Genomic DNA, 262,474 nt, shown 5'->3' with positions numbered 1-262,474 from the left:
ATGCTGCGGCAGACGTGAATGCAGCTGGCCCAGTGTTCTCACAAACCGTCACTAGCTGGATGTCCGGCCAGCCCAGGGTCCCCAAGATGACCTTTCTCAAGTGGACCTTTGGGTAGGTCCTAGAGGCACAATTGGCTCAAGCAGCTCCCATAACCAGCAATTTTGTTCTCTGCTGAGTTAGTCAGCCAGAATGGATATGACGTGCATGCCCTAGGGGTGTCAGATCTTGCAATGGAGCTGGAGGTCAACTCAAGGACACCGAGGGCCTAGTCTCTGCAATGTATCCTTGCTTTGGCTGAGGCTAATCAACCCCTGACTCCAGCTTTTCACTAGAGAAAAAACAAAAGTAGCGCTCCATTTTAATGTCAGTTTATTTTTATTTAAAAAAAAAAAACAGTCATCCAAACAAGCACCTCCTAGGATGGAAGTGTGACAGCATAGCCAGAAGCCAGGATATAGAAGGACCAGCACCCTGCAGGGCCACCGTGCCTTGGCTACCTCACTAGCCCTGGGGACAGAGATAATTTGTTCTGAGCTTCCAAGGGCTAAGGGCGAGCTGGCCTGGTAGGCTCAGTTGACCCCAATACAGGCTCTTCCTAGCAAGCAATAGGCAATTCAGGTTCACAGTGGCCTGGCATGTGAGTCCCATAAAGCCAGGCAGCTACTCTGAGTGTTCCCAGCAGGCTTTGTTTGGCCACTGCTAAAGCAGGAAGTAGGCTGGGTTTAGGGTCCTCAGAGGCTATCAGTAGGGACAAACTATTGTCCCTTAGTTAAAGCAGGTGGCTCCTAAAGTGAATCCTGTGAACATTCTGAGGGTCCCTGAAGGCAACACACCGCCCACATGTCTTGGGCAGTGGGACTCAAGACAGTACAGTCTTGTCTACAGCATCTGGCCCAGGCTGGTTCAGGATGGAGGTACATGGGAGGGGTTGCTTGAGTCAGGAGTTCACCCCGCTGAACTGGGATGAAGCCAGGAAGGTCAAGATGGGTCAGGCCTTGGCTTCGAGTCTCAAGCCTGCCACGCTGTCCTCCACGCCATCCTCTGGGAGTAGCGGTGGTGCTGAGGGCTGTGGTCCCTTTAGGCTTCCATCCTGCACGCTTAGGACCTGCACAGAATTCTCCAAGGGACTCAGCTCCTGGGGCAGGGGCAGGGGCAGGGGCTGGTGGCGACGCTGCCGGCAGTACCTCAAGCCGTCCAGCACAGCCCCGACAAAGCAGATGATGGAGAGCACCAGGAAGTACACAGAGTAGATAACGAACTGAAAGAGAGAGTTTGGGTGAACTCAGGTTTTGTACCCCCACCCCTGCCTGCCTAGATGGGGCAAGGTTCTCCATCATTCAGCCACCAGGTGGCCAGAGGGGTCATAGGCTTTGCCCAAGGGCAGATACCAGGGTGCTTGGTCCCTTGCCCTCTATCTCCCACAGCATGGTCAACTACAAAGAGTACCTATCACTTCCCCAGGGATTTTGTCTGACATAGGTCTGACATCTGTGTGGTCCCCGGGGACTGGTCCCCAGGCTCTAATGCATGAGACTGACTTTCTTAGCCACCAGGACAATGATCCAGGGCTTCTTCTAGGTCCTAGCCTTAATTGAAACTGGGTACAACCTTGACTTGCTCGGCACACCAGTGCCCAAGAAGAGCCAGGCAGTCACGGGTCATGCCCCTTCCTGAAGGACCAGATAAGTTCCTCCAGGGAGGAACCTAACTACTGCCAAATGTCCATGAAGGTCCTGGAACTTGCAGTGATCCAATTGGAGGCAGGTGAGTATCCTGAAACCCCTTGGGACCCTTTCATAAAAGATCGCATTTAGAGTAAACCAGAAATGACTCATGAGAGACTTTTGTTCCCAAGAAGACAGGATGAACATCCTTTCCCCATTCTTCCCGTATCAATCAAACCCCTGGGTATTGTGGGCAACACTCACTGGGGGTGGGTGGGGAAAAGCATCAGCCAGCTGGGCCTCAGGATCCAGCAAGTGGCAAGTGCTGGCTATTTCTTTTTGCTTCATGGATCTTGGAGCTGAAGCAGTCACAAGTCCAGACTAGCTGCTCTCTCTACCCACAGAACCAGCACAGATCAAGCCCAGCTAGAGGGCAGGTACCAGGACAAGGTACATTTCCAGACATTTTTCTGAAAGCACCTGACCCTACCTCAGGCACAGAAAAATGACCTGTGGGGTGGGGCCGGACAAGACTCCCGGGAAGAAACTTGCATCCCACTGGGTGGTAATGACCCCACTTCTCACCCTTGTTCCTCATAAGGTCAGCATTCAGTGTCAGTGACTGGACTTCCCCCCCCCACACACACACCTGGCAGTTATGAGGTATTCGCTGCCCTCTGCACTAGAGGGGACCGCATGGAATTGACTTTATGCCATTGAACAGAAGAACTAAGATGTCCTGCCCTTGGGGAGTGAGGGGTCCATGATGGGAGTTAGAATTACTACTCTACCCAAAGGGCACCAACCTGCACTGCCAGGGCTGTGAGGATAGGCGTTAGACCCCTTAGCTTCAACACACAACACCAAGAGGCCTTTGACCTCTGCTGCAGCTCAGCACATCCGAGCTGCAGACTTCACGCCGAGGCCTCTGAAAATATGAAAGCCAGTCGGCAGGGACTGAAGTCATCTGAGAAAGATTTCCAGAGCAACCATGAAATGGGTCAGCAAAGCAGCAACAATGCCCCAGAAATACAAAAAGGGAGACTGTATCAGGAGAGATGAGAGATGGAAGAGGAATCGAACATTCAGGCCAAAGAAGCAGAACCAAGAGGAACTGATGAGAGATGGGCTCGTGAAACAGGAGGAAGGACTCCCACAGGAGACCCCACAGCAAACAAAACCCTGCCCATCCTATCCTTGATTTCTGTTTGTTCTTGCTTCTGCTTTTTGCTCAGGTGGCCTTGAACTCATGATCTTTCTGCTTTAGCTCCCACTGCACAAACGCCTGGCTTGTGTTTCCTACGTTAAATTTGATGATGAAAAGTTAAATTGATTAACACTGTCTTATGAGATCCTGTCAACAATAGAGGGCGCGGTGATGTAGCCGCCACACGACACATAACTGGTAATGTAATACACGTGCAGTCGCCAAACACCAGCCCACTATTGACTCCTAAAGAGAGACAGCACAAGTTTGGTTTCTGGTTTCATAAGTGAATTCAAGGGAAAAAAAAACCACAAATTAAAAACAACCCATGAGAATGGCTAATAGGGAAAGGTAGCATCGCGTGCTGATGACGGTCTGGGGAAATGGTTCTCATACTCTGCTGGTGGGATGGAAATCATCCACTGGGAACCCTCAGTTCCACTTCCGGGCTCTCCTTCCAGAGAAATAAACCCTACATTCACACCAAACCTAGCAAAGAACTTGTAATATCCAAGGACTGAACACAGCCCATAGTGCTTCCTAGGTCAGCGGCTATCCCAGGCATACTGACAGCCTGCAGGAATTACAGGAGCCATCTGCCCTTGTCTCAGAGAAGCTCACACACACGGGAGAATAGAGCCGTTGCCTGCCCAGGAGAACACCTATCTCCAGGGTTGGTAAGGGAGTAGCTATAGCTATGTAACAACCCTAAGGGTCCTCGTGTGTGTGTGTGTGTGTGTGTGTGTGTGTGTGTGTGTGTGTGTGTGACATCTTCTGGATTCTGGCTGAACATCACATCCTGACTCTAATGCAGGAGAACAGCACAAGGCACCTGAATCGCTGCATGATTTCTGGGTAGGATGAAGCCAAGCTTAAGAAACAGAGCAAATATCGAGGCTGGCTCCCAGCCACAGTCCCAAGTTCCACCCTGGTTCCCAGTGGTCTCCGGCTCTGGTCCCACTCCTGGACTTTGTCTGAACTCAGAGCGCGAGGCAGGAGAGGGCAGAGCAGGAGACTGTGTCTCTCTTGACTATGAACAAAACCCAATGCTCGGAAGGAAACTAGCCAGGGAAAAGCCAGTACCCGTCTCACACTCTGACTAGAGGAAGCAGGGACTAAAGCCAGAATGCCCCTCGTCCCTCATGGGGTCCCGTGATACAGTTTGTGCTAATGAGTATGACTGCCCAAGGGCCCCCAAGAAGGGAAGGAATTCTCTTGTGGCCTTTGGGAAAGAGCTGATCCAGTCCCCTTCCTACTGAGCCCCGTACCCCATTCTTCTGAGGCTCATTAGCAAGGGGGCCTCTTGTAGGGTAGCTGGAATGGGTGGAGGGCATATGCAAGAGGGGGACACAAGGCAGCACGAGTCTCTAAGGTTCTACCCATTTGACTCCCACAGTCTGAATGAGAGGCAGGCTACGGAGGGAGACGGGAGACGGGAGACGGAAGGAGCGCACCGGCCTTAGAGGGTAGTGACTGAAAGACAAGTCACATGGAACACTAGGTTCCCCCCACTTGAGGAGCCACTACTCATCTAAGGACAGAGACAGTCTCCCCCAGGAGGAACTGACGCCCTTGCAAGCCAGTGAGCTGCTTCTTAGCCCAACCCACCCAGGACATCCCCCAATACCGCAAGCCAACCCAAGGCTCCTGTGTACACAGAGCAGCTGGGTGATAACAGGGAATTATGTCCACTTCTCAGTCTGGATCTACCACCCTGTGGGTCAAGAAAGACTTGCCTGTTCTGGGGTCAGCCTGAGGGGGTGTGCACTGAGGGATTTAGCCAGGCTGGAGCAGATCCAAGCTTTACATGGCAAGACTCTGGCACCCCCACTTCAAAGGTCTATTCAAATCTTCCCAGTGGGATGGTCTGTTCCTGCATGTGCAAACACCTGCTCCGTTTGTGCCTCCTCACTGGCCAGCCAGACTCAGTGGCAAGGCTGTACCAGCTAAGGATCCTCAGCGGGTTAGGACTTCTTCATGACATACACCAACCAACCTTGGCAGGCCTCCAGCCAAGGGGAACCTGGGCTCCGGGAAGACCAACAGTTTTCCCAGGTTGCTAAGACACTGCCCAGCCACAGCGGGGCAGTCACTAAGGAGCTCGGTTACCACTCCTTCTCATGTTACCAAGCCCATTTGGCTTGGCAGATGCCCAGTTGCTCCATCACAACGCCCCCCTCACAGAAGAGTCAAGTTTTCTCAGATACAAGGAAAATGCTGGCTGTGGTGGGAAAACTGAAAGTATCCCAAGAGAAGTCAGTAGGTCAATGCCACCTGATGCCAACTCCAACCAAGTGGCTCTGCCTTAGCTCCCTCCTAAATATGAACACTTCAGATATCATCCAACCTGGGCTTAAGGCTATCGGGTCTTGACGTGTGAGATAAAAGGCAAGGAACCGTGACGGTATACTTTCAGTGACACAGGCCCAGGGAAGGACACTCAAGGTCTGATAGCCTCCTCAGAAATGGTTGACAATTCAGTCAACCTTGGAGGCCCAGCCACTTGGGGGCTAAGTCCCAGAGGTCCAACCTGGACAGAGGCTCATGGATAGATAAAAGTGGCTAACCTTGCCACTTCAAGTGCCCCTGGAAATGTGAGCCTATCCCAACAGTCTCGCTCCCTGCTCCAATGTGGGCCACGTTCTGTATACTCCCGTGACGATGGATCTGTGCTCCCTGAGAAGGGATCACAGAATGTGGATGCCAGGAGGCCTTGCTGTGGCCACATAATGGATTCCCTCCCCCAAAGGTGAGACTGAAGATGGGGCTTACCTGTTCCCGAACTCTGAGGCCCAGACCCCGTCTGTCGGAGACCACAAGGGTGATGACAGTCTTGAGCACAGTGGCAAGGAATGTGTTGATCCCAAAGACCAAGGCACAGAGCTCCTTAGACAGGGAAGACGCGATCTGGAAACTGAGAGGTGAGAAACACACTGTGGCCAGGTGATGGCTGGCGCGCACCTTCAATCCCAATACTCGGGAGGCAAAGGCAGAGGCAGGCGGATCTCGGAGCTTGAGGCCAGCCTGGTCTACCGAGTGAGTTCCAGGACAGCCAGAGCCACACAGAGAAACCCTGTCTCGAAAAACCAAAAACCAACCAACAAAACAAACAAAAAACCCAAAACATACTCAAGCTACTCAAACTCACTTAGAAGGACAGGGGCAAGAACAAAGTCAGACTGGGCACGGTGACAAATGTCATTCATTGTCATTCACCCAGCACAGGAGGCAGAAGCAGGTGAATTCTGTCATTCCAGGCCAGTCTGGTCTACATAGTGAGACCCTATCTAATTAAACAAACAAAGGAAGAACACAGAGCCGGGGAGACTCCTCATCTACTCAGGGATACACCAACCTACCAAGTCACACAACCCCACCCACCACCAGACTCATGGTTAAGTTCCTGGATACACAACTCTAAAATCCCCATCCACAACCACCAAGTCCCCTACCCCAGCCCAAATCCAGCACACCCATGCACAGCACTGCTCCAGGTCCCAGCCTCTCCCTACACCTACCCACCAATGAACGGTAGCTGACTCAGGGTAGGAGTGGGGCTCAGGATGTGTTTAGAGAGACTGGCTCCAGGAGACTGGGAACCGGAAGGTGCTCTCAATTCAGGAGGTGGGAGTACGTGGCCAGAGAAGTATGCCAGTGGCTGCGTGGCCAGAGAAGTATGCCAGTGGCTGTGGCCAGAGAAGTATGCCAGTGGCTGTGGCCAGAGAAGTATGCCAGTGGCTGTGGCCAGAGAAGTATGCCAGTGGCTGTGGCCAGAAAATGTGAGCAGGCTGTCCAAGGAGGGAAAGTGTTAGAATTATGCTTCCCTGGGAGGTAAGAGCCAAAGTCTTTCCAGAAGGGGTAGAGGACAGGGAGGCAAAAGAAGGCAAGTGCCTGTGTGTGGTGTGAGCACATGTACATATGCTACGCACAGTGCAGTGCTAAGTACATATGGTGTATGAAATCTGTGTATATCTATGACTATCTATCCATCCATCTATGTAGCATGTGGTATGCTAATCCACATACATGGACACTGTACACAACTGTATGGTGTCAGTGCACATGGAGTGGATGGTGTGTGTGTGTTGTCTGTTTGGTGATATGAGTACATGTCTGAGAGTCTATTTTGGGTTTCTTTTAGACAAGGTCTCACCATATATCTGGCTGGTCTGGAACTCAGAGATCTGTCTGCCTCTGCTTCCTGAGTTCCAAGATTAAAGGCGTGCACCGCCACACCCAGCTCTGTAAGCCTATGTTTGATGCCTATGTAGCATGAGCTGAGTGTGTCCTCAACACTCAGCAGTGTGTGCTCTCTCAGTTCCAGTCTGGACAGGGTCTCAGGAAAAGCATGCTAGTGCCATCCAGAGAGATCACCTGCAGTCAGTACCAGCAAACTCTGCAACAGAGTTTCAGAGGAACTGGGAGAGAGCACGTGGGGCAAGCCCAGGAAAGGGGCAGGCCAAAAGCAGCAGGACAGATGCCGGTAAAAAAGTGTAACAGGGTCTCCAAGGTGAGGATAAGGGACAACAGGAGAGGGAGGTGGGATGCTAGTCAACTTTAGGTGGTCCATGGGTCAGCAACACTATAGAGAGGTTCAGGAAGGACTGGCGGAGATGGGAGGGAACTGGGGGAGGTAGTGGATCCACTGTCCTTACGGGGGTTGTGGGGCCCAGGAAAGCCAGTGCAGTAGACACAGCTGAGTGTCTAGACGGGTTAGACCTCCCACACAACTGTCCGCATTGCCTTGTGCTCCCCAACAGAACCTTCCAGAAGCCTCTCCCTACACCATCCTACTCACGTGGCAATGGGCACAAGGAACTGGTAGGCCCCACGGAAAAGCACATAGGCCACGTAGAGTATCCAGATGTTGGTGGCCATGATAACCATACAGAAAACCAGCCCAGCCTGGATGGCTATAACACTTGCGATGACCAGCTTTGACCACAGAGACCAACGGATCTTCACGAAGCCCGCGGAGAAGGACATGATAGCGCCTGGAGGTAGGAAGCATCAGCCATGGCTGAGCTCGGGCAAGTAGAACCATGGGAGAGATGGGTAGGGATTCAGGCTTAGTTAGGGTGGCTCTGGAACAAGGGCAGGGTAGGGCAAAGCACAGGATAGCCTATGTTGGTGGTCTAGCCCAGGGCAAGTGATAGGGCTGGACTACAGCCCAGCTGGGAAGGGCAAGGGGCCTCCAGCGCATACTCAGCAGCGTGGAGGCAGCGTCTACGGCGCCATTGTAGTTGAGCTTTTGGTCAGCTTCTCTCCACAGGACATGCGTGTAGTAGGAAATCAAGTAGTAGCCAGCAGAGTTGAAGACCCACCAGAGGCACCAGAGGCGCAGCTGGGGCTGCCGTGCATTTTCCACCAGCTCACGGAGCATGCACACCAGGAAGGAGTCTTTGCACATGCCCAGCACGCGCTCCAGTTTCCCGGGCTCTGGTCGCTCAGGGCCCGGGTGCATCTGGTCCAGCTCACAGGGCGAGGCTCCTCGCACCAGTGCACTGCGGTTGAAAAAGAGGCTGTGCTTAGGTCGCTTTAGGAAGAGGGAGAGGCCCAGGCTGAAGATGATAAAGCCCAGGGAGATGTAGTTGAGGGACTGGTATCCCAGGGACAACAGCACCTGGCCCAACACAGAGCTGGTGAAGACTCCCAGCAACACGGCTGTCCTCGAGTAGCTGGCCATGCGCTGGTAGCGGGAGGGCTGCACCAGGGAGAAGATGTAGGAGGAATAGGCGATGCGTGCGGCCATGGTGATGCTGTAGAAGACTTCCATGAGCTGCATGTGGAGCACGGAGTTGCCCAGCAGCAGCAGCAGCCAGACACACACAAAGCTAAGGCATTGCAGGACCAGGATGGGCTTGTATCGCAGGTAGTCTGTGAGCAGGAAGATTGGCACCAGCACGGTCATGTGAGAGTAGGGTAACACCGGAATGATCTCATTGGTCACCTGCGGGTAGGCAAGTACTGGTTATTAGCGACACTGGCTGCTCCGCTGAGTCCAGTAGAGTTAGCAAGCAAATTCTATCTTGCCCCTGTCTCCCTAATGACGACAAATGTACCTTCCACGGCCACACCCTGGCTCTTCAGGATCCAAGGGAGTCTAGGAACCAAGACAGTCTTCCAGCCTAAGAAACTGCAGACCCCAGGCCCAACCCACAGAAAACTAGCAAACTGGGAGAAACCACCATTCATTGCAGTCTTTCTGACTGGCACTCTTCTTAAACCTAAGTAGAAAATAGTACAATGGCCAGGAGACCCCAGTATACATTTCTTCAGTTCTTTACAGGAAGAAAAGGAAGAGCAAGAGAATAGTAACAGGGTTGGGCGGGGGTGGGGGAGCACAGCAGACAGCTAGGCAGGACACAGGGGAGGAAGGTAAGGCCGGAGGAGGTAAGGCCATCCCTCTACCCCACCCCATAAGGCAGAAGTGGGCATGCTGCCTGCAAATCCAACCTTTACAGCCTTCACTGAGGCTAATTTCTGGGTGTCACCCTCACCTGGCTCCTGCTGTGGCTCAAGATGGGGGAGCTACCTGCTGCAGGGCGGAGGTCAGAAAGCATTGTTTCAGACTCCACATTGCTGCCTGGGGAGGTGCCAGGGCCCAGTAGTAGCATGGGCAGACCAAACCAGGTGCCTTAGGCCCCCTGGATGCTCGGCAGGGAGAGCCTCCATCTCAGTGAGGCCCAGATGTCTGCCTGACCCCTCCCTGGGAGGCTGACATGCTTGGCACTTCCTCCTAGGCCAGGATGAGTTTCAGCAGGGACCCCCTTAGACCTCACTTTAGACCTGGCTAATGGGCACATAGGGGAGCCCAATGACTCCCACGCTAAGGCTAACTCAGCCCAACCACTAGCAACAAGGACTCAAAACAGAACCTGGGTCAGTATGTAGGGGAGGTCTCAAGCTGAGATGGATTGCTGACACCCCCAGGCCAGCTGCAGGCTACCTCAGGCAGCTAGGGAGCCAGACCTCAGAGACTTCTCCTCACCCTTCTTCACCTAGCCCTATCAAAAGACGGCATGCATGAAGCACAAGTTCAAAAATAAACGGCTTTCAGGTCTGCTTGGATTTAAGCTCATTAGCAGAGTTTCAATAGGACCCTCTGTTCCCGTGGCTGAGTAAAAAGAAAATGCCTTCAATAATCTCTTTACATAAACAGTTAAGTCCCTGCCCTGCCGGAGGCAGGTGCCAAGCAAGGTGGGGCGTGGCTCGACATGGGCTCTCTCATCAGGATGGCAGATGAGCCACCCAGGCAGTAAAGGTCAGCACTCCTTCATTTGCATTCTTCCTCATCCCCAAAGCAGGCACAGGTATCCTCTCTTGGAGCCCAGCTCTGGCTGGGTTAACAAATCAAAGCCAAGTACCTCACCAGAGCAGGAGAGGGGTTAGGGTGGACCAACTCAGTCTCTCCGGCCCCTGTAGTCTCCCGCAGCCTTAGCTGCAAATATATATCAAACCAGGAAAGAACTCCCAGCCCACACTGCTACTCCCCTACCCTCCAATGACAACATGCCTGCATGATTGTGAAGTTACGTTGTAGGAGGTAGGGCGTGATGAAGCTCTCCCCAGGCCGCAGCTGCGCCATGAAGCCAAAGAAGCAGAGACAGAATACGAGGCATCGCCAGGATTTGAGTTCACGGTCCTGCCTGGGATCCTCGCATGCCTGTTTTTCTGCCGCCTGGCCAGTGGGCACCATGTTGCCCAGTTCCTCATGAGACCAGGTGACCAAAGATGGCACTCCACCTGGAAGGAAAAGCCAAGAGTCTGGGGTTAGCAAAGGAGCCCACAGGGACACTCTAGTCCCCAATCTCTCAGCTGAGACCCAGTGTCAGGCTCGGGTGGCTGCTGGCCCCACACCCAAATCGTCAACTGGTTCTGCCAACCTGAGAACTACTAGGAGCCTAATCCCTCAGACCAGGCCAGCACAGCCTCCAGGAGTCTTCAAGCAAAGCCAAGCCTCAGCCTCACATAGTCCTATTTAACGATTAATCAAGGTCACGTAAACTGATTATCTTACTTTATTAAGTAAATGAATAACATTTAAAATCCCGGTTTGGGAGCACCTCAGCCTCATTCCAGGGGCTTGGTAGCCTGTGGCCCTACAGGTCTTAGGAACAGCGGGCGTCAGTTGGTGTCAATAGTGACTGTTCTAGCTGTATCCTGGGCATAGCGAGGACAAGAGGAGGGGGCTCTGCTAGGCTAGGACACCAGGGGTGCCCCAAGACACAACAGGGAGGTCAATGGGGGTGGCTGCGAGTACACAGATCTGACATGCATTCTCCCCACAGCAGGGGAATGCAGTTCTAAAGAACACTTGTCATAAGGAGGGGCAGTGGGGGAGGCAGGAGTTCACCAGGAGCTTACAGCCACCATGGGCAAGGCAAAGCAAGCTCTGGGAAGGATTATGGGACAGAGTAGGAGCTGACCTGAAGGACTCCATAGTTCTCTGTAGTACTTTGAGAGTGATACGGACCGAGCCTGAGGTGGGGGTGGAGCTGACGTTCAGATGACTGCAGGCTTCCTCCCAAAGGCAGGTGGAGTCCAGCCACCAGTGGCCTGTCTAGTTGCTGACCCTCTGACCTCACGCCATACAGGCCCAAAGCACTCTCAAGTATTTGTGGTGCATAAGGACTAGCCTGTACAGTGTGTTTTTCTCTCCCTGATTCTGTCCTGGACACAGGCTGCTCTGGTACGGGTGGTCACTGCCAATCTCCTAATGGAAAGGCAGCGGCAGCATCCCCTCCTCAGGACCCCAAGTTATCCTGGCTCATTTGTACAGCCTTATCTATGCCATAGGTTCATGTGCTTCAGGCTTTCTGTACAGGGCACTGGTGTAAGTCAAAAGGGAGTTATCATAAAGCTACATAAATTATCCTGCTCCTGGAGTAGAGGGTAGTATCGTATATAGGACCTGGAGAGCTAAGACAGGTTGGCAGTGTGTGGCACGAGGGCGGGGGGGGGGGGGGAGGAACTATACTGAAGGCCTGCTCCTCTACAACAGGTTCCTCACTGCAGTCTGCTCCAGGAAGTATCTGCAGATCCGGACTAGGGTAGAACCCTCTCCAACCCCTGAGCAGAGGACAAATGAAGACTCTCTTGATGTAACAACTTTGGGGGTTCAGACCCTACACTAAGACCTAGGATGTCCTCTTGAGTTCCCACAAAACACAGAGGCTCAAGAAAGAAAAGGGACCTGTGGGTCCTCAGTGCGTGCTGTCCCGCTGGGACTTCAGAGTTATACCATGCAGCTGTAAGGACTGCCCAGGTAAATCCTGTTTCTGTGATAAGGCAGAAGCTGGCTAACACCTGGGCCCCTAAAGAAGCAGGGGTTTGTGGGTTTGCTTGTTGGGAACTGCAAGGAAGGGCGAGCCAGGGTGCAGAATTCCAGAGGTCCAGAAGGCAGGAATGTGGCCCCGGAAGCTACAGGGCCTGGGACAGGGCCCAAATGGAAACAAGCAGCCAGGCAGGGGGCCTGGCTGGAGAAGACACAAACACAGAGTCCGGCACCTCAGCTGGACAGACTGACCTCTGTCCTGCTTGGCCTTGCTTTTCAAAAACTTCCCCAGAGCTACACAAACAGCCGAGGAGGACATGGTACCCAGGAGGTTCAGCCCTTGGCATTGACCCCTCCAGAGAGGCCAAGGCAGATGCAAACAGAGCTCAGCCGTTCCCCAATACATATTGCTGGGGCTGGCCAGATTAAACAACTGTCCATGGCAACTGCATTTGCTCAACCAAAGTAGTCCCCAGGCTAAGTGGTGGCCAGGAATGTAGCTAAGTCTAGGACTCTGTGCCCAGTATGAGCTTAGGAAGACCCAGGAATTGGCCCTCATTGGAAAGGTGCCATCCCCAGAGGTGAAAGGAACACATTTACTTGGTGTCCTTTGGTATCCAGAGACAGCAGAAGTTATCAGACACCAGTAAAGAGCAAATTCCATATTATTTCATACATATAGCTTCATAGACTCCGGAGGTTTCTACACCCAGGTGGATGGGGGTCGGAGCTGGACATAGTGAGTTTATCACGGCCTTGCCCAGGGGTCCATCTGAAGATCTGGTGCCCAGCCACAGCTGGAAGAGGGTCACTCCAAGAACTCCTGGAACCCAGATTACCAGACTGGCAGAGCTGCCCTACCCTGACTGCTGCTCAGATGGGCAAGTGGCTCTCGTGCTCAAGGCCCAAGAAATGGACTCCTGTCTGTCCTCTGAGGTCCTGAAAACCCCACCTACCCACCAAGCCCACACTCGGATCTGTTCAAGGGGACATGACTCCATCACAGCAAGATCCTCTGAGATCTCAGGGACTAACCCATGCCTCTGGGCTTCTATTCTCAAACCACATGACTGGCAAGGACGTGCTCACAGGGGACACACAGGCATCTCCTATTTCTGGGGAACCAACTCCAAGTCTACAGTCCAGTGCCCAGACCATGCCTTCACTTTAAACACCCATTCAACAGAAATGCCTACTTGCCTGGTGACTAGGAACCAGGGACTGTTAAAGCCCCGCACTATTACCTAGGCAGAGACTGCCAGTCGGTTTATTCCACTCTACCCTAGGTAGCATCATTCCTACAGAGTCAGTTGGGCTATGATGCAATGCCTCCCCTCTCTACAGCAGCGCCCAGGTTGCTCTTCCTAGCAGAGCTAGGCTCAGCTCTGACAAAACCCATCCCGAGAGGCAAGATGGGAGATCCCGTCATCGGCTTAGCTGAAGAAACTGAATGCAGAAGGGGCTCATGCCACGCAGGCATGACAGCTGAACCTGGACTCCATATGCCACACGAATGCAGTGTTGCTTCATAACCTGCAACCTCTTCCAGGCAACTGAAAGAAACCCTTGGCAGCCCTGTAGGGCTGTGGTATAGGGGAGGGGCTTGACACAGTCCTTTCTGAGCAACCTAGCACCTGCATGAGAGAAGACCGGTTAGGGAGTGTGAAACACATTCATTCACAAAATTCTTTCCACGGCACCCCAAAATCAAAACGAAAGCAAACAGCACCTTCATTTTGTCTTAAAACAGGAAGGTTTATTTTAATCTTGGAAGGCTCGTGTTAGGGGGGTGGGGGAGCCCTGTTGCCTCCCACTGTGAAAGCTGAGTGCTGAATGTATCTTTGCCACAGGCTCTGATGCCCCTTGCATCGGTCCATTCAGAACACAGGTCTCTCTGAAAGAAGTCGGCAGGTGCAAAGCAGTCCCTTGCTGTGGGGCACATGTGGCTCTCCTAAGTCAGTGTCTGTCTGTGTTCTGCTTAGTCCATCTGGGCTGCTGGGGTTCATGTCTTCAAGTCTCCCTGGGAGGAGGCTACTTCTTTAAAGTCAGGCAAGCAACTGTGAAGATTTAGTCTATCTTCACTGAGGGAAGCCACAAAACAACTTCCTTAATGGCCTGCTTAGGTTCTGACCTGCATACTGAAGACAGGCAGGTCGGGCCTGGGCACCTTCACAAGGGTGAGGAGTTTTCATGAATATGGTTTATGCCCAGGCTATTAGCCAGACTCCTCAAGAGTTTTCAACGGGAATGTGGACGGAGTCCTGGGAATGATTCCTGTCACAGAGATGCTGGAAGCACACCAAGCACTGGCTGCAGGCGGCTGTGCAGGCTGCGGGAATCTCTTGTTCCAAGGGGAAGTTGTTAGAGCTGTCTGGTGCCTAAAACCTCTAAGCTAAACAATGGGGCTTGGAGATGTGCCACGTACCAGGCGTGAGCAGCGGGGTTTCCTCGCGGACAACACGTGCTCTAAGGCGGCTGGGGCAGGCGATTCCTGACCTCAGGAAGGTACTTTAAAGGCAAAAGAAACTCGGTTCCAGAGGGATGACAAGAGAAATGGCGCTCAGAGGTCCCACCAGCACTGACTATAGCGCTGGAAGCTAGGCTTCCAATGCTGATCGGCATCCACACAAGGACTCTGACACCCCCCAGACACCGGCCCGAGGCCCGCACCCAACTGCCCCTATGCATCCTAAAGATCTCTGCCGGTCTTCCACCCAGCAGACCCCGCATGCGCTTTTCATTCACTCCACGGGCTGTAGGTACGCCGCAAACCTTACCCGGAGCTTCTCAGTCCCTCAAGCGACTCCCTAGTACCCTGTAGTGTAGAACTCAGCCAGAGCTCCGCTTTCACCGTCAGGAAGCCTGAAGGACCAGAACCGCGCCTTGTGCTATCCCGTTGTTCCCCAGGCACTCACAGTTTGGATCTGTTTCCCCACCTCTGCACCTCACAGGCCCGTGCCTGATTCAGCCAGCAGTGGCAGTCTGGATCACGCACACGCGCACTACAATACCCACAAACCCGCGCGGGCCCGAGGGTAGCATGGAGGGGCGGGACTACCTAGACTGACCACGCCCCAAAGCGTGGCCACCGTGGCGGGACGGGGGCCCGCAGCCGCGGAACTACTAGGGGGCGGAGCAAACACCTGGCCACACCCGCAGCGACTCCCACAAAAGAGTCGTGCATGCGCTCTCCACGCGGCGCGGTTAGTCACCATCTAGATTTTGTGCTTCTCGGTGGCTTGAACGACTCACGGCGCGTCTGCCAGCTTGTACGCTCAGATTCCACACTCTACACTTCTAGACTCCTTGCCCCTTCAGGACGCTCTCCCTACGTACCCTCTCCCGTGCTCCTTCCCCACGCCGCTGCTACTTCTCCTCCCCTCCCCCCACCCCGGCTGCTCTTCACCCGACACCTCGGCTCCAGCGCGCCTGGCCGGCCTGAGCCCCATAACGAGCCCCTTACCCGGCTGGACTGGGTCGTGGCTCACAGCAGACTGCCGGGTCTGATCGAGCGCTGAGCCCAGAGGTGACTGCCGGGCTTAGGCCCGAGGCCCCTCCCCGGATCCGCCCCTGTCCTTGCTAGCTGCAGAAGTCTGCTCCGGCTCTTTCAGGCTCGTCTGAAAAAACACGTGCCCGGGGTCCACCTGCTGAAGTAGTCCAGGGACCTGGGCACTGGCCAGCCATGGACTGTGGGCTAGAGTTGCACTGCCTGCACCACCAGTGCACGCCCCTCGTTTGGGGTCCTGAAAACACCACCACCCCACCTTCTATCAACCAGACTTTGTTAACAGGGACAGAAGAGGCCTAAGTGTTTTAGGCCACCGACCTCACCCTGCCTCCATCCTCTGACATCCCCGCCCCTCCCAACCCCCTTCTAGCAAGGATACTAAGCTAATTCTCAGCAGATGGAAAGCCGCTGGCAGGATGAGGTAGGAGTGGGCGGGGCTCCCCAAGCCAGCCTCTCTCTTGATGGGCTTTGGTGGAGTACTTGCGCAGGGCAGGGATCACAAAACCATGCCCATTAGGAGCAAACGGGGAGGGGCATGGGTCCAAAGGGAAAAGACTATCAGCGACTCTGGCTTAACAGATCCCAGGGTGGTTCGATGCACGGGTCACCTGTGGGTATGGGGGTCCCAGGTATGGATGGCTTCTCTCCACACCAGCACTGCTCCTCCCCCAGCCAATGGCGGCCACGCCCCTCTGGACTTGGGTCCTCAGCGGTACTTGCAAACGTACTGGCCACCTAGTTCCAGTTCCTGGATAGGGAAACTCAACCCTTGAGCCCAAGGCATTGCCTAGGAAGCTGGAATGTTTCTCAGGTTAGAGCTGTGGAAAGCAGTGGGGGTATCACTCGTGAGGCATCCTCTCTGCATGTTGGCAGCATCGATGCATGTGCCCTGGGGGCTGCCTGCTGCCCCACCTCCTGGTGTGCAGAGTGAAAACAGTCTCAAGCCTGCCTGAGAAACCTGCAGGGCCCCTTGCCATTACCATGCCAGAGTCCTTGTGAGTAGAAAGGACAGGAACCGCTCTCAAATTATTTGTAAGTCAGGTAGCAGGAAGAATTTTAGGGAGAGCTGGAGGACTCCCATATCTGGCCGTGCCAGTTTTCTGTACCATCAGGACATTACTTACAGCCTGAAGGGCAAGGCCTCAGGGCACCGGGTCCTGAGTAAGTGGCGAAGAGGAGCCTGTAAGAACCTTGCCCCATGAACAGGATGGAGGATGGGGAGTGTGACTTTCTATGTGCCAGACAGGTCTGTGACCTCGTGGGACTCCGTGAGAAGCACAGAATCAGGTAGTGGTACCCAGTCCACATGACCCGTATGTCATGGAGGGGTGAGCACCCTGACAAGCTCAGCATGGACTCCAGGGTACTGGGCTCCCTTCAGCCCTGTCTCTTCACTGTGTTAGGATTCCTGAAGGAGCTGTTCCGTGGGGGTGGACTAGGGGTAGAATGGCCTCTGTATCATTTGGAGACAACCCCTTAGGGAAGAACAAGGAGGCTTCTAGAATGCCTCCTAAGACACCAGATGCTGGCTCTGAGAGATAGCACAGTCCTCTTGGGGAATGGATCAAGTATTTTGAGGAATGGCTTCTTGGATATACGATAACCTATCATTTGTTTAAGCGCTGGTGTAAGCACAGCAGTTGCCTTCAGTCTGGGCTTTGGGGGTAAAGGCTGGGACCCAGGATGGTGCCATGTGCTGGAGGGGTCAGGAAGAGCCAGGAGCCAAGCCCCAACCTCAGTAGCTTCTAGCTTCCAGCCACAGTTGTCACTGCAAGTTTGCAGATCCACAGACATCTGGAGGAGCATAGGTGGGCTCTGCAGCTCAATCCCATATGATATCAAACCCATGTAGAGGGTCCCGACTTGTCCCCTAATATCAGCATTATTGTCCCCAGAGAACAAGTGTCCTTGCCCACCCAGCATCATCCAAAGTCAGTCCACCAGCACCCTACCTCTCCCGTCTATTTCCCAGTAGATGTGTGAGAGGCAAGGCTGTCTTGTGGGGTCTGGGCTCTGCAGTTAGGAGCAAGCAGTCCACCTCAACTCGGGGGTGCCTCTGGGGAGCCCTTTAGCTCCAAACCTACTATCAGTGAGACAGAGTAGCACTTCTGCTATGTTCCGCTGTGCAGGGGAGTTTGAAGAATGAGATGGGCACTTGGCACTATCCTAGCCCCTGGCTGGCAGGGCTCATGAAGGAAAGAACCCCAACTGTCACTTCCCACGGTCCAGGCTTACTTGAGAGCATCCGGGTTCACCTTGGACAGATCCAGGAAGAGTAAGAACAGAATGGGGCTCCCCTGCCAGGCCCACTCCAGCCAGGGCACCCAGCAACCACGCTCACTGTTAATGGTCCCAAAGTCCATAATGTTCCAGGTCAAGGACCTGGCCCCTGGGGCCGGCCTAGCCTTTGCCCAGCTCCAGCAAAGCACCAGGGCCAAACCAAGCTCTACTGCGATGACTGCTCTCCAGGAACCCATCTTCCTAGACCAGTAAGCAGCAAAAACATAGCCCAAGACACAGTGGAAATCTCAGTGTATACTGGTGGGAGAGGCTATCCCTCCAGTTTGAACCGTGCCTTTATGGCAGCTTGACACAAGTTAGCATCATCAGGGAGGAGGGAGCGTCAATTGAGAAAATGACTCCATAAGATCCAGCTGGAGGGGCTTTTCTTAATTAGTGATCAATGGGGAGGGGCAGCCCATTGTGGGTGGTGTCATCCCTGGGCAGATGGTCCTGGGTTCTATAAGAAAGCAGGCTGAGTAAGTCATGAGGAGCAAGCTGGTAAGCAGGCCGCTCCATGGCCTCTGCTTCAGCTCCTGCCTCCAGGTCCTATTCTGTTTGAGTTCCTGTCCTGGCTTCCTCCAGTGAGGAACAGCGATGGGGACACGGAAGCCAAATGAGCCCTTTCATGGGCTCCTCACAGCAATAGTAAGTCCAACCAGCACAGATTGGGGCCAGGATAGTGGGGTGTTGCTGTGACAGGCCTGACCATGCTGTTCTGGGGAGGACTGTAGAAGAACTTTAGAACTGGGCTATAGAAAAGCCATTGAGCCGGGCAGTGGTGGCACACGCCTTTAATCCCAGCACTCGGGAGGCAGAGGCAGGCGGATCTCTGTGAGTTCGAGGCCAGCCTGGTCTAGGAGAGCTAGTTCCAGAACAGGTACCAAAAACTACAGAGAAACCCTGTCTCAAAAATCCAAAAAGAAAGGAAGGAAGAAATAAAGAAAGAAGGAAAGAAAGGAAGAAGGAAAGAAAGGAAGGAAGGAAGAGAGAGAGAGAGAGAGAGAGAGAGAGAGAGAGAGAGAGAGAGAGAAAGAAAGAAAGAAAGGGAGGAAGAAAGAAAGGGAGGGAGGAAAGGAGGGAGGAAGGAAGGAAGGGAGGAAGGGAGGAAGGAAGGTCATTGGACGTCGAGAGCTCGGTGGCTGCTGTGCAGGAACTTGGAAGATAAGAATGTTGAGAGCAGTGGCAATGATGGAGGCCTGGCTTGGGAAGCAAAGAGGGAAGCAAAGACTCCACTGGGCCTCTTGTGTGAAGAATCTGTGGATTTGGTCAGCTGGAGCTGAAGAATCAGCTGGGATTAATAAGAGACAAGAACCAAAGAGGCGAAATCTTCTGGGCAGTGTTTCAGCACGCAGAACTGTGTCCCAGAGTTTGGCTGAGGCTGTACATGATGGCAGCTGAACTTGGGAGTGTCAGAGTCGCCCAGGTGGTGTTGGTTTTGAAGGTGTGAAGGGGTCATGAAGACCAGCTGAAGCTTGGCAGTGTGTGCCACCAGAGAGCCCAGGAGAGGCTATTGGTGAAAGGGCACCCCAGTTGCAGCAAAAGACCCCAGCATTTTGGAGATGTCAGTGCCACAGGATTGCCACCAAGAACAGCGGCAGTGGATGAGTGGAGCCAGCCAGAGCCTAGAAGACAAACTGTGTGTGCTGCAGAGGGCAGAGCCGGAGAGGTGACTTTTTGAGGAGCCTGGAAGATCGTGAGTGAACCCCAGACATTGGACGTTTAGTTATTTATACTGTTGGAGTTTGGTTTTGCTTTGAGCTGATTGTGACCATTCCCTGGTTCTTTCCCCTTGGAGTGAGCAAGCATTTATTTTTGGTTTTACAGGAGCCCGTAGTGCCAAAGGGCAGCCAGATGGCTTTCAGGAGGAGTTGAGTCCCACTGCCGTTTAGGATCGGGGGCAATGGTCAGTTTGAAGCATATCCAGTGAGGGGGAAGGGAGCTAAGGTGACCATCCAACCTTGGCAAAGTGAACCCTGGGCCTAAAGTAGAGAGCCAAGGGAGGGGTGTATGGAAAAGAGACAAAGAGCAGAGCAGGAGCGCTTGGGGTGTATCCACAGCACAGGATAGAACACTAGGGGCCTGGTGCTATGTGTTGGAGGAACTTATGTACTATCTCTGTGGCCAGGATGAATCCCCAATGCCTTAAAGGCAGTGGGATGTGAATATCCCTCCTCCACAGCCCCTGCTTCAGTGACATGCGGCTGCTGAAGTAAGGCTTAAACCAGCATATGGACATGGGCACACGGGTCCACACACACAGGATGGTCCTTCTATTAGCACTGACATGGGCATGGGGACAGGAAGAGTAGGCAACTGTTTCCCCTGCCAGGGGGGCTCTACACTTACTTCTAGGTCAGTGAGAGCTCAGGATAGTGTTTGAGAGGCCCTAGTGGAACAGAGACTCCCAAGCTCATCTTAGGAGGTTCTGCTTTCCTATTCTGGGCAGGTCATCTCAAACCTGTCACCATGGATGGTGTCTCTCATTCTCAGGATGGTCTGAGTAGGCACCTTAGGAGACCTGCTACCCACTCCCAATCCTCAGGTCCCCTTAGGGAGCCTCCTCTCTAGCATAGGTCTGGATGCTTTCAGTGGGGAGGAAAGGCATATGCTAGATCCCTGTCACCAAAGAAGGAGGGTAGAGCAGGCAACCTGGTAAAGGGCCTGCTGTGCTGCACACACACACACACACACACACACACACACACATGCACGCATGTATGCATTCACACACCTCTGAAGTCCTGAAAGGTGATGCATGGGGCTCTCCTTGTCCCTGGACCCTCAGCACAGCCTTGGTACCACTTCGGGCTTCAGCATCCAGGCTGGCCTGGACAGGCCTTTCCTCCACCCCTTTCCTAGACGTTGACCTTTCATGTCATTTCTGGCCAGCAGCTACCTGGGGAGAAAATGAGAGGAAACTAAAGTGGCCTTCAGAGTCGAGCCCCGGCCCTCAGGTCGGGTGGTCAGGCGCACTCCTGAACGCATGATGTTTGTCTTTCTCCTGATACCATCCTTCGCCGTCTTCCCTTGTTCTGTGGTGCCTGGGCTCAGGAACTCCATTTCTTGTTGGTTTGTCTTATGTTTTATTTTTTTCCAGACAGGATTTCTCTGTGTAGCAGCCCTGGTTGTCCTGGAACTCAATTTGTAGACCAGGCTGGCCTTGAACTCACAGAGATCCTCCGGCCTCTTTGCCTCCCAGGTGCTGGCATTAAAGGCGTGGCCATCATGCCTGGCTTAGGCACTTCTCGTGATGCTGAGGAGTTGGTCTCTGCTGGTGCCAGTCTTGTACTCCTCAGAGGCACCTGGGCCGGGAGGGGTTAACTGGGAGCAAACAAACGATTAAGGTGTGTCCACACTGAGCTGTTAGTAACATGTGTTCCCTGACTCCTTTTTTTACAATGTGCAGTTCAAGTGTGTCTTAATACAGAATATGAAGGTGCCCCCATCTGTCCCGTTGTCCCCTATGAGAATGGGATGGTTTATTCTGAGCCAATATGAGGGACCATGGCTCAGGAATGCAGACTCGGGCTGCTCTGAATAACTTGCTCCAACATAGAAGCAGTCGCGTGAACTTTTATTCTCACAGAACAAAAGAAAGTCATAAATCAAGGCATTTTCCAAACACATCGGGGAGGGAGGTGACAGAAAAGCAGGGGCATCTCTGCTTTAGGCTTCAAATGCTGTCTGATGACGTTCTTAGCTGGGGGCTTGGCAGAAGCTGTCAATATATTCTAACAAGGAATCCTGCAGAAGATGGGGAGGAAGGGTTGTAGGAGTCAGAGGGGTCAGAGACACCACAAGAAAACTCACATATCAAATAACCTGGGCTCACAGGGGCTCACAGAGATTGAACCGCCAACTAGGGAGCCTGCATGGGACTGACCTAGGCCCTCTGCATATATGTGACAGTTGTGTACCTTAATCCTCTTGTGGGACTCCTAACAGTAGGAACAGGGACTGTTTCTGCCCCTTTTGCCTGTTTTGGGGACCCTGTTCCTCATACTGGGTTGCCTTGTCCAGCCTTAATACTAGGGGAGACACCTAGTCTTATTGTAACTTAATATGCCATGTTTGTTTGATATCTATGGGAGGAGTGGATGCGGGGACTGGTGCAGAGGGGAGGTGGAAAGAGGGATTCAGAGGGGAAGAGGGAGGAGAAACAGTGGTCAGAATGTGCTGTGCACCGCACCCCCCCCACCCCCCCGTGTCTGCGTTCGATGCGCTGTTACCCAGTTTGCGAGATTCGGGCAAGGGGCAGGAGGTTAAAATACACAAACACAGACAGACAGAAAGACAGCGACACGGGTCATCCTTGAATTCCCCGAGAATGCCCCCTTTATTGTGTTCAGGGGCAGATTATATAGAGATAGCCACGCCCCAGCCAAACCCACCAGAAACCACTCTCCTGCCATCAGGAACTCCTGAAGGTCTCGTGCTCAGAGCAGCTGTAGGCACTCAGATCAGGGGATTACAAGAAATTCAGGATCTGGGGTCTCACTGCTCCCAACAAGAATGTAAATAAAATTATATATATATATTATGTGCATACACACACATATATTCTAAAGGTTTCACTTAATAATTTAAAAGGTGTTGGGTCAGACACAGCCAAGGGCAATGGGCTGCTATTCAGGAGACTAAACACAGCCCGAGATAAATTGGCTCTGGACCCGCAGCATTCCGGAGCTTCGCAACATTGAGGCTCCAATCAGTGGATCAGTCTTGTGAAATCGCCAACACAAGCACGTGAGACATCTTGGCTTTTCTGAAAACTACAGTTCACAGTGCAAAAAACCTAATGAGTCTGTTGGCAATCCTAGGACTCGGGAAGTAGAGAGAAAAGGGTCAAAAGTTCGTGGTCGAAAACAAACCGAAACTAAACTAAATGCTGGGTATAGGAGTGCACACCTTTAACCCTAGCCCTCAGGAGGCAGAGGCAGGGGGATCTCTGTGAGTTTGAGGCCAGTTTGGTTTATGTAGTGAGTTCCAGGAGAACCAGGGCTGTGCAAAGAAACCCTGTTTCAAACAAACAAAAGAGTTCACCTTCAACCCCAGCTACACAGTGATTTCAAGGACAGCCTAGGGTTACATGAAACTGTCTTTTAAAACAAGGCAATAGAGACCACAGGACATGAAAGGTGTTTGTAAAGGGCTGGCTCTCAACAAAAACATCTCGCGGAGGAAAAAGACAGTCTTGAGACATGAAGGAGTTCAAGAACACCCGAGGTCCCTGTGGGAACAGAGAAAACGGGAGCTTCACGGCTGGAGCTCACCCAGGATGCCATCCCAAGCCCTGTGGGGTAAAAGCAATGCATCTGTATTAACAACTTCAGATGAGCCACATACCAACTGCTCATTGTCCAGCCAGGAAGAAAAAGAACCAGGCAAAGGCTGGATCCAATAGTCCCCTTCAAGGTCATGCACTCAGTGACCTAAAAAGGCTTCCCATTAGGTCCCATCCTTTGAAAGTACCATCACCATTCTGTAATCCCATACTGGGAACAAAGTCTTCAATGCACAGGCCTTTAGAGGACATTCAGCATCCAAACTGTTGTGCTAAGTTCTGGGACCTCATCTAGAATGCCAAGGGCAAGAATCCTTTAGGCAGGCATTTATAATCCAGGAAGCGAAGTCTCCAAAATGAACCAGGCAGACATCAAAAGGTACCAATAAATGAATAACAAAGCAACCCACCTCTGGAAGAAAGTAGCCATACAAGGCATATATATGGAATATATAAACAACCCTCATAGCTCAAGACTAAGAAGATGAGATGCCCAAATTTTAAAATAGGAAAGATCTGTGCCAGCATTTGGGCTAAAGCCACTTGCCACCAAACCTGACAATCTGAACTCAATTCCCAGGATCCAGACAGTGGAAGGAGAAAACTGACCACTGTGACTTGTCTGCTGTCCTCCACACGTGTGTTGTGGCAAGCACATGTGTACATGTGTGCACGCACATAATAAATACATGTAATAAAAACAAATTATGAGCCGGGCAGTGGTGGCGCACGCCTTTAATCCCAGCACTCGGGAGGCAGAGGCAGGCGGATCTCTGAGTTCGAGACCAGCCTGGTCTACAAGAGCTAGTTCCAGGACAGGCTCCAAAGCCACAGAGAAACCCTGTCTCGAAAAACCAAAAAAAAAAAAAAATTATGCAAGATTTCAACAGATGGGCAGTGAGCTTGTGAAAATATGCCTGATGTCACTGTCATTCATCACCTATCAATGGGGACCACAGTGTGTTCTCAGAAAAGGCTAATATTTAAAAATCAGACAATGCTAAGTGCTGGTGAGGACATGCAGCAATCTTGGGAGTTAAAGTGGTACGCCTGTTTTAGAGTCCAGTGTGTACAACCCCCTGTCATGCTCACACGGGGCAAAACGTGTTCCCACAGCGCTCATGCACACAGGGTTGTCACACTTGAATTCAAAACTGCTGACAGTTAGCCGCAACCCAGGCATGCCACAGGAGATAGAGGACAATCCCAATGCCTCCATGGTGACCAGAGCACTGCGTGATTCCTCAGTGTCACAGGAACGCTGAGTCTTGGTGACAGGACGACTGGGCAAGAGTCCCTCCTGTGTGTGATGTCCAGGGACAAGGTCCTGTCGTGGCAGGAAGCCTGTGGCTAGCAGAGGATCCTGGGAGGGCTGGGCTCTCAGCTTAGATGGGAGCCCTCTGACAGGCAGAATGGGAAGGGCGTGAGCATTAGTCACAGCCCCTTTAATCAGCAGTGCGTGCGGCTCTTGTCTATGAACCGCACCTCAATAACATTGATTTTTCTGTTCTGCTGTACATGGGCGAAAGGCCTGGGGTGGGGGCAGATTGCAGGCTCCTCTCTGTCCTACTGGATTCAGGCCAACCCAGCCATGAAGGAGACAGCAGCAGGAAGCTGGGTCCTGGGAGGTCATGGGTGGTAGGGACAGTGGCCAGCTGGATGGTGATACTCTGGCCTTTGGTCACAGGAGGAACACAATGTTCCAATCAAGATGTAGGGTTCAGGTCTGGTATGTTTCAGCCACACAGATTTCCACGTGAATAATAACACTAAGGAAAACTAAACGATTAACTTTCTTCAGCATGTTCTCTGGTGAGGAGCATCAGCAGTGTAACATGGTCTCATGGCATTAGTCTAGTAGCAGGATGCTGGTCTTGTTTGATTTCTTCTGGTCCATGACTCAGTTAGACGAAGAATTAAAATGTTTTCAATGCTATGATCTTTTTCTCTGTGCACACATGCATGTGCAAATGTGTTCCTTCTCATGCATTGCCAGATGTTGACACTGGGTATCTTTATTTTTCTCCACTTTTTAAGAATATGTATTTTATTTATTGTGTTCATGTGTGCGTGCATGTATGTGCGTGTGTGTGTGTGTGTGTGTGTGCGCGTGCGTGCGTGTGTGTGTGTGTGTGTGTGTGCACACCTGCTATGGAGCACATGTAGTGACCAGAGAATAACTTGTGGAAGTAGGTTCTTCCCTTCAACCCCATGGGTCCTAGGAATTGAACTCCAGCCCCAGCCTTGAGCAGCAGTGAGCCATCTTGCCAGCCTTCCTGTTTTGTTTTATGAGAGAGGGTTTCTCACCAACCCTGCAGCATACTGTTTCAGATACATTGACTAGCAGACAGCCTCTAGAACCCACCTGTCTCCACTCTCCCAAGGCTGGAGTCACACACTGCTAACCAGGCTTCTATGCGGTAACTGGGGATACACTCAGTACAGCAAGCACTGTACCCGCTGAGCCAGCTTCCCAGTCCCTCCCCCCACCCCAGTGCTAGGCTTTAGTGTACTTTTTGTTGCTGTTTAGTTACTGTTTGGTGTTACAGAGTTACGATCTGTGGTTTATGGGTTTTTTGGGAGGTGGGGGAAACTGGAGAAATGGTTCAGAGGTTAAGAGAACTTGCTGTTCTTACAGAATCTGGATTCTGTTCCTGGTACCCACATGGCTGCTCACAATAGAGAGAGGGTAGGACAGAATGGTTTTGGTCCTCAGTGATGGTAGGAGCCAAGGCTCAGCTTGGGACAGGATCACTTCTGGGCTTTGAGGATTCCAATTAGCTGGCCTGGGTGGTCTCTCAACTGTGCACCCACTTCCTGTAGTCATCTGGGGCTGGAGACAGAAGCTAGCCTGGCAGCGCTGTCCTGACAATTAAGTCAGGCGTTTCCCTCAAGTTCCGTGCTTTTCTGTAAATCTCAAGGCTGGTGGTTTCTGATTATAACGGGCAGATCCTGAGAAGCTGCCTTTTCGGAAAGCCCCGACCCTTGCCTTAGCCGTGAGAGAACTAACAGCGGGAAGAAGCCTGGCAGCACTTTGGATGGGACTTGGCCCACTACACATAGGCATGCTAACCACCCAAGGAATGTGTCCAACCAAACACCAGCGAGACCACAGAAACCAGGAACAATCCTCAGAACACACCAGGGTGTGTTCTCCAGACACTGTCCAGACCCGCATTCACCTTAGGTTCCAGGAACATCAGAGCCAGATAATCACATCACCTGGGATGATGTCATTCCCCCAGCAGAACACTCACCTCACAGGCATCTGCTGAAGCCTCGGGCAGTAAGAGTTCTCAGAGCCTCCTTGCTGAACCAAGACTGAACCAGTGATCAAACCAACCGGCAGCACCTCATTTCCTTCCCCCAATCACACAGGCTGAGATGGGGCGGGGAGGAAGGTCTTCATCTTTCCAACATTGTGAGTGGCTAGACCCAACGTGATGAAACTCTCTAGCATCAGTTACTGGTCCGGGACTGCAGTGATGCCATCTTGCCAGAAAACTCAGCAGCTCCTCATGGGGGAAACAGGGAACCCTTCACCTGGATGCTGGGAAGCTTTTCTGTATCACCTCGAGCAGGGGCCTGTGAATCTGTAATGATCTTAAAACAAGGAATCAGTCAAAATAATCCCAACACGGGCCTATCAACCAGGAAAGAGTCAGATCTTCAAGGCAGAGTGGGGATCTGCCTTGGCGGGCATCTGTTGCATTTGGCTGCGGTTCAGGGAGATGGTGTAATCAGGCACAGGTTGGCGACACTCTCTTGTCTCTCATGCCGCTGGCGTCCAGTGTAGTGCCAGACTCCTTGACCCACTTCACAGGAGCCACCGTTGCCGCCTGCACGGGCACAGATGGTGAGAGCTCAGCAGCTGACAACCAAGCGCCAAGTGTTGTCTTCCTGCACGCTGGGGAGCCAAGGACCAGGGATGAGGGAGCTTGTCTGCTCTTCCTGGCTCTACCGGGCCCTGCATGCTCTTCCAGAGTGCAGAGACGGGTAGCATACTGGACATCACTGAGCAGGAGTTGCCCTACAAAGAACCCTCGGATCTCAGTGTTTGAGTTGCTCCACTGTGGCAGGAAGCATTCCCTTCACTGCTGAAAGTGGTGATGTTGAGCTAACAAAACCCAACAGAACTGATTAGAGATGGTTGCCAGTGCATGTACGTGTACGGTTATGCCACTAGGGGGCAGTGTGGTTACACGATGGCTTTGGGGCAGGTCCGGGGGTTTTAGCAGGTCAGGTTGGGCCTAATGCCTCTCCAAGTTCAGGCCAAGATAGTCCCAAGACATCTCTGGCTTCCAACCCCAGGATGCAACTGTCCCAAAACTCCCAGGATGAGGGACAGATCACCAACACCATCCACAGTGGCATACAGGAGATACTCTGCCCAGGACAGAGAGGTAGAGAATCTTTCACCTCCAAAATCTTGGTCTGACGCTATCCTTGACTTGGAGGTATCCTTGGGGCCTCCAGATAGAAGGAACCAGCTGCTAACCCTCATTGGTGCCAGCAGGAAGACATTTCAGGCGACAAAGAGCATTGAATCTCTTCTACACTGGTCTGGGACACACAACTTCTTGCTCCCTGAAAACCCAAGGGTCCAAATTCCTCAAATTCAAACTGTGTGTGTGCACAACACCCTAATGCAGCACCCCCAAAGTTCACCTGGCTCTATCCAAAGATGAGTCTAAGGATGAGGGGAAGCCTTACTTAGCTCAGGGAAGCTTACCTTTTGACATGGCCCTGCTAACGCTGGTAGGCTGGCAGGCTGTGGGGCCTCCACTAGAGGGTCCTTCTTCCCCAAGTGGGTCTGGGAAGCCAGTGTGTCTCCAGAAAGGAACTGACAGCTCATCGGGGACAGTCTCTCCTTGTTCTAAGGTAATGGTTTTCAACCTGTGGGTTACAACCCCCTTGCCAAACCTCCGTCTCCAAAAATATTTACATATTTTGCATGTGTAACTATTACACAATATAATATACTACATAATACACATAATAATATTTATATAATATATTAAAATTCATAACAGTAGTAAAAATTACAGTTCTGAAGTAGCAGTAAAAACTTTTATGGTTGGGGGTCACCAGGACATGAAGAACTATATCAAAGGGCTGCAGCATTAGAAAAGTTGAGGAGCACTGTTCTAGGGAGAGCAATTAATTGTTACACATCTAAGAATTATCACATCTGAGGCTGCAGCCCCCTGCTAACATGATCCCCGGGGATCAAGTCCCAATGGATGAAGAGCAGGGTGGGCCTCGTTCTCAGAGCAGACCCCTATCCCGCCCTAACAGGCCCCATTGTTGTCTGCTATGAGTTTATTCTTTTTAACGGACAGTAAATGCATGTAACATGACATTTTTCATTTGAACCACTTTCAGGTGCCCAGCCAAGCAGCAGAAGTCCTTTACATTGCTGTACCATCATAGCCACCATTTCTAGAATATCCTATCACCCAAAACTGAAACTCTGCCCCCATTAAACACAGACCCCCTTCCCTCTGTCCATCCTGTGCAGCCACCTCTTTTCTTTCTGTGTCAATGGGATGATGATGGCAGGACCCTCAAAAGTGATATCAGTGGCATCTGTGGTGGTTTGAATAGGTACGGTCCCCATAGACTCATATGTTTGAATGCTTGGCCTAGAGGGAGTGACATTATTAAGAGATGTGGCCTTGTTGGAGGAAGAGTGTCACCAAGGGAAGGGCTTTGAGGTCTCATATATGCTCAAACCACACCAGTGAGACAGTTTACTTCCTATAGCTTATGGATCAAGATGTAGAACTCTCTGCTTCTTCTCCAGCACCATCTCTGCCTGCGTGCCACCATGCTCCCTGCCATGAGACAATGGACTAAACCCCTGAAACGATAAGCCGGCCCCAATTAAATGTTTTCCTTTGTAAGAGTTGCCATGACATGGTGTCTCTTCACAGCAATATCAACCCTAAGTAAGACACCATCTTTCCTGTGACTGGCTTGTTTCACTTAGCACAATGTCTTCAAGGCCCTTCCACGCTGTAGCATATTCTAGACAGCTTTTCCTTTCTAAGGATGAGTAAGAGTCCATTGTGTGAGTGGGCCTCATTCCCTTTCTCTATCACCCATGATGGATGCTTGGGTGGCTTCTGCCTCTGGCTATTGCTAATAGTACTGAGTTTCATTTTTCCATGACCACCATTGCCAGATTGGTAAGAATTGCCCTAGTGTTTGGGTTTTTCAATGTCCTGTCTTGATTTAGCCAACTCTACCACTGTCCGTTGATTTTCTTTCTTCTAACGAAAACTGCTAGAACCATCAAGGTTCCTCTGCCTCCCTCTATCCCTGAGGGTACCGTTACTTGGCAAGGATCAAAGAACCACGGTTTCCTATTTCTGAAATACCATGCCCTGATATTTCATCAGTATTTCTTAGTAATGGTTCCTCATGCTGTGCTCTGGGAACTTGATTTTCTCTAGTTGTTTTTCTTGAAACTCAAGGTTGACATAGAACCCTGTCAAAGTCTGGCACTGGGTCCCTGGCTCAGCACTTTTTTGGGGCAGAGGTGCTGAGGTCAGATGTAGGCTCCAGGCGGGCCCCCCCTGATTCGGGAACACCTGAGCCTGTGAGAGTCAGGAACTGGACTACAAAAGGCAGGACCGTAGCTTCAGAGACTGTAGCTTCAGAGACTGTAGCCTCTAGGACTCTGGGATACGTGGTCATGTGCTTCCTGTTTAGGCTGGGCTGCCATCTAATATGAAGGAAATGTGAGCTAATATACCCGCTCATGTTGGGTAGGGTGGGCTACCCTCTTGTGTGCTGAGTGTCTGTAGCTGTCCCCTCTACTCGAGGTCCTCTGATGCCAGCTGGCCTGAGGGACCATCCTAGCTGGTGGGGGTCACAGCTGTTGTAGACAGAGCTGGGGATCCATGGTTACAGAGCTGAGTGATGCTTCTTGGGGGTGGGAAATCACTCAGTACCAACCCATGGCCTCCATTGGCTTCGTAGGAAGATGGCCAGCCTGCCTACCTGTCCCGTGTCCTTGAGACTCACCACCCCGCTGCCCCAGTGAGAGGCTTTGAGCTAACACGGGTTCTTGATGTGGACACTGAAGGCAAGAGAATCCCCCCAAATCCGGGGCCCTGACTTCAGACCTAGAGGTTTTTCTCACCATACCAGTCTCTGCATTCTTTGTCCTCTGAGCCCCCAGGACCTGGACAGGTAGGGAAGGGCAGGGTATGGAAGAGGAATGTGGTGTGGAGGAGGCCAGGCAGGGCGGTCCTTTCACACCCTGGCCTCGGCATCCTGGCCTCGGCATCCTGGCCTCGGCATCCTGGCTCCCACATATTTCTGGAGGGGTATAGATGAGATAAGATTGGCAGAGGTACTGACTTTCAGCATTTTATGGGCAGGGACCAAAGAACAACTCTTCAAAGTTCATAGGTCGTGGTAAAGAGCCCCAAATGACATGAGCACCGGTACAGGACTACACAAAGCTGGGAAGCAGGACCAGGGACTTGGGGAGCCAGGAGGAGCAGCTTCTCAGACCCCAAAGATTCTGTGGAAAGAATAGGGAGTGATGGGGTTCTATCATGTAGGGAGGAGCCTTTAGGGCTCAGTCCACGTGATCCAAGCATCACGCAGGCATCCCCAGGTGGGAATGCAAGCTGACAGACATATTGCAGGCAGTCAGCGAGGCGCGTAGGTCTTGGGAGGGAATCAGGCCCTGATGGCCACCGTCAACATCTGCCATGTCCGTGTTGTTTCCAACTTGTAAAGAGGAGCCTCCAGTCTGAAATTCTTGGGTGTAAAGCCTGACTTTTTACTAATTAAGAGTTTACAATTAGTTAAAACTAATTAAAATGGATTAAATTTGTACTAATTAAAACTAATTGAATTCTTTTCGAAATGCTGCACAGACTAAACCAAGCGATGCCCAGCCTCCTGCCGCTGCAAGTGCAGGAGCTTCTGGGATGTGGCAGCGGGGACAGCAGGGACAGTGATGATGGTTAGGGTGAGGGTGGCTATGGCAGGGGCTCCTTTGCTGGACTGTCTGTCAGTTCTGCTATCATACAAGCATACCCAGGTGGGACTGCCAGCCTTGAGCCCACCTTGTGACTGGTTCGGAGGTGTGGCTAGCCACCTCTAGTCACTGAGTTCTGATTTTGCCCCAGGGAAGAAGAAAGGACTTGATTCTGTTGTCATAAAGTTGGGGACTCCTGAGAACTGCAGGGGGGTTGGGTGGACAAGTCCACCAGGACTCATTCAGCAAGCTGGCAAGCAGGAGAGCCATGTTCTGGTGACTGTCATGCTGGGGTGTGTAGTGGCTTGACCTGAGGTATGAAGTGGCCGTGGCCCGTGGCTCTAGACTCCTTGATTCACCTCCACGAGCAGCCTTTACCTGGCCTCTTGCAGCCAGGACCTTGAGCTAGCAGGTAGTGACTGTCTGTACTGCTTCTCTCCCCCCCCCCCCCCCCCCGCCACCGTCTTCCCAGAGTAGAAACTCTGGGCTTAGCTTGGTTGCTGGTCTCTGAGGTGGTCCGACTATACCAGGGCAGGGATGAGGCAGGGCTGTTCCAGGGAAGGGGTGAGGCAGGGGCTGTTCCAGACATCCCATGCTGGACCACCCTCTGCCCTGCCTAAGTAACCCTTAAATAAAGTGAAATGTCTACTTTGGCAGTGGAACACTGCCGGCCAAGAGAGGGAACTGTGGAAAAACAAGTGGAGACGCCATAGCTGCCAGAGACACAGAACACAGACAGGAAACGTTAGGATACTTAGAAGTGAAATGTGGAAACAAATAGACTGGGTATGAGAAAAATGGCTAAAATAATGGAGGCCATGTCTCGCCAGTGCTCCCTGGGCAGTGCTCCCTGCAGTCAAGATTCCTGTCCCACGGGTGGGTGGATCGAGACAGCCCACAGGCTGCAGCAGAGGCGGTGAGCAGGCTCTGGGTTTGTCCATGTGGAGAATGACTCTCCAATACATGTCTAGAGCAGGTGGCTAGTGACAGGAGTGTGTCTGTGTGTGTCCGTGTGTCCACAGGTCAGTGAACAAGAGGGAACCAACATACACCCACACACCTACCCACGCATACGAAACAAGAGCAGCAGCCTCCAGCTTCCAGAGTTTGAAAGATTTTATTCTATTGATTGCTTTTTTTTTTTTTTTGAAGTGATCTTACAGTGGAAGATACAGGTTGACCATGAACTCACAGTGATCCTCCTGTCTCAGCCTTCTAAGTGCTGGATTATAGGTGTGAGCCATCAAAGCTGGATTTTTGGCCAGGAAAATTCTTAAAGCTTTTGTTCTATTAAATGGACACCTTATTTGCATAATTCAAAGGTTAAAAATAAAGTACAAACCCACATACAGTGTAAAGTCTCCTCCTACTGCCCATACCCTGTTCCCAGTGTGGATAGTTTCCCATCTGTGGCTCCCATTCAGAGAAACATGGGGCCTGTGTGGAGCAGAAGTTCCCAGGCAGAGCTCCCAGGTAGAGGCTACCGGACAGAGTCTGGCCAGTACACACACACACACACACAGCACAGCACAGAAAGCCAGCGGCACTGCTGTGCATTTTCACTGAACATCTTGGAGATTGCTCCACGGTCGCTCTCAAAGCGCATCCTTGCTCTTTTTTAACAGCAGCGAAGAACGAATCGCCTGAATATTCATGGCTTCACTCGCACACCAGGATATTTATAAGGTAAATCGCTAGACACAGAGTTCACTGCCACCGTGGCCCAGGGCAAGGCAGAAATATATTTTAACCCCATCATTCCACAGCCCATGCTTCCCACCATGGTATAGGCACCCAGCCGGTGGTCTGCAGCTAGAGCCCACCACATGGGAATGAGGTCAGTATTGGGGCAAGAGAAAGAAGGGAGTCCAGGATTCAGGCAAGCTCCGAAAGTGATGGGATCACTATGGCATTGAGTCAAATGCTCTGAGGCTTGACTTTTCAAATAAGTGACCACAGCCCCACACGGTGACTGCAGTGACAGAGACCCCCCGCTTCTTGCCACTCTGAGATCCCCTGTGCTATGGGATGTCTTTGATTCTCAGTCACTCTTGGAATCAAGAGAAGAAAGAACCAAAGACAGGAAGCAGTTGAACTCTGTCCCCTCCCCACCTTCCTGTTGCTGCACTTGTCCACTGTACATGGAGAGACTCTGACACCAGCCAGTCTTATGCAATGGTGCAAGTTCAAGGCCTGGATGACTCATGGCCATGGCCTCAGACCCAAGACTAAAGTAACAAGGAGGGACAGGTTGTGACCTTAGCCCCTTTGCCGAGGCACTGTGCGTGAGGAAATCAGACTCTAGTTAGGGCAGGGCTGTGTGTCTGTCCTTGTGCGTGAAAATGACATCACAGTCCCCTTTCCCAGGCGTGCACCACTGGGTCACTAAATCAGAGCTGAGGCCAGGTGTGGAAGATGTACTTCCAAACATATGCCCTGAATCCAGCAAGACTCCCTCAGTTCTACAAGAAACATTCAGAACACCAAGCCTGCTCCTAGGTCACACACGTCTCAGAGGGAAGTCCAAATAATGACTAGGGGCTTGGTCTTTGAGAGGGTTTTAGAAGGGAATTCTGAGATTCTCTATCCCACCTGAGGGATAACTATAGATTCTGAGCCTGAATCTCTCCTTCCACAAATAACTGAAGGTGGGGCACTTGGCACTGTGGTGCTGGGGACCTGGATGTCAGGGATGTGGCATTGTCCTTCCTGTTGGTGGTGATGGGGACTAGATACAGATCAGGATAAACCAGGGCAGGGAGGCCTGAGCTCTTTGGGGATTGATGTCCTACAGCTAAGGACACAGAGGTAGAAGCCTGAGAGGCAAAGATGGCTGAAGTCATAGATAGAGGTAAGAGATAAAAGGAGGTCTGCCAACCTCTGAACACCTCTCCACACAGACACCCTGCCCAGAGCATGCTGGGCAAGCACTCTACCGCCTGAGCAGCTGCATCTTTAGGTCTCTGGATCTTGGTTTCAAATCTGCATTCTATGACACGGACAAGTGACTGAGTCTCCAGCCTGAGCGATGAATGTACATGACGAGCCTGGAGCGTCTGCTCCAGAGGGGTGTGAAGTCACATGACAGCAAGGGACCACAACACTGATGGGCAGTAGAGAGGGCATGGAAGCAGTAAGGGAGACACCAGAGGCCAACACTGGGAAGTATTGCCAGACTATAGAACCCGTAGAAAAGTAGAGTCCACGCCAAGGTAGTTGGTGAGTTAATATATAAGGGAGAACGCAGACAGGGTTCGTGAGACTGTTCTCCAGGGGGCAGGTGCCGAGCCCCGTTCTGAGTGTGTTTGTGCTGGTACACTTTCTTCTGAAGAAGACACCAAGAAAGGAGAGGTGGAGCAGTTGAGGGACCTGGACACCTGCAGCAGGGGCCAGGCCTGCAATGCAGTGCTGAGTTGGGCTTACTGTGTGCGTCCTTACATGGCAATGAAGATGATGTTCACATGTGGCTTTTCTTGAGACAGGGTAGTCCCCATTGTCCTGGGCCTCCCTCTGTAGACCAGGCTGGCCTCGAATGCAGAGATCCACTTGCCTCTGCCTCCTGAATGCTGTACTTGGGGGTCTCTTTCCCCCAACAACCAGGAGCCCGGATGACTCTGAAGAAAAAAGTGGACACCCGCAAGTGTCGGTGCAGGACATTCTGCACCAGTATGGCCGGGGTAAAAACCAAGGAGAGTGTAGAAACTGTCACTGCCTGGAAGGGCCTGAGGAGGTATGGATTGTCTTCAGTGTGTCCTCTGAATGGGATCTCCGAGCAGAAAAAGATAGGAGAGGGAAATGAGGAAACCGGAAGGACAGATTTTGGCGGCAGTCCCTTAGTCCTGGTGGATAACTAGGGCAAATTTCCCTTTCCAGTGGGAGGTGCTGATGGTGGGACTGGTGTGGGCCCTGTGGGGACTCCGAAGCAGGGTCACAGCTTCCCTGTGCATCAAAAGCTGCTAGGGAAATAGGGTTTATTTTATTTTTATAAATTATTTTTTATTTCATGTGCATTGTTTTTATTTATTTTGTTTTTTCCCCCTGAATGTATGTTTGTGTGAGGGTGTCAGGTCCCCTGGAACTGGAGTTACAGACAGCTGTGAGTTGCCATGTAGGTGTTGGGAATTGAACCCGGGTCCTCTGGAAGAGTAGCCAGTGCTCCCAACCACTGAGTTATCTCCCTATCCCCAACACTGTGCTTTCTTTTTAAAATTTAACTTCTAAAATCTGTTTTTTCAAAAGATTTATTTATTTATTTATTTATTTATTTATTTATTTATTATGCATGCAGTGTTCTGTCTGCATGTATGCCTGCATGCCAGAAGAGGGCACCAGATCTCATTGTAGATGGTTGTGAGCCACCATGTGGGTGCTGGGAATTGAACTCTGTACCTCTGGAAAAGCAACCAGTGTTTTTAACTGCAGACCCATCTCTCCAGCCTCAAAAATAAGGTTTATTTGAAAAGAAAAAAAAACATATTAGAAAAGATTTTGCTGGTGGCAAAAAAGTCTATGAAAAGTTGTCATTCATTAGGGACAAAGCAAAACCCTGATAGGTAGGTAGCCCAACACCTGCTGCAGGGGTGAAAATAAAAACGAACCGAACAGGGCTGAATGTACCGCGTTGGTTCAGCACCTGCCAGGCACGAAGAAAGCCTGGGCTCAGCCTCAGCTCCATTTAAAAAAATATGTGGTCAAGGACAAAAAGCAAGCAGAACATACAGAGCAGTGTGAGGAAGAGGATACTCGCCCTCTTAGTAGTGGGAACATAACAGGGACATACCACTCCCTCTATAGAACACAGCATGGCAGTTCCTTCAAAAGTTAAATGTGAGCCGGGCGGTGGTAGCGCATGCCTTTAATCCCAGCACTCGGGAGGCAGAGGCAGGCAGATCTCTGTGAGTTCGAGACCAGCCTGGTCTACAAGAGCTAGTTCCAGGACAGGCTCTAAAGCTGCAGAGAAACCCTGTCTCGAAAAACCAAAAAAAAAAAAAAAAAAAAAAAAAAAAAAAAAAAAAAAAGTTAAATGTGGAGAGGCTGGAGGGATGGCTCAGTGGTTAAGAGCACTCACTAGCTGCTCTTGCAGAGGATCTGGGTTCGAATCCCAGCACTCCCATGTCTGATTACAGCCGTCTGTAACTCCAGTCCCAGGGTATCTGATGCCCTTTTTTGGCCTCTTTGGCCACTGCACACATGTGGTGCACAGACATACATGCAGGCAAAGCACCCATACACACAAAACAATAAAATAAAATACAATTATGGGCCTCTTCTGTGGTCAAGCCATAGCTTTCCGATGTTTTCTAGAGAGAAATGAGAGTAAGTTTTGATTAGCTTTATGATGTTAAAATCTAGACCCCCAACTCTCCTTGTGTAGATGAGTGGGTAGGCTGGGCTCATCTAGAGAGGGAAACACTATACAACTACGAAAATGGGTGATTTACTGACCCACACGACGTGGGCAATGTTTAGAGGGATCACACAGAGTAACGGAGCCAAAGTGCCCCCACTGCCCTTTGACCTCCACATATCTATGAAAAGGGCAGGTTCATCTACAATGGCCAGATCAGGATGACAGCTGCCAGAAAAAAAGGAGCAGATTCCAAGACCACAGAGAAATTCTGGGTGGAATGTCTACATGGTCTTGATCTTAATACGTGCTCATGTGCTCGCTCGCGTGTGTGTGCACGTGCGTGCACAGGCACATGTTCAGGGGTGTAGCAGGACAAATGCATGTGGAAGCCACAGGTCAACTTGGAGTGTTATTCCTCAAGAGCCCTATTTTTCTGAGACAGAGTCTCTTATTGGCCTGGATCTTAATGACTGGGCTAGTCCAGCTGGCCAGCAAGCACCAGCAGTCTACCTGGCTCCACCTTCCCGGTCTTGGGATTACAAGTATGAACCACCCTTTCCTGAGATTTTTTTTTTTAAGTTTTATTTATTTATTATGTATACAGTGTTCTGCCTGTACTTCTGCCTATAAACCAGAAGAGGATACCAGATCTCATTATGGATAGTTGTGAGCCACCATGTGGTTGCTGGGAATTGAACTCAGGACCTCTAGAAGAGCGGTTGGTGTTCTTAACTGCTGTCTCTCTAGCCCCCTTCCCAGGATTTTTACACGAATTCTGTGGACCACAGTCAGGTTCTCAACCTTGTGCAGTTAAGTGCTTCACCACTGAGCCATCTCCCCAGCCCATGACGTCGATCTTAAAGACAGTTTTGTAAGAGCTGACGTGTCAGACTGTATTGTTAAGAGTGCCATTTTGGCCACAATAAATCTGAGAGGGGGATACAAGACACTGGGCATGAGGATTTGGGGGCAAATTATGATGTAGTAATGTAATTTCCAGGACCATAGAACTTGGCTATTCTTCATCCCTCATGGTATGTTCATTTTCTTTCTGGATCTTAATTATATTTTTTTAATCATTTTATCTTACGTATGTGGGTATTATGTCTGTCTGGGTACTATGTGTGTCTTGGTGACTTTGGAGGCCAGATTCCCGGGAAGTGAAGCTACAGACAGTTGGGAGCCACCATGTGGCTCCTGGGAATTGAACTGGATTTTCTGGAAGATAAGTGTTCTTAATTACCGAGCCACCTCTCCAGCCACTCTCTTCTGGATTTTAAAGTGATAACTAACTCGAGCTCCCCAAATCTACAAACCCGGCAACCTGTGCTGATTCATGTAGCGGAAGCTCTACCACTGGAATGGCCAGGCCTCAGCCACTCTGCTTACACAGCCCACAGTCTGGATAGAGTGGAGCAGAGGCCGGAAGTTGCATGCAGCTGCAGATGTCTGTCTTTGAATATGTCTGGGTTTGAAAATAAACCCCGTGTTGTTCATTTCCTGGGCAGACCCAGGGTAGGTACCTGGTAGATGGCTTGGAAGGAGGACCATAGCCTGTAACAAAACCTAATGGGGGTGGCCAGGCTGGGTCCCCACCACTGGCACACCGACGGAAATTTCCAGAGATATTTCTACCCCCCTCACATCTTTAATTTTTCAAATGGACCTCTCTTCAGTTGCCAGGTTAGCTCCGCTGCCAAGGCCAGGCGGACGCTGGCAGCTCCCCAGGGAAGCATTTTAATCTCCTGCATCAAACCAGACCCCTCTCTCATCCGCCATCTGCCTGTCTCCAACCACCTCCACCCAGGGAAACCAGGATGGGGCTGAGGGCCTAATCGGATCACAGCTCCCGAGCTGTGTACTAATCAGATTGCTCCACAGCCTGGCCCTGCCAGGGGAGCCTTCAGACTCCAGTCTGAGCCGGCTCAGCGTGCACACCCTCCTCCCGTCTCAGTTGGAAAGGAGGGAAGGTGTGTCTGGCATCTCAGAATTGCTCAGAGGTCTGCCTTAATGCAGTTTGCTTGGGGTAAGATCCGGCTTCTGTCTGTGACCTTGAGAGAGCAAGCATTCTCTCTGGGTCCAGTCTCTGGTACCCTGTAGTCAGTAAAGAAATCCCTTTGTGACCATCATTCTTGAGCCCTCTTGGTATTTTTATAGGATGTAAACAGCCAGCCAGCACATTCCTCTCGTGTAAAGTGAGTATCTTTAACGGCCCTGCTGTTTTGCTTCCAGGGAGAACAGGTCAAACTTCCCCAGAGCAAGCTGTGCAGCTGGGTCAGAGGTCAAAGCCAGCCATTTGGCACATGCAGAACAGACTGCAGGGGGATTGTAAGGGAGGCAGGGGCCTTGGAAAGAATTGTGGATGTGGGTTGGGCAGCAGCTCTGGCTCTAAGGGAAGAGCAGAAGCTAAGGGGAAGGAGCTGAGGTAGCAGCATACCCGGTTGCCCCAGTGACTGGGAACCTGCAGTGATTACTTTTTACTGTGTGCTGTCTGGGTTTGATAGGCCAACTGTGGCCATCCTTTCCCTGTGACTTCATATCTATACCCCCTCCTCCTGCTCTGCCTGACTGTCCATCTTCCCCCAGGCAGATATACCCTCCACAATGGGAGTGTCTGCCCTGGTGATGTGAAACCCAGGGCCCAGCCTCTGCCCAAGTCCTGTTCTGGAGCAGGCAAACCACTTCTACCACCGAGGCTGTTTTGTGGTCAGTGTTTGGAAGTCGCAGATGGAAGTGCCCCCTCTTTCTTGGATAGCCCTGGTAGGGTATGAAGTCTGGAAATGCTAACATTACTGCTAAGGCTACTTTGATACTGTGAGGAAGGCTCTCTCGAGGATACCTTTTAAGAAACCCTGCCTGCCAGAGCAGTGAAACTGGAGCCCAGATAACATAGAACCTATCGGCTCTCTCCTGGACTGTCTAGACTCAAGAGTCAATGTTCAGACCACACCACAGTTTGGACCTGTAGCTCTAGTGTTCTTAAGGCATGGGGTCCAGGTCTGCATATTGTTTACCTTCAAAGAAATAATTAAGTGGCTTGGTTTCACAAAGAACGAACGGGAGAAAACATAAGGCAGTTCGCTCTGAACATCCTTGAGATGGGAGGGTGCTTCTGAACAGTCCTGATGTCTCTTCTCACACAGCAAAACCCACGGAGTCCTTAGCTGCTGGAGTTATCTTTCTTAATATCCCTATGGCACCGCTCTGTACTCGGCCCTGTGTGAGCCCTGGGTGGCAGTAACCGTGCCATCGTCCTAGAAACATTGTGAATTGAAGCCGTACCTCTCTCCAGAGATGGAGACCCATGTGAGGAGGATGCTGATCCCCTGCTGAGGTACCCAGAGGGAAGGGAAAGATGATAGCTCTGAAACTCCAAGCTCAGTCACTTTTCTGGGCCCGCCTCTCTCTCCTCTTCGCTGTGGTTGGAGGAGAGTGGGCAGGCATTTTCTGTAACCAGCATTTTCCTCACTAGGTGTTTTTCCCCTTCCTAGATCACACAGAATGGTTTCAAACTCTATACTCCCAGCATGCATCTGTTTTTCCCTTTGACTTTTAAGAAACATCATTATAAACCTTACCCTTGCACATCCACAGATTCCACTTCGGTTTAGGGGGAAAATCTGCTATAGAGTCAGCAATTCATTTTTTTCCTTATTTGAATTGTTTTTAATTTTTTCAGAGAATGGCTGTCCTGGTGTGCACCATCTCTCATGATTGTGCCACCTCTGTTTTTCTTTCATGTGCAGCCTTGTTCTCCAGTTCACAGATCAGACTCGTGACTGTATCTAACCTGGGTTTCACTCTGAGAGGGCGAGACCCAGAGTCTTGTACTCAGGTTTCTGGAGCACCCGCCTCCTGCCCATCTCCTTCTTTTTGTGACTTCCTGCTACATTGTCACCACCAGGCAGAGCCTCGGGCTCCCATTGTTCTATTTCCTGCCTCAGAGCTTGTCTGGGTGAGTCATCCTCCCTGTGCTACCAGGCCTGGGGATGTGCAGAGAGAGCCTCACCTCAGCCTCTGTCTCCCTGCCCTGCTCCGTCCTAGTCAAACTGCAGTGGTTGCTGAATCCTGTGACGTCTCTGCCCAGACCGCTATGCTGCCTGAATCTCCTCTTCCATCAGCGACTTCTGCCTGACTCAGGAGTCCGGGGCGGTACCCACGTGTCTCTGGGGCATGTCTGCCCTGTGTGATGTGTGATGTCTTACAGAACTGTGACATTGAAAAATGTGCTAGGAATCCCAGGGTTTGTCCAGGATATGTCCTGGGCTCCCATCTACATACATCACAGCCTCTATCTGCCCTCAACCCTATGCCTGCCCAGGCTGTCAGTAGGCAGGGCTTCCTCACTGCCCTTTCCCTGATAGCCATCTTCATGTTGACCCTTCCCTTGTCCATTTTCAGGCTGCCCTGGAGGAAATGGGCTCCCCAGTTGCTGTAGTTCCAACAGGGTGATGGGATGCTCCACCTCACTGAGTACTGTGAGGAGACGTGGGGTCTCTGAGAATCACTCTAGTCCACTGGAGGCCGTGAGTTGACTTCCTGATCTCTCTCCAGGTTCCATGTTTCCACGTAGAACCTGTGAGTGAGGCTTGTGTGTTTGGTTCTCTGTATTAAATTTATCTTGGTGAGAACTTACAGAGGGTTTCTTTCTTTTTTTTTTAATTTTTTTATGATTTATTTCTCTTTATTTTATGTTCATTGGTGTGAAGGTGTCAGATCCCATAGAACTGGATTTTCAGACAGTTGTGAGCTGCCATGTGGGTGCTGGGAATTGAACCCTGGTCCTCTGGAAGAGCAGTCAGTGCTCTTAACCGCCGAGCCATTTCTCCAGCCCTGAGGGTTTCTTTCTTGAGAACAGTTGTTAATATCACAAGTTTAGGAAGTTCGGGTTTTGTGGCGTTTCTCTCTCTCTCTCTCTCTCTCTCTCTCTCTCTCTCTCTCTCTCTCTCTCTCTCTCCCTCTCTGTGTGTGTGTGTGTGTGTATCTCCATCTCCATCGCCTATTCTCTGCCCCCTTTCTTCTTGCTTTTCTTCACCCTTTTCTTCCTCTCCTTCCTCTCTCTCTCTCCTCTTCTCTATCTCTCTCTCTCTCCTTCCCTTCCTCCCTCCCTTCCTCCCTGTCTCTCTCTCTTTTTCTCTTTCTCCCTTTCTTCCTTTCTTTCTGGCAGGAGAAAAATCACAAACACCTGGTGCTTGTTTCCCGTGCTGGAGCCTGAGGAGAATTTGACTCTGATCAATGTCAAGGTTGTGGGGCAGCCACATTGGGAGGGGGCAAAAGTGTATGGGTGGCCTTTGGTGACCTCCCTGTTTGGTGGAGGGCAGCAGACCTAAGTGGCAGCAAATAGGCTCCCAGGTACTGGCCAAGCAATCAAAGGCACTGTTGCCCATAGTCAAACCAATGTAATGGGCCACCCAGCCCTGCCCAGGAGGGGTGATAGGACCTGCCCTGGGGGATATGCAGCCAGGGGACAGGCTCTATGTCCTACAGCCAAGGCCCCCACCTCATACCTGGTCATAGACCTCCTCTTGCTGGTTCCCCACACAAATCTAGTAGGAGACCTGGCCTCCTCTACTACAGGGCCAGAAAGATGCCTAGCTCCAAGCCAGAGCATCTGTCACAGGGCTCCTGCCACAGGGTATTTTCTGATTGTGGGTTTGGTCTGGTCTAGACATTTCTCTTGCTCCTGACCTCTTTAAAAACATTTGTTTTAGGGTGGGCGAGGTGGCTCAGAATGTGAATGTTTTTGTCCCCCAGTCTGGCAACTTGTATTCCATGAGACCCACAGGTGGAAAGAGAGAACTGACCCCTGTAGGTTGGCTTCAGCCTCCACACATGTTCTGTGGACTGCGTGCTCACACAGATACACACATGGACAGACACATGTGCACACAAATAAGGCAGTATAATACAAATTCTTACATTGTGCTTCGGGGCCTTGAGCTGCATCTCAGTTGGTAGGGTGCTTGTCTAACACACATAAGGCCCAGGGTTTGATCATCAGCATCTCATAAACCAGGTGTGCTAGCTAGTTTTATGTCAATTTGATGCAAAGTATAAAAATCAGAGGGGAGGGAGCATCACTTGCAAAAATGCCTCTATAAGATCAGGCTATACACAAGTCTGTAAGGCATTTTCTTAATTAGTGATTGATAGGTTGTGGGTGTTACCAACCTGGGTTGATGGTTCTGACAACTATAAGAAAACAGGATGAGCAAGTCAGTAAGTAGCACTCCTCCATGGCCTCTGCATGAGCCCCAGCCTCAAGGTTCCTGCTTTGTTTGAGTTCCAGTCCTGACTTCCTTCAATGACAGACTACAGTGTGGAAATATAAGCCAAATAAACCTTTTTCTCCCCAACCAACTTGCTTTATGGTCATGGTGTTTCATTGCAGCAATAGAAACCCTAAGACACCTGGATGGTATTAATATACAAGAATCTATACCAATATAAATTGCCTGTAAATAATAGCTCAGAAGTATTTGCTCTATTACTCACTATTAATAGTGTGAGTACGATCACACTAATCTATCTATTATCCCATTCAATTTTCCTTTTTTTTTTAAAAGTGAGATTCCTGAGCCTACAAAACTTTCACCCTAGTCCCCAATCCTATACCAGTTATAATCAACCCCTAATTGATGTCCCTAACCCTGAGGACAAACTCTGTTGGGAGAGGGGCCGTCGTCTTTTAGAATTATTTCCAGTTATCATGGGAGTGATGTTCTTTCTATGAGATCCTGTAAAACTAAAATGATGGTTAAGTTTCAATTTGCAATTGTATAATTGCAAATAGTCTCTGAGTAGTCGACAGGGATTTTTTGAAGTTTTTATTTGGAGTTCTGAAAGTGCGCCATCTCGGCTAACTAAGTTGGAACCATCTTGAGCAGCTGGTACCGAAAACCAGTCTTAAAGTAGTGCTATCAGCATCACAACATCGTATCAACCAGGTGGAGTCGTTGTTGTGGGCCCCCATTTTCTTTAAGAATATATTATGAAAAACAAAGCTAATTCCCAAAATCAAATAAATGGATGTATAAGAAAAATCATGTAAGCCTTGCAGAATACCGTCTATTTTGTAAGCAAAATGGTTATTAAATTCCTGCATGGTGATATTGTCTATAATTGTATAACTTTGAAATTTATTATTTTATTAATACTTACCTCTGTTAGAAGATTTCAGTAAACTGTTGTAGGTGTAATAATCTTTATTGGCCAGCGGGTGTCTTGGTTGCTGCCGCATGGCAGAGAGTCACGACCAGTGTTGGAGTCAAGAGTCCCGTTGGTGCTGCACATTGGTGCCTGATTAAATACTGACAAATACTCTCTGCTTGCCAAATTAAGAGCAATTATTAAGAACGATTAATGCAATTCTGTACATGGAGACAGTGTTTTGGTGTCCAGAATATCAAGAAACCCAAAGCTTGCCAGCAGTCATGAGCCACAATCAGGGCCTGTGTGCAGTCGGCAGACATGATGGCGGCGGGATCACGGTGGGAACAAAACCCAGGCGGCTTGAGAGGTTACAGCAGCGTGCAGCAGGCAGGAGGCAGCTGCGGGAAGTGATGAGCTGGTCCCAGTAGGTGGGGGCTCATACTGGACGGCAGATAGTAGGTGAACACGAATAGAGTAATCCCACATTAGCTCAGAACTGAGTATAATAAGGAGTTCTTTATTTAGGGGGGACTCACAGATCACAGCCCTCTGCATGAATGGGGAACAGGAACTGAATCCCTCAGTGATGGGAGAGAGAGGAGAGAGAGAGCAGGTGTGTGAGCACACACCTTTTTGGTACCCAAGGCCATGCCCAACCTGGTCCAGCATCTCAAAGGTCATGGGCTGAAGGGGGTTTCTCAGCACATACCCTCTAGTGTTCAAGGCCTAGGAACTGTCTGTCCAAGGGCTGGCGGAGGAGAGACTTAGGGCTCTAAGCCCTGAGAACTGGGGGGGGGGGGGAGCTGTTATTCTAGGACTCAGAGATACCACACTGACCTCAGCAGGTGCCATCATTCTCCGCTTCCAGAAGCTCTGAAAGCAGCAGCAGAGACCACTCTGCAACACTGTGTGGCAATGCTAGTGTTGCAGCCTCAAATCTCTCTGTTCTACATCCACAGCCACTCCAGACCTGACTAGCTGAAATCCTTGGTTTTAAGCATCAGCCTGTCCCTAGGACTTTCCCATTTCCATGTTTTCAGCTCTTCACAGCCCTTATCTCCATTACCATTGCCCCTGTCATTTCTGCCCTGGCTGCTCTCTGAAACGCCAGTAGCCGCCTCATTTCTTCTGCCACCGCCACTGCCACCACCACTGCTGCTGCTGGTGATGCTCCTAAGTTGCCAGCTCAACCCACTCTAATGATACGGATCAAAAGTAGGCAAGTGGATCGCCCCAGAAAAGCCTTTCAAGGACCTAATGATGCAGCAGCAGGAAACAGCACGAGAGGGGGTCCTCCCAGCTGGCTCAAAAAGTGAGCCAAATGGCTTGCTTATTATGGTTTGTTTTTCACTAGCTTTCTGTTGGGACGGGAGGAGAAGTGCTCTCTGCTGTGGCCTGGGTGAAAGTGGCAGTGGGGTTATCTGGAGCAGGGCTTTTTAAACTTTTCTGCTCATGACCTCTCTCTCCCTCCCTCCCTCCCTCCCTCCCTCCCTCCCTCCCCCTCCCTCCCTCCCTCCCTCCCTCTCTCTCTCTCTCTCTCTCTCTCTCTCTCTCTCTCTCTCACACACACACACACACACACACATACACACACACACCACTAAAGTCCCAAACCTGTGAATGTTGATGATTGATTTCAAGAAGGGCTTAGCAGGACCCTATGAAAGTTCCCACCAAGTTACCTCAACCTGGGTATGTAGGTACAGTGAATAGATAAATCAAACATGTACCTGGGTGTGGTGGTGAATGCCTTTAATTCCAGCACTCCAAAGGCTGAGGCAGGTGGATCTCTATAAGTTCAAAGACAGCCTGGTCTACATAGAAAGTTCTAGGCCAAGCCACGGTCACATAGTGAGACCCTGTCTCAAAACAAAAATAAGTCAAACATATACTGACTACAAATCATAAATTATATTTTGAAGTGACTTTTGGTATACATATAATTTAACAACTTATTAAAGAAGAAAGAAAACTTGAATGCTGAGGTGATGTACTCTGTAAAGAGCCGTGGACACGGCAATTCCTGCCACCTCCTGTTTTGGCACATCTTGCTTGCTTGAGCTGCGGCCACTGGCTTGACTGGGCTGTTGGCCGGACCCTGTGTACAGCTCTTTCTCCTCTTCAAAACAGCTTTTGGGGGCTGATTTGTATTTTAAACACAGAAGTGCCATGGCTTCCAGCCTTGCACACTGCATTACGTGGCCTGTCCTGGTTCCATTAGCTAATTATGCCTCTTATCATCTTTCATTTGTAGAAATAGAATTTGGCTGGATTTTCCAAGCTCTCTCAAGTCACAGTGACTCTCTTGTCCCTCATTTGTCTTCATAGTTGACAACACATCTTGCCCCAGCCTTCTTGGCCCCACCCTGGTCTGCCCCTCCCTAGGAAGCACATGGTTGCCCTTGACTTGTGCGTTACTGTTCTTATCTTCGTGAAAAAAAAAATACTTGACAGAATAACTGAAGGATGGAAAGATTTATTTGAGCTTGTGGTTTCAGAAGGTACACTCCACCATGATGGGAAAGGCAAGGCATGGCTCACATCATAAGATCTAGGAAATAAAGAGTATCAACACTATGAGATTTCCTCCTCTTTCTCTCTTATTCCTGCCACACCCCCTAGCCTGTGGAGCTAGGATAGCCAGGGTAGATTTCAGTTCATCCTTTCTAGAAACACTCTTATGGACATTCCAAAAAAAAAAAAAAGTGCTGTGCCAATCTCCTAGGCGATTCCAAATTCATTGTAGCAGAGCTCAGCTCCAGCCCCGAGTAGGAGCAAAACAGCGCCTAAGATCCTTGGGTGACCACTGGAGTCTTTGGACTTGTTCAACCTGCTGCAAAATGAGGTGGGAGCTTCCTAGTTTAGGCTCCTGGATTTCATGAGCCATTGACCTGCAAGTTAGTTTTGTTGGCATTAAGGTATAGGGACTATGAGACACCCTCTCAGTTCCTGTAATGTCTGGTCACTTTCCTCAGGGTGAGCCAGGGAATTCTAGGGCCACTCAACAGGTAACAACTGATGAGTACCATCAGGGACACTCTTACTGATCTGTGTCTCCATTCTAGCGTCATTCCGACTGGATAGACTTAGGTGGGTCTTGATAGAACACAGGAAGGCAGTCTCTCCCTACCCCAGCAAATGCCTTTTTAGATCCAACTCCTCCCAGTTGTTCTTGCCTTGAACCAAGGAGGACCAATCAGCAATGGGTTGCTGACCCAGTATATTTGTGACCCTACTTCTTGACCCTGGCCTTCCGCAGAGCCAGGCTTACTGGCCTTGGGATGTTTGTGACCTCACCCTCCTAGCTATGTCCTTCCTGCGGGGCCTGGCCTGACATCCTTATCACATATTCGCATCCTTAAGCTCTGAGCCCCACTTAGAGACCGTGCCAGAGTTGGTGCCCCACCACTTCCTGTGGTCTGACTGTTTTCCTAAGAAACCAGGAAGGCAGCTGGCAGCTGGGAGAAGCCTCTGTCCTCTGCTGGCACAGATAGGGTTACTGAGGACAGACTCAGCAGACCAATGAAGGAAACTTCCAGATGGCAGAGGTGTAGCATCAGACCCCACCCAGTTAGCATAGTCCTGTGTTACCAGGATACTTATCCCCAGCAGGACAGTGGTAGCCTGTACTTATGACCCCGGTGACAGTAAATTTTCACCATGTGGCATGATGCTCTCCTGGGGATACTTCTTAAGGGCTTCAAGGCTCAGTATGGAAGTAAACCTCTTATGAACCTCCTCCATCAGTTGTCTCTATGTCCAAAGTCTCTCGGAGGGGTTGGGAACAGGGGCCAATCACAACTGGGTTTTGTTCATGTGGCCACCTGGCTTGCCTGTGGCTCCCCATGGGCTAGGGAGTAATTTTCAGCTTTTTTGCTGAGAAGAAAGGGTAACTAGGGGATTCCTAGTGTGATGCCACTCTTCCCAAGCCCTCTTCGGTAGGAATGGGAGTGATTTATTAGGAAACATGAGTTTTGAGCTGCTGCCAAGCTACATGAATCTTGAAGGTGAGGGGCGAGGGTCCCACTTTGCCCAGGTAACACACAGCCAATGCTCTGAGAACCGGGTGACCTTCACTGACGGGCAATAAAGCTATGGGGTAAGTCCAGGACCTCAGGAGCTCCATGAGAAAAGGCTTTTCTGATTTCATGGGTCCCTCCTTCCAGAAGAATATGAAAAAAAATCATTTTCCAAATGTATTGATAAAGAGAACCGTGTGTTAATAATATATGTGAAATATTCTCTTTGACCTAAATGTTCTTTTTGTTCTCTCTTCTTAAAATGTTAATAATAATTGCAACCCTTGTGAGAGCTTGGGCCTGGCAAGGGATGCAAAGGGAGTGCAGGGATCTTGGAGACAATGTAGGTGAGAATTAGAGCACGGGGGCATCAAGATCCACATGGGAAGCAGCACATACAGCCTGTGTGTGTGCGGGTGGGGGGGGAGATTGACAGGCCAGTGTATGACCCATGAAGGGAGTCAATCCTTGTTCAGGGGCTCAAATCCAGATCCCGAGACTTGCTTCCACATGAGATGCTAACTCTTATCTAGGACCAAGAGATCTCTGTTTGGACCTGTTCTCAGATGAGCCGTGGCAACCTCAGGGTGCACGTCTGATTGAATTTCAGTGCTCCCAGATCTATCCTGTGACTCAAGGCAGACTTATGGCTACTTCTACAGTGAGTTATCACTTGAAAGACTGCTCCCCCTGCCCCATAGCTGGCTGGCTCTGTGTGCTGGGCCCTGTGTTCCCTTCTTCCTTGGCCCCACCGCTGCATCTCAGGTGTTCCTTGAGAACTGCGAGAACTCAGTCAGTGTGCCTTAAACCCACCCATTCAGACATGATTGTGTCTGCCCATGACTGTAGCTTCAGGAGGAAGGACAGGAGAGAGGGTCACAGTCCCGTACAGATCCCAGAGGACAACAGGCCTGCTTCTGGCCTGTGGCCCAGCTGAGTAGCATCACCACTTGGCTCCAGGCCACTCTGCAGCCTCCTTCTCAAGGGCAACCATGGGAGCTGTTTCGGAGGCAGCACGACCTTGAGTGTGTGTGAAGGTTCCTGCACACGGCAAAATTCTGCCCCAGGTGTGAGGACTGGGTGGAGGGAGGAGGGAAAAGAGTGATGGATGAGGATGCTTCTGGTTCAGAACCCTCTTCAGAGAGCCTTCTGGGACTAGTTTGCAAACCATGGACGCCAGTACGTATCAGAGTGAGAGACAGGCCTCAGCCTTATCAAATCTTTGTCCAGCTAGTGCTCATTCAACCTCTCATTTACTCATTCATTCATTCATCCATCCATACTCATTCACTCATTCATTTACTCCCTAATTCACTTATTCAATCATCCATGCTTTTCTTTTCTTTCTATAATCATGCATCCTTGGGGTTGCCCTGTGGTGAGGCAAACATGTCTGAAACACGAGCGACTCAAGCACGTGAGTAGAAGTTCAAGACAGGTTCTTCTCTGGTTGATGTCCATTGTGGGCAGTGCCCCAACTCCATCCTGCCCTTCTCTGTGTACCCTGGAGAAGGTGGGCAGAGCTTAGTGGAGGTAGCAGCTTTATGGGATGCTAGATGTTCTCAAGAGCATTTTTGCCCTGTAAGGTCTGTCATGTTTCCGTACATATTTCAGTTTCATCATAAATAGACCGATGCTCAAATATGGCCTTGCTTCTCCCCTGAAGATAGACTTTGGGTAATTATTTCTGTCACCAATCTGAATTGACACAGTAATTGGGAAACCAGCTGGATACTGTTCATAAGGAAAGTTAATTAATCAAATTTTAAACTATTTTTTTCTTCCCTTCCTTTTTTAAAAACAGGGTTAAAGCTAATATATATGCATGATAAATTTTAGACAGGATAAAGGTGGTAAAAAAAACTGGAGACAATCTTTCTCTGCCCTGTCTTACACAAGTCTTTCAGAAAATGATTCACAAGTCCAAGTGTGTAGGAGAATGTATGAGCCCACACAAATAAGTTAGAACCATCGATGAGATCACACTATGTAATATAGCTCTGTGTCTTGACATTGAATAAATAGCAAACTGTAGTGCCTCATACATTAGTTTGAATAAGACCTAGCTTTTTCTTTTGAACTTTCCTATTTTTCCCCAGTGAGTTGCTGTCTGTTACTGGGGAAGATGTGTGAAACCTCTGTTATGACCAGTACTATGGTTCTGTCACTGTTTGCTTTCTGTGTTTGGAGCCATGTTCTTAGGTGCATAGGGGCTTATCACAGTTCTTAACTGAGGAGCCATTCTTGTCATTGTCAACCATCACAGTGTTATCTAGGTTGACTTTGGCAGGCAGTCATTGTGATTTAAAAGTTCTCAGCTGGGTAGCATTGGTTTAATAAATCCCCAAGGCTAGTAGGCAAGCCTGTGAGGCAATTTCTTGATTAAGGATTCATGTGGGTGAGCCCAGTGCCACCTTTGGGTGGGTGGTCCTGGACGCTATAAGAAAACAGGTTGAGCAAGTCATGAGGAGCAAGCCAGTAAGCAGCACTCCTCCATGACCTCTGCATCAGTTCCTGACTTGAGTTCCTTGCCTTGAGTTCCTGTCTTGACTTCCCTAGATGATGGACTACAAGCTATAAGCTAAATCAACCCTTTTTCTCCTCAAGTTGCCTTTGGTCATGGTGCTTGATCACAGCAATGGAAACCCTACCTAAGATAGACCCTAGAGCCCTGTTCTCCCTACCAGGGTCCCACAGAAGTCAGGTACACAGCTCTCAGAGTGGGAACCGATTTGTAGGCTCAGCATATTTCTGACAAAACTCCCATGCTGGTGGATTTCTGTCTTTCCTTTTGTGCATTGTGTTCTTGTATCTGTGTGCATGTTTGTATGTGTGTGGCCAGTGTGTGCACAAGTGTGCAGTCATGTGTGAAGGCCTTAATTTGATGTTGACAGTTATGATTGTTTCCCCCCCTCTCATTCGGTGAGGCAAACCCAGAACTTACTGGTATAGCTTGCCACACTAGCCAACTTGCTAGGAGGATCCATGTTATCACTTTCCGAGGCTGGGATTACAGGTAGGCCACTCCACCCTCCAGACATTTTACATGGCTTCTGGGGAATCTGAGCTCAGGTCTTCACACATGCGTGGTAAGTGCTTTAACCACTGAAGCCTCTCCCCAGTCCCTCACCCTGGTGAATTTTAAACCAAATGCTGTAGTTAAGTTCAGAGTGGGAGGAAATGCAGCCACATAGTGAGGCAGCTACTGCTTGACTCCCTAAAGACATTTGTATCTGTAGCCTCAGGTGCTGGTCATGGTAAGGAATAGTTAGAAAGTAGTGGTCTAAGCATCTACTGCCTTTGGGGTTTTTTTTTTGTTTTTGTTTTTAATATATTAATTCTGTAGCAGAAGAGCAGCCAGCCGCTAGTACTTATCCTCTATGAAATCCTCAGGCCGAATGGGGTGTCCTGTCTCTACAAGTCCTCAGACTGAATATGCTGAGCTCCTGTCTCCTCTCGCCTTATATTCCTCTTTCCGTCCAGCCATATCCCTTCCTGTCTCCAGATTTAATTATATAGTCATATTAATTTAGTTCATGGTGATGACTGGGATTCACAACTGGTTCACACTGAAAACTCAACAGAGCTCCTGATGCTGGCATTAGCCACCTCTGGCACACTGCTAATCTGTATTTTGTTTGCCAAGAGATTTTTGTTGTTGTTGTTCCTGTTCCTGAATATACTCTACCTTGCCGTTAGTGGAAGTCAGTTTTAGTTTAACTGCAGACATTTTTGTCTTGCCATCTTTTGAAAGATAATTTCGTGGAATAGAAAATTCTCAGTTAAAGTTATTTTCTCTCAGACTTTTGAAATACTCTTTCATGACTTCCTGTGTTGCTGTTTAACTGGCACTTAATTGCGATTTAATTAAATCACCTTTGGTTTTTCTCTCTAGCTGCTTCTAGTCTCTCTTTGTCTTGGAGATTTTCCCAGCTTTGCTTAGATATATTCAGGTGTGACTTGTTTGCTCTTCTTGGATTCATGGGCGCTTTAGGGTCTGACTGACACGTGGGACTTCTTTTCTTGGTTCAGCTCTTTACTGTCACCTTGGCTCATTTCATCTGTTTTCTCATCCTAGTGCCTCCCATCCAACTCCGTGGATCCTTGCCGTGCTAAGTGCTACCTCTAACACCTGGATTTCCCAGTCCCCCCCCCCCCCTCTGTGCTATGGACCCGTGCTGTTATTGTTTGAGTATGGAATAGCCCACACATGTTCAATAGTTTGAGTAATTGGCCCTCAGCTTAGGCACTGTTTTGGGAGGCTGTGGAAACTTTAGGAGGTAGGTGGCATGGGCCATGGGACGCAGGCCTTGTGGGATATTGCCCAGCCTTGGTTCTGGCTGGGCAGTCTGGCCTCTGACTAGCACTATGAGGTAACCAACTACTTCCCTGTCCTATTGCCACAGCCACAACCTGCTCCAGCTGCCCTCCTTTCCCTGCCGGGAGGGATGGTAAGCTCTCAACTATGAAATGAAATAGCTGAGATGAAATAGAGGAGATGCCCCTCTCCCCTAGGTAGTTCCCGGCAGGTATTCTGTCATAGAACGGGGAAAGTGACTGATATACTTCATGTTCAGATTTCACGCACATCTGTGTGGGATTTGTTGCCAACCCATTCATTGGTTTCAAGCCCATCTATCCTTTTTTTTTAGTCCTGATTGTGTGTTTGTATCTGCCGCTTTGGTTTTGATGGTTTCATATCTATCTATTTTCAGTGCTTTATTTATTTCTTTTTTTAAAAAAATATTTATTTATTTATTTATTATGTATACAATATTCTGTCTGTGTGTATGCTTGCAGGCCAGAAGAGGGCACCAGACCTCATTACAGATGGTTGTGAGCCACCATGTGGTTGCTGGGAATGGAACTCAGGACCTTTGGAAGAGCAGGCAATGCTCTTAACCTCTGAGCCATCTCTCCAGCTCCCAATGCCTTATTTCTTTATTTTTTAGACAGGGTCTTGCACATCCCAGGCTTAAATTCAAAGCCCTACTACTTGTTTTTATTCACACATGTTCTCTCTTCTTTGATTTTTTTTTCTTTTTTTGTAGTGATTACTCTCATTCCATGTGGTTTTGATGACCTCATATCTATTTTTAGTGTCTTATTTATTTCTTAGACAGGGTCTTGTGTGTCCTTGAACTTGCTATGTAGCACCTGGCTTATGTCATCATACTCAGCTTACGTGGTGCTGAGGATCTAACCCAGGGGTTTCTACCAACTGAGCTGCATCCCCAGCCCAATCCCTTCCCTTGTTTAGTAAGCATCCTTTCCAGAGGACACGGCCAGCTTAGGGCCAAACTGAGCCACATTCTGTCATGGGTTCCTGGGAGGTGGTGACTCATGCCTCATGCCGGCTGTTAGAGCGGGCTGTCTCTTCCTGTTTGTAACTTTTCCTGACCACTTGGCTGCCTCTGAAGGAAAGGTTTCCTCTAAAGGCATGGTCCTTTCAGTACAAGTGTCTCTCCTCATGGTCCCTGTAGGTCCCAGGCTCATTGTTGTCATTTAAAATTGGGGAGCTTGTTCCCAAGAGTCCTAGTGCCCTTGAACTCGGCTGCTGTAGGTGTTTTGGGACCCCACAGATTTCTTTCCTGATGGTTCCTCAGTCGTGCTTTAGACACTGGGAACAGCTTGTCTGCCATGATGATTCAGGGATTCTCTGTTGGAAGGGCTTGACTGAGACTCAACTTGCCAATGGAAAAACAGATTATTTCTGAAAATGTCATTGCCTCCAGTTTCCCCCTGTGGGGATGATGTAAAGAGAGAAGGTAACTGGGGAATTGCTGGGGGTAGGAGATTTGTGGACCTCCATAGCATTATTGCTCTCTGTCCCTTTCACATGTTGGGAAGTGGAACTCAAGAGGCAAAGGAGCATTGAGGTTGGAGTCCAGACCCAGCAAAAGGCCGTGAGCTCTGCCTGCTTTCCCATGAGAGGCAGCCTGGAGGGGCCACAGTCAGCGGCTACAGTTTGGAGCTCGGCACCAGCCTGTTCATTCAGAAGCTCTTGTGTTCCTTACCCCATCCTGGGTTCCACAGGCTACAGCCATACCCAGGATGTTGCGTTCTGGACTTCTAGGACAAAAGCCATTTTTCTATTCCCATTGGAGGAATCCTTCCCAGGTGTCACTTGAGCCCTTTAAGGGAAGCCTGTAAGAATTTCTCCCTAATGTTTGTTGTTGTGACTTTGCTGTCGCTGCCTAGTTGTTCTCTTTCGTGCTACAGAAGCACATAGCTGCGCCTGCTGCAAATGCGCATGCTCAGAGCCCTGCTCTGTTCTCATTAACTGTAAAGCCGCTCTGGGAGCGGGTCCGTGGTTCTATGGAAGGATGTAACAGGCCTCACCAAACAAAAGGTGGTCAGGGAGAGCTGGAGGCAGCACATGGTGGGGCTAGGGGCTCTGGCTGAACCCACCACCATGAGGTTGTTGTCTGTGATGATCTCTGCCGGTAGGGCCTGATTCATATCCGGTCTGTTCTCGTTACATTGAACCCCATGTTCTGCCGGTTTCTGAGCAAGGCTTTGGAGTTTTCTATGAAACTATAAATGCATCTATCCCCTTCAGACTTTGCAACTTCACTTTCTGTATTTTGAGACTTCGACATGCAAAGGAACTCAGCCATGTTTTCCTGTTTACCAGCCGCCCTAGTGCACCAAGACCCCCGCCCTCGCCTCCCAGGGCTCCTGGCCCTGTTCTCCACCTGTGGGTGCCCTTGTTCTGCTCTGCTCTCTTTTCACACCTCTCGCTCACACCTTTTCATTAGAAAAGAATGGATGTCCTGTCGGACTCAGTCTTACAGCTGGAACATGGTTCTTTTGCATATCAATTAACTCCATGGCTTAAACTCAAAGCCCCACTATTTTTATTTTTCCACATGTCCTTTATTCTTTGATTGTTTTTTTTTTCTGTTTGTATTGAGTACTCTTATTCCATGCTTATCCTCTTGGATCCAGCCAGTTATAAATCATGATTCTTTCCCTGGTGACCCTTGGGACTGGGTAGGAATGGCTTTAGTTTGCTGTAAAGTACCCCTGCCATCTCAGGCCAGCGCCCCAAGGACTAGGGACTCTTCAGAGGCACTCTTCACACCTATCCCGTGTGCTAGTGTTCACATGTGCTTTAATTTTGCTGTCCCCTCTGGGGTTTGCTTCTGCTTGCTTCTCTGCCTCTCCTTCCTTCAGCTCCCTTCCTCACCCCAAAGCCTACTTCTGGGACCCCTTCCTCCTTCAGAGTGGACCTCATGGATGACACAGTGGTCTTTTCATAGCGGCTTCTCCCTCACCACCTTTTGGTGATTTTCGTCTTGTAGTCTTTGGCATTCCTTCCCTCCCTCCTTCCCTTCTTCCTTCCTCTTCCCTCCCCTCCCTCTCTTCCTTCCTTTCTTATTCCTTTCCTTTCTTCCTTCCTCCCTTTCTCCCTTCCCTCTCTTCTTTCCTTCCTCCCTCTCTTCCTTCCTTTCTTACTCCTTCCCCTTCTTTCTTCCTCCCTTTCTGCCTTCCCTCTCTCCTTTTCTTCCCTCCTCCTTCCTTGCCTTTCTTCCTCTCTCCCTCTTTCTCTGTCCCTCCTGTGATACTGGGGATTAAACATAGAGTTTCACAAATGCTAAATTCCCAGCCTTCTTTTTTATTAAGAAAATGAAACAAAAACTTTTGAGCTATCAAGACCTGAGTTAGATCCCTGGTACTCACATAGTTAAGAAGGAATGGACTCCTTGTAAGTTTTCATCTGTCTTTTACATGAATATCATGGTGTGTGTGTGTGTGTGTGTGTATGTATGCACACTTTAATGGTTGGTGTGCAGGTATAATATGTTTGTGCATGTGAGCCACTGTGCTTCCAATGACTTTTGTTTTCTCTCTGGATACCTGGCCAAGCACCCAGAATATTAATGGACATTGTCTTAGCCCTTCGATGTGTTCTAGTGACTTCTGCACAGTGTAGAAAGGAACAGACTGGGCAGATGCTGCCTGTGGCGGATGACACTCCCATTGTCTTCTCCAGGGCACTGACTCTCACAGTGACAACAGACTCTTTTGGGCTTTCCTGGAGTCAGATATAGGAGAGACCCAGAGAACCAACAGAATCAATAAGATCTTGTTTAGAAGGCCCTGAAGCTGCCTGCTGAGCCTGGAATGTGCTGCAGCCCCAGGGAGGAGCCTGCCTGAATCTTCCTGACTTGGCAGCAGAACCTTATGGGCAGGATCAGCTCTTCAAACAGACCCTGTGCCTCGTCCTTCCCCACCGCACAAACATTTATTTAATTTAAAGTTTTTAAGGCAATGATTTAAAAACGCTAAAGCTCAGAAACAGGCTTCTGCTTGGCAAGACAGATCATCCTAATTGGAGTGGAAGCCGCGTGTGCTGCCCGCTACCCCGTCAGAGAGCAGGATGCACACTGTGCATTTCCATCCCATTCTGAGAGTGCTCGCAGGTCTCTGGGGTAGAAAGACCCATGAAATATTCAGAACAGAAGTGAATAAAATATATAGGATCTAGACATGGGTGAGGGCAAGCTCTGGGTCCCATAAAACCTGTGAGGCAGAGAATGTGCTGGAAGGGATGACCAAGCTCTCCAGTCCTACCTTGAACATGTATGAGGTAAGCTAGGTACTGAGCACAACAGATACACTTTAGTGGGCTGTGGTTTTGCCGATGGCAGGGGAGGGGAACTAGAAGGAGATACCCATGCCTACTGCCACCATACCACATAGCTCTGGACCCTTTTCACCATGTCCCCATGCTGTGGCAGATCCAGGCACAGCTGCTCTGTGCAGTCATCCACTGTCAGCATCGTGCGGTGCAGACAGCCAGGAAGGCTAGAACCGAGGCAGCTCAGTCTAGAGATTGTCCTGTCCTGTAGAGTGTGTGTCTCTGCATTTTCCAGGTAGACATCAAACTGTCGCTTGCCCTCAGAGCTACTTTCACCATTTCTAGTATTACATAGAGGGAAATATCCATAAAGTGGAAGACAAACATTCTTTGGAAAACAGCGCGGCCTGGTTTTACTTAAGTTTCTTTAATGTCTGTTGTTTTTGCCAGTGAGCGCACAAACCCACAAGATTTCTTTAATGTCTGCTGTTTTTGCCAGTGAGCGCACAAACCCACAAGAAAGCCTGGCATACAATGTAAGATCTCCATCTTACTCTTGGACGTGTATTCATGGGCAGCATTTTATAAAAGACATGCAAAGCCCAGGGAGCTACCTGTGGCTTCTGGGCAGAGCAAGAAGTTCTTGACAGTATCACCTGCAGGGCATCTATATGTGTAGGGCACGTGCCTCCTGCCAGGTTTGCCCTCACATTCCGAGGTCAAGTCCTGTCTGGCTTCAGACATCTCCCTCCATAGTGTCCTCTCTTTTCTTCAGGCCACCTGGCACCCATGTCACAGTTGCAGCCTGTCATTCCAGTAAGGGGCATGCAGCATAATCACCTGTGTCCCCAGAACGTCTCTTGGCCAACCTCAATGTAGGACCAATCCTAGAGGTGTCCACTTGGTAGAAGGAGCTGTAGCTGAAGGATTTGGCTTTGCCTAAAACCCTTCCTACTCTCCATTCTGAGGTCCTCATTCTTCACCGAGTTTGCCCCAGCCCCAGCTGAGTCCTTGTCCCCTCAGAGCTATCCCCATCATTACATATATACAGCATTATATAGATGGAAAAAAATCATCGTGGGGAAGATAAGCGTATCTTGGAAAATAATGTGGCACGTTTTTCATGGTGAGATCTGTAAGATAAACACTGCATGGGAGGAAGAGGTCTCCCTCAGACCTCACTGCCAGGGCAAGAGAGGCTGGGTCACTAGCTTTGAGGACCTTGATGCTTCCCTAGAGACAGAAATAGCTGAAGAGGATGCAGGCTTTCTTTAAAAACAGACAAACAAAAACCTCATGAGCCCTAGCTCTGACATCTCTTTCAGATTCCAAAGGTGGTCTGACCTCCCCTTGGGAGCCATCGAGATTTGTAGGTTGGGGCTGAAGGGATGGTTAAGTGGTTAAAAGCACATGCTGCTCTTATAGAAAGACTCGTGTTTGAATCCCAGCACTAAAGTCTGTGCCTCAAAGTGGCCTGTAATTCTAGCTCCGTGGGTATCTAACACCTCTGGCTTCTATGGGCACCCATATTTGCATTCCTGTGTCCACTCAAGACCCCCACATACACATAATTAAAAATAACCAAATAAGCTGGGTATGGTGGCGCATCTCTTAAATTCCAAGCATTCAGAAGGCAGGGGCAAGAAGATATTTGTGAGTTTGAGGTCAGCCTGGTCTGTGGGGTGAGGTTTAATGAGACACTATCTCAAAAGGAAAAACAAAACTTAAAAATCTGCAGTTTTGTGAGGCCAAAGGGCTCTGTGGTGAGGACCTGGCAGGCAGCGGCCTGAACCAGAGGTGTGTCCTGGGCCTGCCACATCAAGCCCTGTCCTAAGGACCAACTATTTCAGGCACCATAACTGCCTGAGAGAAAGAACACCATTTGTTTATAAAAATAAAGACTTATTCAAGAATGATCTTAGCACCTTCATTCATAGTAGCCCAGAACTGGAAAACACCCAAAGGTTCATTGAAAAGTGAACAGGTAACAATGATTGAGAGGTATACAACAAGGCAAGATGAGTGGTATTGATGTTGGCAGTACACAACGAATTTCAGAATAATCACTTCTGGTCCAAAAGAGGTCAGGTAGAATGTGATTCTGTGTACATAAACACTGAGTACTCAGATGTTCACAGTGGCAGAAACATGTGGTGTTTGTCTGTGGACTCCAGAGGAGGAGGAGGAGGACCACCATAGGCTGGAAGAAACTCTGGATGACAGACCTCTTCCTTATCTGCATTGTGAATGTGGTTTCATATAAGAGTGTACCAAGGTCAACACATTGTAAAGTTTAGCTATGTGTAGTTCATATATGCCAATTTTGCCTCAGGAAACCCCAAACAAACAAGGTAGAGTAAACACAATCCATCTAATGTATTCATTTAAACATTTATTTATTCGGAGACAGTCTCGCTCTGTCTCTTGTGCCTGGGTTTGGAGGGCTGCCTGTTTGTTTTTAAACCATATTATACTTTACAAGCAGGAAAATGCATGCATGCATAGATACACACATGCATACAAACAATGCATGTATGCATGCATAGATACACACACATGCATACAAACATGGGGACTTCAGCAATCTGTACCAAGCTCTACGCCTACAAATAGCATCTGTGTTCCACAGCTGCCCTCTTCCCTTCATCAGGCAGTATCCCATCTCTATTAGCAAGACCTCCTTCCAATTGCCACCTTCGACCTTTCTTGATGTCACATGGAATGTGTGTTCTCTTGGGTTTGACCTTTTCCGTTAACTCTGCTCTCTGAATATCGTGTGTGGCCTGCTTATACCTGGGATGGTTAAGTAGGGTCTTGTACTGTGGATGTGCTCTGATCAAGTGCCCACATACCTGTTGCTGAATGCTGGTACTATCCTGGTTCCTAATATTTGAATAAGACTGCTGTAAACAGTATCGCTAAGGCTTTTTGTGGGCAGAAGCTCCTGTATCTTTGGGGTTAGCAATTATCTAGAAGCGGAATTGCTGAGCTTATGGGGTGGAAATAATGTCAAGCTTTGTTGGAAACTCTCAAAATGTTTTAATGTAGTGTCTGCGCCATTTACACTGCCACCAGCAAGGTATGAGTTCTCACTGCCGCACATCTTTGCCTGCACTTAGTCTTGTAGGTTTGTAGTTTTAGTTATCCGGGACAGTGAGCAGCATTCTCCCCTTGGCTTGATTTGTGTTTATCAGATAAGTAATAGTATTTGCTGTGAGACTTATATATGATAATTGACAGTCAGGCTCACCCCCCCACCCACACACATAAATGACAGTGTTGGTGACATTGTCTTAGTGTATACTAGGAAAATAGATCTCGTAAGGTGGTTTCTGTTCAATCTGGACCATCTATATCAGCTCAGATTCAGACCTTGCTGACAGTCATAAAATCTACTTGCTTTTTTTTTTTTTTTTTGGTTTTTCCAGACAGGGTTTCCCTGTAGTTTCTAGAGCCTGTCCTGGAACTAGCTCTTGTAGACCAGGCTGGCCTCGAACTCAGAGATCCTCCTGCCTCTGCCTCCCGAGTGCTGGGATTAAAGGCGTGCGCCACCACCGCCCGGCTCTACTTGCTTTTTTTTTTTGCCATTTTGTTCTTCTGTCTCTCACCCCCAAGAGATATCCTTGGCAGTTTGATCCCCAATAAATCTTTCTTTCTCCCCATGGAGTGGTCTCTCTATGCCATTGCTTGTGTTGCCTATGTGGGCTTGCTCTGGTGTAGTCTGCCAGCTTTATTGGGTTGTTGTTATTTTTTTAAAATCTGGATGGAAGTTCTTTGTCTTACAAATATCCTATCAATGTCTTCACCAATCCAGGTTTGTGACTGCATTTTCTCAACGGTGTCTTCTAATAAGCAGTTTTTTTTTATCTTGATGCAATCCTATTTGTTGATTTTAATTTTACTCTTAGTATCATTTTTATCCTTCCTGAGGAATCTCCACCAGTGCTAATATCAAAAACCATTTTTGGTGCTTCCCCTGGAGGCTCTGTGACATCTTTGTCCCTCCTCTAGCTCTTCCCATTTATGGTCCTCCTCACATCAGTCTTTGTGTGGTGTGCAGTAAGGGCTATGGCTCCTCCCTCCTGACATCAACTGTTGCAGTACCCTGGACAGAGACCATTTCTTTATCCATCCCAGTGACTGCGACTGTGGGTCTCGCTGATAAGCTAGTTCTACTGAGATAGGATTAAGTACTGGGCACTTCTCTTTTCAGTGTTGATATGAAACCACGACTCTTACCTCAAAGACAATAAAGAGACAGTTTATTCTGAAGTCAGAGTTGAGTGACCATGGCACAAGGTTATCCTAATTTTCATGTTCTAATATAACAGTCTTGAGTTTGTTTTTTTTTTAATAGTAAAAGAACAAAGAAAGTCCTAATTAAAATAGGTGTGATGGCACATGCCTTTAATCCCAGCACCTGGAAAGTAGAGACTGGCAGATCTTTGTGAGTTCTAGGCCAGTCAGTGCTACATAGTGAGACCCTATCTCAGAAAAAGAAAGGAAAGAAGAAAAATAAAGACATAAATCAAGGCGGCTTTTAACAACAGTGGGATTAATGTCAGCCACGCTGGGAAATGTCAGCCATTAGACCTCAGATGTTGCCTGGTAGCATTCTCAGCCTTTTGATTGGTGGAGAACAGGGCTTTGTTCATTGTTAAGAATACAGTCCAAAACGTTTCTCTGTCGGTCACAGCATGTTGGGTCACACACAGAGGTGGACAAGGGATGGCTATTCAGGGGGCTAAGGATAGCCCAAGATAAATTTTGATTAGGTTCTGGACCAGCAACATTCCGACCTTTTTGTAATCACTGAAGTGCTAATCAGTTAGTTTTGCAGGAAATTCATTTGGAAATCAGTATGGCGGTGTCTCAGAAAATTGGGAATCAATCTACATCAAGACCCAGTCATATCACTCCTTGGCATGTACCCAGAGAATGCATGCTCACACCACAAGGACACTTTCTCAACAATGCTCATAACAGCATTATTTGTAATAACCAGAACCTGGAAACAGCCTAGATGCCCCTCAACTAAAGAATGGATAAAAAAAATGGTACATTTACACAATGGAATATTACTCAGCTGTAAAAAAATGACATTATGAAATTTGCAGGCAAATGGATGGAACTAGAAAAAAAATATCTTGAGTGAGGTAGCCCAGACTCAGAAAGACAAACATGGCATGTATTCACTCATAAGTGAATATTATATGTAAAACAAAGGATAACCAGTCTATAGTCCCATGATCCCAGAGAAGCTAGGTAACAAGGAAGACCCTAAGAGGAACACACGGATTGCTCTTGGAAATGGAATTAGATTATATTTCCTGGGTAAATTGGGAGTGGGGGAGTAAAGGGGAGGGGATGGGAAATGAGAACATGAGGGAATGGGATGGTCTTGTTGGGGGGGACGGGAGTAGGAGAGCAATAAAAGAGATATCTTGATAGAGAGAGCCACTACAGGGTTAGCGAGAGACCTGGTGCTAGGGAAATTCCCAAGAATCCTTAAGGATGACCTCAGCTAAGACTCCTAGCAATAGTGGAGAAGGAGAAGTTTACTTCCTCTGCAATCAGATCTGAGAGGCCCCTGGCAGTAGGACCAGGCTCTATCCCTCGTACATGAGCTAACTTGTTGGAGCCCATGGTGGAATGCCATGCTCAGACTCAGTGTGGGGGGAGGGGCTTGGTCCTGCCCCAACTTAATGTGCCAGACTTTGTTCACTCCCATGAGAGGTCTTACCTGCTGGGAGGAGTGAATGGGGAGTGGGCAAGGGGGAGGCAAGGGAGTAGGAGGAGGTTGGAATGTAAAATGAAATTTAAAAAAATAAAAAAGCAAGTTCACTGGAAACTACAGTTTCTTTCTCGGAAATTCTGTCCACATCATTTGGCTTTTTAAAAATCATGAACAGATGGATATTTTTAAAATGTTTTCTTTCCCTATCTATGGAGTAGGTCATATGATACTTTCTCCTCCTTTATTTTGTCGTTTGGTGATGATGTATCATCTTTACTATGTGTGCAGCTCTCAGAGGGGTTTCCATGCCAGTTCTGTGATGAGATCTGGCCTGGGGGTTGTGCCATCAGATGAGCAACATGCTTGTCCCATCTGTTTTCTGGCTGCGCACATACAGAAGGCATTTGTTCTTCCTTAAAGGTGACAGTTATCAAGTTATCAAGCCACCAACCAGGCTAGACACGAAGATTCCACATCTAAAATACACACAGGAACTTTCAAGGTTCAGGTATCTGCCAGTTTTGGTGGTCTTGGTGGATGGGTCTGTTTCGTCTGGCACCAAACTTCCGGAATCTTCTTTGTATGCAACCGATGACCAAAGACCCATTAGGGACGTTCAACTCTCAGGGCTGACAGCTGTAATAACTGCATTTCCCTTACTTGTTTTGTCCTCTACTGATCTCATTAATCATTTAGAAGATCCCAGCTTGGCTTTCGTTGATTCTCCAACCCTTTCTATGTATGTTGGCCCCCATTATTTTTTTCTGTTCCCCCTTAGCTGAATGTTTAAAGACCATTGAGATAGTTCCCCCAATTCTCTTCATCCATCTGTCTTGCTGTAGAGCTTTTTGTGCCAATTTTGGGGGAGAAGAAGCCAGAGAAGCAAGAAGCCTCTGGATGGACTTATGAGTATAGCACTGCTTTGTGCCGTGTGACCCACTGATGTCAGAAGCAGGTGTAGAAACATTGCCATGGAAGATGGGGTGGGATTATTCACAGTGGCTGCAGCTGCCACTTTGGATAATGAGGAAAATCCATTGTCTGTGTGGGCTAGGTGATACCACAGCTATCCTAAGCTAGTTATTAGCCACGGTATGTCCCACAGAGAGCACCAAGCTGTAAATACAGTGGTAACTCCCACTTACCTCAGCTTGATGGGTCTTGCTTCCTAAGACCTACTAAGGTGAAGCAGAAGGCTTATATCACCAGTCTTTGAGACACTTCTTTTTCTTGTAGACAGGGTTTCTCAACATAGCCTTGGCTGTCATGGGACTCACTATGTAGACCTGCCCTCGAACTCACAGAGATCCACCTGCCTCTGCCTCCCTGATGCTGGAGTTAAAGGTGAGTGCTACCAAGCTCAGCTAAAACGCCACTGCTTCTGTGGACTGGCCACATGACAGCGCTTCTGGAGCCAGCAATGGGTTGCTCACGTTCCCGTGAGTTTCTCCAAGTGTACTGAACAGGAGCAGAGAGAGTCTTCCTCTCTTCCTCTGGGTACCATTTGATGCTCGTGTGAGATCACCTCTGAAGGGGTGGGAGACTAGGGGTCCACTCTTGAGTGTGTATGAGGGGGTGTGGCCCCCAAATGTAGACACAGCAGATAGAAATTTTTCTATAAGTATCCTTCTACTGGAGGAAGTAGTCTGCCCATGCAGGTTCCATATGCAGACTGGAGGGCAACAGGGTCTCAACCACAGAGCTGCCCTGCCTGTAGAGGCAATTGGGACCCCACAATACCAAGGTCTGGGGACACCCTCATTTCAATAGCAGCAATCTATCTGGGGTCTTGATGGGGCATTCATGAAGCAGTCACTTCCCATTTTTTTTCCTACATGTTATTCCCATGATGAACACGCACCATCAGAAAGCGAAGAGGAGTATAGCGGGTGGAAGATGGAACTAAAAGGAGAACAAGAGGCAGGGAGCAAGCCGGACCCTTCCCTTGCCAGGAGGAGCAGAATAGGGAGTCCTGTGGCTGGGATCCTTCTCTACTGAGTCATTTGGCTTGACCCAGGGATATTGTGTATGACCTTCGGATGCTTAGTGTTAACCGGCAATTTGACAGAAGCTACAGCCACCTGGAGACAGGCTTCTGGGCATGCCTGTGGTGGCTTAAATGAGTTAACTGGGGTGGGAAGACCCACCCAGCTGTGGGTGGGCCATTCCCTGGTTACCATCCCAGACTGAGAGGAGAAAGGGAGCTGAGCCGTAGTGTGCGTTCATTAATTCACTAGATGTGACCAGCTGCCTCACGCCCCTGTAGCCTCGTCCCCCCAACTCGGCCACGGTGGACTATGTACTTGGACTGTGTGAAGGAATGACCCCTCCCTCTTCGAGTTGCTTTCCTTGCCGTGTCTCATCACAGCAGCGGAAGGTGTGTATCGTCTTAGGGCCCTGCCTCTTAGAGAATCAGGCATTGGCGTGAAGAGGGTGGTATCTGGGCCTGGGGTCATCCGCTGCATGCTACCTACGAGTGTTTCGTGCTTTAGCTTCTCACACATGCAGGTCACTTGGAAGGGTACCAGTTTTCCACGACTTTGGAAATAAATATCTTCACTTTGTAAAACGTCTCTTGGGACAAAGTATTTGCCCGGGCAGCTTAAAGGGGGTAAAAATAAGCTTAAGCCAAATACTTGGGTTTCAAGTGACAGACAGCAAGAAGGGCAGTGTTTTCTGTTTCCAGGATTGAGGGCTTTAATCCAAAGCCCTACTCATGCCGAGACACAAACTCCCAGGAGGGATCAGTCACGTCATCCCCATCAAACTCAGTCACAGATTTTTCTCCCCTTGAACATTTTAATTCCGGTTTTGTCCTGAGATGAGTGTCATCTGTTATCACTCGTAACACACAGGGTGGTGGCTTCTCAGGCTCTTGTGACTGAGCCACTTGAAGGCCCATCCTGCAATGAGGTCACCGACGTCCCAGGATTCATGCTGCTATGGTTCTGAGCGGCTAATCCCAGGCTTATAGGGACCTGTCCCAGCTTTGGGCTGATTAAGATTCTGCTGCTTTTCCCATGCGTTAAAGGGGCAGGGACATAGTGTTGCTTTCATTGCTGCTGCTGCTTTTGCTTTTAAGTAAAATGTAACTCGATACCTACCTCATGGCCATGTGCTGGACAGCACTCTTGGCAATGACCAGCTTACCTTGAAGCCTGCGAAGGTCCTTGTGAGAGGCAGGGAGAAGGCATAGCCTAGCCGCCTCCATTTAGAAATTGAGGTGGCTGTTGTAGAGTCATTTATTTGTTGCTGTGATAAAAAACACTCTGACTAAAACCAACTTGGGAAAGGAAAGGTTTATTTCATCTTTGTCCTTCAGGTTCCCTTCTGTCTCTGAGGTAAGCCAGACATGAAATTCCTGGAGGCAGGAACCACGGAAGAATGTTGCTTACCAGCTTGCTCTACCTCCACAAGACTTTGCCAACACGGTGGTGCAGACTAGTGGTTTCGCACAGTGGTTCAGACCCCAGAGAGCCCAGAAGGGACAGAGCTGCAAGTACTATCCTTTCTAGTCTGACTCAGGGTCTGGTGGGTCACCTTTAACATGCTTTAAGTGGGACCAGTCTTGAGAGTTCAGGGGAATGGCTTCAGTCTTGTGTCTTCAAGAGCAAGTAGCAAGTTTGGAGGAATATATGGCAGAAACATTGCTCCTGCATTTGTATAACACAAACCGTTACACCAGTTCCTCTATGCTTCCTTTTCTTCACTTCAACCATGGTTAGGGTCAAGGGCCGATTGCAGGGGGATGCGGTTCTTTCTTGGGCATTCAAGCAGTTCCCCTGGTGAGAGCAGAGCATGCAGATATGGCAGCTACTATGTGCCAAGTACTGGTGACTCAGGGCTGTTCACCAGACTTTTCTCACTCCTGTTTTACAGTTAGGGGTTCAAGGCAAGGGTTTGCTTCACAGACTCGTCAAGAGAATAAACGAATATCGTCATCTATAACTCCAGTCAGCTGCACTTGTCTCCAATTTCCCTTTTTTTTTTTTTTTTTTTTTAGCTTTTGAAATCTTTTCTGGGGCTGGAGAGATGGCTCAGTGACTAAGAGCACTGACTGCTCTTCCAGAGGACCTACCTGGGTTCAATTCCCAGCACCCACATGGCAGTTCACAACTGTCTATAATTTCAGTCCCAGGGGACCCGACACCCATGGCAAAATAATAATACACATAAAATAAATAAATTAAAAGTAAAATTCTTTTTAGCGCTAGGGGTATGGATGGGTGCTAGAGTTCATACCTAGCGTGCATGAGACTCTAAGTTCAATCCCCAGTAAACTTCATACATGGGTGCATAGGGACACACACACACATACACACTCAAATACACACACACACACTCTCTCTCACACACACACATACACTCAGTCATACACTCACACACATTCACACACACTCATGCTTACACTCACACACACACACACAAGCATGCACAAACATGCATGCAAGTTAAGTTTTTTAGTATGATGCTCTTTAAATTTTTTTGGTTAGTCAACCTATCACATGAATTGATTTCCTCAAATATATGTGATTAATTTAACTTGAAATACTAAGCACAGTGTTAAATATACCCAAACTCAAAAGGGTTGAGATAAAATGAATAGTTAAAAAAAACTTTTACTATTTTACAAAAAAACCCACTGTGCATGCAATTTAACACAATTACTAATTTAAAGTTACTAATTTAAAATTAGTAATTATGGCACTATTTTAGGAGGCTAGTGTGAATGAATATGCTCTATTATTTTAAACACCTCGGTTTAGTGTCTTGTGAAACTGGGATTCCAAGGGTCTCATCTAAGACTCTTGCTTCAATAGCTGGCTGTCAGAGCAAAAAAAAAAATCTTGGAAAAATATGCAAATTGAAATGTAAAAAGTGTGTTTCTGGCTGTACTTACAAAAATCATGGTATTCTTTGCTCAGGCTGTCCATCAATTATGCAAAGGCTTTTGGTGAAATTCGGCTGGTAAATTTCCATTTTCCCCGACATCACTGTCCTAGCATGCTAACTGGAAAGTACAACGTTGGTACATATTTTAAAAAACTAACACAAAACTCATGGACATCTTTCATCTGGAAGAGGTTTATTTACTATTTATCTTAGCATATTAGAAAACTGTTCCCTCATCTTAAAATGAACAAGCACGACCACTGTTCGTTATAGGACACAGGTTTAACAGATTTTAGGAACAAAGATACTTGGCATTAAACACAGTTCTGGATGTCTGTTTTCACAATGACATCGCGTCTCTCACTTCTCCAAAGGACAATTCTTTTTCACTGGTTGTTGAAAACCTCATTTTTATCTAGAAGGGACAGATTCTTTATAAGATCGCCAAAGTTCTGGTGGCATTGCTCACTCAGGGAGACAGGAATGCAGGGGCTTTGTTCCCGTTCTGCCTTTGGATAAAGCATTAGAGGAGGTAAGGAGGAATGGTAGCCTCAGTGAGGGTTACGGTCCAGGGGCTGTGTGCACCCATATTCAAGTGCCTGTGTAGTGAGAGTCTTCTAAAGTAGCCTGTCCACTTTGTGAGGGACAGTTAACGACGTCATCTAATATCCATACCTAGAACAACTGTCCCTGGGCCCATGGGAGTCCTCTCAGGGCTCCTCTGTCCCCACCCTGTCTTTCCCTTACATCTCAAGACAGTAGGCCCAAACCAATATTTCTACCAAGATCTCATAAATTCCCTTGTATATCCCAGTCTGGGTCCCTGGTCCAAGTCCTGGAGTTCCCTGCCAATTTTGCTAGCATACCATCCAAAGATGGGGTGGCTCCTCCCCCAGCCAGTGGCTTTTTCCAGGGAATGATAGAGAGACTTGGCTGGGCAGGTCATCCCCTTAGGAAAGGACAGTGTTGTGTGATGTTTTACTCTTTTCTCTTTAGGCTTTTGAGGGGGCACTACTCAGTTCCCGAATAAATCACATGCGAAGGCTTACTTTTAGTTATGAATACCCCACCTTAGCTTGGCTGGTTTCTTGCCGACGTTTCTTAAATTATCCCGACCGCCTTTGCCTTTGAACTTTTTCCTTTTCTTACTTCTGTGCTCTTACTTTCACTCTCACGCCGTGGCTGGCTGCGTGGCTGCGTGGCTGGCTGCGTGGCTGCGTGGCTGGCTGCGTGGCTGCGTGGCTGGCTGCGTGGCTGGCTACTGACATCCTCCTCCCCTTCCTCGCATCTCCTTCTGGTTAGACTCTGCCTGCCAGCCCCACCTATCCTTGCTCCTGCCTCGCTACTGGCCATTCAGTGCTTTATCGGGTGTTTCCCACAGGCAGAGTCACAGCTTCACAGAGTTAAACAAATGCAGCACAAACAAAAGCAACACATCTTTACATCATTAAACAAATGTTCTGTGGAATAAATAAAAGTAACACACCTTCAGATAATATTCCCCAACAGGATAGGGCTGGCATACGAAGTGGGGAGATCTGTATCACCCACAGGGAGGGATACTCTGTACCCCCAAGAGAGTGGACACCGGCCCACTTCTCCACAGTAAAGAAGTCTGGTGTGGGCTGCCCCTCTGTATGCTGTGACTATACTTTATTACCATTGGTTAATAAAGAAGCTGATTTGGCCAGGCAGAATAGAGCCAGGCAGGAAATCCAAACAGACATAGAGGCAGAAAGAAAGCAGAGCCAGGGAGATGTCAGCAGCAGCTGGAGAAACAAGATATGAGGTGACAAGCCATGAGCCTTGTGGTAAAATATAGAATAACAGAAATGGGTTAATTTAAGTCATAAGAGCTAGTTAATAATAAGCCTGAGCTAATAGGCCAAACAGTTTGTAATTAATATTAAGCCTCAGAGTGGTTATTTGGGAACTGGTGGGTGGGAGAGAAACCCCCAGTTACAGAAGTCTGGTTAGTTAGCACCGTTGGGCCGTCAGTCAGGTAGAGGCTGGAGATAAGTGCACTGAGAAGTCCCAGGGATTCCTCCTGCAGCCCAGCCTCAGTGATCACATTTCTGCTTCCCTTTTAGATTCTCCGTACCAGTCACTTCTTTCTTGGATGCCCATGGCTGTTCATAGCACACAATCTGAAGTGATTTATACACGACCCTTTGTGTTTGGTGTCAGCTTTACATAACTCTTGACAAATGCGACCAATTTGAAGGGAGGAATGTTGGGGTTAGGGTGATGATGGTTAAACCTGCAAGAGTGAGGACCTGAGTTTAAATCCCCAGTGCCTATGCAAAAATCTTGGCATGACATGTCTGTAATCCCATTGTTTGGGAAATGGACATAAGAGGATCCCTGGACCTCGGTGGCCAGCCAGCCAGCCAGCCAGCCAGCCAGCCAGCCTATCTGCATTGGTGACTCCCCAGGTCCAGTGAGAGACCTGTTGCAATAGTAAGGTGGAGAGTGACTGGTGAGATGTCCCCAGTGGTTAAGAGCACAGCTGTTCTTTTGGAAGAGTCCCAGATTCCAGTCCCAGTTCCCACATGGAAGCTCACAACTGTCTTTAACTCCAGCTCCACAGAATTTGACTCTCTCTTCTGGCCTTGCTTGTGATGTAGGTTAAAAACCCATTACATATAAAATAAAGTAAAATACAAATTAGGAAAGAAATAAGGTGGAGTGCTGGTGAGATGGTTCAAAGCATTGGCCGTGCAAGTGTGGCAATCTGAATTTGATCCTCAGGGCCAACATAATGGTGGAAGGAGAGACCTGGTCCCACTAACTTGTCCTTGGACTTCCACAGACACACTGTGGCACAAGTGCCCTATATATCATGCCTCTATATATATAATACATTAGTTAAATTAAAAAATAATAAGATAATGAGGGATTGACCAAGTCATCTGGCGTCAACTTCTGCTGCCCACATGTGTCTACACATGAAACTGCACATGTGCACAGACCCTTGAACAGGTATGTATATTACATCTGAGTAAGAAAGCTAGCTTGCGGCTGCTTCTGGAACTCCATCTTCTCCGGGCCTCAGCTCCTCCTGCTTGGGTTGCATCTTTCAGGAGTCTCTTCAGAGATGGTCTGTGACATCTCTGTATTCTTTGTATTCGAATGATGGGTTAACTGGGTGTGTGGCAGGAGTTGATACTTTTTTAGCTGTCCAACTACTGGGTGCCTTGCTCCTTCCAGAGCTTCGCTTGTTGACTTGATCACTGCTGCCTCTGCTATTCTGGAGTTTCCCCTGTTCTCTTCTGCTTCTTTATATTCCTGGCTCAGGCCACATTTCTGAGAGGAGACGGGGAGAAGAACTGGAGGAAGCTTTTTCTTGGGCCTAAAGCAGCGGTGTCAAGGGGGCAGCATAAGAAATGTTTCCTAGGGTTCTCTCAGTGAACTTGAGGAGCCTGCTTCTTATACAGACTGGGATATTTGGACCTATCACAGTTGTTTGCTTTGGACCAATCCCAACCTTGTCTCTCAGTGCTAATCATAGGTTTGTGTTTGAACCAATCATCATCTTGCTTTTTGGCCTGGTCACAGTTATGGATGCTGTTTTGGTTTTGACCAATCACAGCCTGGCCTTTAGCAGCTGCAGCAGTCCCTCTGCCAGACCATAGAGGGAAGCTCTCCCATTTGTTAAGGGAGAAATTCTTGCAGAATTATGCAGGGCTGTGATAGCAAAAAGTTTGGTATACATTGTTTCGGACAGCCCTGGGGGAGTTCATGCCTTCGGTTGTGGGGGCAATCAGCTCTGACTGTTGTCTAGTTATGCCAAGCCATCTGCGGAGTTTAAGATGATTGGTACTGGGCTATGGGTGTGTCTGACTGGCTCTTAGACTGCTCATTGCTTTGCTCAAGGGAATAAGGGAGAGGCCAATCGCTGCTAATTATGGAGTCAAAGTGCCCATCTCCATTGTTTTTGCTTATTTACAGGAAAATGAATGTCAGGCAGAGTGTTTATGACAGAAATATTAAAAGTAACTTCTTTTTTCACCCGAGACATGGTCTCACTATGTAGCCTTGACTGGCCAGGAGCTTGCTATGTAGATCAAACTGGTCTTGAACTCACAGAGTTCACTGGCTTTGCCTCCCAAGTGCTTGGGTTAAAAGTGTGTGCCATCATGATTACGAATCTTAATAGATTTTTATTTTTTTATTTTTTTGGTTTTTCGAGACAGGGTTTCTCTGCAGCTTTTAGAGCCTGTCCTGGAGCTAGCTCTTGTAGACCAGGCTGGTCTCGAACTCACAGAGATCCGCCTGCCTCTGCCTCCCGAGTGCTGGGATTAAAGGCGTGCGCCACCACCGCCCGGCATCTTAATAGATTTTAACAGTGTTTTAACAATGCTTCGCACCTGCTCAGTGCCCCAGGGAGAGGCAGTGCCCTTACTTTATAGCAGAGGAGCTAGTGTTACTGCTTTTTCTGGGACCTTTCAGCCGAGGCAGAGAGGGTTGGAGTTTCAGAGGAATAGAAGTTGGTTTGAGGATACAGACTGTCCTGGGCCGTGTGTGTGTGTGTGTGTGTGTGTGTGTGTGTGTGCTTGTGTGTGCATGTGCATTTGTACGTGTGTATGTGCATGTGCATGTGTGCGTGCTTGTGTATGTTTGTTGCATGTGTGTGTGCATGTGCACGTGCAGGCAATTAGCATCAGCACCTGGTGGGACTTTCTGGGAGGAGGGCCTCTGCATCCCAGGCTCTTAGCAGTTGCTGGAACCGAGACCTGGGAATGCAAAAATGGAGAAGATGCTTCCTGCTCTGCTACTTGTCCTTTTAGGAACTGAGCAGGGACCAACAGCAGAGTGGACAAGAGAGGCTATCAGACAAGTCCCTAAGGTCTAGTGCTGCCTGGGTCTTTGTTGGCATAGTACAAGGGTAATAAGCAGGGACACTGCCTGTATGAGGGACCAGGGGTGGCAGCATCACATGGTCTCCACCTCAGATTGGGAGGAGGGATCTAACTCTGGTCACCTGTGTGATCTTCAAAGTCTGTCCTTGAGATGTAGCGAGGGACCCTTGAGACATCTATCCAGGAAGGGAGCCAGGGTGGGACCCTGTAGGCTTCACGATGATTTGTTTTGTTGCCCAGCCTTGTTGCTGGATTTCAAACAAGTTCCTATTGGCTAGCCAGGATTATAAAGACAAGGACTTGATAGATCCAGGATCACAGTGGTGGGAATTGTGATTGGGAGAGAAAGGACTCAAAGAATCTTCCATGAGAGAGGGAAGGCCCCTAGGCTCCCAGCGTGTGTTCCTTCCAAAGTCGAGAGTTCTCCCTGCTCTTAGCTTACCCTTTAATAGCATATTTTTCCATCATCCATATGGTTGAATTTTCACCTTAAAACATTTTCCAGAGCTCTTTAATTACAAGGGAGTAGAATGCACATCTATTTACTCTATTGAGAAAATTGGTAAAGTCTCAGTAGGGTTGGACGCCTTCCCTACCAGCTTCTGCTACAGGAATTGTCTGAATAGTGCCACCGTCTTAAATCCTCTGTGGCTATCAGAGATGATGATGTCAATGGAAGTTTAAGGTGGCTCTAATTTTAAAAAGCAGCAGGTGAAAGTGAAAGTCCATTCTAAACCCTAATGGTTGGCAGGTAGACCAAGGTCAGGGCACTTGCCTTTGTCAGTCTGCTCAGCCTCTCCCCAGGATCTGGAGTCTGAAAGCACTGCATCTCCTTCCTAGTATCTTTCTAATTACCTAGTGGAGATTTGGAGGGAGGATGGTGGGTGCCACGGGGCTCATGACTAAAACAAAGAGTGGTTCTAATTTTAGTCTTAATGGCGCCAGTAGAGTCACGGAGAAGGGGAGGGGTGGTTGGCTGCCATTGCACTGAAAGTCTTCCTGAAATAAAACCCCGCTGACCCCAGTGCTCTGTTGCCATGTGTCATGAACAAAGATGCAGATTTCTTTTTGTTTACACAAACACATTAGAAACCTTGTAAAAGCAATGAAGCTGGAGCTGCTTGATTGCTAGTAGGGAGGGGCCCAAAGCTCATAGGATATAGAAGTAGCTAGAGTCCTCTCCCTCCACCCCATTTCCAGGATTGCAGACTCCAGGGTCTAAGAAGCCTCGGTTTCAGAGGTACCTTCTTCAAAGCAGGCTGCTGACTCACTTGCCTTTTGATAAGAGTACTGAGAGCCGGAAAACTGCATTAGCTTTAGTCTACTGGAGACAGTGGGTTGTAGGACCCGGGTCCTTTCCCACAGTCAGATGTTGGAAACCGCACAGCAGTCACCAATGGGCTGGTACACACAATCCTCCTGCATATGTCCAGTTTCCCCCTTCCTTTTAGGGTTCCCTGCTTGGCTGAACCCAGGTTAGTGACCCTGAGATGCTTTCCTTGTCTGTAGAAGAAACATCCATCAATGCTGACATTTCCCACTGTACAGCCACCCGCAGGCAGCCAAATAGGGCTCATCTGTCTCTGGTCCTGGTGCTCACCCTGGTCTTCTAGGACCTGGGCCAGACGACAATGGGAAGATGTACCCAGGTGAAAGGTTACCATAGCCTTCTCAGGATGTGGAAACCGTGGACTCCCATAGAACATGGTTCTGGGAAAAAGTCTAGAAGGCAGAGAGACTAGAGATGCATGTTATATCACCTGAGAGAGAAGACTGTGTATATATGACAACTGGAGGCCCTCTGCCCTTTTCCCCGAGGTCTCTGGGTAAATATGGTGCCAATTCATGCTGCTGTCCATAGCTCTGCCCCCACATTTGGGGACCCTCAGTGGGGCTGCCCATGGCTTTGCTGTCTCTGCAGCACTCTGTCCCAGGTCACAAAGGACAGGAGTCTGTCAAGTGAGGCAGCATATGGCTGCCGTGTGTGACCGTTGCCTCTTACACAGGGATATAAGGCAAGTTAGAAGCCCAGTAGTGATCAGTTTCGAGATCAACCAGGTACACTAGGTGAGATGTATTTATTATGTTAGGATTCTACTGTCTAGAAGGAACCAGTCTTGATGAAGGGGATGATGATTGCAGCTCCCTAACAGAGGGTATTCAGTGCAGCCCTGGCTTCTTGCCTTTTGGAGTTTCCTAAGAGCAACCTGCTTAGCTCAGGCAGCTTTTCCTGAGGGAGCACAGCAGCTGTCCTGGTGCAGGGAAGGAGTTAGCAGTAGAAACAGCTAGAGATATGGCCCGCAGCAAGAGGGGCACAGCCTCTCCAGTTTTCCACTAGGGAAAGTGTATGCTGCTGTTCTCTGCCTAGTGCTAAGGGCCTTTCTGACGGTGAGGTGGGTCCTGGCTCCAGGAAGGCTCAGCAAGGAAGTGGAGCCCAGTTGAAGGTCAACAGAGGCACTCAGGGGCCTGCCCCATACTTTGCCCCTCTGCTCTCTGCCCACCCGAAGAGGAGGGGCTGCAGCTGTAGAAGTTGTGTGGGTTTGGGCTGTGCTCCACTTGGGGGAAGGGGGAGAGAGGAGGGGAAGGGGGAGGGGGAGGGGGCCTGCACGCCTCAGGGGATTTGACATTAATTACCTCGTGACTGCTTTCCGTGTGTAACTATTTTACCGGCACTTTGAGCCATCTAATGTGGAGCTAAAGTGGCTTCTACTACCCCCACCCCTCCAGATGTCCCAGCCTTTGGAAACCGCGGCCTCCCAGCTCTCGGGTGGCAGAGATGTGTGCAACAATCTGGAGGGCCAAGTGTGCAGAGACTTCCTAGGGCTTGGTCTGACATCACAGTAAGCAGATGATAATTACAAGGTTCCTTTGCTCCCCACTCTCCACACCCCAACAAGACACCATGGAGTTATTTATAAACGCAAGCCCCCGGGTGCACTTTTCCCGGGAAGGACCACACTGACAGCGCACTAGCAGTGCTAATGGAAGACAGGAAGGCTGCCTTTGGAGGGTTTTAAGGATCTGTGGAGGGAGGGCAATGGGTCAGCAGCTGCCACAGTCAGGGGCGGGGCTGCCTGCCCTGGCTCTCAAAGATCTGCTGGGAAACTGAACTGAGAGCCTTACTCGATTGTCTTTCATGTCAAGGGTGGGACCCTGAGTTGAACTGCTTTTTCTCTTCCCAGGGTTGACAGGAACTGGAAATAATTGAAAGTTGTTAGGGTCCAACATGCTGCCTTGAAAACACTATCATTAGTCTCCTAATGACTAAGTGTGTCTTCCAGGAGATGTAGGCAGCTGAGGCCCCCGACTCCTGGAGAGCGGAGTAGGAGGCTGGCAACCTGTAATCTGGAGAAAGGGGGGGGGGTTTGCTTTGGCAGAGCTTGCTTCAGTTCTAGCCTCCGGAGCCTCTATGCAGAGCCTAGGGAGCTGATGGCCTGCACACGCTGCTCCTGGAGGCTTTGGATCTTAGTTGAAGCTCTTGCTCAGGTCTGGGTTCTGCTAGTGGGCTGGTCTCAAGCCTTTGTGTTTATCCCCCATCTCACTCCTGGAGATCCTTGCCTCAGTGACTCCCAGCATGCTGCCTGAGGCATCCTCCTCCAAACCTCTGCCTCTTCTTGACCACAGAGTACCCTTCCCTCTCCCAAGCACAGGATTAATGTACAGTAATGTGCACTAATGCTTACCCACATGCTCACTCGCTTCCCCAGGTGGGAGCCCATAGCCCTGTCCTGAATCCCTTCTTTGGAAAGAGTCACAGTTTGCTGCAACTGGACTTAGCCACTGAGTAGGGCTCTCCACAGCCCCTTCTTGCCCACACCCAGGCCCTTTCTTCTAAAAGGTTGCTGCTGAATCACACAGGTGATAGTCGAAGACAAATAAGAATGGACCGCTTTCTGACCCACCTATTCCAAATGACTACTGTATATGTCTGATGTGGGTTCAGAATCACTCAGAGTGGATTCTAGAACATCATCCCCGCATGGCTCTGGGAATTCCCAAGGGCCACGTGGTTACTGTTACAGGCTCCAGACCTACAAGGGTCTTCCTGACTCTACAAAGAGGTTATAATTTTAACAGGTGGAGAGTTGAGAGCTATGTATAGAATTTTTTGCATGTATATTATCATTGCTACCAAAGTGAATCATTGGTGGATCTGAGGCCTCGGGGCAGGATGAGAGTTTTGTTATCTCTGCTAGAGTCCCACTCTCTCCTGCTTCTCTTCTTACCCACCTGTGCATCTGACAACAAAGAAGTCATCCTGTTTCCCAGAGATGCTTCCTGCATGTCTGGTGGGAAATCGAAGAATTGGATCACTCTCCCAACATGTGAAAGGCCAAACTTGGTCCCCTCTCTGATTGATTCAGGCTGATGTAGAAAGACCTTAGGAAGCCTGGATGTCTAGGCACACTGGTGGAAGGCAGGGTCCCATTACTCATCAGCATGTTCCAAGGATGGGATGACAATATGGCTTGGTTCCTTCCCTTCATGTTGTGCAGAAAGGATTAAGTCTAAGCTGATAGAGTGTAATCAGATGAAAGATAGTTTATTTAGTCTGATGAAAACCATAGTTAATAAAAACAAAACAGTGCAAGACACCTCTCTAGAAAGGTGCACAAAATATAGTAATAATAGCAATAACATGTTGTCCAATAGCTGCCACAGCCACTTCTTCCGCCGGCCTTCAGCCTTGAGTCATTTGTGGGTAGGTGTGCAGGCCCAGCAGATGAGAGAGTACCTGGACGCAAGTTCTGCAGTCTGGGCTGCATGGGCTAGCAAAGGCTCCGGTCAAGAGGGGCAACCCACGAAGGGCTGCTGGTCAACGGATCAGGCCCGCATGGTCGCTAAGGGCCGTGGGTCCAACTGACCGCCCCAGAATACCAGAGCGCGAGACTGGGTGTCTTCGGTCTCCCGCTAGCCGCGTGTGCGAAACACACGCGGGCACCTGCAGGCGGTCGCACCGGAGAGGCAGGCCGCGCAGCCATCTCACATCCACGTAGCACTCCCTTCCCGCTAGCCCTCTGGAGGCCCCGCCCCAGACCCCGCCCTCATGCTGCCCCCGCCCTCACCAGTTGACTAGCTTACCCAGAGGCCCCGCCTCCTTCCAGCCCCAGCGTGGGGCTCCGCCCAACCTTAACCGCCCTTCGACGCTAAACGGCTTCTAGCCGGAGAGCTTCCCGCGCTCGGATTGGCCGTGCTGGTCACCGTCCTGCCGTTCCATAGGATCCCGGCGCCCGCTTTCTCAGGCCCTGCCCTTGGGCGGGGGCGGGGCCAGAGCCGGCGGGCTGCGCGGGAGTGGTTGGCTGCGCGGAGAGGGCGGGTCCTCGCCGCGCGCAGTGCTCGGGCCAGAGCTCGAGGCTCTGCTTACCGTCGCCTGAGCTAGGAGACGCCGCGGCCGCCGCTTGGTCGCCTTGGGCTTCGCGTTGCGCCGAGTCTGCCTCCTCTGCCTCCTCTGCCCCACCCGATCGGCAGCGTCGGCTCCGCCTGGCCCGCGGCCTCGCTGTCCGTGGCGGGGCAGGTGAGTGAGTGGCGGCCGGTTGAAGTGGAGGGGGGAGTCCAGCGCGGGTGTGTGTGGGGGGTGGTTAGCTCGCACGCTGCGTCCCAGGTCAGCCGAGACCCCGCGAAAGGCCGGAGTACTGGACAGTTCGCGGTCAGAAAACTTCATCCGAGCTGGGGTTGTTAGGAATCCTGGCGGTGGGTTGAAGTTGGCGATGTCAGGGCTAGGGCCGGAACCCCAGGTTGAGGCGAGGGTCCCAGGCTGAGGGCGGAGGTCCCAGGAGAGAGGATAGGGGTACCAGGCAGAGGGCGAGGGTCCCAGGCTGAGACGGAAGTCCTAGGCTGAGGGTGGGGATCTCAGGACTGAGGGCAGGGAATCTCCCCGGCTGAAGGCTGAGGTTCTAGGGCTGAGTGCGGGGTTCCAGGCTTCAGGGAGGGGATTCCAGGCTTGAGGAGAGGGTACCAGGCAAAGCAAGGGGATGAGAGAGACAGAGGTGGGGAGAGAGAGAGAGAGAGAGAGAGAGAGAGAGAGAGAGAGAGAGAGAGAGAGAGAGAGAGAGAGAGAGAGAGAGATTAGAGTGGTTCCTGGTGGCCCTTGGGCGTGGAGCTGGGGCCAGAGCAGGGTCTTAGAGGGAAGTTTCCAGCGATGGGCTCAGTCTCCAGCCCTGCATGGTCGTGCCAGAGGGTTCAGTCAAGGCCCAGGGTCCTTGTGAAAGTGTGATGGTACCTGGCCCTTGCCCATGTCAGGGAGCCACTCAGGAGAACGCAGGCCTCTCCACTGCCTACCCAAATTCAGAAGTTGTCACTGGGCACATAACTCAGCAGGCTTTCGGGTCAGCATACAATAGCTGTGAGCTCACTGGGACTTGCAAGGCTTGCACGGGTGTCTTGTGATTGAGATGAACAGGGGAAAAATGGAAACTCAGAGGATAGATGTGGGGCGAGGGTGGGGCACAGCCTCTTCTCCTCTCCCCTCCACTGCGTCTCCTTTCTCTCTCTCTCTCTTTTCTCTTGGCTCTCCTTCTGTTTTCTGCGCCATCCATTAGAGCCAGAACAGGTAGACCAGATAGAAGCTGGTTCCTCTTTTTGATCACTGCATTTTCTTTTTTGGGAAAGAGGTGTGCTTAGACCTGTTTCTTATTGTTCCCCTAAGAGTTTTGTTTAATTTGAAAGGGTTTAGCTGTCTAGCTTCCTTCCTCACTGCACTATATTGTTTGTATAGGAAATTCGTGAGTTAATGAAGTTGGGTCCCAGGATAGGTGATTTTCCTTCGACTTTTCTTTTCGACACCATGGACCTTCAAGTCTCCTTAGCTTTGTATGTGAGCCAATAGTTGAGGAGGCTTTTTAGTGGGTGCTGCACCAAAAGGAATCCTGGGTGCCGGGGCCTTGACGCCAGGCTGAAGAGCTAGCATGCCAACTCTCCCTCTCAACACATTCCTGTGACACAGCCTTCCCAAAACTTATCTTTCTGAGGCAAACTTGTGCCCCATTTCTCTTCTTTGGATTGAACTGTGATTTGGGTTCCAGAGGAACTGCAGGGTGTGTCTATCCAGAGAACTGACCCTCAGTCCCCACAACAAGGGCAGTTTATTATCCATTTTGTGTGTACAGAGTAGTGCTCGCTGGAGATGGCGGGAGCATCAGAGTGGCTGGAGAAGCTCTGCACGATGGCTCGAGATGTGAGATACTCTAGCAAGCTGCGGCTTCTAGCTGGGAGTTCAGATGTTGTTCACCTGAGGCCTTCTGTTTCCAGCCATGCTGCTTTCACGTGTGTGTAGGTGCCATTGTTAATGCAGCACACCTGCTTTGGAGTTCATATCACTTCATGCACATAGTTAGACCTTAAAATAAGTTTTGGAAAAAACGTCTCCAGGCTGGTGGGGTGGCTTAGAATGGGCCTTGCAAGCCAGATAGATGATCTGAGTTCAGTCCCTGGAAACCATGGCGGAAAGAGCTGTCCTCTGACCACTGCAGGAACTCTGTGGCATGCGTGTTTGCACATGCATGGGCACACACACACACACAAAACAGTAAAATGAATTTGTTAGAATAGGGTCTTTATAACTGAGAAGATTGGACACTATCTGGAATTCAGAGCTGGTGTTGCCACTGTGATGCTCATTTGTAGGTAGAAGAAAATTCACACAGATTTATGATAAATTTTTATAACTTTTTATAAGAAAAGGGCACACAACATACAATACACAAGTCATGGTTACATCTTGTCATTTTTTTAGTCAAGGATCTCGTTCTGCAACCCAGTTCCAGGCATGTCACCGTGAGACAATATTATCATCTACAAAGTTTGCATGCAATAACCTCACAAATGAGTTGCAAAATAATCACTGAAAATATTATAATGTTTTTAAGTTTATGATATTGTGTTGGCTACATTCATGTAGCTATATTCATGGCTATTCATGGCCTCATGTGGCTTCTGGGACACAGGTTAGACATGCCTGAAATTTAAGATCTCCCTGTATCAGCGTTCCAAATGATGAGCTTAGGCGTGTGTCACCATGCCAGGCCTTGTTAGCTGTCTTGAAGAGGCTGTCCTTTTGGTCTTGTTGGATACCAGAGAGCATGCTGCATGTGTAAATTGTAAAAGCCCCATGAGGTCCTTGAAACAGTTCCGACAGTTGAAGGTGGATTCTGTATAAGTTTCAGTGAGATCTGGTGCTGTACTGATGTGTCAGGGGCAAAGTCATTTCTGTTTGCCCAGAAACCTCAGGGCTTTATTGTGAAGGAGATAAGTGGAGCAGATTGGTATAGATGTATGTTGTATATCCCCGTGGTGGAGGAGGGTGGTGCTTTGGAATATAATAAAAATAACCTGCTCACACGTTGCAATTGTCTCCTAGTCCTTTGCTGAAATGCTGAAATCTTGGGGCAGCTCTGAGCCTGTGACTGGCAAGCGCGGGTCCACTGTCCATGGTACTGAATCATGAGTATTCTCCCTCACCGCCTAGGCTTTCCTTCAAACTTTCATTTCAGTGAGAGTGGGTTTGGGAATTATGTTAGAAATAATTTCGGGATTCATATTACTAAAGAAAAAATGAACAGGCTAGCTTTGTTGAACTTGGATGAGAGATGCCTTTAAAACAAGTCAATTTCTCCTTTGAAAAAGATAGTTATTTTTCTTTTTCTCTCCCGGTGGGGAGTTTTCTGGCTGTGGACATCAAGTAATGAGCACTGAAATTAAACAAGTGTCTGTTTTCTTAATAAATACCATCAACCGAAAAGAACCCTTGATTGCAGTGTGCACAGGTGTCTGCTTGCAGGGCAGCTTGTCCCTAAACAGGGCCACTTTCTACACCCTCACACTTCTCAGCCTCTCTCCAGGGAAGGTGATTGTCAGGCGTTCATTTTGTGTTGAAGCAGTGTCTACTTTTATGTGTATAATTTTGAAGAATGTAAACAATAAAGTCTTTATTTCTCTTGTGGGTAATTTTGTTGGTTACTTTAGAGTTGTTCTATAGGTTAGCAATAAAAAATGGTATGCGTCACTTGTATAAGTTCTTTCACATGGCAGGAAGTTGTACATCAAGCTGAGTGGATAGTTTCTGTTAGTGGAATAAGTACCTAAACTAGTGGTCTGGCCTACGTTTCTCACGGCATTTCTTTTGTGGCGGAAACTTCAGGGATGCCTCCTCCTTTTTCATCCGGGTTCCAGGAGTACTGTGAGATACTTAAAACAAGGACCCATTTCTTACTGAATCCTGTGCTGTGATGTGGGAGTCCCTTGGGGGAGGAAAACAGAGTTCTTGTCCTAGAAGTGTTCACCATTTGGCCTGAGAAAGAGCATGTAAACAGATGGCTGCAAGTGTCTTCACTGTGATGCGGTTGGGATGCATAGCCCGCTGAGTGTGCTGCGGGATGATAGCTGGGAGCATCAGAAAGCATCAGGGAGGAAGCAGCCTTTGGGGTAAGCCCTAAAGGATGAGCTGTAAGTCTGGCACAGATGGATTAGGAAAAGGTGAGGTCAGTGTAATTGGAAAACAGTGTTGATACGGAAGCGGGAGGACATGGGTATGGGTTTTACCAAGGAGTTGGGATTCTGGTGGGATGTGGGGGTGAGTTGGAGAGGGGTTGCGTGGTGTGTAGAATGATGGGATGGCTTCCTGATACTGTGCCCTCATCCCCAGAGCCTGTGATGTGTTATGTTGCTTGGCAGGGGGATTAGGGTCACAGATAGAAAAAGGTTGCTCATCAATTGGTTTCAAAATAGGAAGTGATCCTGGGTTGTCTGGGCAGGCTCACAGTGATCACAAGCCTCCTCAAAGATGGGAGAGGAGGCAGAAGAACGAGAGGCGAGGCTTTAGACGCCAGCGCCAGCTTTGACGACAAGACAGCACGTGCCAAGGGTGTAGCAGCCTCTGAAAAGGGCAGAAAAAGGGTCTCAGAAAGGATCTTGGCCCCTAATTTTAGCCCAGTGGGACTCATATTTGTCTACTGACCTCTAACTGTTGGGTAGCAAAGGGTGATATTTTAAGCTAATACGTCTGTGGGAATCCATGATAGCAGCATTAGGAAACCAATGCAGCTTGGGTCTCGGCTTTCAGCCTTCTTTGCTGGAATGTTTCGGGGGAAGTCACATAGTCAGGTTGGCCTAGAAGATGAGGTGATCCCTACTGTTTGGAGTTTGTTCCAAGTAAACAAGATTTCGATGCATTCCCAGACAATACGAGTATCTGACGCCGCCGTATCTGACCCGAATTTCACTTTCTTTCTCCCCCTAGCAGCTCGCTCAGCCTCTGTTCTGCTGGGCTTCATGCTCCGCTGGCTCTCCTTTGCTCTGCTCTGGGCCCCTGGGAGCGTGCCTGTAAACACCACACAGACTGGGGCTCACAGCTCCTGTTGTCAGTTACTTTCAAAAACTTGGTTCCCAGTCACGGGAATTCTTCAATCTTTAGGTATTTTGTTACCAATCAGGTAGGTAGGCAATATCTTCCTGTTGGAATTTGCATTTCCTTGATCACTAGTGTGAGTCTGAGGACCTTTACTACCCCTCCTCCATCTTTCACTGCATGGATTGTCTTTCCTATCAGTTGTAATCTTACCTTGTTCATCTACTTATGGCTGGCTTATGTCCTTGTACCTTTCCTGAAGTTCTTTATAATATTTCTGATTCTACTTTTGTCCCATTCCTTATTCTTTAAAAAGATATTGATTTGATGAATAGATAATTAATTCTAATGTAGTCAAATTCATCAATCTTTTCTTTACGACTTGTAGTTATTGGCTCTTATTTGAGAAATCTGTGTAACTTCAAGACCATAAGACAGTCTTTTAAAAATGTTGAAATATTTGGCTTTTATATTTTACTTGGAATTCATTTTTGTATGGATTGTGAGATAGAGATTTGATTTCAAATGCCTAACTAATAGTGTTATTACCGTTTATTACCACCCATCCCCAGTGATCTGCAATGCTACTTTTGAAACACACTGAGTTTCTCACATGGTGTGGATGAATTTTCTGGTTTGTTTTTCTTTTGTTTTTGCTTAAGACAGGATTTCTCTGTGTGGCCCTGGCTGTCCTGGAACTCACTCTGTAGACCAGACTGGTCTTGAACTCAGAGATCCATCTGCCTCTCTCGAGTGCTGGGATTAAAGGCATGCACCACTATGCATAATCTTTTTTTTTGTGGTATGTTTCTACATAATGATAATTTCTTTCTTTATAGTCCTTAGTTTACTTTTTGTTTTATTTACTTTATATGGAACACTAGGCGAAGCTCCTAGAAATTGGGTAAGATTATCCTTGTATTGATTTTCACTTTGAGAATAATCCTGTTAGAGCTTTAGTTATGAACTTTGCTTTTGTATTTTAGTAGATTCCTTTTATTAGGTTATGGATTGTCTCATCTACTAATAGTTTAGTGAAAACTTTTTTTTAAAAAGTCAACTCAGCATCATGACAGATGCGTGTAATCCTAGCTCTCAGGAGACTGAGACAAGAAGGAGTTTGAGACCAACCTGGACTACACAGTGAGACCCTGTGCCAGAAACTAGGAATACATTTTTATTAAATGTTTTAAATATACTTATTTAGATAATTTTGTGTTTTTTCTTTTTATGCTTACACTAAAATAAGAGCTTAAATCTTTAACTTTGAAGTTATTGTTAATTTTCCTGGGATACATTTTCTTTGTCCTGATGTACCACACTAAGCCGTAATATTGGAGTCATACTAATATTTCGTTTAGGGTCATCACACATGTTCATAAGGGGGTACTGGCCAGTGATGAGCTTCTCCTGTATTGCCCACTTCAGGTTTAGTGTCAGGGTGGCTGGTGCTTCCCCCTCCCTGGAAGACTTTTTGAAGGGGAACATACTTTATACTTCAGAAGCTGATAAAATTACCTTTCTTTGATGTCTTGCTATGTAGTCGAGTTGGACTTTAAACTGATACTCTCTCTGCCTCAGCCTCCCACATGCTGGGTAGGTGTGCATCCGCACACCTGTGTCGAAGTTCCTCGGATGCTCTGGGTCTGTTCTTTGGAGAACCTGGAACTTTTGGCTGGAGTGGAATAGTTCACGTCAAGTATAGGAAGTCTGAACCCTGGGAAATATTCGCAATATTCACCGTGCTGAAAAGACTAAAGGATGTTGGTGTTGTGGAGGGCACCCAAACCCTTAATGTGTTGCGCTCATGGTATTAGGTCTCTCAAATTTCTTGGTTATAAGAGACCAATGAATGTGAAGCTGGACCTCATCTGTGATTTGTGGTTTTATGCACAACCTCGTGAGTCAGTCAGCTTGGCATCTCTATGCCGAGTGTGATAACTCCGTATGCAGTAGAGAGAGATTTACTTTGGTTCACGATTTTGGAGATTTAATCCCAAGAATAGATGGTCCCTTGGGTGTGGGCCTGTGATATGTAAGTATATCATGGTGTCAGCATTTGCCATATGAAGCCAGTGCCATGTCTTCCCGCTGAGAACGAGAAACCCTGGTCTCACAATGCACTGTGTGGGCTCACCACCACAGCACATCCTGGTACCATCACCTGGGGACTAAACCCAGGGTTTATGTTTGGACCTTCAGGGAACATCATTCTTTCCCTTTCTAAAACTTGTCCTGGGCATGCTGCATTTCTATAGAGAAAAGCGCCCCTTTCTCTTTCCCTATATCTATATCTTAACCTTCTTTCAAGGTGAGTACCCCTGCTGGACTCCTTGTTGGGGTTCTCCGTGCTCACTCTGACCCTTAGTGAGCTCTTGCGTCTCCTCTTACAGCGCTGTCCTGCCTTTGCAATGCACAGAGCAGGGCTCTTTTCTTTGTGGTCAGCTGAGCGGAGAGCTTCAGATGCAAGCACATACTTCCCTCCTTTGCCTGAGCTCTTTACAAAAAGCTGGATGTAGTTAAGGTGGGCCACTCATCCCCAAAAGGAAAAAAAAAATCCCTTTTGGTGAATGTGGGTAGAGCCTGTGACTTTCTTCTAGACCACAGAATATGGCCAATGTGACAGTGTCCCTTTTGTGTTGTGTTATAGAATACCATCTTCTTGGGGATTTGATTTGTAGGCTCTTTTTTTTTTTTTTTTTTTTTTTTTTTTTTTGGTTTTTTCAAGACAGGGTTTCCCTGTAGTTTCTAGAGCCTGTCCTGGAACTAGCTTTTGTAGACCAGGCTGGCCTCGAACTCAGAGATCCGCCTGTCTCTGCCTCCTGAGTGCTGGGATTAAAGGCATGCGCCGCCACCACCGCCCGGCCTTTTTTTTTTTTTTTTTTTTTTTTTTTTTAACTTGATGAAGTAGGTAGGAAAGCTAGGGAGGATACATTAGAGCCTCCTGAGTCCACCTCCTGGTGGACTCAGAACCAATAGTCAGAAGCAGGGAATACTTAGTTCAGGGAAACAAAATCTGTTAATTACTTAAACAGACCCCTGCCCCAGCCCAGCACACACACTGGTTCCATCTTCAGGTGAGAGAGCAGCCTGATCAGCAGCCCTGCGAGTCCCTACTTGAGGGTCAGTTAAGCCTGCATAGGCTCATGACTCACAAAGGTGGTGAGATGATACGGGTATATTGTTTGAGCTTCTAAGTTTGTCACAGCCTATACAGCCATAGAAAACGAACGTGGAGACGTCTGCCTGCTGGCACCCTTCCCCTAGTTAGACCCACTACAAATACATTTGGATTGCTGGAGTCAATCTATTTGAGGTAGTTTATATTTAAGAAACATTTTCCTACCTATAAAGTAATATGGATGCTTTGTTCAGAAAAATTAAACAAGAAGAAAAGTAGATAATCATCAAAAGATATCCAACACTTTTCACCCTCTTCCTCTCTCCTTCCCCCTCTCTGGTGTATGATATACCAGGCATTCTTAAAGTAGTTGTGATTCATTCCATAACATAGTCCATGAATAATTTTTTTCCTTTAGGCCTTGGATTGTAGCCTAGTGGTATAATGTATGTTTAGCATTCATGAGATTATGTGTTCTTTCTGCCACACCAAAAAAAAAAAACAACAACAAACAAACAAATGAGTAAATTTTCTTCTAAATCATAACTTCCACCCTATCATGGGTAACCTTCTGAAATATGGTTATAAATGGCTACATGCTATTCCAGTGGATATTTCAGTATATTAAACAACTTTCTTATAACTGAAAATTTAATTTACTTTCTGCAGTATTTAAGCTTTGGTAAATATTCTATACAGAATTATCATGTATTGAGGCCAAAGTTTTTAAACCTTTTGATTCCTTTCTATCTAGCTTGCAACATTTCCAAACAATACCGTCTAATTTAAATGTCTGTTCCTATAACTTGCCAGGTTGGAATAGGATAGAAGCATTGATTTTTGAGCATTTAGGTTCCTGTTTTCTTAACCCTGTTTGCAAAGTGCTTTTAAATTATTCATTAAAGTACAATATAGATTCTATTTATAGGTGTGTATATATGAGACACTCACTTAATATTTGGGAAAAAGCTGGCCATTTTCATCACTTCCTGTCTTTGTAAATCTTTTTATATACCTATCTGTCAATTGTTTCCGGGCATTTGAATAGAGACAGTAAGACATATAAGGTGTTGTGGGCTTGTATTACTCAGACAAAATGGCTGTTCAGAGCCTGCCTCGTTCTTGCCATTTATTAACTGGTTGACCTCATGAAGAGGGAGATCAGCAGAATATTAATTACTAAAAATATTTTCATAATCTTAAAGTATTATGAATAAGGAACAGCATTAAAAGCAGAATGAAAAAAAATCCGAATAATCTTGCCACTGTGGAAACATAGCTGTTGTGCCACCTTGTTCTTGTGATGTGTGGTTGGATTCTGGTGACTTGAGTTTTCTCTTTGAGACTCGTGCATCCCCGCTGTGAGTGAAGCTAGGTTCCAGTTTTTCTTCCTTTCATCTTTTAATCTGAGATGTATACTTTAAGTAATCCGTAGTTTTTCTATTTTTCTAATATATGTGCATAAGGTGATATATTTCCTAGTAGATAATACTTCCACTGTATCTTACAGAGTTTGATTTGTTTTTATATGTTTTATAATTTCCATTATGATTTTTTTCCTTTGACTGACAGGTAATAATTCATAACACTATTGAGACATTCCCGACACACTATTTTCTTATTTTGTTTTTCAGATAGTTAATTGTTCACTTTCAGTCAGGTGTGGTGGCATACGCCTTTAATCCTAACACTCAGGAGGCAGAGGCAGGCAGTTCAAGTCCAGCCTGGTCTACAGAGTGAGTTTTAGGACAGCCAGGGCTACATCAAAGTCCTGTCTTGAAAAACCAAAACAAACCAAAACAAAACAAAATTTTACTTTCTATGAGTTTTATCCTTTGAAATTTGCTGATATATTTTTGAAAGATATTCCTGTATATTTGAAAAAATTAAGTTCAAAGTGTTACACGTTATATTTAACTAAGTTGTAAACATATTAATCATAGCTGTTTTCTTATTAGTTTAAGTCTGGTTGTTATATCTGTTACCAAGATGATCTCATTATTGTTATGGATGGCCCTATTTCTCCATGTAGAGGTGTTATACATGCACACACACACACATAATATTTGAGGCCATATTATTAGGAAGATGCAGATTTAAAATTGTTTTTTTTTTTCACTTTTGAGGCCAAGTCTTTTGAAGCTCAGGCTGGCCTTAGCCCATCCTGACCTGCTGCTCTACGGCCCATGTGCTGAGATCGGCAGCACACTTAGCTCACTTGGTCTTCTTAACAATCTGCTTTTTCGGTCTTGCTCATCTCTAGTCCAGTGTTTGCCTTTATGGTGGGTGTGTATTGTGTTCATATAGCCAGACATGATCGTTTTAGTCTCATATCTACAAAATATCTTTGTTGATGCTCTGAGATTTTAAATATCTCTCTTGGAAGGAAGGAGTTTGTTAGATTTTTTTTCATCTAATTTGACAATTTTTGTCTTTTTCTTGGAACATTCAGTTTATTTACATTAAATGTAATTACTGACATATTTGAATTTAATTTCATAGTCCTGTATATTTATCTTACATTACATTTTCAGTGTTGATTTTTCTCCCATTTAGAATTGATATTGTGATTTTGAAAAACATCGTTTGGTTTTCCCCAGCCTCTCCCATATACTGGGAGCTCTGTTCTAGCTTTCTTCCTTTTAGTAGTTATCACGGTCAGACAGTGTGTAATAGGCCCTCCAGATAACGGGACACCCTTTACCCCTTTACCTCGATTAAACTTTTTTTTGTTTTAATTTTATTTCGAGACGGTTTCTCAGTAGCTTTGGAGCCTGTCCTGGAACTAGCTCTTGTAGACCAGGCTGGCCTCGAACTCACAGAGATCCGCCTGCCTCTGCCTCCCGAGTGCTGAGATTAAAGGCGTGCGCCACCACCGTCCAGCTCTCCCTAAAGCTTTGATTCATCTTGGTGTCGCCTTGCTCTTCCCTGTCCGCTGATGTCTCACTTCCTTCTAGGACTGTTTCTGCTGTGCGGAGTCTTCTGTAGATGGTCTCAGTTCAGCTCAGCTGCTGTTTACTACTTTAGATTTTCCCTAAACATATTTTTATTTCACTGTTTTCCAGTTAATCAAAACGTTTTTGGTATAACCGACAGAATTCATCCTTTTAACTTTTACAGTTCTGTAGCTTTGGCGTACTTATAGTGTATTCAACCGTCATCTCTCCATAATTCTGAATCTTTTCATTATCTCTAGGAAAACTGGGTGTGATGGCAAAGACCTTTAATTGTAGCACTCGGGAGGCAGAGCCAGCCGGGTCTACAGGACAACCAGGGCTGCACAGAGAAACCCTGTCTCAAACAACAACAACAAATAAAAAACAACACCCCCCCAAGCTTCTTGCACGTTAATATTAACTTCTTGTTCTTTTTCCCTCCCATCATTGGCTCCTTTTAGCTTATTTTATGTCTCGAGAGATTTGACTACTAGAGACATTTTGCCTGAATGGAATCGTATGACATGTGGTCTTGTGTGCCCATTTTCTTTTATTTAGTGCAGTATTTTAAAACTTCTTTCATGCTGTAGTGTGTCGTAGTGTTTCATTCCTTGGTTTATAGCCAAAGTATTTTATGTGTCCAGTTACCCCTAGGTGGACATTTGGATTATTTTCTCTTTTGCTTTTGGTTTTTTTTTTTTTTCCTATTCTGAGACTTATGAGTCTATTATGACTGACCATGTACACGTTTTTTTTTTCTTAGTTTTTTGGGTTTACACCTAGGAGTAAAGTTGCTGGGTCAGCTCTTTGTTTAGTTGTTTTTGATGAGCTTCTAAAATGTTTTTTTCAGAAATGCTACACCATTTTACATTTCCATCAGCAGTGTATGAGGTTCCAGATTCTCCATAGCCTCTTGAACCTTTTTATTTTCCAGTTTTTTAAATCATAATATTTGAGCGGGTAGGAGGTGGTATCTCACTTTATGGTATGAATTAGCATTCTCTGATGACTAATGGTAGTGAATACCTGTCCATGTACTTATAAACCATTTGTACATTTTCTTTGGAGAACTGGCTGTCCAGTGTTTTACCTGTTGGGGTGCTCTGCGTTGTGTGGGTCAGTCGAAGAAAGAGGTCACTCCAAGATGAAATGTTAAGGCCTGTGTGGCAGCAGGCAAGTCAACTCATGATGAACTGAACCCTGAACAGCCGTACAAAGGCATATTTATTGATTGTTAACAAAGTTGTTTTTTGGGTATTTTCTCATATCAAAGTCCCTAATTTAACCCATATGTCTCTCTAAGGAAAGCATCTCATGCCCTCATGATGTCAGTCCTTTACTGTGTATCCTTTGTAATGCACAGTAATCCAAGAGCCTCAGGTGTGCCAGAGGCGTCTTGTGACCAAGGTCATGCCAAGGCTGTAACGCCCATTCAGAAAAATAATTCTACACATCACGGAAAGCAATCAGTGCTTTCCACAAAGATTCTTTACTGCTTTCCATAATGATTCTTCAAGGTCAGAGTCCTTCTAGAAAGCAGCTCTCACTCTCACACTTGCGATAGACACATTGGGAGCTGTTTGCTCTAATGTCTGTCCCGACCCAGAGACTCTGCTCAACTCCTGTCACCCACTCTAAAACTGGAGCATTTGTCCTCTTACTGCTGCGTCACAGGAGCCCTCTCCACTAGCCCCTTACCCCATGTGTGTGCTGCAGTATTTTCTCTTCTTACACTTAATAAATTAAATCATGGTCACATTATTTCCTTCATTTTGCTTTCTCTGTCCCAATCATGTTCCTCCTTGTCTACCTGTCGAATTGCTAGCTTCTATTACTTTGAGGTGTACTACTATATAAATATAGTTTGCTGAGCCTGTTTTTATTGTTTGTGTGTATATGATTTCAGGGCTTACTACTTGTTTTGGATAACCAATACAGGGCTTGTCTCCAGAAGAGGCTAATTCTCCCTCTCTCAGTGTCATTAATTGCCTATAGTTTTTTTGTCCAAGGGTGGGACACCCTGAGATAGCCCTCCCTCTGAGTAAGCATATCTATTGATATTATTGATATTGTTGTTTAGGTCCTGTTTAGGCAGCCATTTCTAGGAGACACAGCCTCCCATCAGACTTCTGGTCTTCTGGCACCTACAATCTTTTCAGCCCCTATTCTGCAATGTTCCCTGAACTTGGGTACCGGAGTTATGTTGAAGATGTAACTGTTGGGGCTGCACTCCCTGCATCTGACGATCTTTGCGTTGTGTCTATTTGTGGTTTTTCTGTAATGATCTCTATTTGCTATGAAGAGAAGCTTTTTTGTTTGTTTTGAGACAAGGTTTCTCTGTGTAGCCCTGGCTGTCCTGGAACTCACTCTGTAGACCAGGCTGGCCTTGAGCTCACAGAGATCCTGCTGCCCCTGCCTCCCGAGTGCTGTGGCTAAAGACGAGCACTACCACCTCCCTGCCAAGAAGCTTCTATGATGAGGGGTGAGAACTATGTTTCTATCTGAAGATGTGGAGCTGATACCTGTTTGATTTGCTGGGTCTGGTTATCTCCTTCAGTAGAATCTTTTCAAGGTCCGCCAACTTACCTGCAAATTCCATGGTTTTATTTTTCTTTACAGCTGAATAGTATTCCACTGTGTGTATGTAACACGTTTTCATTATCACTGTGACTAGGGCAGCAATGAATGAATGTTGCCGATTAAGTGTTGGTGGAGTAGGGTGTGGAGTGTTTTGGAGCATATGTCAAGGAATGGTATAGCTGGGTCGTACAGCAGATTTATTTCTTGAGGACTCTCCATACTGATTTCTGGAGTGGCTACACCAGTTTGCAGCACTACCTACAGTGAAAGAGGGTCTCCTTTCCTACATCCTATCCAGCACTGCCTACTGTGAGGGTCTCCTTTCCTACATCCTATCCAGCACTGCCTACGGTGAATGAGGGTCTCCTTTCCTATATCCTATCCAGCACTTGTCAGTTGTTTTGCCGATCTTAGCCATTATGACTGGAATGAGGCAAAATCTCAAAGTTGTTTTAGTTTACATTTCCCTAATTGCTAAGAATGACGAACACTTTTTCAGGTGTTTCTTAGCCATTTAAAAAAAAATTCTTCTGTTGAGAGCTCTCTGTTCAGATCCCTAGCCCATTATAAAAAGTTATACAATATATTCTGTTACATCCCCCCTCTTCAACTTGTCCTAGCCCATTTTGGTTGATTGATTTTTTAAAATTTTGTTTATTCTTTGTGTCTTTCATATCATTCATCTCCATCCCATTCATTTCTCTGTCCCTTCATATCCACCCACTGCCCTTGCAGGCTCCCCGATCCCCTAAATAAAATAAAATAAAATTTAAGAGAAAACTAAAAGGAGAAAAACAAAAGCAAACAGAAAATGAAAAGGAAAAAGCAGTCTCATCTTGGAAGCTGCAGTGTGACACAGTGAGTCTTGCAGTAAACCCTTTTATCCAGATAGCTTAACGTGCAGGTGTTCATTGCAAAGGGTCATTGGTCAGGTTCGAGGCCTCTGGTGGTTTCTGCTACAGTATCGATGCTGGGCCCTTACTGGGACTCCTCTTGGTTTTCCTATTGCCCTGTGTTGTGGAGATCCTGCAACTTTGGATCTGCATGCCAGGCCATATCCAGCAGATCACAGATGGGCTGGATATTGGGGTGGGCCAACTCATATCCCTGGTGCTGGGCCTGGGTAGTTGCAAGGTTGATCAGCCAGTCAGCTCTCCCTTGTCCTCACACCAGGATGAGTTCTCCAGTATTGCCCTGGCTACTTCATCCCTTGCAGCTGTGACCAAGGGGCGGGGCCAGTCTCCTGCTTTCACAGCCTCTGGGTCAGCTCTCCCAAACTTGTTACACCTTCAGGCCAGCTCTACTGTGTTGCCCAGGCATGTGTAGGGGCACAGGGCTGTAGCTGGGGAAGGACAGGGACAGCTGCAGCTCTTATGACCTCAGGGCATGATCTCCTAACTGCTTAGGCATCAATGGGCCGGGTTTGGGATTGGGGAAGGCCTCCCCCCACTCCCTCGCCCATGCCATCACATGACAGATGAGTAATGGGGACAGCTCTTCCATGCTCACAACTTCAGGGCTGGCTCACTCTCACCTCCGCCAACAGGATTGGCTCTGTTGTGCTGCCCAGGTGCAGGGTCTGCTCTCCTGAGTGTTGCAGCTGCGGGGGACAGGGGCAACTCTCTCCTTCTTAGGCTCTTGTGACCTCAGGGTCAGCTTTCTCCCTGCCTTAGGCGTTGAAGTGGGGGGTGGAGGGCTTCTTTCCCTTGCCCTGCCCTCACCACCACATGGCAGATGAGGGGCGTGGCCAGCTGTCTCACTCTCACACCCTCAGCCTAGTTCAGTTTTAATTTGGACCATTTTTTGGTTTTTTGTATATTTTGGATATGAATCCTCTGTCACATGGATAGTTGACAGAGATTCTGTCCCACCCTGTGGGCTTCTTTTTCACTTAATTGGCTGTTCCTTAGCTGTATAGAAAAAGTTTTTAGTTTTGTGAAGTTCCACTTGTCAATTGTTGGCCTAATTCCTAGGCAAATAGAGACATATTTGGGAAGTCTTTCCTATACTGTGCCTTCTAGGGTCCAGCCTATGTTTTCTCATGGCAGTTTTAGCATTCCAGGTTTCAAATTGAGGTCTTCGATCCACTTGGATCAAATTTTTGTGCAGGGTGATAGCTGTGGACCTAATTTTATTCTTTTGCATGTGTATCCAGTTTTCCCATCTATACTTTTTCTCCAACTGTAATAGTATTTTCTTCATAGTGTCTTTTGATCCACAAAAGATTTTAATTTTGGTGAAATTTAGTTTGCCTGTTTGTTCCTTTTTTTTCTTTTTTTTATGGTTTATTTTTTTATATTTAAAAATTTCCATCTCCTCCCCTCCTACTCCCCCTTCCCTCCCCTCCTTCTTCCCCTTCCCTCCCCTCCCCTCCACCCATACCTCCCCTTCCTTTTGTTGCGAGTGCTTTGCCACTTAAGATACCAATGTTGGGTTGGTAGTGTAGCTCAGTAGTCGAATGCTTTTTTAGCATTCCACGGGACCTGGGTTCACTTCTAGAACTATAAGAGAACAGACAAAAATACAATAATGTTTAATCCCAGGTCATGACGATTTAAACAATCAAAGCAGCCAATCTAGAAGACAACAATGGTTAATCTCAGGCCATAATGATTTATATCTTTGTTTTATTCTGAAAGTCTCTCAGCCTCCCCCTGCCCCCCACTATGCACCCAGGTTAGTCTCAAAACTCATGATGCTTCTTCTGTCTCAGCTCTGGAGTAACTGGGGTTACATGTATGTACCATATATATGCCTGCCTATTTTCAGTTACTTTTTTTTTGTTTTTTGTTTTTCGAGACAGGGTTTCTCTGTAGCTTTGGAACCTGTCCTGGAACTCGCTCTGTAGACCAGGCTGGCCTTGAACTCACTGCAGTCCACCTGCCTCTGCTCCCGAGGGCTGGGATCAAAGGCATGCGCCACCACTGCCTAACTTTCAGTTACTTTTTTGTACTTGATGTGTAGAGGAGTTGAAGTTCTTTGTTCTGCCTGCATTATCTAGTTGAATACAGTGTCTAGTCCTAGTTGTTGAAGAGACCACTCCCTACTGAATGCTGTGAGCACTGCTGTAAAAATAAGTCAGTTGACTCTAATATTGAGTTTATTTCTGGACTTTTAATTCTGTCCCATTGCTCTATATGCCCATATATCTTATATTTATACAGCTCACATGTGGATCAAACACCCCAGTTTAAAACATGGACAAACTGTTAGAAGGAAACCATAGGCAGTGTTCTATAAGATTAGTTATAGGGAACACAGGAGTGTTCTATAAGATTGTTATAGGAAAGGACTTACCTGAATTTTTTTTTGTGTGTGTGTTTGTGTGGTCCTATGGATTAAATTTAGGGCCTTCAGCATTCTAATAAGCAATTATATTCCTCATCCTCTTTTTAGGTTTTTGTTTGTTTTGAGACGTTTGTCCACTAGATTGCCCAGGTTGACCTTGAACTTACCTTATTGAACAAGAAGGTCTTGAACTTGTGAACCTCCTGCTTCAGCTTCTTAAGCAGCTGGGATTCAGTCTTTCCTACCAAGCCTGGCTCACACAGCTTTGATTACTATAGTTCACTGGAACAAGTGAGTTCTCTGCCTGTGTGTTCTTAAGATCGTCTGGGGGCCTGGGGACTCAGTGCAGATGGTAGAGTGCTTGCCTACAGTTCATGGAGCTTTGGGTTCAGTTTCCACCATGTAAAGCAAGATGGCAGTGTCCACCTATAATTCCAGTACTTGGGAAGTGGAGGCAGGGGGGTCAGGAGTTCAGGGTCATCTTTGTCTGTATAGCAAGTCTGAAGCCAGTCCCTAGTGTGGTGGTGATGTCGCTGCTGTGCTGTGGGCTGGTGGACTCTCAGACTTAGGGACCAGCAGCAGGTAATTAGGTCCGTGGTGGGGTTAATACTTTTTATCTAGGATCACTTTCTCAGAGGAGGTGCTGAAAAGGCAAGTTGTTATGAGAGCTGCTGACGCCTGTGAATCTCCTTCCTTCTCTCACGTGTGCCCTTTGTGCTCAGGGCAGCTTCCTTTGTGCTTCTCTGCCATGCCTGGGGGGCGGGTGGGGTGGTGGAAAGGACTATGGGGGCGGGATAGCCAGGGAACAGGCTTCATGCTGGTTGGCGCTTGTAGACACCAGAATCAGGAGTCAAAGAAGCTCTTTATAAGTTACCCAACTTCAGCTCTTTTGTAAAGAGCAACACAAAATGCTCTAAGAGACGCTCCCCATGGGAAGCCTTACCTCTCTGAGGAGTGGATGGGGGGGTGAAATGGGGGAGGGAAGGTGGAGGAAGTGGGAACTGTATTTGACATGTAAAATGAGAAAAGATAAATTTTAAAAAAAATAAATAAATAAAAAACAGAGGGAGGGAGGGAGGGAGAGAGAGAGAGAGAGAGAGGAGAGAGAGAGAGAGAGAGGGAGGGAGGGAGAGAGGGAGAGGGGGTTGTGGTGGCTCAGGCCTTTAATCCCAGCATTCAGGAGGCAGAGGTAGGCAGATCTCTATGAGTTTGGGACTAGCCTGGTCTACAGAGTGAGTTCTAGGCCAGCCAAGGCTTTAAAGGAGACCCTGCCTCAATAAATAAATAAATAAATAAATAAGGACTAAAACATGGAATATTGCCATCTTAACGATTTTTTTCTATTAACACATGTGAGGGTTTTCTCAGTTACAATAACTTTTGGTGGATTTCTGATGGCTTTCTGTCCTTAATGTGATTCTTTTGTTATTTAAACATATTTAAGATAAATTATTTAAGATTTTTTATCTTGTAAATCCAATATAGAAGCAATTCTTGTGAGTGCTTCCCCCATAAGTGAGCTATGCTTTCTTGTGTCATAATTTGTTGAAAATTCTCTCTCTCTCTCTCTCTCTCTCTCTCTCTTTCTCTCTCTCAGGATTTCATGTAGCATAGGCTGGCCCTCAAACTTGATTTTTTTACTCAAGAATGATCTTGAATTCCTAATCCCCCTTTCTACCTCTCAAATGAGATTATAGGCATGTGCCATTATGCCTGGCTGAAAACTCTACTTTTAAGTACTATAATGTGGTAACTCCAAAAATTGGATTCTTTTCCTCTCCCAAATGTGTTGCTGTTGCAGGCTCTTACTGATGTAGTTTTTGATTTGCTTACTGACTTTTCTGCTGTGCAGCGGGCAGTTTTGTCACGTCTCAGCCTTTAACCTGCCAGTTTGTAACCTACTAGCCTTAGCCCTCACTTGCTTCCCACTTATATTTCATCTCTGAGTCAACTCTATGAGTGCTCAGGACCGACCAGGCGTCCGTAGAACCTTGAACTCTGATGGATATGGCCCCCTAGCTTTCTAGGAACGTGTCAGGGTTCTTCAAACCCATTCCTCTGCTTTCCTTGTAAGCTTTAGGGGATATTTTTAGGTTATTATTTGCTCAAACTACTGTCCAGTGTCTTAGGTAGTCACAAAACCAAACAGTAGAGGCCAGCAGTTTTTTTTTTTAAAGATTTATTTATTACTTATACAGTGTTCTGCTTGCATGTATACTTGCTGACCAGAAGAGGGCACCAGATCTCATTACAAATGGTTGTGAGCCACCATGTGGTTGCTGGGAATTGAACTCAGAACCTCTGGAAGAGCAGTCAGTGCTCTTAACCTCTGAGCCATCTCTCCAGCCCCAGCAGTTTTGATAACAACATGTGAAGAAGGTTCTTTGTGCGCTGGGTGAGTTCTGAAGGTAGCCTTATAAGTGTGTTCTACGAGCTGGGTCAGCTGGCGCTCTTCTGGGTTGGGGCTTTGCAGCTGTCGTCTCTGTAGTGGCTTTGAGGCTGTTGGTTTTTGAGACTGTTGTGATAGAGGGATGGAGATAATAGGAAAGGGGAAAGTTATAACACTGTAGATATTCATGAACATTCAACTGTTTCTCTTTACCAAATGCTTCTCGGTTTATGACAAACTTCTAGTCAGATTTGAGAATCCTGAAATTTGGTTGCTCCAGTTTTTGCCATTTTTCACTGCTTACGTGTGAGGGATTTTGGATATGTTTCTTTTCTGTTTTCACTGACACCCATCTCACATTTGTACTCAGTGTTTCCCCTATATATGACATTGTTTTCTTCCGGCACATTGGAGGTAATTGTCTGAAGTACTTTTCTTGTTCCTGGTTAGCAGTCAGCTGTCAGTGTAACTTCTCTGCTTGTAACCCATGTGTCTCCATTGCCATTAAAGGGTTTTCTTCCCACCTTTATGTTTCTGTAATTTCACTTAGTTCAACACACATCAGCCTGAGATGTGCCGTGCTGGTATATTGGGAGTGGTATCCTCATAAATCTGGAAATTTTGCTGACACAATCATTGGATTTTAGATCCTTGCTATCTTCTTTCCTTCTGGGACTCCAGTTAAATGTCATGTCATATGTTTTCATGATTTTGACTGCAGATGCTTTGGTTTGAATATTTTCTTTTGGCCTAATTTTCAGTCCTTCTGTTAGTATCTTAAAACTTACCTATGATTTTGTCATGTTTCCATTTTAGATTAAAAACTTAAAAACTATATTACTTGTTATAGTTTCTAATGACCAGTTTTTGCTTTTAATGATAGTACGTATCATTACTTCTTTTAAAAAAATATTTATTTATTTAATTTATTTATTTATTTACTATGTGTACAATATTCTGTCTGTGTGTATGTCTGCAGTCCAGAAGAGGGCACCTGACCTCATTACAGATGGTTGTGAGCCACCATGTGGTTGCTGGGAATGGAACTCAGGACCTTTGGAAGAGCAGGCAATGCTCTTAACCACTGAGCCGTCTCTCCAGCCCCATATCGTTACTTCTTTAAAGATTTTTTTTACTTATTTATGTGTGTATATGTATATGTGTCTATGTGCACATGTGTATGTGGGTGTGTGCATTTGTACATGTGTGGAGGCCAGAGAGCGTATGGGAATCCTCGGGTCTAGATTTACAGGTGTTTACAGGACCTCAGACTTGTTGCAGGTGCTGGGATCTGAACTTTGGTCCTTAGTACTCTTAGTTGCTGAACTAGCTCTCTAGTCTAAATACAGTTTTTTTTTCTATTGTTGTCAAGCATATATAACATAAGATAACCATTCACAGCATATGTTTTAGAGATTTATTTTATTTTAAATTTTCACTATTTTAAAAATATTTACCTAATGTGTATGTGTGTGTGTCTGAGGTTTTGTATGTAGGAGCCTGCAGAGGGCATCAGATTGCCTGGAAGTAGAGTTACACCATGTGGCTGCTAGGAATCAAACTCAGGTCCTCTATGAGAACACTCACTACTTCCAGCCACTGCACCATCTCTCCAGCCATTTATTTTTAGTTACATGTATGTCATGGTTTGTGCAAATGAGTGCAGATGCCTACAGAAGCCAGAGATGCCAGCTACCCTGAAGCTGGAGTTACGGGCTGTTGTGAGCAGACCAAGTTGGGTGCTGGGGCTTGGAACTCAAGTCCTCTGCAGTAATTGTGAGCACTCTTAGGTGCTGAGCCATCTCTCCAGCTCCTTAAACATACACTTTAAGGTACAGTCATGTGGCATTAATTGCATTCATACTGTGGCACAGGCGTCTATCTCCAGGGGCGCCCTCTTTGTAAAACACTGATACTCTGAACCAGTTAAACAATAACTTTCCTGTTTCAACTCCGAACATCACTATTCTACTTTATATCTCTGAATTTGACTATTCTAGGTGTCTCACACAAGTGGAATAATGATAATAATAGTACTGTCCTTTTGTGATTGTTGTACTCACTTGTTTATAGTTGATCCATGTTTTAGTATGTCAAAATTTCATCTTTGTTAAAGGCTAGATACTATTCTGTTCTGTAGTGTCTGAGGGCTTCTATTGCTGTGATAAAATACCATGATCATAAACAACTTGGAAAGGGAAAGGCTTATTTTAGTTATAATTCTCAGGTCATACTCCACTGCCAAGGGAAGTCAGGGCAGGTGCTCAAACAGGGCAGGAACCTGGAGGCAGGAGCTGATTCAGAGGTCATGGAGGGGAGCTGCTTACTGGCTTGCGCAACCTACTGCCTTAATAGCACCAACCTCTAGGTGGTACCACCCACCATGGGCTATGCCCTCCCACATCAATCACTAATTAAGAAAATGTCCTACAATTTTGCCCACGGGACAAGCCGGTGGGAGCATTTTCTCAATGAGGTTCCCTCTTCCAAAACTGAAGCTTATACTAAGTTCACAGAAAACTAGCCGTCATATAATTTTGCGTATTACATTTTCTATGCCCATTTACCCCTTGATACATGTTTGTTGTGTTTACCTTTTGACTATAGTGAATAATGCCATCCACATAGATCTATGAAAATCTGAATCTGTGCTTTTACAAACTTCATTTGTATTCATTTGAATACATACTCCAAAGCATACATTATTTGTCCATAAGCTTACCAACATTTGTTATTTCTGTTTTTTCCCTTTGTATTAGTCATTATTATGAGTGAAGGTGGTTTCTCTGAGATTTGATTTGTATTACTATAATTAGTAATGCTGACCAATTTTTCATGCTCATGCTACCCATTAGTGTATCTTCTGAATTGTTTATTCAGATCTTTCCTATTGTTTAATTGGGTTATTTGCATTTTTATTATTGAGGACATATTGGATACTTCTAACTTCTGTGTCTTTACGGCTCTGCTTGAATGTGTATATTGGGCTATTGTTTTTCCTTCATGGTGTCTAATTTCTTTATGTGTGCTAGACATTGTATTTGTAGAATTATTTGGAGGAATAGTTGAGATCCATGGTAACTGTTGTACCTGTTTTCATTGGGTACCTCCATATTTCTTTAGTCTTTTTAAAAATTTATTTCTATTTCATGTGCATTGGTGTTTTGCCTGCATGTATGTCTGTGTGAGGGTGTTGGTTCCCCTTGAACTGGAATTACAGACAGTTGTGAGCAGCCATGTGGGTGCTGGGAGTTGAACCCAGATGTTCTGGAAGAGCAGTCAGTGTTCTTAAGTACTGAGCCATTTCTCCAGCCCCCAGTTCTTAGTGAAGGCACTGTAATTCAGTCCTGTGGCCATGCAGATAAACAGAATAAAGCTGTTGTATCTGGGAGGGCTAGCTTGTTTCTCAGGACTTCTCTAGCTTTAGCCTTTAGCACTTTGTGGATCCAAAACAAAATGGGAGGTGCTTTCTCAGTATATGATCCGTAGTAGGCACGGGTACGGATGGGCGAGAACCTTTTGTGAGCTCATCTGTGTGGCCAGCTGAGCTGTTTCGTTAGCTAAGTATTTGTCATGGGCCTTGCTGTTTAGAATATAGTCTTGCATCTTTTAGGGCAGGTGTGGATTTTGCCACTCGGCGAGGCCCATGTTTCAGAGCTGTATCTAAATGCTTTTCTGCCTTTCTCGGATTGGCCTGGTTTTGCCTAAGCTTGACTCTCTGTGATGGCTCAGTTGAACAGTGTGGATGGCAGCCTTTAGATGGCTGGCATTCCCTTTCTTCTGTCCCAGACATGAGAGTGGGGTTTGTATGTGGACTGCCTTCCAGTGGTTGGGGTGATACTGCCACTAGTACTTTGTGATATATAAAGCAGTTCTTCTTCATTCTTGCTGTCTGACAATGGGCTTTGTTCTGGTACCACTTCTCTTCAAGGAATCCATTTCTGTCTTAATTTGTGTCTCTTGTAATATGTATTTAATGATAGGAAAGTTTTAAGAGAGGGAAATTTCTGATTTAGCTGTTTCTTTGGAAATTATTTGACCCATTTTCTACTTTGTTGTGTTTCTCCACTGCCTGGAAATGAAGCGGTACATTTTTGGCAGTTTTCTGGGCAGATATTACAAAGGCATGGTAGTCTGTCTTTTTTATTTTTAACCATATCCACATGGGAAAAAAATCAAGCCTTTTCTGCTATTACGAGAAAAAGATCCCAATATGCTCCACTTTTTTTTTTTTTTGAATAAGGTAAAAGGTAAATACGGTAAATGAACTTGATGAAGAAAGCAGTTTTGAATACAGTTTATAGTAGTGTAGACACTCTGGAGTAGATATTTCTTCTTGTTCAAGGGAGCTGGTTCCTGGGCCCATTCCCTGAGTATGTTTCTGTTCTGAAGAAAGGCAGATGGAATTGCCTGGCCTGTGCTTCTCCTGGGGCCATTATGGAAGCAACGTGAGATGACGGATGTGCAAACATGTTCAATAGTAAAAGCTTTCTGGGTAGAGAAGCCATTATTATTTTATCCTGAAGTACTTTTAGGGGATTAATAATTTATTTAGCTCACTAAGTTTGTCCTCTGAGGCCGACTGTTCCTATTGTCTGGTGCCTGAGCCAGTCCTGGGTACTGGGCAGTGTTGCCGAGGGAGGGAGTCTTACAAGTTAGCCTGCCTGGATTATACTGAATTGTGTTATGTTTGTCAGCTTTGCGTTGGTAAAATACCTGTGACATTCAGTTATAAGCTGGAAATGGATTTTTCTTGATGATAGTTTTGGAGGCTCCAGCCCCAAATCTGGTTGTGACATAGCTTTAGTCTTGTGATGAGGCTGCACGGCATGGTGGGAGCTCATGGTAAAGTGAATCACTTCAGTGCGGTGCACACCTTTAATCCCAGTACTTGGGAGGCAGAGGCAGACAGACCTCTGTGAGTTTGAGACTAGCATCTACAGAGAGAGTTCCATGACAGCCAGGGCTACACAGAGGAACCCTGTTTTGAATACCCAAGAAAAAACAAATCACTTAAATTGGGGTCAGGAAGAAGAGCCGAATGGAGAGAACCAGGTGAGGGAGTGCCCTAATGACCTAAAGATGCGCTATCACCTTTCAGGACTGTTGTCCTGGGGGCTAAGTTTTCAGTAGTATAGGTACATAGACCATATTTAGATTATAGTAGTCATATTTTCTCTTTCTTTCTTCTCTTTATTGTTTTTCAAAGAGACATGGTCTTATTCTGTAGCTGAGGCTGGCTTAGAACTCATGGTAAGTCTGCATCAGCTTCCTCAGTGTTGGGATTATAGGTATGAGTCATCATGTCCAGGGCAACCTCATTTCTTATTCTTATTAATGTCTTCCATAATTCCTTTTGATTAAACGGTTGCTAAATTATCTGATTTTCTTTTTTTAAATAATGTCTCCCTTTATAGCCCAGGTTGGCCTTGGACTCCTGAGCCTCTGCCTCAGTCTCCTGAGTGCTGGAATTTTAGGTGTGCACCATAACTATACGTTTCACATAACTATCTTAACAAACACCTCATTAATCAAGCCAATAATAATGAAGGAAATTACATTGCCCGCTGAGAAACTGTTCACCTTAAGGTTCATATTTCTGTAGGTCTCTTTAGGAAGCTTAAAGTTTTGGGTTAATGGGGTTTTCAAAAATAGACCATGTGCTCTTGTCACCAGGATGGAGGCTTACACCGAAGAAGATGTACTCACCTGTCTGATCTGTGGGTGTTACAATGGGTTTGTCCCTTGATTCTCCCAGTAGCCTGTAGCCCATCTTGCACTGCTTTTTCCCCTAATCCTTTATCATAGCTAAGATATGCACACCCCTTAAGGTAAGCAGTTGGGTGCCATCAAGAGAACTCACAGAGAAAGTTTTGGAATTCTTCTGGGCAGTACCCATTATACGAGATCTAGACAGGAATATTGAGCTGGACGTTCCGGGAGCTCACTAGTCACTACTGAACAAAGGACTAAATGCAACTCAGAGAGGGCAGTAATTCCAGATGTTTCGGTAGAATGCCTCTGGATTATGAATGCTTGCTGCAGATTGGGCTCTGAGCTGGGCATGCTGGAGATGTTGAGGAGCCAGTGATGTCAGAGCTAGGACTCACCTGTCTTCTATCTGTTGTAGACATGGCCATCTGGCTTGTGACCTCTTGCCGGCAGGATGCTTGGAAACTTTTCAGGTTTAAACCTTATTCAGTGGGACTTTTCCCTTGTTGGTATTTATGTTCATGGTTTAAAGTTGGTGGTAGGAGCTTCAGCACAGATCAAGACCATAGGAATAGACTCTATTGGCAGTCAAAGCGTTCTCTACCTGATGAACACACCCCAAGAGATTGTACTATTTAAGAATGCCTTTGATAAATTTGAAATTAAGAACTTATTTAAATTTAAACACAAAAACACACCTATGGTTTAAATGTTGTTTTTTCTTCCAGAGGTTCATATGTTGGAGACTTGATCCTTAGTTTGGCAGAGTAGAAGTGGTGAGACTTTTAAGAGGTGGAGCCTAGTGACAGGCCCTTAGGTTGTTGAGGATATGCCCTTGGAAGAAATTCACAAGACAGCCCCTGTGGACTCTGAGTCTGTTGTTGAGTGGGTTATTAAGAAAGTCTGAGGCTGGCCCATGAGCTGCCCTCGGCTCTCCATCTGGTACTGGGATCTCTCTTAAACGTGCTCCTGCTGACATGGTGCCGTTGCTGTTAGGCTGTCACCGTAGTCCAGACTTGTCCAATATTATTAGTTATTTAGAATCTCACACAATGTTTTTGATCATATTTACCCTTTAGTTCTTGTTGTGGTTTGAAAGAAAATGGAGCCCAAAGGGAGTGGCACTATTAGGAGGTGTGACCTTGTTGGAGTAGGTGTGGTCTTGTTGGAGGAAGTGTGTCACTGTGGGGGCAGGCTTTAAAGTCTCTTTTCTCAAGCTTCATCAGTGTGACAGTTAGCTGACTCCTGTTACCTGCATGGTGCAGGTCTCTCAGATACTCTGGTACCACATCTGCCTGCATACTGTCATACTCCCTGTTATGATGATAATGAACTGAATCTCTGAACTGAAAGAGAGCCACCACAATTAAATGTTTTCTTTGTAAGAGTTGCCATGGTCATAGTGTCTCTTCACAGCGATAGAAACTAAGACAGTTCTTCCTCACATCTACTCCCACCTTCCATCCCCCCCAACTTCCTATTTTTAAAAATTTTAAAATAACCTGTTGATCCGTGTGTGCTGTCAATGTACTCCTGGTCAATGGGCCATACACTGGAGTGTGGTTGACCCACTAAGGGCCATGCCCTTAAGGAAAACTGACTCTCCCCCTCCCAGAAGTTAACTTTTAATAAGCCCTTAGTTAGTGGATGGGGGCTTGTGAAATACTTCCCTTGCCATGCTGCAAAACTGACTGGATTGATGGTGTGCAGGCGACCACAGCTGCTCTGAATTCATAAATGCATCGGGCTAACATATCTAGATGACCTTGTGTTGGTCCTTGCTCTGGTCCTCCTAGGCCCCTGGCTCTTTATTATCCTTCTCCCTCTTTCCTACCATGGTCCCTGATCGTGTGTGTGTGTGTGTGTGTGTGTGTGTGTGTGTGTGTGTGAGAGAGAGAGAGAGAGAGAGAGAGAGAGAGAGAGAGAGAGAGAGAGAGAGAGAGCGATCTCCTATCTGTGGCTGAGTATTCCACAGATACTTCTTTGAGCTTGGGCAAGTTGTGATATTTTCATTAACTATCATCTTCTGTACAAGGGAACTTTTTGGATAAGATCTGAAAGCTTCACTGATCTAAGGGTAGAGAGAAACAAATTTGGAGGGGAGTGTGATACTGTGTCCATTTAGCAGAATGATAGTAGATTCACTTTTGTGAACTCCCCAACTGTGGGCTCTTGGCCAGTTTTACAGCACCTAGCTGTTTTCTTCTGTGGAGTGGGCCTTAAATACAACCTGGAAGTGGGTGGTTACACCCATAACATATGTGCCACTATTGCACCCATGGGAATGCTATTGTGCTGTGTCTATCATTATTGTAGTTCACATGATTCACAAATGCCAGCATTTGTGACTGTTGATGATTTTTTTCTTTGTAGAAGCCTACATAGCACCTTCATACTGTGAGCGCTAGCCAGCAGGGAGGAAGCTCCTGGTTAGTACCAATTTGATTTCTCTATATCCTGCAACCAATCTATGTGGTGTTTTTCCACTAAGTGCTGATGGGAAAAGCAATGACAATAGTCTGTATTTCTTTTTGAGAGAATGGTCTCTAGGACACCTCTGACTAACAACTTGAAGGGAGGTATTCAATACCTACCTGGTACTGTTCTTTTTGTCTATGGCTTCTGTGTAACGTAACTCCAGTTAGTCTCCTTTATAATGTATGTGTGTGTATGTGCTTGTGTGTGTGTGTGTGTGTGTATGTTTGTATATATGTATACATACATATTTAGTATATATACATACACATACATGTACATATCTTTTGAAGTAGTATGCTTCTGTGTTTGGTTAGTTTTATGTCATCTTGAACCAAACTAGAGTCAGCTGGGAAGAGGCACTCTAAATTGAGAAAAATGCCTTCCTAAGATTGGTCTGTAAGCAAGCCTGAGGGTATTTTTGTAATTAGTAGTTGATGTGCCAGGGCTCAGCCCACTGAGGATGTGCCTCTCTTGGGCTGGTGGTCTCCACTTGTGTAGTAAAGCGGCGGAGCAAGTCATGTGGAGCAAGCCAGTAAGCAGCGCTCCTCCATGGCCTCTGCATAAGCGCCTGTCTACAGACTCTCCAGATTTCTGCCTTGGGTTTCTGCCCTGACTTCCCTGATGATGGTCTGTGATATGGAACTGTAAGGTGAAATAACCCTTTCCTTTCTGAGTTGCTTTTGCTCATGGTGTTTATCACAGAAACCGAAACCCTAAGACAGCTTTCCATAAGGCTCTTTCAAACATCCTTGGTGTTATATATATTTTTAATATTGTTGTCTTATCATGGAATTGGAATTTGCATAATGTACATCTGTATGTGGAAGCACAAAGGCTCTTTGGAGAGAAAATGTTTATGCTTTTGTTGGATTGGAACTTAAGCCATGTCCTCCAGTGCAGAGCTGTTTTTTCTTTGGTGGGGGGGGGAAAAAGCCAAAGCAAAACCACAAGACTACTGGTAAACTGTGGTTACTCCAACTTGTGATTTCAGCAGACACTCTAGAAATTAGATACGTGAATCTGCTACTTCACAGGAAAACTGCCTGGATTTCTTGCAAATGATACAATTTGTGGCTTCAGGCAAAAGTTAGAGTTTTGGTGAACTTGTATCTACCATGGTTGGTTTGAACTCAGGTGTGACTAATGAATGTGAATTTGGGACGTTGTGTGATGAAATATGTTCTTAGAGGACATGTGTCATTCAGTGAGGTCATGTTTGTCATTAAAAGACTACACAGAGACAAATTACTCGTTGTAGAGCAAGGTTAGTAGGTGGTACTACATAGTTGTCTTCATAATTTCAGGTTCCACGGTGCAGCTAACTTGTTAGAAAACTACTGGTCCAGTTTTAATGTCCTAGCAAACAAGAATGATTTGTTTATGCTGCTTGAATTCTCTTTGTGTGTCCCACCACAAGTCTGTGTGAGGCTGGATTTTCTTCCCATATATTTTAACCCAAACAATATAGCATTTCAGACTGAACCTATAATATAAGTACATGTGCCAACAAGGCTGCTTTCTGTTGATGTTGGTTTTAAAGTTTCTTCTCAAAAATTTGCTTTTGCTGTTAATTTTATTATTTATTATGTTATGAGTTTATGATTGATTATAAATGAATTACTGAATCAATAATTTAAAAATCTCTTTGTTAATTTCTGGTAATGTAAATTTCAGTAGATAGATCCTTCCTCAGGCAGTTAGAGGTCTGGCAGTGTAGTGGATAAAGGTTCTTGCTGGATGAGCCTGGTGATCTGAGCTCAGTCCCCAGGACGTATATGGTGGGGGGAGGGAACTGAGTTCCACAAACTGTCTTTTGACTTCCACTGTGGTGTGCGTGTGCACTGTGGCACATGTGTGCACCGATCCTCACTGTGCTTGCTGTTTTTTTTTGTTTGCTTTTGTTTTTTTATCTTGATACAGGCTAGAGTCATCCAAGAGAAGGGAACCTCAGCTGAGACAATGCCTCCAGATTGAGCTGTATGCAAACCTGTTGGGCATTTTCTTAATTAGTAGTTGACGTGGGAGGGTCCAGTCCATTGTGGGTGGTGCCATCCCTGGGCTGGTGGTCCTGGGTTCTATAAGAAAGCAGGCTGAGCAACATGTGAGGAGAACACTAGTAATCAGTCAGAAAAGATTTCACTGTTGCTCTAGGGCCTAGGATATTATGGCACCCAAGGAGAGAGTGCTGTCACCAAGCTGTCCACCTGACCTGATTTTGGGTGCAAGTGAAGACTGACTTGTTTGTGTTTTTAGGTGATTCTTGTGGAATGGCAGTTGTCTGAGGGATTCATTTTAAGTATAATCACTGTAAATACTTGCAGAAGCTGACGTCAGAATTTATTTTGTTTGTTTATTTATTTGATTTTTCAAGGCAGGGTTTCTCAGTGTAACAGCTATGACTGTCCTGAAACTTGCTTTATAGACCAGGCTGGCATCAAACTCATAGAGCTCCACCTGCTTCTGCCTCCTGAATGCTGGGATTACAGACATGAGCTACCACTGCCCAGCTCAGAATTTATTTTGGAGGCAGTCGGCCTTATGAATGACCCCACTCTGTGGCAGAGGTCTGACTCAAGTGATTTTGTTATCCAGCCACATTTATTAGTGCTCGGGCTGTAGATGCTTCTGCCAGGTATGGAGCAGAGGAGCACGGGTGCTGTGGAGAGGAGCACGGGTGCTGTGGAGAGGAGCACGGGTCCTGTGGGGGAGAGGAGCACAGGTCCTGTGGGGGAGAGGAGCACGGGTGCTGTGGAGAGGAGCACGGGTGCTGTGGAGAGGAGCACGGGTCCTGTGGGGGAGAGGAGCACGGGTGCTGTGGATGGCCTTCTACTCATATGAGAATTTGTTGAGTTCTTTAGGAAACAAAGGAAATTGCTAGGCCACGCTTCATTAAACATAGAAGCTGCAGAAAAAGAGCTGAGACGAGGAAGGGATAGGAGTGTTGGTGCTGCGCTCTGTGGCTGCTCCTACAAGGACTCTGAGTAGGAGGGAATGGCCAGCTGTCCGCAGTGATGGGAGCAATTTGGCAGGCTAGACCCGCTGGACAGGAGTCACCTTTACTGCCTGTTGTTAGGAAGCATAGCCAAATACCTTGCATTTCCTGGGGTGTATAGACATTGTGCAGTGGAGAATCAACAGTGAAGGGACCACGTCTTGGTACCAGGGAGCTTGTCACTGGGTGCCAGGGATAATCTCAATTGTCTTCTTGATCTAGAATCATTTGTGAGATGGTCCTGGACATGCCTGCTGGGGATATCTTGATTAGGTGGTTTTGAGTCTCACAAACCGTCCTTTGTGACAATGGTGCCACTATCGGTGGCACCATTCCCCTGGCAGGAACCCTAGACTGAGCAAAATGAAAAGGAAGCTGAGTGTAAACATTCAGCACTTGTTTCTTGATTATGGATATATATATACATATGGCTAGCTGCCTTGGGCTTTTGATGTCATGGCTGCCCTGTGGTGGCTGACTATAACCTTGAACTGTGAGCTCGTCTAGTGTTTTTTCTCAGCGGGAAAGGAAATGAAGATACTGGGGAAACTACTTGTGAAAGCAGTTGTCCTAGAGGCGTGTGGGAAATGGGGACAAGGCTGGTGCTGGCCTACTGTGTGTTCATCCTTTCCGTAAGGGCAGCCCCAGAGTTGCTTGTGAATCTACAGTGAGCCTCTTCCCGTGGGGACCTAGGAGTAAGGGATCCTGACTGATCACATTTCCTTTTGACCATCATTAGACTAGTTCTTAATCTGTATGGCTGCTTCTGACTTATTCTTACAACACATTTGACTCGAACAGATCTTTCTAACAGTCGGGATTTTGGAGAACAGCATCCACGGAGAACTTTTCCTGCTGTGACCGCACCTCCTGCTAGACTGCAGTGAACTGTGGCTGGTGTCGGGTGGGTCCTGTCTCTGAGCTCCCTGAAGGTAGAAATGAAGTCAGGAAGTCTGAGTAGGGACAAGAGCCCCATGACAAGTGCCACACGTCTTTGGACTCTCCTGCCCACTGTCAGGGTGATTCTCATCACCTGGAGGAGTGTGTGGCTGAGGTTCCTGCTGAGTGCAGGGGAAGGAGGGCAGATTGAATTTGACATATTTGTTAAGTTCCAGTCCTTCTTGTTTAAAAGGATCCGGAGCCTTCCATGCAGGATCCTCAGCGTGGAAGAGCACCAGGAAGGCCGGCAGTGATGTGGGACTGTTTCTCTTTGCTCCCACTTGGAAGCCCTGGGTTACTTCTGCCCAAGGACTTACTTTCTGATCCTTTCAGTAGTATAGGTTAAATGATCCATGCCTGTTTGATTTTTTTTTTTAATTTTCTCCTTTATTAGTGAATGAAGCCTTTTCTCTATTTGTGGACCATGTTTGAGTTACTACTTGAGGCGCAGGACTATGGCAGATGATGTTAGTGGGCTGGCTGGGCCTTAAGCAGCATAGCTCCTACAGACAGAACCATTGCTTCATAGCCTGGTTGTGAGGAAGCGCGTTCTGAGGTGATCCAAATGGCTGGCATAGCATTTGAAAGTCACTAAAATGCTCGGGCTCCTTCCCTGCGAAGGATGGCTGGGAATGGCACCCCATAGTAGAGAAGCTTCCTTGAGTGTAGACCGGAATCATTAGTCATGATGCATTAAGCTTAGGTTGAATCCAAATGAAGAATGGCCTTGGCAAAATCTTGATTATCGGAAAGTTAGTCATTTGTTCTCTGAGTCAGCTTAATGGTGTATAATGTTCACATCACTTTCTCTTGGGGCTGGGCCAAGAGGCTGGCACGATTGCCAGTGTTTTAGCAATGAGCTAATCAGCCCTTGGCTTCCATAGTCCTGGCCAAGAGTTGCTCTGGAATTAGTGATATCACTGCATTAGACTCAAACTCTCATGGAGATTTTCTTTTTCTTTTCTTTCTTTTTAAAAGTTTTTCATCTTAAAAATACTTCTTTTAATGGGTGTGATGTTTTGCCACCATGTATGTATGTGCATCACATGCATGTCTAGTGCCCGAGGAGACCAGAAGACGGTATTAGACCCTCTGGAACTGGAGTTAGATGCTTGTGAGCTAGCATGTGGGTGCTAGAAACCCAACCCAGGTCTTCTGCAAGAGTAGCAAATGCTCTTAACTGCTGAGCCGTCTCCCTAGCACTTCCTTCCTTTCCTCCTTCCTTCCTTCCCTCCCTCTCTTCGTCCCCTCCCTCCCTCCCTCCTTCCTTTTTTCCTTCCTTCCTAAAATAGTATTTTATGGTTTAGCACTTCTCTCTCTCTCTCTCTCTCTCTCTCTCTCTCTCTCTCTCTCTCTCTCTCTCTCTCTCTCCTATCTATCTATATCACATTCACCCCTTACCCCATCCACTCCCTCTGGAATCCTTATTTCCCTTCTTTTCCTCAAATTCTCCTCCTCCTTTGATAATTTAAAACAACAACAACAAAACCCACTGAATTTAGTTAGGGTTGGTTGCATGTGCATGGTGTGAAACTGGTTACTGTGTTATGGGGAGCTTAATACTATATACCCCTGAAAGAAAGATTACCCATTTCCAGCATCCACCTCTTTCTTTCCCCTGTCTCCCCACCCTTTCTTATAGCTTTCTACCGCCCAGGATCCCACTCCTCCATTACATGTGTCCTACCATCCCCTTCCCACCTTAAGCCTCTCCCTCCCACTCCCCACTCTCACGAGCCCTTTCTAGCTTCCCGATCTTTGCAGATACTCCAAATTAAACACACGTGGAAGCTAGGATCCTCACATCAGACAGAACAAACAGTACAATTCTATCATGACTGAAATGGTGATACCTCCAGTTGTATTTTTCCTTTTCATCTTTAGAATTGTTTTGTCTATCCTGGGTCTCTTGTGTTTCCAAATGAATTTTATGATTGTTTTATATATTTCTGTGAAGAGTGGTACTGGGATATTGATTGAGATTACATTGAATCTGCAGGTTACTTTTGGTAGGATGGTCATTTTGACACTGTTCATTTTTTTTTCTGATCCATGTGAATGGGAAGTCTTTCCATCCAGTGTTTTTCTCAATTTCTTTCTTCATTGTCTTAACAGTTTTCATTTAGAGAGGTTTTCCCACTTCCCTGGTTAGGCTTATCCAAAAGCTTTTAGGTTTTGAGGCTATTGTGAATGATATTTTCCCCAGTTTCTTTCTCAGTGTGTTTGTCTTTGGCAAGTAAGAAGACTGCTGATTTTATCCTGACACTTTGATGAAGTTGTTTACCAATTATAAGAGCCTTTTCTGTGTCTAGTGAGATGACCATGATTTTTACTATCGAGTCCATTTATGTAGCTTATTATACTTATTGATTTATATATATTAAATGGTCCTTGTATCTCTGGAATAAACTCAGTTTGATCATGGTGAATTATCTTTTTGATGTGTTATTGTATTTGGCTTGTAAATACTTTGTTGAGAAAATTTTCATCTATGTTCTTCAGGGAAATTTCTCTCTCTCTCTCTCCCCCTTTCCCTCCTTTCTTATCTCCCTCTCCCTCCCCTGTCTCTGTGTTTATCAGTGTTTGGTATCAACTTCATAAAAATAGAGTATGATCTTAAATTACTGCTTCATTATCAGTGTTATCCAACTGTTTAACTTGTTTATCTCATCTTGACTTAATTTTTGTAGGTCATATGCATCTAGAAATTTACATGTTTAGACTTTCCAATTTAGTAGAATTAAGACATAATAATTTTCAGAATATTATTGGTCTCTGTTGTGAGGGCTACTTTTTCATTTCTAGTTTTATTAAATTGAGTGTTCACTCTCTTTCTTTTGGTTGGTTTGGCTACAGTTTTGTTAATTTGTTTATCTTCAAAGAGTCAGCTCTTTGTTTCATTGATTCCTTTTTTTCTCCCATCCTATTAATTTCTGTTTTATCTTACTGATTTCTTTCTGTTTACTGATTTGGGATTTGGCTTGTTCTTCCCAGGCTCCTAAGGCGTGTCAATAGGTTATTTATTTGGGATCTCTCTGATTTCTTAATGTAGTCACTCAGCCATAAATAACTCTCTTGTGACTGGTTTAATTGTGTCCCATAGGTTTTAGTATGCCATGTTTCCATTTTCGCTTGATGCCTGTAGTGTTTAATCTGAATTTGTGTTGTAGGATTTCTTTTGCTGTTGGTTTGTAGTTTTATTTCATTGTTCTCAGAAACGACATAAAGGGTCGTTTTTGTATTTGTCGAGACTTACTTTGTGTCCTATATTTGCTCTCTTAGAGAAAATTCCATAGGCTGCTCAGAACATGTATTCTGTCGTGTTTGGATGTGATGTTCTGTAGATGTCGATTGAACCCATTTGCTCTGTGGTGTCATTTAATTCAAATATTCCTATTTTTTTGTCAGAATGACCTGCCAGTTAGTGAGAATGAAGTATTGAAGTCTACTATTGTGCAGGGGTTAGTCAGTGACTTTACATCTAGTAGAATTTGTTTTCATTTGTTTGTTTGTTTGTTTGTTTTTGAGACAGAGCTTCTCTGTTACAGCCCTAGCTGTCCTGGAACTAGCTCTTGTAGACTACTCTGGCCTTGAACTCACAGAGATCCTCCTGCCTCTGTTTCCTGAGTGTTGGGATTAAAAACATGCACTACCACCACTCAGCGTAGAATTTGTTTTATGAAATTGAATGGACCTGTGTTTGGAGCATGCATATTCAGAATTATAATATCCTCTTGATGGACTGTTTCCTTAATCAGTAGGACATGACCTCCTTAGCAGGTTTGGTTTGAAGTCTGTTTTGTCAGATGTTAGAACAGTCACACTCGGTTGTTTCTCAGGTTCATTTGCTTGGAGCACTTATTTCTGTTCACCCTAATAAAGTGTGCTGTTCAGTTTTTTTCTTTCTTTCAACTTAACGGAAGCTAGATTTATCTGGGAAGAGGAATCTTAATTGAGAAAATGCCTCCATAAGATTAGCTTGTAGGCAAGTTGAGGGGCATTTTCTTAGTAATTGGTGTTGGGGGGGCAGCACATTGCGGGTGGTGCTACCCCTGGGGCTGTGCTCCTGAGTTGTGCTAAAGCAGGCTGAGCAAGCCATAGGGAGCAAGCCAGTGAGCAGCACCCCTTTGTGGCCTCTGCTCCAGTTCTTGTTGAGTGCCTGTGCTTACTTCGCATCATGATGGACTTGAAGCTGCAAGGAGAAACAAACCCACGCTGGTTTTGGTCAGTATTTTTATTGCAGTATTAGAGTGCAAGCTAAGACAGATAGTGTCTGTCTTTTCATGTGAGGTGTGTTTCTTGGTGTCAGCAAATAGATGGTTTCCACTCTTTGGTCCCATCTACTAGTCTGTCTCTTTTAACTGGGGGACTGAGAGCATTAATATTCAGAGTTACTACTGAAAGGTGTGTGATGATTCCCTTTCAGGGCATAAAGTAACATCACTGTAGACTTCTGTTCTCACCTTCCATCCATATTGTAATTCTCATTTACTTGTTATATTCCCCTTCTAGTTCTGTAGGTCTCATTGACCTTAGATTGTCTACCTGTGCTCTATCTAACATTAGGTCCTTAGTGACAATTACCTAAGGAACAAAAGCCATCAGTATTCTCAATATAGGTGAGTGTAAAAACCAAGTTTCATATCTGTAGTTGCTCTTCCTAATCATTTTTGTTCATTATTGTGCCCACTGCAAGTGCACTTTGCTGCTTTATCCCACCATGCAACCTTTCAGGATCACCAAAGACATGCTTGACTGGTGCATCCAGCTGCCCCGTCATAGCATCTGGATCCAGTCAGAGCTTCTTAAGTGAAAAACAAAAACAAATTTTAAACAAGATTTCTTGTTATTCCATGTATAAGAGTGTTTTGGCTTCATGTACGTATGTGCATGTGGGGGCCAGAAGAGGGTATCTGATCCTGGGTGGTTGTGGGTAAAGTGTTTGCATGAAGACCTAAGTTTGGATTCCAGGACCCGTGTGTAGATGGACAGAATAGCACATGCCTGTTATCTGTTATAACAACCAATGCTTTTCGATTATTTAAGATGTCTTGTGGTACGTTCATCCAAACCAAAATTATTAAACAATGTCCATATTTTACTAATAGAAAAAGAAATGGACAGTGTTATAATGACTCCGACTAGATTGCCATTTTCCTTTCCATTAATATTAAAGAATAATAATATTTGCTTATATCTGCCAGTCTTCTAAAATTATGATTTCTAATGAGTCTAACCTTTTGTTTCTATCACTATTATTAACAATATTTGGTACATGTAATAAAGATAATTCTGTTTAAAAGTAATTCAAACTAACATTATATTGACATCTGATTTCTTCTGTAATATAGATATAATTGCCTATTTACTTCCCCAAGCTGAAATATGATATAATATTAATATTAAGGTACTAGAAGATACCAAGTTACCATTCACAAGTAAGAATTGTAATGGTTTAGATATTAAAGACATATCTCTAAGAATTAGGGCCAGTGATTTCATATGAACTTAGAGCTATAAAATCAACTTGACTAAAATATTGCTAAAATGAAAAGATAATGAATTATGATAAATACACAAATGTAAAATATTTCATAGAGTTCAGATAAATGCAGGGGAAAATAATCAGTCTAATTTTAAAATTATATATAATTTTATTTGGTTAAATAACCTCTCTCATTTAATACCTTCACTATATTAAGGTGGACAGTATTTTTGATTATTTTAACATAAGGCTATTATTATATGTTACATATAAATGTTTTATTTATGTCACATATAAATGTTAGATGTTATATATAAGTAGTATTTAAACCCAAAAAACCCTGATACCCAGATAATAATGCTGACGATCTGACCCAGCAGTTTATTCTTTGATCGACTTACAGGTTTTTCTATCTCCTGAGAAGGCCTTCCTATCTATTTAGCATCAAGCATCATCTGTATCATATTCTAGGATGATGAGTCTTCAAACAGGGCAGGGCCCTGGAGGCAGGAGCTGATGCAGAGGCCATGGAAGGGTACTGCTTACTGGCTTGCTTCTCATGGCTTGCTCAGCCTGCTTTCTTATCGAACCCAGGACCACCAGCCCAAGGTTAGCACCACTCACAATGGGCTGCCCACCCCCATCAGCCACTAACTAAGAAAATGACCAATAGGTTTTCTACAGCCACCTCTTATGGAGGTGTGTTCTTAGTTGAGACTCCTCTTTTCATGTGACTGTAGCTTGTGTCAAATTGACATAAAAACCAGCCAGCACACATGCATATATTCCTAAATAGAACCTGATCAGTCTGTATAATACTATTTGTATGTATCTTTCTAGGAATGACCATTTGGTGTTGGATTTTGTTATTCCTTAGGGAAGACTATTTTTCCTTTTCTCAGCATTCCTTAATTGCCTGTAGTTTCTGTGTGGGCTTAAGTTCTTGTGGTCTTCCCTTGTCTACTCTGCCATGTCTGCTGCTGTTGTCCTTGTTCAGTTCATGTTTAGGTGATCATGTTGGTGGGACTTTCTGGTTACAGTAAATTCCTTGATACTCTGGTTCTTAAATCCTTATGACCACTCTTCTGAAATGTTCCCTGAGCTGTAGTTGTGTAGTTGCTTTGTAGATGTATTGATTGGCACTGGCTCCACACCTCTGTGTTTTGATTGGTTGTGTGTGTGTTTTGTAATAGTTTCCACCTGTTTTAAAGAGACGTATCCTTGATGAGGGGCGAGGACTACACTTATCTGCAGGTATAAAGACGGGTATTTAGAAGGTGGGTAGAAATTATTTACGTTGGTTTTAGAAGTAGTGGTTGTAGCTTCTCTTCCAAGATCCATGATCCATGACTTCAATAGCCTTAGGTAGTGATTGGATTTCCAAGACCAGGCATGGTTTCCTGCTTGTTGAGTTGGTTTTAAAATTCATTTAGAGAGCTGTTGGTGACTGGCAAGGTATGTGTGCCACTATTGTGTGCTTAGGGTTATCATGCCGTTCTGGTTGTGGTTCACAGGTGTCGTAGCTGGGTATGACTGTCAGTTGCTTTCCTGCCTTTGGAAGCTTGCGTGGTGCCTTTTTGTACTATGAATGCTATTCCTCAGAGAGGATTTTTTTTCCAGATCATTTCCTCTCAGGGTTCTTTAGGCTCTGTGTCTGAAGTGCATGGTGTCTTCAGCAATATGAACTTATCTTCCACCCCTGGGGGGCAATGCTTTGGGAGTCTTTTGGACAACCCTGACCAACAGCTCATAAGAGAACTTCTCATTCTGGGTGTTGGGGTTTTGTTGGGTGGTCTTTGGCTCTTGGAGAGAGCATTGTCAACTAAGACAAGAAAGCTTCATGTAAACTATTTATGTATCTTTATATACAGGTGCCTGTGTATTATAATTTTTATGGTAGGTAATAATATGATTCATGACTTTTTCAGATGCTCTTGGTGTTATTTTACCCACTTCCCTCCATCTTGTGTTTGCTTTCCTCCCCTTATTAGAGCCACTTCCCTCTTTCCCATTTATTTGATTAGATCGCACATGCCCTACTATTCCCCTCTGTATTGCTCCCCAGCCCCACCCACCCCAACAGTGGTTTCTTTTTCCTTCCTTGCTTTCTGCAGTTGCTGCAGGAGTTGTATTCACATCTGAAAACTTTATCTCTGAGCTGTGATGAGAGACCATTTGCAACATTTGTCTTTCTTCTGGGCCCGGGTCAATATGATCTTTTCTACTTTCACCCATTCACCTAAAAAGCCTATGATTTCATTTTTCTTCACACCACTGAATAGTGTTCTATAGTGTATATGTACAGTATTCTCATTGTCTATTCCGCAGTTAGCATATATGTACCATATTCCATTATCCATTCCGCAGTTAGTGTATATGTACCATATTCTCATCATCCATTCTGCAGTTAGTGTATATGTACCATATTCGCATATCCATTCCGTAGTTAGTGTATATGTACCATATTCGCATATCCATTCTGCAGTTAGCATATATGTACCATATCCCATTATCCATTCCGTAGTTAGTGTATTTGTACCATATTCCCTTATCGATTCTCCAGTTGAAAGGCATCTAGGTTGTTTCCATTTCTGAGCTGTTGTTCCTGAAACAAGAGCGGTCATGGTTGAGTGAGTGTCTGTGAAGTAGGTGTTGAGTCCTGTAGGCACAGGAGTGGTAGAGCTGGGTCATATGGTAGATTTATTTTTAGCTTTTTGAAAATTCTCTGGGCTGTTTTTTTATAGTGGCTGTACCAGTTTGCAATCTCACCAGCAGTGAATGAGGGTACCCTTTCTCCTGCACATGCCCTCCACCAGGATGGCTGTTACTTGTTTTGTTGATCTTTGCCATTCTGATTGGGGTAAGATGAAATTTCAGATTGTTTTGATTTGGATTTCCCTTGGGACTATTAACATTTTTTTTTTTGTGATATTTCCTATCTATTTTTTTCTTCCTTTGAGAACTTTGCTTGGTTTCCAGGCCCATTTTTTGAATAGGTCATTAGATTTTTGTTTTTCCTTTTTGGGAGGGGTTCTTTCTATAGTCTAGGTGTTGGATTTCTGTCAGATGTATAGCTGACAAAGATCCCCTCCCTTTCTGCAGGGTTCCTCTCCACCCGGTTGACTGTTTCTTGAGCTGTACAGAAGCTTTCTAGTTTTATGAAGTCCCACTTGTCAGTTGTTGGCTGTAATTCTTGGGTGAATGGAGCCTTATTCAGAATGTCCTTTGCTGCACCATGTCATGTAGGACACTGCTTATGTTTTCTTCTAGCAGTTCCAGTGTTTCAGATTTTATGTTTAGGTTTTTGATTTATTTGAAGTTACTTTTTGTACAAAGTAATAGAGTTCTGATTTCATTCTTCTGTATGTGGACACACGCTTTCCCAGCAGCAGCTTTTGAATATGCTTTCTTTCACCCAGTATTATTTCACACCTTTGTTTAATATTAATATGACAAAGTTATGTGTCTTCATGATTGGCTGTTGGGTTTTGTTCTGTTGGTCTACATGTCTGTTCTTGAGCCACTACCATATTGTTTTGATTGCTATGGCTCTGTAATGTTCCTTGAGATCTAGAATGGTAATCCTTCCAGCATTGTACTTTTTGCTCAACATTGTTTAATTATCCAGGGTCTTTTGTGATTCCATATGAATTTCTGGATAGATTTTTTTTCCTGTTTCTGTGAGGAATGAGGTGGTGGTTGTCATTGTACTTGCACCAGATATGTAAGTAGCTTTCGGTAAAATGGCTGTTTTCACAATGTTATTCTACCAACCTATGTGCAAAGGATGTCCTTATAGTTTCTAGTGTATTTATCTCTTTATTTAGGGTTTTACAGTTTTCATTATAGGGACCCCTCACTTCCTTGGTTAGGTTATTGCTAGAATTTTATCTTTTAAGGCTCTTGTGAGTGGGAGTGTGTCTGTGATCTCTTTCCCTGTGTGTTTGTTGTGTAGAAACGCTATTGGTTTGTGCTAGTTTATTCTGAAACCTGCCACATTGTTTTCTGGTAGAATTTTTGGGATCTCTGAAGTATCATCCCATGGCAAATAGGGATAGTTTGACTTTTTTCCTGTTTTATTAGTATCCCCTTCGTCTCTTGCTTTGTTGCTACAGCTTTGTAGTTGCTGTTCTCAGTGGCGCTTTGTGCTTTAGTAATTATGGCTTCGTCTTCATTTCCAGTGTCTCTGCTATGCTCACTCCTCTCTTCAACCTGAAATATTGCTTCCGGTATTTTCTTTAGGCTTGGTTTGCTGGATATAAATTTTTTAGGCTGTCTGTATTGCAAAAAAGTTTCTCTTTCTCCTTTAATTATGAATAATTTCATTGAGTTATTTGTCTAGGCTGACATCATAGTCTTTTAGGACTTGGCATGCATCACTCCAGGCCCTTCTGACTTTCAAAGTTTTCATTGAGAAATCAGCTGTTATTCTGATGGGTTTTCCTTTATATGTGACTTGTGTTTTTCCTCCTGAAGCTTTCATTACCCTTTCTTTGTTATGTATACGTAGTGTTTTAATTATGATATGCTGTGGCAACTTTCTTTATGGTCTTGCTTATTTGGCATCCTTGTGATGCTTTTGTCTCTGTATGGGTATCTTTCCTTGGTTTGGGGAAGATCTTGTTGAAGATCTGGTCTATGCCATTGATGTGGGATTCTTTTCCCTCATACACCTATAAATCATATGTTTGGTTTTTACATGATTCTCATTTCCTGTATGCTCCTTTCTCATAGATTTGTTGTTAAATTGTAGTATTCTTTATTTTAGCTTGAGTCCTCTTCAGCCTTTCTATCTCCTTATTAAATTCTCTTCCTGTCCTGGAGTGTCTCCATCATTTTCTTCAGCCTTATGTTTGTGTTTTCTTGGGCACCTCTTAAGGTATTTCTTTTTAAGATTTGTAGAAACTGGTTACGAGTACCTGACAGAGTCCTTCCCTTCAGGCTGAACGGAGTCTTTGCTGCTACATCTCTTCACAATTGATGAAGCCACCAAGGTGTTTCTTGTTTCCCAGGGGCTCACTGTGCAACCAGTTCTGAATTTTTAGTCTTCACATTTAAAAGTCACTCATAATAGTGTATGACTTCCTTTAACAGAGATAGATAACATAGTTTTTCATTTTTAAAATAGGATTCCCAGTGCATATTTAATAGACCCTATTTTATAAATAGGTTCAAGTACTTGGGAGTATGGTCTTCCCAAGAGAAAGTGGCCTTTACAAATGGGACTTCAAATATAGCATGGGATCTCTTTTGTTGTAGCTTTAAAAAAGTTCAATTTGATCTAAATTTTTCTTTTATGTGTATGGGCATTTTGCTTGTCTGTCTGTATATACATCACATATGTGGCTGGTGCCTGCTGAAGCCAGAATAGACTGTCAGATCCCTGGAACTGGAGGTTCAAGATGGCTGTGAGCCATCATCTGGTGCTGGGAATCAAACACAGGTCCTCTGGAAGAGCAGCCATGATCGTAACTGCAGATGCATCTCTCCAACTCCCTCTTCTAGCTTTTATCTTAAAATAGACCATATCCTATATGAGACTTGTACTGGGGAGGTACCAGATAAGAAACCAATGACAGACCAAAGTAACAATTTTACTGTTGTCTGATTCATCAAGCCAGTGAGCTTATTGAAATTATTTATAGGAATATAGATGAGGGCTCACTAACTGAAGAGTGGACAACTCAAAGCCAGCTGCATCAACAAAAAGCTCACTCAAACATGAGTGATAACAGAAGTTACAACCGTGGAGCTCTCTGTATGAAACTCAGGCAGCTCAGTAGGTTGGGGTGTCCTCCCAACAGCTTGCTTGCTTGGAGCGGGTCCTCTTCCAGTAGTTGTTTACTGCTTCCATAACCATGTGGAGGGAGTCTTCTAAACCCTAGTAGTTCTAGTAACTTCTTGATGCTTGTGAGTTGTTTACCTCTTGAGTCTCATCTGGAGGGAATGTTCCAGTCTAGAACTTTGAGATCCTTAGGGAATTGCCCTCCAAGATAGATCCACCAATATGGAAGATATTGTTATACAATACTTCTCGCTCCCTCTTGCCCATCATTTACTTGTTTTTGAGACAGTGCCTCAGTATATACCCTACTTGAATGTTTTATGTAGACCACGCTGGCCTCAAACTCCTGTGTCTGCCTTCTGAGTGCTGAGGTTACAGGTGTGGATGCCATGCTCAGCTTCCCCTTCTGAGTGCTGAGATTACAAGTGTGGACACCATGCTCAGCTTTATCCTTCTGAGTGCTGAGGTTACAGCTATGTATGCCACGTTCAGCTTCCCTCTTTCGCTCTTTCTGTCGTCTCTCCCATGGTGTTTCTTGAACTGTGTAGGGGTTGATATAGACACTAAGGATAAACGTTGGGCCACTGTGCCACAGCATCAGTCAGTCACTTGTTTCGTCAGGGGGGTGTGTCTCTGTGGGACACCATCTCCTGCAGAAGGTAGCTTCATTCCACAACCAGTTGCTACTGACAATAACAGCAATCTCTGGGTATAAGCACAAATATAGAAGGCAATTTAATGGGCACATCAAATCCATTTAGCAAGACAATAGTAGTGGCCTTTACCCTAGGACCTGTGATCTCCTGAACATATGTTTTGTCCTGGCTAGCGCCTGATATATCTCCTGTGAAGTGGCCTTAAAGCCAATTAGAAAACCGTTTGTTAGATCATGATAGTTCTGCCACAGTTGCTCTAGAAGGTGCGTGTTGCCTGGTATTTTGGCCTTTAGCATTCATGGCACTATAGGCCTCTTGATGCCAGTGTCCTAGCAGTCTGCACAGCACCTTCTGGCACTAGGGAGCCAGCAGTAAGGAGGGAGTTTCCAGGTCAGTTGCTATATAACACTGTAACAAATTTTACATTTTATATAGAATTTTGCTCTACTAAGAGGCAAATATGGACGAGGCAAGCTACAGAAGGCTAGATGAGAATTAAGAATAGAGTTTTCCAGATCTACAAAGAGGTACTCTGTCTCGAAAAAAATACCCCCCCAAAAACAAGAATTCAAGAAAAAAAAGAATAGCAGTTTCAAATTTTATCTTTAGTTCTGACATAACCTCTAAACTTTAAAATCTAATTTCCTATTTATTTTTTAACATCTTTTAATTTATCTTTTTAACTTAGATGTACTTTCTAGAGTTTTTTTTTAAATTTGTAAGCTGCCAAATTTATTGTTTGTTGTCTTTTGATGTTTTAAAATTCTAGTTAAATAGAGTGCTCATTATGCTTTTTAAAAAAGTCTTTTGCCTAGGATGTTTAGCTGAGCATACAGAAACAAATTAGAGATACTAAATAACGTTCCCGAACTGTAAAGCCCAGTTCTCTTGACTTAGATCCTGTGTTAGTTACGTTTCTGTCGCTATGATGAAACAATACGACCAAAAGCCACCTAGAGAAGGAAGGGTTCATTTGGACGTTCAGTCCATCACACTGGGGGAACAAGGCAGCTAGTGGCAGGCATGGCGGCAGCTAGTGGCAGGCATGGCGGCAGTAGCAGGATGTCGAAAGCTCACATCTCAGTCTTGAGCATAAAGCAGAGAGGAAACTGGAAGTGGTGTGGGTCTTTAAATTCTCAATGCTGGCCTTCAGTGATGTACTTCCTCCATCAAAGCTGCACTCCTAAAACCCCCAAACAGTGGCACCAGTTAGGGACCAAGTGAACCAATGGAGGACCATTCAAACCATTACAGATCAGACTTCTCCCACCCTCAATTGCAACCACTTTTCAAAAAAAATACTTGCAAATTGAATTGACACTGTTATCAAATATAAAATCAGTGGGAATATTGAATACCTGTTTTTCTCCACACATCCCTTCTCTTGCACTAAGATATGGAGGAGGGGCCAGAGAAAAGGACCGAATGTTAGCAGTTTAACAAAGTAAAAGGTCAGACACTAAAACGCTTTCAAAGCAAACAGGAAACACTGATGCTTCAAACCAAATGCTTTGAAAGTGAACCAAAGGCACCTAATAAATAGGATGCAAAAAAAGCCAGCATGGAATAAACAAATAGGCCATCACCCAAACAAAGAGAGGTCCAGGACCCCCAGAAAGAACTCACCAGCATCCACCCAAGGAAGCAACCTTTGATGGCTGGGCACAAGTGGCCTATGGTGGTACTTGGCTCTGATCCCAGTGGCCCCCCTTTTTTTGTGAAAAGTTGATTCTGGGTCCTATATTGAGGACTTAAAGAAGACAAACCCACACAGCTCTAATCTCAAAGGAGGCTTAGGAGAGTATATTCCCAAGTCAAATATGAGTTATCATGGCTTGGTAACACAGATTTAGTTTACTTCATATTCCATGTTCCGGTGTGGTTAGCAATTAATGAATTCTGTATAGTAGCAGAACAAATACGGTTGTAAAGACACTTTTAAAATATGGTGGGTTATCAGATAGGGGACTAGCAAAGCAGGGAAACCTCGGATGCTGTTGTGGTGATGGTCTTGGTTTTGAGTCAGTGGGAGTGAGGGGTCTATTTATTAATGTTAAAAGATTTCCCTAATTAGTAATCACAAGGATGCCAGGTCATACAGAAGTGAGCCATGAATGGTTGTCTGCATATACAAGATGATGTGGAAAATCCATGGGATTTACAACAAAACCTATAATTAGTGAGTCATCGATTTTTACAGTAAAAGATAAACTCAAACATTAACTTGCTTCTTGTGTGTTATCAACATTTGCTCACCAGAATTTAAAACAGTGTACAGTCACTGAAAAATGAGCACATAGTTAGCAGAGATCCAACATAAAAGCACAGGACTGTGATGCTCTAAGCTAAAATGCTGCTAAACCTTATGAATAAATGGAGAGACATACAATGGTCATGGAGTGGGACATTTAACAATAAAGTATTTTTTCCAAATTACTATATATAAAAGGCAGAGGATCAAGAATAGCTGTAACAAAAGAACAGGTAAATCTGCCTTAAAGATTTACTTTCTTTTCTAGACAGAGTCTCACTGTGTATTTCCATGTGGGCTGGAACTCACAAGAGCTTCACCTGCCTCTGCTTCCCAAGGGCTGGGATTAAAAGCTTCTGTCATAGCTACGTGATGAAGGTTACGTGCTACTCTTCAAAAGATCAGCACACACATCTGTGGCGCAGATCGGAGACCCCGTGTGCACTGCAGGAGTCCTCCTGAATCATTTATACCTTTCTCAAATCCAAAAGCCAGGAAGTGGAGGCAGGATGACCTTCCCAGCAAATGGTGTCAGTACAATCCTTTACAGGCTGAAACCTTTTCCCATAGTGTGTTTCTCACCTCATTATAGTTAACTCAAAGTGGATGCCAAACTCAAATCTAACATTGTAAAACTCAGGGAAAAGAATAAGCACATTCTATACTCAACATCAAACTTTATCTGTAAGAAAAAGATAAATTGAACCTCATCAGAATTAAAAAGGTCATGTTGGGAGGATGCAAAGATAATTTTAGACGGGAAATATTTAAAATCATATACCTGAGAAAATAGTGGTCTTATATGAAGAGCTCTCAGAACTCATCAGTAGCAAAACAAAGGGTTAAATAGAAAGGGTACAAGACATCATATCTAAAGGGATCTACAGATGGCCATAGCATATGAGAACATCTTTCATATTATTGACTATTTAGGGAATGAATGAAAGAAGATTACACGACAGCGAATGATAGCACATGGAAGAAGTGGGTCCTTCATACTTAGCTGTCGGGTTTGTGACATGGTATAGCTCTCTGGAAAACAGTTTGGTGGATGCCTAAGATCTTAAGTAGCTGTCACCATGCAAACTAACTATGTCAAGTCTTGGGTATTTATCCCAGAGAAATGAAAATTATGCTTATTAAAAACTTATTCACACATTATCTACAGTAAGTCCATTGAAGTAACCAGAAGCTGGGAAAGGCCTGGGTAGGCATTCTTCTGTGGATGGACAAACAAGTAAACAGATAAACCTATCTGTGACATAAGCTCACCCAGCACTGATCTCAAAATAGAGTGCCATAGAAAAGTAAACCGAGGAAACATTGATCCCGAGGACTTTATACTGTGCAATCTGATTTCAGCGTCACTATTGAAACTGAGGTTATGAACCCAGAGAGCAAATGAGAGGTTGTGAAGGACTAAGGAGTGGTCTTTGGAGGGATGTGTTTATGGCTATGCGAGAATCATAGCACTGTCTTAGGAGGAAGCTGGGTAAAGGGTGCATGAAGCATCTTTGCTGTTTCTGCAATTGCATGTGGATTTATGCTTAGCTCAGAATCAAAAGCAGTTATAAAATGGCAGCCGCCCCATACTGATGCTCTTTCCAAAGACTGGTACATCACTCCCAGTAAATGGGAAATGGAAGTGGAGGAAGGGCGGGTACTTGAGAGGTCATGGCATCTGAGGACAGGGCACAGGTTGCAAGGGGAGAATTCAGCTTTTCTTTGGCTGGACTAGGAAACCATTGCAGGAATAGTAACAGATGGTGAATGACCTGGACCCTCACAGGGTGACTTTGCCTGCTATTCCAGAAAACGGGTTAGGCGACTCTTCCATTAACTTGGGGGAAAGCATGCTGGTGCTTTCCAATAGAGATGTGAGCCAAGTGGGTTCTAGGTATGATTTGAAGCAGGGTTTTCAGTGCTTGTTTAGAAATGTGGATATGTAGAGCCATAGGATGAAGCAGCAGCAGACCCACGGTTGCAGTTTGAATGCCTCAGATTGGAGACAGGAGTATGTTCTGAATGAGTTTGCTTTTAGGAGAGAGATATGGTTTTGATTTACCCTTGGTGGATGGACAGGGAACACAGGAACCAGTACCCAGGACAGGGGCAACTCTGGAGGTAGATCCAGGAGGCATTGGCTTTGGAAGTGTGGAGTTTCTGGAGGCCTGGGAAAGAGCAGGTGTGGTCCAGCATGAAGCGAAGTCTGACTAGAAGGAAAGCAGCTGATGACAGCAGTGATTGTTTTGTTGTTGTTGTTTTGAGACAGGGTTTCTCTGTGTAGCCCTGGCTGTCCTGGAACTCACTCTGTAGACCAGTCTGACTTCGAACTCAAGAGATCCACCTGCTTCTGCCTCCCAAGTGCTAGGATTAAAGGCGTGTGCTTTCAGAAGTGATCGTTAATGTAGCCTATGGTTGGATTCCTGTAGAGAAGAGTCAGGAGGGCCCAGGAAGTGGCTCTCTAGGTAAAGTTGATTGTTACGCAAGTATGAGACCTGAGTTCAATTCTCCAGCACCCACATGAAAGTCAGGAGGGACAGCATGCCCATGTAATCCCACCACTGTGGGGAGGAGGTGGGAGGATTCCGAGGGCTCTCTGGACAACCAGTCTAGCCCAAACAGGTTAGGTGAGAACCCTGTTTCAAAAAATAAGGTGGAGAAGCACTTGAGAAAGACATTCCCACACTAACCTTTGGCCTCCACATGTTCACACTGATAAGCATGCAACAACATGAATACACCGCACACGGTAAGAAACTGGGTGGTGCTTAGTAGAGAAAGCAGGACCAGGCAGGATTTTTTTCCCCATCAAGGTAATTTTGTATTAATTTTTAGAGCCAGCATACATAATAATGGGTATCTTAATGATCCTTAATATATGTTTATTATTGTACTTTGCCCATATTTAACCCGCCACTGCCTTTTTTTGTCTCCATTACTGCTCATGCTGGTCTTATTCTTTTACCCACATAGTTCTATTTGTCTGTCTGTCTCTCTGTGTGAGTCTCCAAAGGAGGAATTTTATTTAAATTAAAAAATCCTTTTAAACATTTATTTATTGTGTGTGTTGTGTTATATGCATGCATGTGTGTATCATGTGTATATATGTGTGTATGTGCCCACATTCAAGTGTGTCTATACCATGACACTTGTGATATTTAAATTGGGTACTAAAAGGCCTCCTCATGCCACTCAGAATTTGTGCCCACTGGGCCAGTATTTGCTGTGTGGTTGGAGGACAGCTTGTGGGAACGATGTCTCTCCATCCATCTTGCGGGGATTGAACTCCGATTGTCAGGCTTATGGAGTGCTTTTTATTGCCGAGTCATCTTGCTGGCCCCTTCGAAGCAGAAATTTTTTAAAGTGCAAGATATATGAGCTTTTGTTTAGTGTGCTCGAGGAGCTGGCTGCAGACGAGAGGCTGCCGGAAGTGCCTTTCCTACCGCTGCCGCTGCCGAGATCTGAGGGAGTGCTGGGTGCCTTGGAGGAGGTAATGGGATAGGGGAAGATGCAGGCGGACATGGAGACATAAAACACTGTCTAAGTGAAGGGCAATCGTATTTGAAGTAATTTGAAGATTGACAGGAAATTCATAAAAGGAATATGGAGTTCCATTTACAATGGTAAGGGATCGCCTCGTGCATGGCTCCCTGACCTCTGGGAGAACCATAGTTGCTGCTGGCATGGTTCCAAAACATGAAATGTAAAATGGAATTGGATAATCTCTCCTAAATCAATTTTGTGAGCCACATGACCTACAGAGCGGTGTGATAGAGTGCAGGTGTACAGCGTGGAGAGCCGTCTGCTGAATACATCACAACAATTGGGTTTCAAGATCGCCAAATGCTAACTTCTTTGGTTTCTGGGACCGGGTCTCTAGGTAACTGCCCCTGAGCAGTCTGTGCTGGTGTCTTTTTTGCTTTGGAGCACTGATTTGAGGGTCGCTTCACTGGGTGTGAGGAGTTCTCTGGCAAGTCTCCTGTGAGCACTCAGCCTGTGTGCACGGGGTGTGGATGACCTCAGGCTGCTTCCTGAAGGCGTGGCTCTTTCCTGGGTTTTCTATACTTATCCTGGGAACACCGTTGAGCTCAGGGCTTCCTCCTTATGAGTAGAGGCTTCCTTGTGAGGTCACTGAGCTGGCCAGTGTCATTAACCAAATCCACCCAGGTTGGATTTGTGGGTACAGTGGGCAACTTTGAGGGTGAAATATAGTCAATACTCCTTACCAGCTGAGATACTGGACTGATAGAGATTCCTATGCTGTTTTGGAGCCTCACTTGGTTGGACCATCCTCGGTGAGCATGGAGACAAAAGCCTCTCTAGCTGTTTCTTAGTGACCAACAGTTAATTGCTGGGTTTCTTTTTCTTGAGATTTTTGGGATAAATGATAGCCCACTTCTACCTAACTTCACTTTTTAAGAGATTTCAGGGTTCTCTAATACTAGGGTTTGTAGGGAAAATGGCTGCCAAGGTGTACCTGCACTGGTGACATCAGTTATTTGGGGCACCAAGAACCAGGGATTTGCATCTGCTTTTGTGTGGTTACATGTAGGTAGGTTCATCTATCTTTTTCCCCCTCCTTCAACTTTTGTAAAAACCTAGAAACCATTCTTAACTATAGGCCACATAATAACTTGTAATCCACACTTTACTATCCTTTGCCATAAGTCCAGGAAGCAGAAGTAAGATCCTGAGCTGGTCACCATGTCACTAACCACATCCACCCAGGGCCAGAGCACAAAGCATGCCCAGGGAACACTGCCGGTGTGAAATTTGGTCTTGGAAAGGACCCTTACTTGTCTGTATTATAGACTTCCACCATGAGTTGCCAACACTGTCTTGTATTTAGAGATTCATTCACCTTCCCTGTGGCTGCAAGAACACCAGGCGCATTAGACCTAAGCAAGTCTTTTCTTTCCTGAAGCAGAAAAGCCACCAGGAGTGGGGAGTTCCGTCATGCCCTCTAGCCTGGAAAGGCAGAATCTCTGGGGAAATCACAGTTGGTCAGTTTTTTTTTTTTTCCAGAGCCACTGATATGACGCTATATCCTTAGCACCTGACAGCATTGATTGACTCTGTCTGCCCCACCTGTGTCTTCCATGGATCTCTAGGGCAGAGTCTTGAACATGGTCACTCTCCTGATGGTATAGGTTTTCCTTTCTCTGCCTCTCTGTGTTCCCCTCTTCCTCACCAGTACTTTCTGTTCCTCTCTCCTCCCAATAACCCCTCTTTACATTTCCTTCTGTCCTTCCTCCAAGTCCTGTAAATGCTGTACAGTGAGGTTTTTACTTCATCAGCAAATACTGGTCCAGTGGGCACAAATTCTGAGTGGCATGTGGAGGCCTCTTGGTACATGCCAAAGGGGCAGGCACTGTGGCTGAGGCTCTTCCAGCTGTGAGGCCAGGGCAGCTGGTTGGATCTCTGAAGCTTTGGTGCTAGCTCTGAGGCTCACCCCCGCTCACTTTGCTAATTCAACGTGCACATTTCTTGCTGTAAGAAGGAAGGGGAGGGAAAGGAAGGAGAAGAAAAGGAAAGGAAAAGTGAAGCGGGGGGAGGGGAGAGGAGGATGGATGGATGACTAGAGGGAGGAAAGGAAGATGGAGGAGTGGCCATCCGCCTGAAGAGCAGGTTATCGGGTCTGATAGAAGCCCCAGGAAGGAACGTGTTTTTGTCTTCAAAGGTCAGAGCTTCTCCAACTCTCAGGTGTACAAGACTACTGAGTTTTATTTTATGTGTATGAGTGTTTTGTCTGCATGGAGGCCTGTTCACCATATGCATGCATTGTCTGTAGAGGTCAGATGAGGGTGTTGGATCCCCTGGAACTGGAGTTACAACTGGTTGTCAGCCACTTTACGAGCACCAGGAGTCAAACGCAAGTCCTCTTGTAGAGCAGTCAGTGCTTTTTACTCCTGAGCTATCGCTCCAACCCTCTCCTGATTTTAAAGCTCCAGATCTACATCCAGTGGACGTGAGGGTTGGGAGTCTGCATTTTGGCCCCTGTCTTTCTTTGAGAGGCCCTGGCCCAGACACATGATCTTCTGCAGACATAATCAGATTTGCTCCAAAGGTGGCTGCCAAGTATAGGTTGTGTTATTAGGATCATGCCATCCAAGTGCAGTGGAGGCTCTGATGGAGGGGAAAGTCCTGCTTTCCTGTGTGCTGCCCATTCTTTGTTTGGCTCCTGTGAGGCAGGGAAGGGTGTAGGCGGGGATGTGTCAGGAGGCTCCATGCTGGACCATCTGCTTAGGTCCTCATCCTCATCCCAATGTCAGCCCTACAGTGCTTCTGCATCCTTGGGCAGCTGGCTGCTCACAGGTGAGATAGACACTGAGGTTTAGAGTGCCTGGGATGAGCGTATCCCTCCAGGCCAGCTCACTGGGTCATGATTTAGCTCAGGCTTCTCTGACTTCAAAGCCCCTGTTTACTGGAAGTGGCAGTGCTGAGAAGGTGAGTCTGGCTCAGGGAAGCCTGACTGCTCATTCTCTGTGCTTCCTCCTGTGCGCATGAGCAATGCTGTCTAAAGGACTGATGTTGGGGAGAGCAGACTGGTCCTGTGGAAAGGCGCATATTTAGGATCACCATGTGGGTGCCGTGTGTGTGGCAGGGTAGATTGCAGCATCCTGCCTCACCATGGAGGTGAGTCATGTTCTGGTCACTCTGAAAGTGTCCTGATACTTTTGGGACCACCTGGTGGGGGGAGGTATGCCTGGAGGGGTGCAGCGGGAATCGGATAGCTTTTAAAAGTCTTGTCCACATTAAGTGGGATGGACTTGGGATGTAGTGTTAAACCACGAAGTCAGAGAGTTTTGGACAGTATAGGACTTTTGGAATCTGTTTCAGAACCTCCCATGTTCAGGAAATAAAGTGAAGGGATTATATATAAAACATAGCTTAACATGATATACATAGCGAAAGGAGTCAGTGTCTCATTTAAGGAGAGCAAGAAAAACCAGCCAGTGTAGCATGTCGAAGGGAGGGTTTGATACAGAAAAGGGTTAATCCCTTCCTGGCTCAGAACCACCCCAGAAGGAGTACTGGCCAGGAGCTAATGCATATTGATGGGTGTGACTCACATGGCTCTGGAAGCTTTTAGGCCCTGGCCCTGTTTCAAGACAGACCCAAGACGCCGCCTGGTCTTTCTCTGGTAGGAAGAACCCTTTGTCCCTGTGGGGTTCTTTGACTACTCAGGGATGTGTGTTCATTGTTTAGAGAGCTCTGTTGTGGAAGGGTGTGGCTGTGTTACAGGTCCGGTGGGCACATCTTCTTCATTGTAGCTATAGGCAGAGGGACTCTGAGGATGAACTGTGGAACCTCAACCTGGGAAACACGACTTCAAAGACTGGCTCCCTTGCTTGCTATGAAACTTTTGGGCAAAATATTTAGCCTTTTGAGCCTTAGTTCCCAAATCTGTGAAAAAGAAAGTGTAGTCCCATATCTGCCAAGCTGGTGTGAAGAGCACAGCAGTGGACAGGGAAACACCACACGTGGCAGGTGATCACCAAGAGGGTCTTCATGAGGCACTGACTCTCTAATGTGCAGGGTTTTCATGTGTCCAAAATGATATCCCCCCCTTTTTTAATGAACATTCAGTGCCCTAAGTTGAATATTCAACGTTGGAATTAAGGAATATTTTTGAGTTAGCAATAGTATGTTGCTTTGTGTCTCTTAGAACCATGTACACCCCATAACACATGGCAGGAATTCTGCTTCTTAAATGTACTACAAGCAGCACAGTGCCTTAGATAGCAGCTCTGGGTTGTTTTACCACTTGGTTGCCCAAGTTCTAAACATGTCTGTTTTTGCTCGGTCATCTGTGACAGACTTTCAGGATTTGAACTGCTGTGCAAAAGTGGCATTTCCTCTAGGGTAAACAGTGAGCCAAGTCGTTTTCTTTAGTGCTGTTTTTTTTTTATTTAGAAATGTTTTATTCTAGAGTTTCAGGTTCTAGAACTATGGTGTAGATTATGCCCCACACTCAGCAGTCACTTGACGTCGGCAAGGTACTCTTGTCCTGGCCACCACCATCGCAGAGGCCCTGCTACTGCTGTCCAGGTTTCCTCAGTTTCCCTCTCTTGTCATTTTCTCCTCTGTGGTAGGGAGGCCACTAGTTAGCTCCCGGCTGCTCTCACGTACACACACTTTTGTGTGGATGGGTGTTTTGTCTGCATGTATACCTGCACCATGCGAGTGCAATGCCTACAGAGGCCTTAAGTTGGGTTCTATTGTAAGCCACCAAATGACTTCTGGGAATAGAACCCAGGTCCCCTGAAGAACGGCAGCTCCCTTAGCTGCTGAGCCCCCTCTCCAGCTCTCATTCTCCTATTTTTGATGACATTGACCGTTTTTCAGAATGTTCTTTACTGATACCTGCTGGGGTCCACTGTAAGTGGCCTGGGGTCCTGAGTGTTGGGAAACAAAGCCACACAGAAAAGGTCTGTATGTGCAGGGAACACTTGTAGAGAGGTGTGCCTACTTTATTCTTTACAGAGGGTCTTTATGCATGCTTTGGAATTACCTTTGGGGATTTGTCTGTTCTTTCCTATTTATTGGTATGAAGTTGTCTATTTTATACTTTGGTTATACTTGTTTTACACTACTTTATTTTTCAAATTATTCCAACTTTGGACTTTTGAAGTTCTTTCAATTGACTTCTTGTTACTATGTGTCCTCACCCCCCCCCCCCCCCACTCTCTGTTAAGAACTTTTTCCTTTCTAGGTTTTATGTTCTAGGTTCACTTTATTTTCTGCCCCTGTCCTGGGATCATCCACATCTCTAAGGATTTCTTGTTTCTTTTTACCAGCAAACAGTATAAGAAATCAATACCAGGGTGTTGGATCTCCTTGCTCTACTGGGTTTTGTTGACAGTTCCATGGAGGTATACGTGTCTACCAGCTTCTAACTCTTGCCCTTTGTTGTGGATCATTGTGGCCTCCTTCTCTTGCTTCTGAGTAAGCCCTGCATCCAGCAGTGAAGCATCTGGCCCCCACCGTCCACCAATCTGCGTTGTTCAGCCCAGTGGACATGTGGAGCAGTGTAGGGACTGTTCACTCCTGTTCCCTGAGAGATAGCCTCACCAGCCAGGACACAATGCTTATGAGAACTTTATTTCACTGTTGGCCTAACAGACTTGTCATCTCCAGAATGAGATAGATGAGCACCTTTTCCTCACCCCGTTAGTGAGAAGTTTTACTATTTCTGTGATAGTTAAGGCTGTATTGTCAAATTCCACATCCTGTCTTGGGGTTCTCCAATGTTCTGGATTATTCCTGTACAACTCTCATGCAGTCAGGTTTATATTTAGTGCTGTAAAATGCTGTGGATTTTCATAATTGCTTTGTATCTTGTAGCTGTCATTACACATCACATAGGACAGCTTTACTGCCCTCAAAATTTCTTTTGCTCCCGTTATCCATCTTGCCTCTCAGCCACTGATAACTACTGATCTGTTTTCCAGCTTATTTTGCCTTTTCTAGAATTGCTGGAGTCAAACAAAATGTATCCTTTTCAAACTGACTTCTTTCACTGTGATAGGCATTTATTTATGAATCATCTGTGTCTTCATCGCTTGTCAGCTCATTTCTTTTTAATTGCAGCCTGGGATTCTATGAATGAACCCACTTGCTTGCCCATTCACCTATTGAAAGATGCCTTGGTTGCTTCAGCTTTTGGCAGTGTAAATCAAGCCAGTCTTAACATTTGTGTGTAGGTCTTTGTGAATGTAGCTATTTCTCTCATTTAGGGACACTGCAGGTAGCATAACGGTGAGGAGCTGTGGTCAGAGTGTGTTTAGTTGGTAGGGAACTGTCCAGCTGTCTTTATGGGAGTGGTTCCACCATTCTCTTACTTCCCTCCTGCACCCACATGCTGATGAGAGTGCCCATATCTTTGGTGTTGCCAGTGCTTTGCATTTTAGTTCTAGTATGTATGAGGTTATAGCTCATTGTTTCAATGTGCGGATTCCTGGCTTTGCTGGGTTTTAAGTGGTGAACCAGTTTTGAAAACTGATTCTTTTGGGCCTTTCTCTTCTCCCAGATGACTTGCCTCTGAGTCTCCTACTGACAATGTAAACAAGGATCTGTGGTCAGTTAGCTTGATCTACTTTTGAGGTCTATGCTCTTACCGTAATTATGATTATACATTTCTAGTGAGGTTACTCCTCCTGTGTAATTTATAGCATGCTATTCAGCATTTACAGTGATGTATGCATATAGGTCAGGAGAATCTGGGGAGTGACTGTGTTATCTAGACTATCAATAGTTCTGTGGTCCCAGATTTCTGCATACTACTATTGCTGTGACATTGTGTTTGGCCTCCTTTGATCTTTCATAGAAAAGCCCAATTGGCTAGTGCCTTGGCCTCACTTTCCATATCTCTGGCATTGGATTGCAGCCTGCCTCTACAGCTTGCTGACCATGTGTCCCTATAGCTTGGTCTGTGCTCCATCCAAGCTTTCCTGAGCCCCTGACCTTGCTCTTGGTTTCTGCCCTTCAGAGACTGCATGCCTCGCTCTGTCCACATGTCAGCAGCACCTTGTCTTCTGCATAGTTCTGCTTCATCTCCGAGGAGGCCATGCTTGCTTTTGTGCCTTACGAGGGTGGAGGTTTCCACCTAACCCTGTATCAAAGCCGTCTATGAATCTATCTCCTCTCCTTACACTATGTGACTCCTTGAGAATGCACCTGCACCTCTACTTTCTGCTGGCTCTGCTGCCTGTCAGGAGGGTCCAGTCTGCATGGCTTAGCTGGGATTGTGTGGTGGGTAGGACTCTTGCCAGTGGCCCCGCCTCCCCAGCAGCACCCAGAAGATGATAGTGGGGATGCTCAGCGAGCTGTGGCATGTGACTGTCAGCTTCACTGGGGTTGTCTGTGGACATAAGCTCCATCCCTTTTGTCACAAGCAGACTCGTGTGCTGGGGATCCTGTTTGCGATCTGCTCCAGCAGCTCTTTCCAGACTTTTCCTCATGAGGAACTCTGTTGTGATTTGGTAATGCTGTCCTGGTTATTTTTCTTGGTGCTAAGATAAAGTATTCTGACAACAGGGCTGGAGAGAGAGCTCAGTGGTTAAGAGCACTGGCTGCACTTCCTGAGAACCAGGGCTGGGGTTCCAGCACCCACATGGCTGCCTGCAATCACCTGTAATTCTGTCCTAGGGAATCTGTTATCCTCTTCTGGCTTCCATGAGCACAAGACACATATGTAGTGTGCAGACATACATATGAGTAAAACATTCATGTGCATAAGAAAATACTTGGCAAAAACAATTTAAGGAAGAAAGAATTTCACAATTCAAGAGTACAGTCTGTCTATCATGGTGGGGAGCGTGGTGGTCATGGTGGCAGGAGCTTGAGGCCTTGCGTCTGCAGCCAGAAAGCAGAGAACGAAGAACACTGTGCTTGGCCATCTTGCTCCTTTTTTTCTGCTGTGGAGGACCAAAGTCCAAAGAATGGTGCTGTCCATTTTTAGGGTGAGTCTTCCCACTTGAATTAGCACACTCAAGATAATCCTAAACAGACATGGTCAGAGGCTAACCTACTCAAGATAATCCCAAATGGACATGGTTAGAGGCTAGCCTACTCAGGATAATCCCAAGTGGACATGGGCAGAGGCTAACCTACTCAGGATAATCTCTCATAGATGTGCCTGGAGGTTTGTCTCCTAGGTGACTGTAGATTCTGTCAAGTTGGCAAACGGCACTACAGTTTCTGTGATAAAAACACCATGGTAAAGTAACTTCCTGGTAGAAAGAGTTATTCTGGTTCATGGTTCATAATTTGTGATGGCTAATCTTGGTTGTCAGTTTCGCACTCCTGGGAAGAGAGACCATGAGTTGAAGTTCTTCCATCAGATTGGCCCTGTGGGCACACCTTTGGGATATTTCCTCCATTGGTAATTGATGTAGGAGGACCCAGTCAAATGTGGGTGGTACCTTCCCTTGGCAGGCAGGCCTGGGCTGTGTAAGAGGGTGTCCGAGCATGAGTCTGGGAGCAAGCCAGTCAGCAGCATTTCTCTGTGGTTTCTGCTTTAGTTCCTGCTTGAGCTCCCACGCTAATGGCCCTCAGTGATGGACTGTGACCTGGAAGTGTAAGCAAAGAAATCCTGTCCTTCTCCAAGTTGCTTTTGTCCAGTGTTTTATTGCATTAACAGAAAGAAAAGCAGAGCACAGCCCATCATCACAGGGGAAGGCATGGCACGAGTAGCTGCATGGTGGCAGGAATATGCTGCTGGGACACCTCATAGCTAAGCAGACCAAGAAATAGGAGGAGGGCAGGAAGTGGGGCCAGTTTGTGATTAGTAAGCCCTGCCCCCTCCTTAGAGTCTCACTTCCCACAGGTAGGCCTCGCCTCCTGATTCTACGTTTCCTCCAAATGCTCTCAGCTGGGGACCCCGTGTTAGAGCATGTATGCCTGTAGGTGTAAAGTCTATAGCTTTATATCCAGGCTATAACTAGAACCAACTAGACCCCCGCTCCTTGCTTAGTATCAGATTTCCTCATCAGCAGAGGGAGTCTGCTGCCTGATGGCTGGAATGTCACATGCACAGAGACGCTTGGTCAGAAGCTGCTTGCCTTTGCTTTGGTGACCAGGGAGATGTGAGTGTTTCTCATCCCTGTGATGTGGCAGTCTGTGCACATGCTCCTCTACCTGCTTCCTTTTCAAAGGTTTTCGTTCTTCAGCAGAAACACTTTTGTTTCCCACTCAGATAGCTCTTGGCTCCTTTGAAGAAAGTTGTTAAAACAGACCACAGAGGCAGACATTCACCTTAGCCCAGACCTTCAACAGTCGTGGTCACCAGCATCACTGTCGTCTACATCTTGTTCCACCGGAAGGTCCTCGAAGACCTTCCGAGGCAAACGACACTCATGGAGACAGTTCCTTCTGGAATGCCCCCTAAAAGGCAAATTTGAGGGTCCTTTACAGTAAACTTATTTTTTCCAAGTAGAAACACATGAAAGAGATGATAAAGATATGGAACAGTAAGCATAGACTATGGTCATTGTGAAGTGTTATATACTGTGTGCAGTATTTGTGCTGTACTTTTCTGACTGGCAGTACTGGTTTGTTTATACCAGAATTGTGACACATGAACAAGGCCGTGTGCTGTGGCGTTACATAGCTGCTATGCCTGCTACACCACTGGGAAACAGGATTGTTTCCCAGGCTGACTTTGATCAAGCAGTTCTCTCCTGGCTCAGCTCCATTATAATCTGCTAGGACTTCGGTAGTCGGTCACTGGCTGAAACATTGTTAGGTGGTATCTCACTGTATCTAATACCTAAACCACAGAATATATAGAATGCTTACATGTATGTATATGTAAGAACTAGAATGCTTAAATATTTATGTAATAACTTTATGTAATACTTATGTAGAAACTTCACAGAGAAGAATTGGCAGACTTGGAAGGAAAAATTGATAAATATGCAATCATGTGAGCTACAGTAATATTCCTTTTTTAGTAGTTTATAGATCACATTCACACACAAAAAAGTACTGAGGTTTTAATGACCCATACCAGCTTCACTTATGTGGTCATTATACAATAACTGTAGCCGGTAGACAATATTATGCCATTAGCACGTGCTGAGGATCAAGGTCAGAGCAACCCCTGGTAAAGTGCTCTATTACTGAACTATCCCTTGGTTATAGAGATGAGTTTTCAGTTCTGTAGCCCATGATGCCCTTGAAGTTGAAATCCTCTTGCGTCTGCCTCTGCCTCCCAAGTACTGCGGTTATTGGGTGTCCACTACCACTCCTGTGACACTGTTTACGTTTTGATTGTTAAACCTTGCATTTTGGGTAAAACTCACTTGGTCTTGCAGACCTATGTATTTCTGGATTTAATTTGCTAGTGTTCTGTTGTGATTTGTGTTCATGAGGTGTTTGTCTCGGGCTTCTGTGAGGTTTCTTCCATGGTTTTGGTGTCAGCTGTCGCTGGCCTCATAAAATGTGATAGAATGGAAGAGGACAATGACATGTCCTTTCTCCTGTGTTCGGTTTCTGTCACTGTCTGATGAAACACCACGGACAGAACGCAAGCTGGGGAGGAAAGGCTTTATTTGGCTTACACTTCCAGATCAGAGTCCATCCCTAGAGAAAGTCAGAACAGGAACTCTATTAGGGCAGGAATCTGGAGGCAGGAGCTGACGTGGAGGCCTTAGAGGATGCTGCTTACTGGCTTCCTCTTCATTTCTTGCTCAGCCTACTTTCTTATAGAACTCAGGACCACCAGCCCAGGGATGGCACCACCCACAATGGGCTGGGCCCTCACTTATTGATCACTAATTGAGAAAATGCCTTTCAGCTGAATCTCAAGGAAGCATTTCCTCAACTGATGCTTCTTCCACTCTGTGACTTTAACTTGTGTCAAGTTCACTCTCAGAACCAGTTGGTACAACTGGTGTTCATTCTTTTTAAAACAGAATTTGGCAGAATTTACCAGAAAACCACCTGGGGAAAGTTTTTTCCCTAATTCAATCTCTTGTTTCAAGTTTATATTTTCTAGAGGTTTTGGTTTTGTTTATGTTTCTAGGAATTTGTTAATTTCATCTAACTTTGATACAAATTATTCATTGTGTTACCTTATTCTTTTGTCTTTGTAAGTTTAGTAGTAATGTTCTTTATTTCTTGGTTTTAGTCCTCTTTTTGTTAGTTTAGGGACAGGTTTGTCAGTGCTTTTCAAGGAACCAACTTTTGGTCTTGTTTTCCTGTCCTTCCATTTATTTTTAATTCTAAAATTTACCGTTCCTTATGATTGTATTTGGGTTAATTTTCTCTCCTTTTTCTAGTTTCTCGAGGCACATGTTTCACTTATTGATTCGCAATTCTTCCTTGTCAAATGCAGGTATTTTTGCTGTAGTGAAACCCTGCTCTGCCCTCCGGTTGCTGCTGCTGGCTCCTGACCCTGAGCTCTTGTGGAACCTGGGACTGGGATGAGAATAGGGTAAGTTAGAAATGCCACCAAATGTGCTCTGCTTGTTATGACCCAGTTGTTTTTCCTCGAATAAATAACTCTTAGATTCCTCCAGCCTTTTATTTCCAGAGTTCTTAAACAGTTAATTGGGAAGACTTTTGCTTTGTTTACATGAAAGAGAGAGTTCTGAAGGTGGCTATTGCTCTTCCATTCCCACTTGTGTAGTTTGTGCTTAAGAATTAATAAAAAGAACGTGATTACTATAAGGTGTTCTATGGAAGCCGATTATACTGGCTTATAAATATCACAAGGAAATGAACTGTATAAAGTTTGCCAGTCAGTTTTGGGAAAGAACAGCAGCGTAGAATCACTGATTGCAATGTCAAACATTCCAGGAAGCAGAGGAAATTAAAACCGTGTCACTCTAGTGCAGAACCCCCTACTTTCAGAGCCACTAGAGAGTCTGGAGGCAAGTTCCTCAAAAGCAGGCTTGTCTACAGAGAAGATGCGCTGGGTATCCGTGTCAGGCGGGGTGTGGAGACCAGCAGTGCTCCAACTGTATTCACAAGTCTCTGCCCTGAGCTAGGTCAGTTGTCCCTTGCGTCTGGGCCTGTATTTGATGCTGAGGAGAGGAGGGTTGTTTGTGCCGGGGAAAGCTCCTGGGTTTCTACACCTGAGGCAGGGAGCACCTAGAGTTGCTATTGCTTGGGGAGTTGAGATAACCCAGGAACTATATGGAAGAAAATCTGTACTCTTGAAACAAATTTTTCCATTGTGAGTTCCTCAGTCATGACACCACATCTGGGAGCTAACAGAGGGCAAATTTCTAAGGTAAAGTTTACCGCCTGTTGAAACTGAAAGGCCAATAGACGGGAACGGTGACTTGTAGTCAAGCGACCAGCAGGCAAACGAGTGATGAGAAGTGACAAAGGTGTTTAATACCCTAGAGGCTTTTGTTCTGGAACACTCACTACTGTTTGTTCTTTAAGACTCAGTAGGTTTTATACTAGTCTGTAATTTGTGTCATTGTTAGTAATATTCTCTTCAATACATTGGCCGTGAAAACATACCAATCTGAAATTTGTGTCACTGTTAGTGAATATTCTCCTGAATACATTGGCCGTGAAAACATACCAATCTGAAATTTGTGTCACTGTTAGTGAATTAGTCTCTTGAATACATTGGCAATGAAAGCATGCAAGAAATGTGGTGACCACAACATTTATGGCTGAATTTAGATCTTTGAAGATGCTGGCATCCATCAGCTCCTAGCTATTCTTGTAGGGCCATGGGAGCCTCACTTGCTGCCTTTTGTATAGAAGGATATAAGGATAACTTCAGTGACCCTGAAGTTCTGGCTTAGATCACTAGAGAGCAGACTATACACATTAGCTGGTGAGCTAGACCACTTAGTTGCATATTCTCAGATGCTTTAGACCTTGAGTTTTATCTGATCTATGATTCAGAGTTGAAATGAATGACTCTTATAGTCTTGCATGCTGGGATAACTGTCGCTTGGCCAGAGCGTCCTTTCAAGGGAAGCCTTGTAGTAGCATCAGGTATTTGAGGGTGTCTGTTTACTGGTGACCCACTCCCTCAGTCAGGTGGAGAGTAGTATTAGAGTCTAAACTCTTGGGCTCAGGCATGTTCACGAGTATTTCTGGTGAGAACTGGCGGCAGACCTTTGTATACTGAGTTCATTGTGGCTTTCATCCCTGCTTCAGTGTTAGCATGACCAGATTCATTTATAAATAATTCTAGTTTGAAAATCCCGAATTTGCTGTATCTTTGCTTTCTTTTTGTGTTCCTCCCGTGTCTCATCAGTCCCATGCATATGCTTATCTGATGTTGAGCAAAGTATTTCACAGTAGGAGCCCAGAGTGAGGCTGGCCCAGCTGTTCCTAGACAGCCAGTGCGTGGCGTCTCTGTCAGCCATCTCTCTGACCTGACTCTTAGCTTGAGAGGATTTGGAATACTGTGTTTGGGTCATGAAGCCCCGAGCCTGAGAGTGTCATCATGTCCCAGGATGGCCTTCAAATCAGGTTTCCAGAGGGCACATTGTTCATCTGTATGAGAAACTTTAAAAACATGTATGGACTTTTGAAATTTCCACCATTCTGAATTTACCTCTAGGATATAATCAGAGAAATACTAATTTCATGTACAGAAAACACTTATAGTATTAACTTAAATAATTAACAGTTGGAAGTGAGTCAAATGCTCCAAAACAATAGAGGATTAAGTAAATGAGTTATTGTATTTCTATAGCACAATGGAATATTAGATTGCAGTTAGTGTTTATAGAACTGATTTAGGACATGAAAAAAACATACCTAGTACACTGGTACATGTGAATAGCATGTGTAAAAAGTAGTGAATGGAACATAAAGTCACCTGTGTGTACGTGTGTATGGTGTATGTACATGAACATATGAATTTTAAAACTCTAAGAAGAACAGCTAAAGGCTTGTGATGTCTCGCTGAGAGGTGGGGTCAATGTTGTTCAGGTTCACACATTTCTGAAATGTTCTCAATGGGCCGATGTTACTTTTATGTTTATGGGAGAAAGGACATATGCTTTTAGTTTAGAGAATAATTATATGACTATTAACCTGCTCTTTGTGTCCTTATAGAAATGTTTTTCTAAGTAGTCTCAAGTAACAGATGTCTGGTTTTCATAGACAGATTTCTTTGAGCCACAACAAATATTAAAAGGCTGTAAAGGTGTATGTTAAAATTATTACATACATGCATATGTGGTGAACTACTCTGAGAGGACATATGGTTGATGTCATTTTGTTTTAAAACAGATGTTAATTATGATAAAATGCTTAGGGAAAAACACGCCACCGTCAGCCCTTCTGTGGGAGAGAATTGGGGTACTTTTAAATGTATTTCTTGTGCTTTCCAGAGTTTCCCAAGGCCTCCACACATAGAACAGGCATGCGTTTTACAATGGCCCATGCTAATAAAGAGCAGGGTGTGAGTGTATGGCCTGTTGTCTGTGCAGGATCTGCTTATATGGGGAGCCAGCTGGCCTTTGAGGGTCTGAGGCAGACCTGGGCACAGCTGATTTCTCTGTCACTGATTGCCATATGGTAGGTTGTCTGGAGAATCCGGCAGATATTTTTAGGTAGTGTTGGTGAGTGGGCAGATAGATTGAGTCTCCTAATGAGAATGACCCACTCTTAAGGCTAGGAACTAAAAGTGAGGAAGTTTAAGATGATTCTAACCTATGTCCACACACAATGACACCAAACCTTTCCAAACCATTGGATGCTTATCATAAAAAAACACCCACATAATTAAAACATTGAGACGTGTATGCGCATCTATGCCTACACTTAACCTAAAGTGTGATCCATTGTAAATAAGAAAATAAAGTAACCACAACAAAAAAATACATCCTCTCTAGATGTGGCCAGGTGCATGGGAGGAGGCACTAAGCTTCTCCATGGGGGATTTCTCAGGCCTGAATATCTGCATGGTGGAAAGGGCGCAGGCTGATGCCAGGCCAGCATCAGCTAGTCCTTTGAGGTCTACATCCTCCCACCTCCACAAATGCGTCAGGGCCACACATTGTCCTCACAATGCTATTTTTTGAGCTGGAGGAGTAAACAAGCTCATCCCCAACTATTTCCTTCTCTGTTGCTCCGAGGCTTAGAGTGCTAATTATTTAGAAATGGTAATTGTACCAGTGAATCTGTGATGGGAATTGAGCTGGAGCATCCTTGCCTGTCCTCCCCCAGTAGGAGCCCTTGGAAGCCGGCTCTTCCTCCTGAATCTTGTCAGCACTGCAGTGCTCTCATCTTAGTCTGCAGTTGGAGACAGGGTAATGGAGACTCTGTCCCCTAGACCCGCAGAACCAGTCAAGGTCGCCCCCTTCCTGAAGCCAGATCCTCACCGTGTCTGCTTAGTTTGGGAGTTTCTTTATCCATGAACCTCAGTGCCTATGGACACGTTTAGCAAAAATGCCACCCGTGAACACCTAAGCACCCCATTTCCAGATGTGTCCATCCATAGTACAGCTCTCCCAGTCCCAAGGCATCAATGCGGCCTGTGGAGCGGTAGGCTAGAATGCCCACAGGGCAGTCCACAGTGCTGCCCTTCCTGGGCTGGTCTTTCCCCGTGTGCCCCTTGTTTATCCCCTTCTAATGGGAAAGCTCCCGAAGCCCACCTGTGTCTGGAGGAGCCTCAGTCCTACCCTGGCATGGCATGGACACAAAAGCCCATGGAAGATGCTAGCATTAGGTGTTTGCTTGTTGCTATGGCAGAGTGTGGTGCCAGAGACCAGAGCAGGGGAAATCTGGTGTTAGCTTGGAACTTCAAAGGGTTTAGAAGAAACCCCCTTCCTTAGCAGGTTGCTGTCAGTTTTTGGCTGGTGTGATATAGAGGACACCACCATATCCAGAAGGAAGTTTACTCTTGCAACATGCTCTGGCTAGAATACTGCACTGTGCCACAGAACTGTGTGCCCAAAGTAGGAAAATTCCAGCTAAGAACTCAAGGAGGAGAGCATGATTGTCCGTGCCATTCTCAAGTTTCCCAAAGGCATAGCACTTTACTTTTACTTTTGCCTTATCCGTGTCTCTGCTTTAGAGATAGTTTCCTGATGAAAACGTCCTGTGATGGATGAGCAGTTTCACGTAAGTGCTGAGGTGTACATGTAAACCTATGCCAGTGCGAGAGCCTGGCTCAACTTGTGCCACCTGGATGCCCTTAGGACCAAGTGCATGCGGGAGCTTGCAGAGACCAGAAAAGGGGATCAGATTCCACAGGACTGGAGTTCCAGATGGTTGCTAGTTGTCAGCTGGGTGCTGGGAACTGAACTGGGATCCTCTGCAAGTGCAGCCATCATCCTCTCTAGTCTCCTTCTTACATTCTCTTAAAGGTCTCACTTGCATGTTGTGCTAGTTAGTGTCTTCCTTGCTGGCTCCTCGTGTCTGGCTTCATGCCAGGGTACATGAAGCACCTGTAACTGGTCCAGATCCAATGGCAGTGTGAGTTACGGCCTTTCCTTCTATCTGCAGAGCTGCGGCCAGCAGTGCCCTGCTTTTCTGTTACCATCTCCAAAGCCAGCTGATCTGATGGATGGTCCAGCAGGGGCCTTATGGGTACCGCATAGGAACCAGTGAGCAATGGGAGTGGAGAGGACCCTGACCCACAGCAGCATGCATTCAGCCTGGGTTCTGAATTGTGATCCTGATTCCAGTGTGCAAACTACTTTGAGATGATTCAAAAATTTTAGTTTTTTAATTTTTGAAATTAAAAGATGATTACATTGTTCCCTCTTTTCCTTTTTACCCTCTAACTCTTCTTATGTTATCCTCCTTTCTTGTTCTCTCAAGCTCATGGTCCTCTGAGCTTTTTTCTTTAATTGTTCTCTCTCTCTCTCTCTCTCTCTCTCTCTCTCTCTCTCTCTCTCTCTCTCCTCTCTCTCCCTCTCTCTCTCTCTCTCTCTTTCTCTCTCTCTCTCTCTCTCTCTCTCACACACACACACACATACACACATACACTGTTTAGTCCATATAACATTACTTGTATGTATATAATCTCAGGACTGACCACCTAGTATTGGATAACCAAGCAGCAGGTGGGGGGCATTTTCCTGGGGATGACTATTTCTCTTGCCCTCAGCTTTTCTTAGTTGCTCTATTTAGATACCCTTTTCCTAAGCTTATAAAGGCTATTTTCAAAGTTTTTAGCAGGAGACTTATTTTTAAGCAGTCTTTCGGGGGAAATCTATATAACTGTAAAAGCTGCTAATATTAACAAAGTCCCTGATTTGCACTGACTGTCTTGACTCAAATATCTCCATTAGTGCTTTAGCTCAGTCCCTGTCGTGATCCTCGAGATGGGTATTGCTGTTTCACTCCTCTCCTGAGGTTTAGAGGGTGAAAGAACTCTTGTATTATCTGGGTCGCAAGAAGTAGGCCAAATCTGACTCCATGGTGGTGGTACAGGAGCTCCCAGAGCTTATTACCCCCCCCCCCCGGGCCTGACAGTAGACTGTGAGGATGGGGACAGCCCAGCAGTTACAAACCACTGCCCTCCCCAAGCTGCCACAACAGAAGAGTGATCACTTATCCATAAGCCTCCCATGAAAGGTAATATGAAAGCCTGGGAACCTGCGATGTACATAGTCCTGGACTCCTGACTGTTATGCACAGAGATTTTTATTAGCAAATTGCTGGAGCAATGACTCCCTTTGTTCTTTCATTCATTTGTAGGCCGGATGTTCCTGGGAAAGGCTGGGCACTCCTCCAGCATATTGACATCCTTGTGGAGGACACAAAACATGGCTGCAGTCAGCTAATGCACTATCTCGCATGTCCGGTGGTAAAGACTGCCATAAAGGAAACAAAGAAGGGAGAATGTAATGTTGGGTCCACGCCGATAGGCTGGTCAGGGCAGCCTCTGGAATGGCTATTCGAGGAAGGCCTTGCAGGAGGTCCTGGAGTGAGTCTGATGGTGCTGGTAGACGAAGGGTTCCATGTCCATGGGAACTGGCACAGAGGCTGTTGGGGGCATGCCCAATGTGTTCACTGGGCTGCAAGGAGACATTATGGCAGGAGCAGTATGCGCTGGGGGGCATGAAGCAGAAGTGAGGTCAAGGAGGTATCGGGGCACTTTGTCAGATGTTTTGCAGGGCATCCTGAGACTAGCTCTTAGTCTGCATAGAGCAGGAACTGAGAATAGAACATGTGGGGCGAATGTGGAACAGGGTGCTGCGAGCCTGTCTTCTCTCTGCGCTGTAGGTGGGGGCTGGTTTGTAATGGGTGCTGTTAATGATACTTGTTTCTTAGGGAACACACAAACAAGTCCCTGTTGCTCGAAGACCACCTTTATAACTACCAGTCACATCTAATTTTCACAGAAATCTCCAGGGAAGGCCTCTGGATCCCAGCATATAAACACCTTCTATTTGCTAGGCCTTTCCCGTCGTATATTTATGCCAATTCATACTCCTCGCAGATGGAGTATGATTTTGATCTAGCGTCCATGTTGGGAATGAAGCAGGATGCTGGGCCGGAGTCCACCATAGTTACCTCAGCTGTCTGCTCTGCACAGTGTGAGCCACCCAGGGCTGTGAGCAAATGGGTTCTGGCGGGCTGCTGCAGGCAGATTCTGGGAGCTCCCAAAGGCCTTAGTCAAGTGGAGGCAGGAGCATTTTAGTGGGCACCCGTGGCCTCTACTGTGAGTCAAGCGGGAGCTGTTAGAGGTACTGAGCTGCTAGGAACAGAATGGCCCTCCTGCCGTGGGTGACGTTGATTGGGCACTATAGTTGCTTCCGGTGGGATTCCAGGCTGGTGTGCCAAACCAGAGCAGAGCTCATCTGCAGTGATGCTTCCTAGGAGAAGTGGTAGCTTTGGAAACACTTGGCTTCCATTTCAACATCCCCCAGAACTTCCCAGATGGATGCCGCCCTCCATGGAGAAGCCTGGGGGTCCTTCCTGGGTTATGTGCCTGCAGTCCGCTGTATGATCCCCATTTCTCCTCGGCCACTCCTGGTCCCGTCTCAGAGCTCTTTCTTCTCCACCTATACTAAAGTCAGAACTGAGAAAATAACAAGTCCTTTGTTAAACGTTTTAGATGTCCTTTGTTCTTTTAATGTCAAATGGTTTATTTGCTTTTTTCCATTTATTCAGATTACTTTGAAAACTTACAGAATTGGAAAAACTTGAAATTAAGAAAAAGTTTCAACTCATTATTGCAGATGTAGTTTTTAGCTATGGAGCCTTCTTGTCCTGACCCGGTGGTGACTTGTCCTGACCCGGTGGTGACTTGTCCTGACCCGCTGGTGACTTGTCCTGACCCGCTGGTGACTTGCCCCAGCTCCTCAACATACAGTCATCCATCATCCACATTCTTCATTTTGCTGTGTGTGTTGAAGGTCATTTAGACCGAGGGACAGGGCTATGGGGAGGCTGCACAGCCATTCACGCTGGCTTTGTGTGTATAGTCTTTTGGGCCAGAGTTTGGCTATGCCCTGGACGTGGCCAGTCTCTCCAGCACTCCTGGCATACTGAGCCGCCTCTGTCACTCCTGTTTCTCTTTATCACGTTCCCATTGAATCAAATGTCAGGCTCTGCTCAGGGCTACACTGTGCTTACAGGGAAGGACAGAAGCACTTACTTCTCTGTCCTCTCCCCAGTCCCAAGGGCTCAAATCACTTCTCAGACTTCCTTGTTTCTCTACTGTAGAGCTATCTGCTCTAGCCGTGGGTAAGGTCACCTCCTGTTTTCTTAGGAATATGTTCATGTGACCCCGGTGCTGTTTCCTATGCCCCGCCTACTAGCAGACCACTTCCACTAGCTCTCAGGATGGCTCACACTCTGCTCTCCCTCGCCCTGTTTTGGATTCTCGCTCTATCACATTCGTTGGCTTCAGGCTCCTCACCTTCCCCCCACCCCCACAGTCTAAGTACTGGGGTTACAGATGTGCAGCAGTGCTCCAGGCTTGAAGTCCACTCTGAAAATAAAAAGTTGATTCCCTTGACTTAAAGGAAAGAAAGGAAAAAATAAAATCAAATGGCAGATAAAATTTATAATGAACCCTGTCACTGTCACTGCCTTCTTTGTATTTGAAAACCAACCAACTAAAATGGGACTAAAGATATAGCTCAGTGGTAGAGCTCTTGCCTGGCATGCATCATGCCCGAAATTCAATTTCTAGCATCCACAAACACACAAAAACGATCAACCAGCCAACTAACCAACTAGCCAACCAACCAACCAAACAACTAATCAACCAACCAACCAACCAACCAAATCAACTGACCAACCAATAAACCAGCTAACTAAACAACCAGATTCCTCAGCAGTTAAGAGCACTTGCTGCTCTTTCAGGGGTTCCTAGCACCTATATCAGACACTGCACAACACCTGTAACTCCAACCCCAAGAGATCAGGCACTCTCTTCTATCCTCTGTGGGTACCACACACATGTACACATACAGGCACAGAGACACACACATAAATAAATAATAAAAATCAACCTTTAAAAAATATCACCCAAATGATAGAAACACATGGCGTCTTTGTGAATGTGCATACATGTATGCTTGGGTGTAGTGTACACATTTAGGTGTGTAAGCATACATGTGTATTGTGTGTGCACTATATGCATATGTATGGTTCATATGTATTCCTGTTATATGTATGTGCCGAGGGAAACTAAGTATCCCCTCCTGAGTCTCATTTGTCCACCTCTGAGAATGAAGAGGCAGTAGGAATAGAGGCAAATTAGGAAATGGAGGAAATCTTATTTGAGAAACAGTCTCCTGCTTCACTCCCTTCCAGCCTGGCAGAAGAGTGAGGACCCTGCCCTCCAAGTGACCTAGGTGCTCATGGGCACAGTAGGGAAGCATCCCAGGCAGAAAGTAGAGCTGCATTCTAGTGGGTTTCTGGTTCTGGAAACCTAGGAATGCTGGAGGAGAGAAAGGGCTTCTAGAGTGAATGAGTCCAGATGGAGGGTGTCCTGCCTCCGGGAGCAGCCCAGGAAGGTGCCAGAGGGCAGAGAGTTTTCCTTGTGTCTGAGTAGATTTGAAGGCAGTTGGGTCAATGCCTGAGTTTGGAGAGGAATTATATAGAGTGTGCAAAACCACAAGCAAGCTGAACTTAGTGGTCTGGGAAGGACTTAGCTCCAGGTGAGCAGAGAAATAGTCAGCACTGAGGTTGGGGAAGTGGGGTGGGGCCCAGGAAAGTTAATGCTCAACTTCGCAGAAGGAAGTTACAGTGTAGAGTGTCATCTGTTCAAGTCCAGGATAGCAATACAGACCTAGGAACTAGAAATGTAGAGCTGGATAGATATCAAAAAAACAAGACAAAACAAACAGGCAACCAGAGAGAGGTTATGTGGCACAGAAGCAAGGCAGTTACTGGGGTCACTATTGCTCATGAGAAGCTTTGTTCAGTTATTTAATTTAAAAATTTATGTTTAACTAGGCAGAGCCAGGGGAAGAAGAGGAAAAGGAAGGATTGATTGTAGGAGCCAGAGGGGTTGAGGACACCACAAGAATGCAGCCCACGGAATCAACCAAGCAGGACTCATAGGGGCTCACAGAGACCGAAGGGACAGTCTCGGATCCTGTATGGGTCTGATCTAGGTCTTCTACACTGATGTTACGGTTGTGTAGCTGTGTGTTCTTGTGGAACTCCCAGTAGTGGGAGTGGGGAGCATCTCTGATTCTTTGGCCTGCTCTTAAGACTCTTTTCCTTCTACTGGGTTGCCTTGTCCAGCCTTGATATGAGGTTTGTGTCTAGACGTATTGTAACTTGTTATGCCGTGTTCAGTTGATATCCCTGGGAGGCCAGCTCCGTTATTGAGAGGAAACAGGAGGAGTGGATCTGGGGGAGAAGGGAGGTGGGGTAGGAGGAGTGGAGGGAGGGCAAACTGTGGTTGGGATATAATGTATGAGAGAAGAATAAAAAAATAAAATTTAAACTCGCTATGCTTGAGAGACCAAGAAAATTATATGTTTACAGCTTTATGAAAAATGAACATTAAAAGGCGATAGCAAATGTTTTAGAAAAAAAATCATGAAATTAAGGCTCCCTAAGTTTTCTTCCCTTAAGTCTCCTGCCAGGGCAGAGCTCAGACACAGTTGCCACTGTTGTGGGAGGGTTCCTCCCTCCATTCCACATGGCCTGATTTCTGTCATGCAGAATATGAGGGACATGGGTCTCTCCAGGCCACTGGAGTCCTGCAGGGCTGACCCCCACACCCTCCATTCCTGGTTCCCTTTCTGAGGCTTCTAGACTTCGCTCTCCTGGTTTCTTGCATGTTTATGGAGCCCCCTCCCCCTCACTGTCCTTATTGCGCTCATGAATCCACATGTTGGGTACAGTTTTTGCCCAGTGCTCAGGGGGACGCCTGAGGTCTTTTGCCTGGCGGGGGTGGAACTGGATCCACTACATTTTTATGTTGTGCTTTTTCTACTGCCTAGCGTTCTGTGAAATGTTCTACCTAGTCTGGGCTGTAGGCCCATTTAGAGGCTTGTGTTTTTCCTTCTGCATGGGTGTAGGCTCGGTTTGTTGGATCATTACCCCTCGGCACACTGTTCCTCCCCAGCAGTGTTGAGGTGAGCATCCTGCTGCACAGCATGTCTCTGCTGTGGGCCCTGTGCCTGCGTGTTGAACTCCTAAGTTGGAGAAGGTGGCCACATAGAACTGCCCGGCTGGTCTAGGTTACTAGTTCTTTCCAGCCTTAGGCCAGTCAAACCTGGGCTTTCTCTCCCCTGGAAATGGGCCCTGTGCACACCTGCACCTTGGTGTAGGTGTCTCAGTACTGTCCCAGTAGGGCAGTTTTAACATCCAGTAGCCCTGCGATCTGCTCTGATGTATAAATGCTCTCCCTAGTTGAAGACATTGTGTGTGTTTCCTTCTGGGAGGGATTTTTTTTTTCCAGTTGTGCTGTTTGCTTTTGCATTTGCTCTGTGGCATGTTGGGTGTCTCACTTCATACTGCAATCACACTGCCATCTTCTAGCATTTACACTAGGAAGTCATCACCCCGAAGCAAAGGCAATGGCTGTATGACCCGGTTTACTCTTTTGCATTTACTGTGTAATTTACTAGAGATTTAGTTAGAAACATAAGGAAAAGACCTAAGTAATTTTCTCTCCTTCCTTCCTTCCTCCCTCCCTCCCTCCCTTCCTTCCTTCCTTCCTTTTTTTTTTCAAGATAGGGTTTCTCTGTGTAGCTTTGGTGACTGTCCTAGCACTTGCTCTGTAGAGCAGGCAATTTCTTTCTTATAAATATTAAGAACCTCACACATTGGAAACTACTTCACTTCTCAGTGATTGTGTTACTGTCAATGCGTGGTGCACCATGTTTCTTCACTGGTCTGTCTGTCTTTCTGTCATCATGCTTCTCACCTGTTGGAATTGCTGTACTCATATAGGATACTTAGATGTCTGATAAAGAATCCTACTCCTTTAATTATTTGTCTGGCTTTCTTGGCCTGTTGCTGTCTAGATGAATTTTAGAATGATTTTTAAGTTACAGAGCAAATCACACTGAAGCAAGGCACAGTGACATAATTGCATGCCTGTAATCCCAGGACTCCAGAGGGCCGTGAGTTCCAGGTCAGCTCCGCACATAAAGGAGATCCTGTAAACAACAGACAAAATGATTCACATTGAGATGTGGGTCTAAACAGATCAAACACCGACTGATGGAGACAGCAACTTGCTGTGTATTCCTGACTGGCCTGGTATTTATTTTGTAGCCCAGCCTGGCTTTGAACTAATAGACATCCTTCTGCCTCAGAGTTTTTGAGTGTTTGGATTACTACCATTCCCAAACTTATAGTTTGCATTGGGAGCAGTTGAAGGATCTTAAGTTTCTGATGTAGGGGACCATGTTTGTCTCACCCCCATTTGATTTCTTTGCTGTAAATTTCTCTCTTCAACTCCTTTTCCAATGGTTATGCCATCTGTTTATTGGAATTGGGATTTTGATACTGCATTTATCTAATACATAATAGTATAGAGGAAAATATGTTTGGATGTGGCTGTGTGTTAAGATGTTTTTAGATGCAAGGGGATTTCTGGCTGAATTTTAACGTACCCTTTACTTGGCCCAAATACAGCTTGCTGTATTTGCTGGCTGCTAAGTAGTCTTCACTAAGTCACAGTTTCTTTCTGTTGCTGCTTATCATTTGTCTTTAAAAATTGAAAATTGCAGTTTACTAAGCATGTTTGTTGCAGCTGTTTTACGCAGCTGGGGCTGGAGAGATGGTTCAGTGGTAAGCACTTTAGCTTACTGGGCAAGCAGCACGAGGACCTGTGTTTGGATCTTCCAGGCATGGTGGTGCACATCTGTAATCTCTACACTGGAAGGTAGACAGGAGGATCCCGGTGACTTGCTGGTTAGCCAGTCTAGTTGAAATGGCACACTTGAGATTTAGGAGAGACTTGTTTAAAAAATTAGGTCAAGATTGGTAGAATACATCTGTCATTCACCTCTGACCTCTACATTCATTTGCATGTGCACTCCCACACATGTGCACACACACATTACAAACCCAGACTACAGATACTCAGTTGATGACTTTACCTCTTAGTGTAGTGAGTTCCACTGATGAAATTTAAGATGCTGACTTTAGAAAACAGACCTATTAGATTTTACTGATTCTTTTCACTGTTTATCCAGTTGTAATATGCTCCCGATAGTTTATGGGGCCGAGCATAAAGGTTAGAGCTCCAGGTAGGCCGCTGCTAAGGACAGGGTTTGCATAGCATTAAAACTATTGCAACACTCAGGGTCAAGGTCATGCAAAGTTCCTCTGGGGTTAGGATTAAGGCCAGTGTGGTTCACATTCTAAGTTCTTTTTCTCTAATTTCTTTGTGCATATGTGGATATGCATGTATGTGTATTTTTATGTGTGTGGGTACATATATATGTGCATGGAGATGGAAACCAGAGGACATGCTATTCCTCTGATATTCTCTCTTTTTCTCTCTCTCTTTTCCCTCTCTCCCTTCTCCATTTTTTTGAGGCAGAATCTGTCACTGGTTTGGAGCTCAAGCAGAATAGGCTGTTCGGTCAAGCATCCCTGCCTCTTCAGAACCAGGATTACAAGCCTGAGCCATTATTTCCTTTTTTTTTTTAAATGGATTCTTGGGGTTGAATTTACACTTGCATGTCAAGCATTTTATCAAGTGAGCTATTTCTAGCCTTGTCTCCTTTATTTCTAATGTTTATTATTTATGGCAGGTTTTTAGTCAGATTTATTAGATGTCTTTATAACCTTCATATATATAACCTCATAATTTTGTTAGTGAACAAAAATAAATTCCAGAATTTATTTTTCTTCCTTCCTTTTATTTTTTTTTCTTTCTTTCTTTCTTTCTTTCTTTCTTTCTTTTTTTTTTTTTTTTTTTTTTTTTGGTTTTTTGAAATAGGGTTTTTCTGTGTAGCCTTGGCTGTCCTGGAACTCACAATTCAAGAATTTCTCAGTTTAACTTATAGGATTTTGTTTTCCCCCTTTAGATCAGTAGTGCTTTTTAAATTCCTTGGATACATTGCTGCTGTCTTTAATAAAAAATTAAATATGGGATGATTTTTTTTCTATAGGGAGGATCCCCTTTTTAAAGAATTGTGAAATCGCGCTTTCTAAAGTTCAGAGAAGTTGGCCTGTGAGTCAGGAGGTCTCAGGTCAGAGGTAGGAGTTGTCCAGGGCTGCGCTTGTCCTGCAGCGAGCCGTGGTGAAAATGGGGAAGGAGCCGTGGATTTGGGGACCAATAGGAGCTATTCACTGGGAGCGAGTCACAGGTCTTCAAGAATGGTAGGGGTGTGATTCCTCAGAGAGGTGGAAAGATCACCCCCAGAGGTGGGTCCAGAGTCTGTGGGGAGCAGGATAACTTCTCTGATGACCAGATGTTTCAGGGAAGCTGCAGGAAAGGGTGTGTGTGACCCTGAATCCCCTGGTGACTGCAGGAGGAAGGAAGAGTTCGCTAAACCAACTGGCACCGACAAAGTGAAGTGTTTCTTTTTTCTCCTAAAACTCTCCTTTACGTTTATTTATTGTGTGAGTGTGAGTGCGTATAAGTGTGCGTGCCACAGTGCAGGTGTGGAGGTGTGGAGGTCAGAAGACAGTTGCGAGGGCTGCTGCTTTTCTCTATTATATGTGTTCTGGGGGCCAAACTCCTGCCTTCAGGCGTGGCAGCAAGCAGGGCCATCTGGGCTATCCCACCGAGCCATCCTGCCAGCCCGTGATGGTGTCCTTCTTTGATGTCATAGTTCTTAGGAGTGGAAGTACTGACGTCCCATCCCCCTCGGCCCCCCACTCCGCCCAGCTCTGGTGGCCTGCCATTCTCTGTGGTCTTGATCTCTTGCTGTGTCATCATAACCTCAGAACTGAGTGGAATCAGGTGGATTGCTTGTGGCAAGGAAGAAGGTATGAGAGAGGACAAATTCATTCTAGGATCTTGGGGTCCAAGGTATGTCCACATGTATCAGTATTCAAGACCAGCTCTATGCTGTTGATACAAAACATAGCTCCATGCCAAGTGAATAAGAGCTAGTTTATTCTGAGCCAAATATGAGTGGCCATAGCACAGGAACATGGTTTCAAATAGTTCTGAATGACATGTTCCAAAAGTAGTAGTTACACAAACTTGTATCATCACAGAACAAAGGCAGCCGTAAATCAATGCACGTAGCAATTACATTGGTGGGGACAACAGATGGGCAAGCTACACACAGCACAGCAGAATGAGGGAGGAAGCACTCTGCTATAGGTTTTACATTTTATCCAGAACACAGTCCTGGCTTTAGTGCTGGTGGAGGCTAGTGATCTGCTAAGAACTAGCTCAAAGGTTTTCTGTGATAGCCAAGATGGGATGTGAGGTCAGATAGAAAAATAGCCCCAAATAATGCTGGTTCTTAAACTGTGATTTATAATGTTCTTACTACTCAAATATTGGCTCTTGATCTGTGATCTGTAACATTCTTACTTCCCACAATCATGGAAATTCTAACCAGCACCTTCAAAAGAGGTGTAATCCAGGTTGGTCAGTGTGTCCGTGACTCTCTGTGGTTGGGTGATTGGCTCTGTGCTCTGCCAAATGTGTGTTGCCGGGTTGGAGGGCAGAAGGTCTTGGGGGAAGACTGTCTACCATAGGTGAGGCCTCAGGTGTCTGGAAGTGCTCAGCTGAAAAGGGGGATGTGGAAGCATCACCCGGGCAGGGATTTACTGAGTGAAAGACAGATATATAGCTGGGTATAATGGTGCATGCTAATAATCACAGCATTGGAGCAGGGAGGGGAGTATGAGTTTCGAGGCCAATATGGACTACATAGTGAAGCCTGTCTTAAAGAAAGGAGATTGGGGAGAAGGCCTGTTAGCAGCTGTGACATTAGCACAAGATCGCTGACATCTGACCTAGCAGATAGACTTACCCATGGGGAACTGCTATCTGTACACAGGGCAGCAGTCTCTGTAGTCCTGACACACCAAGGAGTGTCATTTATGACTTTGAGATAGCAGCGCAAGGCAGGCATGACGGTGGAGGCCTCGGGTCTCACTAGCCAGCCGTGACCGCAGTCCTGTCCCCCACCAATGCCTCCTTAGCCAGCAGGTGCCTTGCAGTTTCCGGGAGCTCCACGGAGGCTGAGCTACCCAGCTGGGGAGATGTCAGATGGTAGTTTACTTCCTCTTTCTCTAGGGTCCTCTGGGCCTTCTTCATTCTGCCTTTCCTGTCAGGATTCTGGAGTATCCTTTTCCTCCCAGAGACTCAGATCGGAATGTAGCTTGCCATTGAGGAGCAGACTTATTTTTCCCCCTTAAGGATGAGATGACTCATGTACCCCACTCTTGCCTGCTGCCAGACTGTCTGGCGAGCCCACAAGACAGAGACAATAACTGGAGCCAGAGAGTTGCTGTGGCCCATCATTGCTATAGAGGGCATTTAGGGTAGAGAACTGTTACCTCTAAGACACACTGACACAAATGCTTGGTATAGATGCTCCACAGTTTTTCTTTTTGATATAGATATACATATATATATACATATATAGATATATAGATATTTATTGAGCTCTATATTTTTCTCTGCTCTCCTCCCTGTCTCTCCCCTCCCCCCTTCAGTACTCCCCCAAGGCCCCCATGCTCCCAATTTACTTAGGAGATCTTGTTTTTTTCTACTTTCTACTTCCCATGTAGATTAGATCTATGTAAGTCTCTCTTAGTGTCCACATTGTTGTCTGAGTTCTCTGGGACTGTGGTTTGTAGGCTGGCTTTCTTTGCTTTATGTTTAAAAAAACACCTATGAGTGAGTACATGTGATAATTGTCTTTCTGTGTCTGGGTTATCTCACTCAAAATAATGTTTTCTAGCTCCATCCATTTTCCTGCAAAATTCAAGATGTCATTATTTTTTCTGCTGTGTAGTACTCCATTGTTTAAATGTACCACATTTTCCTTATCCATTCTTCGATTGAGGGGCATTTAGGTTGTTTCCAGGTTCTGGCTATGACAAACAATGCTGCTATGAACATAGTTGAGCACATGTCCTTGGTATGATTGAGCATCCTTTGGATATATACCCAAAAGTGGTATTACTGGGTCTTGAGGACAGTTGTTTCCTAATTTTCTGAGAAATCGCCACACTGACATCCAAAGGGGTTGTACCAGCTTGCATTCCCACCAGCAATGCAGAAATGTTCCCTTTACCCCACAACCTCTCCAGCATAAGTTGTCATCAGTGTTTTTGATCTTGGCCATTCTTACATCAAAGGGAATAGGCTCCACAGTTTTTCAGCTGTGCTCCTGGGGGCAGCGTGAGAGATTGGGGATGGGGGAGTGAGGGACACTGTGGGATGATTGTATCATCCTCTGTGCTCCAGCTCAGGGCAGCTGGTGTCTCCTGATCCTTAGGAACGTCACCTGGCGTGGTGGGCCCAGGATGCTGATGTTTCCTGGTTAACGTTTTCTCACTTTATTTGCCCTCTCATCTTGGGTCTCATCTCCTTTTCCCACAGAGCAATAGTATGTGTTAGGTTGCTCTCTCCTGTTCTGTGGTTGGCCACCAAATGAGCTACCTTAATCATTTCTTCAGTGCTGCCTTGGCTTTGCATATGAAAGGCAACCAGCAACAGGCCCCAGAAACCCTAGGCTATAGTAAAGGAGGCTTTCAGTGTGTGTGTGTGTGTGTGTGTGTGTGTGTGTGAATGTGTGTGTGTGTGAATGTGTGTGTGTGTGTGAGTGTGTGTGTGAGCATGTGCATGCACGTGGTGGGAGCTTTATTCCCAGTGTCCAGGTTAATTTCTCTTCTACTGGACAAGACTGTTATCTACAGGTCTGCTGACTTTGTTGAGAAAGTGTGTTTGATTTCTTCTGGGTTTTGTTGCTTGTATCCTGATTTCTTAACAAGCTGGTGAGGGACTACCTCTACCTCTAATCCCTCCACCCCCCGCCATTCTGAAGGGTCTCAGTCTTAGGCTAGACCTCATAGGCTGCTGTAGCTACAGAGAGCTGGTTTGAGGAGTACAAGAGCGAGTGCAGCTCTCCATCCCCTGTGTTCATCTTAAGTCTGGGTGGAAATAAATCATGGGATGGAACTCTCACTGAATGGAGCCTAGTTGGGCTGGGGAGTCAGGTTATAGCACGGGAATGCAGAGGTTTCAGACTGCTTTTCTTGAAATCACTCTGTGACCTTGGCAGGTACATCCCCGCAGGATGTACCTGCTTAGTCCCATAGGGAGGAGATGTGGGAAAACTTGTAGGCTATTTCAGCTGCTATAAGATGGTGCGGGGGCAGGGGTTAACTCTCCTTTCTAGGAATAAATACATGACCAGATGGTTTCTGTAATGAGTGTAATGTTCCCGGCAGAAGTTCCTCCCTGAATCTTCAAGGTCTTGGTTTTCCTATTTTATCACTGAAGTAGCAGGAACCTGAGGTGAGTCATCATTGGACAAGCTCAAGCCCAGGCTCCTAGCTTTGCCCTTCTCGTCATCACTGTTAACCCTGAGAAGTCTGGAATGCATTCACTGTGGCTTCTGCCAGTGCCAGGGTTAGTGTCCGTGTCGGAGGCCCGCCATCACAGGTACTTTCCTTTTTTCCAGCAAGAAGCTCAGAAATGTAGTGAGCTTGAGCCAGAGAGATGTCCTTGGGCTGTCATCACCATCGTGAGCAGCTTGAGTCACTTGTGTTGAAAAAGCTGAAGACCGACGGGGGCGATGGATGGGTGACTGTAAAAAATATATGACTCTGAGATATGGAAGCATGCTGATTGAAATTTATTTTAAAAACAAAAATAATAAAAATGTGTGTGTGTGAGAGAGAGCGGGGGAGAGGAAGGGAGGGATGGGCACATGGCATGCCATTTGTTATATATTGAAGGCAGAGGACAACTTTATGGAGTCTTTTCTTTCCATGAACTTATGTTGTCAGATTCGTGTGCTTTTCCATGCTGAGCGATCCTGTCAGCCTGCACTAGAGCATGTCCGTTGCCCAATGTCTCCTTACAGAGTCAGGACCCAGACTGGGCATGGGACTATGCTATATCGGATGTGGCTGTGTTCTCTCTTAATTTGGAGTGCTTCCACAGACTTCTGTCAGTTTTGTGATGCTGACATTTTGAAGAATACGACCTCTTTCCTGAAATAGAAGATCTTGAACTAGCCTGGCATGTTGGCCCTACACTTGTGATGCCAGCACATGGGAAGTTGGCGTGGGAGAGTTGCCATTAGTTCAAGGCTAGCTTGGGTTACATAGCCAGCCTTTTTAATGCTTAGGCTAGCCTGGACTACAGAGTGAGGCACTGTCTCAAAGCCCAAATCATACCAAACCAGTTCAAAGCCACATGTTTGGGTTTATCCTTATGATCTAGTTCAAGCATTCTTGGTGAGATATTACCTGTGTGGGTCATACCTTTGTTATGGATTCACTTTTGGATACAGAATGTTTACCTGCCCTGTTTGGGGAAATAGAGTGACTTTACCAGTTAGGAGCCTTGACTCTTTGGACTCACACGCTCTCTGGAGGGAAGAGCAGACAAACTGCCCATCCCGTCCATATCAGAGCCCTGGGTTCAGCATCTCCTGCTATGCTCTGCCTGAATCAGTCTTTAGCACAGTGCCTGTGTGCACTGTCGGCTCAGTTCCCGTAACATTTGCACTCACGCCTTTTAGACACGGCCATCTGCCCTGAGTAAGACCCTTCCTTCTCTTCTTCCTATTTACTAGCTAGTATTATCAGTTTTGCTTTGTGAAATTTCTGATTTCTGATTCATTACTATCTGGATGTATCATTCATGGGCCTCCGTGATTTGGGAGTTCAAATGTCTAGGTCTGGCCAGAAGGAATCTTCAGGCTAATTGTGGGAAGAGGGACCATTACCTTGCCCTTTTCTTCTTCCGAATCCTTTTCTTTTCCACACTTTAAAGAGCAAACCGAATCATTTCATTATTTTCCTATTTAATGTTTTAAGCTTCTCTTGTACTTAATCTTCCCAGCCCCCATCAGGATTTCCTTCAAGGCCCTTGGTTCTTTGTAATATAGAAATATTCAAAAATGGAGTTCTGGGTATAGGTACACTTTTTACTATTTACTATAGGGCATTTTTGCTTCTAGCTCTATGGAGGTCAGCACTAGGAAGTGACTAGGTAGACACACAGAGAAGTCACTATGCGTACACACACACACACACACATGGAATTCATCATGGGTATACACACACGCATCACTGGGTGCACACACAATGTGCTCACATATTAAACATTCATATGTGTGTACATAAACATCATGCACATATACATATTTACAGAAATAAACAACTCAAGGCTACATGAACTTTTTCTTCCTACAATCCCCACCCCTCAGGTGGCACTGTATTCTAAGAGCATCCTTTACCTGTTCCTGATAGTCCCTGTGTGTCTCTTCCTGGCTCTGCTTGGTAGTTTCCTACTGTCAGGAGGGCATGTGCTCAGAAAGAAACTCCTCTGGCTTTTGCTAAAGGCAGACCTTCCTGCCTGCCCCATAACACTGAGGGTTAACTTTTAAAGTTTCTTAATTATCTTTTCTTGTAAAAATCAGATATATCCATATTTGCAAATGTTCTCACATAGAATATATATAACATATGTTGCCACATATGCTCCTTTTTCACTATTTTGTTATAAAACATATAGAACAAAATTAGAACAAAATTTACTATTTTGACTTTTTCAGGCATAGAATTGAATGAGATTTACCCAGCATGCCTTGCAGCCTTCCATGCCGGTGTTTCTGTAATTTGGGATGTCCTATGGCTCTGTCTTCTTCAAGTCATCCAGGGCCAGCCCGTCCTTTCCCTCTGTCCTCCAGGCTGCTTTCTTATCTGTTGGGGTACTAGGGAGTGTAGATCATGCATAGCATCATGAAGCTGCACACAGTGCTCTGCTGGGTGATGACTGAGCGTTTGTATTCTTGCGTTATTGAGCCTTCCTGGAAAGTCTGGCGAGGGTAGCCCTTGGGCCCGATGGCAGCACCATACACCCTTCCCAGAACAGTCACCATGTCCCAAGCCACCAGCACAATGTTCATTGGCTTTGCAACCAGGCCTGGGCCTCCAGAGTCTGCCCTGAAACTCTTGAGTTTTTCCCAAAAGTGACCAGTGAGCATGATAGCTCTGGATGGTTTAAGCTTCACGTCATAATCTGGTAAATCATTTCAGTATTTTTTTCATGACTTTTACATTTTTTTTGTAAAGTTCTTGATCTTTTTGCCCTATCAGTTTAGGATATTTTTACTGATGGATTGTTGTTAGATACAATAAAGATACTGTTTCTTTTGTTGTGATTAATGCTACAGATGCGTCTTAGGAGCTAACACCTTGTGTTTTGAGACTGGGTCTTTTCCCTGGGACTGAGGCTTACTGATTAGGCAAGCTGGCAGTGAGTCCCAGGGTTCTTGTGCTTGTTTGACAGCTGCTTTAGTAACTTAGCTATCTCTCTAGCCCTGTTAAAAATATTCTCTGAAATTCATTGTTTGTACTTTATTTTTTTATCGTGACATTTTTGCTATGCTAAGCACTTCAATTTTAAATGCATCTATTCTTTCATCTGGATTTAGAATTTTTTTTATAATTTATAAATAATTTATTTTTTTGCATTTTTTTCATGGTTTATTTTTTATATTTAAAAATTTCCATCTCCTCCCCTCCTCCTCCCCCTTCCCTCTCCTCCCCTGGATTTAGAATTTTTGAGATAGTTCCACTGTGTATTCCTGGCTGGCCTGGAATTTGCTTTGTAGACCAAGAGGACATCAAATTCAGAAGTCCCCCTGCCTCTCCCTCCAGAGTGCTGGGTCTAAAAACTTGTCTCATGCCTTTTTCTATACCTTCATTAGAGGAAATCATTCATGCTTTATTCTTATATTTGTGTTGTGGTATTTTAAATTTAAATAAATTTTGATTTTAAATTTAAATATATTTTGACTAAATGTTTTTCCCTTCCAAATCCTTCCAGATTCTCTCCCCACCCCTACTCACCTAACTTTAAGTTCTTCTCAAAGAACAAAGTCCCAAAACAAAAACAAAAATCTCCCCAAACCAAGAAAAAAAACTACTGCTACCACCCCACAAACAACACCCCCTGAAACTACAACCCAATAAAAGCACACAGACTATAGAGTCGAATTATATATTGGTCAACTATTCCTGAACATGAAGCCTGTCCTGGGGTGGTTGACATGCCCGGTGTTATATTGGAGAAAACTGATTTCCCTCTCCCAGCAGGGTGAGTGACAGTTCAGCTGTTAACCTTTACCCTAGTGGCTAGGTTTTCATTGATTCATTGATTCATTCAGTCATTCATTCACACACACACACACACACACACACACACACACACAATAAAAAATAGTTTTTGTGTTGTGGTTTAGATGTCCAGGCCTCTTCCCTAAAGCTCCCATGTTGAAAAGGCTGGGTCCCCAGATGCTGGGTCCAGTCATTGAGAGGTGACTGGATTGCGAGGTCTGTGACTTAGTGGATACTTCCCCGATGGACTCATAATTTGAGAGCTTCATTGGGAGGTGGGATTTAGTTGGAGGAAGTGGGTCACTGCTCTGGTTTGTTTTCTGTTGCTGTGATCCACCTGAAGATCCAAAGTAACTCAGGGATGAAAGGGGTTATTTCATCTTCCCAGCATCTAGGAAATCAAGACAAGAAGGAACCCAAGGCAGCAGAAACCATAAAGGAATGCTGTTTACTGACTTGCCCTCTCTCTCCCTCTGGCTTCTGTTCAGTTAGCTTTCTTAAACAGCCCAGACCCATCTTCCTAGGGATGGTACTGTCCACAGTGGGCTTGGTCCTGTAATATCAAGTAGCAATCAAGAAAAGGCCCTCTTCCTTGGTAGATTGGTCTAGGTTGTATATAAAACAAAACAAAACAGAACAAAACAAAACAAACATACTAAGCAAGCCCTTAGTCAAGTGACTGGATACAAGATTAACTAAAAAAAAAATCAGTAGCTTTCCTATGTAAAAGGTATTCTAGGGAAGGAATGAAGTGGCACACGAGAGAAATTACAAATACAGGCAACCAGGTTTCAGAGTCAGTGGTCCTGCAAACCTTGCTAGACAGGTTTACCTCCATCAGAATCTGGTGGGTAGACACCTGATTTACCCGTTTCCCTATGCTGCACATTTCCACGGCCTCCAACAGACAAACATCATGAAATCTACACCTATATCTGTAACGATGATTGCAGGGTCTACCTCTGACCAAGATTGTTGATAACAGTTTTCCCTCAGCAGCCTGCATAACACAGTGTGTTTAAATTTGAGGAAATGTCCACCTGTCTTCCAAAGGTGCTCTGCCCTTTGACAGAATAGGTGTGTGTTCTGTTCTTTCCCACGCGTGTCCACACTTGTTGTCTCTGCTTTTGTGTCACTGCTACCCTGGTAGGTAGGAGAGTGTCTTGTTGTGGTATTGTTTAGCATTTTTCTCATACCTAGCAGTGTTGCGTGTTGCTTATTGGTTATTTGTAGATCTTCTTTGGAGAAACAGCATTCAAATTCCTTGCCTACTTTTGATTGAGCTGTTTGTCTTTTTATTGTTGAGTTGCCAGGGATCTTTGTGTTTTCTGGATACGATACAATTATTAAGTATAAGATTATTAGAAAATTTCTTCCATTTTATTGATTGCCTACTTACTTTTGGTAGTGACATTTGACACAGAAAAGCTTTTAATTTTGCTCAGGTCCAACCTATCCATTTCTCTCCCCTTTGGCTGCTTATACTAAAGGCCGTGTTCAAAAAATTGTTGCTTAGTCCCAGACTATCAATAATATATATAAATCAAATCTACACCTGCGTGTCTTCTAAGAGTTTTCTAGTCTCAGCTGTGTCACCTGTTCTTAGTTAGCTTTTGTATATGGTATGATTAGGGGTCCAGAAACACTCTTTTGCATGAGGCTATCCGTTTGTCAACACCATTTGTATGTTTGGTTTTGTTCAAGTTAAAAAATAGTTTTTACAGGATTAAACATTTTACATATCATAGCTGAACAACAGATAATTCCCAGAACCCACATACATTCACATCCAAGCAGCGTGTTAGAGATTATCAGAGGGCAAGCAAGCAAGAAGTCTTTTACTGTAGTCTGCATTTTACAATGAAAAGACGAATCACTTTATTACTTACCTTGAAAGGTAATCCTATAAGGAATCTCAAATCTAAATTTTTATGCATGAAAAAGAATCAATAGGGTAAAAACCCACTCACCAATAAGTGTGTGTGTGTGTGTCTATCAGAGATTAAGTGCAGAAATAGGTACAAGGAATTAATCATCACCTTTGGTCATCAACCAGTCCTAGCAAGAAAGGCACATCAGCTAATGATAATTGGGCTGCTTTGTATTTGTCCCCTGGACTTAACGAGTTCCTCACTCAACTGGGTGCCTTTCTAAAACTTTATATTGTTTTCTTGGGGTTTTCACCTAAAAGCTCTTTGACAAAAACATTTAGTATAAACTTATGTTTTTTCTTTTTTATATACTTCATTTTATCTTATTTTTTAAAAAAGAAAACAAGCTATCTTTTTTCATTTTACATACCAATCCCAGTTCTCACTCCTTCCTCTTCTCACATCCCCTCCACCTACTCCCACCCCACCCCCATCTACTCCTCAGAGAGGGTAAGGCACATTGCTTAGGGTAAGGTCCAAGGCCCTCCCTACTATATCTAGGCTGAGCAAGGTATCCATACAAGAGAATAGGTTCCCCAAAAGCCAGGACAAGCGGTAAGGGTAAATCCTGGTGCCACTGCTAGTGGCCCCACAGTCTGCTCCAGCCATGCAATTGTCAACCACATTCAGAGGGACTAGTTTGGTCCTATGCTGGTTCCTTCCCTGTCCGGCTGGAGTTGGTGAGCTCCCATTAGCTCAGGTAGACTGTTTCAGTGGGTGTCCCCATCATGGTCTTGACCTCTTTGCTCATATTCTCACTCCTCCCACTCTTCAGCTGGACTTTGGGAGCTCAGCCCAGTGCTTTGCTACAGGTCTCTGCCTCTGTTTTCATCAGTTGCTGGATGAAGGTTCATGTTCATCTTTCTGAAACACCATTTGTTGAAAAGATGATTCTTTCCGTGTTGAAATGTCTTAGCATCCTAGTAAAAATTGATCTAGTTATAGATACGAGGTTTATTTCTGGATTCCCAGTTCCAACCCATGACTCACATGTGTATCCTTATGCTAGGCTGTACTCTACACCAGGAAGTTTTGAACATGCTTTGAAACAGGCCAGGGTACTCAGGCTATTCTGGTTTGTTTGTATTTCAATGTGAGTTTACTCCTGTAAATAAGGGTGGTTTTGCCAAGGATTGCATGAATATGTACATAATCTGGGGAGTGTTTCCATGCTAACAGGAAGCCCTTGAATCTGGGGAGATAGAATGGCTTATGTTTATTTAGCCCTTTTATAAATCTTCCTATGATGTTTTATAGTTTTTACATGGCAAGGTTTGCATATGTGTTCAATTTAGTTCTAATTCTTTTGTTCTTTTCCATACTGTTCCGAGTGTAATTGATTTCACCTTGAATTTTCCTTGCTAGCATATATAAATACAATATCAAACTCGCATCTGACAGCCCTACTTTATTGCTCTTGTTTTTTCTCATGTGATCCCAATCCATGTGCTCTTTTATTTCTTTCCCTTCTTTACCGTGTGCACCAGCATATCATGTGGCTGGTGATTAAACATGACGAGACTGGCCAGCCTTGCAGCATTCTTGCTCAGTGTTTCTTTTTTTTTTTTTTTTTTTTGGTTTTTCGAGACAGGGTTTCTCTGTAGCTTTGGAGCCTGTCCTGGAACTAGCTCTTGTAGACCAGGCTGGCCTCGAACTCACAGAGATCCGCCTGCCTCTGCCTCCCGAGTGCTGGGATTAAAGGCGTGCGCCACCGCCGCCCGGCTTGCTCAGTGTTTCTTACGGAGTGTGGTTTTAGCTGAGTGCCATGATAGCTGCGGGTAAGGAGCTTAAAGAGAACTATGAATGTCTGCTGAATTTTGTCAAATCATTTGTGATTCTGTTAACTTTTTTCAAGAGCTTTATTTTGTCAAATGCTTATTGAAATGTATGTCTTTTATTTTTAATTTATAAAATGACAAATCATGTTGATTGTAGCTTGCTGAATTAACATTAATGAGTCAAATCCTATACTTGGTTATCATTTTGTAATCATAACCACCAGGGGCTGTGACCTGTGGTTTTCCTTCTCAAAATAGACACTTGAAGTTTCCCATGAAGGTGGTCTTGAGCTCACCAAGTCTTGTCTGTCTTCAAGGGGTGTTAGAGCTTTGTTTCCATGTTTATTAGGCCCTGCAACATAAGCACTTGGGCTCATAGTTTTCTTTGTGGAGAATTTTCAGCTAGATGAAGTTTCTAAGTGGTTTTCAGGAATATCTTTGTATATATCCACAATTCTGTTGATATTAGAACCCTTTCAGAATAGCCTCTGTTAACATTTAAATCAACCAACCTGTCTTTCTTTCTGTCAGTCAGTCAGTCTATTTGTCTTCCTTTCTTGACACTGTTTTTGTATGCATCCTGTGTACTCTGGCTTGGAATTTACGTGTAGCCCAGGCTAATATTGAACTTACTATCTTCTTACCTCAACCGCCCATGTGATGGGACTCCAAGAGTTGGGATTTCATGTCCCGTCTAATGTATCGCGTGTCCAGCATTGGTTTGTTCTTCATTAGCAGCCTCAGCTACATAATATTCTGTGCTCATTGGGTTCCCTTTGCATGCACCTTCCTTCTGTAGCTTTTCACTGTGTCCAGGATGCAGGAGAAAGAGACATGTGAAAGAAAGGATCTCAGACTGGAGTGAGGACCCTGAAACCTCACACAGGATTGATTGGTTTTTCCAGAAAGAGGAGAAAATAAAGTAATATTTCGAAAAATAATAGCCATCTGTTTTCCAGGATCAAAAGCTACCAATGTATGATTTGGAAAACCCTGGCAGGTACCAGCCAGGTGAGATGGGAACAGATCTGCTTCCTGCCTTGTGGGTAAAACCCTGGGTGCTAAGCACAGGCAGAGCCCTTAGCAGAGGAAAGTGCCACCTTCCAGGAAATGAGTAACATTAGCCTTGCATGCCACAGGAAGGGGACCTGGATGGACAGCATCTTACCAAATGGGAAGAAGGTTGGCATTCCATCCTTATGAATACATCTTTCAGGAATGAACAAGCCAAACACATTTTAATACAGATAAAACTAGAGATAATTTGATAGCAATGGGCCTTTAGCAAAAGCATTTCTGCATGTTCAAGTTTGGGAGGAAGTCGCATTGTTCCGTATGAAGTTAAGTCTGGAGCTGTAAGCAGATTTAAGTGCCTGTAATTCTGGCTGTGTGGCAAGTGTCCTCCAGAGCAGCCATGACTGATGCTTCCAGAAATGCCCATAGGTCAAGAGTGGAACAATGAAGGTTACAGGCCCTGGGGTTGTTTGAGTAGACTGTGAGGTTATTAGACTTTGATCTTCTAAGACTTAAGGGGTTAAATCCAGGATTAAAAAGTAAGAAAAAAAGTATGTAAAATCGTGGAGGAAAATGCAAAGCAAGGCAAGTGACTTCAAAGATCTCTACAAAGAAAATACAATATAAAATGTTATGTAAACCCAGATATATCAGAAACCTCTACAGATATCAAGGGGCTAGGCACTTTGGAAAGTTTTATGCATGAATTGTTTCCTTGACATCACTGTGCTGAGTTGTGGAGATTCATTTCCACCCTTGGTTACCTAAATGCCATCATGTCTGGGCAGGGACTTGCTTGTCATGTCTCTTTCTGTGTGCCATAAAAGTCAGGGTCTTCTCTTGATGTTCCCTGCTGCCTCTCCCCTTTTGCCTACACACTGCTGAGCCCCCAGCTCCACCTTGTAGCTTTCCATGTTGCTCTCGAGCAGTATTGTTCTCTCTAAGGTGGTATGTTAGGTCTAGATCTGAGCAGCATTGCCTACCTTTAGAAGTATGTGTCCTCTTGTGTACAGTCTCAAGTCCAGGCCTGGGACATTTCACTTGATGATTACTGTTTTCTTTCTGTTCCCCCTAGTGGCATATTTCACATAGTTTGACACCAGCATACCGATTTCCCCGAAGGTATTTCTTTGTTACTGGGAAAGTTTGCCTTTTGAGAGTGCTAGGTGCTCACCATGGCCTGTCACTGGGTAATAGTGCAGTGTCCCTGTTGTCCCATGAATCCTGAGTGCTCACTGTGGCCATGGCACAGACTTGGAGGTGGGTATGGGGTACTATGGGATGTGTGGTATCCCATGACGACAGGATGCACTATGACTTTCTTCCTTGTCTGTGTGGCGCAGACACTGCTGCCCAACTAGGAAGGCACCAGAGGCCTAGCTACTTTCCATGCAGTAGATTTCCTACATCTGCCCATGGGCTACAGCTGTTTCTCTCTATTTGACTTTTCCATGGAACCTGCTGTTCCCCTGACACAGGCTTTTCCTGGCAGTTCCATCTGTAGATTTCATTCCATATGCTTCCTACCTAGATGTTTGGTCACTTAATGATGGGAATGCATTTAGAGAGATTCCCCATCAGGTGTTCTTTTTTTTTTTTTTTCCAAACCTCATCCCATACATTCACACATCCTGGATGGCACATGTTATGTCATCTGAGATGGCCCCATCATCATCAAGGTGTGTAAGGCTGGTGCTGGTGTCTCACAGCTTACGGGAATGTTCTCTGCCCTTCCATGGGTGAAATGCTGTAGAACGTTTGTGGAAACGGTTTACAATCACCTCGTTCTCATAAAGGAATTCCTCAGATTTTCTCGTGGTCCGATAACAATAAGGTGCCACGAGAATCCATATCCACATTCCAGTGCCCTCGGATTTTCTGCCTCATAACTTCTGTGGTTATTGTCATAGACTTTTCTGGCAGCTTCCCCGCTCCCCCACCACGATATAAAAAGACACCATGTTTAACTTCCTTTAGTGTGGCAAGCTCAGTCTTGCTCTGACACACACCTCTCTGAAGTTCCCAGACCAGGTGTCCCCGGTCTGATAACTGCACCAGGGTCTCAGGATGTCCCTCCACAGGGGTAGTGTGGCCTGTCCTTGAGCAGGGTGGTCCCGTGGAACTGAGCACAGCAGTTCTGTCTATTGCAGTGATGCATTCCCGTTCGTTGTTTAAGTGATACTGTGGGAGGCCTGCTCAGTAACTGGTGTAATACTCCTCGGAGGGGCGGACAGAGCAGCCGCTTCGGCTGCCAGGTGCTGACAGCCCTGAGCTGCAGTGCAAATTACAGGTGGGGGCATTGTGTGAGAGACTGGAGGCAGACGGTTTGTTATTTATCCTTCAATTCTGTTTCCTCTAACTTAAGTGTAGAGAAATGGTCAAAATACAAGTGTGCAGAAGCCAGAGCTACCCGAGTAGAAGAGGAAGAGAGGAGGGGCATTCATAGAGGACCCACCCTGATGGGAAGGCAGAGGCCTGGGGTTGCCACTCTACTGCCTTGTGCGTCATTGTTAGCTTTGTTGACATAGCATTTGATTAGTGACCTGGCCAGGGCTGGTTACTGGATGTGGGTTTTGAGTCAGTCAGCAACTTATACCCAGGGCAGACCCAGGCCTGCCAGCTCTGTCTCCTCTGCCTGCCTACCCAGCTGTGTCTCCTCTCTGCCGAGCATCTTAGGATACACTGTTCGCTGGTGCTGTGGTCTCGGGAGATGGCCTACCCAGCTCTGTCTCCTCTGCCTGCCTACCCAGCTCTGTCTCCTCTCTGCCTAGCATCTTCGGGATACTCTGTTCGCTGGTGCTGTGGTCTCGGTGAGGTTTAGTCTGATCACCGGTCTGGCTCAAGATTTGTTTGCTATAGAGGATAGATTTGATTTTGTCCATATGAAATGACTATTTTAGGTCTTAGTAACATGGGGTGTTTAATACAGCATGGCTTTTATTTCTGAAATAAATGAGGAACAAGTAGCTTTATGTGGAAGTGTGAAGCTGGCTGCTAGGCACCCTTTCTTTTCCATTAAGGTCACTGCTTTTGTGATACAGTGTCAGGAATACTGGTCCTGGCACTCCAGACATGCCAGTTACATGCTTACCACCTTTGTGGGAAGCACTGTGGCTCTGCCGCTCCTTACTGACCCTCTGGTAAACACAGCTGGGACAGACCTCCTGCAGAAGGGAGGGCACACAGCTGTGGTTAAGAGTACGTGGTGGGAACAGCGTCAACTACCTCAGGGTGTTCTCGTGCTTTTAACTTCTATAGACTCATAGACTGTCAAAAATAGCTTTACAATGTTTTCTGTTTGTCACATCTTGGCAAGGGAAAGAGTGGTGTCATCATTCTGTGTGCTTGCTAAGTGATAATTACAAGTGTGGAGACAGATGTGGCTTCGCGGGAGCCAGCAGGGCCGAGCCAGAGCATCTTTGCTCCTGGAAAGAGGAAGTGTGTGGAGCGCAGCCTTGTTGACTGTGACAGTGGCCCCAGAGGCTTGGAGCTGGGCAGTTAGGGCAGCTGTTTCTGGTCCAGGGTGGACAATGGGTTCTGAGCCAAAGAATGGATTACAAAAGAGGCCATGCATGTCAGAGGATCCACGTGCAGCGGGGACCAGCACGCATGATGACATGATGCCAAGTTAAAGCCCTGAGTGAAGCCACTGCCCCATAGGAGGAGGCAATGAGCATGGTGCACCTTCCAGGTTTATAGAGTGGGCAAACTGGAAATGGAACCTTTGCCTGAGCCAGGTCATCCTGGTACGCTGATCACATGCTTCAGCTCCCAAGGAGTGTCAGGAAGAAAGTCTTTGCTGTTTAAGTTACTTACGAATTTTGTCATGGCAGCCGAACAGATGAAAATGCCCTGTCCGTGAGCTATACACACTCGGGAGAGCAGTGTGCCATTGCCTAATGGGCGTAGTCCCTGCAGAGATAAGTAATGCTGTCCAGCCACTTGGAGGCTGATTTTTTTTTTTTTTTTTTTTTTTTTTTTTTTTTTTTTTTTTGTGGTTGCCAGGGCTTTGCTTAGCCTGAGAATGGTTCCTGTTCACTTTGGGTCCCATAGTTAATTAACTCGTGCATTATTTAGAAGTAGTTTTAAAAAAAATTTAAATGAAGTGGGAAGAGCAACACATAATTAACAGCAGCACCAAACCCAGATGATCAAACGTGGGCTGCTAGCACTCCTTGTCTCGCTCCCTCGCACCTCTTTCCCACTTCCCCCAGTACCACTTCCCGACCCGCACAACTCTGTGAGGTGATTGCTTTCATGTACCGCAACTGAGGGATAATTCACATGGCGTAAAGCTCACCGCATTTGGGAGGTCTGTTGTCAGTGGCATCAAGTGTCTTTGCGGCCTCTACGATTTCCACATCTTTTAAGACCCGGTCCTGTGAGCCAGTCCTCCCCATTCCCAAGTGTCCACCTTCACTGGTCTACTTTTCGTCTTTGCCGCTCTCAGACATTCTGTATACATGTACTCAGATAATACAGCCTCTGATAGACTTTTTTCACTAAGTGTTCACTTTTAAAGTTTATCCAAGTTGTGAAATGTCTCAGAACTTTATTATGTTATATTAGTTATCTTTTAAAGTTATCCCATGGCCTTGTGCATGTTATATAAATATACAACTGAGCTACATCCCCTAACTTTATTATTTTTTATGGCTGAATAGTAATTATAGAAATATGTCATATTTCTGTACTTCATTTTTCTGTTGATGAACATTGGGTTTTTGCCTATTTTTGATTGTTTTAAATAGTACCATCATGAAGATTCTTAATATACTTTTGTGGGGGAGGGGGTGGCAAGTCCACATTTAATTTACTAAGGACCTTCTGACGGGCTGTTCTGGCACCAGTAAAGGCCAGCCATACTGTTAGCCACGTGTAGCCAACTGTCACCAAAGCCCCGCATTGTGACAGGGAGCCTCCTTGATGTTCTGAGCTCAAACACTCGATGAGATGAAGACTTGTGCCCCTGGCAGGCTCACTTCTGAAAGTGTGTTGTACTTGATACTGTCTTTACACCTAGTGTGCTGCTGCAGGCATTTCAGCTCCACAGTGAAATCATTAGCAGAGCCTTTGCAGCTAGCATCACATCTGCAATGCAAGCCTGTTTCCTTATGGGTGGCTAAGCAGATGCTGCTTAGAAAATTTATTCCCGGTTTTGGGATCTCATAATCGCAATCCTTGGGTGATGGTCTCCAGGAGGCCCATGTGGATTCTTTGTAGTTTATAAGTTGTGGACACCAACTAGTTTACTAAAGGAAATATGGAAAATGGCTCCCAGCACTTCTATCCAGCATGGCCATCACGAGGGATGCTGGTGAATCAGCATTTGGTTACTTGTTCTAGCCCACTGGCATGTCAGCGCTGCCTAACTAGGGGTGGGAGTCAGGCCTTTTAAAGGATGGGGCATGTAGGTGGGAGAGCCGGATGAAGAGCATGCTGTTGCTGTCATTCTCTCTGGGCAGGGAGCTGGGCATCTCATCATAGCTGCTCTGTGGACTCAAAGGTGCTGTCAGGGTTTGAGAACTCAGTACAAGAGGCAATCTGGTGCAGAGTGCTCCTGTGTCTCTGCCAGAGCATGCTTGGAATTGGGCTTTGGTCTGACTCCAGCACTGGCCGCATGGGCAGGGTCACCACGATCAGCCCCTAACTGGCTTAGGCTCACTCAGAGGCCTAAGTTCCAGGTTTTGGGATTGCTGCTGGGGCACTAGATGCCTCTTGTTAGCTTTCATAGTGTCTTCTGCATTTCGTCTGTGGCTACAGTCTAACAGAAGTGTCTCTGCAGTAGTTAAGATTGGAAAGGCCTATTACTTGAAAGTGATCCCTTTAAGACTGTACTAAGTTCAAGCAGTCATGTGCTCATGCTAGATTTGCCTGTTCCACGGGTCTGCCTGTGTCCCATAGTGTGGACAAACGCTGGGCATTGGCTCTGTGCAGTGATGGCAACGATGGTTGCCTTCCTCACATGGACTCCTGCTGGCAGGGCATTGTTTAGTGGAATTCCTAGAATCACGGCTTTAGGTTGCTATGGCATCTCCCTAACAGAGATGGGAACCCATGTCCAGATGATGTAGACACCTTCTCTCATTACTCTGGGTTGGAATACAGGTCACCTGCCTTTACCTCATGTGTTACCAGTCTTCTGAGTCTTCAAGTCCCATGTTTCTTCTTTCTACTCCATATCTGGCGGTTGTCTATGTATGAAGGGCTTTATAGTGTGTGTGTGTGTGTGAGAGAGAGAGAGAGAGAGAGAGAGAGAGAGAGAGAGAGAGAGAGAGAGAGAGAGAAGCAGAGAGAATGGCACTTGTTATACAAGTGACATAAGCAAGGTGTGACATCTCTCAGAGAAAGCTCATCACAGCCTAGTGATTGAATCTAAAGCTTAACCAAGTCAAGCCTGCACCTTTCTTGTTAGAGAAACACATCTCTTAGTTAATTCAGTGAGAACAGGGAAAAAAGAACGCACTCTTCACGGGTTCTGCCGCAGTTGTTCCGTACAGTTTCTGGAAGGACTCTCCGAGCTCTGTGCTTATTCCTCAGCACCTTCTGAGCACAAGAGAGGCTGCAGGAGGCCCTTGGGGTGAGATGTCACCAAAGGGGGAGGACCACACACCCCCTCTTGTACATCCTCCATTGGATGAAACCATGCAGAGTAGTCTCTGCTCTCTAGCCGACAGATCTAGTTGAGCAAACCTTAGGATACAGAGGAAGAATAGGCAATCAGAGTTGGAGATTGTTTTGTTTTATAACTATATGGAGTTTTCCCTCATTTTTTTCCTCAGTTTTTTGTGCAGCTTTTTGAGACAGGATTTCTCTGTGTAACCCTAGCTGTCTTGAAACTCACTTTGTAGACCAGGTTGGCCTTGAACTCACAGAGATCCACCTGCCTCTGCCTCCTGAGTGCTGGGATTAAAGATGTGCACCCCCTCTCCTGGCTAAGAAGAGTGAAACTTTTCCTAATTTTTTAAATGCAATATATTTTGATCATATTTCCTCCCTTCTCCCAGCTCCTCCTCACCTTTCTACCTTACCCACTTGTAAGTTTATTTCTCTCTCTTCCCTCTTTAAAAAAAAGCCTACAAAATGAAAATAAAAACACTCGATAAGTCAACAAATGCCAAAAAACCCCAAATGAAACAAAAACACCCCCTCCAAAAAACAAACAGAAAAATCACATAGTCTGTTTTGTTTTGGCCAACCACTCTTGGGCCTATCCCGGAATGTGACTGCTATACCCAGTGAGACTCCTTTGGAGAAAACTGATTTTCCTTTTGCCAGAGGCTATCTATTGCAAATATCTTCTTGGATAAGGCTGGGGCTCTGTGTCCACTTCTCCCTCTCAGTGCTGGGTCTCCACCTGGTTTGAACCTGTGCAGGTCTTGTGTGGGCTGTCATAGTGTTTTTGAGTTTGTATATGCACTAGTCCTTTTGTGTCTGGAAGTTTCCTTGGAGTCATCCATCCATCACCTCTGGCTCTTACAATCTTTCCACCTCCTCTTCTGCATAGGTCACTGAGTTGGGGTAGTGGTGGTGGTTGATGAAGACATCTCTTCTATGACTGAGTGCTCTGAAGTCTTTCTATTTACATTGTCCAATTGTGGGTATGTGTTAATTCCCATCTACTGCAAGAAGAAGCTTCTTAGATGAGGGATGAACGAGGCACTGATCTATGAGTATAACAGGATGTCATTAGGAATCATTTATTGCTATGTTCCTTTTTTCAGAATAGTAGAAGTAGGGTTTCCCATAAGCCCATGATCTATTTAGACTCAGGTTTTTGGCCACTTTTGTAGTGTTAGGTATGGGTTCCATCTCATGGAGTGGGCTTTAAGTCCAATAAAAAGTGTTTGGTTACTCCCATAACATATGTGCCAGTAACTCCCACAACTATTGTACCAGTATATCTTGCCAGGCAGGTTACTGTTGTAGGTTGGAGGGTTTGCAGCCTTTTCCCCTGGTAGTATGCAGAATCCCTACCACCTCCATGAATGCTAGGCAGTAGAGGTGAAGTGTCTATTGGGCACTAGTTAGACTTCTCCATTTTCAATGTTGTAAGTGTTGTCTTCATCAACAGGGCCTTACTATAAGGTTATGGAGAACAATCATTTCATTGGCAGTAGTCGGTGATATTTTTGAGGTGGGGGGAAGTGCTTGGGAACCCTTTTACCAGTGACTCAACACTGGCACTGAAGGCTTTACGTGGTGGTGTAAGATGTCTAGTTGGGGCCTTGTATCTCCTATTATATGATAACTGTTTAGATTCCTTTCATATATGTATGAAACTTTAGGGTTAGATCTCCCACCCCATAGTCCCTCCTTTACTCTGTTCTTCCTTCCCTCCCCTCATTTAGGTCTCCTATTTTAGTTTCCCCTTTATTTATTGCTCCCTTCTTGGAAACTCGTTTTCCCCTACCCCCTGGTCTCTTACTAGGTACCTAGCCTCATTGGTTATTCAGATTGTAGCATACATATCAAAAGCCTAAAGTGGGGTTTTTGTTTTGCATTTCATTGAGACTTGATATTGTTGGAACTATTTTGTTTTGTTTTGTTTTTTAACATATTGTAATTGTTATAATTGTTCTTTGGCATTCCTACCCCTTCTCTTTAGCCTTCCATCTTGAGGGCTTTAACACATTGAGTTCTTGTTTTCTGAAGCACATACAGCTTGCTGATTAAAACCAATTCATTTTATTTTGTACATATTTCTGAGCATATTCTCTCTCTCTCTCTCCCTCCCTCCTCCCCCTCTCTCTTTCTCTCTCTCTCCTTTCTCTCTACGTGGCAGGATGTGCTCGTGGCTTCTGTTCTTTCCCTCTAAAGGATAAATCAATTTGGCTCTTAATTTTGTCTCAATGTGTGTGTGGACATTTTAGATACATACTCTCGGTTTTGTCTAGTTTTCTTTTACAGGACTTCGGAAGTACAGGCTGTTTAGCTGGTTGTGTCCCATTCTTGCTCCTTCTCCTTATCAGCAGCTACAAAGGGGTGTTGTGAAGAGGCTGGTGACCTCTGGCTACTATGAATACTTGCTCTGTTGGGACCACTATCCTCTATCTTCCTATGCCACCCAGCTCTTCCATGTCTGCTATTTCATGGCATATGCCTTTCAAGGAATGCTGGAGATGGTCCTCGAGACTCTCACCATCCACATTTCAGGGTTAGAGTTTGAAGGGCCAAGTGCTTTGTTTGCATGTTTTCTCCATTTCAACTCAGTAGAAATTTGAATGCTTTCCCTCTAAGGAAAGGACTAAGGGCGGAAAATTTGCTCTTGCCCTTTCTGTTTATTATTGTCCTAGAGGTACTAGAAAGTTCATTATGATGAACATAGAAATTTGGAACTGGAAAGGAAGAAGCAACCTGCTTTTATGTTCAGCCAACATGCTGTCTACATAATATCCAAAGCAAACTAAAACTAAGAGTAAGTTCAGCAGGAACAAAGGTTACAGGATCCACCTTTAAGAATCAGTTGTCTGTCAGCTGTCAGTATCCTAGCCACAAACTCAGGGTCACATAGATGGCCCTCCTTAAACTCTGTGGGAAACTGAACAAAACAAAAACTATAAAATATGTGAAGAAGTTTTTTCTAATTGAAAATATTTTTCATATAATATATTTTGATCACAGTTTCACCTTCTCCATTCCCCCCCAGACCCTTCCCTCTTCCCCACCCATCCAACTCCACATCTTTTCTCTTAAAAAAAAGACAAAACAAACAAGCCAGAATTAAGACAAAAACCAAAAATGTACAAGAAACATACACACCCTCTCCATAAAAACATAAAATCAGAAACATAATATACAAGCAAAAGATTCAGATACCATACTGTGGGAGGCCAAGTCAAAGGCAGGATTCAAGTCTTGCAAAATTTCACAAGGCAGCAGTGCCATAGAGAATAACCCACTGAGCAGGGTATAGGTGTGGAAGGGTGATCTCACACACACACACACACACACACACACACACACACACACACACACACACACGCTAAAGAAGGCATTAAGTGTACAGAACAAATGTCATCGAAAAAGCCCCACTGAGAAGGGTATGGTGTGGAGGGTGATGCTGGTATATATACACATGATGGGTATATATACACATGTTGAAGAAGGCACTAAATATATAGAACCAATGAAATGTATTGAAGGCTGCAAGAGAAACACCAAGTTACATACAAAGACAGAACTATCAGAAAGGAAACATTCTTCTTGAAGGTAGAAGAATTAGTACATTTAATCAAGGACAGCAATAAAAGTTTTAGAAGTATAAATAAACATGCAAGAAGATTATTTGGGATTCAATGAAAACACAAAATTTACAAATTATGGAATAAAAGAACTCAATGTCCATGTCATAAAAGCATTTTCAATACATGAAGAAGGATGCTTAAAAGAAATCCCATACTAGCTCAGAATTGAGTATAATAGAGGGTTATTTATTTAGGGGTAGATTCACAGATCTCAATCCTCTGCTGGAACAGGGAAAAACAACCGAATCCCAAAGCCGGAAAAGAGGCTGGATGCGCAATTTACATCAGCATATATAGTATAAGAGGACACGCCCAATACTTGAAGTAACTTAAAGGCCAAGCAGTAGGAATTCCTACAGCAAATACAATCATAGCAGAACATTTCTTACATTTCATGGGGACAAAGAAAGGCCATTCAAGTACACAAGACACAACTTATCAAACAGAGAAGCCCAGAAAAGGAGCTTCCAGGTCATAGAGCTCATACACTAAATAGGGCAGTAGCACAGCTTATCATGGAAAAGCATGATGATGAGCCTTGATAAACCTTGAGTTTGATCCCTGGGACCCATGCCGTGGAAGGAGGGAGCCTTCTCTGCAAATTGTTCACTGACCTCTGCAAAATACCCTGATGTGTGCACTCACACACACTTAATTTAAAAACCACTCACCATACAGGAAAAAGTGTATTGGGAGCTGTAAGAGAGAAATACCCAGCCACATATAAAGAAGGCTCATCAGAATCACATCTGATTTCTCAGTGGAAACTTTAAAATCCAGAAGGGCCTTGAAAGATCAAAGCTATAGACCCAGATTACTATATCTAGCAAAACTGTTGTAACTTCTGTAGAAAAATATTTCATGATAAAAGCAGGTCAAAGGAATTCATAGCTACTAAGCCAGCTTTGCAGAACATATTGGAAGATCTTCACTTGAAGAGAAGAATATTCACAATGAAGAGACTTCAGGGGAAGGGTGCTATTTTAGAACAGTAATTAAACAAGTGAGGATTATGAAAACATGAAATAGTACAAAAATCAACCAAATGACCAGAATCAATACATATTTTCAGTAATAATTCTGAATATTAATAGTCCTAATTTCCCAACTCAAAGATACAGCAGATTGGCTTAAGAAATGAGATGTATCTATTTGATGCCTTCAAGGAACATCTCACTGTTAAAGATAGTTGCTAGCCAGGGTGAATGATAGGAAAAGGTGCTGCAAACAAATAGAAATAGGAAACAAATAGATATCAGTGTTCTACATTTGATAAAAATAGATATCCAATCAAAACTAGTGGGAAGAGATAAAGAAGCTCTCTTTATACTGGTCAAAGGGACAACTCATCATGAAGACATTATTACAATTTTAATATATCCATTGAACACAGGCATACACAATTTCACAAAGCAAGCACTATTAGATATAAAGTTATTATGGATTAACCCCAACACATTAGTACTAGGTGACTTCACTACCCACTGTCATAATATACACACACTGTTGTTTAAACAGAGAAACACTGGAGTCAAGAGATACAACAGATCAAATCAACTTAGCAGACACTTACAGTGTTTCCATCCCAGCACTCCAGACACACATCGTTCTCACCAGACTGTGGAGTACCCTCTAACATAGGTCATATATTTGGACACAAATGAAGTCTCAGTAAATGTGGAAAAGTGACATAATTTCCTCTATTCCATCTGGCCACAGTGGAACAAGCTGGAAATCAGCAGCAATAGACGCTACAGTGAATTCACAATCTGATGTTGTTTCAACTGTACACTCTTCAGTGTGATTGAGTCACTGAAGAGATCAAGAGGGAAAGTTAAAAATTCCTAGAATTGAGTGAAAATGAAGATACAGCACACCAAAACCTATGGGATGATACAATGAAACCTTAAGACAGAAATTGATAACTCTTATTGCCTACATTAAGAAATCAGAGATATTTCAGATAAATAACTTAATGATGAACCTTCTGCCTTGGGAAAAAAGAACAAGCCAGACTTGCAATGCAGTAGATAGAAATAGTCAAGATCAGGGAGGAAGCTAATAAAGAAGAAATGAAAAATATAAAGGAACATACAAAGAATAAATGCAGCAAAGAGCTGGTTCTTTGAAAAGATAAAAAAGATTAACAAACCCTTAGCCAGACTAACTAAAAGAAAGAGAGATGGATCCCCAGACAATGGTGTTAGAGATGGAAAGGGGGACATTAAAACAGATACCAAAGAAATTCAAAGTAGAAGAGTCTGAAAGAAATGGGTTTCTAGACACACATTACCTAAGAGAGTGGAACTTCAGTGAGATAAGTAAGTTGGACAGATTTGTCACAAACAACAAGAGGCGGTAATTAAAACTACTCAACCGAAAAAAACTCAATCCCAGATGGCTTCACTGCAAAATTCTACTAGTCCTTTAAAGAAGAACTAATGCCCGTCCTTTTCAACTTATTTCATATAACAAAAAAGGAAGGGATGTTTCCAAACTCATTCATGAAGATAGTATGGAGCACATTTCAGCACAGCAAAGGCTATAATATGACAAACCTACAGCCAGCATCATACTGAATGTAGAAAAATCTGGAGCATTTCCACTCAAACAGGGTTTTCCATTCTCTCTACTCTTATTCAGTATGGCAGTGTTAAGTCTTATCTAGACCAGTAAGACAGGAGAAGCACATAAAAGGGATACCAGTAGGTAGTGAAATAAAAATAATTCTTATTTTGCCAATAATATTCCCCATATATAAGAGACCCTAAAGATTCTACCAGAAAACTCTTAAAACTGGTAAATACCTTCAGTAAAATAGTGGGGTGTAATATTAACACAAAATAGCTTTACTGTATATTAAAGACAAACATACTAAGAAAGAAATCAAGGAAACAGCCCCATTTACAATAACATAAAAAACAAAACACCACCACCAACCCTGTAATAAGCTTAACATAGGAACTGAAAGATCTCTATATGAAAACCTTAATACACCGAAGAAGGAAGTTGAGGAAGATATTAGAAGATGTTTATGGATTGAAAGAATTAATATTTTAAGAATGACTGTACTGCCAAAACCAATCTACAGGTTCAGTGCAATTCTCATCAGCATTTCAATGCACAGAAATTAGAAAAAAAAAACTTTAAAAGTTCATCTGGAAACAAAAAGATCTTGTGTTTTAGTTTTGTTTCTGTTGTGATAAACACCATGACCAAAAGCGACTTGAGGAGGAAAGGGTCAATTTTTTCTTAGGTTTTACAGTCCTTCATCAAGGGAAGGCAACACAGGAGCTTGAGGCAGACACCACAGAGGAATGGTGTGTACTGGATTGTTGTTCCCAGGTTCATGGTCAGCACCTTTCTTGCTCAGGCCCACCTGCGTAGGGATGGTACCATCCACAATGGGCTGGGCTCTTCTATACCGACAAGCAATTGAGAAAACACTCCATAGACATGCCACAGGCCAGTTTGATGGAGGAAATATTTGAACTGAGATTCCCTTTCCAGGTTTATGTTAAATTGACAGCAGAAACTAACTATGACATCTTGGATTGTCAAAACAATCCTGAGCAGAAAGAATATAGTTGGAGGTATCCCTATACCTGGTTTAAATTATACTACAGAGTCATCGTAATAAAACAGCATCTTATTGGCACTGAAAACAGGCATATAGGTCAAGATAAAAGAATGGGGGATCCTGGCTATTAGCTTACACAGCTTCAGTCACTTTAGTTTTGAAAAAGATGCCAAAGTTCATATTGGAAAAAAGATAGCATCTTCAACAATTGATTCTAGGAAAATTGGATCTTTACTGTATGAGAATGAAACTAGATCCTGTTATCTCACCCTTCATAAAATTCAACTTTCAATGGATTACAAACCTTAATGTAAGACCTGGAACTTTGGAATCATAAGAGAGGACTGCAGTTCCTCAGGAAATCAGGTCAATAGTCAACAAATAGAACCTCATGATAAAAGCTTTTGGATAGCAAAGGAAGCCATCAGTGGGACGAAGGGACAGCCCACAGAATGGGAGCTGTACATCTGATAGAGGATTAATATGCAGAACTCAAAAAACTAAGCAAGGAAGCAACCCAATTAAAAGCAGGCTAAGGAACTGGACAGAGTTCTCAGATGAAGAAATACAGATGGCCAATAAATATTTTTAAAATTGTTCAACACCATTAGCCATCAGGAAAATACAAATTAAAGTACTCTGAGATTTCTCTTACGGCAAGAGTCCATCCCATCCGGGTTAGATTGGCTATCTGTAAAAATATAAATAAATGGGGGTTGAAAAGATGGCTCAGTGCCTAACAGCACCTTCTGCTCTTGCAGAGGTTCAGGGTTCGGTTACCAGCACCCACATAGTGGGTCACAACTGTCTGTTTATAGTTCAGAGGATCTGCCACACTCATCTGGACTCTGCAGGCATGGGAACGCATGCAGTACACATATATACAAGCAGACAAACACTCATGTACGTAAGATAAAAATAATTTTTTAAAAGAAAAAATAGATGTTGACAGAGGTGTGGAGAGGGAAATCCTCATTCACCGTCAGTGGGAGTAGAAACCGGGGCAGGCACTGTGGAAATCAGTGTGGAAGTTTCTCACAAAACTAAATATTGAGCTTCCTTATGACCCAGGTATATCACTTCTGGCCATTTACCAAAAGGACTCTCTATCCTATCACAGAGGTACTGGTACATCCGAGCGTATTGCTACTATCTTCACAATAGCAAGGAATGGGACCAGCCTAGGTGTCCACCAGCTGGTGAATGGGTAATAGAGATGTATTACAGAGAATTTTATTCAGTCAAAAAGAAAAGTGAAATTATGAGTTGTGTAGGAAAAATTGGATAGAACTGGAAAATACATTAAGTGAGATAACTCAGGCTTAGGAAGACAAACACTGAATTTACTCTCTCATATTTGGGCCCTAGCTTTTAACTTTGTAAATTTGCTTTTATGTGGAAGCGTATTTGCAGAGCCTAGGAATCTAGAAAAGTGGGCCTATGAGACAGGTAAAAAGAATCTTTAAGTTGTGTGAGCGGTGGAGGGTTGTATAGAACACATGTCTAAAATTGGAAGAGGGGATTCTAGAAATGGAACCGTCTAAGTAGACACGGAAGTGGGGAGATAGGGAAAATGCAAGGGATTGAGGTGGTAAAGGCATCTGTAATGATGTATGAACAGGTCATAAATCTGATACTGAGTAAGCTCATCAAAAAGTTATAAAGGACTTGGAAGGGATGCACACAAAGCTGCTCCTAGAAGCCAGGTGTTAATAAATAAAAATCCTGATGTTGTACGTTTGCTATTCTCTTATGAGTTGTGGTTGGGGAGACTCCTGAAGCCCCCAAAACAATATAGGCAAATGCTATTGGTTACCCACTAAAAGTAGATTGTAAGCTCCTGTTGCTGAAGACACGACATGCCTTGGTCAGATGACATAGAGAAATCAGGCAACAGCTGGACTGGAAGCTTCCTCCCTTCTTGCTGGTCCTCATGGTGGCAGTTGCTATGCAGGCTGCTAAGGAAGAATAGCATCACCAGTCTTACTCAGCCTGGATCTGCATGCAGCAGTACTGACTGGCTGAGCCCGCTGGTACAATAGGGGCAGATCTAGTGTATGGTAACCATCTGCCTTCTTACTGAATTTGATGGCTGCTCAGCAGAGGGTATTCATGACTGATACTCTGAACCTGGTCAAAAGCCTATGACTGGAGAAGTAGCAGGCCTTAGTGAGGAAGCTACTGCTGTTAAATGGGTCTGCCAATCACCTTCTAAGCAACGGTGTTTATGACGTTATTGCTAACGTCAGCCTTGATCAGTGAAGCTTCCTTTTACACAGCCAGCAGTGATTGAAGTGTACTGAAAATAAATGACTCTTGGGTTTCTAGCAAGTGGAAAATCTGCATCACCTCCTCCAGGGTTCAGAGAACATAGCAGAAGGGATGGAAAGAACATCCCATCTGGAGGAATTTGGGGTCGGGCAGCAATAAGGAACATATTGACATATGACATCTTGGTGTGATGTGGATGCTACACTCTTGAACTTATGGCACAAATCTGAATAGGATTGAACATGCTGGTATCCTGGCATGGGAAGGCGAGTGTCTCATGGGAGATACTTCTGCCTGAGGTTTTATAGTCATGTAATGGTTGATGGAAGGAAAGAGACATTTTTCTGTAGTAATGTAGCCATACAATGAGCCCTCAGGAAACTCACAAGGGGAGGCATGAAAGTGGAAAGGGGAGCCAATTGGGAGGAAGTTTATTGGCAGAGGAGGAATGGGGGTGAATATGAGTGAAGTACATTATATATGTGTATGGAAGCTTATAATGAAACCCATTATGTATAAATAATATATGCTAATAAAACATTTTTAAAGGATGTAATGGCTGTTAGGGCTAGAAGGCAGCATTCTATAACACTAAAGAGTAAGACCCTCCCCGTTGACTGCTGGGTGCTGGTATTACTGAATACAGAGTGGTGGCTTCGCTTTCCTCCTCTGTCACTGTGTTCCACAAGCAGTGGGCTTGGCTAACATAAGCAAATCCGGGTACTTAAGTCCTTCGAAGATGTGTGGTTGGATTTCTGAGCTGCAGTTCTGCGCTCACTGAGGTTGCAGACTGTTCTGAAGGTAAAGTTACAGAGTGGTCAGAGCGGCCTCTGGGGTGCAGCTCTGACAGCAGCGTGCTATTGCACGCAGAGGGCTGGGAGAGGTGAGGCTATCCCGCAAAGGCTTAGTGTCAGGACTGGACAGGCGGCCACACCAGGGTCCACAGTGTCTCTTTACCAGGGTGCACTGTGAGCCAGAGAACAGTGTCTGACAGCTGCTAGTGGGTACTATACCTAATTTCTGTGAGCGTCCCAGACTCAGAGGGACTGAATGGGGTCAGGTGGGATGTGGCCTATGTGCCTTCATATTAGTGGCCTTGTCGGGCTTCTCAGCTAATGTGACGCTTCTTCCTTGCTTTTTGGTAGATGGACAGTCTCTCCTCGGGGAGCAGGTGGGCTGGCAGGACAGGCGTCCCCAGGCCGGGAGAAGGAGGCGCTCCCAGGTACTCTCGTCCACCCCTGCTGGTGACTTGCCCACCCAGCCCCATCCTGTTCCAGACAATGGCCACCTGTGACCCTGCCTGCCTTGACCTGCTTTGCCCACCTGTGCCTGCCTGTGCCCGACCTCAGCCCAGAACTCCCACCCTTCCCACCCCAACTTAGGACCGGTCCCAACTTCTGGTGCCTGCCTTGCTTTTCCACTCCGACCCAATCCCCAGTAACCCCTCTGCCATGTTACATCACAGGGGCTTCTCAAGAGGAGCAGTTAGAGCCAGTTGGCCGCTCTCTGCTTCTCGTCTATTTATTTTGTTCAAAGGGTAATTTGTAGTGAACCGAAAACAAATGCGTGTTTCTAAATGATCTGGCCTGATTCCATGGTGAATGGTGCTTCTCATCTACACAGAATTTTGGCGATTCTTTATTCTTAGTGGTAATTTTCATCAGGTTGGAACAGCAGGGGTAACGAGGGCCTTCAGAGCAGCGCTGACCTGAGGAGTGAGTGGAAGTGAGACTGGAGGAGGGAGCGGCTCCAGGGTCAGCAGACCAACAGGAGCCAAAGTGGGCTCTATGCCAGGCTCTCATTAGACTTGGGACATATCTACAAGTAAGAAGCCTGGGCATCTGTGCCTAGGAAGGGCCGTCCAGGGTGGATTTTACGTCTGAGAAAACCAGTGACAGATTCAGAAGATGAAGGAAAAGGGGTAAAGGAAAGGGGGTCAAGAGGGAATGGGTACATACATGTATATTAGTGTAAATGTGCATGCACACAAGTACACATGCTTATACACATGTTAGTGCCTGTGCACTTGAATGTAAGTTCACATGGGTATGAATGAGCACATAACACACATGGGTGTGGGTGTAGGAATGCGTCTATACACGTTTATGTTTGTACATACATGTGTAGGAAGGTGCATATGTGTGTGGTTTTGTGCATGTGATAATGTCTATGTCTCTATGCACATGGATGTACATGTTTGTGCTCTCTTGTGTATGTGTGTGCATGAGTGTGTGTGTGTACATATAGATGTGCACACACGCACTTGCCCCACTTGACAAGGTGGCATTTCCCTAAAGGTGAGAGGGAGCGAGCTACAAATGAAGAGCAGCCCTGCAGAAGAAATGGTGAGCATGAGCGTTTTGAGTGGAGGAATGCCAGGGGCCAGAGAAGAGCAAGCATGAGGCAGCTTAGCTCTGAGAGGCAAGCGCAGTTCCTGCCTGACTGAGAGCTATTGCTTGGTGTAAGCAGAAGGGAGCCCCAAGCTGGTGGTTTGTTACAAAGTCGCTGTGGCTTCTGGGTAAGATAGACTCTCAGGCGACCCAGGGTGTGAGGAGAAACCAACTAGGAGACTCTGCCAGGGCACAGGTGAGAAGCAGTGGTGGACAGGACCATGTGAATAGAACAGGTGATTGCCGCCCTTTCTTTACCTGCTGAGCGTATCTAGTTGTGCTCTTTCCTCAGGTGTGGAGTCTACTCTGGATGGCGAGCTCTGGGGTAGACCCCAACCCCAGTGTCACTGGTGACTCTGCCCCGAGCCTCACCAGACCCTGGCCCAAAGCCCATGTTTGGCCACTGTTGACTTAGTGACTCGGGGAGCACATATGGCTTTCCATCACCTTCTCTAAATAGGGAGAAGCATGTCTGTGACAAAGGGCTTGAAGAACCACCAGGCTCTAGGTGAATAGTGAATAAGAGGACCAGCAGTGCAAAAGCTGAGACGAGACTTCCAGGCCGAGAGGCCTGGCATGCAAAGAAGAAAAAGGAAATGTAGACTTCTGCTTGGTCAGCAAATCCATGTATGGCTGCAAACAGTATGGACCATTGAGGGTGTAATAGACAGAGGAGAGGCTCAGGCCCTGGCCTGGGGCTTCCAGCTTAGGTAGAGCAGGGAGGCAGAGGAGTAAACACGGATTGAGCAGTAGTGAAACTACTGGGTGGAGCCATGAGGAAAGCAGCCTCGCTTTGCCAGGGTGAGAGTGCAGACTCACAAGCAGTCATGAGCTTTCTAGATTCAGGGAACAAGAGATATGTGTTTGTGTGAGGGGCTGGAACTGTGGTCCCATGGATAAGAGTTTTTGCTGCTATTACAGAATACCAGTCTTCAGTTTCCAGCACCCACATGATCGCTCACAACCATCTGTACCTCTAGTTCCAGGGAATCTTATGTCCTCTCCCAGCATCCTTGGGCACTGCATCCATGTGGTGCACAGATATACATGCAGGCAAACATTCACAAACATATAAGGTAAAAATAAAAAAAAATATTTCTTTTTTAAAAAATGTGTGAAGGTGGAATACATTAAAATGTAGGATGGCAGACATGGTGGTGTTCCCAGCTGTCCAGATCTGAAATAATCACTCAGAAACTGTATTATCTGCAATACTGTTTGGCCAATAGCTTAAGCATATTGCTAGCTAGCTCTTATATCCTAAACTAACCCATCTCTATTAATCTGTGCATTACCAGTAAAGTTTTGGCAGGCTCCGGCAGAGGCGTTTGTCTCCTGCAGCGGCTACATGGCGTCTCTCTGACTCCACCTACTCTCTCTCTATATCTTTTCCAGCCTGGCTTTACTCTGTTAAATCACTGGCCAAAAGCAGCTTCTTTATTAACCAATGGCAATAAAACATATTCATAGCTTACAGAGGGGAATCTCACATCATGGTGGAAGCCACTTTAGAGAGGTTTACTGTCCAGGAGGAGAGAGGGGAGAAGGAAACTGGTTTCCTGTGGAAACCAGAAAAGCAACACCATGTATCTGAGGTGCCACATACAAGCAGGAGGGAGAGGAGACAGCCCTGAGGCCAGTGCTGGGTATTGTGGGTACCAGTGGGGTCCAGCAAGGAAGGCCTTCCCTAAGATGAGGACAGCAGAATGTCACACCCGTTTTCTGTTCCAGTTGGTGGTGGTTGTAACTTAACTGCTCTCCAAGTGGAAAACAATCAAGAAATTACCCCCCCCCACACACACACATACATACATACACACTTTTCCAACTTAGAGAACAGTCCTTGGTTTCCATGGAGCTGTTAGCTGTCAGTGCAAAGTAAGAACGGAGAGGCACAAAGACAAAGGACTCCACCTGAAATCTAAGTGTGCACACTCAAGGCCAGTTTCAGTTGTAAAGGATAAGTATGAAAGTCTGAGGTTGCGACCAGACCAGAAAGGAGACCTCTGGGCTGTGTGGACTGTGTGTGACTATGCCACGTTCTTGGTAGCTTTTGTTTCCCAAAGACACTTGCACATTGCCTGACTCGGGGTAAATGGCAGAATGATGTTGTGTAGAGGCTAACTTCTGATCAGTAAGAACAAGTGAGCAATGGGGGCCAAGAGAGCTGATTGACCTGAGCAGGGACAGGAGAGATACCCAGAAGAGGACAGCAGAAGGCAGAATGTCACACCCGGCTTCTGTTCCAGTTGGTAGTGGTTGTAACTTAACTGCTCTCCAAGTGGAAAGCAATCGAGAAATTACCCCCCCCCACACACACACACATACACACTTTTCCAACTTAGAGAACAGTCCTTGGTTTCCATGGTTATTGCCGTTTAGCTACACAGCAAGTGTTTTGCAGTGTCACAGGCTATTTACAGGCAACAGAGAAATTGCAGGATAAGTTTTGAATAAATACAGAGTAGATGTATGGGTTAGCCTCTGCTCCCAGGACTGATGTGCAGTTTACTTCTGCGCTACGTGTGGGAGCTGAGCCCTTGGACCTGTCACCAGCCCAGAGCCGTGTTTCTGGCCCTCAGCTTTCTCTTGCTTTATCACATGATTGGACTACTGTTTCTCTTCTGTGCCTGGACCTCAAGGCAAACAGTCCCCAACCCCACCTAGCCTTTGTGGCACCTTGCTTGAATGAGACTGGGAAGAAGGTACAGGCCTTCTGTGGCCCTGCAGTCTGGAAATGTCGTCCGTCCTTTAGGAAGGATGTTTGGAGCCTAAAGATAGTGTACCCCAGTCTCCTGGTGATGCATATTCTAACAGGAAGATTGCAGAGAACTGTCATCTGCTGTCATCTTAATCCAAAACCTTCAGAAAAGACACAATTCAAGCAGTAGCTACGGTAGGGACAGGGGTGCCTGCAGCTAGAGGGCCAGGTATATAATTTGTATGAAATAAATCATGCTTGTGAACACTGTAGGACACGTGGAGAGGCCAGGAAGAACAAGAACTCTGATGCACAACGGGGCAGGAGAGAAAACGGGCCACCTCCCCACCCTGAAGTGCTCTACAGCAAGCTCCAGAGGTATATACCCTCTTCACATTAAGAAAGTCAACTGGGGGTTGGGCCTCAGTATCTGTAACTCCAGAGAGGGACTGAAAACCACTTCCTGAAGACAGAGTGTAGGACAAGCAGATCAAAGCTTTAGCAGAACTGTGCACACAGCCAAGCTCCATCACACACTTGAAGAAAACAAAGAGCAGAAGAAAGAAGCATCACACACAATAGAAAGGAAGAACATTCAAGAGAAAAAGATTCAGATAGAAGGCATTGCTTTCTCCAAAGAAACAGCCAAGGACTTTGAGAAGCAGCAAACATTTAGGGTAGGAAAACACATGAGATAGGATGGCGTGAACACAACCAAGAATCACTGATGTCCTCATAGGGTTCCTGTTGATGCCGTAAAACACCATGGCCAAAAGTGACTTGGGGAGGAGAGGGTTTATTTTATCTACAACTCTCAGGTCACACTCTGACACTGAGGGAAGTTAGAGTAGGACCGCAGAAACCTGGAGGCAGAAGCCACAGAGGAACTCTGCTGACTTGCCTGCTCCTCATGCCTTGTTCAGCCTGCTGTCTGATAGTACCAGGATTGCCAGAGCGGTGGTATTTTCTGCACCGTTGCTGTGTTATTCCATGGATGCATGTTGATTCCACCTGTGTCCCCAGTCTTGGGCTGCGGAAATAATGATGTGCACTAAACAGTATACTTTCGTGTGAGATTCAAGATGACCAGGGCCTAGTAGGTCAGGCAGGAGACTGACCCCAGACAAACCTTGAGGTTGCACACAGAAGCAAAAACAAGGTTGGAGTCTGTGGGCACTGGCTTAATGAATGTGATTGGGGTTTCCACACACTGGGGTTTGTGACTAGGCTAAAGTCAGGGACCAGAGACTCCTGTTGACCATGATGCCCAGCAAGAGTAGGAGAAGGTGGCACCGAGTCACAAAACCTTTTCCCTGGTGAAGGGAAGGCTGGGTTCTGTTAAAAATCAGACTGCTGAGATGGCTCAGTAGATGAACTGCCTGGTTGTTTTGTTGGTTTGGTACAAGCTAGAGTCATCTGGGAAAGGGAACATCCCTTGAGGTATTGCTGCCCTCAGACCAGCATCCTGTAGGAAGTCTTACCCCTGCTGCATGAGAAAGGCTGACAAAATCCCTAACAAATGCAGCTTAAGGAAGGATGGAAGGACTTACATGGCTCATGGTTTGAGGGGCATAGGTCAGACGTCCAGAAAAGCATGCCATGCCGATGATAACACGAGGTAACGAGGTAATGTTGCATCCTCAGTCAGGAAGCCAAGAAATGACGGCTGGCAGTCAGCTTGTTTGCTCGTTTTTTTCATTTTTATTCAGTCCAGGACCCTCGCCCGTGGGATGGTGCCACCCACTTTTAGAGCAGATTCTCCTTCTCAGTTAACTTCCCTAAAAATACCCTGAGAGCCATGCCCAGACATGTATCTCCTAAGTGATTCTGAATTCCATCAAATTGGCATTGAAGGTTTAACCATCACAAAGGATGTCAGGTACTGGCTGCAGAGATTCTCCATTGCTTGACTCCATGGTGATATACAGTCCTGCTGGGGGGAAGTATTTTGCATCCTCCCCTCCCCCAACTGTACCTGTACTAAGGCCTCAGGCTTCCCTGGACTGCCTTGGGCATCCTTATCCTGCCACCACAGTGGCCACATGGGACACTATCACACTGGAAACTTGGCACCGCTGCCTCCATTTTGGCCTGTGCCCTTCTGAGAATGCAGGGCCTAAGGGTGTTCCCCACTAGGGGCTTTGATCCTTTAGAAAAAGGAATATAGTTGCATGCATGGGGAGTTGGATGCTCCTCTACCCAGGGTAGATCAAAAGAAGGGAAGTAATTTGAGCATTCTGGATGAGTGGTGATAGTAGCAAGGGGGAGTTTGGCTGGACTAGGAGAAGGTGCCAGCGAGATCAGAATCGTTCCTTCTGAATCCCCTAGACCCCTGAACCCATCAGATAGCCCATCCAGTAGTGAGCCAGTGGGCCCCTGGAGTTGATGTTTGTCAGGTAGGATTCTTTAGAGTAACAGAGCTTATGGAATAAGTCTCATTCCATCTATCTATCTATCTATCTATCTATCTATCTATCTATCTATCTATCTATCTACCTACCTACCTACCTACCTAGAGAGAATGAGGGGAAAGAGAGAGAGAGAAAGAGAGAGAGAGAGAGAGAGAGAGAGAGAGAGAGAGAGAGAGAGAGAGAGAGAGAGAGAGAGAGAGAGAGAGAGAGAGAATGATTGAGATATATAGACAGGCAGACAGATAGATGTATTTTTTTTTTTTTTTTTTGGTTTTTCAAGACAGAGTTTCTCTGTGGCTTTGGAGCCTGTCCTGAAACTAGCTCTTGTAGACCAGGCTGGCCTCAAACTCACAGAGATCCGCCTGCCTCTGCCTCCTGAGTGCTGGGATTAAAGGCGTGCACCACTACCGCCCAGCAGACAGATAGATGTAAAGAGGGTTTATTAGAATGGCTTACAAGCTGTGGTCCAGCTATTTTTTAAAAAAATAATAATTTATTTTTACTTTTGTGTACATTTGGTGTACATGTATGTCTTCTGAGAGTGTCAGATCTTGGAGCTACAGACAGTTGTGAGCTGCCATGTGGGTGCTGGGAATTGAACTTGGGCCCTCTGGAAAACAGCCAGTTCTCTTAACCACTGAGCCATCTCTCAAGCCCCAGCTAGTCTTATAATAACTATCTATCAATGGAAGGTCCAAGAATCCAGTAGTTGTTCAGTCCATGAGGCTGGATATCTCGGCTGGTCTTCAGTAGACACTGGAATGCTGAAGAAATAGGCTCCAGTGCTAGTGAAGGACTGGACTTGCTAGCAAGGAAGCACAAACAGACAAAGCAAAGCTTCCTTCTTCCATGTCTTTATATAGACTTCCAGCAGAAGGTGTGGCCAAGATTAGAGGTGTTTTCTCAGCTCAAAAGATCTGGAGATTAAAGTCGTGTTTTCCTACCTCAAAGATCTAGTTTAGGGGCTGGAGAGATGGCTCAGAGGTTAAGAGCACTGACTGCTCTTCCAGAGGTCCTGAGTTCAATTCCCAGCAACCATATGGTGGCTCACAGCCACCTATAATGAGATCTAGTGCCCTCTTCTGGCATGCAAGCATACATGGAAGGAATGTTGTATACATAATAAATAAATAAATCTTAAAAAAAAAAAGATCTAGTTTAGAAGTGGATCTTCTGACTTCAAATTAAGCAAAAGCTCCTCACAGGTGTGCCCTCCATTTTGGGGTTTTAGTTCATTCCAGATGTAGTCAAGTTGACAACCAAGAATGGCCACTGCAGCCATACAGTGGTTGGACCTTCGGGGCTGTGTAGCAGATAAGTGCATTCAGATCAATGTGGAGCTAGCAGTGCTGGAAGAGAAGGCTACTTGCTTCCCTTTGTGTCACCGGCTGGAAAAAATACCAACATGCTTATGCTGTGCCAGGCGAGGTGCAGCCCATCCCATCCTGATGCATGGAGGGTGGGCATCTCCCTCTACCTTGCCTGTACCTTCAGAAGACCGAGAGAAGAACTGGCGGGATGGCATGAAGAGACATCAAGGAAATCCCCCTCATGCCTTCAGGGACAATATCCCCCGACTAATTTTGCTTGAGGTACGCACCAACCCTGCTTAGAGAAAGCATACCTGATAACCAATAGAAGGAAGGAAAGCCTGGCAAAGGTCTGGTCACAGTGCCACTGTGACGGAGTCACATGGATCAGTGACTCATGCTATCTGGGCTTCTTCAAAGTGGCTATAAACTGCAGTAAGGGAGAACACTTTGTTGTCTGAGTTTTTGTCCTGCCTGGTTTCTGTCCTCCCACCAGGTCCCACAACCATTTAGCCCCAAAGAAATCATACAGAGGTCTACATTAGTTATAAACTGATTGGCTCATTAGTTCAGGCTTCTTATTGACTTTTATAATTTATATTAGCCCATTATTCTTATCTATGTTAGCCACATGGGTTGGTACCTTTTCCAGTGGGGCAATCACATCTTCCTTCTTCCGTGGTTGGGACAGGACTGGGGAGGAATGGGCTTCCTCCTTCCCAGAGTTCTCCTGTTCTCCTTGACCCACCTCTACTTTCTCTCTGGTTGTCTCGCCTATACTTCCTGCCTGGCTACTGGCCAATCAGCGTTTGTTTAAAACATAATTGACAGAATATAGACAATTGTCCCGCACCAACACTTGAGCTGCTGTGGACTACCCCTCAGTCTTCAGAATGGGAAGCAGGTTAGGTTCTGAGATGGGTTATGCAGCGTGTACACATCTTCCTTTCTTCACCCTTTACCAGCAGACAGTGGCATCCTGGTACCATTTGAAGCTAAGGTAGTAAATGCATTCCCCATGCTTTCTCTTGTCTCCTATTTTTACTGTAGGATAATAGGAGGGAAACAAAACCTAAAATTCCCCCATTTGTGTAACATTTTACAAATTATAGAGTACTTTGCACAGCCCTGAAAGGTGGGTATTTCATGATCCCCGTTTAGAACGAGGAGCCGAAACTGAGAGGAACTGAGTCACACGGTTAGCAGTGGGAGGGCGAGTGGAAGGTTTTCTGCAGAGCAGGCTTCCCATTGCCATGGTCCCAGGAGCAAGGCTCCTACCTCCCAGAATGCATCTGAGCCAGGTTCTCTTTCTGTTTGTTGACCCAGAAATATGGGCAGGCTCTGTCCTCCAAGAACAGAGCCTTGGCATTGCCTTCTGCTCAGATGCCACTGTGACAAGCACCCATTTTCTACAGATGCTGCATGCTCTAGGATCTCCCTAATTCCTTGCTGGTTATTCTTTGAGAGTTTTGTATTTTGTCTGCACAGCCAATTTTTCTTTTGGGAAAGTCACATTTTAAACATTAATTTCTAGGCGTTCTTTCCATTTATAAGTTCCTACTTTTGATTAAGACATATAGTTGTCTTATTCATTGCCGAGCTCTATAAATATTGAATGTTGTGATAGATAATAAGACTCATCAACCTAACAGATCTGGAATCTCCTAGGAGACAAGACTTTGGACAGATCTGTGAGGAATGGTCTAGGTTAGGTTAGCCTCTGGCTGTGCTTGTGAGAGATATTTTGGTTAACTGAAGCAGACCCACCCTAAAAAATGGGCAGCACCATTCCCTGAGCTTGAATCTAGACTGCATAGAAAAGAGGAAAACTGGCAGAATACCGGTAGCCGTCACTCTTTGCTTCATGACTCAGGATGCAATGTGGACAGCCACCTGGACTTCCCACCGTGAGGGACTGTTGAGGATTCAGTGTAGCCAGCCACCTGGACTTCCTCCATGGTGTATTGAATTATCAGCCTAAATATGCCTCTTTCTCTCTTAATCTCTTGTTTATCAGGGAAATTTATCACAGCCACAGGGAAAGTTATTAATGCAAATAGTTTCTTGTAGTATGTATTATTTTACATTTTTATCTCTGTCTAGAATTTATTTTTATGATCTACAGTTCAGGATTCAGGCTGGAAAGCAGTTGGCATTGGGGGCTGTTTGTTCATCCCGGTTGCCCAGAACTGAAATAATCACACAGAAACCATATTATTTAAATCACTGCTTGGCCCATTAGCTCTAGCTTCTTATTAATTTAACCCATTTCTATTAATCTCTGTATAGCCATGTGGCTGTGGCTTATTGGGTAAAGTTCTGTCTGGCTCTGGCAGGGCTACATGGCTTCTCTCACTCTGCCTTCTTCCTCACAGCATTCAGCTTAGTTTTCCCCCACCTAACTCTGTTCTACTCTATCAGGCCAAGCCAGTTTTCTTTATTAATTAGCCAATCATATTACAGCGTGCAGAGGGAAATCCCACATCAAACAGTTCTTCTCCAAGCATTCCCAGTAGAGCTCACTGAGCCCATGAAACTGGTTGGCAAATGATAGTGAGCCAGAAGGGCAGAAGCAAAAAGGAAAGGACTTGGGAGCAGAAGAGAGCCCACTGGGGTCAGAGTGACTCTTGTTCCGAACCAGGGCCCACACACCTGTGCCAGATTACCCACCTGCCTTGTAAGAGATGTTAGAAGTTCTTTAGAGAGAGGGAAACTGTTAAAGTTACATTCAAAATTGTTTTGAACTAGATGAAAATGAAACCAGAGTGACAAGAATCATTGAAGTAGAAGTAAAGATTGAAAACCAGGTGACTTAGAAAATATTATTAGACTTTAGTTAGGCAGAGAGAGGAGAGGAGGAAGAGAGGAATGAGAGAGGGAGAGACAGAGAGAGAGAGAGAGAGAGAGAGAGAGAGAGAGAGAGAGAGGAGAGAGAGAGAGAGACAGACAGAGACAGAGACAGAGAACCAGAGACAGACCAGGCTCCAGTTATCTTTAAGAGCACACCTCCAGTGAGCCGACTCCTCCACAGTGGGCACCACTTCTGTAAGTGCTTCCCAGTAGAGCCCTAGGCTGGTACCCTATCTAGCCTTTGACATCTATGCCATAGGAGGACACTTAAGATTAAAAAGAAATAGGCAAAAACTGCATAAAATTCACAAAGTTAGTAGATTATTACAGCCAAGTTTCAAGATATAAGACTAATATACAAAAATAAGAGTCTTATATACTAGTAATGAACAAGCAGAATTATATTAAAACACAATACCACATTAGCACCCTTCCTCAATACTTAGGCAAAAGCAGCACATATACATATATGAGGCAAGCTATTAGAAAAAATTGATAAATAAATCAAAGGAGAATCAAATGCAGGGATAGATGTTCCATACTTGAGGATTAGATTCAGTGTTGATGAAGGTGGCACTTTGTCATAACTTGGTAATAGAGTCACCACAATACAAATAAACATGCTTACTGGTTATATTTTGGACATTGACAAAGTGACTCTGAAGTTTATTTGGAGAAAAAAAAACAGACCCAGAATAAAGAGGAAAACAGTAAAATGAAGTTACTGACTTCAAGACCCACTAGATGAGCCAGCCCAGCAGAGACTTGCCACCAAGCCTGATGACCAGCGTTCAATCACCAGGACCCACATGGTGGAGAGAGAGACCTCTGACCTCAGCATGTGTGCCTTGGTATGAATGTGCACACATTTGCACACATGTGTGCATTCAAAACTTTAAACTACTGTATCACGATAGTGTTGTATTGGTAAAAGAATAAACTGCTAATAACTGAGAAGATCTCGCTTTAAGTCACATAAGTATAGTCAGCTGATCTTTGGTCAAGAAGCGTAGGTGAACACAACAACTGGAGTCCACATGCCCTAAATAAATAAGCAAACAAATAAATAAGTAGGCAAGCATCAGCTCAGAATGGATCACAGACCTAAACACAAACTGAACTAGAAAACATAGGAGAAAATCGAGATGGCTTTTGGTTTTGCTGATAGGATGTTAGAGTGACAGTCTATGAGGAAAGAAGTGGTACATTTTGTTCAAGTTTTCTGCTTTGTAGAATAGGATGCCATCAAGAGAGTGAAGAAATAAGTTCCAGATTGGGAAATATTTATGGACGATATAGCTGGTACAGCACTGTTATATAAAACAGAGACCTTAAGTTCAGATCCTTCACTAGAAAGGAGCATATGTAGCAAATATATGAAAGATGTCCCACATCATATGTCATTAGAGAAATGTAATTTAAATGAGCTGTCATGGCCTGTCTACCAGAACGGCCAAAGTGCAGAGCGCTGACAGCAGCACAGGCTAGTTCAGTGTTTGCTCTCTCTCCCTCCTTCCCCGCTCTCAGCGAGAAACAAAATGCTATAGCCATTTGTGAAGATTTGATCTGTTTCTTACAAATGACACCTTCTCGTATTTTATGATCCTACGATTATGTTCCTTGATATCTACCAAAATTAGTTGAAAAGTTAGGCCCACACAGAAATCTGTACAGCAGCTTCATTCATAATTCCCAAAAAATGAATACAACAAGGTTTGCTTCAATGGCATAAGTAAGCGATGGTACATTCAGATAATACTGTAGTCAGTGCTAAAGAGAAATGAGCTACCATGAAAAGACATGAGAAATCATAGGTAGTTATTATTGAGTGAACACTGATTAGAATAGGCCATAGACCATATGATTCCAACTGCATGTCTTAGAAAAAGCGAAACTACAGAGACAGACAAAAGTGAGTGATTGCCAAGAGGTTGAGGGTTGGGAAAGCTGGGTGGAGAGATGACAGAGGGCTTCTTAGCACAGTGACAAGTTTGTGTGACACTGTAATAGTGGGTTCACGTCATTCTTCCTTTGCCTGATGTCAGAGAGAGTGTGACAAGTGTAAACCCTGATGTAAAGTCTGTGTTGTCAAGGAGAGAGGTGTCTCATGCTTGGCACAGCAGTTATAGTAAGTGCACTCTGGTGGGAGATGTTGATAAGGAAGGGGACTTGTGAACGTATGAGGGGATATAAGGGTAATCAGTTGCTCGTGAGCCTAAAACTAGTCTTTCAAAGTCTATTAAAACACTGGATGGTGATGGCACACAACCTTAATCTCAGTACTCGGGAGGCAAAGGCAGGTGGATCTCTTGAGTTCAAAGCTAGCTAGCCTAGTCTACAGAGTGAGTTCCGGGATAGCTAGGACACAGAGAAACCCTCTTAAAACAAAGCAAAGCAAAGCTAAATTAAACAAACCATCCCCCCCCCCAAAAAAAAACCAAAACAAAACCCAAACAAAAAATGAAAAAAAAGAAAGAAAAGAAAAAAATCTATTTAAATAACAAAGCATTCAGAGTTCCTGAACACTGTCTTGTGGAACCGTTCCCTTGACCATGAGGGATGCAGCAATTGTGTGTTGCAGTTTTCCCATGAAAAGAAACCCTTCTGTATGTTGGTGATTGATGGGGCTGAGAAGGCTGACCTGTGCGGTACATCACTCAAGTGGGCACAGTCCAGAGACCACATCTGGCTCGGCACTAGCAGTGGAGCTAGCACTTGGTGCAGGTGGGCAGGTTTGCCATCAACTTGTCCATCCTTTGAAGTAGAAATAGGGTGGGGTTGTCAGGGGGTTAAACTGCTTTGTGACCTTAAGTCCTTGACGGCAAGCTGACTCCACAATCTTCCCAGATGCTATTTGTCGGGGTGGGGGTGGTTCTCAGAGATCCCACCTGACCTTTTTCCTTTCCAAGACCAGGGAGGAAACTAAAGAGATGGCCCTGGCGCCTGCCAAGCGTCTCCACCCCAGTTGTGTGATTTGTATTGGGTGAAAATGTCCAGCTGTCTCTTGACAGCACAGTGGCCCTCGTGATGCAGACTGGGGCAAAGATTCCATTTGTCAGTTTAATTGGGGTTCATGATAGTGTTTAGTCCACTGAAATAGGCAGAGCAAGGCCCAGTATCTGGTAATTTCTGAAGGCCTGCATTTACTGATTTCTGCTTGCTGCTTGCTGCTTTCGGCCCCTCAGGGAAGGATTTGGAGAAAGCTTCTTACACATTGTAAGGTTGGAGGTCTCCTTCCCTAAAACCTAGCCTCCCTTTCAATCATGGGCTCTGCTCTGTGGGCCGTGTAGCCTGGACAAGAAGCCCTGATTCTTCTTGACTGATTTGGTAACACCTATTTCCATTACTCATTGTCCGTCTATATCTTATCCTTGAGGCCACCATGGCCACAGGGCTCTGGGGCCAGCATACCTGTGACCCAGGCAGGGCTGTCAGAACATTGCACCCTCCTACTCTAAATCCCATTGTGCTACTTGGTCAAGACTGGGGCCTTGATGCCGCACGCAGTGCACAAGCCTCTGGAAGTAAACTGTGTCACAGAAAGGTGTTGCTGATCCATGAAAGTGGCATCAGGCAATAGGCACTGTCTTGAAGTCACACAAACACTGTGACACCCTGTCTCCATGAATTAGAATCAGGCTGGTACATACTCTCTAGACTAGCCTGGAAGGAAATAGTCTCAGTCTTGTAGTATAGTTCGCTTCTGCCTTGGGAGCGAGAAGTAGCTGTGGACAATAACACGAGCAAGTGTGGGTTATTCCTGTTAGTGTTAAAATTATAGGAGCAGGTGCTGGGAGGACTTAGCGCTGGGCTACAGCCAAAGCCAACAGGGACACATTTTTGTCTTTGAGGACGCGGTGTGATCAGGCAGTAGTGCACTGCTGCCACCTAGTGGCACTGATATTACATACTCAATGGCGTCACTTTATTTTCATAGTTTGGGCTTCATCATCAACGGGAAGCACCCAGACTATGTGTACCCTTCTGAAGTTGCTCTATATGGAAGTTCTGTTGGCTACAGCAGCCAGCCTCCTTTGGGGGGGATCTTGGGTTAGCGGCCCCATGTACAGGGCACAGATCTGAGCTACAGCTGTGACCTGTGTAATTCTCTGTGTAGACTCTCTAATGTATTCTCTCCACCAGCTCATGATCAGACCTAACGTGCCTGAAGCTACATGTCAGTTGGCTTGAGTTTTCCGTGTTTCTGTAGCAGCATCCCTTCTTCAGAAAGGCATGGTGTGCTTCATTAGTTGTGTTCCTACCCTGGCTTTCGCTCTTTGCTGAACTCTAAACTGGGCCTTGTCCCCGAAATAAGCAGGAGGAACATTCACTCAGTGAAAGTTCATTCCTTAGATGGCTTTCTTTGGGGCTTCTGCTGGAAATCATGTTCTGTTGCAAGAGGACCGGCTCATATTCACAGCTCATAGTGGGGCAGGTCTTTAGAGTCCCACGCTGGCCAACTCCCTGAGATTCTCATGGCCTCGAGGCCCAGGCTCATCACTCATCTCCATTCTCACGTGTGCTTGGGTGAGCAGCCCTGTGTTTGCTGCCCTCTCCTGGATCCCCCAGGACTCCTCATCCCTGGCAGGTACCCTCATGCACCTTCACTTCCCACGCTTCTGGTCCTAATGAGATTCCCATCCAGACATAGCTGGGAAAACACATAGGTAGTGGGGTAAGCCAGCTGCCTACCAGCTCCCTGGTAACAGAGGAGCCCCTCTGTGAGCTGGAATGGGAACAGCTCTATTATCAGACTGTGTGACCGTCTTTTCTTGATTCCAAATGTGCCATGGTTGCCAGAGCCTAGAAATGTGTCTGCCTGTGTTCATCTAGCCCCCTACTTTTCTACAACCTGTGGCTAGACTCTGGGATGAGGGGACATGAGATGAAGTTGTAGGTCTTTGCATTCTGAGATTAAAAACATTTTGGGGTGCATAGGGAGAAAAAAGAAGGTGCACACCTTTGTTCAGAGCTTGTGAGTTGCGCCTAATCGATCATCTAAGTTTTTGGCTTAGCAATGACCTCCTTACCAGTGCTCTCTTCCCTGCGATTACCCTTCTCATTGGCCTGTTGCGTGGCTCCTATGCTTTAAGTCATCTCTGGGCTTTTCGCATACACTTTCAAACCTTCTGTCCTGAAAGCATCAGGTAGTTAGTGCTGCTAGCCGTGTCCAGTAAGCAGCCAGGGCACTTGAAATACTTGTGCATCTCAGGTCACTGTGCCTCCTCACTGAAAACCCAGATACAGGAAGAATCAAATTCCAGAAAGTTCCTGTTGGTTTGGTGCCTACTGCTGATGCTCTGGTTGGCTCAGGTGCCCTGGGCCTCTGCTGTGCGGAATCCACCCTCCTGCCTGTCCTAGAAGCCACTGTATTTGTCACACTTCACAAGAGGGGAAGCCTGTTTCCCCTAACATCCTACAAACTGGAAGGTGGTGCCCAGAGCACCTCAGGACTCGGTCTCACCAAGTTGTAGCAATGGGCAACAGCTCAGTGCTTGCCTGCCCACTTTACAGCTGTGACCAAAGCCCTGCTCTCATCTGTGGACCTTTGCTCATGTCCCCTAATGTTCCAAGAGGATTTTTGTCTCAGAGACTGTGAGGCTGTAGCCCCAGGCACTGTCTTGAGCCCTGGGCACTGGGAGGCCACCTTCACCTGTGCTTTCCAGAGCCCACTTAGAGGCCCTGTGACGTGTATCTTGAGGTACCTCTTCGGTGATTTAGATGAGGGCTTTATCACACTTTATCACACCCACAGCCACACTACAGCATCTGTACAGATGTGCACCAGGTGACACATCTGGATCCTTCAGGCCTGAGCCCCATATGTACTGACTCCTGAGAGGCATTCGGGCTCCCTCCTCTGTATCTGAGAATTCAGAGCCTTCTCTAGAAAAGTTCTTGGACACATAGCTTTACAGGAGCCTCTAATGTATTGATGTCACCATATAAAGGCAGAGCCTCAACCTATGAATAGCAAATTCATTTAGAGTAGTGGTTCTCAACCTGTGGGGTCAAATTTGGGGTCAAATGAATTTTTCATAGGAATTGCCTAAGACCATCAGAAAACACAGATGTTTACTTTACAATTCTTAACAGTGGCAAATTATAGTTATGAAATAGCAACAAAAGTACTTTTATGGTTGGGGGTCCACAGTGTGAGGAGCTGTATTAAAGGATCACAGAATTAGGAAGGAGGGTGGAAACCACTGATTGAGAGGGAGTAGATTGAAGACAGGAGTCTTAAGTGAGTCATAGAATATGATGCCAGGGTGGCTGCACCATCGGGAAACTGTGTGTGAGCACGTGTGTGTGTAATGTGTATATGTGCATGTATATGTGTGTGTTCATGAGTGTGCATGCCCATGCATTCTCGTGTTCTCCGCCCAGCCTTGGAATGGACTTTTAGGGACACTGAGGGGCAATGCTCTGAACAGTTTCCTGAGTAGGTGCAAACAAGGAGCAGAGTGACCCTGGACAGCCAAGGGCTTGCTCGGTGTGTTCCTGCCCAAGCCATGAAATTGGGGGGGGGGGCCTCTTCTCTAATGAAATGCTTGTTCTTTGTTATTTATGAAAGACATATTCTTAATGAGAGAGGATAGCTATCAGTAGTTGATTGTTTGGCAAAATACTGACATACGCTAACATGGTGCTGAGCATATTTCACAATTAGGCTTCCCCCCAATGGGAGAGGAATCAAAAGAATGGAGTCACCATCTGCTTTGTCCCTATTGTGTACAAATAAGCAGCTCTTGCCCCTTTTCTCCCTTTTCCTGGCCCAGGCAGCTCCCCAGCTCAGCAGCGGCCCTTTATCCTGCCCCAGTGCGGCATCCCTTCCCAACCTCTGCAGCAGCTGCTTCCTCAGCCCGCATCTCTGCAGTTCATACTGCCCTTCTGATGCCTCGTCCATCTTTCCTGGCCCCATTTAAAGGTCTCCCGAGGGCTTCTTTGCAGCTAGACTGCTCCGAGGACCTGGCTCTGACTCTCTGAAGCTGTGGCCATGTCCCGAGACTTGCCAGGTTATGATAGCTCTCCTATGATACCCCAGAAGCCCTCATAATCCTTGCCCCATCAATGTAACCCAGCCTTCCTGGAGGGCCTTCCTGGGGGCCTTCCTGGGCTCTATGATCTGTGGAATGGTGTGGTACCAAGGGTGTGTTCACTGCAGCCCTTTGGTCTCACCCCCTGGGTTATGGCGTCTGTGTCAGTGCCAGGGTACTTGTGGAGTCTGAAATCTGTCCGTTTGTCCCTCCAAACCTACCATGGACCACAGGTCACACAGCTGGAAGAACTATGGTGAGGCATAAGCTCCACTTCGTTGTGAGGAAGGAAGTGGGCCACCCCTGTCACCTCAGTTTTCCTTGTCCTTAGAGCCGTGACCCGCAAGGCTGTGAAGAATGGTAAAGTTGGAACACTTTGAGAGGTTTTATTTTTTTTCTAATAAATTTACCAACACAACTGAAGTGTGTGTGTGTGTGTATGTGTGTGTGCGCACACACACACATGTATGTATTAAACAGATGATGGGACTGATCATCAAAATTCTTCCTCAAAGTGATATGGAAGTAGCAGAACTTTCTAGAGTGTCAGTTCTCACCCTGCATGCTTTATTACACAGGCTTCAGAGCTCCATGCTAAATGGAAGCCATGTTTGAAGGGTCCATGTTCCAAGGTAAGCCATGGTTCTGGCTCTTTTCAGGGACAGCCATTGAACAGAGCCAGGAGCAGCTGAAGGAACTAACGTGGCCAAATTGAGCTTCACAAAAACAGCCACTTAGTGCTCATGTGGGCAGTCTTGTGGGCCACCTCAAATGTTAGCCTCTCAGTGTGGTGGACCGAGGGACTGTCTTTATCCAGCATGGAGATAAAGGGCCAAGCCATAACCAGTCAGGCAGCCCTCCCATCACACCATGCTCCTTGAAAGGACCAAACAACTAGAAATCAGACACAACATTTTTCTTTAATGTACGCAACAGTTTTGTACTTTTCTGGGAATGATACAGACATTAATTTTAAAGCTGAAAAAAGTAGGGTTTTTCACAGTGAAGCTAGTAGAGCCCTCACTGATGGCCACTGTGATGGCCACTTGTCCACGTGCCTCCTTTCTATGTGGACTCCTATACTGGTTTCTCAGTGTGCTCAGGAGAGCTACCTATCTGGACTTTGGCTGATTTGTTGAATGGACCATAGGGAGCAAGGAGGTACTCTCTATTTCTTCAGGATCTCATACTTGGCTTGCCCCCGAGCCTGGCCAGACACTTCCAGAGCCCAGGCCTCTGGCCATGTGCTAGACTAGTCAGCACGTATGCCAAGGTCAGAACCAGAGGCCAGGAGCCCTGGCAGTGCTATTTCTCTGAGTGGGGCACAAGCAATCCACACACAGATAGCAGACCTGCAAGGATAGGCCAGCGTCCTCACCTCACACTCAAGGGACTGAAGTGATTCTGGACATTAGACCAGGAAAAGCAACATGAGGCCATGGCTGTGCCCTTCCTCTTGACACTGATCTGTAGGAAGAGGGTTGCATTTACATTTGTACATTTGTTACTCGGAGGCAAACTTCCATTAGTGCTTACTGTCTTTTTACTCAGGACTTAGAGGTTTGTAGCACCAGCCTGGATCTTCCTTATGAAGAGATCCACACCTGAGATTCTAGCGTGCCCTGCGGGTGCAAAAGCCCACATTTCAGGTTTCTGGAGCCATGGTTGTTCTTAACCAGTTTTAGAAACTTGGAGTCACTGACAAATGACTCCTCAAGATATAGTGGCTGCCTTGGCACCAGGGAGTCAGGGAAATGGACAAGGAAGCCCTGTCAAGGACAGCTGGGCATACCGTGTTCTCATTGGTTCATTCCTCATGGCACAGCCTGTGTACAAAGAGCCCGGGTGACACGGTATGCTTCTTTTGTACCCACACACACGAGAGAACATTGAGTGTTGCCTGTGTGCCTGTGTGTTATTTGTAGCTGCTATGTCCCTGTGGGAAATGTGATGTGTTTGGGGTCCTCATCCTTTGAGACTGATATTGCCTGTGATGGCCTAATCATCCAGACTTCAAAATGGTTGCTGCTGTTCTTCCTAGTGGACCCCAAATCAGTGGATGGGAGGGGGAGCTACATTCATGATTTGACCTCTGCCTCTCCCTGGTGGCATTCCCATTGTGAACAGAAAGAAGGGACTTCCTGGACTTTCATTGTCTCCTATCTAGCTGCAGGGTGGGGTCTCCAGGCTTCTCTAAGTATTGGTAACATAGGAGGAATGACTCTGTGGGTCACTCTGCTTTCTCTTGGTGACCAGTTTAATGATACTTTCCCTAAATTTTCCTAATATTGTGTAAGTGGTGTAAATTGGCTAAAGTTATTTCTGGTTTTAGCACATCGGGACCAGATACTACTGCCTTCTGTCCCTTTTCTGTTTCATCTAAAACTTTCCGAGATTGTTCTCTGTGACCTACAGTAAGCTGGGTTTTGGGTGGATGTTTCCATTCTGAGGGCCTTGGACATGGACCTGGGGTGGGGATGGGGTCTCATTGTTTAGTTGCTTTCCCATTGACATCCTCATTTTAATTTTGGCATGTCATTGTCTTGTCACTAAGCCCAGAACCTTAATGAGTCACATTTAGAGGGACAAGGTCACTGTCCCTCCTCCTGGGATGAGCTGTGACGAGAGGACCAGAGGTTCGCTGGGCTGCATTCTCTCCCAAAGGCTCCACTGGGACGCTTGGGATGTTACGGTCACAGTTCCTGCAGTCTCCCTGAGCTGCTGCATGAACAGGGCTGTGCGGCATTCACCACTCGTGGCTCTGGCTCAGTTTCCTTTCCTGCATTACCCCATTCGCCCGCGTGCGGGTTCCAGCCCTGGTTCTTTGCACAGTTCCCATTGTACATAGAGGGTTGTGCCCTTTCAGTCATCAGGGTCATATCTGTGTGGCTTCGAGGTGGGGAAAGGCTGAGGATGAAGACAGTCTAGTGTTGCAGTAGTTAATAAGAGATCTCTCTGATTCCTACCCCCTAGTATGGTATTGGAGATCAGACCCAGGGTTTTGTGAATGCCAGGCAAATATTCTTCCACTGCTCTACGTCCCTAGCTCTTGGAATTTTGAATGAAGGTCTCACTACACATTGTAGGCTGGCCTTGAATTTGTGGTCCTCCTGCTCCAGCTTCCCAAGTGCTGAAGTTACAAGTGGAAAATACCATACCTGTTATTTTGTTTGACATGTGTATGCACATGCTCATGTGCACACACGTGCACATGTAGGTTCATAGTGTGTGCAAGTGCACATGCACATATGTATGTACATGCAGTGGTCAGAGATCGATATTAGGTATGTTCCACAATTGCTTTCCATCTTATTTTTTGAGACAGAGTCTTTTGCTGAAACTTACCAGTCTGGTTAGACTAGCTGGCCAACAACCCCCAGGAATCCTCCTGCCTCTGCTTTCTCAGCTCTGGGATTATAAGTGTGTGCCACTGCATTTTGCTTTATACGCAGGTGCTTGGGGATGAACTCATGTCTTCATGCCTGGAAAGCAGGCACTTTCTCAGCCGAGGCATCTCCCAGCCCCCTTGTTTAACTTGTTAAGCGTTACTTTAGTTCATCTACGATACATTCAAATGACCTTGCTATCCCACACACTGACTTCAGGGCCCAGTGCCACATTTGTGCAGCAGCTTTCCCAGGTATAGAACTCATGAAGAAGGGTGGGATAGGTTTCTGTCAGCCTTGGCTAGCATGGAATCCCTTTGCACCGTATCTTCTCTTTATTTGGCTCGGAACTTTACACTGTGGGCGAGTAATACACAGCTGCTGGAGACAACCTCCCGAAGCTGATGATCTGGACCACTCTGGGAAAGGCAGGCACAGCCTGGCTAGTAACTACTATTGGTGCATTGATCTCACAGGTCCAAGCACACGATGCTGTTGTAAGTAACCTTTTAGATGTCCCTACTGATCACCTGTGAATGCCATGCCTATGTACCCATGGAGAAGTGAGTGCTTGTGACTGGCAATCGAGGTCAGGTGTGGGCACCAAACACAAATTCGTAAAGTGAGAAGCCGAAAGCACAGGCCGAGGCTGGAGAAGATGAGACAGAGGATGGCTCCAGTAGCAGCGCTGCACACGGTGAAGTTGAAGAGATGGAGAAGATTACATTTGTGGACTGTGAACATAGAAAACCAGCAGTGCGCTTAGTATATAATCTAATAACTGTCATTTTAAACTTGGTGCCTATGCAGACATATATGCTAAATATTACAAGTGGAAGATATGTATACTAAATGATATAAGTAGATGATATAGTAAATATTATAAGCAGATCCGTCATACAGATTCCTCCGAGGATCTCCTCTGGGACGCCTGTGGGAAATGGACGCCTTCATCATGTTCCTTTGCCTCTCTGGGGCTGTTCAGACATCATCCCCAAGGTCACCTCTGCTGGTACACAGCCTTCTCACATAGCCTTAGACTTGTCCATTTCAGAGACATCTGCTGCTCTGATGAATGGAGCAAAGAAAGGTGGCCAAAAGCCCAGTCCTGGGATCAAGGCCTTGGTGCTCAGAGCTCATACTCCCCTGTGTTTCTCTTTTAGGTAGTGAGCTCCAGATAAGCCAGCCCTACCAGAGACCTCTGTTTTTGGTGGCTGGTGCTCTGAGCCACAGTGCGCATCAGCATTTGGATCTATGGACCTGCTTTGAACCATAGAGCCTGCCTATGGGGGAAGGTGAGTTGCCCCAAAGCCCCTTCTGTGTATTTGTTTATTCATCTGGCATGGTGGAAACAAAGTCCGGCTCACCGTTAAGGAACACACATGCTGGTAGTGCTACTGTTCTTTGTTCTATCCTGCTCCATTCTTCCAGGCCCTGAGGGTCTGTGAATACTTTGGAGAGTTGGGACTCCTTTCCAGAGCTGTGAGCCAGTTATGCTACCCACATGGGCTGGAACCTGTCTCCTGGAGTTGTCCTGAGCAACCAAGGCCAACACAGGTTTAGGGAATGGAGAGCAGAAGCTGTACTAGGCTAGTGATGGCCAGCATGGGTACTGATGGCCACCATGGATACTGATGGGCACCATGGGTACTGATGGCCACCATGGGTACTGATGGCCACCATTGGGTTTTAGTCCTATTTTCTGCTTTCTGATACTATGTTAGAAGGAATTGTTTATTTTGGATTGTTCATTAGCATTCATGATGCTTTCTTATGATACGGCTAGTGCTTTCTGGTTGGGCACATGGCTCTAAACAGATTTTTGCCTCTCATTGCAACTTTGGATGCTGTGAGTTCTGGAAAGCAAAGTACAGTGGGAGACTTAAGGGCCCAAAGTTACTTTCTCTATTTCTTCAGTGCCTCCTCCCCAGGCTCACTGCAGCCTGGACCTGCATGTTGAGTTGAAGCCTGATGAGAGCTCCCAGGAAAGGGTGAGAAAGGGCCCACACTGCAGTTAAAGGCTTCAGTACACAGACAGTGAGGTCAAGGATGCACCTAGGCCCTGTATGCAGGTGCTAGAGGGGCCACAGAGCAACTGACTGGAGGGTTAGTTAGTACTTGGGGAATCACTCTGCTCTCCACCCCCTCTGTTCTTCAGTCCTGGCCTGCACCCCTACTCTAGGACCTTACCAGCCCCCTGGGGAACTTCATGGATTGTCCCTTGCTGGGCCAGGCAGAGCTGGGCAGCAGAGCTGTAAATTGTCGAGGTGGGAGAGGGTTTGCAGAGAATGAATTATACTGGGCAGGGCCCCAGGTATGGCTATGCGTCAGAAGGAACAACACCATCTCATCCTATGTCACATGACTTTTCTGAAGAGTTATTTCTATTCATCCCAGATAGAGAGGGCAATGACGGACCAAAGGAATGATTTGATCTGATTGTACCTTGGTAAACTAATGAGGTTATTGGAATCAGTGACAGCAGCATAGATAAGAGGTTACTTACAGGAGCAAGGGGAAATTATGGGTAGACAGCTATATACCACTAAAGGCTTCTTATACCTCTGAACCTACTCCAGCAATTACTGGGTAGGATACTTTTGGGGGGGACCTGGTGAGCTTTCCACTGGTGGGGGTTAAAGGGACTTATTTGTGGATCTTGTAAAGGTTCCATAGAGGTAATTATACTCTAATTTCAAGATGTTAAGGGCCATGAGTCCTACCGCACGCCCTCTGCGGGGCCAGGGTCCTGTGCTGACTAGACTTCCCACTGCTGTGTGCTCGGGATGTGATGGAGAGCTCCGTCTCCCACCTCTACCCAGAGGAGACTGATCCTCATAGGTTCAGTCACCAGAGAGGGTCTGGAACAGTCTGTCTCAGATCTAGAACAGTTGGTGTCTGAAGTCCCCGTTCCTACAGCCATGTCCCTGCGCTCCCAGAGCACACCTCTAGGACTTGCTGTGCCCTGTGTGATGGTCCATGGTCCTTCCCAGGCACACATTCCCTGAATAAGAGGCCATGCAGGCTCACGGAGCAGCAAGTTCAAGTGCTGAGATCTCAGGCATGCATACCTGACTAATTTCTGTATTTTTGACTCAGAAATTATATGCTGTAAATATACATGGTGGGGAGATCACAAGAGAAAGGGGGGCATTCGCAGGACTAGATAAGTCACACCCCCATAAACCTATACAGTTCTAGAGGCTGGAAGCTCAAGATCAACAGGGCCAGAAAGTCTACTGGTGTCTGGTGGGGATGCGGATGCTTCAGTGTGGAACCTCTTGGAACACTGCCTCCTTTGGAGACGCAGATATGTGTTTTCGTGTGACAGGAGGACCACTGACAAAGAGGGCCAAACTGGTCTCCCTGAGCCTCTTGTGAGCCTCTAGTTAGAAGGTGGAGGTCACAGCCCTGTCACCTTTCACAGGCCCCAATACTGTCATGGTGGAGATTGATCTAGCTATTTTTTTTTTTTTGAAGTAGGTTCTCACTATATAGTCCTAGCTGGCCTAGAACTTGCTGTAGACCAGGCTATCCTTGAACTCACAGAGATTTGACTGTCTCTACCTCTTGAGTGCTGGAAGTGTACACTGCCACACCTAGTATATTTTCAATATGCAGATTTGAGGGGAAACATATGCCTCAAACCTTAGCAATTTTATTACAGCATTGCTCAATATACCAATTCAAAATATCTGGCACACTCAACTATTGTGGACTCATGGTCCTACACACTAAAACATAAAACAGGGTACCTGAAATCCCATTTATAAAGTAAAATATCAGGAATTTAGTACTATTGCCTAAACCTAAATGCATTAATAGAGGAAAGTATTTACCGTATAATACTAAATGCAAGAAAGAGGACAAATGTGGGCAGTTTGGTCCTGTTTTGTTTAAAAGATACAGTGATGGAACCTAGGCAATATGCCTCCCAACATTGCAGATCCCAGGCTGGTAGTCTTTCTGGGGAGCACTTAATATGTTATTTCTCTATACTGGATATCCATTGCTTATATTATTTGCTTGGTGAGGCTTTGGGACCCTCTTTCTTTTCTGTGCTGTGGTGAGCACTGCAGAGTTAGTAGCAATGTTTGTGCTCACAGTAACCAACTCCTTCCATGGTACAGTCTGCTTTCTGGTACAGCCCATAGCTCCTCCTGGCCTTTTCCTTCTCATATATGCTTGCTTGTGTCTCGGTCATTACCTCCCCTGATCTTGTATAAGTCGCTGGATAAAGTCAGTGTATCAGTATCAAGCAGCCATGGGATAGCTGCTCTCTCCTGCTGGTAGCAGAAATGCTCAGCCTGATGGTGGCCAATGTGCATGCTACCCCTCCATTTAGGTCTCAAGTACATGAGCCTTGTGCACATCACAGCCCACACCTCGACCACCTTAAATGATGCAGCATGCTCATCGCCTTCTGAGTGTGTGCATAGGCTTGCTTCTCAGGGCTGACTACAATTAATTAAAAATATTGAAGGCAAGCATTTCCAGTCTGTCATTTTGGGTATCTAACCTTTGTGAGGACTTTCCTGTTTACCTGGTTCCTCGAGAACTTGCAAGTGTGTCTTCAGTCAATCCAAGGCAGCTCCATAGTCAATGGCTAGAGACCTGCCTCTGCCCAAGCTGTACATGGACAGTCAGCACGATGACAATGTCTGATAGGAAAAGCTGTGTCTGGATTAATGCTATCCAGGCCCCCTCCCCATTTCAGGCTAAGCTGCTATGCCCTGCGGGCACACTGGCTTGTTCAGTCCTGTTGGGGGCAGGAGCCATTGAAATGACAGCCATGAGTGCTGGGTGCCCCTCCAAAGGGCACAAGGGGAGCTGGGCGAAAAGTAGGTCACATGTGCCTGGGCGATGTCACGCGGTTCCCACCCCAGGCCAATGGGATGGGTGGCCTCTTTCGGTTGAGAACAAAACATCAGTCTAATTTTTCTCTTAGCATTTCATCTTCTCTAAACGGGGAGAGTAACCATCTGTCTGGCTCCCACACCCAACTCCATCCTCTTGACCTCACGGGGCTGCTTTGTTCAGAGGTAAGGGGATTCTGTGGGCCTGGGTGAGTGGTCAGCTGAGCAGGACAGGTGGCCGAGACTGAGAGTCCTAGCTCAGATCTCCAGGTGGTGTGACAGAGCCTGCCAAGGTCACATATGTGATGTGTTGGGAGAAGGTGCCGAAGGAACTGCCATGATGGTGCACAGACCTCTGCTGGGCAGTGGGAAGAGTGGAGTTGGGTTGTATGTACTAGCGGCTTTAGATATTTCGATAGTGGGTCCTCCGCTTTCATAATGCAGTTCTTTGGGGGAGGACCAATGGCAGTTTAATGTTCTTTATTATTGAGGTTGTGTTATTTGCTAAAAAGAAAACATTCAGTTTTACGGATGTTTTGTTGGTCAGAAATACCAGCTATGGAAAGAATATAATCTCTACCCTTGACCATATGAACCATCCTTAGGAACGAGGGTCCAGTGCTGTCTGGATCAACTAGTTCCTTCGGTCCTGTTAGAGACTTAAACCTCTGAAGTTACTTGGAAAGTTATTTGTTTCCATGGGTAAGAGTACTATGAAGCTTAAACTCAGAACCCAAATAGCAAAAAATCTGTGAGCACATATTATTAATAAATGGAAAAGTATACTTTGGAGTTTAATATTTATATTGAGCAATTTACTAGTTCTCTTATTGCCAGGCAGGGCATTGAACAGGATCACCACCACCACATGGTAAAGTGTATGTGAATGCATAGTAGTTTTTAAATATTTATAGAAACAAATATACATTTTATAGCTTACAAATAACAAAATTTCACATTTTTCCTCATCCTGTAAATGAGCTCGTGTGCAGTGCCCCAGGATGTTCCAATGTGTGTGTCTGGCCAGCGAGTTGCATGTTTAACAAGCATATATGTGTTTGCAGAATCTAGCCATATCTGCCATATTCAGACATGGGGAAATGCTATGCTTCCAGAAATAGTGTACCAGACAGGTTAACTTAGCGAGTTAACTTGAGTGTGTTCCACAGGATTTTTTTTTTCCTTTCAGATGAAATTTGTGTTTATTCTAGTTCTTCAGGGAACATGGGTGTGTGACCAACATTGCAAGGATAAGCACCAGAAGTTTGGGTTATGCCCTGTAGTCCATCTCTGTTGTGTGGCACGGTGGCTATTCCCTTGGTGACAAAGCAGGGCTCCTTGTACAATCAACCTATAGCCTTAGAGTGAATCCCATATGTTTTCTAAAGAGTATTTCTTTAACTGGGTACAACCTTGAGGGAGCGGAGAGTTTCATTTGTTTGGGTTTTTGTTTGTTTGACTAAGACAGAGTAGAAATGCACAACATTTTCCTTATGTGTAGCTGTTGATCTGATGCCTGGAGAAAGCCCCATCCACTGATGCAGTTTTAGCATTGCCTCATTCTTTGTGCCTCCTGTAACGTGTGTCCTGGAAACTAGACTTAATGTGAGGACTCACCCGTAGCATGTGAAGACAGAGGTGTACAGCTGTGACAAGCACACATGCTCATGTGACATTTGAAATCATAATTTTCCCATTATTTCTTAGGTGAGGGGTGAGGGCTGCTGCCTCTGGAAATGAACCCATTCCTGGATATGGGTGTGCTTTATGTCCCCATACCCATTAGGAAAGATTACAGCACAAATAGAGTTGTGCAGAAGCAATAGAGCCATGTCCTGGGGTGATATACAGAAGAGAATCCTAACCCAGACTGGAGTGCCTGACTCTGTGCCTGTCCTCTGTCCCCATGCACACTGTACTTCCTGTCCACATTGCCCTCATCATATTCATCGTGCTGAGCCGTGGACTCTGTGGGACTTGAAGGGCCACCTGTGAAGTTTGGTTTAGTAGTGTCTTAAAACAAGCCACTATCCCAGTATTCTGTGTCTGAGATGTATGTGATGTTCCAGGAGACAGCTGGGCCCTGCTCAGAGGTCAGAAGCCCCAATAAAGCATTCTCTCACTGAGAAGAGGGGCCTGGGGAAGATTTGCAGTGAGGAGCACCCCATAGCTGGAGATATCCTGATTCTGATGGAGTAGGCTTCAGAGGACCAATGTCTCAATACTGGGAGCTAGGATCAGGAGGTCCCAAAAGTGCATGGGGCCATCCATTGCAGAACTGTTGGGTACAGCAGTGCCTACCAGGTGTTCCAGTTTAGCCACAGAGCATCTGGCCTCTGTGTTTTGGCTGCTTATGAAACAGAACAGGTTTGTCCAGGTGTGATCTCTGCACCTCCAACATCCCCTTAGAATCCTATAGAGATGTAGAGTCTGTCCTGCCTGCCTCATATTAGTGAAGTCAGAACCTCTGGGCTGGGCCATGTAGAACAGGCCTCCCTGGTGGAATATGTCATGTCCACTCAGAGTGTGAGAACCTCTGGTCTGGCTGTGACATGAAAATTTAAAGGCGGGACTCCTGATGCAACTGGAGTTGGATGTAGAGGATACGGGCTTGAGTACCAGGTCTGAGAGAGCAGAGGATGCTGCTGCCCGTGAGTGATTGTCAGGTCAGATGCAAGCAAGGTCAGATGCAACCTAGTGGGGCATTTGATGTCGAGTCACATTGTGTCCAACCAAGAGCTTTCTGTAGGAAAGGACACAGGTTGGCCCCCCTCCCCCGCCGCTCCTGGCACCTATTGGAGCTGAGGCTTGTCTCTGGAGATGAGGAACACACTTGCTAGAACTCAAGGTTAGGAATAGCATAAGCCCAAGGCCAGTGCTGGAGCAGGGAAGATGTGCAGAAGCTGTGGCTCCTGCTGACTCAGGACTGCCACTGGGAAAGGTAGGCAAAGGCCACTCAGTGGAGTGGTCTGGAGAGGCAAGGAGGCTGCAGTAGCTGCATTTGAGCTCTAGTCAGATGGTCTTGGTGAAGAAAGAGCCTGTCTGTGGCTAGGAAACAGGCCGTCGCAAAGCTGAGGGCTGAATGGGACAGCCTAGATGCAGACTCTATCTTCCTGCTTCATGGCAATGAATGCCACCTGCTCCTTCTCTTTCTTTACACAGGCACACATTCTAACTGCTGGTGTGGGGCATTAAAAACAATGTGAGGAGAGTAGGACAAAGAAACCTGTATATGACTATGCTTGCCTGGTGGTGGTGGCACACACCTTTAATCCTAGCACTTGGGAGGCAGAGGCAGGCAGTTCTCTTGAGTTCAAGACCAGACTGGTCTACAGAGTGAATTCCAGGACAGCTGGGGCTACATAGAGAAACTGTGTGTGTGGGGGGGGGGATGACTCAGTTAGAAAGGTACTCATGGGACCTGAGTTCAATCCCCAGAACCCATGTGAAAAGCCAGGTATAGTGGCATAAACACTCCAGCACTGGAGGAACAGAGATAGGCAGATCCCTGGGAAGCCTAGCCTGCTTAGTAAGGTCCGGGCCAGTGAGAGACCGCTCTCAAAAACCAAAGTGGGTTGCACCTTAGGAATAACATCTGAGATTGTCCTCTGGTTTCCACATGGGTGCATGGATACAAGTGTGCATTAATGCATATGCATGTCTGCACACACATGCTATCAGGAGAATAATCAAAACGTCACAAAGGATTAGGGGGCAGAGACAGGAGAGAATGCCTGGTTTTGTTTAGCTATAATCAAAGTGACATTTAGATCACTAAGAATGAATAAGCTAGTCATCAATATTGGGTCAAAATGCTATTGGGTCACTTTTTTTTTAAAGTACTAAATTTAAAACTTCACACAACTTTTGGTATAGAATAATAAGCTACAGGCATAGAAATTACATGCTGACCTTTTTATATGTCTTTTTTTTTTTTTTTTGGAGAAAGCGTTGCAGGCCATGCACCCCCCAGAAGGCCTGAGTGCACAGTGGACAGACAGGAACACTGTCGGCTCATCATTCAGGCAGCATCTTTCCAATAGTGCAGTGTTGCAACAAAGCACAGAATCTTAAGCAGCTGGACAGATGAGTGTGCACAGTAGGAAGGAACTGACAGGCAGGAGTCGGGATGAACTGGCACTGCTTTGTGGAACATGGCTGGTCATGTCTGCCGACATATTAGTGCAGACACTCTTTAGCCATACCACTTTTGATGTAAGTCAGGTCTCTTCCCTGGTCAAACCTTATTGCACAGAGATCCATGTCTGGAGTGGTTTATTAAAAATAATCAAAATTATTATTAAGTAATAATTCCCATAGTCAGGGCATGTGAATCTTGGCTGAAGTAAGTCCTAATATGGCCCTATGGAGACTCCAGACCACAGTGACTTCTTTCCCTGGCTCAGACAAGTTACTGCTGAAGCCATCAACAGAGACACGGCAAGCAAGCACTTGTAGTGGTGTTCACATCATGTAGCTCCCGTTTGCAGTATGATCTGTGATAATGACCAAGACCCATACCTGCTGTCCAACAGCATAGGTAAATCTCGGTGTCAAAGAGGCAAGGCATAAAGGAGACAGAGGGAGCTTTGCAGTACAGGGCCCTTAGTGGCTCCTGGCAATGTCTTACTTTGGATGGGAGTGTTGTAGGTTACGAATTAGTATTGCATGGTAAGTGCTGAGTGACATTTGAGCTATCCCCTTTACATTTGTGCCATTGTTGTGCCTGTGCTTACAGTGTAAGTCCCACACATATGTAGTATGTGGTACTTGTGCAAGGCAGGGCTAGGTAAAGTCCAGCAACTCAGATGTGGTGTATGGCTAGCTGGGGTCCCCTCCAGGGTAATTCGCTGGCATTACTATTGTTCTTAGAGAAGACTCTACTATGATAGCCAAATCATGGGAAGCCCCTGTGCTGGCAATTTGAAAAGTGTGTTTGGGTTGACTGAGCTGGGGGATAATGTCAGCACAGTGATGGATCCACAGCTGTAGAGTTACAACACTCAAGGGTCCCAATATCCCTACTCTGATAGGGCATTCTTTTCCTGACCAGTCCCTGGGCTGTGTCCAGTGAACAACTAGTCTCCAAAGACCTTGGGCCCACAGCACCAGGAGAAAAGGAGGAAGGACCTGTGGCCGAACCACAATCGAACATCACAACTTCCTGCCTCATTGCTTCTGGTAGGGACCACATGGGGTCTTCTATAGATCTTGCTCGGTAATATTCCTGTTCATCAGCCTCTATAACCTACCTAGCTCTTTGTGGCGGAATTCAGTAGTTTTAACTTTAAGGTATCATGCTTGGGGCTTCTAAACTTATTTTGCCTAGGCAGTATTTAAGTTCATAAATCTGCATTTGGGTTTTGGCAAGTAAATACAGCCTTTATTTTTTTCATCTACACATCTATTTCTTTGTCTATCACACACTGAAATAGAAATGAGCCAAATGCATCCAAAATAAATTAAACAGGCAGCAGCGAGGCTTTTGGGATTAGACCATGAGCGGATTGAAGGCAGAGTACTTCTCTGGGGCACTGCTGTCCTGGGGATTAAGTCTAATCCTGAGCTGCAGAGGAGGCAGGGCATCTCAGTGCCGTCACGTGGAATAGAGACTGCATCCTTGAACTGCCTTTGTACAGTCCCCTACTGAGTCAGCCCAGTCTGGACATTGCCAGACCCTCAGGTGCCCTGGGATCATCTGGTACACAGTGTGTAGCATGAGGGAGATGCTGTCACCCTAGACACACGCATAGGGCATCTCCAGGATGCTGACGTGTGTTCACATGTATTCAGGTCCTTGGCAACTATGAGATTTGGGTGCAAGGACTTTGTGAGTGGCAGAGCGAGGGCAGGAGTCTTAGGGAGTTCTGGGCCGCAGCCTCTGGCTCTGGTCACTGAGCCATTAGTCTGTGAATCTCTGGGACCCTCGTGGGCCCGGATCTCATGCTGCTTTTCCCTGGGTTTGGCGAAGCTGTCTCCTGCACAGTGCTGCTGAGCCCAGCTGTCGTCCTGCTGAGACCTATCGCCTTAATTTGATCCTTCATAGCTTGTAGTCACACTGGAAACTTCGCATTTTTCTTTTTAGTTTTTTTTACCTGTTATTTTTTAAACCTGTTATTTTGTTTTAGGTTTATCTAAATTTACTTTTATTTGCATTTTAATTTTTCAGTGTTTATCCTGCATTTTTTCTTTGTCACATTGTCTTTACTTTTCAAATCTTTCCTTTCTGTGTTCCACTTATTTTCGTTCTCTTTGAATGTTCTGCTCGTATGTCATTTCTGTTGGTAATCTTATTTTCACTTCAGTCTTTCATCTTTTTTCCTTTTTTAAAAAAATCATTTGGAAAGATTTTTAGTGATTTTAGTTATGTTTTCTGATTTTTTTTTATTTTATCTGAAATAATATGCTTTTTGCAGGGCAACAGTGAAATTATTGCCCAGACTTTGCAACACAAAGAAATGACCTATCAATCTAATTTAGCTTGTTTTTTCTCTCAGGGTTAATCATGATCAATGATTTTGTCTGTGTTGATGAATGGATGTTCTGAAATCATTAATGTGTGCATCCATGAGGACACCCTCCCAGGACAGCTGGGAGCTATGTTCCTCTCTCGCTCCACATCGACCTCCATGGAAATCTTCATATCTCAGTAGATGCTGTCCTTGTTGCCTGCGGCCTCACGAGGACAAGCCTGCTAGAAGCCCTGACCTGCGGTGCAAATTCCCTTCCCATGCGGGGTTGATGGGCCTGTGCCTGGCCACTGTCAGCTGTGTCCCCACACTGTGGACAGCTACCTCTGCCCTTGCCCTCCGTGTATCAAACAGGCAGTAGTCAGTCTGCAGCTTTTTTCTTCCCACTGAGGAGGCTGAGCTAACCATGAGCCTTCTTAGGACAGAAAATCTGCTCCCTCAGTAAGCACCTGTTGGCACCTACTCTTTACATTCTCTGAATAGACTTTCTGGGGCGGGGGTGTCAGGGAAGGCTGCCAGTGCACAGTCCTGACGTGGGCAGGGCATCCTATCTCTGGACAGCCCTGTGAAGCTGCCCTGTCCCTTCATGTCCCCTGTATAAAAAGCCCAACTGAGGAAGACACTCCTCTTAGTAGAGCCAGCAGCAGGCTACCACTGGGCAGAATGCCTGTTCTCCAGTTCCTGCTGGACCACTTGGGCACAGAGTGTGCCAGGGACTTGAGCTGTATGAGACAAAGTCTCAAAGAGGCTCCAGCCGACTGACTTCTAGTAGCCAGTTCTTAGTTATAGAGGGAGCTGCACTTCCAGGTTAGGCTTCAGTGCTCACGTCTAGGATTTAGCAAAGAGGTTCATCCTTGCCTGTGTTCCTTTGCATCTGTTATCTTCTGGAAGGACAGCCATGCTGCCTGCCACAGGGACACCGTTGCTTTGGAAATGTGGGGGAGCCAGAGGCCATCCTGGAACAGAACCCTTGTGACACTCTGGGAGCAGGGCCTGAAATTGCTGCTATGTGACACCATATTATTAAGGGAGCAAGCACACGCAATAGGCAGGAAGAACATTTGTTCCGCTAGGCAGCAGTGAGATTGTCTAGCAGTTTCATGTCACCTCTGACATGCTTCTTGCACCACTTGGCATGTGTCTCGAAGAAGTAAGTGAGGGGCAGTGATGTGGGATGGGGTGTCTCACCAGGAGCAAGTTCTGTGGCCCAGTTCAGAGATCCTGCAAGCTACCCTGGACACTTCCCATAGCTCCTTCTTCCACAGCTGCCTAGGGATATTTCCCCCATAAAAATATCATTTCCTGCTTAGCCTTCTTGCTTTTCACACGGATGGCATCTTCTCCTTCATTAGATATGTTTAAAAGCTTTCTTGGTTCCTACACTTTTCATCTGCATTAAGATATTATCTATGGTTCTTTGTTTTAGTAATATCCAGCATTTGGAGTTCTTCGGCTTTGTCACCCACAACCAGTAAAATTAATAACAAGGACACAGATGTGACACCAAGCATATGTGCAGGACATTTGTGCGCTAGGGAATTATCTTCTCCTGACTTAAGTGCTTCCTGCTATTCCCTTTGGTTTGATATGATCAGTGTAAATTATATTCGGTGCTTTTCCACTATCTGTGCAGGGCTACATGTTTGTCCAGATGAGTATCCTGTCCAGTACCCACATCCTATCTGGTGTCTGTGTTACTTTCCTACCCACCCCGGCTGCATTCCTTGCTTAGGTGTGCTGAGGACTCTGCTTGGCACATGGTGAACAGCTGTCAGTGTTAGCCATTGCTTACAAAAGTGTGTGTGGGTACTGACTTTCTTCTTTATTGGTTATGTGGGCAGAATACCTGGTTTTGTATTGCCTATCCACCCCACACTCTGCAAGGCACTGTGCAACATCAGTCTACTTATGAATTTCTGACCCTACATATTACCATTTAGTTTGGACTATTAGTTAGCATTTCTGTCTAGACAGAATTTGGGATTGGATCTTAGTTGATACACACGGTCCATTTCATTGTTTCTCCTACATCTTTCCAAAGCGAACATACGCACATACAGGGATGCAGATGAGCCAGGAGTGTCCTAGCTGTACCGCTGCTCTCCAGTGCTTCCTGATAAGATTTTTGCTTTTAAAAAAATATTAGTTAATTTGTTGCATGTATGTAGGTACAGATATGGAGGTAGAGGAGAAACCTATAGGACCCTGTTCTATGTATCATGTCCTGGGGAAATGCATACAGCATGGCCTTTACCTGCTAAGTCATTTTCTAGCCCTTCTGTTAAGATTTTGTTGTATTTTAGTCATCCTGGTAGGTGTATAGTGACAGACACTGTGACTTTAAATTGCTTTTCCTCTTAACTGCTGAGGCTGACTGCCTTTTGGGAAACAGCCATTCCCTCTGTATCCCCTGGGGTATTGGTCCTAGATCTACCCAACTCTCCAAGATCCCCATACATCCCAGAATTCCCTAGATGCTCAAGTGAGATGGTATAGTGTTTGATGGAACTTTCCCACATCTTCCATGTGTTCTTTATATTAGGTAAATTAGAATACCTAATGCAATATAAATGCTCTGTACACAACTGCCACACTGCTCAAATAATAATAAGGAAAAAAGTTCAGTACAGATACAGTTTCCTTTTTCCAATTTTTTTAAATCTATTGGTTGGTTGAATCTGGTCACAGAGGACCAAGTGAACTGGCCACGCAGACCGCCCCTTCAGAATGCACCTGTTCGTCTCTTGCCCACTTTTCTACACATAGCATAGAGATAGATGCTCCTCGGTTCGGAGGCTTAGCAGAGAAGCAACGTGCAGCAAACATCTGCCCATAGGCTGCTTTTCCCTCTGTTGACGGGGTGGGAACACAGAGAATCTTGATTCTAATGTGACTCATCACCTCATTTGGTCTGAGCAGCTAATAGCTTTTCAGGTGTAACAAGTCCTTGTTCTTCCCTTGTACTAATACCTCACGCTGTCCAGGGATTCCTGTGATGTTTCCTGTTGGCCTCACGGGGATTGTTCTGGGGGAGACTCTGGAAGGACGTGCTCGGTCCTCACGTTCCTACTTGCTGGTCCTCTGACAGACTGTCCCCTACTTTGCCATGGTTTTGAGCACCGGGTTCTGACTCTTAGATCTTCCATCAGTTCGTCTCTTCTCACACCACACACTGACTCACTTGCTGTGGCTATATGTGTAGACAATGAGTCTTCTGGGTACCACAGCATCACAGCGCTGCCCTGGACAGGGAGCTGCAGATTAGGTCAGAAGGCCTGGGGTTCGTGTTAACATGGTGGATGCTCTCCGTGGGCTCCTGCTACTGCCATCGTGCTGCTGTCCCCGGGAATTTTTCAAATTTGAAATGAATTTTCCCAAAGAATTGGCCCTATAGATCAGTTTGAAAGAATCAATTTCCTCAGCTTTGATTACCTGAGTCTGTCAGGTCCTCTTAGGTCTTAAGCACTTCTCCATAATAAGATCTGGTTTTCTATGTAAAAATTCTGAATATCACTTTTTTAGGGTTATCCCCAACTCTGAATTTTTTATATTCTTCCAATTGTATCTTCTTAAAACTTAATTTTTAACCCCAGCTGGAATAAAATGTTAGCTTAGTCATTCTGATAAGATCCCTTATGACGTCATCTGTAGGTCATTTGGGCTTCATGTGCCCACCTTATCCTGTGTACTGTTGTTCTTCCTTCTGGGTTTCTCACCATGTCCACAGTGGGAAGGAGCATCCACTACGCATCCTAGAGGGCCACTCCCTGGAGCCCATTGCTTGCAAGTTGCCAACTCAGAACTTTTCAACAGGAAAACAGTTAGTCCCCTAGCTAGAACTTCTAATCTGGTTTGGAGATGTCTCAGGATTCCTTGTTGGGAGCTACATGTAGCCTTAGGTGGCCCTAGGCAGGCGCTGGTCCATTGCAGTTCTTTCTGAAATCATCAACTATGTACTTAGGTCGCTGTTCCAGGTTGCAGCTGACTTGCAGATACGATCAGAAGACATACGGGGTTCGTTGCTGTTGCATGGTGGACGGTCTCCATCGGCTTCTGCTGCTTCTGTCCCGCAATTCTTAGCCCAGAATGCACCCTCCTGCTCTAATTGTTTCCAGACATCCTCTAGTGGTGGCTAAACTGGTCCTTTCCCATTCAAGGAAGTTGTCCTGGGTACTCTTTCAGGACCATCCCTGGCTAGGGATATCTCGCCCCAGCCTCTCCTTCATTCTCTCAGAGATCCTGAAGCCACAGGGAAATTCTCTCTAAGTGTTGGACTTCAACTTCGTTTTCTAGAGTGTTGTTCTGTGTGCAGCATATAAATTTGTGAGGCATGACAGGGTCCGATATTGACTTTGAACCATGATTCATTTAAGCTGTCCTAGGCCCAAGTCTGATTTCCCCATCAAACTGTGCCCCACTTGTAATGATGCCTGTATCCACCCACCCTTCATGCTTGGTACCCAGTGAGAACTGCAGAAAGATGAGTGGCATGGGATGTTCCAGAATCCCTTTGTTGTGGGCCTGGAAGGTCTGCTGTGGTTGGGTTCCTGCTTTAAATAGAAGAGCATGCTGGGAAGCTGCTACTTGGGGTGCAGGGCTTTGGCATGAATGGGAGCTACAGTTTGGCATCTGTAATGTCAGAAGATTCAGCTCGGCTCTTAGGCCTACCCTGTCTCTACATGAATGATATTATAGGTCTTGAAATTGGTATTTTAAAAAGTGAGGACGTTTGAGAGCTGTGAGTGCTGTCGTGGGCTGAATATTAGGGACTTAGAGCTGTCAGCAGCACTCAGTAGAACCCGGCCCATTGTTAGAAAGAGAAGAGCTCCGGAGGTTCCAGACCTTGCCCGCGTGTGGCCTCCAGAGCAGGGTGGAAGTGGTGAGCTCACTAGTCCTAGCCTTGTCACTTTTTGTCCTGATGCTTGAGTGACAGCTGAACAGTCTGTTTAGTATGCTGACTGAAATCAGGGTTGTGTAAGTCCCAGACATCTTCTAATGCTAACTGGGACTGGCAAGAGCATTAAATTGCAGAAACCTTCCTTAGCCTGATGGCCTCAAGGAGCTACATACATTGTGAGTCTCTCAAGGAGAATGAAGCAGCTAATCAGCTCTGTCGGCTTCCACTGCCATTGCCTCATGCAGCCTGATGTGGGCAGTGAGCTGTTAAACACAATAAATCAAATCTGTTTGCTTTTCCCCATCCCACATCCCTTCAAGACAGCTGAGGCCCTGGGTGCAGCCCTGGACAGTGCACAGCTAATGAGAGCAGGCCAGAGCCACTGGCCTTGACAGGCGCTCACTGTGGCTGCGCGGTCACTGACGAGCTGCTGGGAGCGCTCTGCGTCGTTACCTCTGTGAGAGCTCTTAGAACGAGGGGCACGGTGGAAGTGATTGCTGGTGCAGGATTCAGGATGCCTGTTAGCTATTCCTGCTTTTTCCCCTGGCGTCTACTTCTTCCTGAGAAAATCTTTCCATCGAGACATTTAAAATATAAGACCTCTTTCCTCCAGTCTGAACCACAGGTTGCTAGCTTTCATTTTTGAGCTGTACGGAAATAGTGCATAATGGGCCTACTGGTGGTCCAGAGCCTGGCCTGGAATCTGCCCGCTGGCTCTCTACATAGCACATCTTTGCTTAATGTAACGCAGAGGTGAACATGCCGCTGAGCTAGGACAGGAAGTGTATGTACACAGACTCGTGTGCACCGAGCACACTTGGCTGCAGTGGCAAAACAACACAGCAGTTCTTGCTACAGCAATCTTTACTTTACAGTGCTAGTAATTTCAAAGAAGGATTAGCCAATTTGGTTTTTCAGAATTTCATTATAGTGTTTCTGGTTATAAACAGATTTTCTTTCCATTTAGTGAGTATAAAGTTTAAAGGAGGATTTGGCTCTAGTAGAATGTAGTACATGCTACTTTTTCCTACTGACCCACTGTGCCTTCTGGGCAGAATGTGCGGGGCAGCTGCTGAAGAACTGTGAGGTCAGGGACAGCTGGCAGACCAGGAATAAAACTGGAACTCAGTCATCCATTTCCAGCCTGGATGCAGAGGCAGCCCTGCCTAGGTACATGCTAGAAGTTCTGAGAGCAGCACTGTACTTGGATACGTGGAGCAGCCAGGGAGCCTCTGGAGGATGAACTGGAAGGATTCCACTATTTGCTTTCCTTTCTTTTATTTTTTTCAATTCTCCATGGCTTCTTCAAGGCAGTGATGGCCAGTAGGTCTAAACACAGAGGAAGGGGAATCCTCTGGAGAGGAAGGACAAGACCCAGCGTGCAAGAACTGCAAGCATCCCTTCTATTTGTCTCTGTCAGCTCTTCCTGGCCCTGGAGGCACATACAGTAGCAGGCAAGCTAAGACTGGCTTTTTCCCAGAAGGTATTGGGCTCTCAAAGAGGATGACCACCCCAGGGCTTTGCTTTGATACTCTGTTTTGCCCTTGTGAGCCCAACTTGACAGCATGTGCTGGCACAACAGAGTGTCATTCTGAAACCTCTGACGTTGAAACCGTAGCACATGGGGGCCCTGGGCCTGACCCCCTGGGACTTATACCTAAGATTTATGTAACATTTGCAGCCATATGATAGTGTTCAGAGTGTCCACACTTGACACAAAAAGACAAAAGCCAAGAATCTCAACCTTGTTGAGAAATGGTGGGGGAATACCAGCCAAGGATGGTTCAAGGCATCACCAGAGTTCACCTTGTGAAACAGGTATAAAGGAAATACAAGGTGCAAAAAGTGAAGATTTTATAACTGAAAAATCTAATAACCAAAGTGATGTATTGTGTGGCCTCAGTAACAGACAGAGGGGTACGGGGGCCAGTCTGTGACATGAAGAAAAGTATCGCCAGTAACCAGACTGATGGATACGAAACAGATAGCGAAACTGAATAGAGCGTGAGACTTTGGGACAGTACAAGGATAACACTGTGCCTGTGGGTTAGTCACTCAGTAGCCCATAGTCTACGCAAGGTGCTAACTCTAAGGCCTACTAATTTTAAATAATTGAAATTTACCTTCTAGCTAGAATGGAATTAAAATGTGTGTCAGCATCCAAATATTTGAAATATCAAAGCATGTACCTCTCTCTCAGTAATGTAATGGGCAAAAAGTATCAACGGAAATTGGTTGTTTGGACAATAAAAAATAATGTATTCAGTACTCAGGGCGGCAGAGGAAGGAGGATCTCTGAGTTCAGAGCCAGCCTGATCTACAGAGTGAGTTCTAGGACAGCCAGGACTACATAGAGAAACCCTGCCTTGGAAAAAAAAAAGTATTAAAGATTTTCAGAAGAAATACCAGCAAATTCAGCCTCTAGAAAGAGCAAGAAATGCTTCATTGGGAAAAAAGGTCAACGGTCTTGAGTTTCCACCTGTGGAAACTTAAAGAGAAAGAAAACCAGAGCAACATCACAGAAGGAAGGAAAGGCTGACACAGAGCCAGAGACCAAAGAAGTCAGGGACAGGACCCAGGCTTCCACTGGAACAGCTCCACCAGGAAAGACAAAGCAGGCGTCACATTCAAGAGCTTGAAAGATTCCCATAGAGCGTTTTTTATGGGTTGGGTTCAAGACAGTTTTCCTGGTCCTGTTCACTGGCCTTGGGAAGAAGACCCCTGCCTCTCCTCTGTATGCCTCCTCTCCTTCCTGAAAATGGATGGATTCACACTTCAGGTTGAGCCCTGAGTTGAGAGAATCGTCACTTGGAGGCATGGGGCTGATTTCCAGATGTTCTGTCAAGATTTGCCTGGGCCCCTGGCCCACTAGGGTTCCGATTCCACATGCTTTGTCCTTCTGTGGTTGAAACTGTCCCAACCCCTACACTTGGAAGTCTGTGCCTCCTCCATTGTACCCTGACCCCAGCAAATCCTCAGTGAGTAGATGACACTGTGAACAGGTGAAAATACCCTGGGGTGCCATGCAGATATATCTGTGATTATTGATTGGCTCTCTACGGCACGGATGCCAAAATCCAGTGCCAAGTCCCATCTCTAAAATGATAGAGTATTACATATAACATATGCATATCCTTCTGTATATTTGTTATCTGCAGATGACTCAATACATGGATACAATACAAATATTACATAGGTTTATGCCATATCATTTGGAAATAATGACAAGATGTTATCTGTATATGTTCAAGACACACAAATCTAACATGGGAGACTAATGCTCCAACTGCACACTAGAGAGACTGAGACTCTAAACAGAAGACCCAGCAGGATATGAACTCAGTACACTGCTAGGCATGGGACAAATTCAAGGCTTACCTTGGGGAGCCTTCTGGGAATTTCTAGAAGGAGAGGTTTCAAATAGCAGTTGGTTAAATCCAAGGGTGTGGCCAGAGCCTGTAGGTTTGGAGCACTATATAATCTTGAATGTGTAAGGACATCAGGATCAGAATTCCTTAGGTTCTGGTTTCAGAGGGTTCTATGAAGCCACAGAAATTGAGCTGGGTTAGGTATTCATTACATATTGTCTGTTCTTTAAATGTGTTCTGAGCTCCTTTGGACCAGGAGTGGGACTGCTGTGGTCTGGGTGTGGTCTGAGGGATTCTCCCAAAGGGCCATATGTTGGAAACTTGGTCCTCAGTGGAGCCGTGTTGAGGTGGTGGGATCTGTAATAGGTGGGGCCGAGTACAAGGCAGTTAGTTTAGGGGGTGGCACCACTAGCAGTGATTGATGGAGCTCCTCCAGGTTATGAAGGAGGTCGTCCCATGTTCTTCGCCTACTTTGCATGTGGCCATTTCCCCTTCTGTTGTTCTGCCATATTTTGAGGCAGCCAGAGGCCCTCTCCAGAATGCCACCTTTTTCTTGTTTGGAACTTCCAGCCATCAGTGTCATGAGCCAGGTAAGCCTCTTTTACTTTATTAAGTACCAGCTCAGTATTGCTACAGCACCACAAACCACACCAACACAGAGAATGCAGGATCTCAGCCAGCACAGTGTGGTGACAGGCCCAGGGAAAATGAAGGTCCTAAGAGTGCCCTTCTGCAGAAGTCCCTGGGACACAGTAGGAGAACCAACCATCCCCAAAGGGAGTCGGGAAGCTGCGTCAGAGGAACAGGGGTAGTGGTTGATGAGACCTTGTGGGCAGGCACTTAACTCTAGGTTGAGTGGCTTGGAGGTGGGAAGATGCGTCAGGGCTCCAGGAAGAGGTGGAGTGGTCTTCCCTCGGGTCCTCACTGGGTATCAGGCTGTACATGCCCCACCATGTGTTCCAAAGCAACAGTGGTGGGAGCTAAGAGTGTAGCTTAGTGCCTATCCGACATGGAGTCTGCTCTCTAACGTGCACATGTGCGCGCACACACACAGAATGTCTGGGCCTACACATAACAGGTCAAGTTTGGCCTTTGGTAGTTGTCCTTAGACTTTGTCATTTTAAAAAAAAACTTGAATGGCTACTGAAACTGAAATGTGTTAAGTATTTTCTTATATTGACAGGACTATATTTCTTCTGTTAATCTGGTAGCTTGCACTGGTTGACTTCCAAATCCTATCATACCATGTATAATTATTTTCATATATTGCTAAGTTCTATTTATTAGTGTCTTCTATGTATAAAGTGACTCAGTCAAGCAAATTAATATAGCCATTGCCTCATATACTTACCTTTTTGTGGTGAGATCATTCACTATAAGTCAATGATTCTCAAGAGTATGAAATTGTGAACTCTAATACCGTGCTATAAGATACATGGTTAGCAAGCCTTCCTCCTGTCTAACAGAAACTTTATACCCTTTAACCAGAACTCCCCAAGCTCCACTTCACCCTTCTGTTCTCTGCTTCGAGTTCAACTTTTTAAGACTCCGCATTTGAGTGCGTTTGTGCAGTGTTTATCCTTCTGTGCCTGCTTTGTTTCACTTTACACAGGGTCTTGCAGGATCATCCATGTTGGACCGGATGGCATGTTTTTATGGCAGATTAGTATTTCACTGTGTATATGTATAATAATTTTCTTATTCATCCGCGAGTTATTAGACTGTAGGTTGATTTAATGCCTTGGGAATGGTGCTGCAGTGAATATGGAGTACAGATATTTCTGACATATAAATTTCATTTCCCTTAGATCTATGCCAGAGTGGAATTGCCATGTCCTATAGTGTATAGTGGTCCTGGTTTGATTTTTGGAAGAATTTCCATACTGGTTTTCACAATGGTAGAATATGTACACTTTTTTGTTTTTTGGGGGGGGGTTGTTGTTGTTGTTTGTTTGTTTGTTTGTTTTTCGAGACAGGGTTTTCTCTGTAGCTTTGGAGCCTGTCCTGGAACTTGCTCTTGTAGACCAGGCTGGCCTCGAACTCATAGAGATCTCTGCTTCTGCTTTCCGGGTGCTGGAATTAAAGGTGTGAGCCACCACCGCCTGGCAGGTAGAATATTTACAGTTCTACCAGTTGGGTCCAGAGTTCCCATTTCCTCATTACCATTATTTTAGTCTCTTGATGACAGCCACTCTGAAAGGCTTGAGGTGGCATTTCATTGTGGTTTTCATTTGCATGTCTCTCTTATGTTCCTTAGATTGAGAAATGTTTACTGAAGTGCTTGCCAACTTCCTCACCTACTTTCTTATAAAATGTACTCCATATGTTAGATATTAGCCCGTATCAGAGGTTAGGTTTATATTCTCTCCTGTCTGCTAATTGTTTCCTTTGTTGAGCAAAGACTTTTCAGTTTAATTTAATCCTGTTGTGTATTTTTACTTGTTTCCTATGCTTTGGGGAATCATTAAAAAAAATTATTGCCCAAACCAACACCACAGAATTTTTGCTCTAGCGATTTTCTAGTTTCACATCTTACATTTAACTCTCTAACATCCTCTCTAACATCCATTGTTTTTTTTGTGTGTGTGTGTGAGTGTGTGTGTGTGTGTGTGTGTGTGTGTGTGAGAGAGAGAGAGAGAGAGAGAGAGAGAGAGAGAGAGATAAGAACCCAATGTTACTCTTCAGCATATGGATACTCAGTTTCCCCAGCACCTACTCACTGTGGTCAGTTTCCTGTTTCCAGTGTAGGACTGGATGTTTTTAGTCTACTCTCATTTTCTAAATTACACTATTTACATTGTATGTAAATTCATGCCGTTATTGAAATGTTAGGGCTTAAACTTGTCATTTCATTTTTAGTTTTCTGTTTATCCTTTTATTTGACTTTTAGGGTTTTTTCCTGTCTTCCTTGGAGTTATTAAACCTTTCTTAAAAATTCCATTTTGATTTGTTAATAATTCATGACATCATTTTATCAGTTTGAAGGGGAGGTAGAAAGCTTGCCTTCCTTTATCCTGCCCCATTATACTGTTCATATGACAGTGCAGTAATTTTTACTTTAGCTAGCCATCAGAAGTCATTTTAGACACAAGACACAGAGGCCTATGGTATTTACTCTCATTTAAAGTTGTTCTTTTCCAAAATGACGATTATTAGCACATGTTCTACAAACCAGTGGCATTCCCCATGCGTCCATGGGGAATGTGTATGTTGATCATGCCTGGCTAGCCTCTTTCCCTTACAACCTTTCCCCTGCTGGGTAGGTTAGCCCCTCCTCCCACTGTGAAGGAAACTTCTCCCAAGCTGTGCTCCAGGGGTGGAGCTGCTGGCAGCAGTTTGTTGGTTTTCCTTCATCCTGGAGCTGCATCTTCTCCTTTTCTCCCGAAAGTCTACTTTTCTGGACCCGCAGTTCTTATGTAGCAGCCTTTTCCACCTCAGCCCTGCCTGTCCATCTGCATCTCTGCTGTTCCGTCATCTAGACCACTGACCTTGCCGCCTACCCCTATTCCATCATTGGCTTCTTACATCCACAGTGCCCCTTCTTTATGTCTTTCATTAATTTAGTAAGAACTTTGTTTCTCTGCTGAGCCAATGGCTTGACAGGTAAGAGTGCTGTGCAAGCATTGAGGACCCAAGTTTCAGTTTCAACACCAACGGAAGCTACCTGCAAACCTGGCCCTGAGGGAGGGGGATCTCTGGGGCTTGCTGGACACCTGACCTGCTAAAGAACACAAGTTCCAGAGACCCTGCCTCAACGGAACAATGTAGAGAGTGACAGAGGAGGACACCCAATGGCCTCCATATGCACAGTGCATACACACATGGACACATATACACACACCACCACCACACACGAAGAATAGTCCTGGTTGTTCATAGGATCACTGTTATGATGGCTGACTCACAGATGTCAGCTGATGTTAATGTCTCTGTCTTCTTGGGATGGGCTTTGGCTGATTGCCCTTCATCTACTTTGAAATCTCCATAGCTCTTGGCACGACAGGTAATTTCCATTGTAACCTGAGCATTCAGGTGTTAAGGGCTGAGGTTCTGGCCCTTGGCCTTCCTTCTCAGTTTGTTTCTCCTGACTGTGCCCTGGTGGGAAGGTGCAGATTTTTCCAGGCGTCTGTAGGCATCTAGGCATGCAGAAATTCCTGCTCCCTTGATGATCCCCCTCGCTTTGCAGAACAGCATAGTTCCTTTCCGCTTCCCACAGTGCCCTGACACCATGAGCCAGAACTTGTTTCCCTAAGGTCTGAGTGCTTCCTGATGAGGGCAGGAGGTGCTTGCAGCTGGGCCCTGCTTTTCGGGGAGTTTGGCTGGACTAAGAGATGCCGCTTCAGGGTGTCGTCACACTTACTGCCTCCTGCAGACCTCTGCAGGGCTCTAGCTTGACACTTTTCCTTCTCCAAGCCTGAGAGACCCAAAAAACCTCATTTGTTCTACAGGACACTCCCAGAGAGTTTTTGTACCCCCCACTGTGTGTGTCTGTGTGTCTGTGTTTGTGTCTGTGTGTCTGTGTCTGTCTGTGTGTCTGTGTCTGCCCTATTCTCTGATGCAGAAAGGCACTGGCCCAAGTGACTGATCACTCCTGACAGCCTGGAGCCGAAAGCACCAGGGGCAGGCACTGACCTACTTTCTCCTTCCTGAGCTGGAAACATTTATGTAACAGACAGCCACAGGGCCCTGCTGTCCCCATAATGGGTAGGAGATGCCCCAGACTAGCCACAGTGTGATCCAGTTTATGGCCCTTGCAAATCAACCTTAGCAGAAACAGGGCTTTCCGTAAGAGGACTTGGCTCAGCTTGTCACAGGCTGTCTGCGTAGACATGTGTTATTTGGTGTCGCATCAGTCTCCTGAGCCCAGATGCTTGTTTCCTTCTGAGAGCCTTCTTTGTGAGCTCTAGCCAGGGTCCAGCATTCCTCGGGGCCTGTGGAAATGTCCTGGCCAGCAGAACTTCTCATCTGCTCTGCGTTTTGCCCAGAACAGTGAGCAGCCACATCAGCTCCCAGAGAGCCCGACCTCCTGTAGAGCTGAGGTCCTGCATTCCTGATTTGCCTTCTCTTAGCATGCTTGCCAGCTCCAGAGCATCTCCTGAGAATGGACAGCTTGTGCCTCTTGCTTCTAGAAACCTTATCTGAGCCACTCCTTCCCTAGCCTCTCTCCCAGCCTCCACCGTCGCTCCTAGACCTCCCTGGTGTATGACCTAGCCTAGTTAGCACTGTTGGTATTTCCCTGATGGGGGCAAACCATCCTCTTGCTTGCTTGCTGCCTCATAAGTACTGGTCCATCACTGTGGAGAACTCAGTGATGAGAGACGAGAGCTGCTCACCAGGAAGGCCTGGGCCCAGGTCACCCACGTTGGCACAAAGTCAACGTGTCACTTTTCCACAAATAAGCCTTAATTTATCCTGTAAAACTGACCATTAGAGGGCTTCCACATAAAGCCTGTGAATGCCACAGACCAGCAATGTGCAGGCAGAGCATCTTAGCTTTTGTGGGAGAACAGCAGCAGGTCAGCAGCCAGAGACTGAATTCACACCGGGGAAGGTTGCCAGTAACCGCACATAAAGGGACACAAGTACAGGAGCCTTCTAGATAGTTGTAGGCAAAGAGGGGCTCTCAAGGGGGCGAGCCAAGGTACCCTCGAGTCTGCCTCCTGATGTGACAGGAAAGTAGACAGAAGAAACACTAGAAGCACAGGGGCTCACCAGGCTGGGTAGCCTAGCACTGGCTTTCCCCAGAGCGCCTCAGACTGTCTGGCATTTGAGACACCATGATGGAGAAAACTGGTCTACAGGGTTTAAGTGACCTGTACAGGGTTACATGGTTAGGACACAACTCTGCATATCTCCTATGGTGGTGACAGTGGCACACCACTCTCCTGGAGGCCAGAACATGGTTCCGGGTCCAAATAAAATTACCCCTGGTCATAGCTGTCCCTTCTTGTTCCAGGTGACGCCATCTGGGCCCCATCCATCCTTCCTCACAGCACCCTCAGCACCTTAAGCCACCACCCTGAGCTACACTTTGGAGGAAAGATGGAATCTAAGGTCTCAGAAGGTGGCCTGAACGTAACCCTGACCATCCGCCTGCTGATGCATGGAAAGGTGATGTGGGGCAGAAACCAGGGCACCGCCCGCCAGGATTTGCTCTGTATTCCTTGTGCTACACAGTCTCAAAACTGCAACTGTTGCATGTGCAGTACAGATTGTACCCTTCTTAGAGCCACTCAAGACTGCTTGACCTGATCTATACCTCAGTACCCTAGTGCCCGCATCCTGCATGAGGGTGCTGCCGGCATAGCCGTAGTCATGCCTCCTCACTCCACAAGACAAGGCTGGCGCTGTGCTCTCTACTTCTACCCTCAGAAATCTAGATCCCAGCTTTTATGCAACAGTAGGGGTGGCCACTAGAGTGACAGTTCTAGGACATCCAGCTTCCCAGAAAGCATGTCCTCTCCACCCAGACATGCCTTTTCTGTGGTGGAGAGCATCCTCTCCTCCTTTCTCGTAGCACACCCCCACATGGTGTTCTCTACCGATTGGCCCCTAGTTCCTATGACAGAAGGGATGCAGCTGAGCACTCCCTCCTCCTGAGCCCAGGCCATACCTTCCTCGTGGATCACAGCAGCTCTGGATTGCTGAGGGCCTGGTTATAGTGGGAAGAGCAGGTCAGACTTTGAAAAAGGTTGTTTCCCTTGGCGGGAAGTCAGGCTGGCCCTGCCCCAAGTGACACACCATGATAGAACCTTGCTGGAGCTGGCCTGTGGGCTGGGACAGGCTGGGAGCACCGGTCCAGGTGATCATATACCCTGCAGGCATTGAAGTACAACAGCAGAGTCGTGGGGACTGTGCCAGTGGCTTCTCCAGGTGTCCTACATTGTAAAGCAAATCATGAGAGTTGAGGTGTTATTTCCTGTCTGTGGCAGGGTTTCCTTAAGTGTGTGGGTGATTTTTCCCTCCTGCCAGGCAGTTTGTTGATGAAGCTCAGCCCTGTACCTGATCAGCCCTGGTCAACTGGTTACAGAGGAGCTGGACAGCCCAACAAAGACACGTCTTTTTAACTAGAGTTTCATCTGTCCTGTGGGGCAGGTGTGTGGCTCAATGAAGAGAGTGCCTGTCTGGTATATACAAAGCCCTGGTTCTACCCCAACTCTGTAAAGACCGTAAATCCTTCTCGTTCAGATAGACTGTTTTCTGAAGTCTCAGCCTACGGTGCTTGACATCATCTTTCTTGATTTTTTTTCTCTACAGGAAGTTGGAAGCATCATTGGGAAGGTAATTATTTAGTGAACTCTGCCTTTCTCGGAGTCTCTATAAAGTGTAGACAAAGACAGCAGTAGCTGCTGGTGCTGACTGGCCCCCGCAGGTTCACAGCCCCGGCAGGCATACTGTGCTAGAGGAAATCAGGGTCCCAAGGAGCTCTGCCCTGGCAGCCCTGTTCATGCCCTCTCCTTGCCTAAACCTTGGCTCTGGGTGAACCATGCAGGGAGCATTCTTCCTGTGCACTGGCAGGGTCAGTGGTCACTTTGAAGCTTATTCTTACCACCTCAGTGGCTAGTACATCTGGGTTTCAGACCCCGGGAAGCCTCACCGTGCTTGCACTCATCAGTACTCCTGTAATCAAAGTGACCTTCAGGAGCTTAGTAACTCCTCTTTATAACTAAAGCAAGAGATGTCTCTATGGGGAAAGGACCAATGAGAAGCCTGTGTGAGAGCAGCTGAGGACTAGGCACTGCCCTCCCAGCATGCTGTATTTTGGCCTTCTCTGTAACCCTGCACCTGTACAGGGAAGCTTCTAATTGCTCACTGATCCAACTCTTCCTTAACATTGCTTTGGAAAGGGCTTCTAAGGGCATCACCACTCATGAAACAGGGTATTTGAACCAGCCTTAACCCTGTTGGGCATCCCCTGGCAATAGACCACCCTGGTACAATATTTGTGGTACTGTCATGAAAATGGGCCTGATTCTGACCAAAGCCTGCCCATAGCGGCCAGCTATGTCACTGGGTGACTATGCCTCCCTTTCTTCATCTGAGGCACCCCAGGATTGTATGGCCCAATGAGTAATGAGACCAGTTAACTCAAAGGGGCAGGCAGGGACCGGGAGGACTAGACGTAAAGGAAGGCAGCCCCTCACCGTGCTAGCAGCTTCCAGCATCCAGGGTTGACTGAGCGAGGCCCATGTTCCCTCTGTGCACCTGGCGGTGACAGACTTCCTTCTCTGTGTTTCCATTTCCAGAAAGGAGAAACGGTGAAGAAGATGCGTGAAGAGGTGAGTGTGCTTTATTCTAGATGACATCCTATATCCCCAGGTCAGGTTGGCCCGGATGGGGTGGCACTGCTAGTGGCTCTCATGGACCTGCCTGTGTGCCAGGGATGCAAGGCAAGGAGGGGAAACCTGTCTGACATGCTCCACATGCAGCGTTCGACTGCAGAGGGCACAGGTTCTCCTAGCAGTCACTGGGACTCTTACTAATTAACATTCTACTCTGGTAGGGCACGGTGGCACATACATGTAACCCCAGCACCGAAGTCTGGTAGGGCACAATGGCACATACCTGTAGCCCCAGCACCAAGGAGACAGGGACAAAAGAGCAAAAGCTCAGTGCCATTATCCACTCCCAGTTCACAGGGAGTTCAAGGCCAGCTTGGTTACAGGCGACTCTATTTTTAAAAACAACAAAACCTGAAAATTCCAATTTGCTGGGATTTCTGGCAAGGATTTCACTGTTTAGGATGAGGTTTCCAAGCATGTCTCAGCACTAGCGTCTGCTTGAAGTTTTCTGCAAGCCCAGAGAAGCTTTCATCTTCTGCCAGCTGCATTTCCTCCTCTCTCACCTTAGAGTGGCGCCAGGATCAACATCTCAGAGGGAAACTGCCCGGAGAGAATCGTCACCATCACAGGCCCAACCGACGCCATCTTCAAGGCCTTCGCTATGATAGCATACAAGTTTGAGGAGGTAAGGCCCAGGCTGGCGCCTGCGTGGGCTCGGTTCCAGCCGGCTCCTACGCCCATTCATCTGTTTGCCTGACTTGGCCCAGGAGCTGGCTTGTTTTGTGACAAGACTACCTTAGTGTAGATGGAGCTGCGGGCTGCTTCCCTGCTTCCCACTGCCCAGCCGCCAGCTAGCTTTACCCAAAATAATTACATAGAAACTGTATTCTTCTAAACACTGCTTGGCCCATTAGCTCTAGCCTCTTATTGGCTAACTCTCACATCTTGATTAACCCATTTCTAACAATCTGTGTACCACTCATTTGGCTAATCACAGCAGTTTGTTTGGACCAATCACTGTCTCTACGGTTTGTATTTGGGACTAGCCACAGCCTTGACTAGTGATATAGAATATTGCCTCTCCAGGCAGCGCGCAGCCCCTCTGGCCAGGTTACAAGTAGTTTCTCAGGGCTTGTGATAGCAAAAGGGCTGCTCCTCAGGAGCCAGGGCATCTGGCCCTGGCACCAGTTGTCTGAAGGGGTCCATGTGTGCAGACGTCTGCTGCAGACACAAAGCTGATAGTCCTTTTTGCTCAAGGCAGCTCAGATAGCAAGAGAAAGTTCAGTGACTTCTAATTATGGAACCAAAATTTCATATGCCTAATGATAAAAAGAATGCTTACAGTAAACTTGTGGGCCTTATCATTGATACTGGCAGTAATTTACAAAACAGTTTAGAGAGTGCTTTAAACCTGTCCTGTGTCCAGGGATGTGGACTCACCTTCTCTTTGTCACTTGGACACAGCTTCACGGCTTCTAAGTACCCTCCTACTTAGCAATCCTGGATAAGCAAGGTAGCTCTGAGCCTCTCTTCTTCAAGACTCTGCCCTGGGAAGTGTTTGGTACAGTTGATACACTTCTGAGCCCATGATGACAGTGGCCTTGCTAATTGTTATATTTCTCCAGGCATCTTTGCTGTTGCCTTGATTCAAAGAGCTTGGCTTCCATTTAGTGGCAGTTAACTCTCCCTAGCCACTGTGTCACCTTTGAAACATGCTCCTCCTCTGGGAAGATGGCAAGCTCTAGCAGATGAGTTAGATAAGGAGATTGGGATGCTATCTCAGGAGAAGACAGTCCGCCATTCATAGTTCCTAGTGTACTCTGGTTGTCTGTTTAGCCCTCTGCTCTGAGGTCTTCTGGAGCGACTTTTCTACTACATGGAATACTGGATTGTGGTCTGAGCTGAGATATGTGAAGAAGGCTTAAGCATTAAGCTCCCTGGAGTTTCATTGCTGCATTTTTCTTTGATTTGTCTCCTTTAGTGAGGCTCCAGAGACGCTTTTCTTGGGGAGACAGCGCCTCCTGGTGGGAAGCAGTCTAAGCTGGTGATGTTAGACAGGGCAGTCTGAGGCCTCTCATAGTATGTTGTCCCCTTAACCTGTAGCAGGGCAGATGTGGTATCAGCACGGAATCCCTAAACTCAGACTGACCAATCACGAAGAAAGTATCTGTAAGTAGTGGGCAGCGTGGCCACAGAATTGGTTTATCTTGGGGTCTAAGGATCTCAAGGCATCTTGGAAACTTGACTTTTGTTTATGTCAGGGATCAAGCTGAGACCCTCGCCCATTCTGAGTACATGCTGTCACTGAACTACACCTCCAGCCCTGAACGTGTTGGGAATTTTAATTGCTGGTGATCCTTCTAACTTCCCAGAGCACTGTGGTAAGGAGGCAGTGTTAGTAATGGGGACCCACCTCCAGAGCTCTTAAGTGCTGACTCCTGCAAAGCGTGTGCCCTGACATTTGGCGTAAAAGTTGGTATGCTCCCAAACTAAATAAAACCAAGCCATTTTTAGCAACTTTAATGGCTATAGCTTTCTGCAAGGAAATGCTTTGTTACCTCCTGAAACACACATAGTAGCTAAAACACCCTCAACCCAGGAGACAGGAAACATATATAAAACCCACTGAGAGGCTCAGAAGGCTTGAGCGAGTCTCACCTTCTCATTCTGTCCATCCTTGTTTTGCTAAACAGGTGACATGGGGCATGAAAATGCCCTCATCTGTGTCTTGCATCTCTCTCTAGTGTTTTCAAATCCTAGCTAGTCTTTTTCAGTCGAGGACACCATATCACATAGTAGTCGTACCAATGCCACCATAGGGATGAAAGGTCATGCCCCAAGTTCACTGTAGAATAGCAAGCAAAGCAGTCCCCAGGCTGGAGACAAACAGAAGAACTCAGTACCAAGAGGGTGGGTCTAGATGCAGAGCTGAACCACAGGCACAGGGGCCTCTGGGTACTCTGTCTGGATAGAGGCTGAGTCCAGGCCAAGAGGAAATGGAGAGATAGGAACAAGCTGTCCAAATGAAGCTGAAGTGGTGTGTGCAGAGCTGGATGGAGCAGGGGGTTAGCCACCACTACCCACCACCCCGTGCAACAGGTAAAGCATCTGGGTAGGAACAGTGGCTCACTAGAAGCAAGGCTCCCTGGTGATCAGCCAGGAGAAGGGAGAATTTGTTTGAGGTCAAATTCTGGCCATTTAGCCCCACTCTCCAGAGGTTTGGGTGTGGCTCTCCAGGATATGTTGGTCTCAGCTGCTTTCCCCCAAATCAGGCTGCATCCTCTGTTATCAGGCTCCCTCATGTCGAGGCTTCTCTGCGTTTTCATGGAAACAGGCCTTGTACTCACCAGTTCCATCTGACCAGCTAGTAACGCCCTTTGGGGGTGCCCTCCCACCCACCTGCTCTCTATTGGCCCCAGACAAGTCTGCCTTACATATCTGTCTGCCGACACCCTCATACCCAGTAGACTTTCATACTAAGGTCAGACCTGATCATGTATCTTCTTAACCTGTGACCTGTCCTGAGTCCCCTGTGACTTCTGACCACCCAGCCTTGTGAATCCATGTGTGTTGTTGGCTCATATGGCCACCTGGCGTATATCTCCTGATCCTTTTAAGCCTGGCCTGGCTTTGAAGGTTCCATGGTTGCCAGGTTCTCTTACCGAGCCCCTTCGCTATGTGGGAGAGGGCTCCTTAAGTTCTTCCCAGTGTCCAGGAAAGCAGGTAGGGGCAGAGATGCTGCTTACATGTCCTCACAGTGTTCCCAAGCCACACTGCTGTGCTCACTAATATGAATTCAACATGCCTGTTTTCTCCTCCCTAGGACATCATTAATTCCATGAGCAACAGCCCTGCCACCAGCAAGCCCCCAGTGACATTGCGACTAGTGGTCCCTGCCAGCCAGTGCGGGTCCCTGATCGGGAAAGGCGGCTCTAAGATCAAGGAAATCCGGGAGGTATTGCCCACCCTTATTGCATGTCTCCCAAACAATCTGTAAGTGTATGCACTGATACTGCACAGCCTGATGGCTCAAAACGGGTTTGCAATATAACACCAGTGAAAGATGGGATGTGGGGAACCTTGCCACACTCACACATGCACACGGGGACTTGTGCCAGGAGTAGCCCTGCTTTGCCAAGGACAAGAGCAAGGATGAGGGTGGAGGTCCTTGGACAGGCAGGTTTTAGCATCCAAGTTCTGTGGCTCTGGACACACTCTGCTAAGAGATGCCCTTTTGTCCATCAGTCAGGTCCTGCCTCCTGGGATGACACTAATGGAGCCTTAACCTTATGTGGGTTTGATGTTGAAAACATGTTACTTCAAGGGAGGCCAGGTCCTCCTCCTCCTTCTCCCCCATCCCCCGTTTTTGAGTTTTTTTTGAGACAGGGTTTCTCCATAACAGCTCTAACTCTCCTAGAATTCTATCTGTAGACCAGGCTGTCCTCAAACTCAGAGATCCACCTATCTCTGCCTCCTGCGTTTTGTATTAAAGGTGTGCACCACCATGCCTGGCCCAAGCCCATCTCTTAAGTAGGAGGTCAGCCACTCGTTGTTGATTTCCTTCCTGTCCTCTTCTGTGACTTAGAAGATGCCAGTTCATTGTGTGTGTGGCTCCCTAACATTGTCACTGACGTCTGTGTGCCTCACTTGTCCTGAGGATCCGAGTAGTCACTTGAGGTCTGTGGTAGCCACACATCAAGAGCAGGCAGGGCTCAGGCTTCCTGGCCCTGTGACCTGCTTCCAGGGAGGAAGAGTTCCTGGTGTTGGAAAGAGCACTCCTATTTGTTTCCCTGTAGATTCCTCTACAGATCCAGAGCCTCCTGTTCAGCACACTGGCTGAGACAGTGGCACTTTCCAGGAAGTCATAGCTCCCTCAGAAGTATGCAGAGGCAGGGTTGAAGGAGAGGAGACAGGAAGGTGACCTTTGGGGTGGCAAGATGACCAGCTAAGGCCCTGTTCCTAATGAAAGATTTTCATGGTGCAGCCCACCCTGGATGCATCCCCAAGAGTTGGAGATGCGTGGTGCTGTTCTCCTTCCAATGCCCCTTCTCTGCAGTCCACAGGTGCTCAGGTCCAGGTGGCAGGTGACATGCTGCCCAACTCCACAGAGCGGGCAGTGACTATCTCAGGGACCCCAGAAGCCATCATCCAGTGTGTGAAGCAGATCTGTGTGGTCATGCTGGAGGTACAGTACGAACATCACGGGCCAGCACACGCCCCCTACCCGTCTTGCTCTACGCCGAGCTCGCTCTCTGTTACTCTCTAGCTTTGTCACTAAGGCTCCTGTGCCTCAGTTGACCTGAGTGTTCATGTGGTCACTTGGGCTGTGGGAGGATCAGACATCAAGAACGGACAGATTCCAGGCGTGGGCTGGAGGGCACCCTGGAAAGTGTCACCTGTTGGTAGCCTGTGGCCAGTGTCTGGATGTGAGTGGGAGGGCATGGGTGGGGGGGGCAGATTGTGGGGTTTCAGCTTTTAAAGTAGTAACCACTCTCACCAGACAGAGGCAGGGGTAATGGCGTGTAAGAGGAAGTCTCCTGGTCTCCTGCCTGTCAGGCCTGCCGGTCTGCAGATGTCAAGAGAAGTGCTAGCCCGTACTCAGGGTAGGACCTAGACAGACCCAGGAAAATGCAGTGTGCAAAGAAAGCTGTGGCTACAGACAGAAGAACCACCAGACAGCAGCAGCCTCCTTAAGTTCCCGTCAAGGGTGGAACAGAAGTCACAGTAGCCCCTGCACCATGGTCTTCCCTCAGACTTCCTCTGTGACTCTTCCCCAAACAGGACCTTTAGCCATTTGGAGCACTGCTGATCTCTGCCTTCCCATAGCCCAAGCTGACATCACTACCACATCTCCACAGAATTAACTCCACCAACCGGCTGCCTTGCCATCTGTTCTGTGTAATTGCCATCATGGGCAAACCTCACATTTAACTCTTTGTGAAAATGTTTGCATAGTTCTATTTCCCTAAAGAATAGTTGTGAAGTTAAAGATAGCTTTTTTTTTTTTCGCGACAGGGTTTCTCTGCAGCCTGGAGCTAGCTCTTGTAGACCAGGCTGGTCTCGAACTCACAGAGATCCGCCTGCCTCTGCCTTCCGAGTGCTGGGATTAAAGGCGTGCGCCACCACTGCCCGGCTAAAGATAGCTTTTAAAATGTTATTCTCATGCAGTTTCCCCCGACGTTGGTCAGGGCGATAGTGTGGTCTGTTCTCAGCAGCCCAGAGGCTGAGGGTCATGGCTAAGGACTTGCAGCTCTTTGTACTGTCATCTGCCCCAAGCAGTGAGAAGCACATCCTGAGCTCAGTGGCAGTGAGTGACAGTAGCAGTTCTGCAGTGGACATCGGGGGCCAGCTGCCCACCGCTCAGGACAGTGGACATCGGGGGGGCCAGCTGCCCACCGCTCAGGACAGTGGACATCGGGGGAGCCAGCTGTCCACCTCTCAGAACAGTGGACATCGGGGGGCCAGCCGCCCACCGCTCAGAACAGTGGACATTGGGGGCCAGCCCCACCGTTCAAGACAGAATATGTGTCCTTGCCAGAAGTTCCTAACAGACTTCCAAGCTAAAGGAAATGGGACCAATGCCTGGACTGTGTCAGAACTCACATCTCTAGATGGTATCAGAGAAACATGTCCATGCACATTATGGATGTCATCAGCGGAGACTGACCTAACAGGGACATCCCGCTCTCATTTGCATGATGCCGTTTATAGAAGCTGAAAGGAGTGGCCCCTCACCAGGAAGGAAGACATCACAGTGAAAACAGCCTCATTTCTACCTGCAGAACAACTACAAAAAGGCATGGATGAATCCAAGACCCAAATTGTCAAAGGCCTTTCAAACTTGCTTAAGGAGTGTGCCCTTTCTATCGCTCCCCCCACCCCCCAGTTAAAGAAAGCAGTGCCCTCAGCATATGTACTTGGGTAAAAGCTGGAAAGAGAGCAACTTTTGCTTTTATGGACCTCCTACCTCACAAATCTGGTGCCTCCTGCACCTGTGAAAACAGCTTACATGCCTTGCCTCCCTGGGGATATTGATGGTCTGAGCCCAGAAGGTCACTTTTCTGTGGGTGGGTAAAAATGAATCTGGGCCTTCTGAATGGGCACAGGGAGCTCCTGTGTTGGGAGGGTAGCAGCCTGGAGCACAGGTGATTGGCTCTAGGATCTGGAATACTTGGCGGACACAATGTAGCAGCTACAGTCTGTGCTGGACCCTGGGGAGCTCCTGGCATAATCTTGTACCACAGACCTGGGGACTGTCCAGGAAGCCTCAGCAAGCCAGGTTTGCACAGAGGCATTTAGAGATACATTTTTAGGACCCCATCAATGGGAAATATGGGCATTCCCAAGGGACAGCTCAGACTATGTCCTTCATATTACTGTCAGCTCCAGGGTAAGGAATGTTCCAAGGTCACAGCCTCAGCGGCTCTGGTAGGCTGTGACCATTATCCTTGCAGGGATGGCCTGTGGGATAGTTACTTGTTGCTATAACAAAACACCTGCTAAAAGCGATGGCCACATTGCCAAGAGGAGACACCTATATTCTGGACACAAGGGCAGTCAAGGAAAATTCCACAGACTTGGACATTGTGGAATCTCGTTCGGCCTCTGTGAGCTACCTAATGTTTCACTGGTGAAACAGAATGAATGATTCTAAGCCACTCTAATGACCACTGCTATAGGATAAGCAGAGAACTTGGGTTGCTCAGCATTGGTTCCCATGGCAGTTGTGCTCAAAGTTTTTTCCAGGCTTTTTCCAGGGACTCAAGAGTATTTTCTGTCAAAGGATGCAAGCTGCTCCTCTATGAAGTCACTGCCTTATGCCTTCTACCTTCGGATCCCCATGGGACCATACCAGGAAAAGGGTGGCAACAGGGGGCATGGCATGCATAGCCTATGGGGAGTCAGCTGTTAGCAGTCCCTTTCCATCGGGCAGGTGATCCACCTGCCCTGCATGCCTGTGAAACCGTGCTCTTGCCTGGTTAGCCACAGGTCTATTGAGGATAGGTAGCAAACAGTGCAGGCCTGGGAAAAGGAATGTCCATCCCAAGGAAGAAAACAATGAAGATAAAGAATCCGGCCTGCCTCAGTGTGCTGGGGGCAGAGTCATCTCCTTTTGATGTCCCTGGATGTCCCCTCCCCTCACTGTTCTGGCCTGTGGAGCCTTTGCTGGCCATATCTGAAGGGCTGGGGATTCCACAGAGGGGTGGGCATGGGAAGGCAGCCCAAGGCCAACAGCCAAACTGTTCTAACCGCTCTCTCCCTCTCCTGTCCCTTTTCCTAGTCCCCACCGAAAGGTGCCACCATTCCCTACCGCCCAAAGCCCGCCTCCACCCCTGTCATTTTTGCAGGTGGTCAGGTAAGAGCCGACCCGCTCGCGGCCTCCACTGCCAACCTCAGCCTTTTACTGCAGCACCCGCCGCTGCCCGTTAGTGCACTCAGGTTTTCTCGCCTTCTCACGTGCACGTCTCCCACCCTGCGATGGACACAGAGCTCTCTGGCTCACCTCAGGCAGTGGGTGGGGCCTGGGGGGGCACACCTGCAGCTCACAGCTACACCCCTTGGACACGTTTCCCAGCGAGATCCCTGACTGAGACAGGAGAGACCTGCAAACTGATGCAAATTTAGTTAGGTGCTGCCTAACAATCCTGCAAACCTCTGTGGATGTTGCTGGACGGCTTCTGTAGTTAGTGTGCAGAAACATCGTGGGTGACCATGGCTTGTGTTTTAGTCCCCCAGAGCTGTGGGAACTCGGGTTCCATTTTCTGAAGCACATCCAAGATCTTACCATATACGCAGGGAGTGGCAAGCACATCCCTGTGAGGAGATGAGTTACCTCGGGCTAGCCCATCTTTCACTGTGGTTGGGATCCATCCCTGCCACCCCTTGTTTGCCTGAGTAGACATCCTCACAGGCAGAGAGCTCACATTTATAAACCTGTCCTTGAGGATTTAGTGGCCACTGTCTGTTTCCTAGAGAAGGGGGCTGGAAGGTAAGATGGGGAACAGCTTCTGTCTGTGACCTGTGCTGGCCAGGAAGGGAGAGAGACTGGAGAAGACCCCGTTCTGACTTCCTTATGTGCTCACCAAAGCTCAGATGCCCACCTTGGCCATGAGACCCGTCCACACAGATGTCTTAAACACGGACAGCCAGGGGTCCACCCAGAAGAGCTCTGTGTCCTGTTGGCCGCGATGTGTGTCTTTGTTCAAGGGAGAGTTAAGTAAGTCAGAGACTCCCCATAGGTGACCCAGCTGGCAGAATAGACACAGGGTTTTACTTTAGTATTCAAAAGGAAAAAGACAGAGAACTTTTTTCTCGTCTTTCTTCACATTATAAGGGAGTCTTCCTATACCTTTCTGGGAAACAAGCGTGTGTAGCATGTGTGGGTCAGACCTGTTGCCCCCATCTCCCTCCCCGCTCCCCTATTTTATACATGTACGTATGTGCACATGTGCACTCATGCATGCACACATACACGCAGAGTCTCCTGACTCAGGTCCACCCCATTGTTGGCAGAGAGTCCTGTGCTGTTAACAGACCCAGGATGTTACACACCCCACTTACAGCAGGTCTTGCCAGCCTCATACCCACTGGCTCAGGGCAGTACTTTGGATCATGCTGGCATCAGCCATATGGTCACACAGTCCATTGCCATCAAAGCTCTGCCTCCACTGTTCTCTCCATATTCAAGGCTAGCTGACAGTGACCAGTGTGAACCAGCTCTCTGTCAGATCCACAATAGCCCCATAGGAGGAAATATGGGATTTTATTCAGAAAGCCCTTATGCAATGAAAACTATATGGTGTGGAGTCACAGCCCCAGTTCCAAGGGCAGAACCACTCCAGGAGGGATCATGGCCAGGATCTCCTATGAAACAGTCATAGTACCCTATTCCAGTCACAGCAGTGAAGGTCACTGTGCTCTTATCTTATCCCCCGACAATGTTAGCCTTTCAAAGCCCATCACCATTCCCTTGGAACTGTCTGGTCTGGCCTTGATTGCCTTGGCTATACACAGGACAGACTCTCATGAGCCATCCTGCGAGGAGGCAGTCTAGTAGGAAAGCCAGAATACACGCTCAGGAGTAAAGATGTAAATTAGCTCTGGGCCGGTCCCCTCCAGGACCCCACCCCGAGGAGGCTGCCTAGGTATCTGACACTTTAGGTGAGACAAAGGAGAAGCCTAGAACCCCCAGCAGCCTGGCATGTCCCTTCTTCGGTGATACTCCCTTAGGTAACAACTGGGAGATCATTCCTGGTGGCAGTTTTCCAAGAGCCCCATTCCTCACAGAGCAGATACCTATCTTTCTCCATGAAAGTGCCATATCTTAAAGGTTATTTTTTTTTCCTCTGCCAGCACAGCCATGCCATCCAGCACAGACTTTGTTTTTGCCGGAACTGTGTCTATTTCAAAGCTGCCCTATGGCCGGGTCCCTGTTAAGTAGTCACATGGCTTTGAGCTCCTGAGTTTGGTTGTGACAAGAACTCTTAGCACATTTATAAAAAAATGTGGGAGGGTCTGGGTTCATAGAAGTGACACATGGTCCCCTGAGGTAACCCTCTCAGATGCCCTGAGACCTCAAGGGTGGTCACAGGTCTAGACCAGCCAGGCGATAGAAGCCATGTCCTTATGTCTGTGCCTTCACCAGGATGGTACATCACTGCCCAAAGTCAGACAGCTGTCCGTCGTCTTGCCCTCCCTTGACTGTGTTGTCTGTCTGTTGTCTGAGTTCCCAAAGGGCTGTTGAGGGCTCTGCTGTCCCTGGGGTTTCAGGGTGAGGCTGGGTGGCTGCTGTGCTTGGCACAGTCACAGTGGGGAAGCTAAATGAGCCTTGGGGAGACCACACTGACCTTCAGAGAGGGTGCTCCCTATTTGAAGAGACTCTACGTAAAATGTGGTAATAAAAACAAATTCGGTCAGTGCTATGACTGATTCAGACCTATTTGTTAGTACAGCTGTGGCAAAACTTGCTCTGGTTACTTTAAAAACTTTTGTTTTCATTTGAATATCTTGAGGGCGAAATCTTTCCCCAAAGTATTTGCTCTGATGACCAATAATCAGTGCCCCTCTTACTAGGGGTTAAGTGGCTCATCTGTAGTCTACAGCTTTGAGAAGGGTTGGGGGGTATCAGGCTTAGAAGCAGGAGCTGGCCTCAGCTCAGGGAGGAGGCAGTGACACCAGGCGTAATTGAGACGCTCTGCCCCCATCTTAAGCAAACAAGGACGGGTGGAGATGCACACTGATGGAAAACACCGGTTCTAGAAGGTTCTTGTCATATGAGGGTGGGTCGCCAATGGCTGTCTAGCTGAGGTCCCACCACATCCCAAGCTGACTGTCTCTCTCTTTCTCATTCTCCTCTCCAGGCCTACACAATCCAGGGACAGTACGCCATCCCCCACCCAGATGTGAGTTTTCACTCTGCCTCTCTTCTAGCCTTTTCTTCATTATTGTGTACCTTCCTGCATGTTGCTGTCGATTGCTACTAATATTAATATTACACAATATTAATCAGTTTTCTCCCTGTCTCTGATGTCTGTTGTATCCATATGACCTTGGATAACTTTTTAACCTCTTAGCACTAATTCTTGCTTGTATTGAGGACTTGGCCTGATGTCAAATTGCTGCAGTCCAGGGCTTCCCTCCCACACACAGGCCTAGCCTTTGGTGGTCCTACCCACCCCCATAATATGGGTGTTACATGCTGGCCTAGCAGAGTGTAGCTTACCACCTGTGGCCAGGGTGGGAAAGGCACTCCCTGTGCACTTAAGTCAGGTGACATTATCAGAACTATTCCATGACAGTGTCCTAAAAGGCTATTAAATGTACCTGGGCAAGCCAAACTTGCTCTTCAGAGAGCTCAAATTGAAGCACGGATTTCACCCATGTACAAGGCCTGCTGAGAGAAAAGTGGAGGCGGGGGGGGGGGGGCTTTTGCTTCTTCTATAGTTGGTAAGATACCAAACGTGGAAATGGACTCCTGGGCTTGAACCTACATCTCTCTAGCTGGACCTACCACCTGTTTGGCCTAGGTCTGTTTGGATATCTCCTGGTGACATGACGGTATGAGTGTATGGTCTGTATTTGGAGGATTAAAAGCCTCCCAAGGGTGCCTGTGGGGGACAGAGGGAGAGTCTTAAGTCTGCCTCTTGACTCACCTCCAGTGGAGAGCTGAGTAGGAAAGGGAGCACAGGGGCCACTTGCAGTGATAGTTACACTAAGCCTGCAGGGGGCAGGAGATAATGGGTAGGAGCCATGAGGGAAGGTCATTGTTTAGGGGCCTTAGAGATGCTAGTGGGTAGAGCTGTTCTAGGAGATGCAGGAGGGGAGAAAGGTGCCCAGCTTCATAGTATTGGGAACTGAACCTAGGACCTCAAGCATGCTAGTCAAGTACTCTACCGCATACCTGTATTTCCAGTTTGGGCCACCTCTTCTTAACTCAGTTTGAACATGTGTTGGGTTTAGGAGCTCCCCCAGGACACCCCCATGTGTGCACTGCTCAGTGCCCTGAGACACTCTAGCACTGGCCAGGGAACTAATCTTGCTGCCATTCTTATGCAGACTTTGGCTTTTGAGTGGGACTGGAAATAGATGTGTATCAGGGAAAGATTTGTAGGCAGGGCCCAGGGGTCTTAAGAATTAACTGCCACTAAATAAGCATCTGAAATATGGATTCACTGTTGCTGCATGGAGATTCCTGTAGTGAAAAATAAATGCTGCCTTTTTTTTTTTTTTAACCTTTTGATAAAACAAGACACAAACAATTGAGAAACACAGATTGAAAATCCCTGCCCGGGCATAGCCATACCCACAAGGCCATGTTTGGTGGTTCCTGGTTACAGACTGTCTGGCGCTGCTATGTCTGAATTCATAGTACCTCACTCTGATCATCATGGCAAACACATGTGCCTTCGGCTACTTAGATGCCGAGGCTGTGGGTCTCCGGGCACCCCCTAGCACGTTCACCCTGAGCAGAATATACCACTAGGGCTCTGCTCATCCTGTCCTCAGCTGCTGATGCCAAGTGGAAGTAGAACCTATGAACTCATTACAGACAAGGGTGACCACTGTGAGTGGGTGATAGAACTGAGAGAAGGGGACCAGGGAGGGCCAGGAAGTCACTTCCGGGATGGCCTTGTCTTGTGCTGCTGGGGTAGACCTGGAAGCCAGGCTGTTGGGGTTCAGTGAAGCTCTAGACTTGGGGAATTATTCTACCCCTGCTGGGAGGCTGTTGGAGAGATTCAGGCTTATCGGTATTTACCCCAGAAAGGCCAGATGTTCAAGGATGACCTGAAGGTGCCTTGTGGGTTTTCTGCAGCTGAGGAAACTGAAGCTCTCGGTGTGCCTTGGGCAGAGTAGACCCTGGAGTTGGTGGAGCATGTATATTTCAGATCCACCCGATTTACAGACCAGTGAGGCATGTGTGCAAGAGACAGATCATAGTTGGTCTTTCTGGTTGATTTCTGTGTCAGTAGTACCCTTTCTCATAGAGTTCTCAGGATCTCTTAATGGGTAGTTTATAGATTAGTATAGCTTAATTTAAAGTAATATACAAGCGTTTCTATTGCCGCCTATGCACTGTGAGGTTTGAAGTACTTGTATCTTTCTAACGTTCAAATATTCAGACCTAATCACAAAGGTGCCAGTATGAGAAAGCAAGGTCTCTGTGGACTAGGTGGGTCTTTGGGGTTCAGCCTCGTGAGTCAATTGATGCTCTTGCAAAGCATCTGAGGAGCTGACTGCCCCTTCATCTCTACCACCATGTAAGGACATAGCATCTGGGGTGCTGTTCTGGAAAGTGAGCAGGGCACTTACCACACACAACTTTCTGGCACCTTGATCTTAGACATTTAGCTTCTGTGTTTGGGAGCAGCAAATTTATGTTGTTGACAAATTGCCCATTCTAAGGTATCCGTTAGAACAGCAAGAATGATCTAGAATCTTATCTTAGCTGTTAATCATGAAATGGCTTTTCCTATGAACGTTAGCCTATTTTCTTTGGCAAGGTTATATGATTTGTAAGCCAAAAGTCCATCTTCTAAGGTACCTTTATCACATACAAAATTGAAGACTTTGCATGATCCACATGAAAGGAAAATAAAATGGCCGTTCTGCGACGTGGCTAATGAAGGCCAGGATGTTTAATAAAATGGCCGTTCGGTGACATGGGTAATGAAGGTCAGGATGAGTTTTATCTGGGCCAAGTACTTGGGGAGATTTTTAAAGCTTAAATTTCTTTGGATGCAAATATGGCTATAGAAACTGTGAATCCTTGATAGTGTCATTGAATACAGAGTTTATCTCAGCTGCAGTGGCCGGTATCACACTCACCTGAATATGCAGGGCCACAAATCAGACATGGAAACTACCACGAGATTCGCCCCTTAGATCTGAACACACCTTGTCTAGATGAGAACGTGTACCTTTTCCAGACCACATTTTAAGCAATGTTTTAAATTGACTCTTATGTAGAAGTTATCTACCTGCCAACAGTGTCTCCTACAGTGTTATATCCTTCCTACAGCGTTATATCCTTCCTGTGTGCCACTCAGGATAGATTTACTCAGGCTTCTGGGTGCTTTCTGAGCTCTCAAGATTCCACAACACAGTCCTGACTGCAGAAGCCCTGTGGTGCGTGCCCAGCACAGTCCAGCATAAGTCTCTGTACTCAGAAGCCTTGTGAAGTGCCATCTGCTTTTACATCCACTCCTCTCGGGTGGCCGGCCACTCAGCAGCCGTAGAAGGTGCCTGCGTGTCCATTTCTCTAGAATGGTCACTCAGCTTTGGAGAGTGTCCAGGCACTTTTGCATCCCATAAGCATCAGTCAGGTGTGGTTTCAGAAATACAAAAGGGAAACAGCACCATGCCCTAGGACACAGGAGTGATGCAGAAGGCACATAGACAGGTGAGCAATGGGCAGACCGCTTGGTCCCTCTTGTCTATGTTTCCGACACCTTCCTTGAATCCAGTACAATCACATCAAGAAGGGAGAAAAATCACAGATGGTCTGAGTTTACATGAAGCCGTGTCCCGATAAAGCCATTATAAGTTGAAAGTTATCCTAAGTTAAAAATTACATGAATACTTCTAACATACTGACCATTCCATGTGGGCACTGCCACACTAGCTGTTAGCTGCTTACCCTAAAGATCGGAGGACTTGGGGAGCTGCATGCAACTCGTCGCTGCTACCCAGCATAGAGAATATGGACATCTGGTGCTAGCTCATAAAAGTATCAAGACTCCAAGTACAGTTTCTCTTGCTGCACAAGAGCAGCCTAAGTCACTGTCTACTGGGAACTTCAAAGCTACTCCACCGTCCCCCAGGTACAAATTTCTGACTTCAGCTTCAGCTTCCCTCACTTAGCACCCCACTATTTAAAGGGGTACTGAAAGTGAGCAAACGTGAAATGACAGCACGAAGATATGGACAGAGTATGTCTCTGTACGCCAGCCTGACTACACGTTCTCACTTGGGCTCTGCGCGCGCGCTCTGCCTTGTGCTCTAACCTGCACCTTGCACCAGACTGGGAAGTAGACTTCAGGGCCATCAGTCTCGCATCACAGAAGAGGGTAGTCTTAGAGGTCCCCAGGCAAGGACCATGGGGAATGAGTGGGAGAATTGGCATGCCAATGTGTCTGCAGCAACCATTTCGCAAAACCTCTTGACCTGGTAGGCGTTTGTTCTTTCGTTGGTACATCTTGAAATTATAGAGGCATTTAGCCTGACGCTGCATTAGAAATGTTCTTCCTTGTGGCGTTTGAGGCGATGGTACCTTCTGAGATAGAATGCACCCTGATGAACAGAGAGTGGCTATCCCGAGAGCTGCAGGGTGTTGCACAGCTACCTAGCATGCTTCCCCTCCCCTCCTATCTGTTCAGTATCTCCCTCTCTAGGGAGTGGGTGAGAGTCCCCTACCCACTGACAGAAAGAGACGAGCTAACAGCTCTCCATGGCCGTCAGCTGCCACTAAACCTTCTGGCTCTGTTCCCATCCTGGAACATGGCTGCTCAGTGGGCCTTTTTTGGTTCTACCTACTAGCAGGCAGGGCAACTACAGTAGACCTCACAAAACTGAAGGTTCAGGTAGCCTTATCGGCTGAAGTTCAGCCTTTTCTTCCTTCCCTGATCTCCTTTGTGGGCTCTTCACTGCCAAGCCAACCGGCACCTTGGTTCTGGCACATCCTCAACCTCCCATGCCCCCATGTGACTTAGTAACATAATCAGAACCTAAGAAGACACCGTTAAGGAGGACGATCTGGTCCTGTGTAGCCATTAGAGCCCAGAAGACACCAGGATGGAGAAGGATGCCCCAGAAGTCTCTAGAATCAGTCCAAGTAGCCAGTCCTCACAGTTAGCTGTCTCAGCAAACTTCAAAAGGATAAACAGAAATAACCCCTTCTATAAATAAATGAAAATTATGTGTTAACACCAAAGGCCAAAGTCAAACTCCAGAGACAAGTGAAAGAATAAGAACATAGCAAAGGAATAGCAGCGAGAAATGCAGTCGGCTTCTCACCAGAGATGGCAGCATAGTAGCAGGAAGTGCTACCATCCTAAAGTCTGTCTCGAGGGAAGGACTTCAGTGCAGCCATTTGTAGAAAAACAGAAGGCACGGGACCACAGCCATAGCCTCCTGATGCATGCCATTCGGGGAAGAGAACGGCCACTTCAGGAGGAAGCTGGTGGTAAGCAGAGAGAGCAGTCGGCGTTTGAGAAACACAGATCTACAGAATGGCTGTCCTTCTATTAGGTGCTTTATAACTGCTAGGCTAGCAAAGCAGAACTGAGCGTGTAGAGATATAAGAGTGTGTGTGCTGAGGACTTAGAGTATTGCTTAGCACACATAAGGCCCAGGCCCGAGGAGAGAAGCACACACAAGATCAGGATGTGGGTGAGGGAAGCAAAACAACGGCTGGGTCACTGTGCCGTCCCACTGGACTCGAGTGGCCAGAGCTGGGTCACTGTGCCGTCTCACTGGACTCGAGTGGCCAGAGCTGGGTCACTGTGCCGTCCCACTGGACTCGAGTGGCCAGAGCTGGGTCACTGTGCCGTCCCACTGGACTCGAGTGGCCAGAGCTGGGTCACTGTGCCGTCCCACTGGACTCGAGTGGCCAGAGGTTAAGATGGGGAAGTTAAAACTTAACTGCCTATGCTGAGTTAAAAATTGAAAGTGATCACTAACAGAAAAGGAGTAAGTTGCCTAACACTGGTAGTAGAGAAGAAAATGATGAGGGGCAAGTACTCCAAACGTTGAAAAATTAAAGACAAGAAAATCCCTGGAAAAGTAGAACAGTTAAAAGTATCAAATAAAATGGCAGAAAATAAAAGAACTTAAAATTCCAGTTTAAAAAAAAAAAACCCAAAGGCTGTCAGACTATATAATTTTTAAGGTAAATAGATAAGTATAAAACTGGAGAAATTTCATTTGTGTTCTTTCAAGAGACGTGCTCAAAAGATGAGAAGCCCCATAATTGAAGAGTAGAGAGCAATACTAAGGGAATACCCACCAAAAGAAACTTGGAGAGTCTAACAAACACCACAGAGGAACTGCAGTACCTTTCCCTCCCCTTGAGTGACATATTTCCCTCTCAAGTGTGTGGTCCTGATGATTGCCACGCTGAATGCCATGCCAACACAACTGTACAATTCCTAGAAGTATTTGCTAAATTTGATCACGTACCCGACCATGAAGCAGATTTCAGATTTTGGAATCGTATAGGTCATACTCTTATGTAAAACACTAAGTGTGAAATTGATAAGGAAAGGTGACTTTGGAAAAAAACCTACCCTTAGCCCTGGGGGAGGGGAAGGCAGGCAGGTAGGTCTCTGTGATTTCAAGGCTAGCCTGGTCTACACAGTGAGTTCCAGGAAAGCTATGGCTACAAAATGAGACCGTGCCTAAAACAAAACCAACCAACTAACCAAACAACAACAACAAAATCTGCCTTTGTTGCCCAGCACTCTGGAGGCAGAGACAGGCAGATCCCTGAGTTCAAGGCCAGCCTGGTTTACAGAGTAAGTTTCAGAACATCCAAGGCTAAACAGAGAAACCCTGTCTAAAAAAGCCAAACCAAACCAATGAAGCAAAACCCTGTCTTTTGAACGATTCAAACAAAAGTTCCCACTAAGTGAAAAGATAGAATCAGTCATAATTTCAAAAGTACCAGTTCTTCCCAGGATGACGTACAAGTGCAGTGAAAATCCAGACCCCAAAAGACCTTTTGAGGAAATTGTATTGATTTTAAAGTTGCATGAATGAACATAGGCCTAAAATCCTGAAGGTCTCATTAAGGAACATGATAAAGGGATTGCCCTTATAAATACAAAGATTTACTGTAGGGTGACAGTAATGGGCACAGTGCAGTTTGGGTCCAAGGAGACGCATGGAGCCAGCCTGGACTGTTGATCTCTAGGCAGCACAGGGTCTGGAGGTGCTAGGTGAAGAGGCCTGTCCTGCTCAGCTTTCAGTGCGGTCCCAAGAGAAGGGACTGTCTACAAATAGTGCCCAACGGTTAGTCATCCAACACTGGTTCTTCCTGACAGCCTCATGCATCAAGAACTCCACAAGGGGAAAGGGTGGCACGTTTAGAAAAAAAAAATACATAGGAAAATGTCTGTCTGTTGTTCCCTGGTGAGGGAAGGGTTTTTCCTTGAGAAAGTACAAACCCAGGCTAGAGCTGGCAGTGTTGATATGTCAGCTTCTCTCTAGAGGAACATTGGAGGGGTCTGTGCAGTATTGAGTCAGCAGGAACTGACCCGTTGGAAAATTGGACAGAAAACACAACTATTCCCCATGATGCAATGAAGTGCAGATTAGTAGGCGCCTCTGCCCGAGTGGTTGGTTCACTGCCTTCTTTTCCTCATGATTAACTGAGCTGCAGACTTAAGAGCACTTGTCTATGTTTGCATCCTCAAGCCCTTAAAGTGGGAAGAGCCATAGGAGTTATTACACTGTGACATCTTGCCTCTTTCCTGTCTGCTTTATGCCTGTCTTTCCTTTCTTGCTTCTCCTTATATGTCCCCCCTCAATAATTTGGAGGAAAGGGTTTATTTGGCTTACATTTCCTATTCACAATCCATCAGTGAGGAAAATCGGGGAAGGGAGCGAAGTAGGAACCGTGTTAGAAAGCTGCTTACTGGCTCATGTTCAGCTACCTTCCCTGTATAGCCCAGTCCTATCTCACCAGAGATGGTGCTGCCCCATGTGGGCCCTCCCACATCAGACTTCAAGCAAAACAATCTCTTATAGGCATGGCCACAGACCAGTTTAGTCTGGACAGCTCCTCAATCGAGATCCCTCCTCACAAGTAACTTTGGGTTGTGTCAAGTTGATGATAAAAACTGACCAACACAAACTACTCCTTGTCAGCTTGATACACAAAAATATCACCGCTGAGCCATAACCTTCCCTTTTTCTCATTTGTCCCCAAGATCTCACGTTAATATCAAAATATAGAATACATTACAACTTTTAAAAGTCTTACAATCTTGGCCGGGCGGTGGTGGCGCACGCCTTTAATCCCAGCACTCGGGAGGCAGAGGCAGGCGGATCTCTGAGTTCAAGGCCAGCCTGGTCTACAAGAGCTAGTTCCAGGACAGGCTCTAGAAACTACAGGGAAACCCTCTCTTGAAAAAACAAAAAACAAACAAACAAAAAAAAAAAGTCTTACAATCTTTAAAGTTTTCAACAATTTAAAAGTTCAGTTTTTTTTTAAATACAAAGTCTCTGTGGTCCCCTATAAAATAAAATTTAAAAAAAAAAATCACATTACTTCTTAATCCAAAAGGGAAGAACTGGGCTAGAAAAACTACCAGATCAAAGCAAAACCAAAATCAGTAGTGAAAATCTAAATCTTGTAGCTCAGTATCTGGCATCTGGGACTCATTAATGATCTTTGGGGCCCCTAAGGGTTTGGGCAACTTTGCTAGTCACTGGTTTGCTACCCCAAAGTTGATTTTTTTGTGTATGTGGCATAACTATCAAAAAGCAAAAGTGGGAGACCTCTCAGCACTGAATCCTTCCCACGGTTGTGGAAGTTGAGTTGTAGCCTGATGAGAACAGAGCCGTACAAGAAGAGGATCTTGTCTGCTCTCCACTCTCGCAGGTACTACCTCAGCAGATGCCCACCGAGGACCTTCACACACTGGCTAATCCTGTCCCTACGACATCGCTGCATTTATTTGCTAGTGTGGCCATATACATAAGACTCTCTAAGCCTCTGAACATCAGAGTCTGGATATGAGCAGAGCCTGTTTTATAGGTTCTATGGTTTGGTTTGCCTATACCCTGTAGTTAGTGGACTCTGAAGCCCACCCTGAGACCAACAGGCGACAAGAGCATAGTGCATATGGGCAACTGGAAATCCTTGAAAACTCACGGTGACTATTAGCCCTTGCTGATGCATGGCCGTAGCCCACAAACTGCTATCATAACCAGATGAAAGAGCCAAGGCCTGGAGTCTGCGCATAGCTGCTCCACGTTAGATCCATCGGGCTCGTTCCCTTGGCACTTGGCCTATATTCCCTGTTCCACATTCCATCTTGAACCATCCATTGCTCCTTAGTCTCTGGGGACTCAAGCAGATGAAGACAGCTCTATCCTCAGGGGTACAACATCACAGCCAATGGACACAGAAGTTTAGAAACAGTGGATATAATTGGAGTATAGCTGCTAAAACCCGCTAGGCCTGCAGGCATCCATACTAACACCTCTGCTAAGGTCCCCTTGCAGATCCAAACAGGGCTGTACTTTCTAGGTTACCTTTTTGTGGTGTGTATAAGAAACGCTGCCTTCACCAAAACTCCAAGGTGGAGCAGACAGGGTCTTGGGTCCCTCAGGCCCTTCCCTGTGGAGCCTCCCATCCCACCTGGAGGCACAGTGTTAGTCTTGAGATATGGCCTGGTGACAGACTTAATGGACATGATCTTCTGCCTTTTGCCAAGCCATTCTAGCAGCTTGGTGTGCCCACTGATATAGAGTTAGCACAGACACAGATGCAGGCCATACGGAAGCACAGCTTTGGCCAGGCATGGTTGCTGATACTGTGCAACACAGCAGAGGTTAGAGGTACTGTTACCAGCCCGTTACGGCCTGTCATATAACCCCTCTTCAGGGGACTTTTGACCTGAGTGTGACCCCTTGAACTGCTCTGTCAAGTTCAGGATGCAGCCAGGTCTCCCCTGTGTAGCCCAAGAAGCCAGGCACCTCTGAGACGAGTGGAGCTGCAGTTAGGATGTGCCCATCCTTCTGCCATATTTCTGGGGAGGGGTCAGACACGGGAAAGGATGAGTATCCCAAGGCTAGGGTGGCTTTTACAGATGCTAATACCCTAAAGCCTTGTGTTTATGCACCAAAGTTCTGTTTCAGAGATGTCACCCAGAAGTCACAGATACCCAGCTTCCAGAATCAGGAAAGGGACAACCAGCCAGCAAGCACCCCAGAGCCATCCTGTAGGTCAACATGGACTCCTCTGGCCATCAGGAAGGGCCAGGCCGAGGCCATCCCCCGTCTTCATGGGGCACTAGTCTAAACTTGAGGGTACCTTGCACCTAGGAAGCTAGTGCAGGATGGAAAGCTCCTTGAGACATCTAGACCAGCCACTTCATCCTGATGACAGCAGCACAGGACCCTCATTCCACTTGAGGCACAAACAGCCCTGTGCAGGTGCCACTCACTGGTCGTAGTGCCTCTGTCAGTGTTCCACAGCCACTCACTCCCAGCTCTGTCAGCTCTGTAGCCTGGTGAGGCAGCCACAATCCAGGCCAGACTCCAGAACCCAAGTAGGGCCAGCCTTCCCTGTAGGTATGCTGTGCTGCCTGCTGGGCCCCTGTCCCTCAGGAAGCCCACACCCTCTGTACCAGTGCCCTAGATTCTCAAAAGGTCAGTGTGGTTCAGAGCGGACGTCCATCCTTGCTCCCCTGCTCAGTGTATGGCTAGCCCTGTTCTCTCTGTTTTCTGATGTTCTTTATGTTAATTTGAGAGTGAGGCTCAGGTAAAATGAACAGAGGCTTTGCACATTCAAGCTCTACCTTGTGAAGCTGCGTGGCTGGTAGGAGCAGAGACGTAACCTGTGGGACAGTGGGGAGCAGGAGCAGCACTGCCTCCATGGAGAGCCTCGTCCTCAGGGGCCTCTGCATCTATCACTTGTGCATGTATCACAAGTAGAGAAGGTGGTTGCAGGGCAGGCTGGGAGCTCTCGTTGCTGTTCCCTAGCCCTCCTTCCCCGACTCTACACATGAACCGCCTTGTGTTAAAGTGAGGCCTGCTGGCCAGGAGGTGAGTGAAGGCTAGCAGGAAGTTGGAACCGTGGCAAGGTTTGAGAATCTGCTAAGTTTCTTAGGAGCCCAGCCGGCCCTGCTCTGTGTCCCTCAGACCTTCCTCTCAGAGCCCAAGGGCCCTGGCCCCTCCCCTCCTCACTAGCCTGGTAAGGGAAAGACACAACTCATTCAGGCTCGTGGCTGCTGGCAGCCAGGCCCATTGGTTCTCCCCAGGCCAAGTCCTTGCGTCCTGCTGCAGTGTCTGCCATGTGTCCGCATGGCCCCTCTGAACCTCTCTGTGCAAAGTTCTGTGACTGCCATTTTTAACTTGGTGTGACGTGTACTCGATGACAATAACCTTCTTAGCTCTCGTGTCCCTCCTACCCCCAGCAGTTGACCAAGCTCCACCAGTTGGCCATGCAGCAAACCCCCTTTCCTCCCCTCGGACAGACCAACCCCGCTTTCCCCGGTACGTACCCAGCTGCCCTTTTCTGACCTTCTCTTCTCACCTGGGGACTCGCTTTCTCTTTCTGAGCGCTATTCAGTGCAGTGCGTAGCACAGGTGCTGGCCAAGCTCTGAATGTGGAATCTTGCAGTGTTAGCACAGTGGGTTGCACACAGCTGAGGCCAGGCGAGTCGGTCCGTCCTCCATTGTGGGTGATTTTACCACTCCCCGGCTTCCTTCCGTGTTCTTGACCTTTGAGGGTCTTATGTGCATTGTCGTGCTCTGTGTCACCCACAGTCCATCCCCAGGTGGCTTTTCCTACAAAGGCTTCTACCTAGCCACACTTGGAGCACATCTTTTCCCGGATCTACATTCTGAAAGCAGGAGCGACCCCAGCCTTAGTCGGTGCAGCCCTGCCTAGGATAGCACGGACAGAAACTAGCCTGCACTCAGGCCTGTGGTGAAGTGATCAGAGGGGCTGGCCACAGCCTACCCGGGCGTCTGCAGCAGGGTGTCCCTCTCCCAGAAGCAGAGCCGCCTGGTGGCTATGGCCAGTGAAAACACACTGGCCGTGCACGTCAGCTGTGCATGCTCCAATCATATTTTGAGCTTTCCTAGTTGAAGGGACCTTGCTTCTCTCCTTGAGGGCAAAACATTAAACCTCTCTCTTCTTTGCTCTCCAGGAGAAAAGCTGCCTTTACACTCCTCCGAAGAAGCTCAAAATCTGATGGGCCAGTCGTCAGGTAAAGCAGACCACAGAACTGGGGTAGCAAGCCAGGGGACATGTAGAGAACAAGGATACCCAAATCCATGACATCTGAGTGTCTAGCACCCACCCAAGTCGGCTAGCAATAGACAGTTTCCAGGGGCACAAACTGGACTGAGCCATGGGGATCACTCAGGAGCCAGGTGGCGATGGAACTGTTCATTGTTGGTGATGGGGGTCTGAGCACGCACAGAGTGCGGGTGGCCTAAGGCACCTACATGAGAAGGACCGTTCTGAGTTGCTACTTGTTCCCCAGCTGTGCAGTGTTTGGGGTGCATAGTAAGAGCATGACTGTGGGGGCCACGGATGCTATGTGCTTTTCCAAGATGGGTTTCCGTGGAGATAGGCACAGACTTAGAGAATGGATCTGGGCTGGCTGTGTCTACACCTTCTTCTGGCTTTCATTTAAATGCCTGCTCCCGGAACACTGCAGGGTGCCTGGTGTCTGGAGACTGATGTAGGGACTGAGGAACAGCCTCGGGAAAGGCAATAGGCTAGGGCTGAGTGTTCTCTGGGTCCTAGGAGGGAAATGACATACACGTTATACTCGTGAGCCATCATGGATACACACAACCAACGCTGCAGCCTCCTGGCTGCCACGTGCTTTTATGGGACAACATGACCAAAGCCCTCGACGTGCAACACAAGTTCATGTGCGTGAGCATGCACTCGCATGGCAGCAGCGGGAAGGGTGTGTGCTGAGACAGCCATTAGCTGCGTGGTGAAATGCAGATAGTTCGGAAACCTTGTCCCCAGTATTTGCTTTAAGTGGACAGACAAACCCTTATCTACCCTCTTAACGTTAGTGTCACTAGAAAAGGGTTCTAGCTCTTCACTCAGTCGAGTGTCAAATCCGACAGATATACCCTGCTGCCCCAGGAACTCCTGCTCAGCTTTCTGAGAGTCCTAGGGAATCCTTTCAAATGACATTTTCCATGTCCCTGCTCCAGGAACGTGTATAGGCTCCTAAATAGCCAAATAATTATGTTAAAAACTGTTATTAGAAGAAAGGGGACAGAAACTCCAGACTTCAGTGTGTAAACAAAACTGCAAAGTTGGGATGACTCGGTTTGTTGAGCACTTCCACCTGGGCCTGACAGCTGGACTCCTGCCATTAGGGTCATGCTCTGGCAGGAGCCACTGACCATGTGAGACAAGACAGTGAGGGGGTCATCTACCCAGGGAGTGGAGCAAGGCCAGAGCAGGAGCTGGAAGAACGAGGGGCACTGTGAGAAGGAGGGGCTTGCTGAGGTTGTTGTGCGGGAATCCTGCCTATACAGATATGGTACTGAAGGTCTAGGGAAGGGGCAGGACAGTAAGAGCAGAGAGTGAAGAGAGGACCTGGGTTCTGGGGCACTCTGAAGGGGTGTGGGTAGAACTGGCCATCTGGAAAGGACAGAGTCTGGGGTCTGGACCGCCAGTCCCATGTGGGGACCTTTGCTGAGCCTAGAGGCAAGAGATCAGCTCTGGAACGTGCAGGCCGGGGCTGAAATTGTTGAAATAGAGTGGCTGTGTACAGATGTGCTGGCCCAGAAGTACAGCCATTGCACCTTCCCCTGTGGCAGCCCCTGAAGTGTGTTGTCATGTGACTGAGGCAGGAGAGAATTAGCACATGGACTGTGAGAAGCTGCCTGTTATCTGGAGACGTAATGAGACTCGCAAAGGTGCAAACCTGGGATTCACCATGTGCAGTGGCCTTTGCAGAGAACTGTGTCGAGTAGTTAACAATACCTGCAGCAGAACCACATGGAGTCTGGGGGAGAGCAGAGTGTGGCACAGCACCCACAAGTCTCCCTGAACACAGGGAGGATAAGCATTAAATGTCAATGTGGCCCATGCTGCCTGTGCCTCAGCTGCCCTGTGAGGGCCTGAAGTATGATGGCTGCCTTTTTCTTAGCTCAGGGCCTGCCAGGCTGTGTGTACAAGTGTGGGAGTTTCTTCTGAGAGAAGCTGGAGCTCTGGAGGTTGGGTTCCACCTGGGCCTGGATCCCTGGGCGGTGCTGGCCTTCACCTCAGCCAGCCCAGGGAAATATGGACCAGGTCTGGGTATGGCAATCAGCTGTTTCCCTGAAGCCTAACCTTGTTCCCTTGGTGTGCCCAGGTCTGGATGCCAGCCCCCCGGCCAGCACTCATGAGCTCACCATTCCCAATGATGTGAGTATGCCCCCTGCACCCTCCTGTCCTCACAAAAGACTGTCCCAGCGACAACTCTCGAGTCCACCCTTCCTTTGCCACCTTAAACTGATAGAATGCCCGTGAAAGATGCAGACAAGAAAGGAGCCCTGGGCACAGCATGGGGATTCAGAAGTCGGTGCCAGGGCTAGGATGGATGTCTGTGTCAACAGCAGCAGCAGCCTGGCTTAGGGAACCTGGAGAGTGGGGTGGTCCAGGAATGTTCTGGAGTGCTATGACTCACGCAGAAGGTTTGAGTTCTCTGGGACACGAAGGTGGTTGGATATCACAAGTTGTCTCCCTCAGTTTACCCTCAGGAACACCACATGCTGTGGTCTAAGGGCTGCTGGCAGCACACATCCCAGTGTGCTGTCACACTGTGCTCCCAGTGGGGGCAGTCTCCAAATCAATGGATCACCCCAAAACAGTGAGACCAGGGAAGGAGAGTCCATGTCTTTGAGAGTAGCTGCCAGCATAGCAGAAGGGACAGTCTCTGTGTGAGCCATGCAGGGGTTATCCCCTTTCCAACTTGTACAGTATTTAAGCTATCTCTGCCCTAAAGCTAGTCAGACTTACTTTGCCCGCCCCCACGCCCCGTATATGTGTGTGTGTGTGTGTGTGTGTGTGTGTGTGTGTGTGTATGTTTGTGCTTGTGCCTATGCATCTCTGTTTACATATGAAGGTAAGAAGTCAACCCCGGGTTGTCATTCCTCAGGAGCTGTCTCCTTTATTTTGAGACAGTCTCTCACCAGTACTTAGGGTTCACCAATTACGCTAGGATGGCTGGTCACAGAGCCCCAGGGATCATCCCAGAAATCTTTGTAGGGAGGGGTGCTGCTCCTTGACCAGCGCACTCAGAGCCTACCTTTCACCCCAGCCAGGAAGGCCATAGGATCTATGGCCTAGATGGTTCCTGCTCACCCAGACCTTTACCGGCAAAGATGCAGTCTCCCAGAGCCAATAGTCCACACCTGATGCCTACCACATTCATGGGCAGGAGGAAAGAAACATGATTATCCTGACCCTTTGTGTCTCTCTCCTGGTCACAGTGAGTCAGGCCAGTGTCCTCACCCAATCTGCAGAAAGACACTAGATGGTGGTGTATCTGTCCTTTCAGGTCAATGCAGGCCTTCAGAGGCTGAAGCCCAGGCCTCCACACTACCAGGCCCAGAATTTATTCCTAAAGGCCACTGCAGAGCCAGCTAACTGCCCTAAGGCACTTAAGGCACTGGGGCACTTAAGGCCCCAGTGCTTTGTCCTGAGCACCCAGCTGTAAAGCTCAGGCCTATCCCTGGTGAGTGACTCGCTTGCCTGGAGTATCTTGCTGGGAAAGGAAGATAGGACATCCACACACATGTGAGAGGAGGGGGCCAGTCAGTGTCGACACAGTGGCTGTGAGTTTGAAGGGGATTACAGTTACGGAACCTGTACTGTTTTAGCACGTTCCTATAGCTTTATTTAAATTGGCAATGAGAAGAAAATGGGTAGGAATAGCATGAGCTTGGGGCTGCGTGTCAGTGGGGTCCCAGTGAGGCCGAGTGGAAGAGCACCTTGAAGAGCACCTTGAGCTACTACCAGCTGTCAGCCTCTCCTCAGCCAGCCTAAGGGAGTCTCACAAGCAGCACCAGTTGCCTCTCGTACCCCTAAGAGCAATGCCCACCAGCGTCTGTGTTGGAATCCAGACGGGTTCCATTCTGAAACCCCCAGCATGAAGGAAGGAGAGAAGTTTAGGGCACAGAACACCTCAGGATTTTGAGGTATGAACCCAGCAGGGCGAGCCACCCATGAAGCACACCAAGGTGTAAAGAAGATCCTGGAGAGGGAGGGAGTGGGGGTATGGGTGGAGGGGAGGGGAGGGAAGGGGGAGGAGGAGGGAAGGAGATGGCAATTTTTAATAAAAAATAAATAAACTTGGAAAAAAAAAAGAAGAGAGGGTATAAATCCTGATGGGAAAGGGAAGGGAAGGGGGACCTGGGGCTAGGATGGTCAGCGTCCTCCAGTGCAGGTTGGAATGAAGACAGCAGTGTAATAAAGTCTCATCCACACCTGAGTGTGACACCAGAGAGGAGAGCTGATCACGGAGCACGGGTGGGCAGTTAGTTGAGCCATGGTTGTGTTCAGGTTAGGAAGCCACCCTGCCACAGGAGCAGGCACCCTTGGAGGAACTGACACAAACACTAGGAACAGGCGCTGTGGGCAGAGCCCAGAGAGGGGAGCAGTGGGTGGAACTGGGAAAACGAGGGCCAGGTAAGGCCAAGAGATACAGGACATAACAAGATGCTGAACAGCTCAGGTTTCCCTCTATTCATAAAGAAACCCTTCACAGCTCAATGAGTGAGACCGACCACCAGCAGACTGCCTTCACGGTGAGCAGGACAGTGGTACCCATTGTGCAGGCCCTGGAGCAGACTCTCTTCCTGTACCTCTCAGCCCAACCTTCTGCCTGACATCTCGCTGCATAAAAACAGCTTGTGTCTAGTCCCCAGGCGGGGGCCCATACAGCCAGGTGCAACAGAGCCACTGGGACCTGTGGTGACGGCTGGCTGCAGCCCCTTTCCTTACCCCAGAGCACAGTGTCGGCGTCTGGATGTGGGAATTCTGTTTAATCAGTGACGGAAGTTGAGGGCTTCATCGGCTCCTCTGCAGTCTTTCCTGGGGTCCAGGATGCCTCCACCATGGGACAGGGTAGACTGAGAGGGCACGCTTGTCTCTGAGCTGCCTTAGAGATAGCCCTCACTCCTGATGACTTCCTTGACCACAGGCCTCTGTATCCATTAAACAGTTCACCAAGCAGATACCAGATTTGTCCTCTGCTTCATCTGAGAGCATCAAAGATAGGTTTCAGCAGCAGTGACCGTGAGGTGCTCCTTAGTGTCTGTGATGCTCCCTCTTCCTGTAGATTCGTTCTCCCTGTGAGGGCACCCCCAGAAGACCCTGGCCCAGCCTACGCCAGAGCTGGTGTGGGATTCCCCATGCAGTCTGCATCGTCTGTCTTCAGGTCACTTCTGACCAAATAGAGGAGCCAGTGAGGTGACCATTGTCATGATATATGGACTTTTTCCAGAGGGGCACTGAGCAGAGGTGATAAGACTGTCAACAGGCAGAGCCAGGCGCTGTCTTGTGTTGTCCCAGGGACCAGACTCGGGGCTTTGCAGTGCTTTTTTCTTCCACAGCACTGAGTTCATAGGCAGAGCTGGAGCCTGTCCCCTTGGGTGTTCCCGCAGGGCTCTTACAGATGCCGTGAAAGGGATGTCCTGGGCTCTTCTCTAAGAGATTCCTCCATCGTTTCTTCTAGCTTATAGGCTGCATAATTGGACGCCAGGGCACCAAAATCAATGAAATCCGGCAGATGTCTGGAGCGCAGATCAAAATCGCCAATGCCACTGAAGGGTCGTCAGAGCGCCAGATTACCATCACAGGGACCCCAGCCAACATCAGCCTTGCCCAGTATCTCATCAATGCTAGGTGAGTGATTTGTAGGCATCGGGGCCCTCCACGGGTCCTCACTAACTGTGGTCTGCAGCCCCACACCCTTGCTGATCCTGTAAAGTCCAGGCAAGTGGGGAGGTGTATGATAGAGTCAGACTCCAGACACACGGGCCACTCCATTCTCCAACAGGGAGCTAGCAGGCTGCGCCTGCCTGCCTCAGGCAAGAGGTGCTGACAGACTTATAGTAAGTCTGGAGTAGGACTCGGGAAAATGCCTGGCTCCTGCCTCACCTGCCCCAGATCCACTGTAAGCTACTATCCTCAAACTGTTCAGGGTTCCCACCCATATCACAGCTCCTATGACAGCTGTGAAGCCCCTGCTTAAAAGTCTGGAGCCCACCCCCACCCCCAGAGGCAGGCTGGTGCTTAGCCCCTGGCCCAGTGCTCCAGCCTGGCAGGACCCCAACTCTCTCAGCAGGATTGAATGACAAGCACAGGGACAGGTAAAACTCCACAGGTGTGGCACCCACCTGCCGTGTGATGGGTCCTACAGCCCATAGCCCCTAAATGGTGACCTGGACATGGAGCAGTGCCCTCCCCTACTGTCACATCTCCATCCCATCTCACAAGTCTATGGTGTGTCCCTTGTGCCTTTGTCTGTTCCAGGCTGACATCTGAGGTCACCGGGATGGGTGCACTCTAACTTACCCAAGATCCTCCATTCCACACATCGGATGGCTCCAGCCTGCAGCCTCACCAGCCGGCACACTGTACAGACCGCCTGTCCTTCCTTGCAGATATGAATAGAGCGTTTCTTTACAAACAGACGGTAGTGAGTGTCTGCCCACTCAGGCCCTGTGCGCTCCGTGTTAGTGTAGCCTCCACGCATTGGCATGAAACTCTTTACTTTAATGCTCAACGTATTCCCAAATGTGATGTTTCAGAAATTTATTCCTCAGTATTCATGTGACTGTCTGTTTAAAAGTTGGTTTGATGCTCTAACAGTACTTCCTATGTCCTGCTGCCCCTTGTTCTTAGAGACCCTCCTCTCTCAGCTTGTTGACTGACTCATTCCCCCCCTAGGTTGTACACAGGGAACATTTGGAAGAGGAGGGACTTGGGGGGTATCTAAGGAGCAAAGCAGAGTGCCAGAGGGCAGGTGGGACCCTTGCTTTACTGGGATATCTCGGGGAGGGGCCACTCATAGCCCCCATATGTCTTCCAAGATGGCTAAGAACAAGGACTTGCCAGAAAGTTCATCTCCCCCCATCAGAGTTCAATAAATGTCGTGTTCTTCCCCCGTGGCTCTGGCTTCTCTCTTCACCCTTATCCTCAATGCCCATACCCACCCACAAGACACACCTATGAGTCGGAAGATTTGGGCTCTCCTCTTGCCCAGGTCCTAGAGTGCCAGGTCCCAACCTGTAAAGCCGCCCAGCATGGAGACTACCTACATCTGACCTGCCGGGGCACCAGCCACACAGCCTTCCACCATACAGGGGGCCTTGCTTCTTCACAGCTGCCGCTTAGAACCAAGGGCGCACTCCTCCCTTCTCTTAGTGATGCACTCAGAGGGCCAGGACAGAGGTGGAAACTTCCCAGGAAATAAAGCTTAGTGTAACCCCTGGCCTAGATCCAAGGGCTCTGGTATCCATCCCCACCTCTGATCTTGGAGTTTCTAGCAAGGAGGCCCTGGTAGACACCAACTCAGGCCCAGAGAGTTATTCTGCAGTTTCTTCTTGAGACTCAGCTGTCCAGCATGTGCCATCTGCCCAGGAACCTGTCCTCGTCCACGGTTACACTGACCTACTCTGGGATGCTGGGGTACGCAGCAACCATCCCGGCAAGAAGAGCTCCCTCCTGTCTGCCAGGCAGACAAAGCCAGGTGTGCCTCAGGCCCAAGCCCTGTATTTTAGCCAGGAATCCCTGACTCAGCTGTCTAGGTACAACCCTGCCCTCTGCTGTGGATGGTGCACGGTATAGCAGCAAGCATGAACCTAGCACCCTGGCCACTCTTCACACCCAGCGAGTTAGGGCAGAGATGCAATCCCGCTTCCACACACTGAACCCAGATACAGGCAAGGACTCAGAGGGCACAAACCTTCCCCTAGAGACAGCAGATGGCCTGTCAGCCGTGAGTACCATTAAAATTAATAGCTATTGTGTGAGTGGGGTTAAAAAGAAAAACCCAAACAGCACAGGGGTGTCAAAGTGCAGGGACAGATGTGGTCCATGGGGGGCCCAAAGGTGATGGGACACTGGGTGAGTGATACACAGCTGTGCATGGACCTACAGAGAAAGGGTCAGGTAGAAGAGCTCATGGGTAGGGCCATGTGTCGTGTGGGCCAGGCTATGGAGTAAGGGGGCTCCACTGGGCTGAAATTGCTTGACTCCTTGTTCTTATATGGAGACAATAACAGTGCCCTTCAGGGAGAGTGTGGGTGTGGGTTCTCTCACCATCTCCCATGCCTACTGGCTACACCTCTGAGAATTCCAGCTAATTTAGGAGGTCTGGTACCTGCCAGGCTGGAGAGGTGGTTTGGTGTAGTATACTCGGGTCTTCTCTACAAATGGTAATCCCAGTCACACCTCTCTGGCCAGCAGAGGCAAGGATGGTGAAACCTCAGAGGCAGGAGCTTGATTCTACAACCCTTCCTGTGGAGACATCCCAACATCTGGAGGAGTGACTATC

General features: G+C 46.6%; 2 protein-coding genes across 10 annotated transcripts; one reads left to right on the top strand and one right to left on the bottom strand.

Moving 5' to 3' along the window:
- Positions 1-377: 377 nt before the first annotated feature.
- On the bottom strand, positions 378-15,970 carry Slc19a1 (solute carrier family 19 member 1). 4 transcript variants are annotated; one of them, XM_038341177.2, is made up of 8 exons: positions 15,613-15,970; positions 14,927-15,011; positions 14,575-14,657; positions 10,389-10,618; positions 8,078-8,822; positions 7,671-7,866; positions 5,645-5,786; positions 378-1,259 (listed from the first exon to the last, which is right to left on the bottom strand). In XM_038341177.2, exons 4-8 carry the CDS (start codon positions 10,569-10,571, stop codon positions 990-992), a joined length of 1,536 nt encoding a protein of 511 aa, XP_038197105.1. In that variant the 5' UTR covers positions 10,572-10,618; positions 14,575-14,657; positions 14,927-15,011; positions 15,613-15,970; the 3' UTR covers positions 378-989. The 4 variants fall into 4 exon arrangements, with proteins under 4 accessions (XP_038197105.1, XP_038197104.1, XP_038197101.1 ...); XM_038341176.2 differs by lacking the exon at positions 14,575-14,657; XM_038341173.2 differs by lacking the exons at positions 14,575-14,657; positions 14,927-15,011 and having other exon boundaries at positions 15,613-15,969.
- A 61,185-nt stretch (positions 15,971-77,155) lies between these two features.
- Positions 77,156-261,086, top strand: Pcbp3 (poly(rC) binding protein 3). Of its 6 annotated transcripts, none has more exons than XM_038343757.1 (16): positions 77,156-77,341; positions 137,626-137,724; positions 204,008-204,139; positions 228,392-228,546; positions 229,693-229,716; positions 230,682-230,714; positions 231,286-231,402; positions 234,541-234,672; positions 235,774-235,902; positions 238,999-239,073; positions 242,078-242,119; positions 253,364-253,439; positions 254,099-254,158; positions 256,283-256,335; positions 259,649-259,818; positions 260,449-261,086. In XM_038343757.1, exons 3-16 carry the CDS (start codon positions 204,130-204,132, stop codon positions 260,483-260,485), a joined length of 1,113 nt encoding a protein of 370 aa, XP_038199685.1. In that variant the 5' UTR covers positions 77,156-77,341; positions 137,626-137,724; positions 204,008-204,129; the 3' UTR covers positions 260,486-261,086. The 6 variants fall into 6 exon arrangements, with proteins under 6 accessions (XP_038199685.1, XP_038199684.1, XP_038199688.1 ...); XM_038343756.1 differs by having other exon boundaries at positions 253,361-253,439; XM_038343760.1 differs by lacking the exon at positions 238,999-239,073.
- Positions 261,087-262,474: the final 1,388 nt, after the last annotated feature.

This window comes from Arvicola amphibius, chromosome 9, assembly GCF_903992535.2.
Source record: "Arvicola amphibius chromosome 9, mArvAmp1.2, whole genome shotgun sequence".
NCBI lineage: Eukaryota > Metazoa > Chordata > Mammalia > Rodentia > Cricetidae > Arvicola > Arvicola amphibius.
The sequence above is the reverse complement of the archived record's forward strand: the minus strand, read 5'-3'. Positions and strand labels throughout refer to the sequence as shown.

Excerpts from the sequence above, each read along its gene's own strand:
- Slc19a1 (XM_038341177.2), bottom strand. The coding sequence starts at position 10,571 with ATGGTGCCCACTGGCCAGGCGGCAGAAAAACAGGCATGCGAGGATCCC. Across the intron at positions 8,823-10,388 it reads GTAACTTCACAATCATGCAG|GTGACCAATGAGATCATTCC; the intron begins GCATGTTGTCAT and ends GCCTACCCGCAG. Across the intron at positions 5,787-7,670 it reads TTCCTTGTGCCCATTGCCAC|TTTCCAGATCGCGTCTTCCC; the intron begins GTGAGTAGGATG and ends CTCACCTCTCAG.
- Pcbp3 (XM_038343756.1), top strand. Across the intron at positions 228,547-229,692 it reads GCCTGCTGATGCATGGAAAG|GAAGTTGGAAGCATCATTGG; the intron begins GTGATGTGGGGC and ends TTTTCTCTACAG. Across the intron at positions 235,903-238,998 it reads TCTGTGTGGTCATGCTGGAG|TCCCCACCGAAAGGTGCCAC; the intron begins GTACAGTACGAA and ends CCCTTTTCCTAG.